The sequence below is a fragment of the Lucilia sericata genome, unplaced genomic scaffold, assembly GCF_015586225.1.
Source record: "Lucilia sericata isolate MDLA Ls3-8-SP2 unplaced genomic scaffold, ASM1558622v1 Contig000705F_arrow, whole genome shotgun sequence".
Taxonomy (NCBI): Eukaryota; Metazoa; Arthropoda; class Insecta; order Diptera; family Calliphoridae; genus Lucilia; species Lucilia sericata.
In genome coordinates this window covers 1-249,839 of record NW_023994708.1, presented here as the reverse complement: position 1 = coordinate 249,839, position 249,839 = coordinate 1, and the positions used below count along the sequence as shown (strand labels likewise).

At 30.4% G+C, this 249,839-nt stretch overlaps 1 protein-coding gene, 1 long non-coding RNA gene and 3 other non-coding genes across 6 annotated transcripts; 4 read left to right on the top strand and 1 right to left on the bottom strand.

The window, feature by feature from the left end:
- Positions 1-7,941: 7,941 nt before the first annotated feature.
- On the bottom strand, positions 7,942-13,886 carry LOC119607541. Its single transcript, XM_037961502.1, has one exon. It carries the CDS (start codon positions 13,623-13,625, stop codon positions 9,363-9,365), a length of 4,263 nt encoding a protein of 1,420 aa, XP_037817430.1. The 5' UTR covers positions 13,626-13,886; the 3' UTR covers positions 7,942-9,362.
- Positions 13,887-31,609: 17,723 nt separating this feature from the next.
- On the top strand, positions 31,610-152,226 carry LOC119607542. 2 transcript variants are annotated; one of them, XR_005231733.1, is made up of 6 exons: positions 31,610-31,654; positions 93,260-93,295; positions 142,915-143,031; positions 148,633-148,756; positions 151,516-151,638; positions 151,790-152,226. It is a non-coding gene; the product is annotated as an uncharacterized LOC119607542 (long non-coding RNA). The 2 variants fall into 2 exon arrangements; XR_005231732.1 differs by having other exon boundaries at positions 151,516-152,226.
- Positions 152,227-163,973: 11,747 nt separating this feature from the next.
- Positions 163,974-164,045, top strand: Trnam-cau. Its single transcript has one exon. It is a non-coding gene; the product is annotated as a tRNA-Met (tRNA).
- Positions 164,046-164,238: 193 nt separating this feature from the next.
- On the top strand, positions 164,239-164,310 carry Trnam-cau. The gene has a single exon. It is a non-coding gene; the product is annotated as a tRNA-Met (tRNA).
- Positions 164,311-164,551: 241 nt separating this feature from the next.
- Positions 164,552-164,623, top strand: Trnam-cau. The gene has a single exon. It is a non-coding gene; the product is annotated as a tRNA-Met (tRNA).
- Positions 164,624-249,839: the final 85,216 nt, after the last annotated feature.

Below are 249,839 nucleotides of genomic sequence, written 5' to 3'. Positions count from 1 at the left end.
AAATTTTGTATAGAAAGAAAATTTTCTATAACGAGGAGATTTATAGAAAAATTTTTATAAAGAGAAAATTCATCGAATATTTTCTTTAATGAGAAAATGTATCGAATATTTTCTTTAAAGGGAAAATTTATCAAAAATTTTATTTAAATAGAAAGTTTATCGAAAATTTTATTTGAAGACAAAATTTGTGGAAAATTATCTATAAAGAGAAAATTTTCTATAAAATGAAAATTTATCGAAAATTTTCTATAAAAAAAAATTTCTTTAAAGAGAAAATTTATCGAACATTTTCTTTATAGAAAGATATTTTTTGGAAAATTTTCTATAGAAAGATAATTTTTGGAAAATTTTTTATAGAAATATAACTTTTGGAAAATTTTCTATAGAAAGATAATTTTTTGAAAAATGTCTATTAAAATAAAATTTTTGGAAAATTTTCTATAGAAAGAAAATTTTTGGAAAATTTTCCATAAAAAGAACATTTTTGGAAAATTTTCCATAAAAATAACATTTTTGGAGATTTTTCTATTAAAAGAAAATTTTCTTTGAAAAAGAGATTTTATTGAAAAGCTTCTACAAAAAATAACTGCCTTATTCAGTAATGAGTTATCAATGGTTTATAGACCAAATTTTTATTAAAAACTGTCTTATAAACCTTTGATAAATTGTTATGAATAAGGCCCTTATTGATTAAGTAGCTTTTAATTTAAAATATCAATTACTCAAAATTCAAATGGCGATAACTGAAATACTATTATCATATCAATACATTTCAACAACATAATTACACAAAATATTCTCCTTTACTCATATCAAGTTTCAAAAAGCAGATCACTTAGCAAAAATCAAAAAACTACAAAAAAATTCACAAAAAAATCAACCAATAAATGAAATTAAATTCAAAATAAAATTTATTTGTTGAAACAAAAAAAAACGCTAAACTAAATTAAATTTTGTGGTGGTTACGACGCCTTGTTATTATGCCTTGCGGTAGGTTGGATCGCTGTATATTTTGATACCACTCTCTACATACGACCGTACATTAGTAATTTGTAACAATTTTTTATACATTAAAAAAAACAATGTTTAAATAATAATAAAAAAAAACTAACCGACGGACGGACAAATAAATGAAATGATATTATTATTGTATGTGCACAAATGCCACACCTGAGTAGCAAATAATCAACCAATATAACCGCATTATAGACCACAATTCAGATATAAAGTGGATTAAAGGCAACAACTATCCATCCGTTTGTATAAGGTATTTAAACTGCTAATGCGAATACACAACTAAAAAACACAAAATCAAACAATGTGATGTTACCATTATTATGCAATATTGATTACAAGTCGTTTTTTATTTCAATATATTTTATTTATTTTTATATGTTTTTTTTGTAGCTCGTTTGGCTTCGATTGCCAATTTGTTTCACTTTTTATTTTGGATTGTGTACAAACAATTTTTATGACTTTATAGGAGAAAAAACTAAAAAAAAACTTAACTAGTGATTTGTTGATAGTTGAAATATATAGCGATAAGGTGACCAAAAGAAAAGCTTTTGGAAAGTTAATTATCTCTGCTTTTGATAGACAAACGAACGAATAGTATATTTAGTACAGTATTAGTTTATATACATATATTATTTATCTCTAAAAAAGCCTTGTCCGCAACAACAACTTTTTCTTTCTCCGAAAAATTCTTTTACTGAAAAAGCTTTTCTTATTAAATTTCCTGAAACCTTTTTTCACAAGAAAATCTGTTTCCCTAAAAAAGCTTTTTGAATAAAAATAAATGTTTATTGAAAGAATTAAATACAAAAACAAAAAAATCGCAAAAAAGCTTTTTTCACTAAAATGTTTCTGTAAAGCTTCTCGGTAATATATTTCTTTTATAAAATGTATTTATTACTGAAAAAGCTTTTATTTTTTAAGATATTTTTGACTAAGAAAAACTTTTCCTAAAAAGCTTTTTTATATTTAAGCAGAATTTTTTTAACTAAATGAGCTTTCGTAATAAAAAACTTTTTCCACTGAAGTGGCTTTTTTCACTTAAAAAAAGGTTTTACTGAAAAAATTTCTTTTAAAAATAACATTTTTCATTGAAAAAATTATTTCTGTGAAAAAGCTTTTGTTCAATAATAAAATGTTCTCTGGAAAAAGTTTTATATTTTTAATTAAAAAGCTTTGTTTACAAAAAATACTGAAAAAATTGTTTCCTTGACAAAGCTTTTCTGCAATTAGCAACATTTTGCCGAAAAAGCTTTCATCTATAAAAAACATCTTGGAAAAAGGACTTTTCCACCAAAAAAAAATGTTTCTGCAAAATGCTTTTTTTTACCCATTTTTTCTCCAAAAAAAGCTTTTTTAACAGGAAAAGTTCTTTTACCCATTTCCAACCCAAATTATGAAAACTCTATTATTACCCCTGGTCACCCTTTAAAACTCAAAATAATATTTCTATTTTATTGATGTACGATTGATTAGTGAAAAAAATATCCACTAAACAAAGGAAACTACATTAAAAGCCGAAAATAATAACGAAACTCAAAATCTAACAAACAAAGGTCATTTTAAATGAAATATAGATACACTTTTTGCAAAAGCAAAAAAATCCACCAAATAAAAAAAATCACAACTTTTAAACAATCAGCAAAAAGCACTTACTTACATACATTTAATAATCATGCTCATGCAAACCAAAAAAAAAACACTCCAATTTAGCCTTTGATCTGTTAAAATTTACCATAAAAATGTTAAAAAAAACAACTTCAATTTGAAATCTTTAAATATGTTGTCGATATTTCATAGAGAGAGAGAAATACATTAAAAACAGGCACCAGCAACAGTAAAACGTATTGAATTGATTTTATTTTTTGACAAATGTGTTGAAAGTTATGAATTTGATTGTATTAAATAGTATTTTGATGTTGTTGTAAGCGGTTCTTTTGATAGCATGCACCTAGTTTTAGTTTTTCTTGTTGTAGTTATTTTGATTTGTTGTTAAATTGTTTTATATTTTTTCTCGGTTGATTTTTAGCGCTTAAAATACAAAGAGGTCACAGGGTCGACACAGCGAATATGCAGATAATCAGTAATTTGCTGTTAATGTTTTTATTATATTACATGCAATGTTGTTTGGTGTTTTTGTTTTTTTTTTTTTTTTGTAATTTATTAAGTTGTTTGTTGTTGCATGCACGGCGGGATTATATGTGTATGTTTGTTTAACTAATAAAGTTGTTTAATTAAAAATTAACCCAATTATTAATAACCAAATCGAGCAGATAATGTAAAACATGATTAGTTTTGTGATAGAAATCGTAAATGAAAAGAAATGCAGTTTTCAGATGAGAATTTACAGGCAGGCTAAATCATAAACATATTTACAGACTATACTATAAGCAAGACTATAGATAGAAATCTATACTAGCCTATGACAAGACTATGGAAATTTCTAAGTATAAGCCAAACTATAATAGAACAATATGCTCGATCATGAACAGAATTATAGTTTTGACTATAGAAAGGTCTATTACATAGACCATAAATAGCTTTATAGACTAGACTACAAGTTAGACCACAGACAAGACTATATGTTAGACTGTAGACTAGTAAGTAAGAATAAGAATAAGTTAGGAAATAGACTAGACCATTAATAGGATTATATTATAAACTGTAGACAAACCTATAGTCTAGACCATTAAAAGGATTATAAACTACAATATATAAAGCAGTAGAGTTAATAGACTAGGTTAATAGGCTAGACTATAGTCAAGACTATAGATCAAGCTAATGACAGGTCTATAAGTTCGACTATAGAAAGAACTATAAGTTAGACTATAGGCGGTACTAGATTATAGACTACTCTGTAGAATGTGCTAGAGCTTAGACTATAGATAGTATTATGGGCTAGACAATGGGCAGTTTTATAAGCATGTCTATGGATTAAACTATAGACATGACTATATTTAAAGAGGTAAGACTATAATCTAAACTGTAGATATGATTATATGCTAGATCATGAATAGCATAAAAGACTTGTCTTTAGAAAGGACTATGGGATAAACCATAAACAGACTAGACTATAACCAGAATTATAGCTTAGACTACAGAAAAGACTATATATTAGAATATAGATGAGAATAGAGACTAGACTAGACTATAAACAGGAATATAGAATAACTATTTAGTCTAAACCATAAAAAGGATTATAGACTACGCTATAGGAAGGAGTAGAGTTTATGGACTAGGTTCATAGAATAAACTATTGCCAGGGTTATAGACTGAACTATAGATAGCATTAAATAATAAACACAGGACCCAAATTATGGCATACGATATCGATCGAAATCTCCATTTAGATTCTATTGATGACTATATAGACTAGACTACTGATAGAACAATCAACTAATCTGTAGACATGAGTTAGGCTGGACCATGGGCCCGTGATGAAAGGGGTTAGTATTCTAGTCTCGTAGACCGGAGATTGTGGGTTCGATTCCCATTAAAGGAACTGAGAAAAGAGCACTCAACAGGAACGATAGAGTCCTAAGTGTATTTCTTCGGATTTGATGTACGTATTTACATCTTCCTTTCAAACTAATAAACTAAATAACAAGGCTATGAATAATTACTACTAAATAATCAAACTATAAACGATACTATATGATAAACTATACACAATTATATAGGCTAATTATGAGTATAGTTTAGACCTTAAAACGGATAAAGTGCTATATAATAGACAGTAGGAACAACTGTAGACTGGACTGTAGATAGGGCAGAACGATAGACTATAGGCAGGACTACAAACTAGATTGTAGATTTGACTATAGATATGACTATAGACAGAACATCATGCTAGATTATAGATTGGATTATAAACAAGACGATATAGAATTCTATAGGTTAATATACACACCATGTACCCATGTGCAACGGTTACCCCTAGCCACCGACTGTCCAGTTGACTAGCTATTTTAACATGTGCTTGTCCTACGAAGAAGTCAATCGTCACCCAATAGATTACGAGGTGTCATATAAAAAGCTTAAGTTTGTTTTTTAAGTGTCCACTCTCACGCTTATAAAGGGGACACTAAAGTGACGATTATCTTTATCGTCGTTTACAAAGGGTACAACCTTGAAGAAAGACGTATTATAGCCAACCAGGTGATTAGACGTTAGTAGAAATCGATATAGACGATATAGAATTCTAAAGATTACTATACAGACCATATACCCAGCAATTCGGTCGGACAGTCCCGAACTACCTATTTAACCTACCACTTAGAGTTACCCTTTTCCACCGACTGTCCAGGTGACTAGTTATTTTAACATGTGCTTGACCTACAAAGAAGTCAATCGTCACCCCATAGGTTACGAAGAGGCAGACAAGTGCTTTTTAAGTGTCCCCTCTATCGCTTACAAAGGGGACACTAAAGTGCGTATTATCTTCACCCTCGTTTACAAAGAGTACATCCATGACAAAAGACAAATTAAATCCAACCAGGTGGTTAGACGTTAGTGGAAATCACTGTCTTTTTCGGATGCATTGACTCTTTGTCGAACTGCAGGGTATATAAAAAGCTTAAGTTTTTTTAAGTGTCCACTCTCACGCTTACAAAGGGGACACTGAAGTAAAGATTATCTTTATACTCGTTTACAAAGAGTACATTCGCGACGAAAGACGTATTAGAACCAACCAGGTGATTAGACGTTAGTGGTAATCACTGTATTTTTCGGATGCATTGACTCTTTGGCTACATATATGATTATAGATTGAGCTATAGATAGCTAATATTTTGGGTTAGACCTGTATGTAGTATTGGCTGGGCTGAAGATAGGGCAACAGACTTAACTATGGAAATTACTATATTCTACACATAGGGCTAGAATATCGACTGTATTGTGAGCTAGACTAATAGGACTACACTTTAGCCAAGGCTATATACTCCACTACAAAGAAGGCTTAAGATTATACTAGAGGCAGGACAATATTATATGTAATCTCTAATAATATGTAATCTCTAATTATACTTACATAAAACAGTTCTAGACACTTCCATTCAAATAGTAAATTCAATTTTTTAAATATTTTTTTAATTATAATTTCATTTTTATTATTTTTTTTATTTTTATTCATTTATTTGATAAACATTTCAAAACTATTTTTTATAATGTTTTTCTTTAATTTTTTCATATTTTTTAAATAATTAATTATATTTACTAAATATTTAAATTTATTACACTTAAAAACTACTACATGCTAAGACAATCATATTTATTAATTTCTGTTTTTAATAATTTAATAATAAATTATAAATTATAAAGATAAAATGTATAATTAATATTTTAACTAATTGTTTGCATTATTTTATTTATTTGTTGATTTATTTATAAACTACATAGCTAATACTCTTAATTTAGATTTTGTTTTTCCAAATATTTGATTACAATTATTTATTGAAATTCATAAAAGAATCAAATTTATTTATTTATTTATTTCTATGTATATTTATTATTGTTTTCTTAAAAACTAAAATGTTGTATGTTTTTAATGATTTTACTAATTTAAAGAAAATGAAACAGAAATTTGCAAAAATATTAAATATTTAATTTATTACAAACAAAATAAAAACAATTACAAAAATTTAATAGCGTCAAGATTTAGAAAGGTGTTTGATTTTAGTTGAACACACTATAATTTATAACAAATTGAAAAAAAATATTATTTGTGTATATATTCGAAACACAAATAAATAACTATAAATTAAAATTTTTGTTTAAAACTTTTCATTGAGGTCAATTTTAAATAATTGTTTTTTTTATTTGAATTTTTTTATTTTGTTTAAAAAATGAAAACCTAAGGACATAGAAAAATAAATAGAACTGAAACTGAGAATAAGAAATATTACTCTCTCACATGTACAGGTTCTGTGTGAATTTCATACAATTGTATGAGTATTTTTATGTTTGTTTACATAAAATAACAAAAATATGAAAGTACAAAATGTATCCGAATACACCATACCCTACCACATTGCGAGTAAGTAGCAATAAGTTATTTAGTATTTTTTAATGTAGAAGTTATATTCAAGAGATTGATGTTTGCTTAATTAATGAATGTACTACTCATTATAACAATATATAGTCAAAATTTCGTATATATAAAATTTGTTGAGTCGAATTTTATAAATACTCTATTCTTGTATAGCATGTACCGCTTACAAAAAAGTTCAATAGGCTAATTTATGGGCGGATTACATCATTACATCGACGCAGGTGTTACAAACTTTAAGACGTAAACAAAATACCGTTCCCATTAGTGTGGTGTAGGGTGTATTTTGACTGCATTTGGGCGGCTTTGAAATTAACAATAATCGTTCATATCAAGCGTTAATTTTAGCATTAGCACAATTCCTTTGGCAAAATAGCCCCTGCTGCTGCAATAAACACTGCTAAAAGTTATGTTTTCCCATAAAATTATTGAAAACATTTTCAGAAAAAAAAAACAAATTTTTCAATCGTTTTTATTTTTTAATATTATTTTCAAGTGTCAATATTGACTCAACCCAGCAACCACAAAGAGTTTATTTAAAATTAAAAATAATTTTTAATGAAGATCTTTCTTACATTGGTCAACTGATATTGAATAAAAATGGCTAATTCAAACCATTATTTCATAAAATATCGAAATATAATATCAAACAAAAATATAAAAACTTTTTAAACGAAAGAGTTTGTGTTTGTTGGGTTACATATTTTTCAACTAATACATTCTCACGACTTAGGTTTTTGACAGCAGACTTAGGTTTTGTCATACTCAGTTTCAGTTCTATGTATACCTTTTCTATGCCTAAGGATCTGTAAAAATATTCAATTTGATTGATACGAGTACGTTTTTTTATTATTTTTATTGAATTTTTCTTTTGTAACAATAATAATTATTTTTTGAGTATTTTTTGTGTTTTTCTAACATTTTTTTAATGAATATGATTTATTTATTTTTTTTATTATTTTTTAATTTTTAATAATTTTATGAATTTTATCCATAATTTTTTTTTTTTTTTGTTATTTTTAAATTTTTTATAATACTATTTTGATGTAATAGAATTTACGTGAGCTGATTTATTTCATTTATATTATTTTATTTATATTTATTTTTTTACACAGAAGTCGATTAAAGTTAAACAAAAACAATAAGTTTTTTTAGTTAGATTTTCAAAAATTTTAGCTGAAACTATTGTTTATAAACAGTACTATAGACAGAACTATTGGCCAGAATATTGAAAGGATTGTAGCCCAGACTGTAGACAAGTGTATAGACAGGTGTTGAGTTAGAATTATAAACAGGACTAAATGCTTGACTATAGGTTAGGCTATAGAAAATACTGTAGGCAAGTCTACTTAGAGTAATATAGACTATACCACAGGCTAGACTATATAAATCACTATAGACTGAACTATAGGCTATACAATAGAAAATACTATAGACAGTAACATAGGCTAGACCATAGACAAATCTATAAGCGAAACTATAGTTAGGACTGTAATCTAGACTATAAACAGAATGTAGTAAATTCTAGGCAATAATATGTATAGGCTATATGCAAAACTGTATCCTATTTTTGGACTATACGTTATACTATATTCCGAATTATTGACAGGATCGTCTGGTCTATAGACAGCACTATCATCTAGACTATAGACAAAATTATTATAGACTGTTAACAGGAGTAAATGCTAAACTATAGAAAATACTATTGGCTGACTATACTCAGTACTATAAGCAAGACGATATAGAGGACTATAGGCTAGACTATAGATAAGATATCAGACGCGATTATCGATGGGAATATAGGCTAGATTGTAAATAGGACTACAGGCTAGACTATAGACAGAACTGTAGGAAATACTATATATGCTAGCCTATAGAAAGGATCCTAAGCTTGACTTAAATCAGTAGATAGGAAGCACCTTTAAAAAATTTTAATATATTTCGATTTACTTATATCATCCGATAAGATTCGATTGTTTGATGACAAGTGTCATAATAGTCAGACTCTAATTTCTCAAAGTTCCATAGAAAAGTTTACGAAAATAGCAAAACTGATACCAAAACTACACCTTTAAACTATTAACAACCAATAAGCTGTAAAGAAATTGTTGATTTCATCTAAGAATTAACTCTTTTAAACTTCTGTGTAATATATATTTATTGCACCTTACTTGTATGATAAAATATCTATAATTTAAACTTTTTTACTTATTTCATTCTTTGATTCTTTCACTTACTGTCTATATGCCATTAATTCGGAATAATGCATATGGGGTGGATAATGAGATGCGGACAAAGAGGGTCATGATATACGATCTGGAGTATGAGATGGATGATGATGATGTTGTTGTTGCTGCTGTTGCTGATGGAGTTGATGTTGAGAGGAACTACTGCTATTACCAACAATTGCATTACCACCAGCACCATACAAATGTTGAGGCTGATGATGCGTGTGTTGTGTGTGATGATGGGGATGATGTTGAGAGGTTGTTTCATTTACACTTACGGGAGATGAAGAATTATTTCTTAAATCTAATTCATTCGATGAAAACATTGTGGAAGATTTTTGATTACCTATGAGAGGAGAACGTGGTGTGGCGACTGGTGGTGTGACCGAATGTGGTGAATGTGACTCTGATGAAGGTCTTCTGCAGAAGGGATTAAGACCGTTAAAGGAGGATGCAGCCAGTAGGTGGGGAGATAGGTGTGGAAAACCTGGCAGTCCTGGTAGGCCGGAAAACAGTAGAGGATTACCACCATGTTGCATTAAGAATCTAGGATCACTCATAAAGGCTGCTGTTGCTGCATCAGGAAATCCTGGTAGTGTGGTGGGCGTGGTAGGAAAATGTTGTTTAAGAGCCTCAAAATTAATGGGTGGTAAACCATGGGCACCAGCATATAATCTTGCCAAAAACTCCGCTTGCAATGTAGTTGATATATTACTGGTCGGTGAGGAAGGGAAATTTTTGTTATTATTCAAACTCATGGGCTCTGGTAAGGGATCCAAATTATGATTGTCGCTGGTGGACAATAACTTGCGATGTAAATTCAAATTCGAACTATGTCTATCACGACTTCTCTTTGAAGGAAAGGCGGCATTGCAACCATCAATATTGCATTTATGATGCAATTTTAAATGTTCATTTTGATAGTGGGTCTTGAGATGAAAATGATTTTGGAAAACTTCCCCACAAGCGGTACATTTTAAAGGATTGTCTTTATCGATGGGAACTTCTGCCTCCTCTACTATACACTCGGTGCCATTTTGTTCCTCCGTGATTGTTGAAAGTGCTTTTGGTTGCTCCGATTGAGAGCAGGTTTTGGTGGTTAGATTTTCGGGCAGGTTATTGTTATCTTCTGCTGATATGTTTATTTTAAAATTATCTTCCATTAATTCCTTTTTGATTCTTAAGTAACGATTTTCTTCTTCGGGTTCTTCGGGGGAATTGTTAAAATTAGTTGTAGGTGATGAACATAAATCTTCTTTGGGCTCTTCCTTGATAACGGGCATTAAAAGACCAGTTGCTAAGCCGTTTTCTTTGAATTGTGCAACTTCTTTTAAATCATGCTTTTGTGTGGAGGATAAATCTAAAGAGTGCTCCTGTTGCTCTTCAGCATGTGGTGAACCAGTTGGCCTTGGACTTTCCATATGCTTTTGCTCTTCTTCTGATTCTCGGGGCTCCAATTTTACTGGGGTACTAGCCAATAAGCTATGTCTAGCTGTTTCACTAGTTCCAGTACTAGGTGTTAAAGGCGGTGAAGGCAGCACTTTAGCTCCCTCATTTGTATGCTCTTCAGATTTTCTAGTTCGTTTCGTTAAATCCAAAGACATAGTCTCCTCGTTAGCCTCATCTTTAACTGAGTCCTGTTCTCTTGCTTTGCACTTGACCGACAAATCATTTGCCATATCGTAATCATTGGAATTATCACAGGAGTTTTCATTTGATTGTATAGCGCAACGTACAGGATTTTGATTTTTACGTTTGCGTTTACTCGATGAACTCATAGGATAACCACTTCCATTGGCAGAGTTCTGTAGAGATAAAGCATTGGAAGAACTTTCATAATCCTCACGCAAACTACAGGAATCTGTTACACTAAGAGTGTCATCATTACTCTCAGTACTGTGGCGTTCTGCAGTGCTACGACCATCGTCTTCCATGTCCTCTTTTCTAAGCGGGTCTAAGGGTTTCTCTTTGGTTTTATAATAATCAACAGGAGTTTTGGTATCTGTAGATCTATCGAAATGATCTCGGCTATTATCTCCTAAGGTGGAAGTGGTTTCCTCTGCGGCATTGTCTTCAATACTGAAATCTTCGGAATTTGTTTTATCTAGCATACTGTCACCCTCGTCGCCTACCACCACAATGCCTTCACCATCGTCGTCATCATCATCGTCATCAATGTCGCCTATATGAATACCACCATCCATACCATCATCATCTTCCTCGTCATCACCCATTACTTCTGCTCCAGACATTTGTCTACCCTCATAACGATGCATTAAGGCGTTGTCCATGTAAGCTCGTTGCATGTATTCCGAGTTATGTTTGGGATCTCCTAGAGAACCCATAGGATGGTGTCTCATATCTGGAGGTGGTGTTAACATAGGGAAACTACCGAAGGGATTTAAACCAGCCATTAAGCCATTGGGTGGCTGCAGCAATAGGGGATGTGGTTGAGCACTGCGACCATCGTGGGGAGATATTTTCCGTCGTAGGTGGGGTGAATGCAATTTTGGATTGGGATTTGCACTGTGGCGGTTACGTGACCTCCTAGAACTAAACATCATATTGCAGCCATCAACCGTACATTTATGCATTTCTCTTAAATGTACCGCAGAGAAATGTATTTTCAAGGCTCCCTTATCACAAAATGTTTTCAGACAAACATTACATTGCACTCTCTTCTTGCCCGTAACGGGATTTATAAACTGAGTACCTAAATTGGCAGGCAGCGAACCCCATTGTCTTTTACCGGGCGAATGTGTCTTTCGACTGGATCTTAGACCAGAAGTAGAAGATATTCGTGAAAGTCTTTGACTGTGCGTAGAGGAAGAATCATGTTGCATGGAGTTTCTTTGACTACTAGTCGATTCCCTAAGATCTCTTTGACTTTGGTAATTGCTCGAGGAGTTTGTAACTGAGGAAGATGACTGCGTGACTGAGGATGTAGATAGTGATGATTGTGAAACACTACGGACTGGCGGTGTGCGCCGTGAGGTGGAGGATTCACGTAAATGATTTATATCGGAACTTTTTGGTTTATCCATTTCGGGTGATTTTGAACGTATTAGAGGTTTTCCCATACCTAGTGAAGGGTTTAAACCGGGAAAATGTGTTGAGAGAAGACCGTGGGGCATAGGATTACCGGAAGCTGCGGCTGCAGCAGCTATAGCAGCCACTTGGTTGCTGGTCAAACCTGCCGGCAAACCTGTGCCAGTTGAGCTATTAGCAGAGGAACTGGGAGAAGGTGGGTGTAAGTGAGGCATGGGCGGCGGAGGAGGCAAATGAAAGGGCAAAGGATGACCCGACATAGCCATAGCGTTAAAGAACTGATTGCTTTGAGCAGCAGCTGCTGCGGCAGCGGCAACAGCTGCATTCTTCTCCGAGGGAGTGGTAGCCTCATTTATACGTCTCCTAGCTTGAGCCAACATAGCAGCTTGTTGGGCGGCTTGCTGTTGCAAATGTTGTTGATGAACCAATTCGCTGGGACTTAGGCGTGCTGGTGGTGGAAGACCCGGAAATGCACCCAAGGCTGCAGAATTTATCTTACGAAAATCAAACGGCTGCATATTCTGCAAATGACTTAAAGGATTATGAGCTGCCGAGGCGGGTGATGTTTGGGTATTCGAGGATGAGGATGATGAGTTATTGGAAGCACTAGAACTAAGCGTTGTATGTGAACCTGTCATGCCAGATGAAGTCGAACTGACACCGCTACCTCCCGCAGGCGAGGCAGGATTACGAAAATAATTACTTAAATGGCCTGGTGGCGCAAGACCTGCATGTGTTGCATGACCTGTGTTACCAGCAGCTGCTGCCGCGGCTGAAAGTTTTTGTTGCAATTGAAACTGCATTTGTGCATGAGCCATAGCACTAAGATGCATATTCATGGGATGTGCTGCAGCTCGAGGTGGCGATGGACGCCTACTTGGTGACATTACCATAGATGAAACTGAGCTATTGGTAACGACGGGTAAGTTGTGTATATTGTAGGCGTTGCTACACTTGCCAATATATTCGTGTTCCAAGTTCGTGCGTCTGGCTAATTGTTGTTGCTGCTGAAGCTGTTGTTGTTGCTGACGTTCGTAGCTGTAGGCAAAAGTTGCTTGTGCATGCGCATGTGCTTTTTTCAAATACTCCAAGTCTAACTCAGGCAATGTGTGCAAGGGTGGTGGTAACGTTAAACTTGCGGCTGTTGTAGGGTTTTGTGTCGATGATAAATGTTGTGCTGTATTGCTAGCGTTAGTGTGTCGCTGCTGGATTCCGTTGGTGTACTGTTGCTGGTGGTGTTGGTGATGTTGATGCTGTTGATGATGTTGCTTCTCCTGATTAATATTCATTAATATGCTGTTGTTTGCTGTTAGCAGTATTTTTTAAGACTAGAAATATTCGTTGTTTTAAGTTTTGTGATTTTTTCTTCTTTTGTAGATATTGAGCTGTATTAGTATTTAGTTGTAACATGAGTTTTTGTGATCTATTATTGTTTGGTTCAATATTCAGCATTTTGTTCGTTGTGGCGGAGTATTATGAAAAATTCCCTTTTTTTAGCAAAACGATTCCTGTCGTTTTTTTCTTCTTTTAGTTGGGTGTATTTTTTAGGGGAGGTGTTCTAAAAATAAAGAAATGGAAGAGTTATCAGTAACACTTAGTGAGACATATTGATGTAATCCAATAGATCATTAAATCATCATTCGTTTAGAAACTTATTATGGAGGAAAGGTGAATTTAAATGATCAAGAGAGCATAGAAAAACTTAACACATTGGGATTAGAAGACCTCGATGTAAGGAGATACCAAATTGAGTTTTCAATTCAATTTATAATTTAGTTTGATACAATGTTGTCTAATTGTCTCATGTAAAAATTTTTGCATTTAAAAGAACACGTTTCATTTTGCAAATCACATCAAAACCTCTTAAAAGTTCTGCACAAAAAGACAAATATATATAATCTGACCATATAATTTTATTTAAAGCTTTACGAGTCTAAATGTCACTTTTCTAAATAACAAAAAAGTACTTACGTCTATCTACGTATTGTACTTCGTACATAATTTGTCTGCCTCTATAGAGCAAAGTCATGACATTTTTCTCTCTTTTTTTAAAAAAGATCGTTTTTTCTCAATTTTATTTAAATTGCCATTTGCATTTACAAAATTATAATGTGTTGAATAAGAAAAGAAGAGAAGAAAAAAAAATAAAAATTGTATGAGTATATCAGGTATTTGTACGAATAATATCTTTAATCGCATTAAGCTTGTTTGGGCTGTAATAAACTTGACTTAAAAATGATTTTCTGTATCTGGCTTTTTTTGAAGTACAACAAAGTGAGATTTAAATGAGTGTCGAGATATGATGACTGAGATACTCTGTCAATATTTATGACAATCAATATAAATGTATTCGTATTTAGATGTATTTGTATAAAAAATAACAACAATCTCTTATAAAGGAAACTAAGTGTGTTTGTCATTTAATAAAAAAAATTACATACACACATACGTATAAATAACTTGACCGCTCTCTGTCATGACGCAAATGCATAATTTTTCCACAATTTTTGTTTTTTTTTTCATTTCATTTGAATATGACTGACAATTAAATTGCTGTCACTATTTATGGCATGTCAAAAGTGTCAAAATGACATTTTTTATTACGTCGTATAAAGTGGTTTCAGGTGATGCAAATTTATATAGAAAACTTTATTTATTTGTATACATATATATACACATTTCTGAGCGGTATTGTTTGATTCGATTTGATTGGATTTTTTTCTTATCTTTGTTCATACAATTTAACATGCTCTTAGCCATCAAGCAATAATAACAACAACATACTCACAGATTTTGTATTATTTAAGTGAGGATTAAAGAATTTTCTGTGTGAATGTTTGAGATCTGAGTGTCGTTTTTTGTGATTTAAATTCAATGGAATCACTATGACTCTTTATTATTTAAGTTTTTCTTTTGTGTCACTTATTTAAAGGACATTTGGAAATTGTCTGTTTAAAGATCAGAGGTGTGCCACCGTACCAGGCAATAAAATATGTAAAATTTTTCAAAGTTCTAAACTTTTTCCTGATTCAGTTCTAGCTCAATTCTAGTTCAGTTCTGTTTCAGTTTAGTTCAGTTCTAGTTCAGTTCTAGTTCAGTTCTAGTTCAGTCTAGTTCAGTTCTAGTTCAGTTCTAGTTCAGTTCTAGTTCAGTTCTAGTTCAGTTCTAGTTCAGTTCTAGTTCAGTTCTAGTTCAGTTCTAGTTCAGTTCTAGTTCAGTTCTAGTTCAGTTCTAGTTCAGTAGTTCAGTTCTAGTTCAGTTCTAGTTCAGTTCTAGTTCAGTTCTAGTTCAGTTCTAGTTCAGTTCTAGTTCAGTTCTAGTTCAGTTCTAGTTCAGTTCTAGTTCAGTTCTAGTTCAGTTCTAGTTCAGTTCTAGTTCAGTTCTAGTTCAGTTCTAGTTCAGTTCTAGTTCAGTTCTAGTTCAGTTCTAGTTCAGTTCTAGTTCAGTTCTAGTTCAGTTCTAGTTCAGTTCTAGTTCAGTTCTAGTTCAGTTCTAGTTCAGTTCTAGTCAGTTCTAGTTCAGTTCTAGTTCAGTTCTAGTTCAGTTCAGTTCTAGTTCAGTTCTAGTTCAGTTCTAGTTCAGTTCTAGTTCAGTTCTAGTTCAGTTCTAGTTCAGTTCTAGTTCAGTTCTAGTTCAGTTCTAGTTCAGTTCTAGTTCAGTTCTAGTTCAGTTCTAGTTCTATTCAGTTCTAGTTCAGTTCTAGTTCAGTTCTAGTTCAGTTCTAGTTCAGTTCTAGTTCAGTTCTAGTTCAGTTCTAATTCAGTTACAGTTCTAGTTCAGTTCTAGATTCAGTTCTAGTTCAGTTCTAGTTCAGTTCTAATTCAGTCTAGTTCAGTTCTAGTTCAGTTCTAGTTCAGTTCTAGTTCAGTTCTAGTTCAGTTCTAGTTCAGTTCTAGTTCAGTTCTAGTTCAGTTCAGTTCTAGTTCAGTTCTAGCTCAGTTCTAGTTCAGTTCTAGTTCAGTTCTAGTTCAGTTCTAGTTCAGTTCTAGTTCAGTTCTAGTTCAGTTCTAGTTTCAGTTCTAGTTCAGTTTCTAGTTCAGTTCTAGTTCAGTTCTAGTTCAGTTCTAGTTCAGTTCTAGTTCAGTTCTAGTTCAGTTCTAGTTCAGTTCTAGTTCAGTTCTAGTTCAGTTCTAGTTCAGTTCTAGTTCAGTTCTAGTTCAGTTCTAGTTCAGTTCTAGTTCAGTTCTAGTTCAGTTCTAGTTCAGTTCTAGTTCAGTTCTAGTTCAGTTCTAGTTCAGTTCTAGTTCAGTTCTAGTTCAGTTCTAGTTCAGTTCTAGTTCAGTTCTAGTTCAGTTCTAGTTCAGTTCTAGTTCAGTTCTAGTTCAGTTCTAGTTCAGTTCTAGTTCAGTTCTAGTTCAGTTCTAGTTCAGTTCTAGTTCAGTTCTAGTTCAGTTCTAGTTCAGTTCTAGTTCAGTTCTAGTTCAGTTCTAGTTCAGTTCTAGTTCAGTTCTAGTTCAGTTCTAGTTCAGTTCTAGTTCAGTTCTAGTTCAGTTCTAGTTCAGTTCTAGTTCAGTTCTAGTTCAGTTCTAGTTCAGTTCTAGTTCAGTTCTAGTTCAGTTCTAGTTCAGTTCTAGTTCAGTTCTAGTTCAGTTCTAGTTCAGTTCTAGTTCAGTTCTAGTTCAGTTCTAGTTCAGTTCTAGTTCAGTTCTAGTTCAGTTCTAGTTCAGTTCTAGTTCAGTTCTAGTTCAGTTCTAGTTCAGTTCTAGTTCAGTTCTAGTTCAGTTCTAGTTCAGTTCCAGTTCAGTTCTAGTTCAGTTCTAGTTCAGTTCTAGTTCAGTTCTAGTTCAGTTCTAGTTCAGTTCTAGTTCAGTTCTAGTTCAGTTCTAGTTCAGTTCTAGTTCAGTTCTAGTTCAGTTCTAGTTCAGTTCTAGTTCAGTTCTAGTTCAGTTCTAGTTCAGTTCTAGTTCAGTTCTAGTTCAGTTCTAGTTCAGTTCTAGTTCAGTTCTAGTTCAGTTCTAGTTCAGTTCTAGTTCAGTTCTAGTTCAGTTCTAGTTCAGTTCTAGTTCAGTTCTAGTTCAGTTCTAGTTCAGTTCTAGTTCAGTTCTAGTTCAGTTCTAATTCAGTTACAGTTCTAGTTCAGTTCTAATTCAGTTCTAGTTCAGTTCTAGTTCAGTTCTAATTCAGTCCTAGTTCAGTTCTAGTTCAGTTCTAGTTCAGTTCTAGTTCAGTTCTAGTTCAGTTCTAGTTCAGTTCTAGTTCAGTTCAGTTCTAGTTCAGTTCTAGCTCAGTTCTAGTTCAGTTCTAATTCAGTTCTAGTTCAGTTCTAGTTCAGTTCTAGTTCAGTTCTAGTTCAGTTCTAGTTCAGTTCTAGTTCAGTTCTAGTTCAGTTCTAGTTCAGTTCTAGTTTCTAGTTCAGTTCTAGTTCAGTTCTAGTTCAGTTCTAGTTCAGTTCTAGTTCAGTTCTAGTTCAGTTCTAGTTCAGTTCTAGTTCAGTTCTAGTTCAGTTCTAGTTCAGTTCTAGTTCAGTTCTAGTTCAGTTCTAGTCAGTTCTAGTTCAGTTCTAGTTCAGTTCTAGTTCAGTTCTAGTTCAGTTCTAGTTCAGTTCTAGTTCAGTTCTAGTTCAGTTCTAGTTCAGTTCTAGTTCAGTTCTAGTTCAGTTCTAGTTCAGTTCTAGTTCAGTTCTAGTTCAGTTCTAGTTCAGTTCTAGTTCAGTTCTAGTTCAGTTCTAGTTCAGTTCTAGTTCAGTTCTAGTTCAGTTCTAGTTCAGTTCTAGTTCAGTTCTAGTTCAGTTCTAGTTCAGTTCTAGTTCAGTTCTAGTTCAGTTCTAGTTCAGTTCTAGTTCAGTTCTAGTTCAGTTCTAGTTCAGTTCTAGTTCAGTTCTAGTTCAGTTCTAGTTCAGTTCTAGTTCAGTTCTAGTTCAGTTCCAGTTCAGTTCTAGTTCAGTTCTAGTTCAGTTCTAGTTCAGTTCTAGTTCAGATCTAGTTCAGTTCTAGTTCAGTTCTGTTCTAGTTCAATTGTGTTTCGTGTAAGTACAGCTTTAAATATCAATTATATTGTTTTTGTAATTACAATGTGAACCATTAAATATATATAAAATAAGTCATTATAGAGAAAATTATAGAAAACCCAATCGTTTCTTAACATTTGATTTTAAAACAATTTTAAGCACTAACTTTAACTCCAACATTTCTTCTCAAACTTCATCTAAGGCAATCTATGAAATTTCCCCAATTTGCTCTGGACATTATATTTCAAACACATTATTTACAACACATAATCAAATCTTACGTTAAATACAAAAAAGTGAACAAAATATTTAAATTTCTCACATAAATAAACTCACACCTTTTACAGCCTCAATAAAATTCGATCTAGAACATAAATTTTTACACAAGTTTGGACATGACTGTTTTAATGTCATTTTAGTTGTGTTTTCAGTTTTATAACAGTCAAGAGCCAAAAAAAAAAGGAGACCAACGAAAAAAACCCTTGTCATTAGAATAAACATCAACACATTCAAAAGGAAGACAAGAGCAACAAATCATAATTTTTTAAAATATTAAAACACTTTTCTCTTCTTGAATTTTTGTCGTTGTTGTTTTTCCCAGAATTCTTAACAACAAAATATTTGTTGTTTTTAGTATTATGATTGCTGTTATTGTTGTTGTTTTATTACTTTATTTTTTTATTCTTTTAGCAATAACGTGACAGTTTAGTGTCCATTGTCTGCCGATCTTTTTCCCTATAATAGTGTGGCACTTCTTAGGCGGACAGACGAACAGACATACTGATGGCCCATACATTAAAGTGTACTCAAGCTGAAGATGTCGTAAGATGGTTAATGGTTCAAATGCTGCTTCTAAACGTTGTTGACTCTTTACAGTTGAGTGTAGCAGAAGAGTGTGTATGGTGTTAGCGTGTGGTGTTGCGGATAATATGCCATGACATTGACCAGCAATATTTGAAGCGTGTAAACATAAATGTTGGCACCATCACTACTTCATTCTACCAACATCTCGTAACATTTTAAATATAACATTTAAACTATTCAGTCAGGCAGCCAGCGAACCATTCATTCCATTCATGTGTATGTGGCATGTTTGTATAGGTTTCATTTTAAAGGCTACTTGATGTGAATCTATGACTAGGGATCTTATGGCTTAGAATTTATGTTTAGACTTTGTTTTATGTTGACCAGTATTGCTAAAGTAGCGTTTTAATGGAGGTCTGCTTTAATTCATTACTAATTCAGTTGTAGGTAAGTTCTAGTTCAGTTCCAGTTCAGTTCTAGTTCAGTTCTAGTTCAGTTCTAGTTCAGTTCTAGTTCAGTTCTAGTTCAGTTCTAGTTCAGTTCTAGTTCAGATCTAGTTCAGTTCTAGTTCAGTTCTATTCAGTTCTAGTTCAGTTCTAGTTCAGTTCTAGTTCAGTTCTATTCAGTTCTAGTTCAGTTCTATTTCAGTTCTATTTCAGTTCTAGTTCAGTTCTAGTTCAGTTATAGTTCAGTTCTATTTTAGTTCTATTTCAGTTCTAGTTCAGTTCTAGTTCAATTCTAGTTCAGTTCTAGTTCAGTTCTAGTTCAGTTCTAGTTCAGTTCTAGTTCAGTTCTAGTTCAGTTCTAGTTCAGTTCTAGTTCAGTTCTAGTTCAGTTCTAGTTCAGTTCTATTTCAGTTCTAGTTCAGTTCTAGTTCAGTTCTAGTTCAGTTCTAGTTCAGTTCTAGTTCAGTTCTAGTTCAGTTCTAGTTCAGTTCTAGTTCAGATCTAGTTCAGTTCTAGTTCAGTTCTATTCAGTTCTAGTTCAGTTCTAGTTCAGTTCTAGTTCAGTTCTAGTTCAGTTCTAGTTCAGTTCTAGTTCAGTTCTAGTTCAGTTCTAGTTCAGTTCTATTTCAGTTCTATTTCAGTTCTAGTTCAGTTCTAGTTCAGTTCTTGTTCAGTTCTAGTTCAGTTCTAGTTCAGTTCTAGTTCAGTTCTAGTTCAGTTCTAGTTCAGTTCTAGTTCAGTTCTAGTTCAGTTCTAGTTCTAGTTCAGTTCTAGTTCAGTTCTAGTTCAGTTCTAGTTCAGTTCTAGTTCAGTTCTAGTTCAGTTCTAGTTCAGTTCTAGTTCAGTTCTAGTTCAGTTCTAGTTCAGTTCTAGTTCAGTTCTAGTTCAGTTCTAGTTCAGTTCGAGTTCAGTTCTAGTTCAGTTCTATTTCTATTCCAATTTAGTTCTATTTCAATTTTAGTTCAGTGCCAGTTTAGTTCTAGTTCAATTCTAATCCAATGGCAGTTCATTTCCACTTTTTGAAATTTAAATCGCTTGACAACATATTTCTCATTCAAATACTACAACACTGGAATTTTGTTTACCCATTGAACCTTTTTACGAACAACAACATTGAAAATATTATAATATTGTCAAGTAGTTGTGGTACTAGAAGAGGGACGACACATATATTGGAATTGTACCCGAGAGAGTATTAAATTCTTTTATTGCTGTATGCTCATGAATGCTCTGAATACTGTCAAGTGGCCTTAAGTCGAACACACTAGTCAAGATGTCTGTATAATCATGTCACTTTTCAGCTATAGCTACATCTTCAGTTTACATTTTTTTCTTTATTTTTTGTCTCCATAAAATTTGTCTACAGGTATGAGGTGAAGTGAGGTGTGTGTGTTTTTATTGAGAATCTTAAGCATGTCATTAAATACGAATGTACATACCAAACTACGACTTCAATAGTGCCAAAGATGTTTAAGAGGCTACAAAAAGTATCTATCTATTTGTTTGTTTTTAATGGTTAAAAAATACCAATTTGTTTCTCTACCTTTTGAAAGTAAATTTGTCACATCATGTTTATTATTTTAAGTTTTTTGCTCTTTTTTTAAGAAGACCACTTGTAGAAATGTTCAGTTTACTAGTAGTGTTGGCACGATTTTATATTTATACTTTGGTGGCTCTAATTTACATGTTGTGAGGTCTTTTTTAAGGGTATATGTTAATATAGAAAAGTGTCTGTTAGTGTTTTTCTTTGTAAAGAAGAATTCCCTTCTTTTGAACAAACACTTATGTTGACAATCGTTTTGTCCTCTTACCAACAATATCTTTGGCAATCATTTTTTCTACAAAATAAAGACAACGACGCATGTGAAATTAAATAAAACTTATTGTGGTTAATATATATTTTTTTGTAATGTTGAGGTAGTCTAAGTTTAGGTTTTTCTAGTGGATTTTAAATTTGTATAATTTTTTTGGTTACACGTAAAATTTCAATTAGTTTAGGTTAGTTTTTTTTTTCGTAAAATTAGTGATGGCTGCATTTTAGCTATGGGAATACATTTATAGTGTGTCTTGACTATTCTACCAATTTATGATCTATTTTAGTGGAGACATAAAATAGATGTTAAAATTTTAGTATTTAAATTATAAATAAAATTTGTTCGCAATTTATGTGCATTTATAATTGTTAAACTTTTTCTAAGTTAATATATAGTGCTTGTAGAACAGGTTGATTGAATAATGAATTGCTTGTATCAATTGCAATTTAGCAAGTACAAGAACCATCTTATAGCGTTTCTCTTCCTTGGAACTCATATTAATTCAAAAAGTGCTGTAAGGCTATGACAGGGATTAAAACAATTGAGACTCATATTAAAACTTTTTACAATTAATTTGCAACCCTTAATAGACACAAAACATTTCACTAAAATGCTAGTGATCGAGGTTTGCAAAGATCGGTCTACACAGAGGGAAAAAATATATACACGCCTGGTTCCAAATCGACACCAAATTTTTAAACAACATCCGTTGTCAAATATATACATACGGACGACAACACTATGTAATATTGACAACGCAATGTTGTCAACATTGCAACAATTCGTTGTCGGAATCTAAATTTTATACACATTCGTTGTATAAAAGTTAACAAATATGGAAAGCTCACAATCCATTGTCAATAGTGAGCTACGTGAGTGAGTACTTAAGTATATACTTGACAACGGATGTTATTAAAAACAATTTGGTGTCGATTTGGAACTAGGCGTGTATATATTTTTTTTCCCTGTGTGTAGATCGATCTTGCATAGTGTTGTCGTACGTATATATAATATACATATAATTGATATAAAATTTTTCAATAACATCCGTTGTCAAGTATATATATACATACAAAAACAACATGTAATGTTGACCACGCAATATTGCAACAATTCGTTGTCACAATCTAAACACTCGTTTTGAGCTTACCACGTTTGTTAACTTTTTGACAACGGTTGTTCATAAAATTTATATTGCGACAACGAATTGTAGCAATGTTGACAACGTTACGAGGTCAGTATACAATATACAACGGATGTTATTTAAAAATTTCGTGTCAATTTGGAACTAGGCGAGTATATTTATTTTTCCCTCTGTGTAGTTCTTAGAACATCCATACCAATTGGATCTTTTTTCGACAAAAATGAAACCGAAACATTTAAAAAAAAAATCGCTTTGCTTTATTTTGTATATCTACTCTGCACACGCTCACAAATTATTGCCCTAAATCTTTCATTGACTGAATATCGAACTCATCAATTTGCTTAATATCATTTTCAATCGAATTAAAATGATTTTTTTTATTTATTTGTAATTTTCTCCATACACAGATGTCTTATGGTTTTAAATGATAAATTTATGTGGCTACCGAAAAATGACTTTAATCTTTTTAATCGCAACAAATTAAAACACCCAAAATGATCACTTCACTCTCAAATACACCAAAAACCACACCATAGTCTAACAGACAGACAGACAGACAAACCGACGGCGTTGACCCAACACAAAACAATGATCATAAGTTTAGATATTAAACTACAAAGTTTCAATTAATTAATTAATTTTGTGTCTTTCTTTTTAAGTTCTCTTTTAATGCTTATAAACATTTAAATTTTTAGGCCTTAATTTCCCAGCAACCAAAAGAAAGAAAACACAGTTAATACATGAAGAAGCCAAAAGTGATCTTGATTTGTAATTTAGTTTTTGTTTTTTTTTTTTTTTTTTTTTTTTTTTTGTATTTTTAATATGAATTCAGTGGAACTAATGAAAGTGTCCATCTAACATGGTTTGCTGTTGTTTGGTATATTTTGAATTGTGTTATTTAGTTGGTTAAATAACAAATAAAATTGAACATAAACTTAACTTTAATGGGCTGCTCTTTTAGGTTTTTTTGTTTCTTTTGGTAGAGATTTAAAAGAAAAAATACCGACTACCAAACCAATCTTTCTTTTGTTTTTCGCCCCTTATTAACATAACAAATGTTAAAGAAAAGACATATTCGGTTTTTATTAGTTTAACAGTGTTGTTGTTGTTGTTTGTTAGTATCTGAACCCATAGATTTTAATTTAATTTTAATTTAAAACTTCTACTTTGTAACCTCAAATTAATACAAACAGTGTGTGTGAGTTAGTGTGTTAAATCTCTCCATTAGAGTTGACACTTTTTATGGCTTGTTGTTGGTCGTTTATGTTTGACCTTTTTTTTTGTTGTGGATTTAAATTTGAATTTATTCCAAATTTTATATAGTTGTGGCTGCTGTTGATCTGACCACCATCAAAGTATTTAAATTTATTTTATTTGTTATTTCTTTTCTTTAGTATGATCGTAACAAATTAGACATTTTTAATCATATTTTTGTTGAACATTGTTGTTTTTTTTTTTAATGTGAGAAATTATTATTAATAATTTTTATTCCTTTTTATATATTTTTTTGCTGACTTTGTTGTTGTGGCCACAACATTTTATGCGATTATTGGCTGTTCTATATGCCTCTAAAAATACAAAATTAAAGAAAATTAACTTTATTTCGTGGAATATATAGACTTTTTAATGTTGTGTTTTTGTATTTGGTTATAAATTGCCATAAAAACGTTTGATCTTAAAGCGATTCTTTATTTTATAGAATTCTGTATGTGTGTGCTTTTTAATAATATCATCACCTTTCATATTTAAATTAAAATTACTTTAATTTTGAAATGAATTCAAAGAAAAGCTATATAAAGTAGAAATAAACACAGGCCTAAAACGATCTTTCAAAATAGTTGATAGATGGCGTTCTAGATGAAAATCGTGTGGTTCACGACAAGTTTAATTTCTTCGGTTTAAAATTCGATCTAAGAAATCTTCATATTGGTAAGATCATTAGTCGGTGGTCCACCAATTCTGAAATATCAAGAGGTTTTTGCAGGGGACAGAGACAAAATGTGAGAGTATTTAAGGCATACATATGCAATGAGCTCTATTGTACAAACAAAACCAGTTACAGAACTTATTTACAGAACTTATTACTCTCTATCGATCTCTAATTTAAGAAGACTCGGGACTTATTTTCGCGAATGTCACAGTAGAAACGAAATGGCTGATTGTCTCGGTACCAGAGATGATCGATGGTAGTCTTAATCGTTTGACAATCATCTTCATCTACGCTAAAGTGTATTTAAAAATATAGGCTTTCCTTAGGTCCATATTTTTATTTCATGATTGTCCTTCCACTATTCCTTATTTGGTTGGGAAAAAGTTCAACAGTTTATTCACTTAAAAAATATCAATCGCTAAGAAAACGTGTCTCAGAATTTAATTTATTCGGTTTAAAATTCGATTTAAGAAAACTTTATATTGGTAAACTCATTAGTCGGTGGACCACAAATTCTGAAATATTGAGAGGTTATGAGAGTATGTATTTAAGGCATACATATGTGCGCAATGAGCTCTATGGTACTCTTTCTTTTATGCGTATAAACAAAACCAGCCAGAGAACTTCTTTTTTTACTCTCTGTCGATCTCCGATTTAAGGAGACTGAGGACTTACTTACTTACTTCGTGAATATCACAATAGAAACGAACTGGCTGATTGACTAGGCACCAGGAATGATCGACAGTAGTTTTCATCTGCATCTAAGCTAAAGTTTATTTATGAAGAAAGGCTTAGTTATGACCTTATTTTTATTCCATGATTGTCCTCCCACTGTTCCTTGTTGATTGGGAAAAAGTTCGCCACTGGGGAAACCTACAAAAAGCATTTATTACCACCCATTTTAGAGTGCCATATAATGAAGTTTCTCGGGATGGTCTCTGTTAATTCGGCACCTAGAGAAGTAATCGAAAGAAGACAAGTTCTCACTCACAGAGAACACATTGTGGCAAGACTGAAATGAACAGGCCAATCCAAGTTCATACCCTCACAAGGTGTACATGTATAAGATACCGTACACTTCTCATTTATCCGACAAATTCATTGAGAGAAACACACACCCTACACATTAATTCTAGATATACGGGTGGACTAAGCCGTATACCAGTTCATTAATTTTGTATGTTTTTCATTCGACACCAACCCATTGCCATTACATACCCCCATATTCAATTCTCTGAGGGATATCTGTTTACTTTTTCCCCCAAAACAGCGAACTTATCGCGAAATATAGATTTCACCTTATATCTTGGTCTTTTGACCAACATTCTTTTCCCACGATTTTGGGTTTAAATATACGGAACATTCTAACGAGCGGAACATGACAAAGTCCGAAACTCTACCCTGTGGGCTATCAGATTACATGATTCTACCTCTTGTCAAAGCACTATAAGGAAAGGCCGAGGATACAGTCGACATTATCAGCTTATAGATCCAGCAGATTTGAGGTACTAGTAGTACCTCTTTTCTTCCGAATTGAAATCACACAAAAATAGGGAAAGTTCATCAAGGTAATAGGGAAATATAACGGCTATATCTTTATACATAATAGGCCGAGTAGTACACAGAGGGAAAAAGAAATATACACACCTGGTACCAAATTGACACCAAACTGTTTAAAATTTTTCAATACCATCCGTTGTCAAAGTATATACATACGTAAGACAACACTATGTAATGTTAACAATATTGCAACAATTCGTTGTTGAAATCTAAATTTTATACACATCCGTTGTCTATAAAATTTAGATTTCGACAACGAATTGTTGCAATGTTGACAACGTTGCGTGTGTTAACATTACATAATGTTGTCGTACGTACGTATATACTTTGACAACGGATGTTATTGAAAAATTATAAACTCTTTGATGTCAATTTGGTACCATGCGTGTATATTTCCTTTTCCCCTGTGTATTTATTAGTTTTATCTATATTATAAATCAATTTATCATAATCTGATACCCATTCGAATTTGGACCTGACTATTGCTTACCACTTCGATATTTTCACTTGAACCACCGGGTACATCGTGTTAGTAGACTCAATACTGAATTTTCTTACACTTCATAGGGAACAGTACTTGTCTAATGACTTAACGTGTCATTATAAGTCTAAAAGAGCACTAAAAGAAACATTTTAAATTTTACACTTTTTTGTCACATTTTTAAGGTGAAAACTGACAACATGTCCCCTTTTCACAAGTTACTGGACTTTAGAAATTTAACTCAATTGCCACACATTTCCTTAAGAGTTCTAGGTTTTCTAAATTTTTACTTGATAAAGTTTTCCCCACTTATTCTAATTAGTTGAAGGTTAATTAAAGTATCTATAGGTATTTTTTTAATGTCTGTAATTAAAAATCGTTAAATTATTAATGTTGTGTAAAAGTGACACTTGTCATATGTATTTTGTATAATTTTTTCTCTTTATTATTGCATTCTCGACAATTATTGTAACTAACAATTGTTTAATAAAGTACATGAATGCACACACAAAATTACACATAAACCAGTTGAATGGCAACAAATTAGCCAATACAATAACAAAACCAGCTACAAAATGTATCTGTGGGTATAAGAGACAACAACAAACCAATTAGTTGTTAGTTTGTTCATAACTAACTACATTGTTAATATAGAATTGTGAAAAAAACAAACAAACAAACGAACGAACACACCATCATTACAGTAATGAGTTTACAAGTGAGTCATATTTGTACAATTATTTTTAACTAATTAGTTACAAAAAATGTTTAATAATGAGATTTCATGTAACAAATGTGTATATAAACATGTAAATGATTTAATTAGTATTTTTTATTCATTTAAAAAAAAGTTTTAAATTTAAGAAAGAAAATCTTTATAAAAAAATTTGCTACACTTTAGCAACGACTTGACAATAAATCAAAAATAAATCTTTTATTAATTCACTAAATATCTATAATTAAATGACTAATGAATTTATAAGACAATAAACCACAAAACAACATATTCATTCATTAAAATATCTCCAAAAATTTTTTAAAAACGTACCTTTTGCTCACAACAGCAACAATTTTAAACATTCATAGTTAAAATTTCCTGTTGTTAATCATTAATAAATAAATATTTCAAACTAAATGTAGAAATAAAACAACTTCACAAACTTTGTATAAACCCTGTGGTATGTATTTGCAAGATATAGGAAAAAGACACCAAAATCTAAAACGGAAACAACAGATTATAAGTCATACAAAACGCACTAAACTGAAATATACAGACTAAAACGTATTCATACATATGAATTTTTTTGTTATTTCCAACTTTAAAACTGATTTATTAAATGACAGCTCGAGGCTAAAACTAAGAAGAGAAAAAAAACAGCTAAACTAAAGCCAAAACAAAAAAACTATCTAGTGACTAATTATTAATTTTTGTCTCTGTTAGGCAAAGGAGAGTTAAAACAAAAGAAGACTTAATTAAAATACCGACGATGATGTTATTTTTCTTGTTTTGGAGACATATGAGAGGTGGGTTTTGAAAGTGTTTTTAAAAAAAAGTATTAAAAAACTACAGCATATTATTCGTTAGTAAATGGTAGTAAAACTAAAAATTTGATTTATTTAGTAGATATTTTAAATGAGTTTTTTTTAAGTCCTTTTAGTTTTTATTTTCAATTTAAATTGTTATAAATTAATTAAAATATTTATAACTTCTGTTATATTTAGATATATTTATCTAATAAACAATATTTCTGTGAAATATTTTAAGTAGAAAACATGAATTGCTATAAAGATTTAAACAATTTAATAGATAAAAAATACAACTTAAAGTATACCATTAGGCTTAGAATCATGTTCTGAGTCGATTAAGCTATGTCCGTCTGTCTGTCCTTCGTCCGTCCACGTCAACCTTGTAATCAAATTACAGGTCGCAAGTTTAAAGATAATTCAATGAAATTCGGTACGCTTAATACTCTTGGCCCAAGGATGAACCCTATTGACCCTATTTTGGTTAATATTGGTTCATTATTTTACTTAGCGCCCATACAATCGGACTCACCGATTTGAGCTTTTTAGCTCTAAGTTATGTGTAATATACTTGTATCTCGCCAAAAAGTGGCACAACTAAGTTCCATACCACCCTTGATTACCCTGGCCTGTAATAATCGGACTTCATTTCACCCTAGCCCCATACAAAGCACCCATCAGAAAATTATTTAAATGTCCAAAATTTACTTAGAAAGGCTAATGCCGCGAAGATATTCAGCATAAAAAGAATTTATTTAAATCTAAATCCATTAGCAAAATTTCATGTGGATCCGTCCATATTTTCCCCCAGCCCCCATATAAAGAATCTTTTAGAAAATTACTTTTTCATAATCAAGAAGGCAAAGAAAAAATCAACATAAATGCTTTATTATGAATGATAAATCACATTTTATTCTAATAACTGGTGGAGGGTATCATATGGTCGGCCACGGACCACAATAATTTCTTACTAGTTTTTCAAGTAAGAGACTGGCAAACTTGACTACTTTATAGTACGACACTGTGGGCTACCAGTTCAGAAATTGGAGCTTAAACCAAACATGGACCAGTAAAACGTTATAGTTAAGTAGCAACGGAAGGTCTGACATAGGAATGGAGGGAGAGACGGAGTAGTGTTTGTAATTACATTTAAGGGTGTTTATTAGTCAGTAGGCTAAAGAACGAGTTTTTTCTGTAATGCGATGTGCTATCCAATAGACCACAAATTGTTGTGCTTTTAAAGAAATGCCAGTGTTGCTTACAAGTCTGCTATTATTGGGAATGAGTTCTCTAATTTCAAAACAGCGCATTCCATGATAATATCGATGGAACATAAGTCGAAATGCTTTAGGTGAACACCATCTTACTCGCGGGTGGCGTGGTTCTGCCAGTCCATGTACAAACTCTTTGCTCAAGTATTCGAGCTATCTAAACTATGAGCATTGCTGCCCCGTTGCGTAACTTCCGTGATGCAAAAACATCACTTACGTTTACAATCACGCACACATAATCGATAAACCAAAATACTATTCCATTAAATAAACCGAAGACATTATTCTTACTCACAAAAAACCAACCCACTGTGGTAAATCTGGTGTAAACATAGGAAACTAAGAACATACACTGACAAAGAAGGAAGATTCATACTTCTACATCTATTCCGTTTCATATACACTTTACACCAACTCATTTATAACGCTGTTGTCTCGGCAACAGCACCCAACTTATCCCGAAATATAGACATTAACGAGCATCAGTCTTTTAACCAACATTCTGTATGGCGATTCCCGTGGTATCAGATCAGTAATAAAATAAATTTTTTGAAATTAAAATTTTTTGTAAAAATTTTAATTTTTACTTAAAATTTTAAATTTTTACTAAAAATTTTAAATTTTAATTTTTTACTAAAAATTTTCAATTTTAACTAAAAAATAAAATTTTCATTAAAAATTAAAATTTTTACTAAAAACTCAATTTTCCACAAAAAATTAGATTTTCATACAAATTTAGATTTTGCACTAAGAATTATATTTTTCAAAGATTTTTTTTAATTTTCTTTAAAAATTTAATTTTACACTTCAGAATTACTTTCTGAGTCGATATAGCTATGTCCGTCTGTCTGTGTGTCCATGTAAACCTTGTGCGCACTCTACAGGTCGTAATTTTCAAGATAATTTGATGAAATTTGACACATACTCTTCTTTTGACCCAAAAACGAAGCCTATTGGTTAAAATCGGTCCATTATTTCGTATAGCCCCCATACAACTGTACCCCCGAATAAGGCTTTTGAGCTCACAGATATGTTAAATGTTCTTGTATCACTTCAAAAATCGGCAAAACTTATTTTTATATAAGTACTAATGATACTGATGATTTTCGTAATGATCGGACCCCATACAAAGTCCCCGTCAGAAAATGATTTAATGGTCAAAATTCACTTATAAACACTAATATCACGATGATATTCTACACAAATATCTGCTGTAGACATAAATCCCTCTTCCAAAAGTTATAAGGATAGGACCAACCTGCCCTCATATAACCCCTCATTTAGAAAATCCCTTTTTTGTCAAGAAATTGTTAAAATATTTTTGAATTAAGATAAAAATTAAATTAAATACTTTATTATTAAAAAAATAATCAACATTTTTAACATAATCACTAGTGTAGGGTATCATATGGTCGGCCATGCTCGTCTATAAGTTCTTACTTGTTTCATTTAAGTTTCGATTTTCAAGAGAAATTTAGATTTTCATAAAAGTAAATTTATTCATGCTATTGTGCATGTTGTATTGAATTTAAACTTGCACAGGCTATCAAATTTTTAACCCTGAGACCTATGTAGGTATATGTAAATCAGACTTTCGTGATATCTTATCCCAGTTTTTTTTTATTACAAATTTTCTAAATTAAGATGACTTCGCTCTGCCACAACATGTACAGAAACTTAGGTTAAGTCATTCATCTTTGGACCTTGATATTTCTTATATATCAGTAATCGGTAAATAATTCTAATACTTCCTTGATTCCACGCATACACACAAGTATTTCTAAATAAATTAAACTACTCAGAGAGCTAATGTATCGCTCTCTGCCGATATCTGCTTTGAATCTTAGTTGTTGCAAAAAATTTTGATAAATGAGTCGATGATTGTATTCAGTTTTTAATAAAATAGAAAAAAATATCTTATTTACCACATTAGGATCTGAACTCTTTCCACTAGAGAACTCATGAGATTTCTTAAATCCATTGACATTCTCAGAGAGATTTTACTCACTGCAATTTACTCTCCACAAAATTTTCAAAAATTTTTTTCAATATTTACCTGAAAATAGAAAAAAAAGAAAGACAAAATTAAATAACACATACTAACACAAAACTATAAAAAAATTATAATAATTTTGAAATAAAATTATTTTATGAACTAATAAACACACATTTTCTAATTATTAAAACCCATTACTAATTACAACTAGTAACTGATATCAAATAACTGCTTTACCATGGACAACAAATCAAACAACAAATTCTTAAACATTTTTATGATTTTTTTTATTTTATTATTGAATACATCATAATTTATAAATAAATTATAATATTTATATTTTATTTCTATTTTTAGCTGATTTAAGGCTTACTTAACACACTAACACTAACAACTAAAGGGTAAGTTGTAAAATTAAAATTTTTTTTATTATACATAAAAAATAAAACGACGAATAGTTGTCAACTGAATAGAGGAGACATTAACAACTTTTATTAGTTTTATAACATCTAATAAATAATAAAAAAACAAAACATAATAGTGATGGGTCTCGGAATTTAAGATTATATCAATAGTAGTGCTGGTAGTTCTTTCAGTGTGTAATGGGTTTGAATGATAACTTTAACACAAATCTTTTGATTTTGTAGGTTGTCGTCTTTTTTTGAGACTTTCAAAACAAAAAAAGCCGCTTTTTGGTTGATTTTCTTTCTTTTACTTTTTTGCTGTAAAGAAACCATTAAAAAGAAACTAAAACTATTTAGAGCCTTAAATGATTATAAACATTAGTTTTTTTTTTTTGTTCAATTTTATTGTTGTTGTAGCTAAGATTTCTTCTTTGTATTTGTATATATTTTGTTAAGACCCAGAAAAAAAGCCTTTAAACAAAATTAAAACGACTCTGAGAGAGATGGACAAAACGACTATGTCTGATGAAATCGCATGTATGTTGGTTATTACAAGAAATCATAGACAACAGAAGAAAACATTTATATGCTCCCGGCTAAAAACAAAATCGACAAAAGAAAAAAAAAAATACAAGAAAACATTTAAGACAAAATCAGGCCTTTTGATCTTAAGCCGGCTTAATTGAATGACCTCACAATGTCATAAAAATTGACAAACATATTGAGATTTTTTCTTTAGTGATGTTTTCTTACTACAAAATAAAACTATAAATTCCCATCACATCTCTACCACTTATACATAGACCCTAAGTGACCATATTATAGTGAAACAAGCAAACAGTGAATATGTAGTAGTGGTTAGAGGAGGAAAGGGGGGGTTTTCATTTATTTCTTTTTAATTTGTTTATATGTGTATGTAGTTTTAATTGTAATTTACTTGTTTAACACAAAATTTCATTTCTTAATTAATGTATTTTTTAAGTAAATTAATTTTAAAAAATAACATTTTTTTTGATTTATTATTCTTAAGTTGTATTTAAGGCGTCACTGATTGATTCTTGTTGTTTCGTATACATATTTTTTTCTTCTCAAATTTTAATAAACATTTCGTTATTTTAATTGACAACCTTCAATTTGTCTGCTATATATAAAAAAAAAAAAAAAAATAATTTCATTTGCAAAAATGTTTCAATATTGACAATTTCAAGGTTAATTTATAAAAATAAAAGACGAAGAAAATATATTACTTGAAATTTATTAACGACATTAAAGACAAAGAATTATAGTATTTCTTTAAAAAAAAAAAAAAAACAATATAATGTTATTATACCAATGCTTTGGTTGAAAGCACAGTTGTGGCTAAAATAATGGGTACACTTCTTTTGTTACTTTTTATTTTGAAGAATAGAAAGCCATTCTTGTTAAAACAAGAAACTTTTTTATAAAAAACTTTTTAAAACGAAACGATTTATAGAAATCTGCAAATAGAAAACACTTTCATATAGAAATCTGTTTATAGAAGATAAGTTCATATAGAAATATACTATACAAGAAGCTTTACTAAAGAAAATTCTATATAATTCACTTTTTTAAAGAAAAATTTTCTACAGAACATATTACTGCAGAAAATTTTCTGAAAGAAGAAATTTTTCTGTAGAAAACTTTCTGCAGAAAGTTTTCTGCACTGTCTTTTCTGTCTTTTCCACAGAAAACTAAAAAAGATAATTTTCCATAGAAAACTGTTCTAAAAAGACATTGTTTAATAGAACATTTTCTCAGGAAGCAATCTTTTACTAAAAATTATGCAAAAATACACTTTTCTATAGAAAACTTCTTAAAGAATTCTATCAAAAACTGTTTCCTATAGAAAACTGTTTAAAGAAGTCAAGTTTTTTGTAGAAAACAGTCCAAAGAAGAAATCTATTTATAGAAAACACATTTATATACAAAATTGTCTACAGAACAAACATTTCTGTAGAAAACTTTCTCAAAGAAGACACCTTTCTGTAGGAAACTGTTTCAAGAAGATATTGTTTTATAGAAAAATTTTCCAGGAAGTACCGCAGACACCTTCCTATAGAAAACATTCTGCAGAAAATTGCCTATAGAAGAAACAAGTTTTATAGAAAACTGTTCAAAGAAAACAGTTTTTATAGAAAATTGCGCAAAAAACACTTTTCTACAGTTCAATGTCGTAAAAATTTGTTATTATTATTGTTATTATTATTTGGAATGGACAATTAGTTTTCTGACAAAAAGCAAAGTACACACCAACAAAATGTGGGATTCAATTAATTGTTTTGAATTTTGGTAATAAAAAAAATCGAAAATACTTCATTATATTCGATTTTAATTGATATTAACTAGAATGTCAATATAAATTTGATTTTAAAATTGAAATTTAATGAAATTGTATTGAAAGATGTCAATAATTTTCTTGAAACTGTTATAAGGACATTTTTCTATAGAAATAAAATTTTATATAAAAAAAAAATCTTTTTCAATGGTAATACCGAAAACGGATCTAGCTCAGTTCTAGTTCAGTTCTAGTTCAGTTCTAGTTCAGTTCTAGTTCAGTTCTAGTTCAGTTCTAGTTCAGTTCTAGTTCAGTTCTAGTTCAGTTCTAGTTCAGTTCTAGTTCAGTTCTAGTTCTAGTTCAGTTCTAGTTCAGTTCTAGTTCAGTTCTAGTTCAGTTCTAGTTCAGTTCTAGTTCAGTTCTAGTTCAGTTCTAGTTCAGTTCTAGTTCAGTTCTAGTTCAGTTCTAGTTCAGTTCTAGTTCAGTTCTAGTTCAGTTCTAGTTCAGTTCTAGTTCAGTTCTAGTTCAGTTCTAGTTCAGTTCTAGTTCAGTTCTAGTTCAGTTCTAGTTCAGTTCTAGTTCAGTTCTAGTTCAATTCTAGTTAAGTTCTAGTTAAGTTCTAGTTCAGTTCTAGTTCAGTTCTAGTTCAGTTCTAGTTCAGTTCTAGTTCAGGTCCAGTTCAGTTCTAGTTCAGTTCTAGTTCAGTTCTAGTTAAGTTCTAGTTCAGTTCTAGTTCAGTTCTAGTTCAATTCTAGTTAAGTTCTAGTTAAGTTCTAGTTCAGTTCTAGTTCAGTTCTAGTTCAGTTCTAGTTCAGTTCTAGTTCAGTTCTAGTTCAGTTCTAGTTCAGTTCTAGTTCAGTTCTAGTTCAGTTCTAGTTCAGTTCTAGTTCAGTTCTAGTTCAGTTCTAGTTCAGTTCCAGTTCAGTTCTAGTTCAGTTCTAGTTCAGTTCTAGTTCATAAAAGTCCCTTTAAGAAGACACTCTTCTACGAAAAAAAAAACTGTTCAAAAAAGTCACTTTTTATATAGAATAAAGACATGTTCCTTTAGAAAACTATCTCAGGAAGACACTTTTCTATAGAAAATTTTCTAAAGGGCACACATTTCCATAGAACATTACCTGAATAAGAAGTCAAAAGAAGACAATTTTCTATAGAAATTTTCAAAGAAGAAATCTTTGTTTATCTAAAACTGTCTAAAGAATACTCCTTTTAAACAAAAATTCCAGGAGAGCAGTAAGTTTAGTAAGTTTACTAAAGAAATGTAAACTTACTATACAAATTCTTCGACATAACTTTTTTAAAACACCTGTACTTATATCTATGAACAAAATAGTCTTTATTACTTCATGTCAAAGAATAGTATAAGAATCTTTAAATTTTTTTTGTTAAATTTTGACCAAAAAATATTAAATCACTACAACAGAAACTAAAAAAAAATATTAACAACCAATCACTCATCACACAATTTATCATCAAAAAAGTTGTTCTTTTTCCCCCTTTACTCCCTTCAATAAATAATTTATGATTTTAAATGTGGAGGTCAAACACAATGTATTTTTACTATAAATATGTATAGTAAAAATCAAAAATCCCAAGTACTTGTATATATGTATGTATGATGTTATAGTATTAAACAATTTAATCAAAATATCATATTTTTGTTCCCAGCTACGCTACAAAATTCTTTTAAATAAAATTATTGCGGTTGTTTTAAATAAAAACATAAATAATATTTTGTGTTCTCTTATTATTATAAATTTTATTTTTTTGATTAGTTAAATAGATGTTATTTATTTTTTTTTTTTGCATCATTAGTCTTCTTTAAACTTACGAGTATTTTTTCTGGTTTCCGTGTTGTCTTATTAACATGTTTTCAATCAAATCAAATTGTGTACAAGTAACAAATAATAAAAAAAATTAATTACACTTGTATAAATCAAATTGAGAGAACATAAAATTAAACAATTTCTTAATAAAAATTGAAAGTGAAGAGTTTCAAGTTCAATGTCGTAAAAATTTGTTATTATTATTGTTATTATTTTGGAATGGACAATTAGTTTTCTGACAAAAAACAAAGTACACACCAACAAAATGTGGGGATTCAATTAATTGTTTGAATTTTGGTAATAAAAAAAAAAAAATCGAAAAGAACTACTTCATTATATTCGATTTAATTGATATTAAGTAGAATGTCAATATAAATTTGATTTTCACCATTGAAATTTGAAATGAAATTGTTATAAGGCCATTTTTCTATAGAAATAACTTTTAAAGAAATGTTATATAAAAATATTAATTAAGAATCTTTTCATGGTTATACTAAAATTAGTTCAGTTCTAGTTCAGTCTATTTCAGTTCGTAGTCATTCTAGTTCGTTCTAGTTCCGTCTAGTTCAGTTCTAGTTCAGTTTTATTTCAGTTCTAGTTCAATTCTCGTTCAGTTTTAGTTCAGTTCAGTTCTAGTTCAGTTCTAGTTCAGTTCTAGTGTCATTCTAGTTCAGTTCTAGTTCAGTTCTAGTTCGTTTCTAGTTCAGTTCTAGTTCAGTTCTAGTTCAGTTCTAGTTCAGTTCTAGTTCAGTTCTAGTTCAGTTCTAGTTCAGTTCTAGTTCAGTTCTAGTTCAGTTCTAGTTCAGTTCTAGTTCAGTTCTAGTTCAGTTCTAGTTCAGTTCTAGTTCAGTTCTAGTTCAGTTCTAGTTCAGTTCTAGTTCAGTTCTAGTTCAGTTCTAGTTCAGTTCTAGTTCAGTTCTAGTTCAGTTCTAGTTCAGTTCTAGTTCAGTTCTAGTTCAGTTCTAGTTCAGTTCTAGTTCAGTTCTAGTTCAGTTCTAGTTCAGTTTCTAGTTCAGTTCTAGTTCAGTTCTAGTTCAGTTCTAGTTCAGTTCTAGTTCAGTTTATTTCAGTTCTAGTTCAATTCTAGTTCAGTTTAGTTCAGTTCAGTTCTAGTTCAGTTCTAGTTCAGTTCTAGTTCAGTTCTAGTTCAGTTCTAGTTCAGTTCTAGTTCAGTTCTAGTTCAGTTCTAGTTCAGTTCTAGTTCAGTTCTAGTTCAGTTCTAGTTCAGTTCTAGTTCAGTTCTAGTTCAGTTCTAGTTCAGTTCTAGTTCAGTTCTAGTTCAGTTCTAGTTCAGTTCTAGTTCAGTTCTAGTTCAGTTCTAGTTCAGTTCTAGTTCAGTTCTAGTTCAGTCTAGTTCAGTTCTAGTTCAGTTCTAGTTCAGTTCTAGTTCAGTTCTAGTTCAGTTCTAGTTCAGTTCTAGTTCAGTTCTAGTTCAGTTCTAGTTCAGTTCTAGTTCAGTTCTAGTTCAGTTCTAGTCAGTTCTAGTTCTAGTTCAGTTCTAGTTCAGTTCTAGTTCAGTTCTAGTTCAGTAGTTCAGTTCTAGTTCAGTTCTAGTTCAGTTTCTAGTTCAGTTCTAGTTCAGTTCTAGTTCAGTTCTAGTTCAGTTCTAGTTCAGTTCTAGTTCAGTTCTAGTTCAGTTCTAGTTCAGTTCTAGTTCAGTTCTAGTTCAGTTCTAGTTCAGTTCTAGTTCAGTTCTAGTTCAGTTCTAGTTAGTTCAGTTCTAGTTCAGTTCTAGTTCAGTTCTAGTTCAGTTCTAGTTCAGTTCTAGTTCAGTTCTAGTTCAGTTCTAGTTCAGTTCTAGTTCTAGTTCAGTTCTAGTTCAGTTCTAGTTCAGTTCTAGTTCAGTTCTAGTTCAGTTCTAGTTCAGTTCTAGTTCAGTTCTAGTCAGTTCTAGTTCAGTTCTAGTTCAGTTCTAGTTCAGTTCTAGTTCAGTTCTAGTTCAGTTCTAGTTCAGTTCTAGTTCAGTTCTAGTTCAGTTCTAGTTCAGTTCTAGTTCAGTTCTAGTTCAGTTCTAGTTCAGTTCTAGTTCAGTTCTAGTTCAGTTCTAGTTCAGTTCTAGTTCAGTTCTAGTTCAGTTCTAGTTCAGTTCTAGTTCAGTTCTAGTTCTGTTCTAGTTCTGTTCTAGTTCAGTTCTAGTTCAGTTCTAGTTCAGTTCTAGTTCTGTTCTAGTTCAGTTCTAGTTCAGTTCTAGTTCAGTTCTAGTTCAGTTCTAGTTCAGTTCTAGTTCAGTTCTAGTTCAGTTCTAGTTCAGTTCTAGTTCAGTTCTAGTCAGTTCTAGTTCAGTTCTAGTTCATTTAGTTCTGTCTAGTTCAGTTCTAGTTCAGTTCTAGTTCAGTTTCTAGTTCAGTTCTAGTTCAGTTCTAGTTCAGTTCTAGTTCAGTTCTAGTTCAGTTCTAGTTCAGTTCTAGTTCAGTTCTAGTTCAGTTTCTAGTTCATGTTCTAGTTCTAGTTCTAGTTCAGTTCTAGTTCAGTTCTAGTTCAGTTCTATTTCTAGTTCAGTTCTAGTTTAGTTCTAGTTCAGTTCTAGTTCAGTTCTAGTTCAGTTCTAGTCAGTTCTAGTTCAGTTCTAGTTCAGTTCTAGTTCAGTTCTAGTTCAGTTCTAGTTCAGTTCTAGTTCAGTTCTAGTTCAGTTCTAGTTCAGTTCTAGTTCAGTTCTAGTTCGTTCTAGTTCAGTTCTAGTTCAGTTCTAGTTCAGTTCTAGTTCAGTTCTAGTTCAGTTTCAGTTCTAGTTCAGTTCTAGTTCTGTTCTAGTTCTGTTCTAGTTCAGTTCTAGTTCAGTTCTAGTTATGTTTAGTTCTGTTCTAGTTCTGTGTCAGCTTCAGTTCTAGTTCAGTTCTAGTTCAGTTCTAGTTCTGTCTAGTCAGTTCTAGTTCAGTTCTAGTTCAGTTTCTAGTTCAGTTCTAGTTCAGTTCTAGTTCAGTTCTAGTTCAGTTCTATTTCAGTTCTAGTTCAGTTCTAGTTCAGTTCTAGTTCAGTTCTAGTTCTGTTCTAGTTCTGTTCTAGTTCAGTTCTAGTTCAGTTCTAGTTCAGTTCTAGTTCTGTTCTAGTTCAGTTCTAGTTCAGTTCTAGTTCAGTTCTAGTTCAGTTCTAGTTCAGTTCTAGTTCAGTTCTAGTTCAGTTCTAGTTCAGTTCTAGTTCAGTTCTAGTTCAGTTCTAGTTCAGTTCTAGTTCAGTTCTATTCTAGTTCTAGTTCCTGTTCTAGTTCAGTTCTAGTTCAGTTCTAGTTCAGTTCTAGTTTCTAGTTCTGTTCTAGTTCTGTTCTAGTCCAGTTCTAGTTCTAGTTCTAGTTCATGTTCTAGTTCAGTTCTAGTTCAGTTCTGATTTCAAGTTCTAGTTCAGTTCTAGTTCAGTTCTAGTTCAGTTCTAGTTCCGTTCTAGTTCAGTTCTAGTTCAGTTCTAGTTCATTTCTCGTTCAGTTCTAGTTCAGTTCTAGTTCTGTTCTAGTTTGTTCTAGTTCAGTTCTAGTTCAGTTCTAGGTTGTTTTAGTCTGTCTAGTGCAGTTAGTTCAGTTCTAGTTCAGTTCTAGTTCAGTTCTAGTTCCGTTCAGTTCAGTTCTAGGTTCTAGTTCAGCTTCTAGTTCAGTTCTAGTTCAGTTCTAGTTCAATTCAGTTCAGTTTCAGTTCTGTTCTGTTCTAGTTCAGTTCTAGTTCAGTTCTAGTTCAGTTTCTAGTTCAGTTTTCTAGTTCAGTTCTAGTTCAGTTCTAGTTCTAGTTCTAGTTTCGTTCTCGTTCCGTTCTTAGTTCCGCTCTCTAGTTTCATGATTCTAATTTCTTAGTTCAGTTCTAGTCAGTTTCTAGTTCAGTTCTAGTTCAGTTCTAGTTCAGTTCTAGTTCAGTTCTAGTTCAGTTCTAGTTCAGTTCTAGTTCAGTTCTAGTTCAGTTCTAGTTCAGTTCTAGTTCAGTTCTAGTCAGTTCTAGTTCAGTTCTAGTTCAGTTCTAGTTCTAGTTCTAGTTCTAGTTCAGTTCTAGTTCAGTTCTAGTTCAGTTCTAGTTCAGTTCTAGTTCAGTTCTAGTTCAGTTCTAGTTCAGTTCTAGTTCAGTTCTAGTTCAGTTCTAGTTCAGTTCTAGTTCAGTTCTAGTTCAGTTCTAGTTCAGTTCTAGTTCAGTTCTAGTTCAGTTCTAGTTCAGTTCTAGTTTCAGTTCTAGTTCAGTTCTAGTTCAGTTCTAGTTCAGTTCTAGTTCAGTTCTAGTTCAGTTCTAGTTCAGTTCTAGTTCAGTTCTAGTTCAGTTCTAGTTCAGTTGTCTAGTTCAGTTCTAGTTCAGTTCTAGTTCAGTTTCTAGTTCGTTCTAGTTCAGTTCTAGTTCAGTTCTAGTTTCAGTTCTAGTTCAGTTCTAGTTCAGTTCTAGTTCAGTTCTAGTTCAGATCTAGTTCAGTTCTAGTTCAGTTCTAGTTCTGTTCTAGTTCAGTTCTAGTTCAGTTCTAGTTCAGTTCTAGTCAGTTTCTAGTTCAGTTCTAGTTCAGCTCTAGTTCAGTTCTAGTTCAGTTCTAGTTCAGTTCTAGTTCAGTTCTAGTTCAGTTCTAGTTCAGTTCTAGTTCAGTTCTAGTTCAGTTCTAGTTCAGTTCTAGTTCAGTTCTAGTTCAGTTCTAGTTCAGTTCTTGTTCAGTTCTAGTTCAGTTCTAGTTCAGTTCTAGTTCAGTTCTAGTTCAGTTCTAGTTCAGTTCTAATTCAGTTCTAGTTTAGTTCTAGTTCAGTTCTAGTTCAGTTCTAATTCAGTTCTAGTTCAGTTCTAATTCAGTTCTTGAACTAACAGTTGTTTTTAACGAATAACAAATTCGGTTTCGGTTCTCTTCCATAAAAAAGTCTCTCACCCATCTGTACTTACAAACTTAAATTTTTCCACTCACAATTTACTACAACTTAACTTTAACTACTCACGTCAATTTCATGTTAGAAAATTACAAATAATAATATTAACTGAAATAATCTCCTACGAAAAATTAAAACTCAAGTTTTCAGCTAGAACAACGACAAACTACATTTGACATCGAACTTTTAAGTATATGTCCATGATTTAGAAAAGCAAAAACAACAACGAAACTCTATTCTAATACAAATCCATGAACGTCGTACTATATCGAGTCAATATGGATGTTTATTTGTAATAAAACTGACATGAAAAATAAATTTTCTCCAACACGACAACAATTTTGTTAAAGAGTTGACTTTTCACAACTCTTAATAGCAACAGCAAAGGAGAAATAATAAATTTATTTTCTTGATGAACATGAACGACGACACAATCCACAAAGTTGGCTAAAAGTACACTTTAGAAGCTTGGAAAAAAAAAAAACTTAAATCAAATTTTATAATGAAATAAACGGCATAATGTTGGGAGAAAAATAGAAAAAAAAACTATAAGAGTCAACCTCGACATCTTTGTCATATGGAACAAAAAACTACAACAACAACTACTACTAAAGAAACAAATAAAATGACTGAATGCCATCAAGTTGTTAAAAGAAAAAAACAACAACAATAATAATGAAAATTATACAATTGCAACTAACGACATTAAATTGTATATGAACAATATCGTCGTATAACAGCAACTCATACTCATTCCACATACAACTCAACAAATTGCAATTACAGCAACAACTGCAACTACATACAATAATAAAAACAACAACAGCAAATGACGACAAAACAACACGACATCATTTTGCACGTCAGTCAATTTGAAAACTGAACAGCAAAAAAAGTATATATAATAAAATTTTTGTAATAAAAAAAATGGCAACTAAAACTAAATTTTTCTTAACGAAATAAAAGATTTCATACTACTCTATTATAATTGTTGTTGTTGTTGTGTATATTGGTGACGAGTTTGCATGTGTGTGTTTTGGGATTTGACACATTACACAGTATAACAAAAATGTTTGATTAGATTTAATTTGTTGTTGTTGTTTAATATTTAGAACAGAGTTTGAACTGTTGTTTGCACTTCGATTAGATATTAACCTCTCTTCATAGTTATCGTTACTATTTGATCTTGTTTTCGGGAACGATTTTAAATATTTGAAGAATATCAATGTTCTTATCCAAATTTTTATCTTTTATACAAGATATTCGAGCAAATGCCCTACAGTTCGACAAAGAGTCAATGCATCCGAAAAAGACTCTAATTCGTCTTTGGTCACGGATGTACTCTTTGTAAACGAGGGTGAAGATAATCGTCAAAAGACTCTAATTCGTCTTTGGTCACGGATGTACTCTTTGTAAACGAGGGTGAAGATAATTGTCTGCCTCATCGTAACCTACGGGGTGACGATTGACTTCCTCGTAGGACAAGCACATGTTAAAATAGCTAGTCACCTGGACAGTTGGTGGCTAGGTGTAACCCTATGTGGTAGGTTAAATAGGGAGTTCGGGACTATCCGACCGAACTGCTGGGTGTTTACCAAATCAACAACCTCGATCATAGGAATAAGTTTCGACGTAATGATCCATGATCCTCGATCTTAAAACCTTTTGAAAATCGAAAATATACCATGCTGAATTGAATACCGTTTTAATTCCCACAAAAGACTTGGGTATAGAAGCTCACAAAAGACTCGATAGTCGCATAGGAGTATTTTTTTAGATCTGATGTAGATCATTTCATCAAAAAACTGATTGATCGTTAAGATTTTAACACACATAAGAATGTAGTTCTCTTTGCATTCTCATCCAGTCTTTGGTAGGTAACTATAATTTAATAAATGTATTTGAATACCAATAATATCTATCATTAGAGATCATTAGTATAATTTTGCGATCATGCTTTATTTTGCCTTATCGCATACTGAATATTATTAATCATTTACCAATAGTGAACCAATATCTTAGATCTTTCAAGTTAATTCCAACAACTTTGGAAATCCTTTAAGACATTCTATTCTGAACTGAATGCTTATCCAAGTCCTTGCAAAGTTTTCTAACTAAACAATTCCATTGTTGTCCAGTGTTATCCACTCAACAACTACAACAATTCTGACGTTTGAGACCATACATGATTGGCTGCAAATGTGGATATATATATTTATATGTGCATATGTGCCTTGTGTCAGTTTTGTCGAGAGGGACAGCTCTATATAAGTATATAGTATAATTCATTGTCTGTCTGTCTGTCGTTTTCTTTAAAAACAACAACTTTAACAACACAGCGCAAACTGTTGGCAACTCTTTTGCAAAATGTCAGTGTGTTGTAATGTGGAACAAATAACAGGCATCAAACTGACACCAGTAGGCACAGATTGCTAAGAGATTCGTGTCCCATGTTTATTACCACGTCCACACAGAAACAAACAAACACACGAGCCATGACTGTCGTCTATATTTTTGTTCATTCTCTCATTCTTTACACTATAACATGTGACATGAGGACACATTGAATGAATAAGATTGATTTTGTTTTGGATTTTTTTAAAAGCAAATGATTTTTGAAAACTCTACAATATACTTCAAGTTAAAACATTTGTTACATGCAACAAACTTTGTTAAATGTATGAAGTGTTTTTGGGAGTTATAAAGAAAAAGGGTTCCACAATTTGTTAAGAGGAGTGAGTGTTACTTTTCATAACGGTTCTGGTAAGAAAAGTATGTCGTCACGCCAACATGATTAAGGAGTTTCAAGTGGGACTGAACATACTCTCTTTACAAATTTGGCAAATGTTTCTCTACAATAATGTGCAAAAAGAGTTTGAAGATTTTAATAGAAATACACTTTTTAAACATTTTTTAATTTGCATAAAAAAAACTAAATTGTTTCTGTGCCAAATATTTGTAAGACCCAAATGTATATTGTAAGTGTGATTTTACTGCCAATTATCGTTATAATATATACGATTGACTTTCATGGCCAATGAACTTTTTGTTTGTTTTGAACTAAATTCAATTTATTTGTGTAAAATGTATTTAACACACCGGAAGTTTTGTTACCAAATGGAAAAAAACTCAAATTCAAAATGCCATAATTTTAAACAAAATACTCGTAAAATTAAATACAATGTAAAAAACAAATACATGATTTTTACAAATCATCCAAAATAACAACAAAATCATAATAAACGTAATATTTCGTTGACATGTGCCTTAAAACTTCTTTTCTTATTTACAGACAAAAGGTTGAGAATTATTTAAATAAATATTATTTAAAATATAATTTTTTTTTTAACAAAAACCATAAGAAATCATAAGATATATCTCAACGACCATATACACTTGTGATTAACATTATTCTGGCAAATAATGCTTAGCAAAATGGATTTTTTTTTGTTACCGCTGAACTGATGATCATGAAAATGTCATTAAAAAGCCACAAGATTTGAAAAATTACAAAAACAACCTCCTGAAAGTATTGATTTTTTCATATTCTAAATACAATGACAATAGTGGCAACAATAACAATTCATAAACAGCATGATGCTAACAAGGTGATGTTTATTTGAAGATAAAAAGTGTTAACTAATATTTTATTACCTTATTAAATACACACTTTTTTCACGTCCCAGTGACATGTTTACAGTGGTGGCTAAAAAAGTTATAACTACGAAACGATTTTCTTTTTAATTCCACTTCTTGATTAGTTGAATATAATTCCTAGTTCAGTTCTAGTTCAGTTCTAGTTCAGTTCTAGTACAGTTCTAGTTCAGTTCTTGTTCAGTTCTAGTTCAGTTTTAGTTCAGTTCTAGTTCAGTTCTAGTTCAGTTCTAATCCAGTTCTAGTCCAGTTCTAGTTCAGTTTTAGTTCAGTTTAGTTCAGTTCTAGTTCAGTTCTAGTTTAGTTCTAGTTCAGTTCTAGTTTAGTTCTAGTTCTAGTTCAGTTCTAGTTCAGTTCTAGTTCAGTTCTAGTTCAGTTCTAGTTCAGTTCTAGTTCAGTTCTAGTTCAGTTCTAGTTCAGTTCTAGTTCAGTTCTAGTTCAGTTCTAGTTCAGTTCTAGTTCAGTTCTAGTTCAGTTCTAGTTCAGTTCTAGTTCAGTTCTAGTTCAGTTCTAGTTCAGTTCTAGTTCAGTTCTAGTTCAGTTCTAGTTCAGTTCTAGTTCAGTTCTAGTTCAGTTCTAGTTCAGTTCTAGTTCAGTTCTAGTTCAGTTCTAGTTCAGTTCTAGTTCAGTTCTAGTTCAGTTCTAGTTCAGTTCTAGTTCAGTTCTAGTTCAGTTCTAGTTCAGTTCTAGTTCAGTTCTGGTTCAGTTCTAGTTCAGTTCTAGTTCAGTTCTAGTTCAGTTCTAGTTCAGTTCTAGTTCAGTTCTAGTTCAGTTCTAGTTCAGTTCTAGTTCAGTTCTAGTTCAGTTCTAGTTCAGTTCTAGTTCAGTTCTAGTTCAGTTCTAGTTCAGTTCTAGTTCAGTTCTAGTTCAGTTCTAGTTCAGTTCAGGTCTAGTTCAGTTCTAGTTCAGTTCTAGTTCAGTTCTAGTTCAGTTCTAGTTCAGTTCTAGTTCAGTTCTAGTTCAGTTCTAGTTCAGGTCTAGTTCAGTTCTAGTTCAGTTCTAGTTCAGTTCTAGTTCAGTTCTAGTTCAGTTCTAGTTCAGTTCTAGGTTAGTTCTAGTTCAGTTCTAGTTCAGTTCTAGTTCAGTTCTAGTACAGTTCTAGTTCAGTTCTAGTTCAGTTCTAGTTCAGTTCTAGTTCAGTTCTAGTTTAGTTCTAATTCAGTTCTAATTCAGTTCTAGTTCAGTTCTAGTTCAGTTCTAGTTTAGTTCTAATTCAGTTCTAGTTCAGTTCTAGTTCAGTTCTTGTTCAGTTCTAGTTCTAGTTCAGTTCTAGTTCAGTTCTAGTTCAGTTCTAGTTCAGTTCTAGTTCAGTTCTAGTTCAGTTCTAGTTCAGTTCTAGTTCAGTTCTAGTTCAGTTCTAGTTCAGTTCTAGTTCAGTTCTAGTTCAGTTCTAGTTCAGTTCTAGTTCAGTTCTAGTTCTTCTAGTTCAGTTCTAGTTCAGTTCTAGTTCAGTTCTAGTTCAGTTCTAGTTCAGTTCTAGTTCAGTTCTAGTTCAGTTTTAGTTCAGTTCTAGTTCAGTTCAAGTTCAGTTCTAGTTCAGTTCTAGTTCAGTTCTAGTTCAGTTCTAGTTCAGTTCTAGTTCAGTTCTAGTTCAGTTCTAGTTCAGTTCTAGTTCAGTTCTAGTTCAGTTCTAGTTCAGTTCAGGTCTAGTTCAGTTCTAGTTCAGTTCAGTTCAGTTCTAGTTCAGTTCTAGTTCAGTTCTAGTTCAGTTCTAGTTCAGTTCTAGTTCAGTTCTAGTTCAGTTCTAGTTCAGTTCTAGTTCAGTTCTAGTTCAGTTCTAGTTCAGTTCTAGTTCAGTTCTAGTTCAGTTCTAGTTCAGTTCTAGTTCAGTTCTAGTTCAGTTCTAGTTCAGTTCTAGTTCAGTTCAGGTCTAGTTCAGTTCTAGTTCAGTTCAGTTCAGTTCTAGTTCAGTTCTAGTTCAGTTCTAGTTCAGTTCTAGTTCAGGTCTAGGTTCAGTTCGTCTAGTTCATTCTAGTTCAGTCTAGTTCAAGTTCTAGTGTTCAGTTCTAGTTCAGTTCTAGTTCAGTTCTAGTCAAGTTCTAGTTCTCAGTTCTACGTCAGTCTAGTTCAGTTCTAGTTCTTTCAGGTCTAGTTCAGTCTAGTTCAGTTCTAGTTCAGTTCTAGTTCAGTTCTAGTTCAGTTCTAGTTCAGTTCTAGTTCAGTTCTAGTTCAGTTCTAGTTCAGTTCTAGTTCAGTTCTAGTTCAGTTCTAGTTCAGTTTCTAGTTCAGTTCTAGTTCAGTCTAGTTCAGTCTAGTTCAGTTCTAGTTTCAGTTCTAGTTCAGTTCTAGTTCAGTTCTAGTTCAGTTCTAGTTCAGTTCTAGTTCAGTTCTAGTTCAGTTCTAGTTCAGTTCTAGTTCAGTTCTAGTTCAGTTCTAGTTCAGTTCTTAGTTCAGTTCTAGTTCAGTTCTAGTTCAGTTCTAGTTCAGTTCTATTCAGTTCTAGTTCAGTTCTAGTTCAGTTCTAGTTCAGTTCTAGTTCAGTTCTAGTTCAGTTCTAGTTCAGTTCTAGTTCAGTTCTAGTTCAGTTCTAGTTCAGTTCTAGTTCAGTTTAGTTCAGTTCTAGTTCAGTTCTAGTTCAGTTCTAGTTCGTTCTAGTTCAGTTCTAGTTCAGTTCTAGTTCAGTTCTAGTTCAGTTCTAGTTCAGTTCTAGTTCAGTTCTAGTTCAGTTAGTTTCTAGTTCAGTTCTAGTTCAGTTCTAGTTCAGTTCTAGTTCAGTTCTAGTTCAGTTCTAGTTCAGTTCTAGTTCAGTTCTAGTTCAGTTCTAGTTCAGTTCTAGTTCAGTTCTAGTTCAGTTCTGGTTCAGTTCTAGTTCAGTTCTAGTTCAGTTCTAGTTCAGTTCTAGTTCAGTTCTAGTTCAGTTCTAGTTCAGTTCTAGTTCAGTTCTAGTTCAGTTCTAGTTCAGTTCTAGTTCAGTTCTAGTTCAGTTCTAGTTCAGTTCTAGTTCAGTTCAGGTCTAGTTCAGTTCTAGTTCAGTTCTAGTTCAGTTCTAGTTCAGTTCTAGTTCAGTTCTAGTTCAGTTCTAGTTCAGTTCTAGTTCAGTTCTAGTTCAGTTCTAGTTCAGGTCTAGTTCAGTTCTAGTTCAGTTCTAGTTCAGTTCTAGTTCAGTTCTAGTTCAGTTAGGTTAGTTCTAGTTCAGTTCTAGTTCAGTTCTAGTTCAGTTCTAGTTCAGTTCTAGTACAGTTCTAGTTCAGTTCTAGTTCAGTTCTAGTTCAGTTCTAGTTCAGTTCTAGTTTAGTTCTAATTCAGTTCTAATTCAGTTCTAGTTCAGTTCTAGTTCAGTTCTAGTTTAGTTCTAATTCAGTTCTAGTTCAGTTCTAGTTCAGTTCTTGTTCAGTTCTAGTTCTAGTTCAGTTCTAGTTCAGTTCTAGTTCAGTTCTAGTTCAGTTCTAGTTCAGTTCTAGTTCAGTTCTAGTTCAGTTCTAGTTCAGTTCTAGTTCAGTTCTAGTTCAGTTCTAGTTCAGTTCTAGTTCAGTTCTAGTTCAGTTCTAGTTCAGTTCTAGTTCAGTTCTAGTTCAGTTCTAGTTCAGTTTTAGTTCAGTTCTAGTTCAGTTCTAGTTCAGTTCTAGTTCAGTTCTAGTTCAGTTCTAGTTCAGGTCTAGTTCAGTTCTAGTTCAGTTCTAGTTCAGTTCTAGTTCAGTTCTAGTTCAGTTCAGGTCTAGTTCAGTTCTAGTTCAGTTCAGTTCAGTTCTAGTTCAGTTCTAGTTCAGTTCTAGTTCAGTTCTAGTTCAGTTCTAGTTCAGTTCTAGTTCAGTTCTAGTTCAGTTCTAGTTCAGTTCTAGTTCAGTTCTAGTTCAGTTCTAGTTCAGTTCTAGTTCAGTTCAGTTCTAGTTCAGTTCTAGTTCAGTTCTAGTTCAGTTCTAGTTCAGTTCTACTTCAGTTCTAGTTCAGTTCTAGTTCAGTTCTAGTTCAGTTCTAGTTCAGTTCTAGTTCAGTTCTAGTTCAGTTCTAGTTCAGTTTTAGTTCAGTTCTAGTTCAGTTCTAGTTAGTTCTAGTTCAGTTCTAGTTCAGTTCTAATTCAGTTCTAGTTCAGTTCTAGTTCAGTTCTAGTTCAGTTCTAGTTCTAGTTCCGTTCTAGTTCAGTTCTAGTTCAGTTCTAGTTCAGTTCTAGTTCAGTTCTAGTTCAGTTCTAGTTCAGTTCTAGTTCTAGTTCAGTTCTAGTTCAGTTCTAGTTCTAGTTCAGTTCTAGTTCAGTTCTAGTTCAGTTCTAGTTCAGTTCTAGTTCAGTTCTAGTTCAGTTCTAGTTCTAGTTCTAGTTCAGTTCTAGTTCAGTTCTAGTTCAGTTCTAGTTCAGTTCTAGTTCAGTTCTAGTTCAGTTCTAGTTCAGTTCTAGTTCAGTTCTAGTTCAGTTCTAGTTCAGTTCTAGTTCAGTTCTAGTTCAGTTCTAGTTCAGTTCTAGTTCAGTTCTAGTTCAGTTCTAGTTCAGTTCTAGTTCAGTTCTAGTTCAGTTCTAGTTCAGTTCTAGTTCAGTTCTAGTTCTGTTCTAGTTCAGTTCTAGTTCAGTTCTAGTTCAGTTCTAGTTCAGTTCTAGTTCAGTTCTAGTTCAGTTCTAGTTCAGTTCTAGTTTTTCAGACTATGGTTTATTCTATTTTCCATTCTGTCTTAATTGCTAAAGTAAAGTCTATGGTTGAGAGAAACAATTTCAGCATCGAAAAATTCTCTGTGTTTTGCCCTCCACTGCACAATAATCGAGAAAAATACTTAAAGCTTAACATTTTAAATCAACAGTTTAAAAAATTAAGTGACCAGTTTATTGTATTTAGATTTTATTTATTTTATTTATTTTATTTATTCATATTTAAATATTTTGCTAACATTTAATTGACACTATTGGTACAAAATCGAAAACACCCTCTTAAAAAATTATCATTTGAATTATTTATTTATGTTATTTGGTCTCGTACGTATGTATGTATGTTCCCCATTTGTGTGTGTGTATGTAGGTATTTTTACCGATTTTGTTAAAGCCAATTAACACCTGATATCCAAAAAAAAAAAAATAATGTCAACATTTGCCCCAATATTCGATTGTCAAATGATTTAAATTAACACTTTTGTAGAACGGTTTTCTATATGGAACATTTTACAAATTTTAAAAATAAATAGATTATAAAAAAATATTTAAATTTTTCTTTTAAAAATTTGCTAATGGTTTTTCGTTGAGTATTTTTGCTGTTAGTATAACAGGTAGTATTTGTTATTATCAAGGTTATTGGTTGTACTGAATTAAATCAATTTTTTGTGATAAGGTAAAAATTTATTTAAATTTACAGTTTATTAAGAAAAACATGTGAATTTTATAATTGAAGTATTAAAGTATTGAGTCCAGGTTGAGTTATAAAAAATATAAATAAATATTATTACAAAGAAGACTTAAGTTTAAAAATTTTGTTTAATTAATAAAATTTCAATTCATCTAATCATCTAGGAAAATTAAAACTCCTTTATAAAGAAAATATCAGACAATAATGAAAAAAATCATTGAAGCGCGTGACTGTCCCGCACTTGAAAAACTATTGAAATGAACACCAAAATCAAGTTGAAAAAAAAACAACAACTAAAATCAAATGGCAAAATTTATACTGATTTAAAAGACAGTCATCAGACAGACATTGACATTACAGCCTTAAAGCCAACACGAAGGACGGTGCAAGTATGAAGAATAAAAATTAAAATCATGACCCGCAACGATTTTTTGTTTGCCAATAAAGAAGGGGTCCAACAGAATAATCAAACAGATACAAAACTAAACGTCAAATTGTATGTTAAAAGTTGTAGTTTCAAAGTGTTTTTTGTAGTAGTAGTTGTTGTTGTTGTTAGTTTCTCCAAAGTCTAAATAAATACAACACGACATCTTTTTATTATGATTTTTATTATTTTATTTTTACAGGTTGTTTGTTGTAGTTGCTCTTGGTGTATTCAAGATTTAGAAAAAATATATATTTACACACAGATTAAAGCAGACAGTTGTGAAAATTAACCATAAAAAAAAGTTTATTAGTTTGAATTTTTATTTAACCAATTCTCCTCTCCTCCCCGTTTACTACTTAATACTTTGTTGTCGTTTGTATTTGAATCTAAAGAATGTGTCTCTGTTCGGTGATTTGATACGATGGGACACGACACTTTTTTTTCGCCCCGTTTTATTGTTGTGGCACCAACATTTATTTGACACAGACAATCCACTCTCTACACGTTTAATCTGGTTGGAATTGTGTTCGGGTTGTGGCTTAAAAGTATCATGATTATGATAAATATTGATGTCATTTGACTTTTTTTAAGCCACTGAACTTTTTTGTTTTCTTCATTTCACTTTGCTTATGTTTGTTGTTGTTGTTGTTTTTTCTGATTCCAACAAGTTGAGTTTTTGAATAATTTGTTAAATACTGGAAGTGCGTCAAGTCAGTTTGTATCAGATGTCAACTTAATAACATGAATAAATATGAATAATATAGAAGAATGGGGAAGTTTGGTGGAGAATTGAGTCTTTAGGTGGTTTTGTTATCGGTTACAAATTTCATAATCCCTCTGATCATTCATAGGTGTGATTAGGTTAGTTACTTCTGGTCCCAGGTTCCTATGTCATACATACGAATGAAATGGTGGAGACTCGAGGCTTAAGATGGTTCTGTTTACGTTAGTAAGGAACGACGCTCTGTTAAAGCTTTTCAGCACTGATTGGATCAAACATTTACTCATTTTGATATCAAATATCAGACCCCAGCAAAAACTGGGAAATGACTTTCAATTGCAATTACTTACCTAACAACATACCTTTCATGGTCTGTATTACATAGAAGTAGTCTCATCAGGTCTTGCTGATAATGTGTTATATAAATACTTTCTAATTCATTAGTCATCTTGCCAGTGAAGATATAGAAGCTGTATACATTTCTTCATGTGAATTACAATGATTACTTTTTCGAATTAGTTGTAATCGTTTGTGGTAAGTACTTGCCTCCAATATGGTGAAAAAAGTTTTTACTGGGATAAAACCTATTTCCCCAAATTCTCTCAGTTTGAAAAAAGGTCAAAAAAGGTATCTAAATTTTCTTCGAATAAACGTCAATACAAATCCTTCCGCCCCCAGGCATGGGGGGTAATGATTACACAAAGTAATTCATTACATGGTCAATTACAATTACTTGTAATGTGTAATTGAGCAATAACCAATTACAATTACTTGTAATTGTAATGGAAATTTTTCCAATTACAATTACATGTAATGTGTAATTGACCAATAACCAATTACAATTACTTGTAATTGTAATTGAAGTTTTGCCAATTATAATTACTTGTAATTGAAACTTTCCAATTAAAATTACTTGTAATTGTAATTAAGGTATTACAAATTACATGTAATTATAAGGAACAAAATTCACAATTACAAGTAATTGTAATTGGAAATTCTTCAATTACAATTACAATTAATTGTAATTGGCAAAACTTCAATTACCATTACAAGTAATTGTAATTGTCAAAACTTCAATTACAATTACAAATAATTGTAATTGGCAAAACTTCAATTACAATTAAAAGTAATTGTAATTAGTAAAGCTTCAATTACAATTACTTCAAATGTAATTGTAATTGAAAATGTAGTCATTACCCCCCAAGCCTGTCCGCCCCTAATCGTTCTAATCGAAAACTTAACCTTAAAATACATAATTTCTCTTAGACACCCTCTACTAGAACCAGTTTTCTTCACAACAACAACAGCATCAACTCGAAATTGAACTAGAATTTCTAAAATATTTGGTTGTAAACAAAAATTAAAAAAAAAATAGATTGGACTCACGTAAAATATAAAATGACTTTGGTTTATTTAACAACTAGACAAGGTTAAGATGTACAAAAACTTTTTCATACTTCAAAATTGCCAGAATACATAAAGTACAACCTGTATCGAAGAAGAATGAAAGAAACTACTACTCCTCGCATAGATTTCGTGTGTCGTGATGCAGGAGAAGGAAAGTGGTCATAAGTTTAGAAGCAATTATATAAAATTACATCACAATCAGAGTAAAAGACACTAGACAAAAGTTATAGTTAAAAAAAAGTAAAATGTGAAATTTTTTTGCAAAATTGAGGAAATGTTTACGCTTCCTAGACAAGTGATAATCATAAATATTTCTATTAATTCTATTGATAGATAAGGTACCTTACATCTCATCCACAAATATCTTTTTTTAGTTTTAGTTTTTTTATATAATTGATTTTTTTAAACAAAATCCTAACTTTACCCTGTATTATTCTTTGATTTTTTACTTCAATCAAATGTGCAACTTCAACGCCTCTTTGTTGCCATTTGAGTGCTTGGTTGCAGTTTAGTGTTTTTTACCTATAATTTTTTTTACTTAAGCTTCAAATACAATTCAAAGTGAGCTAAATTTTGCTGCCAGCTATAAAAATTCCCATAAAATTTACACAAAAAAATTGTATACGAAAAAAAAGACACTTAAGTGACACATGACTCGCCTGTTAGTTTGTAATGTGAACATTATTGTAAGAGGTTTACACTAGGGGAGCCGGGTTGGATGTGTTTACATTAGAGGTGAAACTGATAATAATGTTTATTAATTTGTTGAAACTTTGTACAGAAATCTTCAGTTTATTCGGATTCACTCTTGAAATATATAGGAGAATATAATCAAAGAAGGGCCTATCTAATCGTTAACAGATATAAAACTTGATTTCAAAAGTGGTGTATCATGCATGGTTTTAAACTCCTTTCCTTGTGCATTTCCGGTCCTATGCAATATCATACTACTAGTAGGATTAGTTACTTGGTTCCGATCACATTAGTCCCATTCTACTAATCTAAACGCTTTGGTCATATCTATAGAGATATTCTTAATTTGTGATCTAGCTCCAACATTATCATATCGTACTGAGAATTGAAAACCAGTATCTCAAATATTGGATTCCCTGACGATCCTGGGTAAATTACATTAATTTTCTTTAGATCATCTTTTGAACAGCCTTTTAGAATATTATAGAATAAATTGAATGACTAAGTATACCTACTGAATAAACAGTAATTAACCACTTTTAGCAGGTTCGCTCGGCAGTTGAGTCAGTAAGAGTATGTATTTGCTAATAAAATTATATGGCAGATAGAAACTTTGACACTCATTCTCCTATTAGTATTTATAGATCAGTTTAGAGGTTATGTAGAAACACTTAATGGATATCAGAGCCACTAGCCTATCAGTATTTTGAAAAAAATTTGTTCCCATAGTTTCTACTCCTGAAATCATCATTGTATTAGAAATTATTGTACAAACTCTTGGGGGATTTCAGAGCCGCTTGGTTGTCGGTAATTTCCATGTGTGAGAGACAACAACATTTCTTATTTGACAGAAAGAAACTTCGACAATCATTGAATATTTTCTTCTCTCAGTATTGATGCTCGAAATTTGATGTTATATAGAAACATGTAGGAATTTTAGAGCCGATCGGCTTTCGGCAAATATGCTGAAATCATTGTCGTAGAAAGTAGTATATAAACACTCAGAGCCGCTTGTCTGTCGGTAATTTCCATATCTGAGAGTCAGCAAACATTTCTTATTTGACAGCAAGAAACATCGACAATCAATGAATATCTTCTTCTCTCAGTAGATGTAGGGATTTTAGGGCCGATCGCATTTCGGTATTTAAAGGAATTTTATCCTGTACTGCTTATGTCTTTGTTTTCAGTTTAACTACGATAGATACGCCATAATCTGCTCGTCTCCATATCAAATTTCCAGGGCTGCTTGGCTGTAGGTATTTATACGAATTTATCTCTACAGTTTCTACTTCTTACGTCGATTGATCATTCTCTATAAATCTTCAATCTGTTTCTCTCATCATCTCTTTTTCGACAAAATTAAATCTATAATTTATCTATCACCAGCTAGTTCCTCAAAACCGTTGTCATGATCATAGACCGGTGACAGTGTCTTGCATTTCTAAAAGTATTTTGTTGTTGTTGTAACAGTTCGACTGTGGCTGTCACTGGGTTGACAATCTTTGGCCGAGTATGAATCGGGTCGGCCCGGAGCGAAGATCCGATTGTCGTGGGAACGATATCAAATAAAAGTCTTTTGATTTATTTTGGCGTACATACTCCAACATATCAATCGTCAGTGTAGAAAATGAAGTTTTTCTGTTTGCCCAAACAATTTAATTCGTTATCCAATAGATAATAAAGTTAAATATCGCGTCATTTTTAAGAGATATGTTCGCTATACATTACTGTAAAGAGAAGTCATTTATCTCTATAGTCGGATGGAGAATGATCATTTAAGATCCTCTTGACTATCGAGATTTGTTCGAATACCAGCGACGTATATTCCCTAGCTTATCCGACTTCTAGATCCAATAATGAGAAGATATATAACATTAATTTTGTTCTTTCTTCTTAATTTTTGAACTCTTCGAAAAACTTTAATGGAGTTAGAAAAGAGATTACTCTAGTTTTGGTCGTCCAAACGCTAGGAGAAAGCCTTATAAAAAATGTACTGGAGGAATGGATGAAAATTTATCTTAAATTTTGAGAACTATATTTATAATTCAAAATCAAGTTATTTTCTCTGATAAGAAGTGTACCTTATTAAGAGCTAAAAATAACATAGAACATTAATGTAGTGTGAACACATTACTTTTTTAACTCTATTATTACAATGTTCTCTAACATTTTTTTCAGTTTCTTGGCATCTTTTAACTAGAAGTAGAAGGAGGTAGTTACCATTCATGCAACATAAATATACTTATATGCAAAAAAATTTCTTTGAAAAAGTTGTACCATTGTGCAAAGATACATAGGAAGGTGTCTAAAAACCACTAAAGTTTGATGCGTGTTTAGCAGCTAATGCTGAACATTTGTTTGGCTACTCTTAACCAAATGAAAATGCACTGCTTGCAACTTGTTTTTTTGCTTAAACATTTTACAACTTGCGGCATTTAGTTTAAAGTATTGCTTTTCTTTTATTTTTTTTTCTTTTCTTATAAATATATGGCAGAAGAGCGTTACTAACACTTTAAAGCTATAGAAACAAAAAAAAATATAGCAGGCATATTTAAACCAGGCTTAGGAAGAGGGAACTACTTATTGTAAGACTGTGTGATTCATGTATTGTATTTCTTTGTCATATAGTCATATATGGTTTTCTTTTTTGTAGGTTCTTAACAGGTCTCTCTAGCTTTCGTTTGCAACTATTTGACCATTTGGATTCTTTTTTGTCATGGTTTGAAAAAAATCTCTACGTTCCCATGATTATATGATTTTTTTTTTACCATAACTACACCCCACATTTTATTTTTTTTGCTATAAAGTTTGTCCATCCACCTGAATACAATTTGTTGTACATTTTATTCCACTTGCTTTGGAATACATGTTTGTGCAGCACAAAAGGTTGTAATGTGAATATATGAATGGTGTTTTACTGGACGTGAGTATTTCACCATACATTTTTTTCCATTTTGGTTTTTTTGTCATTTCTAGCAATTTGTTGACAAAATGACAACCAATCGTGTTGGTTCCCATGCTTTGAATTGGTTTCGCAATAGCGAAAAATAATAAAAAATGGTCATTGCAATTTTCATTTCAAACATTTGTTGATTGTTAATGGCTGTTATGTGTCAGTGTCTCCACATAATTTCAGTTATTTTACAAAGTTTGACATAAATGTTTGGATTTATTTATTTATTTATTTTTTTTTTTTTTCAATTTCTTAAGAAAAATATTAAAGTTGTTAATGGATTTTGTTAACAATTTCTGCTAGTTTTTATAAATTTATTTTCGATTATAACTTAATGAAAATAAATTTGTGATTTTCTTATGAAGTAGTTGGTTGTTTGGTTACCGTGGTAGTTCACTAAGCGCGAACAGTCAAGTAGAGTCGAAGAGACTCCGTTTTGATCGCAGCACTCCACTCGATGTAGTTGGCAGATGTAGTATTGTATAGTGTTAGATCCAGCCTGTAGCTGTGAGAAATCTAAGGATATCATTAAGCTTAGACCCAGGTTAGATATGAAGTAACTGCCTAGAAAATGGTTTCTCTTAACAGATACTACAGGGCATTCACAAGATGATGGAAGACCGTTTCTTCCTTTTTCCTGTCTTTGCAACTGCGACAGCTTTCATTGCAGGGGAGCGCAAGTAGACTTGCATGTCTTGTCTTGCCTAGCACCCATTGACCTGTTATTACTGCTATATATCTCGATATATCCCATCCACTTCGGTTTTTAAGGTGTCCTGTGCGTTTCTCATTGAAGGATTGGCCCCTTTACTTGTGTCTAGGTTATTCCACCTATTTTCAGCCTTTTGAAAATAGAAACTGAGGATATTACTCTTGATAAAATCTAACGGGGTTAGTATTGAAACGGCTTTGGAGATATCAAGAGCAGATTCCGTTCTGTCAAGCTCATCTGGCCTGTTAATTTCCATAATAGTCCCTAAGCGCAGAGACTCAAACAAGGGTAATGTCAGACAGGCGACCCATTTGCACTGTCTAACTAATAGGGAAGTGGTAGTATACGAATTTAGTGAGAGAAGAGCCGATTGAATATCGACAAAAATTCCTCTGTTGCAGCGAATATTGAGTTCATGTAGTACCTTGGAAGCTGACATTATCGCAAATATTTCAGCTTGATAGACACAACAGTTATTGGGAAGACGGTGAGATATACTTAACCCATATTTTTCACAGAAGACACTAGAACCAACACCACAGTTCATTTTAGAACCATCTGTAAAGATTCTGGTGGTATATTCACCACTCCCTCCTTAATCGGATGGTTGGTTCAAGATTGGAGATAGTAGGCTTGAAATCTTAGCGTGTCCATACGTTCTTCATCTCCAACTTCCGGATAAATTAAGTCTCGCTGCGTTGTAAGCCATAATATGCGCATCTATAGGCAGGTTGTGCAATATAGTGTTCAGAGCCTCTAAAGGACTAGTTCTTAGAGCACTTGTTATCCCAATGCATGCTGATCTCTTAACTTTGTATAACTGATCTACAACAATTTCAAAGTAGTACTTACTAACTAAACTACAATCAGATTTTTGATCACCATATTGAGGAATTTCTTTTTCACTTCTATAGAAGTTATTTTTTGCTGGACTGATCTAAAGCGAATCACACCCTATAAAATTGATTAATGTTTTTGTTTTTGTTTTTTCTTCGCCTTAAATTACTTATTGTGACAAATTCATGTTTAATTACGATCAATTCTTTTGCATTTTATTTACGTATTAAAAATGTCTTAATGAATTTATTTTAATTACTTGTGTTTTTTTTCGCTGTCAAAATCATTTTAATGTCAATGCTTTATTAATAAATAAAAAAAAACATATTTTATTATAAATAAAACTTCTTGCATTTGCTATTAAGAAAATCGATTATAAAATGACTAACTTTAAATCAGATTAAATTTATTTTATTTCTTAACTACCGTTATTCAATTAAGGCTGGCATATTTGATCAGTTGCCTGGTTAGTAACATTATCTGGTATTAAGGATCTAGAAATATATATTTACCATCGATGGAATAGTAAATTTAACCCCATAAAGGGCTAAGATTGAGAATCAAATAGGACAATAAAAAACTTAAGATTTTAGTCTTAATTTGACATAAATTTAGCCGAGCAGTTATGAATATTTGTACGCTGAAATGTGATTGATTGAATCTTTAATTCGCCCTTATGAGGGCCTTTGATTGAAACCTAAATTTGACTATGTAAAGTTCTATGAAAGCCTTTAACTGAAAAGAATTTAGAAATCCAAACTCAATTCAATAAGGTGCGATTACAGAACGGATCAATCCAATACTAAAGTCTCAATTTTACTTGACGTTTAAAGCCCGGATGCATACATAAATTAAGTTGAAAACAAGATTAATTTAACTACGACCAAAATTGAAAATGTGCTTTAAAAAAGTTGGTATAAAAAGAAATTGATTCAATATTTAAATTGATGTACTAGTCTAGTTATTGACTTATCTATTGACAAGCTTATTAACTGGACTTATCACTAGTCCACTGACTAGTCTATGTACTAGGTTTTGGAATAGTCTATGAACTAGACTTTTGACAAGCGTAAGAATCAGTCTCTTGACTAGTTTATGGACTAGTCATGAAACTAGTAATTGAACTGGTCTAAGAAGTAGGCTATTTATCAGTCTTTGGTCTATTCTTTCGATTAAACTATTGACTAATCTATGGACTTGTCTATTGTCTTGTGCATTGACTAGTTAATGCACTGGTCTATAAAGTAGACTATTGATCAGTCGTTGGTCTATTCTATCGATTATACTATTGACTAATCTATGGATTTGTCTATTGTCTTGCTATTGATCAGTCTTTGGTCTATTCTATCGATTAGACTATTGACTAATCTATGGACTTGTCTATTGCATTGTTCATTGATTAACCAATGCAATGGACAGAAATCTATATATATATATATATATATATAAATGAATGTGTGTTTGTATGTTTGTTTGGACTTTATAGACTGCTAAACGGCTGAAGCGATTTTCCTGGCACCTTACATATTAAGAAAATATTAAATCAGTATATCTGAGAAAATATAACAGTAAAGATTATTTAGGACAAAAAGTGGGCAGACTAGCATTAGGGGGCGTGGCACCTCCCATATAAATTAAATACAAAAATTCGTTTATCTTGGAAATTATTAGAGTTAGAATCTTCAAATTTTGCACGAAGAACCTTAACATCCATGTAAACATTTTGGGTAATAAATTGGCGGACTACCAATGGGGGGAGCGGCACCTCCCACATGAATTAAATACAAAAATTCATTTATCTGGGAAATTAATAGAACTAGATTCTTAAAATTTTTCACGTAGAACTTTAATATTCATCTAAACATTTTGGGGGAAAATGAGCTTAGCACCCCCATATGAATTAAATAGAAAAGTTTGTATATCTGAGAAACTATTAGAGCTAGAATCTTCAAATTTTACTTGAAGAACTTTGATGTTCATGTGAACATTCAGAGAAAAATGGGCGGATTTTTAATGGGGAAATTGGCACCTCCCATATAAATTTAAACAGAATTTCGTATATCTGGAAACTATTAGATTTTTCACATTTTTCATAGGTTACATTTAAATCTTTATTAACGTTTTGAAAAATTGGCGAACTTGCAATAATTTAAATGGCATCTCATTATATATATAAAAAACTATTATAGTTAGAATCTTCAAAATCGTTAAATGGGGTTTTTATTTATATTGCTTTTAGGGTAGCAAAGCACACTGGGTATAGTTAGTTTATATTATAAATTGTAGCTATAATATAGCGAGGTGCGCGATATTTCTTTTCTGGTCCACAAAAAATTTTGTGTGAAAGCAAAAGTGTTCGAAGGAGAGCTCTTTACCTATATCAGTTTTAAACCAGACATGGAAAAAATAACTCTCTATCTAAAATAATTTGTTTTCAGGCATCCTTTAAAATTATATTAAATGATTAAATTAAAACACTTGCTGTAGGGTCTTAATTTGTTAAACTTCATTTATCTTGTCAATTGACTGCTGGTTGTTGGTGCCTTTCATTTATGTGGTCGCCTTTAATTATTTAAATCATTTAACATTTTTATTACTTGTACTTTGTGAACTCCATGCATTTTTTGCATGATTTTATTAATTAGAAAATAAACAATAAAAACGGATTTAATAAATTCTGATTTTTTTTTCTTCATGTTTTTTTATACTTTTGTGCGAGTCTGAATAATAACAATAAATAAACGTATATTATAAATGCAAATTAGTTATATTAAATAAGTATTATTTAAAGAAAAAAAGCTTTAATACAAAAAATAAAGACTTGACATAAAATCGAACAAATATAATAAAAATCATACAAATTGTCAGACAAAATCAATTAGAGACCCTACATCTTGGAAAGGAAATTGAGAAAAAAGGGGTTTAAGCAAACCTACAATTTGGGAATAGGGAATGTGAAAAAGCGAAAAAAGGTCCCAATTTTTAATTACATGTTGAGAGACTTTTTGACTCTCAAATGACCTTTTTAGTTAAGTTCAATATTTTTTTTTTATCAAAATCGAAGTTTATTGAAATCATTAAAATTAACTTTTGAGCTTAAAATCGTAGTTGTAATATAAACCCGATCTGTATCATTACCTCATGCTGAAAAACTAAACTTTAGTTACGAGTTCTCAACCTGAAATCATCCATATGTTATCTACCATTTAATAAATCTAAAATGTCCATACCTCAGCAAAAGCAGTAGCGTATTGTTGTAAATATTAAATAAAGAAAATATGACAGAGGTTATGACTTCCCATTGAGACAGCTGTAAACATTTGATGTTTAATAAAATAAATTATGATAAGAATAAATTACAATTCAAATTGTTATTATTTATATTTAATTTAATACGCTTCTAATGGGAGAAAATATAAAAGTAATTTTATAATTATAAATAAAAAAACAGTTTTAAATGTAATTTAACAATAAAGCTGCTTATAGACAACTAATAAATGAAGGGTTTATAGCTATAGGATCCGGTATTTGTTAAAGAATGAATTTATTTTAATAATTAATGATGACAATATTCATGATAATAGTCGTAAACAAAGGCGAGCTTTTTCTAAATGTTCACACAGATTGATTTCTCTCTAGTGAACAGAGGGGTGGGCTTGTAAATTAGACTGCAAGGGGCCAAAATGGTTAATATTAGTTTCGAAAGCAAGAAGCTTTCTAATGACCTTACATTATGATTTATACTAAGCTCAAAAGATCTGCCTTCCATGCATAACACATTGAAATGTAGACAAAATCATCTGTCATGAGCTTTTAACCTCTCTGCACTTAAGCACGCTTCTGTTTAAAAATCAATCAAAGAACTTATTTGTCGCTCTCTGCCGATAACCACCCTAAAGAGAGAAAATGTTTTGTTGGCTTTGTCCTGTACAAAATAGAGCTTAAATGCTTTTCGTTTTAAGCTCCGAAGCATACTTAAATTGAGTTGAAATTAAGATTGATTTAAGCATGATCAAGATTGAAAATGTGCTTTAAAAAACCTGATTCCAGATTTAAGTTTATATATTAGTCTACTGACTAGTTGTTTTTTCAAGTTTATGGATTTGTCTATTGTCAAGCTTTTTAACTGAACTTTTCACTAGTCCATGGACTCGTACATTAAATAGTCTATATACTAGTTTATTGATTTGTCTATAAACTAAACTTTTGCCTAGTAATTGAAATAGTCACTTGACAAGTCTATGGACTGGTCTATTGACCAGTATTTGGATCATTCTATCGTTTACACTATTGACTAATTTAATCTATTGTCTTGTTTATTGACTAGTCATTGTAATGGACAGATTTTTATATTATAAATTGTACACAGAGGGAAAAGGAAATAAGCACGCCTGGTACCAAATTGACAACAAAGAGTTTATAATTTTTCAATAACATCCGTTGTTAAAGTATATTTATACTTACGACAATAATATGTAATGTTGACAACGTTGCAAGTTTAAAATGTTCCCCCTCTCGTTTATCTAGGGTACAAGGAAGTGATTACTGTCTTCTATCTCGACTACAAAGAGTACATTGGGGACAAATACAAATTAGCATTAACCAGCTATATTTTAACTACACAGAGGAAATAAGAAATATACACGCCTGGTACCAAGTTGACACCAAACTGTTTATAATTTTTCAATAACATCCGTTGTCAAAGTATATACATACATACGTACGACAACACTATGTAATGTTGACATCATTGCAACAATTCTTTGTCGAAATCTAAATTTTATACACATCCGTTGTCTAAATGTTAACAAACGTGGTAAGCTCACTATTGGCAACGGATTGTTTGTCAAACGCAACATTACATAGTGTTGTCGTACGTACCAGGCGTGTATATTTCTTATTCCCTCTGTGTAGTTAAAATATAGCTGGTTAATGGTAATTTGTATTTGTCCCCAATGTACTCTTTGTAGTCGAGAGAGAAGACAGTAATCACTTCCTTGTACCCTAGATAAACGAGAGGGGGAACATTTTAAACTTTTTTTATTCATTTAAAGTCAAAATGATGTGTGGTTACGGTCTCGAAGGAGTCAATTGACTTTCACTTAGGAACCCATATTTAAAAAACTTGTCACCTAGCTGGTCGGGAGGCTAGTGGTAACCCTAATTTGGTACTGTCTGAGTTGTCACTTTAGTTTTCTATGTACTTATGTAATCATAGATTATGTCTTCTTTCATTCTCCCTAAGAATTTTTGTAATTATTTTAAAAATTTCGTCGCATATTTTTGTTTAACTTTTACTTTACAATTTTTCAAATTTTTTGATTAAATTCACAAATTTTTCTTTTAGAATTTCTTAAAAAATGTTGCTTAATTAAAATTTTTTCATTATAAAAACAGCACAAACTTGCATGTTATTTTTATTGCATGAATTTTTCAGATATTTTATTTTCTTTAATTTTAAACGCAAAAATTAATTTTAAAACGTTATCTTTACATACATTCAAAGATTTGTTTGTTGCCTTATAGTAGTTGCGTTTTTTTTTTTTTGAAGTAAAATTTTTAAGTGAAAAATTTGTTTTATGAAAAATGCAGCAATCAACGACTGAAGTAAAACTACAAACTCAGTAATTTTTCGTTTTATTAATCAAAACTTAAAAGTTAAAGAGGCAGAAAAATTCAACAATTCAACGAACATTGTGTGATTTTTCAAAATAACAGCGGCAAGTAGCTAAAAGACAGATAAGATTAAAATGATTTAAACAGTTTAATACGTACTACAACAGTTAACACCAGCGAACTTCATCATCATCATCATCATCACCAAGCGGTTGTAACTAAAAATTGTGCTATTTAAGAATGAAATGAAACCTACACAAGAGACACTGTATAATTTAAGTTTACTTTTGGGTCTTTGATCCATCATACTAAAGTACTAACTCTTTTTTAGACGCTAACAAGTTTAAGATATTTTTTTTTTCGCTTTTAAGTACAAGTCACAAGGAGATTGCATGTCTACGCTTATTAGCGTCACAAATGTACAATGGAAAGAACAAAAATCTTTCATATATAAAGGTCACAAATGTATAAAAAATTACAAATTTATTATATTTACTTACTTACACAGGCAATAAGAGAGCAAAGTGTTTTAGTAAATATAAATAAATTAAATCTTTTAATTGTTGTTCTTTTCTTATTTGTTGCTTTATTTTTGGTCACATACTACATACTTTCAGCTCATCTTTGTTTGCAACACATCAAACAAACGAAATGAACGACAAAGTTACACAAACAAAAAAAAAAAAAAAGCGGGACAATAAATATTTATGAATTTAAGTTATAAATAAATTCAAGTGCAATAAAATTTTAATAAAACAACAAATATTATAATTATTAAACAATAACTGTCTTCGCGTATTTAGAGTGATTTTTTAGAAGAGAAGTTTCTTTCTTTTTTTTGTTGTTGCAATTATGATTATAATTCTGTTGTTTGAAGAGGTAAGATTTCTCAGGAAAAGAAACTCCAAAGTGTTGGAAATATTTTAAAAATAAATGGAATTTGTAAGACGGAAGTGTAGGCTTAAATTGTGTAATTAATTTTTTTTCCACTATTGACGACAATTACTTAACAAAAAGAAAGGAAAATAATTTAGTTAGGGTAGTAGAACTTAGACAGTGGATAACAACTGTAATGGACCTACTTTAGGAAATCGGCGGTAATATTCTTTGGTCTCTAGTGTTATTTTCGTGATTCTAAAACGATAATTAATTCTATTGCAGTCGTTTTAAAATTATACAAGCCTAATACCGACACCAAAGTGTTTATAATGTTTCAATAACATTCGTTATCAAAGTATGTACAGATAGTTATCAAATCAACAACAAAAATATAAAAAATACACAACGTTATAAAATCAACAAAAATCAACGTGTTACCAAAGTGACAACGCTATGTTGTCAAACAAGACGTTGCCTTGTCGAAATGACAACGATTCGTTGTCGAAATCACAACGATACTTTGCCGAAATGACACAAAGCGTAATCGAAGTGTCAACAATGCGTTGTTGCAATGACAACGATGCATTGTCAAAATTACAACGGTGGTTGTCAAAATGATAACTAAGTGTTATTTAACTTTTATTCACATTGAGCTTTTGACAACGGATTGTATCAATTTCGGTACTTTTCTACCGGTTTTTCCCTCTGTGTAGGATTATCGTATTATTTGTAACATATCTCCGATTCCGGACAAACTCAGTCAACTGAATATAATATAGAATATCCTTACAGTATGCTAAAACCAATATTGAGACTGATCTTCGTTTATTGAATCTGAATTCAGAAATCAAGTACTAATCATACTCAAATCAAGACCATTTTGGAATTAAGTCAACATTTTATTCAAACTCGAGACCTCTTGAGAAAGCTATATGCTTTATTAGTGAGATATATCCGATTTCGGAGAATCTCTGACTCCCGAATACAATTTAAAATATCCGTACAGTATGCTGAAACCAATGTTTAGTCCGATCTGCATTAGTTACCAAAGTTTGTTGAAATAATTTGAATTCTGAAATCAATTACGGATTAAGCTCAAATCAAGACCGTTTTAGTATTAATTCAACATTTGACAGTTGCAAAATTCTCCAAATAAGTAAATTGTAAGATCACTTTGACTTAAAAAAAAGTCTTAAATTAGGTTTTTGGTACTTAACGAATCCTTACTTAAATCAAGTATTTTGTACTCGGTTTAAGGAAAACCGTACTTATCATATTTCTGAAACTGCTTCAGATTAATTTAAGTATGAATTAATCAATTCTTTTTTGAGTCTACATATTAATATTCTAACTCGAAAGATCATGCAAAAGATCGTTGCTTTATTAGTCAGATATCTCCGATTTCGGTTAAAAACAGACACGTGAATTTAGAACTTAAAATATCCGTACAGTATGCTAAAACCCACATCTATTCCGATCTTCGTTAGTTACTAAAGTTTTTTGAAATGAACTGAATTCTGAAATCAAGTACGATTCAAGCTCAAATCAAGATCGTTTTGGTATTCAACATTTGACAATTGTAAATCAATATAAGCTCTTGCCAGCAGCAAAATTGGGAATACATAATTAGTATATAAACAAGCAATGGTTCTAAAAAGCTCGACTTGGGTCAAATTAGGAAAATAAGACTACTAGTTAAGAAAATAACATGTATTTTCTATCACATAAATACATACATAACATTTCCTACTGATACATCACGATGGTAATTTACCATTATATAAATCTGATTGTGTTGATGTCATTTGTGACTTATAAATAGTGCAATTTCCAGTATTCAGCAAAATTTTATATATTCACCAGTCCGTCCATTCATCTATCCAAGCTACAACATCCATATTAAGTTAATAATAATCATATTCATATGTAACAAATCTGTGACTGATATCAATTCAAATCTGTTCCGCAATTATTATAAACCAATGTCGTTGTCGCAAACTAAAGAAAGAAATAATATAACAACTCAAAAATAATGTTGCATACAGCCACACAAACATACAATCAAATAAATGCAAGTGATCATGTGTATGAATTTGCAACATCAACTGAGTGTGTGTGTATGGACTGTGTTAATGATTGTGTGAAGAAAACTTGATCGTGTTTGAAGATCAAAAAATATACATATTTTTAGCATAAATATGAAATCATGACGACCACGACGATGTTGTTGATGATGATGATGGTGATGATAATTTTCAACAACAAGACGATGATGCTCTGTTTTGTAGCCCGAATGTATAGGAAGGAATACTGGATAAGTGCCACAAAAAATGGCAAAAAATACTGAATAAAGTTGTTTGTATGTTGTTTGCTGCATTTGATTCAACCAAAAATAAAAGCAAAACATTTTTTTTAGTTGAAATATATTGGCCACATATGGCCAATGTCCTCCTCTTACGGGTGTGTTGGAAGAAGATTTAGCTTGTTGTATGTATCTTCTGCTCGTCCGTTATACTCCTATGAATTGTTTTTGATTGTCTTGTTTGTTGTTGCTGTCGTTCGATGGTTTTAAATTTCATTTGTATCTTATTGCAAAATTTTGTCTTCATTTTGTTGTTGTTGTTTATATTTGTTTATTATATAGCATTTGTCTGTCTGTCCGTCCGTCTGTCTGTCTGTCTGTCCGTCTGTCTGCCTCTTTTGTAGCTGTTGTGAGGCCTTTGTAAACGCAGTTGTTTGACAAGCAGGAAATTACATGCAATTACAATTTGTTCGCGTGAATAAATGTAATTGTGTGACACACAAATGTGCCATTGTACGTGAGTGACCGACCAACTGAGTGAGTGACTGAATGAATGAATGATTGTGTGTATCTTCATTTAGCATCAAATGCAATATACTATGGATTTATTTGAATCTTTAGCTAGCAAAGGTCCTCTTTGTCTCTTTATTACCATTATCCAATGACTTTTTTTTACAGTCTTGATATTGTAAAATTCCTTGTACATTTTTATAACATACTTTTTTTTCTGCAGTTAATTGTCTCCAGTACAGAGCATATAAAGTAAAGCACAAAAAAAGGTATTTTGTGTCATTTTAATTGGCAAAACAAGTCTAAGTAAATTATAGTTTTATTAATGACCAAACGACCGTTTCATATGATTGTGTATCTCTGGCGTAGTTGTCCTTGATTTATTTAAATTGCTTTTTCTTTCTTTAAAGTTGTCTGTGTGCAATTTACTCTCTTGTACTCTTGTAAAAATGTTGCCAGCTATATACATACGATAATTGAAATGACAAAATAATCGAGCTAAATAAAATATTTATGAAGGTAATAATTTTCATAGAACATTGAACGGATATATTTATTTCATATTATTATTGTTATGGGAGGGAGAATTTTAATTAAGAGACTTTTTAAATGGAAAATTTTTAAGGGCGTTATAAGGCTATACGCAATAAAATGACAATTTGTTGAAGTTTTCGAAGGTGTTTTAAAGATTTTTTTGCAAATGCTTGATGATAAACGGGTAGAAAACTGTGCTTTTGGTACTTTTTTAACATATTAAGAAAACTTTTTCAAATAATGTTTGTTATTTCAGTGGAGGGAAAAGTACCAAAATGGGGAAAAACTTGTCTAAAACTTAACAAACGTGCTAAGCTTAAAATGCGTTGTAAATAGTGAGCATACCACGTTTGTTAACATTTAGACAACGGATGTGCATAAAGTTTAGATTGCGACAACGAATTTTTGCAATGTTGACAAAGTTGCATGGTCTACATTACATGTTGTTGTTGTATGTATGTATATACTTGACAACGAATGTTATTGAAAAATTTGGTGTCAATTTGGTGCCAGGCGTGTATATTTTTTTGCTATGTGTACTTTTTGAATATATTTGAAGCCAAATACGGTCCTTATTGAAGTAGATTCTGTAAGAGAGAAATTTGTGGTACTTTTTTTGTAACACAAATACTACATTTTGAATAATATTGAACTAGAAATATAAAATTTAACATGCAGGGACCTGAGTAAATGAGTATCTTGAAAAGGAGCTATTTGGTACTTTTTATATAATAATGAAAATAAGAAAATAGAATATTTTAATAAATGAGAATCTATGAGAGATTCTCTTTAACTTTTTCATTTTTGGAAATTTTCGACAATTGAGTACGAATTTTGAAATTTCAATAATATTGAACTTAGAAACTTGAAATTAAATTAACGCTTGTTACCAAAACGACACCAAAGTTTTCATAATTTTTCAATAACATCCGTTATCAAAGCATGTACAGATAGTTGTCAAATCAACAACATATACATATGTATATAAGAAATACAAATCGACAAAAAAATAATTAAAAATACATGACGTCCAATCACAAACGCTGATTCGATCTACGAAAATTTAAGTTTTTTTCATAATACATAATTTCGGAGTGAAAACGATGTGTTATCTCTCACTTTGATAACATGTTGTCAAACAGAACGTTGCGTTTTCGAAATGACAACGATGCATTGCCAAAATGACACAAAGCCTAATCAAAGTGACAACAATGCGTTATGAAATTACAACGGTGGTTGTCAAAATGATAACTGCGTGTTATTTATATTTTACACATCCTTTGTCTAAATGTTAACAAACGTGGTAAGATCTCTTTTGACAACAGATTGTATCAATTTCGTTACTTTTCTATCGGTTTTTCCCTGTGTGTACTTTATGAAAATTTACACAAAAAACAGAAACATATAAATACAATAAACAAGTGTGAATGTATAGTCGGGCATGGCTGACCATATGATACCCCACATCAGTGCGTATGTTAAAAATGTGGATTATTTTTTTAATAATAAAGTATTTTTCCTTAATTCCGAAATATTTTAATAAATTGTTACCAAAAAATGTGATTTTCTGAAAGAGTGGTTATACGGGGACAAAGGTAAATATGGTCATATCCGTATAAATTTTGGTAGAGCGATTTACGATGACATTAAAGTTATTAATGTAGAATTTCATTGTTATAGTAGTGTTTAAAGGTCCATTTCCACCTTCAAGTCATTTTCTGAAGGGAACTTTGTATGGGGACTATAGTCAAATCAGGCCCTATCATTACGAAAATCAGCAGAGTATCATTTAAACTTATATAAAAGTAAGATTTGCCTATTTTTGTAGAGATTTTACAATATTTAACATTATTATAAGCTCAAAAGCCCTATTCTGGAAGCACGGTTGTATGGGGACTAGGCAAAATAAAGGACCGATTTCAACTATTTTGAATAGGCTTCGTCCTTGGGTCAAAAGAATAGTATGTGCCAAATTCATCAAATTATCTTGAAAATTTCAATCTGTAACGTGTACACAAGTTTTACATGGACACTCAGGCGGACGGATGGACATAGCTAAATCGACTCAGAATGTGATTCATCAGCACAAACGCGTAGATAGAGAGACAGACGGTCGACAATACCTTTTTCAACAGGCTTTGTCCCTGGGCCAAAAGAAGAGTATGTGTCAAATTTCATCAAATTATCTTAAAAATTGCAACCTGTAGAGTGCGCACAAGGTTAACATGGACACAAAGACAGACATAGCTTAATAGACTCAGAAAGTGATTCAAATTCCGATTGGTATACTTTAAGGTGGGTGTAGGACCAATATTTTTGTGTGTTACAAACATCAGCACAAACGCATAATACGCTCCCCACTATAGTGGTGTAGAGCATAACAACAATAAACATAAATAATTAGGCCAGGAATTGAGTATAAATAATATTAATAATCTAATTTTAGAAGGGGGAGACTGTTTTCTCGGATAAAAATAACTACAGCTATTACTCTTAAGTGTTTTTAATTTCATTTTCCAAAAACATCCATAACAATAACAATTTTGGAGTAACCACACAGAAAACCACCTCAATTCAATTTTATACCACTACTTAAAAATTAACTTAATGGATCCCTATATTATCTTTATTTCACTTTAATTTTATCTTAAATGCTCTACTTTTTTCACAATTTCACTAATTTTTTTCCATTTACTCATATACTGACAAAACATGAGTAAGAATGAATGGATGAATAAGCAACCAACTTTAAAATCTACATAATTAGTTGTTTAAACTAAAACCGAAAATCTATTAAAATATATGAACAAAAATACACTAACAAACTAAACCATAATTAAATCTTAGACATTTCATATTTTTTTCATAACTTTTTTTTCTTTTTTGACAGTTAAAAAATTACTGTCTCTTTTTTTACTCTCTAAATGATTTTTAAAAGGGGGGTTTCTTTTGGACTTAAGAAAAAAAATAATCATTAAAACTGTAACAGTTTGTTTAAGCTAAGTGTTTTTAAACTTGTTTTTTCGGTAAAAATTAAAAAGTGTTTTTGGGTAATTTTCTCACCAATAAAAATTTCTTAAGAAAACACTAATTTGTGACATGTTTTATATTAATGTTTTAGAGAGTAGATTATTTAAAAGCAAAATATGTGAAACAAATAACAGATATTCTAGTAAAAGCAGAAAAGAGTTATTAACAGTTCTAAGTAGTTCCCATGACTTTCTTTAAGAAATTATATCTAAATAATGTTTTTATAGAAAATTCCTACAAGAAATTTTGCGATATTATCAAGTTAAGGCCAATTTTCTGATCTATGAAAGGAATCTAATCAAGTACCTAAATTTTAGTTCTATAACCTGTTACAAAGTAATTTAATTGATTTAAATCTTCAACTAGAAACTTCTCTACACTTCTTTAACCCCAAGAAACCAGACACTGCACTAGTTCTAAATCAATTTCGTTTTCTCTATAACTGTGATCATCACAAACCAATCATGTTTCACACATGCGTTGCTCTCATTTTCGGTTAACTCTCAAAACAATTGTCATTAACTAAACGTCAAGTATAATTTAATATTCCCACATTACAAACATCATCAACATTTCGTTTTAAATGTAATTTTTTTCTACTATAATTTACATTTTTATAAATAAATATAAATTAAAACTTGTTTGTTGCTGATGTTGATTTGTAAATGAATTAATTAGATGCTTGTAATTTTTGTACTAATAGTATTTTATTTGCCTCAAATAAATACACAGAAATTGTTGTTATTTTTCTACAACAACAACAAAATACACATTTATATTATATGTTAATAAATTACAAATACACACAATGTTGCAACAGAAAAAAAATTAAAAAAAAATAACACAACATGTAAAGACAAATTGTTTTGTGTTTTTACAAGTTCATCGTGACAACAATGAATTTTTACCACAAAAAAAAAAATATCTGAATTTTTTTTCAAAACATATGTTAATTTTAATGATTAATTAATTAATCAATCAATATATGGGAAAATATAAAAAAAGTTAAATGAAGTTGAAATCATAAAGAAGTTTGTATAAAATGGGACTAATATTTGAATTAAAAGTCTTTTTAAAAAATTCTAATTTTGTGAACTTGCAGGTTATATACTACATACCAGGTCCTGAATTGTCATGAATACACCTTACCTTTAATATGACAAGTTAATGCTTGCTTAATTATCATGCTAATTAATTTTAACATTTTTATTTAAAATTCTAAGAAATTCTCTCTTATACTATTAATAACAAAATGTTCTTACACTGACGTGCAAAACAGTCATTTGGTTTTTCTTAATTTTCACTTAATTCAATTAAAATTAATTTTATTTTATATACTTTTTGTATAAATACGATCTGTGAACAACATAATTTTTACTTATTTAATTTAATTATATTTTATTATGAAAACACTAACGAATACAAGACATAAAAAACCTTTAAAATAAATTTGCATTAAAATGGATTCCTAAATAGAACAAAACGTTAAATTTCTAAACTAAAGCAGTGATAATGTTGTTTAAATCGGCCATTAGATAGAAGGTGTTTAATTAAGAGATGTTAAAATGCTCAATGTTTAAACATGTAGTCTATTGTATAGTCTAGTTTATAGTATTTTCAACAGTCCCGTCTATAGTCTAGTCCTTAGTCTATATCTATATATATATATATATATATATATATCTATATTCTATAGTCTAGTCCATAGTCTAGTCTATAGTTTAGTCCATAGTCTAGTCTATACTCTAGTCAATAGTCTAGCATAAATACTAGTTACTACTTTAGTATCTAGTCAAGGCTATAGTCTAGAATGTAGTCTAATCTATAGTATATTCTAGCCTAAGTCTAGTATATCGTCTATTCTAATCTATAATCAAGTCTATAGTCTAGTCTCAAATCTAATCGATAGTCTGGTGAATAGACTGTTCAATTTTCTAGTCTATAGTATAGTCTAATCTATAATGAAGTCTATAGTCTAGTCTCAAATCTAATCGATAGTCTGGTGAATAGACTGTTCAATTTTCTAGTCTATAGTATAGTTTATAGTCTAGTCTAGTCAGTTCAGTCTATATTCTAGTCAATAGTGTAGTCTAGTCTACTATAGTCTAGTCTATAATCTAGTCTATAGTCTAGTCCATAGTATAGTCCATAGTCTAGTCTATAGTCTAGTCCATAGTCTAGTCTATAGTCTAGTCTATAGTCTAGTCTATAGTCTAGTCTATAGTCTAGTCTATAGTCTAGTCTATAGTCTAGTCTGTAGTCTAGTCTATAGTCCGGTCTATAGCCTAGTCTATAGTCTAGTATATAGTCTAGTCCATAGTCTAGTCTATAGTCTATTCAATAGTCCAGTCTATAGTATAGTCAATAGACTGTTCTATATTCTAGCATATAGCCTAGTTAACAGTATAGTCTAGATGCTAGTTTATAGTCTAGTCAAGAGGATAGTCTATAGTGAGGCTATAGTATTTTCAACAGTCTTGTCTCCTGTCTACATCTATGTATAGTATATTCTAGTTTTGTCCTTAGTCTATAGTCTAATCTATAGCCTAGTCTATAGTCTAATCTATAATCTAGTCTATAGTCTATTCTATAGTCTATTCTATAGTCTAGTCTATAGTCTATTCTATAGTCTAGTCTATAGTCTAGTCTATAGTTTAGTCTATAGTCTAGTCTATAGTCTAGTCTATAGTCTAGTCTATAGCCTAGTCTATAGTCTAGTCTATAGTCTAGTCTATAGTCTAGTCTATTGTCTAGTCTATAGTCTAGTCTATAGTCTAGTCTATAGTCTCGTCTATAGTCTAGTCTAGTCTAGTCTATACTCTAGTCTATAGTCTAGTCTATAGTCTCGTCTATAGTGTAGTCTATAGTCTCGTCTATAGTGTAGTCTATAGTCTAGTCTATGTTCTGGTCAATAGACTGTTCTATATTCTAGTCTATAGTCTAGTTTATAGTCAATAGTCTATAGTAGAATCTATAGGCTAGTCAATATTCTAATTTATATTTTTGTTTCAAGTCTACTCTATAGCATAGTCAATAATCTAATCTATTGTTTATTCAATAGTCTAGTCTATAGTCTAGTATATGGTCTAATCTAGAGGCTAGTCTGTAGTCAGTCAATAGTATTTTCAACAGTTTCGCCTATAGTCTAGTCTCTAGTCTATATCAATCTATAGTATATTTTATAGTCTAGTCTATAGCCTATTCAATAGTCTAGCCTATGGTATAATCTCTAGTATAGTCTAGTCTATAGTCTAGCCTATTGGCAAGTCTATAGTCTATTCTTAAGTCTAGTCTATAGACTGTTCTATATTCTAGTCTATAGTCTGGTTTATGGTCTAGTATATAGTCTATATATAATCTAGTATATAGTATAGTTAATAGTCTAGTCTATTATGCAGTCTAGTCAGTAGACTAGTATATGGTCTACTCAATAGTCTAGTCTATGGCATAGTCTATAGTCTGGTCTATAGTATAGTCTTTGCCGTTGTCTATGATCTGTTATATAGTCTATTAGACTATAGACTACGCCATCTATACTCTGAACTATTATGTAGTCGATTGTCTGGACTATGTATAATATGTACTCTAAACTATATTGTTATCTACGGATTGAACTATTTTGTAGTCTATAGTCTGGAATATGTTCTGATCTATATAATCTAGACTATCTAGTCGATAGTCTGGTCCAAAGTCTAAACTATATTGGTGTCTACAATCTAGTCTTTTTAATTTTCAATTAAAACATAAATAACATTTTGTATTCAAACACCCTGTACCATCTTCTTCCCAATAAGATTGAAAGGAAAATTAACCACAATAACTGCAGAAAAAACACAAATAAGCAAAACAATTAAATTTTAAACAGAATTAAGTACTTCATAAAGAGAAAGAAACAAGAAATATTTATACTTACGATTACTAATACAAAAATACAGAGTACCCACATATGACCCCCATTAACCAATTCAACTCACCCCCTTTTTAACCATTTCCTAATGGAAGACAAGAAACAAAGGAGGGCGAACACCAGATATATACATTGAAACCTATTGAAGAGATTTCTTTTTTTTTTTGTGAATTTCAATTATTATTTCAAAAGATTGCGTGAAGAAGAAATCATAAGAAATTTTGTTTTTTAATTTATGCATAAATTTACGTTAATAAAATTATAAAATTTATAGGGCCACCCATGGTTGGGTATTGCTAAGGAGTGAGTGAGAGAATATGAAATATTTGTTTTAATTTTCTATTTAAATTACGCGTTAAAATGTAAACCTACTTAGACTCTCTTGCTTAGAAGAAAAAGTTAAATTTTCTTTTGTTTATAAGTTTTTATTTTTCTAGCAAATGGGACATTTTAAATTATGACCTCTTAATGAGTTAAATTATGATCTCTAATGCACTTAACTACTGTATTGCACGTTTTACATTAATGCTAAGGAAAACTTGTGTTTTGCAGTGTGTGTGTGTGTGTATTAGAAATGTGCGAATCTTTAAGGTTTTTGTAAAAATTGAAAATATTTCTTTTTTGTTGTTGCAAACGTTTTATTTAATTTTCTTTATTTATAAAATACATTTTATAGTTGAGTGCACATTAAGAACATTTTTGAATGTTTATGCACGACATTTGCTAAAACAATTGTATGTGTTCAACATTTTTGAATACCTAGTAAAGGTATTTTAAACAGTATTGCCATTTACGTCGAAATACACACAAAAACAATGAGAATTTGCTTCTTATTAGTTAGACAATAAAATCTAATAAGAATCCTTGATTCTCTCTAATAGAAATTACTCACCACTGTAAGTAAAACATTCATTACTAATGTTTAATGTTTCAATAATAAATATTGAAAAATTAATAAACCAGATGACATCCATAAAATGTTTTAATATGAGTGTGTATACCTACATATTTAAAAAAAAAATAAATTTATTTTAGGATCATTAATAATACAAACACGTCGCCTTAATGCTTGATTGGCAATTGTAGTTGCAATGTTGCATGCAACTATAAATAACATTAAACACAAATACTCAAACAATAATAAATGCACAATAAAAAAAATAACAAATAAGCAACAGCAAAAAATAGCAAAAGAAAAACCTAAACCATCCAAAATAAAAAATTACAACAAATGAAGTATTCAACCAACCATCCAGCCAAAAGACCGCTTCAACGACCATCTAAACTGGCAACTAATTATAGTTTAACAATTGTAAAAACGCGTGCAAAAATATATAAATTCTTTATTTTTTGTTTGTTTAATAATTGTCGGTTACATTAAAAAGATTGCACTACTGGGCTTTGGTAAAAGGAAAAAACAACAATAACGACAATTAAAAAATAGTTATCATAAGGGACAGATACCCTTGTAAATTTTAAAACTTAACTGGCCTAGACAAATAAGAAGAAAACTATAGGAAACAGTAGAATTTTAGATAACTGAATCAGTTGGCAATACACCTTTATTTTATCATTCCGGATGTAACACGTCGATATATCGGACTTAGACCCACATATTATAAATTCTAAGACGATCTAGCCATGTCCGTTAAAAGCCTGAAATTTTCCACAAATATATCCTATAGATATTTCGGTATTGCCTGTCTGTTAAAAGCCTGAAATTTTCCACAAATATATCCTATAGATATTTCGGTATTGTATTGTTATTGGTTTTATAGGTTTACAATCCCCCTCATACAAGTGGGCTCATAAATAAGTTGAAAATAACAATACAATATAGTTCAAACCACCAGTTTTGGTGAGCTAAATTCAAAATTTGTTAATGTGACCCTTTAGGGCGGGAGTGGATATTGGGTTTGTGTTGATGGTTGTAACGCACAATAATATTGGCCCAACATCCACCTTTAAGTATACCAATCGGCTTAGAATCATTTTCTGAGTCGTACGACCGTCCGTCCGTCTGTAATCAAACTACAGACCACAGTCTAGAAGATAACTAAATAAAATTTTGTACAAGATCTTCCATTGTCCCAGGGACGAAACCTATTGAAAATGGTTAAAATTTGTCATTATATCATCTATCCGCCATATAACTGAACCTCCCGAATAGGACTTTTGAGCTGCTAGTTATATTTAATTCAATCGTATCCCGACAAAAAAGAGTTACGACTAAGTTTTATACTTGCGTTAATGATCCTGTCGAATTTTTGTACACTTGGCTCTCGTACAAAAACCCCTTCAGAAAATGGGTTTAATGTCCACAATTCGCTTAAAAAGGCTAATGTCAATTGTTGCAAAAAGCTTAATTTTTACATAAATTTATTCAAATTTGAACCATAGTACAGCATTACAACATAATTCGAGATAAACAATATTTATAGGAACCTAAATCCTTAAACTTAAGTCGTTCCATAACTGTTCTCTTCAGAAAATTTCTTTAAAACTTAAAAACACCAGCATAGCAATGAAATTCAATACAAACAACATATATTTCTGTTTCCATTCAAAAGGATCGGACTATAATAGACCCTCCTCCTTATATGAGGTCCTCTTCAAAAAATTACTTTAAAACTCATATAACTGAACTAAGTATAGCATTGATATTTGAAATGAACAAATTATACAGGAACTAAAATCTCTCTACTTAATTTTATAAGTATCGGTCCATATAGGGACCTTTAGAAAAATACATTACCTTTCATAACTAGGTAGAAAAAATAGACTAGCACTAAACAAGTTTTATCGCAACCTTAATCTCTCTGGAAAATTCCATAAGAATCCGCATCCAAGCCTCCATATAAGGTCCACTTCAGAAAATGATTTCCTTAAAAAGTCATAAATGAATATAGGAACTGAAATCTACCTACTTAATTTTATATCTATCGAACCATATGGTGACCTTAAAAAAATTACATTACCTATCAAAACTAGCTAGAAAAATTATAGTATAGCAATAAAAATTCGACATAAACAAGTTTTATGGGAACCTAATCTTCATAATAAAACTCGGTCCATATTGCATCCATTCCTCGACTTAAGGTCCACCTCAGAAAATTATTTCCTTAAAAAGTCATAAATGACGATGAATTTCCCCAAAGTCATGTTTTGTATGATAAAAAAAATATGTGGATCGATATATAAAAATTTGGACACAAATTCTATATTTATTTATATGCATATGTATATGTATGTATATATGTATATATATAAATATATGTGTATTAAAGTTTGAAGGAATACCTCCCAATCGATGCGTATTAATTTAGTACATTAAAATAAAAATTATATATATGGGCATTTCAATGAGAAGGTCTACCAAGACTGAACAAATAAAAACCCTTCTAACTTTCGCATATTTGAACATTTGATACATGGTCTTCTATTATACTAAAGACGAAGTGTGTTGAAAATATTTAAAATCGGTCTATTATTTCTCTTAGGTCCCATATAGCCGGACCCCTAAATAATGCTTTAGTGCTCATAATTTCGTTAATTATACTAATATTTCTACATAAATCGGCAGATCTATAATTTTTATATGATCATCAACCGTTCTGCCGATTTTTGTAATAATTGGCCCTCATTTGACCATAGCCCCTACACAGAGGAAAAAGATATACACGCCTGGTACCAAATTGACACCAAATTTTTCAATAACATCCTTTGTCAAGTATATACATACATGTATATACCAATTTACCAACCAATGTTGACCAATTCGTTGTCGCAATCTAAATTTTATACACATCCGTTGTCTAAAAGTTAACAAACGTGGTAATCTCAAAATACGTGTTTAGATTGCGACAACGTTATAATATTGACAAAGTTGCGTGGTCAACATTACATGTTGTTATTGTATGTATGTATATACTTGACAACGGATGTTATTGACAAATTTGATGTCAATTTGGTACCAGGCGTGTATTTTTTTCCTCTGTGTATATAAAGTAATTTTTCATTATTTAAATTATTTAAAAGTCCATAACTCACTTATAAACACTAGTATTATATTCAAATTAAACAAGTTTTATATACCTAATCGTAAATCCAACCTTAAAATTTCATGAGAATCGGTCCATATTTAATCCCAGTTCCCATATATTGTATATATTTGTATGTACATACATATATTGAAAATTTAAAAAAATCAAGGGATTTAAAAAATTAAACCAGATTCAGTAGAGGTTAATATGTTTCTCATCTAAATTAGAATTTAATTTACAACAAAAAATCATACCTATTTCAGATTTAATAAAACTGTTTATGAAAGTCTTTATTATAAAGTATGTTCTGTTGTCCTCAGTTCAAAAACCCTAAATTTGGATAATGATAGTCTTGTAGTAAATTTTTAATTTTTCTTTGTGTATTTTCGATTTTTTAGTTATGAAGATTTTCGTCAAATTTTTAATAAATAAATAATAAATTTGTTAATATTTATATGGTAAAAATTTTTTCTTTACAAAAATGTTATCAATTACATAGTAAATACTTTAGAATTAGAACTGTAAAACTTTAATTTTGGTTCGGAAAATTGTATTGAAAAAAGTTGTTATTTTTACAAGAACTTTATTTCAAATCAATTTCCAATGTAACATAAATTTTTTTCAAAAATATTTATTACAACTCACCTTTTTTTATGTTAGAATAATCCGCAAATAAAACATTTTATTGTTGAACATGTTGTAATTATGATTTCAGCTGTTTTTATTATTTTATACTTTGTTTAGTTGTTTTGTTTTTTATTTGTTAAGCAATTTTTATGAAAAGTATTTTTTTTAAAGTTAATCTAAAAAATTTAAAACGAAAATTTATTAATATTTGTTGTTTATATTATGAGCAAATTTATTATTATTTTTTTCAAATATTTTCATACAAAATTATTTTAGTTTAATTAAATTTAATAGGTATTTTTGCACTTAAGAGATTACATTAAACGATAACATTTAGCAAAAACAAAAATATCATTATGATTTATTTAATTGTATTAAAAAAACTATAAATTGTTAAATTTAACACCTCTAGGGTTTAGAATAGTTATTTAGAGGCGTTTAGTCATATGAATGTAGTTGTTATCATTATTAAGAAATTCTCATATTACACACACACACACCTAGACTAAATTTTATTTAGTTTATTATTTTACGTTTAAGTAAATAAGCCGTCGGCTATATAAATTGGTAATATCTGTTTATATATGACAAGCATCCACCTACTAAATGGGAAAACAACAACACACGCTGATACGACATTGATTGTGAATTTTGTGACTCTTTTTTCTTTGTGTGTTTTGCTATGAATATGTTTGTGTTTTTGTATGTTTTTTTTTTTGCTTTTTTTAAATGTCTCTGATAACGTGGAGACAAAAAACACAGAAATGGTTGTGCTGTTTGTTGTTGCTGCTTTTGATAATTTTTTTCTTTTTGCTTTTTAACTGTATGTATTTTGTTGTTGTAGCAGTGTATAGGGTGACGCTTATTTTCAGCTACCAACCAATGACACACGACGACATTTTTTTCCTTCTTCTTCTTCTACATTCACATTATTTTCCGGTAACGAGAGCGAGAGAGCAATAAGAATTTTTTAAAGAGTGAAAAAAACGGAATGATACATAAAAAAATTTATACACAAACGACATCAAGTAAGAAAAAAATAAATAAAATAAAACGACCACGACACTATAACGACGTTGTTGTTGTTATTACTGCTGCTAATGTCGTTTAAATGCAAGAGTATGTGTGTATGTTTGTGTTTTTTTTCTTATACTAAAAGAGTCACACACATAGAGCACAATTTAAGCGACAAAATGAGGAGAATGTTTAACGACAAAAAAAAACTCACATTTACTGGTTTGTTGTTGTTGTTATTGTGTTTTTCCTTTTTGCCGTTAACAATATGGGAGTGTAAGTTTGTATGTTTGTGTAACTGAGTATGAGTTTTACATTTTTTTCCAGTTAGGTGGGTGACACTTTTTTTGTCGAACTAAAGATAAATGGTTAGCCAAGGGGGGAGGAGTGTTAATTTTTCTTTAAATAAAAACAGGGTGTTTTTTTAAACTCTATTAAAGGGTAGAAAAAAAGAGACACTTTTTTTTGAGATATTAATTAACACTCACATTATGTTTATTTTTAGGTTTTTTTTTATTTTTTAAAAAAAATTATTTTGTTTAAATTTATATATTTTTTTATATTCTTAATAAACAATATTATAAAAGTAGCGACGCATTTAACACGTCCGTTTATATATTTATTTTATATATAAATTTTTTTGTTATTTTTTTTTGTTTTGTTTAAATATAATGTATACGCGACGTTCAGATGTTTGATAGTAGGCAAGTCGCAAGCCACTGGAGTGGCTGCTGGCATGTTAGCAATGGACGACCGACAACAACGACAACTCTGTGTGTATATGTATAGCAGTGTGTTTGTTGTTGGTATGGCTGAATGTATGGTATAAAATGTAAACGTTGGTTGAGAACCAGACCAACAAAACACAACACAGTACAAAATATTAAACAGAAGAAGAAGAAGAAAAAAACAACACAACACACACTACAGAAAAAAAAAACGAAAAAAAAATAAAAGAAAAAAAAAACCAACCAAACGACCGACCATCTATGCCAGCATTTATGCGTCTGTTCGTATGTACGTTAGCTGGCAGTGGTGTCTGTCTGTCCATTAGCCATCCGTATACCATACCCAGTATAGGTACATGTGATACATTTTAAAAAGAGTCTCACAGAAACGAGAAAAAAACAGGGTATTGAAACCATAGCAAAACGACCACCAAAACCCCAGAAAAAAAAAACCCAATACCAATTCAATACATTTACTCTCTATAAACCCCACAAGAGTAAATATTATAAAGAAAAGAGTGTTATTAATTTTTTAACAAATATTCAAGTATATAACTCTCTCTCTCTCTCATGTTAGCTCTTAAAAACTCAATTTTTCTTAACACTCTGCTCTTTTGTAAACAATTGTTTATATTTTTTCTAATTTTAAGTAATTATTTACTTATTTTTTTATTTCAAATTTTAATTCTCTCTTCTCTTTTTGTAGTTATAGGTAATTGTGTTAGTTTTTTTTTTTGTAATTTTTGTAGTTATTTTTTTTTACTCATTCACTAATCATTTACATTTAGCACTTGCTTTAAATCATGATTTTTAGTTAATTTTGTTTCACTTTTGTTGTTGTTGTTGTTGCCTTTTTCTTAAATATTTTCCTCTTAAGCATGCTTAAAGTGTTGGTAATTAAATATTTATAATAATTGAATATTATAAATAATCTATTGTGTTTTGATATGCATGTGACTTTTCTTCTTCTTATTTATTTCATAAAGATGCGAAAGTGTCAAAATTTAGTTGGCAATTTGCTTAATTGTATTCTAAATAGAATCCAATAAGATTTCTGATTAGATTTAAGGGTTTTTAGTTGAATTTCTTTAGAAAGGGTTAAAAATGGATTGAGTTTGTATTCTAATTGGAAAGATTGACAAAGTAGTTTGGGTTGTTTCTACCAGTGATCGCTATTACAAAATAAGAATTCTTTAAATATCCAGCAAAAACATGGCAAATACTTTTCAATGACTACCACATACCGTATACATTAGTTAGAAGGAGTCTAGTAATGACTTATAAATAATATATTAAGTAAGTGCTTGCTTTTTAGGCTTGATACATATATTGTTATCGAACTGTTTAACACAAAAAATATCTATTTCTATTCTCTTGGAAATGTGGAAGAATGCTTTGATTCACCGAAGAATTCTTCTGATACAACAGATAGAGAGAGAGAAATGTGATTAAATAATGAATTATTTTGGATTTTGGAAGAGAATTGTTATATTTTGGATCCAACGTTTGAATATAATAATTGAATAAAAATGTATATCTTAATCAATGAATATAAGATTTTTAACTCGATATGTCGCCATACATCCCTAGATCACGATTAGGTATTCTTCTCCAATTAATTCTAATTGGAATGACTGCAAATGACAAAGTTGGTTGGGTTAATTCTATTACCAAGTAGCAATTCTTCAAATAAGAATCGATTCTTTGCATTCTTTTAACGAAAGCCATTATTTTTGAATCAACGCTTTGGGATTTTGGAAGAGAACAAATTCTGAACACAATGTCATCAAAATATCCATTTCAATTAATGAATGTGAGATTATCGATTTGATTAACCGTCGCCATTCACATCTCCAGATGTAAAAGACTCCTCAAAAATCTTAACTTTTTACTAATCCGAAGAAAATAGGGAGTAATATACATGAAAATCTGTGAGCTTGGACGTGTGATCTTGGTTTTATTCCAAACACTACTCAATATGTAGTGATTTTGTCTTGAAATTCAGTTATTGTACTCCTTTTTCCTGAAGAATTCTAAAGCATTAATTGTAGGGTGGGAACTCAGATCGCAGGAAAGTCTCAGGTCATAGAAGGTAGAGCTAAATTACAAAAGCGAAACAAACCAAACTTATTAAAGTTCGTTTAAATGAAAAGGACAAGTTCAAAAGTCAACTATAAAACTTCAAGTGTCTCATTTGGAACTTATAACTGATGTAATTTTGGAAAGAAGTTGTAATATTTCAGCAAATTATCACTGAACTAAGGCTAACAAATTTATTAACTATTTTACAACAATGTCAAATTTTGACTTCTCCAGACATCAAGTCTTTTGTTCTAAGTCTTAACCCGACTCTTGCTTCTACTATAGTAGGAGCTGCAATTTGGGCAGTATACGATATTAAAGTGCAATAATCTTGCTGTTTTCTGGTAAAGATAGCATAATATTTCAAGTATTAAAGGTGATCAAATAGATCATAATCCCCCTAGTATATTCGAAATGTGTACGAACTACACATCCAACTTATGTTGGATCGTTTAGTTCCTTAATCATGGAACTGGATGGATGTCGAATACGTTCCGTTCTATGGGTCTTTTTCCTTGTGGATGTTACTAGAGAGCAGCATGAGACACGTTTTAACTATTCGTGTTGCTAATGAACTCTTAGATGACAAGGAATCACAAGGTGATAAAGGGTTATTATCCAAAACTTCGATGACGCAAAATTTGTAGGCTTTTCGCTATGACGGAACATATATTTTCTTAATAAACCTCTTATCAAGGCTAAGAAAACTTTAAATATAATTAGATTTTTAACATCATTGGCATGTTACGCATTGGTTTTTATCTCCACAAATCTGTTTTACAATTGGATAAATGAGTGCTGTAAACTTCAAAATATACGGGGGAAAATCTAGTGTGACAAAGATGGCGTTTCGTTCTCAAAGCGTTTCATATGTTTTCGAAATTCTATGAGGAATTGCTTCCCAACATAATGGCTAATTGATACAGTTGTCTACATACGCAATCATCTAAATATCTTGTAAAAGCCCAGGAAATTAAGAGAAGAACTAAATGATGAATATAAATTGTGAGCGAACTCCGCTCCGACAGACTCTCAGTTTAACTCTAGGGGATTCTGAGCATTTGTATGAAGTCTACACTATAGAGAACAGCAGGGCGTCCTGAAATTTTGTGGTTTGACTTAGAATCTTCGACATTCTCAGACAAAATTTTAGAACGTCTTAGCTCCCTCAAGACATGTGGGATTCTAGTTCTTAATTGAAGGGTCAGTAAGAAGTATAAAAGGTCCAAAACTGCCCGTAAAACTGCTAAACTTATCAACATTGTGGCCTCTCAACATAATACAGCAATCATCCACGACATCTTTGGTTAACTCTAAAAAATTTGGCTAATTATATCTATATTCCACGAACAGTGTTATGCTGGATATCCTGGAAGATTGTGGCAAGGATTGTTCCCTTAAGAGCAATAAATTTGAAAGTCATCTATGGATTCTCAAAGTGAAGAATGAAAATTAACATCGTAACAAGCTTTGTCAAAGGCAAAATATTTTTGAAAAATTCTAGTCCCTAGCAAACTCAATTTCAGAACCGTTAGAGTAATATAAAAAGGGTTTAGGAACAATTACTTTTTAAAAATTTAGATACATTTTTTTAACTGCAATGATCCTAAGTACACATTTTAGAACTGTAGGCATGTGTAATACTTCTCCCACCTACTATTTGGCCAATAAACGACAATTGGTTACATTTAAAACACCAACAAAATACATTAGGTGTTTGCTCAAAAATAATGTCACTATAGAAATAAACACATTTACTTCAAACTTTATATACATAAGCATACAACCATATGTACTATATAGAGGAAAAGTATATAAACATACTCCCGCTTTACGGAAAATTCACTTAGTAATTTTTGGTGCACATAGGAGACATATAACCAATTGAGCATATTTGTATTTTCTATGAAATTCAGGAGACAAATACTCAATAAGAAATATAAAAAACAACAACAACAACTATATGGTTCTTGTTTAATTTTTTTTTATTCTTCTATATAAATCGGACGACAGACACATACTTACGCATCTTAAAGTATACTCACACATTAAAATTGTTCTAACGCTTTCCCTTTCTCACTACAGTAGGGAGACACCTCTGAATGACAAATAAAATACAACAAACTTTTCTAGCATACAGAGACATTATATACTTGTATGAGTCCTCTATACATACAGTAGCAAATTGTATTTAAAAGAGGAAGAAGAAGAAGAATTATATCACCACAAAAATCCAAAAACAAACACATTCCATACAAACACACTCTTCTAGTCTTCTAGTTGGTATGAGAGGACATGGGACAATTTAAAGAGTGAGTATGTTTATCACTGAGTGTGTTTAACAAATGTCTTGGTATTCGTAAAAATATGGTCTCTTTATGCTGTCGAGTGTGTGACACTCCAGCAAATGTTTTTTTTTTCTTTGTCACAGTTTTGTATGGAAAACCGGTATGTCACTGACTGACTCTGAGTTTATTTTTGTAGTGAGTATAATGGTTACAGTTTCTATGTGTGTGTGTGTGAGCGGAAATGAGCTATATGTCTAGAAAAGAGTGTGAGTGTGAGGTATTTCCTCTTAAGAGTTTGTTTGATAGAGTAAAGAGTAGATTTTCTGTAACGAAAATGTCGATAACACAGTTCAATACAATTTATATTTTTATAAAAAATTTTCAGTTACTCTTTTTCTCAATTATTTGAGTTTTCATATTTTGATTATTTTTTTATTTTTCTGATTTTTTCTCTCTATTTTTTTCCATTGGTATTATATAAAATCTCTTTCATTCATCTGTTTATCGCTAGTACCAGGTTTTACTTTTTCTTGTTGTTTTTATTAATATTACTCGATTATTTTGTTGTGTGCTTTTGCCGTTGGCTTTAGGTATTTCAGACACAATTAAATTAAATATAACAGTTGGAAAAAAAAGGCAATACAAAAAAAAATCATGTACAATTGTTTAACTTGATGGAGGTAGTCGTCTGTCGTATGAGAACTTGTTTGATATTTTTTTCTCAATTGTAGTGAATTTACGTTTGATATTTTGTATATTGGTGGATTTCAAGTTTATAGATTTTTAAAAGATTTACCGACGGCAAATTTTTGTTATGTGTGAACATTGTATGAGATACTTTGTTGCTTGAAATTTTCAAATTTTGCTTTGAAATTTTGTGATTTTCTAGAAATTTTTGCTTGAATATCATTAAAGATTTAGAATTCTTTGAGATTCAAATTAAGCTCATTTGCGTGCCAAAATAACTGCTTAGTTTGAAAGGTTAAGAATTAATCAAGTCCATATTATTTACCCAAATCTGAAGTGAAGCGTATGCTAGATAGAGCATGTGGATCATAAGACGGGCGAGGCAAATCATCCCAATCACTACATTCTAAATACATAGTTTTAAAATGGTATGGTAAAATGTGACCGAATGTTGTCATGATGACATTTAAGGTGCCACCAAATATAGAACATAGGAGCTTTACGGTTCAGATTATCGTAATAGATCCATATTTAATCACAACTAATGATTTGGTGGTAAAATTATTTCGTTCAAACATCATTTCTTATATGAGAAATGGTTTTTCAAGATATCTCCGATCAATTAAGTTTTTGAAAGTATACTGTTTCTCGAAAAACTTTTGGTATTGCAATATTCATGGAATAATGGCTGCAATTATTGGTCTTCAAACTTTTGAGCTGGATTGGGCGAACTTGGTGTTCAAAATCACTACTTCTGAAAAACTTTTGGTAAATTCATGGAGTAATGGCCGCAATTATTGGTCTTTAAACTTTTGAGCTGGATTGGGCGAACTTGGTGTTCAAAATCTGAACAGGAAAAACCGTCTCTAGCACATTGAACCCAATGAAAAGTTTTAATAAATAATTTTTTTTAAATTGTGAGAATTCAGGGAGATAATACCTTACGTCCGTTTGGATTTATGGAATGGTGGGTATGAGAACAAAAATCCCAACGAGAATAAATAAGCCCCAGGTTAGTATGATAGGACGCTATATGGGCGGATCCACTGCTTTACGGACACGACTATACAAACTTAGTAGAATGGATTCAGATGAATGTAGACCCTTATCTTTGAAATTAGATCCAAATGTCTGATCTGATTGGGAAATACTAAGGAACGACATTCAGTAAACTGAATATTTGAACATTGGACCTTTCATATATTGTTGTATAATGGTTTTTCAACCAATATTTTTATTGCAAGGGATCGTACAACAAGCCCTATAGCAGCCTAGGTGAATTTTTGTCGGTTCTAACAAATGAGAAGGTTTAAGTTACATATATGGAATGAGTTTTCCTTTCTAGGTTTAAATAACAAATTATCTCTAAAACGAGAGCAATTCATGAAAACGTGTAATTCTAGATCTCGTTTTCCGGAACCTAGTTGTGATTCCAAGGAACTTCTAAATAGTTTTCAAGGAATCGAAACAGATTCCTAGAAACATTTGAATAAATATCTAAAAGGTGGTAAGCTTACTATTGACAAACAATCCGTTGCCTATAGTGAGCTTATAGTTTATAGTTTGTTAACATTTAGACAACGGATGTGTATAAAATTTAGATTTCGACAACGAATTGTTGCAATGTTGTCAATATTACATAGTGTTGTCGTACGTACATATGTATTTATTTTGACATCGGATGGTATTGAAAAATTGTAAACAATTTGGTGTCAATTTGGTACCAGACGTGTATATTTCTTTTCCCCTCTGTGTAAGATTTTATAATGTAGATAACTCGTTTCTAGTTATTATAATTGTATTTTAGAAATAAAGGATATCGGTAAAGCATAAAAAGATCTTTCCGCAAGATTATCTTCCCGTATACATATACACTTAGTTATTGGCAAGTTGTAATAATGGGCCTAAGTCTGTTGAAATAGAATAGATTGCTTTTCATTATAGAATATTGTAAACAACTTTTAAGATAAAACATTAAGATATTTCAGAATATCATGAGATATTCGAGTCAATTATAACTCCTCAGCTCTTTCTCGAAATTGATCTCAATCTTAACAACTTCGTACAAAGATCGTAGAACTGTTCTAAAGAAGTGTTAGGTTCCCTAAAGATTCCCTAGAACTACACAGAGTGAAAAAGAAATATACACGCCTGGTATCTAATTGACACCAAACTGTTTATAATTATCCAATACCATCCGTTGTTAAAGTATATACATACGTACGACAACACTATGTAATGTTGTCAACATTACAACAATTCGTTGTCGAAATCTAGATTTTATACACATCCGTTGTCTAAATGTTAACAAACGTGGTAAGCTTACGTTGCCTTCATATTTGTCCTGAATAAAAATGTTTTATAACAAAAACCTATTTCTTTACTTTACAACTTTTTTCTCATATAAACTAAGTCTAAATTTATATAAAATTATATACAAAACACTACTCCAACTAATTGTACCGTAATAATATGAATTTTGTCTTTTTTAATGATGACATTTAAATATTTTTAACACATTTTAAAATAATAAATTATAATTACAATAACTATACATATAAAAAAATATTTCTTTATAATAAGATGTCATAAACTTAAAAATTTAAATATTATACGGGTAACTTATTTATCCAAGTTACTCTATAATGTAATATAATATTAGTGCATAATTTTTTTAAAACTTAATTATTTTATTATGCAATTCACTATTTCTACTGTTGCTCTAGCATTTCTCATTCTAAACTAAATACAAAAAGACAAACCTAAAAATTCACAAAAAAAAAACTTACACAACAGTTTCCTTGTAACACATAAAAACACATGACGCGTGCCTTGAACACAATTCCATGGAAATGTATATTCTTGCTTTCATGGTCAGTGAAAATATACTCAAACATTTTCGAAAAAAAGAAATAATGAGGGAAAAAACATGTATTCTAAATGCAAATTGTCTAATGAAACAGGAAGAGAGAAGAAAAAGAAAGAATAGAAAGCCTTAAGGAAATTTGTCGGTTCGATATTTAAACAAAGAAAATTAGTAACCTTTTAAAATTTAACTCTCTTTCATCTCTCTCTCCCCGCCACTACCTAGTGTGTCAACGAAGTGTGATTCTTATCTATGTGTAGGAAAAAAAATGAAAGGACTTTTATCAAAGAAATTTTTGCCGCATTTAACCACACAGAGATATTAACCTGAGATAACCTCACACTAACTAGTCTTTAGAAATGACCAATTATAAGATCAAACAACAAATAAGAAACTGTGTGATATTTTCTTCAAAGATTTAATCAAAGCCACTAAGGATAAACTAAACAGTGTTATCAACTGGGAAAATAAAGCAAATATTTTCGAAAAAAATTTATGAAAAAAAAAAACGTTAAAATGTAACAGTGTTTTCACTACTTTAACAAGGTGCAATAGTGCTTGAATAGAAACTTTGTTTAAGTAGGATAATGTTTACTCCTGGGCATTTTGGGTTAGGAAATTGTAAATTTGACAACTCCTAACAAGATGTACTGATACCAAACTAAATCATGCAGATTAATTGATTGTTGGCGAGATGTCAAAATATAATTTTTAAAAACTATATTATAATTATGTTGAATCTTTTCGACAGTTATGAATGTCAATTTCCGGAAAGGTCCTTATATAGCGTTTCCAACTTCGACTTACTTTACAGTACTCTGGAAATTATTTATGATTGTTTGAACTTAATTCTAGAGGGACAGTTGTATGAGGACTTGCTGAAGTCATAGACCGATATTGCCTAAGAGAATATAAAATATTTTGTGGAAAATTTCAGTTCTATAGCACCTTCCATTGGGCCTCTATCGGGTTGAGAAACAACAAATTTTTGTATAAAAATATTCCCTAAAAAACGGATTTTTGTACACAAATTCACATCAATTTGATATAAAACTCTTTTAAAATTTCCGTCGAAGGAAGAAAATTTTACCAAAATCTTTTCTGATGATTGCAAATGTTTGGTATTCAAAATAGGCCAAGTAGTACGAATCACAAAATCGTTAAAGTCTCATTATACTCGAATGTTTGTACACAAATCGAGAAACATTTTATATCAAACTTTCTTCAAGTTTCCGTCCATTTGACAGTCTGTTTAACATACGTTAGTGCACAGAATAAATGGTCTTATGGTGATCAAACTTTTTCAAAATATTCTCTGTTCTCAAAAATGTTTGGAATTTTAAATGGGCCAAATAATACCAGTTATAAGATGGTTATTGGTATTACAAACACGTACGTTTGCACAAAAAAGTATTTAAAATCAAATTCTTTTCAAATGTTCGCCCCACCTGCTAAAGACACTGTAGGAAACAGAAAAGAGTGGGTAAAAATGTTCCCAAAAAATTGTCTGATTATAGGAAATATGTATGTACACAGAAAAAAATGAAATTCAAAATCAAACAAAAAATTCATAAAGCCAAGTATTTTTTTAACTAAAATAGGACCTATCACGAAATTCGTAAAATCAAGTACTCAAATTCGTAAATTCTTTATTGAAAAAATTTCAGGATTTTTCTTATTAAAATAATATACTATTTACGAAAAACATTAATAAATAATCGCAACATTTCCAAACAATTATTTTACTGAAACAATAACACAAGTTATTAGTATTTGTACTGAAATTCAAGCAAATAGGTTATCTGAAACAGTTAAATTATTTATTGTATTTTGGCAATAATAATAAGCAAAATTTTTTATTGAATCTATAAAAATTTTGTTAAAAAATATATATTGAATTTTAACAAAAATTTTACTAATTCTATAAAATTAAAATTTGTAGAAAAAAAGTACTTATATACTTACAACAAATTTATTTCACATTCTAGAAACTATTATTTGTACTGTGAAAACTGAAACACTTATACATTAAATGTTATAAACCAAGTAAGAATTATATCAATTCATTTTAGTACATTCCAAAACTAGTTTTATTGTTGTATTCCATATGCTGACATATAAATAAAACTCAAACAAAAACATTTATTGAACCAGTAAAAATATTTACTGAAAATTAAATTTATTTCAATAAAGTGTTTGTTAGAAAATATTTTCCTTCTGCTTGAAAATCAAACAAATTCGTTATAAAACCAAAAAAAAATTTTTATAAAAATCGAAATTAAATTTAAGCAAACGATTGTTAAGAAAAAAATGTGCATATTTTTTTCTGTGTACTATATCAAATAGGCCAATTAGTTTTGGCACCAAAATTATTAAAGCATGCATTAGAAAGCATATGTCCATTCGTATGTCTGCCAAAAGTATTTGGTATTACAAATGGACCAATTATTAATATATTCTTCGGATTATTGTATATAAATTTGATATGAATTTGAATTCATTGAATTGACATTTGAATACTCTCCAAATTTCCGTTCGTCTGCTGAAGGCACGACAGGGCCCAGAAAATGAGACTTAATGAGATGAAGTTTTCTCAAACAATTGTGTTACAGATTAGTTAACTAGTTAGGTTAGTTAGTTAGTTAGTCAGTTAGTTAGTTAGTTAGTAGTTAGTTAGTTAATTAGTAGTTAGTAGTTAGTTAGTTAGTTAGTTAGTAGTTAGATAGTTAGTTAGTTAGGTTAGTTAGTTAGTTAGTTAGTTAGTTAGTTAGTTAGTTAGTTAGTAGTTAGTTAGTTAGTTAGTAGTTAGTTAGTTAGTTAGTTAGTTAGTTAGTTAGTTAGTTAGGTTAGTTAGTTAGTTAGTTAGTTAGTTAGTTAGTTAGTTAGTTAGTGAGTTAGTTAGTTAGTTAGTTAGTTAGTTAGTTAGTTAGTTAGTAGTTAATTAGTTAATTGGTTAGTTAGTAGTAGTTAGTTAGTTAGTTAGTTAGTTAGTTAGTTAGTAGTTAGTTAGTAGTTAGTTAGTTAGTTAGTTAGTTAGTTAGTTAGTTAGTAGTTAGTTAGTTAGTTAGTTAGTTAGTTAGTTAGGTTAGTTAGTTAATTAGTTAATTAGTTAATTAGTTAGTTAGTTAGTTAGTTAGTTCGTAGTTAGTTAGTTAGTTAGTTAGTTAGTTAGTTAGTTAGCTAGTTAGTAGTTAGTTAGTTAGTTAGTTAGTTCGTTAGTTAGTTAGTTAGTTAGTTAGTTTAGTTAGTTAGTTAGTTAGTTAGTTAGTTAGTTAGTTAGTTAGTAGTTAGTTAGTTAGTTTAGTTAGTTAGTTAGGTTAGTTAGTTAGTTAGTTAGTTAGTTAGTTAGTTAGTTAGTTAGTTAGTTTAGTTAGTTAGTTAGTTAGTAGTAGTAGTTAGTAGTTAGTAGTTAGTTAGTTAGTTAGTTAGTTAGTTAGTTAGTTAGTTAGTTAGTTAGTTAGTTAGTAGTTAGTAGTTAGTTAGTTAGTTAGTTAGTTAGTAGTTAGTTAGTAGTAGTTAGTTAGTTAGTGGTTTAGTTAGTTAGTTAGTTAGTTAGTTAGTTAGTTAGTTAGTTAGTTAGTTAGTTAGTTAGTTAGTTAGTTAGTTAGTTAGTTAGTTAGTAGTTAGTTAGTAGTTAGTTAGTAGTTAGTTAGTTAGTTAGTTAGTTAGTTAGTAGTTAGTTAGTAGTAGTTAGTTAGTTAGTTAGTTAGTTAGTTTTAGTTAGTTAGTTAGTTAATTAGTTAATTAGTTAGTTAGTGAGTTAGTAGTTAGTTAGTTAGTAGTTAGTGAGTTAGTGAGTAGTTAGTTAGTTAGTTAGTTAGTTAGTAGTTAGTTAGTTAGTAGTTAGTTAGTTAGTTAGTTAGTTAGTTAGTTAGTTAGTTAGTTAGTTAGTTAGTTAGTTAGTTAGTTAGTTAGTTAGTTAGTTAGTTAGTTAGTTAGTTAGTTAGTTAGTTAGTTAGTTAGTTAGTTAGTTAGTTAGTTAGTTAGTTAGTTAGTTAGTTAGTTAGTTAGTTAGTTAGTTAGTTAGTAGTTAGTTAGTTAGTTAGTTAGTTAGTTAGTTAGTTAGTTAGTTAGTTAGTTAGTTAGTTAGTTAGTTAGTTAGTTAGTTAGTTAGTTAGTTAGTTAGTTAGTTAGTTAGTTAGTTAGTTAGTTAGTTAGTTAGTTAGTTAGTAGTTAGTTAGTTAGTTAGTTAGTTAGTTAGTTAGTTAGTTAGTTAGTTAGTTAGTTAGTTAGTTAGTTAGTTAGTTAGTTAGTTAGTTAGTTAGTTAGTTAGTTAGTTAGTTAGTTAGTTAGTTAGTTAGTTAGTTAGTTAGTTAGTTAGTTAGTTATACATCAAATCCGGAGAAATATACATGGGCATATATGGGCCTGCTGTACGCTCCGTAAACAGTGCCTCAAATCGCAATCGAAGTCATCACCTCCGGTCTACCGGACTATAACACTAACCACTTTCCTAACGGAAGCCAGAAATGTTATACATTGAAAATTGGCCAAATAATAATTTTCCCAAAATATTCACTGATGTTCAGAAATGATTGATATTGAAAATGGATGAAATCGCTAAACAAATTAAAGACAACATGAATGTCCACATCTAAATTCGGTATGATTATTTTCGCGATATGTGGTACTAAATTAATGTTAACACCAAAATAAATAAAAGCAAAAAGTCGCCCAGCCTCGGTATAACTTGAACAGTTCAAGAACTAAATGTGGAACTAATACATTTTTGTAAATTACATCAAAAATAACTACAATATGTCATAGATAGTCTTACATACTTGGCTCCAAAAGAAAATCTAATTTCACGGACCAATATTTTGATTAATAGTTTTTATTATTATTAAAAAAATTCAATAGTATTTATTTAAAAAAATCTCATTTTCTCTTTACAGAAAAACGCCAAATTGTCACTGCTCAAAAAAAGAAAGGTAAGTGTTTTTTCCAGTTTCACTTTTATCCTATTGTTTTAAAAAATACAATCAAAAGATCACACAAACAAAATCCTATAATTGGCCCAGACTCGATAATTGTTACGTTTGATCTTTTTGCCGCCTAACAAAAAAAAAAAAAACACAAAACAATACAACAATGAAATGTCCACTATTGAATTAAACCGAACAATTCAAGTGTTTGATAAAGGCAGGTTCCCAGGCTTGTGTTCAACCAAAAAAATATGAAAATCCAACAATAGTGGGTTCATTTATTTGTTGTTTGAGTAACTAAATCAAAATATCATTTATTACTACCGATGATTAGTTTAAAGCAAACGTTGAACAAGCATTTCAAATCCATTAAAGGACCTGCTTTAATATTTTGTAAATTCTCAGGCTTACACAAAGAAAAATTTTAGCAAACTATTATTTTGTTGTTGTTATTTTAAAAAAAAGGACCTCCCAGCTTGATAAAAGGTTAGAAAAGAAATTGTGAAAATGTTACAAAAATAGTCATTTATTAAAACCATGAAAATTAATGACTTTCAAATGAAGTTCATTCTTTTTTTTTATATAAAGAAAAATAAATGAAATTTATTTAAAATTAAAAAAAAAACTAACTCAACACCTACTTTTGCATCATTATTTGTCGATATTTCAAAAATATCATTTATTATATTGATTTTTTTTTTTAACCAAACATTTGTTGTAGTTTTTTTCTATACAAAATCTTTTTTTTTAATATTTGAAAATGTCAGTTAGCCCACCAACCAGTAGAGAGTCAAGTTTGTCAGTCTATTGTATATAAATTTATCATGTTTTTTTAACTTAAGGTTTTTAATTGTTGTATCTTATATTTGATTTTGCTTTGTTGTAATAAAAGCCCTTTTGAATTTACAGTTTAATGTTTAAAATTAACGCTTGTCAAATTTATTACCTCGTGCTTTTTTTTTCTTCTTGTCTCGCTCTTTCTTTATTTAATGAACAACCATTGATAATTTATGTTTAATTCAATTTTAAATTAATTATCAACATCATCAGCGGCATCATGTGGCAATAAGAATTTTGCAATAAAACTTTATTTGGTTGGTAGATTGAGTTAATTTTTTAAATGTTGCCTTTACTGTTTCCTTAAGTTGTTTTAATTCAATTATTTTATCTCTTTACAAATTAATTACTGACAATATTTTTTGTTATTTTTTGTGAAGTTAAATACAACAGTTTGAAATTTATGTTTGTTCAATTTAAGAAATGTCAGACAAGTGGGACATTTGAGTTTTATAGAAATGAAATGTTTTAGAGAAAAACTTGCTCCAGTCTAGAGCAAAGCTTTAGAGAAAAGCTTGCTCCAGTTTAGAGCAAAGTTTTATTCAAAAATAATTTTCTCTTGTCTCGAGCAAAGTTTTATATAAACAAGTGCTCTAGTCTAGAACAAAGTTTTATACAGCGATGACCAAATCTTCATAGAAGAACTTTCTCTAGTCTTGATCAAAGATTCATAGAAAAAACTGCTCTAGTAGTGAGCAAAAATTTATAGAAAAACTTGCTCTAGTCTAGAGCAAACTTTTATAAAAAAACTGGCTCTAGTCTAGAGCAAAGTTTTATAGAAAAACTTGCTCCAGTATTGAGCAAAGTTTTATAGAAACACTTGCTCTAGTCTAGAGCAAAGTTTTATAGAAAAACTTGCTCTAGTCTAGAGCAAAGTTTTATAGAAAAACTTGCTCCAGTCTTGAGCGAAGTTTTATAGAAAAACTTGGTCTAGTATAGAGCAAAGTTTTATAGAAAAACTTGCTCTAGTCTAGAGCAAAGTTTTATAGAAAAACTTGGTCTAGTATAGAGCAAAGTTTTATGGAAAAACTTGCTCTAGTCTAGAGCAAAGTTTTATAGAAAAACTTGCTCTAATCTAGAGCAAAGTTTTATAGAAAAACTTGCTCTAGTCTAGAGCAAAGTTTTGTAGAAAAACTTGCTCTAGTCTAGAGCAAAGTTTTATAGAAAAACTTGCTCTAGTCTAGAGCAAAGTTTTATAGAAAAACTTGCTCTAGTCTAGAGCAAAGTTTTATAGAAAAACTTGCTCTAGTCTAGAGCAAAGTTTTATAGAAAAACTTGCTCTAATGTAGAGCAAAGTTTTACAGAAAAACTTGCTCTAATGTAGAGCAAAGTTTTATAGAAAAACTTGTTCTAGTCTTGAGCAAAGCTTCATAGAAAAAACTGCTTTACTCTTGAGCAAAGTTTTATACACAAACTTGCTCTAGTCGAGAGCAAAGCTTTACAGAAAAACATGCTCTAGGCTAGAGCAAAGTTTTATAGAAAAACTTGCTGTAGGCTAGAGCAAAGTTTTATAGTAAAACTTGCTCCAGTCTAGAGCAAAGTTTTATAGAAAAACTTACTGTAATATAGAGAAAAGTTTTATAGAAAAACTTGCTCTAATCTAGAGCAAAGATTTTTAGAAAAACTTGCTCTAATCTAGAGCAAAGTTTTATAGAAAAACTTGCTCTAGCCTAGATCAAAGTTTTATAGAAAAACTTGACCTGGTTTATGATCTAAATATGAGCAAAATTCTCTACAAAATGTTTCTTTAGAGTTATATTGATCTCTTTTAAATTATTGAAAATTCTATTTTTTTTTTCTATTATTTCCTCTACAAATCAATTTTGATACTCTCAGCTTTTGTATTACACTCCCAAAACCGAAGTCTCTTTTAATCTCAGGCGCATGGCGCTACATTGCTGTGACAGGTTGTAAGATTGTAATTTTTTGTATTAAAACTCTTTGTTGTTTTCTTTGTTCATCAAAAGAACATTTTCTTTTGTTGTTTAACACGAAAACCCTGGCAGATTACCGCGATAAGCAGTGACAGTTTAGGACATACAAAGTACAAGGGTTTACTTCGATGGCTGCTGGTTGGCTGGCAAAGAGGTCAAATACACAGCATGCTGAAAGATAAAAAGAAAGGATTATGAATAAAAACAAATGTTGAAAACAAAATATTTTAATACAAATAAAAATAAATGAATTTTGTTTAAAACAAAGGGTACAAAAAGAAGGCACGCGCGTTTTAAAAGAAAAGATACAAAGCGCACAATGGACCAACAAAGAAAAGATTATCTTAATATTGATGAAAATATTTGTAAAATTCTACATTGTCAAGAACAATGAGAAACAGAAAAGAAACAAAATAACATAAAAATTTACATTTAAATATTATCCTCCTGCAAGTGTGTGCTGGTGTGTGTGTGAGTGTATAAAAATCTAAATTTCTGAAGGTTAAAAGGAAAATAACAGATTATCCTTTAAAAATTTAACATTTTGTTTATGTTTGTAGTTGTTGCTCTTGTTGTCTTGTGAGTGTGCAAAATTTTTGTTTTTGAGTTATTAACTCATGAGCACCGTGTGAAGGCACTTGTTTCTATCTGTTTGGTTTTCTGTATTAAAATGCAAAATTATATTTGTATCCTGTACTGCTGCTTTTTTAGTTACTGGTATAAATTTTTGTTTTTCTTTTATTTTTTCGTGCATTATTATTTTTACAATTGTTGATCCTTTTTTTCTCTCTCGTTAGATATTAATGTTTGTGCCTTCTGTTGTTTGTGCTATTTGTTTGCTAAAAAGGATTATTTTAATATTTTTTTTGTTGTCTTCAATATTTGCTCTTTTTCACAGCATGTGTTCATTGTGCTGTCTTTTGTTTTCAAATCTCTTTAAATATTTGAATAAAAAATAGTAGTATTTTGTAATAAGTTTTAATAAATTTTAAATTTAATATATTCGCCAAGAAAAAAATACATGAGATTGCAAAATTTTCTTTATTTTACAAAATTTTTAAATGTATTTAAAGAACGATATTGCTATTGACTAAAGCAAAATTTGGTCTAGACTAGAGCAAGTTTTTCTATAAAACTTTTCTTCAGACTAGAGCAAGTTTTTCTATAAAACTTTTCTTTAGACTAGAGAAAGTTTTTCTAGAAAACTTTGCTCTAGACTAGAGCAAGTTTTACTATAAAACTTTGCTCTAGACTAGAGCAAGTTTTACTATAAAACTTTGCTCTAGACTAGAGCAAGGTTTTCTACAAAACTTTGCTTTATACTAGAACGAGGTTTTCTATAAAACTTTGTTCTAGATTAGAACAAGTTTTTCTATAAAACTTTGCTCTAGAATAGAGCAAGTTATTCTATAAAACTTTGCTCTGGAGTAGAGCAAGGTTTTCTACAAAACTTTGTTGTAGACTAGAGCAAGTTTTTTTTATAAATTTGCTCTAGATTAGAGCTACTAGAACGAGGTTTTCTATAAAACTTTGTTCTAAATTAGAGCAAGTTATTCTATAAAACTTTGCTCTAGACTAGAGCAAGTATTTCTATAAAACTTTGCTCTAGACTAAAGCAAGTTTTTCTATAAAACTTTGTTTTAGACTAGAGCAAGTTTTTCTATAAAACTTTGTTCTAGATTAGAGCTAGTTTTTCTGTAAAACTTTGCTCTAGAATAGAGCAAGTTATTCTATAAAACTTTGCTCTAGACTATAGCAAGTTTTTCTATAAAACTTTGCTCTAGAATAGAGCAAGTTATTCTATAAAACTTTGCTATAGAATAGAGCTAGAGAAAGTTTTTCTAGAAAACTTTGCTCTAGACTAGAGCAAGTTTTACTATAAAACTTTGCTCTAGACTAGAGCAAGTTTTACTATAAAACTTTGCTCTAGACTAGAGCAAGGTTTTCTACAAAACTTTGCTTTATACTAGAACGAGGTTTTCTATAAAACTTTGTTCTAGATTAGAACAAGTTTTTCTATAAAACTTTGCTCTAGAATAGAGCAAGTTATTCTATAAAACTTTGCTCTGGAGTAGAGCAAGGTTTTCTACAAAACTTTGTTGTAGACTAGAGCAAGTTTTTTTTTATAAATTTGCTCTAGATTAGAGCTACTAGAACGAGGTTTTCTATAAAACTTTGTTCTAAATTACAGCAAGTTATTCTATAAAACTTTGCTCTAGACTAGAGCAAGTATTTCTATAAAACTTTGCTCTAGACTAAAGCAAGTTTTTCTATAAAACTTTGTTTTAGACTAGAGCAAGTTTTTCTATAAAACTTTGTTCTAGATTAGAGCTAGTTTTTCTGTAAAACTTTGCTCTAGAATAGAGCAAGTTATTCTATAAAACTTTGCTCTAGACTATAGCAAGTTTTTCTATAAAACTTTGCTCTAGAATAGAGCAAGTTATTCTATAAAACTTTGCTATAGAATAGAGCAAGTTATTCTATAAAACTTTGCTCTAGAATAGAGCAAGTATTTCTATAAAACTTTGCTCTAGACTAGAGCAAGTTTTTCTATAAAACTTTGCTCTAGAATAGAGCAAGATATTCTATAAAACTTTGCACTAAAATAGAGCAAGTTATTCTGTAAAACTTTGCTCTAGACTATAGCAAGTTTTTCTATAAAACTTTGCTCTAGACTAGAGCAAGTTTTTCTATAAAACTTTGTTCTAGATTAGAGCAAGTTTTTCTATAAAACTTTGCTCTAGAATAGAACAAGTTATTCTATAAAACTTTGCTCTAGACTAGAGCAAGTATTTCTATAAAACTTTGCTCTAAACTAGAGCAAGTTTTTCTATAAAACTTTGCTCTAGAATAAAGCAAGTTATTCTATAAAACTTTGCTCTAAAATAGAGCAAGGTTTTCTACAAAACTTTGCTCTATACTAGAACGAGGTTTTCTATAAAACTTTGTTCTAGATTAGAGCAAGTTTTTCTGTAAAACTTTGCTCTAGAATAGAGCAAGTTATTCTATAAAACTTTGCTCTAGACTAGAGCAAGTATTTCTATAAAACTTTGCTCTAAACTAGAGCAAGTTTTTCTATAAAACTTTGCTCTAGAATAGAGCAAGTTATTCTATAAAACTTTGCTCTAAAATAGAGCAAGGTTTTCTACAAAACTTTGCTCTATACTAGAACGAGGTTTTCTATAAAACTTTGCTCTAGACTATAGCAAGTTTTTCTATAAAACTTTGCTCTAGACTAGAACAAGTTTTTCTCTAGAACTTTGCTCTAGACTAAAGCATATTTTTCTATAAAACTTTGCTCTAGACTAGAGCAAGTTTTTCTATAAAACTTTTCTCCCGACTGTAGTCTAGAGCAAAGATTTCTCTAAAACTTTGCTTTAGATTACAGAAAATGTTTCTATAAAACTTTCTGATTCTTATAGTTTGAAGCCCTTTATTCTTGGACATGTTATCGAAATTTTTCTCTCTGCGTTGTTTTTTTATTATTGTGGGAAACAAAATTGGACCAAAACAACATTTAAGACATAAACTGGTTTTTCACAGAAATGACATTTGTAAAATAGTTTAAAACCTCTTTGACTACCTCCGCCTTAAAACAATTATTAAATATCTACGTATGTCTAAGCAAAGCTTAAACAATGCTTTTAGTTATTAGGCGCGGTTTCAAGCTTTAGGCTATCTATTAAGACTTCATTAAAAAGGCAACAACTTTTAAATGAATTAAATGAAAATGATGATATTTAATAATAAGAAAAAAAAGAAACAAAGTATGTTAAAAATTGTAACAAATAAAAAAAACTACATTCATATATTGCAAAATTTAATATAGTTTTTTATATTAATACTATTTTTCATAATTATAATTTCTAGCAAAAATAAAAACAAGACCATTAAGTCTATTAAATAGAGTTTCTTTTTTTTATATTGTATTTTAAATTCAGTCATTGTTTGAGTCACTTTTTTACAACTTTTGTTTTCTTTAAAAGCCACAAGACAAAAGCCCCCCAAAAAAAAGATACTTCTTCATACTAAAACACAGAAAATAAAAATGTTTGCCAAACAAAACACATACCAAACAGCTAACAATAATAATATAAATGTGGTCAAATGCTGGGGGCTATTAAACTCTTATATATATTTTTCTCCTTTCAGTTTTCATGTATCCACTTATATGTGACTTGAATGACTTGACCGTCCCCAAAAACAATAAAAAAATAATATCAACTTACAATCAGAGCACCCTATTTTTGTTGTTTTGTTTTCATTTTAACTCCTCCACCTAAACCCATCATACCATTATATTTGTTCAGAAAAAAAAAATTATCAACTCCCCTTATAAACAGCAGAAATAACAAACAACCCATAAGTTTATAATAAAAATATTAAATAAAACTGCTAAGAAATCTTTTTTTGTCCAAAACAGTTAAAGAGTGGCAAAGTGGTAAAAAGATCCCTCTTATTTACTTATAAAATTACTTTGATATTCAAAATAGCTTTTATAGAGGACTCTACACACTCTTCTCTACTCCAATGTTGCAATAATGTTTGTTTGGCTTGAGTGGTGTATTGTGCCCAAAATTGTCCTCGGGCGACTTATTGTTAAGATTTATACAAAAATTTATCGCGCGTACTTAATCTTTGGGTAATTTTTTTCTTGGTACTTTTTTTGTTGTTGTTTTTGTTATTTATATAAATTGTATTTATACGATTGCGTATATGATGGCTGGCTGATATACATACTTATATAAAATTATTTATAATTTTTTTTATTTATTTGCAATTTTTTGTGTTTGTTTGTATTTGTTGAGGTTTTTTGTGGTTATTGATATGTATGTAGTTGTGAACGGTTTTGCGTTTTTTTTAACCATAATGCACCAAATTTGTCTTACACTCAGAAAAAAGCTTATGCTTATCCGTTGTCTAAAATTTAACTGTTTGTTAACTTATAGACAACGGAAGTGCATAAAATTTAGATTGCGACAACGAATTGTTGACAACGTTGCGTAGTCAACATTACATGTTGTTGTTGTATGTATTTATATATTTGACAACGGATGTTATTGAAAAATTTGGTGTCAGTTTGGTACCGGGCGTGTATATTTCTGTTTCCCACTGTGTAGGTGATAGTTGATAAAGTTCCATTTAGTTCTTAATATATTCCCTGATATCTTTGTACTTGGTAAATTTTTGGTCTTTGCTTCTCTTCTTCAAAAAAACGATCGTCATTAGTTTAAAACAATTTTTTTTTATTAAATAGTTAACTTTTTATGGACCAGTTATTATTCCAGTTGAGGTATGACTCAGCCTATCCAGGTTCAGTTGAACGGTCTGCTTCCTTTAAATGAAAACACAAATATTTTAAATGTGAAAAACCTTAAACTACTTATATTCTACATAAGTGCATGATATAGTTCGGGATAGATGTTGAGTTTCGGAAAGATGTCGAAGTGCTTTACGTGAGTACCTGGCTATGTAGCCCTACCCCACGGTGGTACTTTTTCAACCACTGGGTGAGTATCAAGTAAACAACTCACCACTGCCCCTTTGTGTTTGTTACACGCAGGTCGCAATTTTTGTACATGGATATGCCGGTCCATGTACAAGCACTTTGCTCAAGTACTCGAGCTATCTAATCTCTTGCCAAAGTAGTCACGTTGAGGAAATACAGGTATCATGAGCAAGCTCAATCTACCCCGACATAATGTCGCCCAACCACACTACTAAGGCTCTGTTGATTCGGCAACAGCACCTAGGGGACGTAATTGGTAGTTCGAAAAACACAGATTATATTAATTGACAAGACTTTATTTCAGTGGTCACAGACACCCACTGTGATAAGTTGAGCATACACTCAACCATGTTGGAAAATCGCTTCAAAATTAAAGAAAGGGCAGTGACGACTTCGCACTCCATTGGCTAGATAGACCGTAGTCTAACTCTCATTCATCATCCATCGTTCATCTTACATCTGTACCCATTTATCACACATCCGTCAAATCCATCAATCACTCCATTCTCTTTATAGAATTCAAAGTAGACATCAGAAACATCGTTCATCTTCGTTTACCAATTCTTCGCATTATCAGCTCAATTCCAACATTTTATTAATCCACAGTCATGCTCTGTAATTTGTACCGCTCCTTGCATCTAGGAACGATAACAGAAATGTATCTTGAAAATTTATATTTCACCGTGTATCAGTCTTTTAACCAAGCACCCCCTTCCTGCGATTTAGGTTTAAACCACAGCCACTACGTGGATCCCGAAGGAACCTCAACCAACTGACCAGCCAGGACAAGTCCTGTGGGCAACTGGCCACCCGTAGTACCAGATTATGTGGTGCTCTGGTTAGACCTCTTTTCAATTTATGCAAGGACTAGGCCAGGCAGTAAATCGTCAACACCAATTTATAGTCCCGGAAGACTACAGGTATTGGTAGCACCTATCTACCCCCGGATTGCAATGCACCAAGATGCGGTCTGAACATCAAGGAAACATGCCCGGGGGGGATGAGTTTCGGAAAGTTGAACAATGATTATTCGGGAGGTGATCGTTGAATGTCTTTCGGCAAATGATTGTTCGGGACGGTGAGATTAACGACGGCGATAGCTGAACAAGAAAAAGAAGTTCAAAAGGAATTTTGTGGAGGTTTTCTTGTTAATTTTAGAGTCTATTCGATTAGTCGCAACACACAAAACTATACGAAGTCAAGAATTATTCGGCGGTTCGTGATCTCGGCTAAAAATACGATCGCAAACATTACACGAAGTCAAGAAGTATTCGCAAGCTCTTGAATTCGACTAAAACATAATCGGAAATATTACACGAAGTCAAGGTGTATTCAGGGGTTCTTGAATTCGACTAAAATATAATCGAAAAATACTAAACGAAGTCATGAAGTATTCGGGAGGTTCTTTAATTCGGCAAAAACACAATCAGCAATATTACACGAAGTCAAGAAGTATTCGGGGGTTTTTGAATTCGGCTAAAATACAATCGGAAATACTACACCAAGTTAAGGAGCATTCGGGAAGTTCTTGCTTTCGACTAAAATACAATCGGAAACACTACACAAAGTCAAGAAGTATTCGGAGGCACTTGTTTTCAGCTAAAGGTACAATCGGAAAATACTACACGAAGTCAAGAATTATTAGGGGGTTCTTGATTTTGGCTAAAAATACAATTGGAAAATACTACACGAAGTCAATACTATGAGTTAATTACGAGTGTAAGAATTCGGGGGTTTTTACAATCGGCAATCTACAGTATTCTAACTAATCGGGAGGTACTTCGGTATCATGCACGAGTGCAGAACGAACGTTACTATCAGCATATTTTTTCTGGTTAAGCGAATGGCCCATTTTATATTAAACAATTCTGAACATGATAGAATATTTCGGGAACATCGTGCGCTAACAAATGGTTTTTTTACACACATAGAAAGATAACTACTTTTTAACACCCTACTTGTGAGTACTTATTTAATTAGTTATATGTAAGTGAGCTTAGTAAGGACTTGCCTCCAAGATCATCACCGTATTAAAATAATGAGTTAAAGTGCTAATGAATAAGTAGTGAAAATCAGATATAAGTTTACGAAATCAAAAATCGTAAGAAATGATGAACTTAATATTTTATAAGGATTATAAATTTCATGTGAAAATCAACTTTTGGAAATAATTTCAATGATCAGAAATCACGTATTAATTAATGCTTAAGACTTTCTTGAAAAAATAATATATATCATTCAAAAAAGTTTTTTGGAATTTCTTAATTTTTATTAAAATATCAATTGCTTTTCTTGAGTGTAATTGACAGGTTATATATTATTTAAAAAAGCTCCATAACTCTAGTATATATTCTGGTGCCACAACAGATGTAATCAAAATTGTGTTGAATTATTTTGTTATTTTGTTGCGTTTTTTTTTGTGGCAGCTTTCATGGTACTCCTTTTCGAAAAATTTAAATCCTTGTTATAAAATGATTTGAATACACTTTGTGTGTGTGTGTGTTAAAATTTCAAACAACATATGTTTGTTTATTTGTTTTCTTCGATCTTAACAAATCAAGGTGTATCAATTTGCAAAATAATAAAAACCAACCAACACACAATGTATCCAATAACTAACGATGATGTTATTTGTTTTAATTTGTAAACAAATTTAAACAAAAAAAAAAAAAAAAAAAAACATACAAATATAAACAAATTTTCTAACAATTTCTTTTAAAGAAATACACATTAAATGTTGCATGTTGGAAAATTGAAAATAAAAAAGAAACAAAAACCTAGCAATTGTTTAAAGTCCTTAGAAGTGGAAGTAATAACCCTGTGATTTCACAATATTATACGTTAATTAAATTTTATTATACACTCTAGCTATCGTTAGAGGCTATGGGGAGTGTATGGTGCAGTGTAGCAAGTGTGACAAAAATCTCAGCAGGATAAAACATGCAATGTTTCTTTGTATGCAACTTTGTACACTACTATACTTAGGCCATATAAAAGCTTGCATTGCGGCTGATATGTTATGGAGAGAAAAATAAATGTCTCTGTGTCCCATCAGTATGGGGTTCTGAATTAAAATTGCGTGACATTTTATGATGTGAAATCACTATTCATTCTCGACTTGTACACTTGGTCTATGGCAAAGCTCTGGCATAGACGATAGACCATAATCATAGTTTTAAGTTTTTAATTGTGGCAAATAATAATTATGTTTTCCAACTTGCTCACCAGAATCGTTCACAAATTTTTGCCACACACATACATATGTACAAGGAATTGCATCTTGCTCTGCTCCAGCAACCAAACATCTGGACTGGTTGTGGCTCAAAGTGTGTAAAAAAAATATTTAGATAAAATTTTAAGTCGAAAGTAGTCAAATTTGGTATACGCTACATCTATGAGTGATTTGTTTAGGCCCTATATCACTAGAACAAACTCTTTAAGTTATTAGCATTTATAGAGGCTGTTTAGCATTACATCTGAACCGTTTGGGTTCATTTACTAAGCTATTTTCGAAAACATAGAATCGGATCAAATCGAGGAATATATCTTCGGAGTTATAATTTGTAATTGTATTTTAATGGATGAAATGGATTTGTATCCTCTACATTCCCTTTATGTTCGTTGCTTTAGAAGTCTTTTAGGTTCAAAAACTAAGACCTTTGTGATATCCCTTTATGGCCGTTGATATAGAGGTCTTTTAGGTTCAGAGACTACGGCCTACAATACATCACATTTAAGTATGTGTTCATTTGTAATATAGACTCGAAACTATCTGTCTTGATCCCTCAAAAATGGACGATTCCACAGTTTTTTTATACAAAATTAATTATGTATCTTCGGTGTATCAATCTTCGGCTTAGTCCCTTAAAAAAACGGTAATTGTCCTCTATTATAAGAAGCTCTTTCCTTTTCGTTCACTTTTTGTGACATCAAAAAATTTATCATATCTCTACAGAATCGAACATCATCTTGTCTAGAAACTACGACATTTGTGACATCCGAAAAGGGATCATATTTGTAATACAGACTCGAAACAATCTATCTTCTATTCGTACGCTTGATCCCTCAAAAATGGCCAATATCAGAGCTTTTTTATATAATATAAATTGGCATTATCTCTGTATACTTAGTTCTGCGATTAAATTTAACTTCGGTCTATCAATCTTCGGTTTGGTCCCTTAAAACAGGACGGTAGTTGTCCTAAACAATCTGAAGCTTTTTCCTCTTTGTTCCCGTTTTGTGACATCAAAAAGGGATCTTATCGCTACAGAATCGAATATCTTTTTCTTGTTCAGAAACTACGACCTTTATGACATTCAAAAAGGTATCATATGTACCTCGACCCACCATACATGACAATTAAGTATGTATTCATTTGTAATACAGACGCGAAACAATCTATTTTTTATTGGGTCGCATAATCCCTCAAAAATGTACGATTCCATAGCTTTTTATATAAAATTAATTCGAAATATCTCTGTATACTTAGTTTTACGATTAAATGTTTCTTCGGTGTATCAATCCTCGGCTTGGTCACTTAAAAAAGAACGGTAGTTGTCCTAAACTATCAGACGTAGAGGAAGTGCTTGAATCTTTCCTCTTCGTTACCTTTTTGTGAGATCCGAAAATGGATCATATTTCTGCAGAATCGAACATCTTCATGTTGTTCGCTAAAAAAGAGCCGGTTATAGTCATGATCAGTCCGATACTTCATGACCGCAGCTTTAGGAATTGAATAAATAGAATGATCTGAGACAATCATGAAGGCATCAAGATTGTTTAGATGTCGATTATTAGATCAAGAACAAGCAGAACATATAATAATAAACCATTTAATTAAAAGCGAAAACTAATCAGCATGTTATCGTAGAGAAACATTTCATTAAAAGTTCCCGAAGAAGTCTTAATAGCCTGTAGACATCAAAGAGATTAAATGTTGGGTTTACTGTACGTCCTAGATCCAGCTGGTCGAGATCTCGACCTTCGATTTCCTAAGTCGAAAGCTATACTGAAACTGTCTTGAATAAATGTTAAGTTTACTGTACTTATAGATCTGGATGGTTGAGATCAAGTTACACTGAAACAGACTAGGTTGATTGTAGGGTATGAAATGATAAAAATAAACAATTTAAAAAAGTTGCATTCGTTGCTTGTTGGACGACGGTTGCATTGCGCTTAAAGTTTTTAGTTGGTTCGGTTAATTCGTTAATTAACAAGCGCGATAACAACAGTGTAGAGCGGCCACAAAATATTGCATTAAAATGAAATATACTGCTGCATGCAGTTGCTTGTAATATTTGCGCCTGATTTGGACCTTGTTTTCAACTCCGGCCAAACTAAACTAAAGTAGTTGCAACAACAGTTGAGAGTTTTCTCCACAGGTGCACACTTTTTTTAGTTGGCATTTGTAGATTTTCGTCTTCTTAAAATACATTTTGCCATGTGACTACCCAACATATGAGGACAAGTTTAAACATAAATTTTTTTTCTTCCAAAAGCTTCAAAACAGATCATCATACAAAATCTAAAGCATTTTAACGAAAAAAAAAAAATTACATCATATTTTTTTCACATTTTTTTGGTAAGATGATCCTGGCTTAGTGCACCATGAGTATTCATTGTTTTTCTTTGTAATTTCTAACAGTTGTTTTATTATTTATTTATCATATTTTTTTTTAAATTTTAATGGAAAAATAAGATAAATAACTGCAATTTTCAGATTTTTTTTTGCAAATTGTGTGCAAGAGGAGTTGCTGCCTTGATTTTTTTGTTCCTTCAGTTGTGATTTTTTATTGTCTGCTGTTCAAAGTTGCATTTTGTACCAAGGTCGTTTTGTAGCAAGAAACCGGAAAGTATTTACTTGTATGTTTTTGAAAATAAAATTAGATCATACATGTAGATTTTTTTTAAGTTTGGTAGATGAGTTTTTTTGTAAGAATATATTATTTAACTGTTTAAATATAATTTGATTATTAAGAAGAAATGAAAAATTTAGCAAATGTTTAAGATTTTGCGGTAAAAATTATTTTATTGCTGGAAAGTAATGCTAAGCAAAGACTGCTTACTTTTGGGGTGAATGAATAACTACTTATTTTTATTCGACGAGGTTCCAAAAAGTAACTAGTTACTGATATACCTTCAAATAAGTTATCTAATAACTAGTTATTTTGGGTCAAATATGTTTATAGAAAGCAAATAAACCCTGAACCCTGACGTTCAGTTGTTTACTGCGTTTCTCATTCCAGCTACTTACTCATGCTCGATTAACAAGTGGTTTTATACATTTGTGGAAGCCCATGACAATTGATTTATAACAAATTAAAATTACTTCGCTCTTTAAAAGTAATTTTCTATTCGTTTAAATGAAATATGTAATATGGTTATAATAATGAGCATTCATTATTAAGTAATGTATGAAATAATTACTGCTCATTACCAAAAATTTAAGATATTTCTTGCTGGGAAATTGAGGAAAATAGGTTTTTAGAGAAAAAATTGGATTTTTCGTTGAAAATTTTTTATTAAAAATTAAGAGTTTTAGAAAAATCAGATTCTAAGTAAAATTTAGGAATGTTTTTTTTAGTAAAAAAACAGATTTTTAGTGAAAAATTTGATTTTTTGTGAAAAATCAGATTTGTTGTGAAAAATCAGATTTTTATTTTTTAAGGCTCGATCGTAGAATTTAATAAGGACCCAGAATATATATACTTTTGTGGTTCTATGACCAATATGTCGATGTGTTACAAACGGAATGACGAAAACACCATCATATTTTTTGATGATGGGTACAAAAATTGATTTTTAGTGAAACATTTGATTTTTAGTGAAAAATCTGATTTATAGTAAAAAATAAAATTTTTTGTTAAAATTCACATTTTAAGTGAAAAATTAGATTTTTATTGAAAAATTAGATTTTTAGTGAAAAATTTGATTTTTAGTGAAAAATTTTATTTTTAGTGAATAATGGGATTTTTAGTGAATAATGGGATTTTTAGTGAAAAATTTGATTTTGAATGAAAAATTCGAATTTTAGTGAATATCGGGATTTTAGTGAAAAATTTATTTTTAGTGAAAAATCTAATTTTGTATGAAAAATGTATATTTTAGTGAAAATCCATATTTTTAGTGAAAAGTCTCATTTTTAGTAAAATGGTTTATTTTTGGTGAAAAATCTTTGTTTTTATGAAAAATTAGAATCGGATCATCCTTTAATAGATTTTCAATATCACACTCTTTAAGTGTCAAGTTTTATTGAATTTATATTGAGAATATTTAATTATAAATAGTTATCCACATGACATCCAACACTTATTAATCTAATATTCTGGATATTTCTGACAGAGAAAATTTTCGATTAATTTGTGTTTCTGAAATACTATAATTGATCAGCAACAGATTTTACGAGAACGGCAGCTATCACTGCTTGTTGCACGTGACTTCATTAGAAGTACTCATTGTAAGGAAATTTTTGAACACGACTGATCGAATATTAAAAATGCTAGCGGAATTCCGACAATTCAGTCTAAGATGGTGCGCTTAAGAAAAGTGCTTTTAATGTTTTTCTGTCATTTAATTAATATTTCTAATTTGCGGCAAAAGATGACGAATTTAATCAAAGTTGGTACTGAGCCTCTGATGAAGTTCATAATTGTTTGATTAGTCTTAAAGACTTCTTCCGCGGATATTGTGATCGATACCAATCTGACTGGATTAGAAAACGATTTAATTGTTGAATTAAATAAAATGTTAATATTGACCAAAAAAAATGTGTGTCTTTTATTTATTGGTTAAACAACTTATTTATTACATAATATTATTTTGCATTCGTCTGCAAATGAATGTCTTTAATGCGAATGATTATCATGCACCATGGCACCATTGATTCATTTATTTTCACAGCTTTGTCTGGTTATAGAAAAATATACATAAACGCACAAAATCTAAACCAAACTAAACTAAAATAAAAATGTGTGAATATGAAATTTTATCTCATTTAATTTCCTGTTTTTTTCCTATTTTTGTTTCGTATTCAGCTACAGATTCATTTGTATTTATTATTCGAATGTTTTATAACATGCGTTACAAATCAATCATACGCTTACAGACAATTCAAATCACTCATTATTCAAATTATTTTTATATGATTTTTTTCATATCTTACATACACTGCACTGCACTCGTTGGCACTCTGGTGCGTTTTCAAAGTTTATTTTGTAAATAAAAACTTCATTTCAATCATTGGCTATGGATAGATATAGATCTTTGTTTAGTTCCACTCTCTACACCATTTCCATTAAGGATTTAAAAATATTTATAAATTATTGTAAATCATCATGTTACAGTAAACGATTCCTTGGTTCAAGGGTGTATATTTCAATTTCTTTAGAAAACTTTGAGAAATGGTGTAATATTTTAAGTTTCTATGCAAAAAAGAAGTATTATACGCACTTTTATTATTATTTATTATATGAATGTATGAATGTTTTTCTTTATTTTTGTTTTTCTCAACAAACACACAACAACTGATCATGTACTAGTAATGTAATGTTTTTATTGTTATTTTGTTTTGTTTGTATCACTGGAACAACATCTTCTTCCTAGACTAAATGACCGGCCAGGCCAGTTGCTTCTTCAATCATCCCAGGCAGACAGTAACAACAACAAAATATGAAAAAGAGAAAAACAACAAACATTGATCATCATTCGATAGGTCGCATTTATGTAGCGTGTGGAAATCAATTAAATCTAATTCTCACGACCACAAGTGACACGCCACATAGTCAAGAAATCGTTATACTTTGGCTACACAATTTAGCGTTTGTGCTTTTTTCTTTCTCTCTCTCTCTTCGTCTACTATTACTTCTTCGACTTTGTTTCTTTCATTTGCCAATTTCTTTGATAGTTAGTTTTTTCCATTATGCGTTTTGCCACAATATTCTGTGTAATTCATGCCATCCAACCCATAATAAAGACAAAGATCAGTTGGTGCCTTAACAAGCAGGTTGCCTCGAAATGTACGACTTTTGCATTGTAAAAGTTCATAATTTCTAGTTGGGATTTTTCTTTGGAAAAATCTTTCCCCTTTTTGCAACAAGTGTTAATATTTTTTATTAAATAATGTTTACTTTAGCAATGAAATTAAAGAAAATAAAATCTGGTCATGAATTTGCAATTGTCTAAAATAATCAGATGGGTTGTAGATATGTGTGTAGTTTGCCAGACGGTGTTTTTTTCGAGTGTAGGAAAGGATCACGACAGTAAAAAGGATGATCATACCGGAAATTTTAAATACTTACGAGCAAAAGAGGGTTCTTGAGATCATTTGGTATTTCAGTAATGCGATCTTCATAACGAAATGTATCATTGAAAGCAATAATGTCAACTTTGAGATGTATTTTTGAATTAAATAAGAAATTCGATTGAATCTTAAAAAGGCTTTTTACACTCTGTTCAAGAATTTCTAATCTAATCAATGGGATTTTTCTTTCTGTGAAATTCAGTATGGGTCAGAGTGTTGTAAGTAATCCCAAATTTTCAATATTGTATCCAACTTGAGACCTGGGTCTCAAACGGTCGTAATGATAAACTGGACAGTCATTCACTTCCCGGATCTGAATATGTTAAAGTTTTCAAATCACGATAGTGATTGAGGTTGAGAATCTGAAAGCTATATTAGTATGAGAATACTTCGGAATTCGGAAGACGTCTCGACAACTATGATTTTTTTCTACAAAGTGTAGAATCTTTCATCGGGAACCGTCATTCATTCCTCATTATTCCTTTGCGTGAAAATGTCGAAGTGCTTTACGTGAACATTTGTGGTGTCGGCCATATTTCCCGGTTGTCTTTTTCACCAGCAGAGTGAGCTTCTGTGGCGACTCACCAACGCCCCTTTGTGTATCTTACAAGCAGGTGGCAAATTTTGTACATGGTTCTGCTGGTACATGTACAAACACTATGCTCAAGTACTCGAGCTATCTAATCTCTGATCATTACTGCCCCTTAACTTAACTTCCGAAATGCAAAAACATCACTTTCGTTTACAACCACGCAGATGGCATGACCTCTGTTGAGTCGGCAACAGCATCTAAAGACGTATTCGGTAGACCAAAACACAAATCCATCAAATAAGCCGAGGACTTTGTTCTTACTACTAGAGAACACACTATGGTAAATCTGTTAAGAACAGTGTGTTCCATGAACATACCTGGACAGGGAAGTAAAATTCAATGGTATAACTTGTATAAGATACCTTTCATCCAACACGATTCCACTAGCATACTTCTCATTCATTCGACACACCTATGGAGCACAACATCCGACACACTCGATCTAGTTATACAGACGGGTAAAGACCCGTATACCCCTACATTCATCCTGTATCATACAGCAACTTATTTCCAACGTTTAGTCCTACAATTACTCCCCTACAAGCAACTTATTTCGAACGTTTAGTCCCACAATTACTCCACTGTGGGGTATCTGTTGTATATAGATTTCACCGTGCATCATTCTTTTAACCGATATTCTCTTCCCGCGAATTTGGGTTTGAACATCAGCCACCACGTGCACCCCGAAGGGAACTCGCTAATAACCGTGACAAGGCAAAGTCCGAAACTCTGCCCTGCGGACAACCGGTTCCCGTAGTACTAGATTATGTGGATCTCTGGTTTGACCAAAATGTCAAATCATTCCAAGGAAAGACCGAGGATATATTTGATCATCACCAGTTTATAGTCCCGGTAGACTAGAGATATTGGTAGCACCTCTGGATTGCAATCACATGAAGATGGGGTCTTACATTAAGGTAACATGCCTCTGGATGATAGTTTGTGTGAAATAAAAAATCATTAAAAAAAGTCCTTTAAGCTCACCAAATATTGACGCCAGGACAAAATTTATCATAGAATGATCCGAAAAGCCTTCGGAAATTAGACTGACAAGATAAGATACTATTTTTAGTTCACCCTTGTGAAATATTTACAAAATCGCAAAAACTATCGTAAAATAAGGGATAAGGCTATAAAGGGATTGACGGTCAATGATTTTAATTTTGTATAAAATTTGTTTAAATTATTTTTTTAAAAGTTAGTGTGAATAAAGCCGAAAAATTTATTAATTAGTTTAATTAGTTAAAAAAAAAATTACTTAATTTTTTCAACGAAATATTTTTTAGCAACAGTAATTCACATTGCGTTTTTCACAACAACTTTGCTGTTTTTTTATATAATGACTTTCCACATGAGGACTTCTCACCAAGTTGACCTTGGTACTGAGGGGCAAACAGATGTTGTTGCAATGTCACATTAGAAATACAAAACAGTGTCGCATGTTTATGAAAAATGCATTAAATATTCACAAAATACACTCTATTTATAGTGAAAAACAACAAAACTGAAATTATACGTTCCTACAAATGAATGAACTTGGAATATTAAATAATTTTTTTTTTTAATTTAATTTTATGAAAACAATGGAAATAAACAAAATAATTTTTCTTAAATAAAAAAAAAAATTTGTTAAATTAATTAAAAGTACTTACCGGGAGATTGCCATAAACAAATGCGTCTTTAAATGCTAAAAAATGTAAATAATAAAAAACACGAATACAGACAACAGTCAATAATAGGAAAGGTATGAGGGGAAGGCCGTTCGAAAAAAAGAAGACAATGACATAAATTATTCATTAAGCACAATTTGTGAGTTATTTGGAACCCTGTAAACAACAGCAACACAAATAAGAGCAACAAGTTTGTTGTAGCAAAAACCGGCTGGACAGACAAACAATGTCATCAATGTAAATATTATTAAAATATAGAAGGGCAACAGCACTCCAACGCTGACACCAGTCAGTCAGTCATTTATACAAACTGTTGCATGGTTATGATGAACTTTAAGTGAATTTAAAATAAAAGTTTACAGGGGACAAGTAGCACAGAAAAAAAATGCAAAATAAATTAGCAAAAAATATGTCCGAGACCTTCTCTAGTTATTAAAAAAAAGTAGTATTCGCAAGTGTAGAATTAACAGCAGCAGCAATAACAACATAAACCGCAAAGCAACAGCAACGTAAAAAAGGTCTCCAGCATTGTTATGCAAATGACAACATTTGACACGCAAAGCGACAAAATCAACAACCTACAAGTGTATAATGGGAATAATGATGCGGGTTGCAATAACACCAGCAGCAGCAACAACAACAACAAAATCTCTCACTGTTGTTGTTAAAAACATTGAATTTTAGTCGCAAAATACACGGTTGCAGTCGTTTTTTTCTGTTTTCAGAAAAAAATAGGGAACCACTCATAAAACCATCACATGATGATGATGATGACGACTATGATAATGATGATTATAATAATGGGAGTGCATACTTTGTACTTAATTTTTAATTTAGTTTCGCTGTTTAATTGTAAAAGGTGACTTTTAGCAACTCGTACTGCCAACCAACCCAACCAACCATCATTCAACGCATTGCAAATAAAAATTAAAAACTAAATTGTAGACAGAGAGACAGACAGACATTCTCATACCCAAACTGATTCACTCACTCACACACACCTTGGCGCAATTCAATTTAAGCTTTCAAATTGCACTTGTTACATCAAAGTTTTTGTGAACAAAAAAATTACGGAAAAATATTTTCTGTAATGTACAGCATTAGGCACATAGGGACAAGAATTTCAATATATATTCTTTACGATATTAACTCCCAAATATGTACGGTCGAATACTTACGATCTTCACTTTAACCCTGAACAGGATCATTTTGATTTTTTTAGAGAGTTCATGTCATGTTACTCAATACAGAGATTGAGTCAAAAAACTACTCTCAATTGCGATAAATATCTACTCCGATCCTCAATCGTTAGGAAGAGAGAATCGGATCTTAAATAATTCGGTTTGCTTTTAATGAATTATCGTTATGAATATCTTAAAAATGCGATATATATTAATGAGGAACTTGAAATAAACTTGAAAAGCTCAGTCTAAGTGGATAAAGCTAAAATTTGTTTCTTTGACTCAACAGTTTAAGATTCCTTAAGAAATCGAGTCAAATTGGTTATGGTGCTGATTCGTTCATAATTTATCGAGTATAGTCGAACGCTTTGAAGAAAATGGAAAAGAAACGTACTCTTAAAAATTTCTGTTTTAAAATTTGAACGATTTTGTAAATTTGGTTCAGTTCCTGAGAGAATTAACCGAAACTTCTAACGAATTCTATTAGATCGGCTATTGACACACGATTAACCAGACAATTAACGTAATTATGTGTCTGGCCCCAGTCCGTTAAGTGATTCATCAGCACCAACGTCTTAACAAGGTTCGTGGGGAGTTTAGCGACTTCTCTGAAACCAATCATAGGTGTTGCCTTGAGAGGCGTTAGTTGAATATATTAAAGGTAATCTTGGATCTGAGAAGGTTTTATACCAAACTATTTGCATTTAGACTATTGTAGAACGGGTTGGCATAAGGTGTCGTACTGATTCTGCACAGTAAGTTAATCTTTGATGTGATCTAAAGAAATCGTATTAAGAGCCGAAAAGCTCACTGTCTCTTGCAGTCCAGGAGCGATACTTCTAACGAATTCGATTAGATCGGCTATTGACAAACCATCAACCAGACAATTAACGTAATTGTGTGTCTGGCCCCAGTCCGTTAAGGTGTTCCCTTGAGAGCCGTTAGTTAAATATTTTAAAGGCAATCTTGGATCTGAGAAGGTTTTATACCAAACTATTTGGGTTTGGACTATTGTAGAACGGGTTGGTGTAAGGTATCGTACTGATTCTGCACAGTAAATTAATATTTGATGAGATCTAAAGAAATCGTATTAAGAGCCGAAAACTTCACTATCTCTTGCAGTTCAGGACCGAATAAATTGTGGATAAGTAATTGTGCCTCTTTTGGAGACAATTCTTTAATCATGTTTCTGCACATTAGTCTTTGTTAAGATTAAGAGCCGAAAACGTCCCTGTATACTTTCGTCCAAATCAGGACCGAACATATTTTAGGTATTCTTCAAGTAGCAATGCCTCTTATGGAGACATCAAGATAATAACAATTTCTTTTGCGCCATAGAATTGCAAAGAATTTCGATCCGCAAATTGTACATTTATCAAGAGGTGAAGCTAGTCAGATATAAACCAAAGCTTTAATAAGTTTTTGAACCATCAGCTCGCATCATTTTGCAGATCCAACATCTTTTGTTGGTATTCTAAGAGGAGCCTTAAATCTGTAAAACTTTATTCTTTTAAAAGACCATTTGTCTCCCTTCACTAAGATCTAGGTGGTTTGTTGAAAACTTAAATCCTTGGAACATGGCCCCTTAAAAGATTTAGGGATTCCCCAACCCTTTCTAAGAAATACATTAAAGTTATGTATAATTTTTTTTTTTGTTGTTTTATATAGTTTGCAAATATGTTGCATGCATCTTACACATGTTGATTGTCGTCGCAAATGATGTTAGTATTGTAATATTTCTTCTTTCAACCATAATTATCGTCGTCGTCGTCGAAACGCATACAATTAAAAAAACCAAGAAACCCAAGAAGACAACAGTCAGTCAGTTAGTAATGAGAAGTTAGATCATGTTCAAACATACATAATACAATTTAATATTTAAAAGTTGTAAGTTTAATATTGAGATTCACATGCGTTGCATAAAAATGCCTTTATGTTGTTCTTTTACTTTCCGCCACTTAATGCAAATAACTTCAAATGGTGGTAAGGAACAGTATATTATTCCCCTTTAATTTACAAGGTTTTACTGTGGATGTTTATTAACGACATGTTCCGCTGTGATTCTTTTCGCTCTTTCCACAGCTGGGAGTTTGTTATTTCAATGTTAACGCATTCAATGATGTTTTGGCAGAGGATGATAGTCTAGTTGTCTGTCTTTCTTAATAATTGTTAGGCTCAACCAACCAACCAGCTAGTTCATTTTAAATGTAAGAGTTGACATGCAAAGATTTTATGTTTTTTTTTTGTTTGCGCTATTTGCCACTGTAAATTGTAATTTGTTGGTTTTTTGCGCAGGATTAAACGCGTAAAGTTAGGAAAAATGGCGTTGTTTTGTAAATGAGTGAGCTTTAAATGTTTAAAAAGTGTATAATTATTATTTTACCTTAAATAATTGTATGGCTTATATGTAGTTGCTATAATGAATAACATGAACTTGATGCAGCCATTGTGCGATGATCATTTTTTTCATAAGCGTCAGCGACAACTATTGAAATGTTGTCTCACTGAAAATCATGTTGTATTAGTAGATGCATTCACTTACTTACGTGGTCGGTTTAGGGAGTTAATGAAATGTCAATAGATTTGTCCTTAAACCTGGGAAAAGCCTAGTTCATAAACCATTGATTCATAATATTATCGTACGAAAACTAGGACATAGACTAGTGCACAGATTAGTCCAGAATAGTCAGAATAGTCTATGTACTAGTGCATATTCGTACACATACTAGTCCTCTGACTTGCCTAGTCCATATACTATTTAATAAACTAGTCCATAGAATAGTTCTGGTTAATGGACCAGCCAATATACTAGTCAATAGCCTAATCCTTAAACTAGTCAATAGACTAGTCTTAGTCTAATCAATAGACTAGTGCTTAGACTGGTCAATAGCCTAGTCCTTAGACTAGTCCTTAGAATAGACAATAGACTAGTCAATAGCCAAGTACTTAGATTAGGAAATATACTTATCTTTAGATAATCAATGAACCGATCAATAGACTACTCATAGCCTAGTCAACAGACTAGTCCTTAGTCTAATCAATAGACTAGTCCTTAGACCAGTCAATAGCCTTGTCCGTAGACCAGTCAGTAGACTAGTCCTTAGAATAGACAATAGACTAGTCCTTTGACTAGTCTATAGCATAATCCTTAGATTAGGAAATAGACTAGTCCTTAGACTAGTCAATAGGCTAGTCTTTAGATTAGCCAATAGACTAGTTCTTAGACTAGTCAATAGACTAATCCGTAGACTAGTCAATAGACTAGTACTTAGACTAATCAAAAGACTAGTCCTTAGGCAAGTCAATAGACTAGTCCTTAGACTAATCAATAGACTAGTAAAGAGCTTAGTCCTTAGATCAGTCAATAACCTAGTCCTTAGACTATTCAATAGAATAGTTCTTGGACTAGTCAATAGACTAGTCAATAGCCTAGTCCTTACACTAGGCAATAGCCTAGTCCTTAGGCTAGTCAATAAACTTGTCCTGAGACTAGTCAATAGACTAGTCCTTAGACTTGTCATTAGGCTAATCATTTGACTAGTTCTTAGACTAGAATAGTCAACAGATTTGTTAATAGACTAGTCAATGAATCAGTCAATAGACTAGCCTTAGAATAATCAATAGACTAGTCCTTAAACTTGCCAATTGCTTAGTACTTACAATAGACTAGTACTTAGACTAATCAAAAGACTAGTCCTTAGGCAAGTCAATAGACTAGTCCTTAGGCTAATCAATAGACTTGTAAAGACCTTAGTCCTTAGATCAATCAATAACCTAGTCCTTAGACTATTCAATAGAATAGTTCTTGGACTAGTCAATAGATTAGTCAATAGCCTAGTCCTTAGACTAGTCAATAGCCTAGTCCTTAGACTAGGCAATAGCCTAGTCCTTAGGCTAGTCAATAAACTAGTCCTTAGGCTAGTCAATAAACTATTCCTTAGACCAGTCAATAGTATAGTCCTTAGACTAATCAGACTCGTCAGTAGACTAGTATATCGTCTAGTCAATAGACTATTCAACAGATTGGTCAATGAACTAGGTTAGTCCTCAGATTAGCTAATAGACTAACTACTTGATAGTATATGTAATATTCTATACTCCTTTCCATAAACTAGGCAATAAACTAGTTCATAGAATAGACCTCAGAGACGATAGACTTGTCCATAGAATAGTCGATAAACTGCATTATCCATATATGTGAATACTGATCCTACTAACCTCGTCTAACTCTGCACTCACACACTTTCAATTACTGTTGTTTATTGTAATCAATTAAAAAAATTGCGTCACTTTTAATGTAAATCCCCATTTTCCCATAATCATCATCATCGTCGTTGTCATGATAATTTCAAACATCAAACTAAGGTTGTATTAAAAAGTTTTTATTTGTTGCACTTTTTTTTCTCATCTCATAATTTACGGGTTTTCGTTGTAAAGTATTTCTTTTTTATAAAAGGTTGTAATTTTTTAATATATATATATATTTTTTTTATTAAATTGCAACCATGTAACCATGTCTTAGACCAGTGTGTTTGTAATAAATTTACTTTTATTGAAGTTCATTCGCAGACGCAGAATAGTTTGATGAGTACACAAGTAGTTATTAATAAAGTTGTAATAATTTATATTAATTATTAATTTAGATCGACAGACTTTGGGTTCTATTTTCTAGTGATGTTATAAAGGGGAGTTTAAATATTCTATAATAACTACAATAAATTGTCGTTATTATTAAAATGTTTAGATGGAATTTTTTCTATTGATTAATCGAATGACTTGATGTGATGACAGTAAATATTTTTCTAAAACGCAGATTTAAAGAATTTTAATAGCGCTCTGTGGGCAATTGTGAACCGATTTCCTCTGCGTAAAAGTGAAAATAACCTATTCTCTATCGTATCAGATTTGTTCGAAAGAAATGCATTTAGCAGTATTTTGGGTTTAAGATCCAGCTCTATGTAAAATCCTGTTTAGGTCCTCCTCTAGGATTTCCGAGTATATTTGTATAATCAGCTTGTTATGTATTATGTTTTGGTGGATTAAGGAGTACAGATTTTTTAATATATAACGTTTTCTGAATAACATTTTGAAAAAGGATAAAGGAGTTCATAGATTAAATATTTCATGAAATTTTGGTCTTTAATAGTTTCTTCCTCTAATCAATAAATTTCTTCATTATTCTATGCAAAGAAATATGAAGTGGGAAGCTGAATACTTCACATAAAATGTCCACTAATAAATTAACAGCTAAATCAGGTTCAACCGTTTCAATATTTTATATACATTTTTATAATTCAAATACAAAACACTGCCATACAATCAATAAATTATTATTTATGTGCAACAACAGAAGCAGCAGCAACAACAACAATCGACAACACGACATGAATACTGATGATGTTGATAATTACAGGCCATCATTACAGCATTAATATTGAAAAATTGCCATAAATTACAGTGTTAAATGCAGATTTTAGTTGTTTTTTTTTTGCTCGCTGGCTCGAAACTAGTGACAAATCACAGCCAAAGGCAGAGTAATATTTAAAAAAAATGCATTTTAATTAATGAATGATTTTTATAAACATACGTGAGACTATAATATGAAGTAGACAAAGATGTGTAATTTATATTATTAGAAAACTAAATATACAAATGAAATCTCTTTTCTATGCAGGAAATATTAAACAAAAAAATGTATGAATAAAACAGCTTGATTTTTCTTTTAAATATTAGTTTTCATTTTAGATAAAATGCCTTGTCATTGGTTTCTAATAGAGACCCACATTATTTAGTGCATTCCTTTCTTTTTTTTCAACAATTTTAGTCTAGTGATTGACACATCTAGTGAAAATATGACATGCAGCTTGCAGCGGCTGCAATTATGATGCGTAATTATTTATTTGATATTTTTATTAATAATCGAAATTTTTTACAACAGCATTTTTAATATGTTTTCCCTTGATAGAAACAAGAGTATTATGAAAATATCATAATAGTGTGTTTAATCCTTAAAATGCAATTGTTTGGTTGCCTAGGGTTGCCAGGATATTTTTGTGTTTTATAGACGAATTTAAATAAAATATTGAAAATTAACCATTTCAGCAAATGGATAAGCTAGTCTATAGTTTAGTATAGTTCAGTATAGACTATAGACTAGTCTATAGTCTAGTCTATAGTCTAGTCTATCTAGTCTATAGTCTAGTCTATAGTCTAGTCTATAGTCTAGTCTATAGTCTAGTCTAGTCTAGTCTATAGTCTAGTCTAGTCTAGTCTATAGTCTAGTCTATAGTCTAGTCTATAGTCTAGTCTATAGTCTAGTCTATCGTCTAGTCTATAGTCTAGTCTATAGTCTAGTCTATAGTCTAGTCTATAGTCTAGTCTATAGTCTAGTCTATAGTCTAGTCTATAGTCTAGTCTATAGTCTAGTCTATAGTCTAGTCTATAGTCTAGTCTATAGTCTAGTCTATAGTCTAGTCTAGTCTATCGTCTAGTCTATAGTCTAGTCTATAGTCTAGTCTATAGTCTAGTCTATAGTCTAGTCTATAGTCTAGTCTATAGTCTAGTCTATAGTCTAGTCTATAGTCTAGGTCTATAGTCTAGTCTAGTCCTAGTCTATAGTCTAGTCTATAGTCTAGTCTATAGTCTAGTCTATAGTCTAGTCTATAGTCTAGTCTATAGTCTAGTCTATAGTCTAGTCTATAGGCCTAGTCTATAGTCTAGTCTATAGTCTAGTCTATAGTCCTAGCCTATAGTCTAGTCTATAGTCTAGTCTATAGTCTAGTCTATAGTCTAGTCTATAGTCTAGTCTATAGTCTAGTCTATAGTCTAGTCCTATAGTCCTAGTCTATAGTCTAGTCTATCGTCCTAGTCTATAGTCTAGTCCTACATAGTCTAGTCTATAGTCTAGTCTATAGTAGTCCTAGTCTGTCTATAGTCTAGTCTATAGTCTAGTCTATAGTCTAGTCTATAGTCTAGTCTATAGTCTGTCCTAGGTCCTAGTCTATAGTCTAGTCTATAGTCTAGTCTATAGTCTAGTCCTATAGTCTAGTCCTACTAGTGTCAAGTCTAGTCTATAGTCTAGTCTATAGTCTAGTCTATAGTCTAGTCTATAGTCTAGTCTATAGTCTAGTCTATCGTCTAGTCTATAGTCTAGTCTATCGTCTAGTCTATAGTCTAGTCTAGTCTATAGTCCTAGTCTATAGTCTAGTCTCTAGTCTAGTCTATCGTCTAGTCTAGTCTATAGTCTAGTCTATAGTCTAGTCTATAGTCTAGTCTATAGTCTAGTCTATAGTCAGTCTATAGTCTAGTCTATAGTCTAGTCTATAGTCTAGTCTATAGTCTAGTCTATAGTCTAGTCTATAGTCTAGTCTATAGTCTAGTCTATAGTCTAGATCTATAGTCTAGTCTATAGTCTAGTCTATAGTCTAGTCTATAGTCTAGTCTATAGTCTAGTCTATAGTCTAGTCTATAGTCTAGTCTATAGTCTAGTCTATAGTCTAGTCTATAGTCTAGTCTATAGTCTTAGTATAGTCTAGTCTATAGTCTAGTCTATAGTCTAGTCTATAGTCTAGTCTATAGTCTAGTCTATAGTCTAGTCTATAGTCTAGTCTATAGTCTAGTCTATAGTCTAGTCTATAGTCTAGTCTATAGTCTAGTCTATAGTCTAGTCTATAGTCTAGTCTATAGTCTAGTCTATAGTCTAGTCTATAGTCTAGTCTATAGTCTAGTCTATAGTCTAGTCTATAGTCTAGTCTATAGTCTAGTCTATAGTCTAGTCTATAGTCTAGTCTATAGTCTAGTCTATAGTCTAGTCTATAGTCTAGTCTATAGTCTAGTCTATAGTCTAGTCTATAGTCTAGTCTATAGTCTAGTCTATAGTCTAGTCTATAGTCTAGTCTATAGTCTAGTCTATAGTCTAGTCTATAGTCTAGTCTATAGTCTAGTCTATAGTCTAGTCTATAGTCTAGTCTATAGTCTAGTCTTATAGTCTAGTCTATAGTCTAGTCTATAGTCTAGTCTATAGTCTAGTCTATAGTCTAGTCTAGTCTATAGTCTAGTCTATAGTCTAGTCTATAGTCTAGTCTATAGTCTAGTCTATAGTCTAGTCTATAGTCTAGTCTATAGTCTAGTCTATAGTCTAGTCTATAGTCTAGTCTATAGTCTAGTCTATAGTCTAGTCTATAGTCTAGTCTATAGTCTAGTCTATAGTCTAGTCTATAGTCTAGTCTATAGTCTAGTCTATAGTCTAGTCTATAGTCTAGTCTATAGTCTAGTCTATAGTCTAGTCTATAGTCTAGTCTATAGTCTAGTCTATAGTCTAGTCTATAGTCTAGTCTATAGTCTAGTCTATAGTCTAGTCTATAGTCTAGTCTATAGTCTAGTCTATAGTCTAGTCTATAGTCTAGTCTATAGTCTAGTCTATAGTCTAGTCTATAGTCTAGTCTATAGTCTAGTCTATAGTCTAGTCTATAGTCTAGTCTATAGTCTAGTCTATAGTCTAGTCTATAGTCTAGTCTATAGTCTAGTCTATAGTCTAGTCTATAGTCTAGTCTATAGTCTAGTCTATAGTCTAGTCTATAGTCTAGTCTATAGTCTAGTCTATAGTCTAGTCTATAGTCTAGTCTATAGTCTAGTCTATAGTCTAGTCTATAGTCTAGTCTATAGTCTAGTCTATAGTCTAGTCTATAGTCTAGTCTATAGTCTAGTCTATAGTCTATTCTATAGTCTAGTCTATAGTCTAGTCTATAGTTTAGTCTATAGTCTAGTCTATAGTCTAGTCTATAGTCTAGTCTATAGTCTAGTCTATAGTCTAGTCTATAGTCTAGTCTATAGTCTAGTCTATAGTCTAGTCTATAGTCTAGTCTATAGTCTAGTCTATAGTCTAGTCTATAGTCTAGTTTATAGTCTAGTCTATAGTCTAGTCTATAGTATAGTCTATAGTCTTGTCTATATAGCCTAGACTAGAACATAGACTATACAATAGACTAAACTATAGACTACACTATAGACTAGACTATGCACGAGACACTACACTAGACTTGACTTTTGAATGGACTATAGACTAGACTGGACTTAAGAATAGACAATAGACTAGAGTGGACGTAAGAATAGACTATAGACTAAACTTTCTATCTATATTATAGATCGACTAGTTGTTTCTAGCGGTTTTTAAAACTTCTGGGCATAATACATAACTCGATTCCCAGATGTGATTATGAGGCCAGATTCGGATTCAGCGCAACTAAATCCTTTACAAAATTATACTTTGATCTCTGCGTTAATAATTTATCGGCCCCAATGTCAATATATTCACTTCTCTGCTTAAAAAGAATATAAGTTCGTTTTGCAGCTTCAGTTATATATTTGGCAACCCTGTTTATAATCAGTTAAAAAGATTATGTTGCTCTCGCTTACGTTAAATTATATATAGATAAACCATCTGGAAAGATTTTTTCTTAATAAATAAAAAAAAACTCTCAAACGCCATAGCATTTTTTTGATGGTTGTTACAACATTTGGTTTAAGTGTCATCCAAGCATGAGTTTATTATTTCAAATACAACAAAAAAAAAAATTACAATAGAAATCGCTACGGAAATGTTAAGTACTATGTACTTAACACAATAACAACTATTATGATATCCTTGCAAACGTCCTTTATATACTTATGTATATGGTATATAGATATGTATTTAAATAGAACATACAACAACTATATTGATGTTTGTACACAAAACCATGTACAATTGTAAAGGAAGAAAATAAATATCATTTTATGTTTAAATAACATGTTTGTGTGTGTGTTATTTTTTAATATCATGCAACACAAAACAATCAGCAAATACAATAGAACGTTCTATACAAAATATTACATATAACAACGAATATTATCTCATGTCAAATAATGCTTGTTAACAGTACTGTTCGAAACTAAGACAATGTTTCTGAACACAGTAATTGTAGTATTTTGAACTCTATTTAAGTATTTTTTGGAAAATAGTAAAACTATAATAATTCAAAGATTTCTAAACAATTATTAGAATGACGAATTATAAGTTTAAATAAGGAAAAGTTGCTTAGATTTTGAACAATACTGTATATACAAACATATTCTGTATACATTGTGTAATTTAGAGCCGTTTGCGGTTATTGTTTACTTTTTACACTAAATATTCTATCATCAATATCAGGGTTTGATGAGAGAGCCTGATGGGTTTTGTTTGTTGAGAACTTAATGCTATGTTGTTACATGATGAGGTCCTTGTTTATAAAGCATCATGCACACACAGTTCCATTGATCCATTGAATTCCTTATTAAGTTCACAGGTAAAAGGCCATATGACAACATCATTTTGAAAACTACCCTTGAAAATATTTGTCAATATCTTCTTTTTGTCTAATATTTTTTTGAGGGATGTTTCATCATTCTATTGTCATTGTCATGTGAAAATTTATCAAAAATATTTTTTTATCAAATCCCAAAAAATATTCGTTACGTTTCATGTTTTTTTTTTTTTGTTTAAAGTGACAAACAATTGTCGATCTTGTTTGTGCAGTTTTCTCCTAGTAATCTAAATTAATAAAATGAGATGGGTTGGTTCCTGTTTATTGTTTGTTCACATAAATACTTTTCATTTTTAATTTAAAGAACTCATACCCGTATTTATTGTTAGTTTTTTTTATGCAGCATTATCTTTTATTTTTTGTGTGTTTATTGTTGTGTATTTTCCCAGTGTGCGTGAGTGTACTTTTATGTATGTTTCTTTCTGTCTTTCATGTTGTTTTCATTTTTCATGTTTTTTTGTCAAGTTGTCATTTGTGGTTGGTTGACAATTAGTGTGACAATGTGTTGACATTGTTGTGATTGTGTTTTTGATGTCTTACTTTTTCAGGCACCCTATTGGTTGTCAGGGCTTAACCAATGATAAAAAGAGGAGAAGTTATTTAAAATAGAAAAATTTAGATCTTAAAGAAAATTATTGAAAACTTTGTTTATATTTAAATACTGAAATATTGATAGTAATCCATAAAATTATACTTACATACATACATATGAACATATATATTTTGTGTCCTTTTTACATTCTATGAGGATCTATGCAGAGGGAAAAAGAAATATACACGCCTGGTACCAAATTGACACCAAAGAGTTAATAATTTTTTAATAACATCCTTTGTCAAAGTATATACATACGTACGGCAACACTATGTAATGTACAACGCAACGTTGTCAACATTGCAACAATTCGTTGTCGAAATCTAAATTTTATACATATGCGTTGTCTAAATGTTAACAAACGTGGTATGCTCACTAGTGGCAACGGGTTGTTTGTCAATAGTGAGCTTACCACGTTTGTTAACATTTAGGCAACAGATGTGTATAAAATTTAGATTTCGACAACGAATTGTTGCAATGTTGTCACGTATGTATATACTTTGACAACGGATGTTATTGAAAAATTATAAACAGTTTGGTGTCAGTTTGGTACTAGGCGTGTATATTTCTTTTTCCCTCTGTGTAGCCATGTCAATCTGTCTGTTAAAGACACGATAGGATAATGCAGTTGGATTGATATTGAAAATAGGCATAATTGATCATATAAAGTCCACTTCAGAAAATGACTTACATATAGACGTATGGCTTAAAAATATAAGTACAGTTATGAAATTTGATATAAACTCATTTTTTGAATCAAATCATTCAATAAATGATTTTTGATCATAATATGATATGATCATCAATTATTGTAGATCCAACGTTGTACTGATAACAGCTGGAATGTTTTTTCTGTTAAAAGCTCATTTGTAAATAATTTGTTTAATCATTTTAGACTTTTTGAGTTTCTCTGAACGATATTTTTTATAGATTTTTGTTAATAATCGAGCTTTTATCTTAATTAAAAGCTTTTTTTAAATTATTGAAGATTTTATAATTTTGTTCATACATGAAGATCAACTGATCATTGTTTGATGTTAAATTTTTTCCATGAACATCGATTTTTTGCTGATCGAGTATGTTTTCTCAATGAAAAGCTTATTAATTTTCTTTGATCGGTGGTAAGTGTGCTAATAATTTAATTTTTTTACTTGATAATGGAAATGATCAGTGATCTAGTCGCTTTTCATTATTTACATCTCCTATATAGAATTTTCCCATAAACTATTCTACAAATAATGATCGCAGATCAAATTTTGAATACATATTCTGGTTTATGAGATCAAAAGTAGAACCAATAAGAGATCTAGGTTATTTTCTCTTTTAAGTATATCACTATTATTGATCAGTTATTATCTTTGAAACGCTTATTATTAAGGAGTTTGTATTTATACCCTACACCACTAGTGGGGAGGGTATTATGAGTTTGTGCAGATGTTTGTAATACCCAAAAATATTGGTCCTACACCCATTTTAGGCTGATGTAAGAGTGGGCGCTACAAACGATGCGAAGCTTTGCGTAACAAACCTTTCCTTGTGTTTTCCTATGTTTCATGTCAGAGTGATATTTCGTAGCGCAAAGCTTCGCATCGCTTGTAGCGCCCACTCTGACATCAGCCTTAAAGTATACCAATGGGCTCAGAATCACTTTCTGAGCCGCTTTAATTATGTCCGTCTGTGTGTCCATGTAAACCTTGTGCGCATTCTACAAGATAATTTGATGAAATTTGGCACAACTCCTCTTCTGACCCCAGGACGAAGCCTATTGAAAATGGTTAAAATCGGTCCATTATTTCGTATACGCAATAACTGATGTTCATCAGTAATTCCCATTATATTGTTTAATAATCGTAACAACAGTTTCCGTTACTCTGTACTCTAATGTACTTGGCTTTCTAACTGTAGTTACTCTATCTGTTTAATTTTATTCTAACATACAAAATAATAACTCTATATATAACTTTTTTTTGGCGTCTTATTACCAATTAAAAATTATAAATTTCCAAAGAAATCACAAGTCAGTTAATTGGTCGAAAACACTTTAATATCATCTGGCCAGTGGCCACAGCCAAAGTGTTGTTTCTACATAGTACATACATATTTTTGTTGCTGTTTTTCTAAATAACACAAAACTGTATTTTCAACACACAACTTTTAAATTATGACCATTATGTGGCGTGCAGTTACAATTAATGCAAGTAGTTACTGTGTAAAGTAACAAAATTAAAAACAAAAAAACAAAAAAAAAACTAAAACCATGAAAACAACTGCTACTTAAAAATATTTCGAACACCGTCTTAACGGTTGATAAATTGTTTGCATATAAAATAAAACTAAAGACGAATACTAAAAAAAACTAAATATCTATGACTTACATTAGTTTCGCTTGGTGACTCTATCAAATCTCTAAAAAAGAAGACGTTCCATAAAAAAAAAAGAACAAGTTTGTTATAAAATACCGAAAAGAGAAATATTTTATGCAATGTAAAACCAATGTTATGAATAATAAAAAACCCAAAACACGAGTCTCTTAACAGATTAATGAACATGTGCCAGGTGCCATGATCAACCAAGCCAAACAAGTGTCGAGTACGCATTTCTACTTAGTTACACTTTAATATAGACGGAAAATTATGTTTATATAGAATCAGCAAAATCATATAAGAATTAACTAGAAATAAAGCTAGAACAGAGTACATATTTTACACTGGTTTCGTATTTATGTAACAACAAAAGAAATTGTAATAAATTTCTTTAATTAAAAATCTAAATCATAGCAATTTCTTTAATCTTTAACTGACCAAACGAAAATGTTTAAAAATACGTAGAACTATTCGTGGAAATTACATTGAGAATTGCATAGTAGGGAATGCAGTTCTGATCATTATGACATATTTTGTAGAATTATAAAGCTAAAAATTGGACTCAAATCTTTACTATACTCTAGACTAGACCATAGACTTGACTATAGACTAGACTATAGACTAGACTATAGACTAGACTATAGACTAGACTATAGACTAGACTATAGACTAGACTATAGACTAGACTATAGACTAGACTATAGACTAGACTATAGACTAGACTATAGACTAGACTATAGACTAGACTATAGACTAGACTAGACTAGACTAGACTAGACTATAGACTAGACTATAGACTAGACTATAGACTAGACTATAGACTAGACTATAGACTAGACTATAGACTAGACTATAGACTAGACTATAGACTAGACTATAGACTAGACTATAGACTAGACTATAGACTAGACTATAGACTAGACTATAGACTAGACTATAGACTAGACTATAGACTAGACTATAGACTAGACTATAGACTAGACTATAGACTAGACTATAGACTAGACTATAGACTAGACTATAGACTAGACTATAGACTAGACTATAGACTAGACTATAGACTAGACTATAGACTAGACTATACTAGACTATAGACTAGACTATAGACTAGACTATCGACTAGACTATAGACTAGACTATAGGACTAGACTATAGACTAGACTATAGACTAGACTATAGACTAGACTATAGACTAGACTATAGACTAGACTATAGACTAGACTATAGACTAGACTATAGACTAGACTATAGACTAGACTATAGACTAGACTATAGACTAGACTATAGACTAGACTATAGACTAGACTATAGACTAGACTATAGACTAGACTATAGACTCGACTATAGACTCGACTATAGACTAGACTATAGACTAGACTATAGACTAGACTATAGACTATACTATATACTATACTATAGACTATACTATAGACTAGACTATAGACTAGACTATAGACTAGACTATAGACTAGACTATAGACTACACTATAGACTAGACTATAGACTAGACTATAGACTAGACTATAGACTAGACTATAGACTAGACTATAGACTAGACTATAGACTAGACTATAGACTAGACTATAGACTAGACTATAGACTAGACTATAGACTAGACTATAGACTAGACTATAGACTAGACTATAGACTAGACTATAGACTATAGACTAGACTATAGACTAGACTATAGACTAGACTATAGACTAGACTATAGACTAGAGATAGACTAGACTATAGACTAGACTATAGACTAGACTATAGACTAGACTATAGACTAGACTATAGACTAGACTATAGACTAGACTATAGACTAGACTATAGACTAGACTATAGACTAGACTATAGACTAGACTATAGACTAGACTATAGACTAGACTATAGACTAGACTATAGACTAGACTATAGACTAGACTATAGACTAGACTATAGACTAGACTATAGACTAGACTATAGACTAGACTATAGACTAGACTATAGACTAGACTATAGACTAGACTATAGACTAGACTATAGACTAGACTATAGACTAGACTATAGACTAGACTATAGACTAGACTATAGACTAGACTATAGACTAGACTATAGACTAGACTATAGACTCGACTATAGACTCGACTATAGACTAGACTATAGACTAGACTATAGACTAGACTATAGACTATACTATATACTATACTATAGACTATACTATAGACTAGACTATAGACTAGACTATAGACTAGACTATAGACTACACTATAGACTAGACTATAGACTAGACTATAGACTAGACTATAGACTAGACTATAGACTAGACTATAGACTAGACTATAGACTAGACTATAGACTAGACTATAGACTAGACTATAGACTAGACTATAGACTAGACTATAGACTAGACTATAGACTAGACTATAGACTAGACTATAGACTAGACTATAGACTAGACTATAGTATAGACTATAGACTAGACTATAGACTAGACTATAGACTAGACTATAGACTAGACTATAGACTAGACTATAGACTAGACTATAGACTAGACTATAGACTAGACTATAGACTAGACTATAGACTATAGACTATCGACTAGACTATAGACTAGACTATAGACTAGACTATAGACTAGACTATAGACTAGACTATACACTAGACTATAGACTAGACTATAGACTAGACTATAGACTAGACTATAGACTAGACTATAGACTAGACTATAGACTAGACTATAGACTAGACTATAGACTAGACTATAGACTAGACTATAGACTAGACTATAGACTAGACTATAGACTAGACTATAGACTAGACTATCGACTAGACTATAGACTATCGACTAGACTATAGACTATCGACTAGACTATAGACTATCGACTAGACTATAGACTACACTATAGACTAGACTATAGACTAGACTATAGACTAGACTATAGACTAGACTATAGACTAAACTATAGACTAGACTATAGACTAGACTATAGACTAGACTATAGACTAGACTATAGACTAGACTATAGACTAGACTATAGACTAGACTATAGACTAGACTATAGACTAGACTATAGACTAGACTATAGACTAGACTATAGACTAGACTATAGACTAGACTATAGACTAGACTATAGACTAGACTATAGACTAGACTATAGACTAGATTATAGACTAGACTATAGACTAGACTATAGACTAGACTATAGACTAGACTATAGACTAGACTATAGACTAGACTATAGACTAGACTATTGACTAGACTATAGACTAGACTATAGACTAGACTATAGACTAGACTATAGACTAGGCTATAGACTAGACTATAGACTAGACTATAGACTAGACTATAGACTAGACTATAGACTAGACTATAGACTAGTCTATAGACTAGACTATAGACTAGACTATAGACTAAACTATAGACTAGTCTATAGACTAGACTATAGACTAGACTATAGACTAAACTATAGACTAGACTATAGACTAGACTATAGACTATAGACTAGACTATAGACTAGTCTATAGACTAGACTATAGACTAGACTATAGACTAGTCTATAGACTAGACTATAGACTAGACTATAGACTAGACTATAGACTAGACTATAGACTATAGACTATCGACTAGACTATAGACTAAACTATAGACTAGACTATAGACTAGACTATAGACTAGACTATAGACTAGACTATAGACTAGACTATAGACTAAACTATAGACTAGTCTATAGACTAGACTATAGACTAAACTATAGACTAGTCTATAGACTAGACTATAGACTAGACTATAGACTAAACTATAGACTAGTCTATAGACTAGTCTATAGACTAGACTATAGACTAGACTATAGACTAGTCTATAGACTAGACTATAGACTAGACTATAGACTAGACTATAGACTAGACCTATAGACTATACTAGACTAGACTATAGACTAGACTATAGACTATCTATAGACTAAAACTATAGACTAGACTATAGACTAGAACTATAGACTAGACTATAGACTAGACTATAGACCTAGGACTATAGACTATACTATAGACTAGACTATAGACTAGACTATAGACTAGACTATAGACTAGACTATAGACTAGACTATAGATAGACTATAGACTATACTATAACTAGACTATAGACTAGACTATAGACTAGACTATAGACTAGACTATAGACTAGACTATAGACTAGACTATAGACTAGACTATAGACTAGACTATAGACTAGACTATAGACTAGACTATAGACTAGACTATAGACTAGACTATAGACTAGACTATAGACTAGACTATAGACTAGACTATAGACTAGACTATAGACTAGATATAGACTAGACTATAGACTAGACTATCGACTAGACTATAGACTAGACTATAGACTAGACTATAGACTAGACTATAGACTAGACTATAGACTAGACTATGGACTAGACTATAGACTAGACTATAGACTAGACTATAGACTAGACTATAGACTAGACTATAGACTAGACTATAGACTAGACTATAGACTCGACTATAGACTCGACTATAGACTAGACTATAGACTAGACTATAGACTAGACTATAGACTCGACTATAGACTCGACTATAGACTAGACTATAGACTAGACTATAGACTAGACTATAGACTCGACTATAGACTAGACTATAGACTAGACTATAGACTAGACTATAGACTAGACTATAGACTAGACTAGACTATAGACTAGTCTATAGACTAGACTATACTATATACTATACTATAGACTATACTATAGACTAGACTATAGACTATACTATAGACTAGACTATAGACTAGACTATAGACTAGACTATAGACTAGACTATAGACTATACTATAGACTAGACTATACACTAAACTAAAGACTAGACTATAGACTAGACTATAGACTAGACCATAGACTAAACTATAGACTAGACTATGGACTTACACTATACCATAGACTAGACTATAGACTAGACTATGGACTTAGACTAGGCTATAGGCTAGACTAGACTAAGTATAGACAAGACTTTAGACTAGACTTTAGGCTAGACTATAGACCGCATTTTGCATCCTTCTAAAATTACTTACCAGTTTTGAATTGAGAAAGATTTCTTGAAAATACTAAAGTCTTTATTAGATCCATTACAATATATTTTACCTAATGTAGGGCATCATCAAGTTAAAATATAATAATCTTTTATGAACTTACAGTTATTTTTTCATGTCTACATAATTTAGCACACTGTTGGTCACTTTTTTTTGATATTTGTTAGACGTGTGTCCCTATTATTATTCTGATTACAAACCATCATCTGAATTCACTTAAGCTTGACTTTTTGTTTTGTAATAAAAAAAAGAAAAACCCATTATATTAAATTGTAATTCATATAGAAAAGTAACAAATAAATATGGTTTTATGAACACTTTACATCTTCAGCTTTTCTTACAACAACTGTTGTTTTTACCAGAGCTCCCAGCTGTTGTTATAAACAGAAGAAACCTTAAAGAAAGTTCCTAAGAAATTTTCTTACACTTATGGTACGTGTCCAACGATGTTTTTAAAAATAACGGTTTTTTATACAATTCAAAAAAGTTGAAGAAATTACAAAGGGTAACTGGCCATTGCACACTTTATTATTGTATTTATGATAAATAAAACAACAAAAATATATATTTTAAACAATTAAAGTGTGTTTTTCTATTTTTTTTATAATATTTCCAACACTTTTCCATTTACGAGTTTAATAAAAGTTTAATTGTGGTTACATGTAATCATTTTTGTAACAAGTGATCGTATATCTATATCATGTGTGAGTGTCTGTACTTTGATCGTCCTCACTGAACACGCGCATAAAATTGCAGTTTAATTAAGACTAGATTTCAGTTTTTCCTCAGAAAAAAAAAATCGTGAAAAATTATAAAACAATTGCTTGGAGAAAACATTTTTATATAGACAATATTTATAAAAATTTGTTAAGGTATAAAAACAAGTTTTTGTATTTGTTTTAGATAGAGAATTTTAACAAAGTTTTCTTTTTATATAACAAAAATTAGAAAATTTTGGTCAATATTTATTTTATAGAAAATTTTCGTTTGCTAATTTTCGATAAATTTTCACTTTTTATCGATACATTTTCCCTTTTCATAGAGAATTTTTAATAAATTTTCTTTTTTAAAGAGAATATTAGATCAATTTTCTTCCCTTAAAGAAAATTTTCGATAAATTTTCTTCTTTTATAGAAAATGTTCGATAACTTTTCTTCTTTACAGAAAAATTTTTCTTTTATAGAAAATTTTCGATAAATTTTCTTCTTTTATAGAATATTCTCAATCAATTTTCTTCTTTTATAGAAAATTATCATTTAATTTTCTTCTTTTATAGAAAATTTTCGATAAATTTTTTTCTTTTCTAGAAAATTTTTGAAAAATTTTCTTTTTTTATAAAAAATTTTTGATAAATTTTTTTCTTTTATAGAAAATTTTCGATTAATATTCTTTTAAATTTTTTTTCTATTCTATTCTATATTTTTTCTTTTATCTTTTATAAAAAATGTTTGATAAATTTTCTTCTTTTATAGACAATTTTCGATAAATTTTCTTCTTCTATAGAAAATTTTTGATAAATTTTTTTCTTTTATAGAAAATTTTTGATAAATTTTATTCTTTTATAGAAAATTTTCGATAAATTTTCTTCTTTTATAGAAAATTTTCGATAAATTTTCTTTTTTTATAGAAAATTTTCGATAAATTTTCTTCTTTTATAAAAAATTTTCGAAAACTTTTCTTCTTTTATAAAAAATTTTCGATAACTTTTCTTCTTTTATAGAAAATTTTCGATAAATTTTCTTCTTTTATAGAAAATTTTCGATATTTTTTTTCTTTTATAGAAAATTTTCGATAATTTTTCTTTTATAGAAAATTTTCGATAATTTTCTTCTTTTATAGAAAATTTGCGATAATTTTTTTCTTTTATAGACAATTTTCGATAATTTTTTTTCTTTCATAGAAAATTTTCGATAAATTTTCTTTTATAGACAATTTTCGATAAATTTTCTTTTTTTATAGAAAATTTTCGATAAATTTTCTTTTTTTATAGAAAATTTTCGATAAATTTTCTATTTTTATAGAAAATTTTCGATAAATTTTCTTTTTTTTTAGAAAATATTCGATAAATTTTCGATACATTTTCTTCTTTTATAGACAATTTTCGATAAATTTTCTTCTTCTATAGAAAATTTTCGATAAATTTCTTCTTTTATAGAAAATTTTCGATAAATATTTTTCTTTTATAGAAAATTTTCGATAAATATTTTTCTTTTATAGAAAATTTTCGATAAATATTTTTCTTTTATAGAAGATTTTCGATAAATTTTCTTCTTTTATAGAAAAGTTTTGATAAATTTTATTCTTTGATAGACAATTTGCGATATATTTTTTTCTTTTATAGAAAATTTTCGAATAATTTTCTTCTTTTACAGAAAATTTTCGATAAATTTTCTTCTTTTATAGACAATTTTCGATAAATTTTGTTCTTTTATAGAAAATTTTCGATAAAATTTCTTCTTTTATAGAAAAGTTTTGATAAATTTTATTCTTTGATAGACAATTTGCGATAATTTTTCTTCTTTTATAGAAAATGTTCGATAAATTTTCTTTTTTTATAGAAAATTTTCGATAAATTTTCTTCTTTTATAGAAAATTTTCGATAAATTTTTTTCTTTTCTAGAAAATTTTTGAAAAATTTTCTTTTTTTATAAAAAATTTTTGATAAATTTTTTTTCTTTTATAGAAAATTTTCGATTAATATTCTTTTAAATTTTTTTTCTATTCTATTCTATATTTTTTCTTTTATCTTTTATAAAAAATGTTTGATAAATTTTCTTCTTTTATAGACAATTTTCGATAAATTTTCTTCTTCTATAGAAAATTTTTGATAAATTTTTTTCTTTTATAGAAAATTTTTGATAAATTTTATTCTTTTATAGAAAATTTTCGATAAATTTTCTTCTTTTATAGAAAATTTTCGATAAATTTTCTTTTTTTATAGAAAATTTTCGATAAATTTTCTTTTTTTATAAAAAATTTTCGATAGCTTTTCTTCTTTTATAAAAAATTTTCGATAACTTTTCTTCTTTTATAGAAATTTTTCGATAAATATTCTTCTTTTATAGAAAATTTTCGATAAATTTTCTTCTTTTATAGAAAATTTTCGATAATTTTCTTCTTTTATAGAAAATTTGCGATAATTTTTTTCTTTTATAGACAATTTTCGATAATTTTTTTTCTTTCATAGAAAATTTTCGATAAATTTTCTTCTTTTATAGAAAATTTTCGATAATTTTTCTTCTTTTATAGAAAATTTTCGATAATTTTCTTCTTTTATAGAAAATTTGCGATAATTTTTTTCTTTTATAGACAATTTTCGATAATTTTTTTTCTTTCATAGAAAATTTTCGATAAATTTTCTTTTATAGAAAATTTTCGATAAATTTTCTTTTTTTTTTAGAAAATATTCGATAAATTTTCTTTTTTTATATAAAATTTTCGATAAATTTTCTTTTTTTTTAGAAAATTTTCGATAAATTTTCTTTTTTTTTTAGAAAATTTTCGATAAATTTTCTTTTTTTATAGAAAATTTTCGATAAATTTTTTCTTTTATAGAAAATTTTCGATAATTTTTCTTCTTTTTAAGACAATTTTCGATAAATTTTCTTCTTTTTAAGACAATTTTCGATAAATTTTCTTCTTTTATAGAAAATTTTCGATAAATTTCTTCATTTATAGGAAATTTTCGATTATTTTTTTTTCTTTTATAGACAATTTTCGATAAATTTTCTTCTTTTATAGACAATTTTCGATAAATTTTCTTCTTCTATAGAAAATTTTCGATAAATTTCTTCTTTTATAGAAAATTTTCGATAAATATTTTTCTTTTATAGAAAATTTTCGATAAATATTTTTCTTTTATAGAAGATTTTCGATAAATTTTCTTCTTTTATAGAAAATTTTCGATAAATTTTCTTTTTTTATAGAAAATTTCCAATAAATTTTCTTCTTTTATAGAAAATTTTCGATATATTTTTTTCTTTTATAGAAAATTTTCGAATAATTTTCTTCTTTTACAGAAAATTTTCGATAAATTTTCTTCTTTTATAGACAATTTTCGATAAATTTTCTTCTTTTATAGAAAATTTTCGATAAAATTTCTTCTTTTATAGAAAAGTTTTGATAAATTTTATTCTTTGATAGACAATTCTCGATGAATTTTCTTCTTTTATAGAAAATTTTCGATAAATTTTCTTCTTTTATAGAAAATTTTCCAGAAATTTAGTTCTTTTATAAAAATTTTTCGATAAATTTTCTTTCTTAATAGAAAATTTTCGATAAATTTTTTTCATTTATAGAAAATTTTCTATAAATTTTCTTCTTTTATAGAAAATTTTCTATTAATTTTCTTCTTTTATAGAAAATTTTTGTTAAAAATTCTTCTTTTACAGAAAATTTTTGATACATTTTTTTCTTTTATAGAAAATTTTTGATAAATTCTTTTATAGAAATTTTCGATAAATTTTCTTCTTTTATAGAAAATTTTTGATTAACTCTCTTATTTTATAGAACATTTTTGATAAATGTTTATTTTTATAGAAAATGTAGATAAATTTTCTTTTTTATAGAAATTTTTAATAATATTTTTTAATAGAACAATTACGGTAAATTTATTTATTTATTTATTTTTTTTAAATTTTCCAAAAAATTATTTTTTTTATAAATAAATATTACATTTTCAGACAGACGGACAATTGTATATTGACCCAACATGTTTTATTTAGACTTAAGTATGTTTTATCGAAGAGATTGGTTTAAATCTAACGATTTTGATTGTTAAATACATCAGCATGTTGTTAAATATTATTAAATTATAACTTTGACTTAATTGTCACTTATATGTTAGTTTACCTCAATTTTCAATTTTATAACTAAAAATTAACAAAACGGTTTTTGAAATTGTGCGTGCCGGATATAAAAACCCTTTTTTATACAATTTCCAATACCAACAAAAACCTCCAGACGTATTTATACTCTATTGACTTTATCCAATAATATCTGTTTGTGTGTCGAAGTTTGTCAGTAATTTTTTTCTAACCGTAACATATCGATTTAGATAATTTGTTATACATAATTAAATGTTGATACAAAAAAGTTAATAACATTAAAATTAACGCAAAAAATCTCCCAACACAACAATTTGAAATGCAAATTATATAATGGGGGCTCAAAAACTAAAAAAGAATATAAAAACAACAAATGTATAAAAATTTGAAAAGAAATAGGTGCTTCCTGCTAAACCGAAACCAAACCACACAATCAAAAATAATTATAAAACGCACTCATTATGGACATAATTCAAAAAAAGTTGTCTTTTGTGATATTTAGACGAAAAAAAAAACAACTACTAAACACAACAAAATTTGAAAATATATGTGTTTGAATAAAAAAAAAACATTCGATTATAATTTTCCAATTTCCGTTCAAGGTTTTTTTGATCTTAGGCCGCTGTTGTCCAACACAAATTAAAGAAATGAAAAAAAACGTTAATAAATCCCCCAAATTGCTTTTTTTAACAAAAAATCTATGTATATTTGTATGAATAATAAGTGTATAAGCCAAAATATAATATAAATTGAGGAGAAAAAAAGAACATCTTTAGGCAGCAGCTCTAACAAAAAACGACACAATCATCTTGGTCGCCAGATTCATCATCGTACAGTCAGTCTAATATGTAGTAAAACAAATTGATGATAATAGTGGTTTTGGTTATTTCATAGGGAGCTGTGCTGATGATTGTGGGTACCATCATCACCATCTTCAGTAAATTGTATTCATTCATAAATGTTTCATTTTTATTTGAATTTCCAGCATCCAATAATCATCTACATAACAATACTCACACAAAAATAAAAGCATAAAAATTAATAATTTAAATTTATGAAAAACGGAAAGAAGCGCCCCTTCTTTTCATTCAAAACAAAATAATAATGTTCTACAAACTCTTTCAGATTTACACACTCATAATATATAATATTTAAAGAAACAAAATTCATTGAAGAAATAACCACCAAATCGACGACATTCTACATTTGAATTATAAAAGGGCTAAAAAGACAAAAGCGGAAAACAAAAACAACAACCAATACGACTGCTGTTGGTCCATATACATATTTATATAAAACCCGACCAAATGACCAGACACAGTTGAAACCATAACTGATTTTCTTTTGAAATGCTTTATTTATTTTGTAAGAAAGGCCACAACGTAAAACACTCCTCAACCAGTCCAAGTATTATAATTTATAGCGTCAATGTGAGTGAAATTTGTTTGGCGGTCATTTTTCTGTAAATGATGGCACAGTTGAACACACATGTTTTCATTAAGTCCTCCTTATTATTTTTTTTTTTTTTTTCTGTTCCATTATTGTTTAATAATTATTTCCATTTCTTTTGTTTGGCGATTGTTTTGTAATTTTGTGGTTGAATTTTAATTCCAGAGGATGGATGCTTCTTAATGTTTTATTTAAAATTTGGATTTTTTGTAGAATTTATACCGAAATTTTATTTGCTATTGCGACATTTACATCAGTTGGTTGTTGAAAACAATACAGTACTCTATATAAACCCTAATCAACTAATTGAAAACTCTTACTAAAATTAAATTGAAATATACTAGAAAAATAATCGAAAATTTGTCTATAGATAGAAAATCGATAATTTTCTATCCAAAAAATGTTGTCTATAAAAAGAAAATTTTCTATAAAAAAGAAAGCTTTAGCATTTTATATAAAAACTTTATTGAAAATTTTTTTTATTAAAAAAAAAAAGTTATCAAACATTTTCTATTTAAAAAGAAAATTTATCAAAAATTTTCTATAAAAAAAAAAAAATTATCGAAAATTTTCTATCAAAAAAGAAAATTTATCGAAAATTTTTAAAAATTAAATAAAAAAAGAAAATTTATGGAACATTTTCTTTAAAAAAGAAAATTTATCAAAAATTTTCTATAAAAAAATAAATTTTATCGAAAATTTTCTATCAAAAAAGAAACTTATCGAAAATTTTCTATCAAAAAAGAAATTTATCGAAAATTTTCTATCAAAAAAGAAAATTTATAGAAAATTTTATATAAAAAAAGAAAATTTATCGAAAATTTTCTCTAAAAAATAAAAAATTATCGAAAATTTTCCACAAAAAAGGAAATTAATCGAAAATATTATATAAAAAAAGAAAATTTAATGAAAAATTTCTTAAAATAAAGAAAATTTAATGAAAATTTTCTTAAAATAAAGAAAATTTAATGAAAATTTTCTTTAAAAAAAGAAATTTATCGAAATTTTTGTACAAAAAATAAAATTTTTCTATAAAAAAAAATTTATAGAAAATTTTCTATATTTTTGTAAAAAAAGAAAATTTATCGAAAATTAAAAAAAAGAAAATTTTCATAAAAAAATAGAAAAGATTCTATTATAAAAAAAAAAAAAAAAATCCAAAAATTTTCTATGAAATAAAAATTATCAAAAATTTAAAAAAAAAATAAAATTTATCGAAAATTTCCATAAAAGAAAAAAATTTATCGAAATTTTCTACAAAAGAAGAAAATCTCTTGAAAATGTTCTACAAGAAAAAATATCCATTGAAAATGTTCTATCAAAAAAAAGTTATCGAAAATTTTATATAAAAATGAAAATCGATTGAAAATTTTTTATAGAAAAAGAAAATTGAACGAAAATTTTCTATAAAAAAGAAAATTGATCGAAAATTTTCAATAAAAGAAGAAAATTCATCAACAACTTTCTATAAAAAAGAAAATTTATCAAAAAAGAAAAAACGAAATTTTCTATAAAAAAATTTTATGAAAGTTTTCTATATTTTTGTAAAAAAAATTAATCGAAAATTGAAAAAAAAGAAAATTTTCTATAAAAAAATAGAAAAGATTACATCATAAAAGAAAATTTTTCAAAAATTTTCTATAAATTATAAATTATCTAAAATTTTTTATCAAAAAAGAAAATTTATCGAAAATTTCCATAAAAGAAGAAAATTTATCCAAATTTTCTACAAAAGAAGGAAATCTCTTAAAATTTTTTTACAAGAAAAAAATCTATTGAAAATATTCAAAAGAAAAGTTCTCGAAAATTTTATATAAAAATCAAAATCGATTGAAAATTTTTTATAAAAAAAGAAAAAATTTTCAATAAAAGATGAAAATTCATCTAAATTTTTTTTAAAATTTTCTATAAAATAAAAATTATCGAAATTTTTTTTATCAAAAAAGAAAATTTATCGAAAATTTTCATAAAAGAAGAAAAGTTCTTAAAATTTTCTACAAGGAAAAAAAAATCTATTGAAAATATTCTATCAAAAATTATGGAAAATTTTATATAAAAAAGAAAATCGATTGAAAATTTTTTATAAAAAAAGAAAATTTATCGAAAATTTTCAATAAAAAAAAGAAAATTCATCGAAAATTTCCGTAAAAAAGAAAATTCTATCAAAAAAGCAAATTTATAGTAAATTTCTTATCAAAAAAGAAAATTGATCTACAAGTTTTTATCAAAAGAGGAAATTTATCGAAAATTTTTATAAAAAAAGGAAATTTCTTGAAAAATTTTTATAAAAAAGAAAATTGATCGAAAATTTTCTATAAAAAAAGAAAATTTATCGAAAATTTTCTTTAAAAAAATAAAATTCATCGAAAACTTCTGTAAAAAAATTTATAGAAAAGATTCTATCAAAAAAGAAAATTTTTCATAAATTTTTTATCAAAAAAGAAAATTGATCGAAATTTTTTTTATCAAACAAGAAAATTAATCGAAAATTTTCTATAAAAAAGAAAATTTATCGAAAGTTTTTATAAAAAACGAAAATTTTCTATAATAATAAAATTTCTCGAATTTTCAACAAAAATAATTTTAAGAATTTTCTTTAAAAATAAAGATTTCATAAAAAAAAATATTCCATAATTTTCTAAAAATAAAATTAAATTTATCCAAAATTTTCTATAAAAACGTAAATTTCTATAAAGTTATCGAATATTTTCCAAAAAAGATAAACTTTGTCGAAAATTTTCTATAAAAAAGGAAATGTATCAATAATTTTTATTAAAAAAAAATATAAAACTTTTTTAAAAATTAAAAAAGTAAATTTTATTCAAAATTTAATGTAAAACGTAAATTTAGTGAATACAAAGGAAACCTGTAGATTCAAATTAAAAAAAAAGAAGTTTTATTGAACATTTTCTATAAAATAAAAATTTATGAAAAAAACATGATAAAGAAGGAATTAATATAATAGTTCTTATAATTTAATAGTTCTTATAAAATAAACAAATAACAAAAAATTCATAGTTTTATAAAAAATTTGTATAAAAAAATCATCAATCATTTTATAAAATAAAGTTTTTTCACGATTTTCTAACTAACAAAAATTATAGCAAAAATCCTTAAAAGAATTAATTTCTTATAATTTTGGTAAAACTGGAAATGATATTGTAAATATTCACATAAACGGTACTTATCATTGATTACTGCGAAAAAAAACAACCAAATTACAATAAGAAAATAAAATGTAAACAAATATATTTGAAAACATACAGGACAAAAAGAAACATGTATGTATAAAGTACACACAACAATTACAAGAGAGAATAATACATAAGCGGAGCTTTGTTTTTTTTAAATCTCTCCGCTTAAACAAGTAAATGGAAATATAAAAACAAAGCTCGAAATGTAAAATATAACAACACTACAACAAGGAGAAGTTTTGATCTTAAGACAACGTATAGTAAATATTTTAGGACAAAAGGAATAAACAAATTTAAATAAGGGAGAAAAATTATTCAGAGAGAGAGTGTTTTTTTTTCAATATAAGATTTATAATTACAAAAAGTGAATGCAATTATGTAGGTATTATTAGAGTTGCTGTAATCTTTGTACTGATTGCAATTATAAACGTTCTTCTGCAACAGTTACACATTTAACTTAAAAAAATTATTCAAAATATATAAAAAATAATAAATAATAATGTCTAGTTATAACAACCACATTACAGCAGTACCGTACATACATAAGTACAAACTTCTGACCTGGTCCTAAATACTTTTGGTAGGGTGAATTGTGTATTGAAAAATAATTCTTCATACATAAATATATACTTATAGTATATACGGGCATAAGGGTTTTAAATGTTATTGTGTTTTTTTTTTTTATTTTCTATGCTTTTAGCTAAAATAAGCTTGAAAAGAAAACTTGCATATTCGTACATATTTTAATGTTGCTTCTTTCTTTTTCTTGCAGAAATTTATTCCTTCCTGGTATTTACTTCTTTTTTTGATGACAAAATAAAACATGATTATTGACTGCTTGTCCTTCTTTCTCTTCTTCTACGTACCAACCAAAAGAAATACATGAACTGTAAGTCTTATGCATTATTTTTGATAATATTTATGAACTTATGTTTATATTATGTATTTAAGTATATTTGTTGATCTTTCTTTTTTTATTATTTTGCTTATTAAAATTTCTGATCAGTTGGTATTTGCATTTGGTAAACGAAGAGAAAAAAAGGTGTTTGTTGTTGTTATAAAATAAATTTATTGATTAATTAATAAAAACAGAAATAATAAAAAACATGCAATTTTTATTTATTTATTCGGATGTTCCTTACCATAGTGTGTTTTAAAAATATTATTTATTTAATATTAGTTTTTAATTTAAATTTTTGTAAAAATTGGTACTTATTTAACTTTTTTTAGATGTTCCTTCTAGTTCCATAGTTTAGTCTATAGTCAAGTATAGACTAGACTATTGGCTAGTCTTTAAATTAGACTATAAACTAGACTATGGACTAGACTATAGAATAGACTATAGACTAGACTATAGACTAGACTAGACTAGACTAGAATAGACTATAGACTAGACTATAGAATAGACTATAGACTAGACTATAGACTAGACTATAGACTAGACTATAGACTAGACTATAGACTAGACTATAGACTAGACTATAGACTAGACTATAGACTAGACTATAGACTAGACTATAGACTAGACTATAGACTAGACTATAGACTAGACTATAGACTAGACTATAGACTAGACTATAGACTAGACTATAGACTAGACTATAGACTAGACTATAGACTAGACTATAGACTAGACTATAGACTAGACTATAGACTAGACTATAGACTAGACTATAGACTAGACTATAGACTAGACTATAGACTAGACTATAGACTAGACTATAGACTAGACTATAGACTAGACTATAGACTAGACTATAGACTAGACTATAGACCAGACTATAGACTAGACTATAGACCAGACTATAGACTAGACTATAGACTAGACTATAGACTAGACTATAGACTAGACTATAGACTAGACTATAGACTAGACTTTTGTCATATAGACTAGACTATAGAGTAGACTATAGACTAGACTATAGACTAGACTATAGACTAGACTATAGACTAGACTATAGACTAGACTATAGACTAGATTATAGACTAGACTATAGACTAGACTATAGACTAGACTATAGACTAGACTATAGACTAGACTATAGACTAGACTATAGACTAGACTATAGACTAGACTATAGACTAGACTATAGACTAGACAATAGACTAGACTATAGACTAGACTATAGACTAGACTATAGACTAGACTATAGACTAGACTATAGACTAGACTATAGACTAGACTATAGACTAGACTATAGACTAGACTATAGACTAGACTATAGACTAGACTATAGACTAGACTATAGACTAGACTATAGACTAGACTATAGACTAGACTATAGACTAGACTATAGACCAGACTATAGACTAGACTATAGACTAGACTATAGACTAGACTATAGACTAGACTATAGACTAGACTTTTGTCATATAGACTAGACTATAGAGTAGACTATACTAGACTATAGACTAGACTTAGACTAGAATATAGACTAGACTATAACTAGACTATAGACTAGACTATAGACTAGACTATAGACTAGACTATAGACTAGACTATAGACTAGACTATAGACTAGACTATAGACTAGACTATAGACTAGACTATAGACTAGACTATAGACTAGACTATAGACTAGACTATAGACTAGACTATAGACTAGACTATAGACTAGACTATAGACTAGACTATAGACTAGACTAAGACTAGACTTATAGACTAGACTATAGACTGTATAGACTAGACTATAGACTAGACTATAGACTAGACTATAGACTAGGACTATAGACTAGACATAGACTAGACTATAGACTAGACTATAGACTAGACTATAGACTAGACTATAGACTAGACTATAGACTAGACTATAGACTAGACTATAGACTAGACTATAGACTAGACTATAGACTAGACTATAGACTAGACTATAGACTAGACTATAGACTAGACTATAGACTAGACTATAGACTAGGACTATAGACTAGACTATAGACTAGACTATAGACTAGACTATAGACTAGACTATAGACTAGACTATAGACTAGACTATAGACTAGACTATAGACTAGACTATAGACTAGACTATAGAGTAGACTATAGACTAGACTATAGACTAGACTATAGACTAGACTATAGACTAGACTATAGACTAGACTATAGACTAGACTATAGACTAGACTATAGACTAGACTATAGACTAGACTATAGACTAGACTATAGACTAGACTATAGACTAGACTATAGAGTAGACTATAGACTAGACTATAGACTAGACTATAGACTAGACTATAGACTAGACTATAGACTAGACTATAGACTAGACTATAGACTAGACTATAGATAGACTATAGACTAGACTATAGACTAGACTATAGACTAGACTATAGACTAGACTATAGACTAGACTATAGACTAGACTATAGAGTAGACTATAGACTAGACTATAGACTAGACTATAGACTAGACTATAGACTAGACTATAGACCTAGACTATAGGACTAGACTATAGACTAGACTATAGACTAGACTATAGACTAGCCTAGCGACTATAGACAGACTATAGACTAGACCTATAGGACTAGACTATAGACTAGGACTATAGACTAGACTATAGACTAGACTATAGACTAGACTATAGACTAGACTATAGACTAGACTATAGACTAGACTATAGACTGACTATAGACTAATATAGACTAGACTATAGACTAGACTATAGACTAGACTATAGACTAGACTATAGACTAGACTTTGTACATAGACTAGACTATAGACTAGATATAGACTAGTAGACTATATAGACTAGACTATAGGACTAGACTATAGGACTAGACTATAGACTAGACTATAGACTAGACTATAGACTAGACTATAGACTAGACTATAGACTAGACTATAGACTAGACTATAGACTAGACTATAGACTAGACTATAGACTAGACTATAGACTAGACTATAGACTAGACTATAGACTATAGACTATAGAACCTATAGACTATAGACTAGACTAATAGAACTATAGACTAGAGCTAGACTATAGACTAGACTATAGGACTATAGACTATAGACTAGACTATAGACTAGACTATAGACTAGACTATAGACTAGACTATAGACTAGACTATAGACTAGACTATAGACTAGACTATAGACTAGACTATAGACTAGACTATAGACTAGACTATAGACTAGACTATAGACTAGACTATAGACTAGACTATAGACTAAACTATAGACTAGACTATAGACTAGACTATAGACTAGACTATAGACTAGACTATGGACTAGACTATAGACTAGACTATAGACTAGACTATAGACTAGACTATAGACTAGACTATAGACTAGACTATAGACTAGACTATAGACTAGACTATAGACTAGACTATAGACTAGACTATAGACTAGACTATAGACTAGACTATAGACTAGACTATAGACTAGACTATAGACTAGACTATAGACTAGACTATAGACTAGACTATAGACTAGACTATAGACGACTATAGACTAGACTATAGACTAGACTATAGACTAGACTATAGACTAGACTATAGACTAGACTTAGACTAGACTATAGACTAGACTATAACTAGACTATAAAGACTAGACTAGAGACATAGACTATAGACTAGACTATAGACTAGACTATAGAACTAGACTATAGACTAGACTATAGACTAGACTAGACTATAGACTAGACTATAGACTAGATATAGACTAGACTATCGACTAGACTATAGACTAGACTATAGACTAGACTATAGACTAGACTATAGACTAGACTATAGACTAGACATGACTAGACTATAGACTAGACTATAGACTAGACTATAGACTAGACTATAGACTAGACTATAGACTAGACTATAGACTAGACTATAGACTAGACTATAGACTAGACTATAGAAGGCCTAGACATAGACTAGACTATAGACTAGACTATAGACTAGACTATAGACTAGGACTATAGACTAGACTATAGACTAGACTATAGACTAGACTATAGACTAGACTATAGACTAGACTATAGACTAGACTATAGACTAGACTATAGCTAGACTATAGACTAGACTATAGACTAGACGATAGACTAGACTATAGACTAGACTATAGACTAGACTATAGACTAGACTATAGACTAGACTATAACTAGACTATAGACTAGACTATAGACTAGACTAGACTATAGACTAGACTATAGACTAGACTATAGACTAGACTATAGACTAGACTATAGACTAGACTATAGACTAGACTATAGACTAGACTATAGACTAGACTATAGACTAGACTATAGACTAGACTATAGACTAGACTATAGACTAGACTATAGACTAGACTATAGACTAGACTATAGACTAGACTATAGACTAGACTACTAGACTAGACTATAGACTAGACTATAGACTAGACTATAGATTAGACTATAGACTAGACTATAGACTAGACTATAGATTAGACTAGAGACTATAGACTAGACTATAGACTAGACTATAGATTAGACTATAGACTAGACTATAGACTAGACTATAGATTAGACTATAGACTAGACTATAGACTAGACTATAGACTAGACTATAGACTATATATAAAATCGTAAAGTGATTCAGAAAAAAATGTATAAAAAAATCAATACTTTAACCCCCATTTTCACAATGTCTTGTTATTTTTTAACTTTAAGATATATTGACAGTTCTCAGACAAAAATTGTCTTAACTGCAAGAATAACTACTAGTTTAACCAGTTTAACATTTTATAGCAGAAATCCTTAAAAATGTTTTTCTTTTAATTTTGGTAAAACTGGAAAAAATATTGTAAATATTCACATAAACGATACTTATTATTGATTATAGCGAAAAAAAACACAGAATACAATAAGAAAATAAAATGTAAACAAATATATTTGAAAATATACAGGACAAAAACAAACATGTATGTATGAAGTACACACAACAATTACAATAGAGAATATAATACATAAAGCGGAGCTTTGATTTTAAAAACTCTCCGCTTAAACAAGGAGAAGTTATGATGTAAAAACAACGAACAGTAACCTGTAAGTATTTGTTGGACAAAAGCAATAAAATAAGTTAAATAAAAAAAGTTGAATAAGTGAGAACAATTATTCAGAGAGAGTGTTTTTTACAAAAAGTGTTGGAGTTGCTGTAATCTTTGAACATTATAATAATTGAAGTGCTAAACGTTCTTCAGCAACAGTTACACTTTTAAATTGAAAAAGTTATACAAATTATAAAGTAAAATAAGTAATTACATATGTCTAGTATTACAGCGGTACCGTACATACATAGTAAGTACAAACCTCTGATCCGGTCCTAAATACTTTTGGTAGGGTGAACTGTGTATTGGAAAATAATTCTTCGTACATAAATATAAATATGTAGATATGTAATACCTACATAAGTGTTTTTAATTTTTCTTGTGTTTTTTTTTTTTTATTTTCTATGCTTTTAGCTAAGATAGGCTTGATACTTGCATATGTATGTATGTATGTATTTTATTTTTCCTTCTTTCTTTTTTTTGCAGAAATTTATTCCTTCCTGGTATTTACTTCTTTTTTGATGACAAAATAAAACATGATTGTTGATTGCTTGTCCTTCTTTCTTTTCTTCCCCATACAAACCAAAAGAAATACATGCATATGTTTATCGTAAGTGTTGTTTTTTACGCATTATTTTTGATAATATTTATTTATGAACTATGTAAATTTAGTTTAATATTTGATCATCCTCTTTTATTATTTCGCTTATTGAAATTTCTGATCGACTGGTATTTGATTTGGTAAACGAAGAGAAAATCGACAAAAAGTATGAATGAAATAAATAGAATTGGCAACTTATATTGTTATTTATAAAATCAGAAAAAAACTCTTAATATAAAACAAGCAATATTTTTTGTTCAGCTGTGCCATAATTTATTTAAAAAATATTATTTTAAAATGTTAGATTTAATATAAAATATTTTCAGTTTCAGTCTAGTGTATAGTCTTGTCTATAGTGTAGTCTAGTCTTTAGTCTAATCTATAGTCTAGTCTATACTCTAATGTATAGTCTAGTCTATATTCTAATCTATAGTCTAGCCTATAGTATAATCTATTGTATAGTCTATAGTATAATCTATAGTATAGTATAAAGTCTATTATATAGTCTAGTCTATAGTCTAGTCTATAACCTAGTCTATAGTCTAGTCTATAACCTAGTCTATAGTCTAGTCTGGTCTATAGTCTAGTCTATAGTCTAGACTATATTCTAGTCTATAGTCTATAGCCTAGTCTATAGTCTAGTCTATAGTCTAATCTATAGTCTAGTCTTTAGTCTAGTCTATAGTCTAGTCTATTGTTTAGTTTATAGTCTAGTCTATAGTCTAGTCTATAGTCTAGTCTACAGTCTAGTCTACAGTCTAGTCTATAGTCTAGTCTATATTCCAGTCTATAGTCTAGTCTATAGTCTAGTCTATAGTTTAGTCTATAGTCTAGTCTATGGTCTAGTCTATAGTCTAGTCTATATTCTAGTCTATAGTCTAGTCTATAGTCTAATCTATGGTCTAGTCTATATTCTAGTCTATGGTCTAGTCTATAGTCCAGTCTATAGTCTAGTCTATAGTCTAGTTTATATTCTAGTCTATAGTCTAGTCTATGGTCTAGTCTATAGTCTAGTCTATATTCTAGTCTATAGTCTAGTCTATAGTCTACTCTATGATCTAGTCTATAGTCTAGTCGATAGTGTAGTCTATAGTTTAGTCTACAGTCTAGTCTATAGGTAATCTAGACTATAGTCCAGTCTATAGTCTAGTCTATAGTTTAGTCTATTGCCTGATCTACAGTCTAGTCTATAGTTTAGCCTGTAATCTAGTTTATAGCCTAGTCTATAGTCTATGATCTAGATTATGATCTAGTCTATAGTTTAGTCTATAGTCTTGTCTATAGTCTGTACCCCGTTTCTGTAACTTTGAGTGAGAAGTTCTCACATCGAGAAGTGTGAAACAAAAAATTCCATCGTTTCTCGATTTGTGAGTAAAAAGTGTTTCTGTAACTTAAAGTGAGAAGAGGCTGCACGAATTACGTTTTTATTGGAAATTTCCAATAAAACAGCTGTCAAAAACATAGAAATTAAAAGAAGAAAACAAAAATTGCTGAACAAATTTATAAACGAAGAATAAATAAACAAAAAATATAGAAATTAAATGAAAATTGTTCGAAAAATTATCCCACTAAATTTGCCCTTGGCAAATTCTAAGTTTATGTCCACGTACTTTTTTAGCATTTGCTTCTGTATATCCGAAATTCCTCCTATTTTCTAAAAATTAGTGAACAATATTTATTTTAATTTTTAAATAATTATAAATATAACATTAATTTTTCATTGTTTCATATAATTCATGTTTAAATTAAATTTTATTTACTTAAAAATTTCCTTTCCGCACCGTTTTAAAATATGAGTTTTTTTGACAGTTCATGTGAGAAACTTCTCACAAAATTTTCTTACAGAAACACTTTTACTCACAAATTTCCAATAACTTAAGTCAAAAAACATAAATGACAGATAGTTCTCACAAAATTTTCTTACAGAAACACTTGCATGTGAGAAATGATATTTTGTTTCAATTCACATTGTTTTTTCTTCAATTTCACTGTTTCATGCGAGAAACTTCTCGATGCGAGAGTTACAGAAACGAGGCACTGGTCTATAGTTTGGTCTATAGTCTGGTCTATAATCTGGTCTATAGTCTAGTCTATTCTATATTCTAGTCTATAGTCTAGTCTATAGTTTAGTCTTCAGTCTAGTCTATAGTCTAGTTTATAGTCTAGTCTATAGTCTAGTCTATAGTTTAGTCCATAGTCTGGTCTATAGTCTAGTCCATAGTCTGGTCTATAGTCTAGTCTATAGTCTAGTCTATAGTCTAGTCTATAGTCCAGTCTATAGTCCGGTTTACAGTCTAATCTATAGTCTACTCTATTTATAGTCTATAGTTTTGTCTATAATCTATTCTATAGCCTAGTCTATAGACGAGTCTTTAGTCTAATCTATAGTCTATTCTGTAGTCTGGTTTTGTGTCCTGGTTTGAAGGAAAAAAGTGTACAAATATTGACAACTATCACTTTAGTTAAAATTAGAACTTTTGATAATAGTGTTCATTTTATCTAGCGCTCTGTGCCAAGCCGAGTTTTATATTAAGCCAATTACATAGTGTTGGTGCAAAGCTACGTTGCATTAGTAAATACTTTTCGTAGGGTGTTTTGTGTCTACGAAAATAATTCATAGTTGTACATATTTAGTTTTCGTTTTTTTTTTTTTGGAAAATAATAAATTTACATACATGCATATTCATGTATTTATTAAGGATCAGTTTTGTAGCAGAAATTACATGTGTGTTATAATAAAATTTTTCTGTTTTTTCTTTCACTTACAGAAATTTATGTGCATCTGTTACCTACTTACTAAAGTAGAACAATTTTACATTGTAATTGTTGGTGACAAAATAAAACGGGATTGATAGATGATCTCTTTCTGTTACATGTAAATTATATTTACTGTAAGTGTTGTTGTTTTTAAGCTTTATTATTATTGTTAATGTTCTCTTTCTGTTACATGTAAATTATATTTACTGTAAGTGTTGTTGTTTTTAAGCTTTATTATTATTGTTAATGTTTACGCACTATGTTTGTTTTCATTCTAATTCTTAGTTATCCCTTCCGGTGTTTTCTTGCTAAAATTTCTGATAGACTGGTATTCGTATTTTATAGAAGAGGAGAAAAGCTATGAAAATTATAATAAAAGGAGGTAGATAAATAAATAAATAAATGATTATATATATGTATATGAATTAATTGATATTATGATCAACTAATTTTTTATGTATTACTAAAAATTGACTAAAAACATTTGTTATAAATATCATAATGTCACAATCACTTTAAAATAATTGATTGTACCTGTTATAGAGTGCAATGAACTTATATGTAATATAAATAAAACAAAAAGATTATATGCTAATATTTCTGAACTCCTATTAATACATGAATATTTGTAAGCGAAACTTCCTCTCTATTATGTATTTGCATGAAAATTAGGAATAAATAAAAAAGCATTTTATTAATTATGCTTTTCGATTAATATGGGCACCTGGTATTTTAACAAAATTTGTTAATAATATTTATTTAAAATTGTTATTATTTTAATAAGAACAATAAAATAAAATTAGCAATAAATAAAATAAATAAATAATGTAAATATGTATGTTATATATTAAAATTAAGTAAATACATACAAGTTATATTAATTTTTTATAAATATATGTAATAAACAAAAACATAACATATAAAAAATGCTTGTTTCATTACATCTATTGTTTTGCTGACAGCCTGGTAGGTATCAATATATAACATGTTATTTAACAAAAAAATTGGAAGGAGAAAACAAAAAAATTACTTAATTTACTTGCTTAGATTTTTGATCTCCTGGTGTTTTTTCCCAAATTTACATAAATACGTTGTTTTTACATAATTGCGCTATAAAAATTGTGTAAAACAAAATCTAAAATAAGAAAAGGCTGCATGCTAAAAATTATGAGCATCTGGTAGAATTTCCTTTCTTTAAGTGTTCTTCTTTTTCCATTTCAAATGAAGATTAAAAAATAAACAAATAATGAAAAAGCGCCTCTTATTAAATATTATGTTCTCCTATTATTTTGCTTGATTTTAAAAGTTACATTAAAGTCCTTATTTCATGTGTTGAACAAAATATTACTTTCTGCCATGGATTGCCTACACTAATTTCTGATAACCTGGTATTTTTATGTAATTTAAGAAAACCGTATTACGATTTGTTTAGGGTTGCCAACATTGTTAATAACAATATGAAATGTAAAGCAAAAAGTTTGCTAACTAAGATTTATGCGTTCCTATTATTTTAAAGATCTTTTGCAGATATGAAATTTCTTATTAAAATTCTTTAATTTTACTACCAACTACATTTTCTGTTTCCCTAGTATTTTTGCAACAATTTTAAGGAAAATCTATTTATTGAATTTTTGTTTTATTTATTATGTGTGACAAAGGAAAAAGTCACCTGCTGAATATTATAATCACCTAATATTTTTTATCATTTTTATTTTAGTTTTCTTTTGATATTTATTTACTTATGTATATGTTAAGTATATAACTAACACACACATATTTAATGTATTATAAATTATAACAAAGAGGCTCCTTCTATATTTTCTGTTCTCCTAGTATTAATGGTGGGTTTTAAAATGTTCTTCTTTTCCTACAAAAGCTTGCAAAATATATATGAATACATGCCAAGAATTCTGCCTACTTACCTTTCTGTTTCCTTGGTATAATCAAAAAGTTTAAATAAAATATTACATATTTTTGGTTTTATTCCGTAATATTTTTATTTCTTATATATTTTTAATTATTATTCTTATTTTGTTTGTATGTATTTTTATTTATGCTTAAAGAAAAGGAAATAAAAAAATAAGATCTTTTCATATTTAAAACATTTGTTTTGATTTGGAGACAAAGTTTCTGTGAGCCTGATAGTTTTTCAAAGTTCATGCATTTTAACACAAAAATTCAGCCGTATGTATAAATAAAGTAAATAAGTAGCAAGTATACATAGTTAATATAAAAGTCATATAAATAAAAAAACAATAAAGATGTAATAAAATTAGAATATATATGTATATATAAAAAGCTTTTTAAATACATTTTCTGTACATAATTTGTTTGTAAAGTAATAAATAATAAAAAGCAAAGTGGTAAATAAATATGTACATACATCGATAAGTAAAGAAATGGTAAATAAATGTGTATGTAGATAAATATGTAACAACTGTATACAACAATTTCTACTTTCTGACTGGCACTTTTTATACATTTTATGGAGAGAAACAAATATTTTTTTTCAATAAGAGAGTGTATTATATACAATCTTTAATAATTAAAAGGGGTAAATACATTTCTTAATAAATATCAAAGCAAATAATTTCATATTTAATTAACTCTCTATATATTTATATATACAAACTTAATTGTATCCTTAAACTGTTACCATCTTAATTGTTAATGCTTCATTAGAGGGCTGACTACAATCTTCACTTCACCAGTAGTACATTTTGGAAATTCTGAAATTACATAGATGAAAATTCATTTACCAATAGTATGTGGATGGATTTCACAGAAATAATTAATAATAAAAATTAATAAAAAATAATTAATAATAAATAGCTAGACCATAACAAATAAATAATAATGTTATATTCTGCTCTGCTGAATCTAATCAAAACTATTTTCTAAAGATGATCGTACACTTTTTCTATACGAAAACTGTCTTCTATATGAAGACACTTTTCTATACGAAAACTGTCTTCTATATGAAGACACTTTTCTGTACGAAAACTGCTTCTATATGAAGACACTTATCTAAATGAAAACTGTCTTCTATATGAAGACACTTTTCTATATGAAAACTGTCTTCTATATGAAGACACTTTTCTATATGAAAACTGTCTTCTATATGAAGACACTTTTCTATATGAAAACTGTATTCTATATGAAGACACTTTTCTACACGAAAACTGTCTTCAGTATAAAGACTCTTTTCTATACGAATACTGTCTTCTATATACAGACACTTTTCTGTATGAGAACTGTCTTCTATATGAAGACTCTTTTCTGTACGAAAACTGTCATCTATATGAAGACACTCTTCCGTACGGCAACTGTCTTCTATATGAAGACACTTATCTATATGAAAACTGTCTTCTATATGAAGACACTTTTCTATCCGAAAACTACTTTCAATATGAAGACAATTTTCTATACGAAAACTGCCTTTAATATGAAGACAGTTTTCTATACGAAAACTACCTTCAATATGAAGACACTTTTCAATACGAAAACTGCCTTCAATATGAAGACACTTTTCTATACGAAAACTGCCTTTAATATGAAGACTCTTTTCTATATGAAAACTGCCTTCAATATGAAGACACTTTTCTATACGAAAATAGTCTTCAATATGAAGATGCTTTCCTTCAATATGAAGATACTTTTCTTCAATATGAAGACACTTTTCTATACAAAAACTGCCTTCAATATGAAGACACTTTTCTAGACGAAAGCAGTCTTCAATATGAAGATACTTTTCTTCAATATGAAGACACTTTTCTATACGAAAACAGTCTTCAATATGAAGAAACTTTTCTATACGAAAACTGCCTATAGAAAAGTGTCTTCATATTGAAGAAAAATACAACTTTCTATACGAAATTTTCAGTGTGAGGACACTTTTCTATACGAAAACAGTCTTCAATATGAAGACACTCTACGCGAAAACTCTCTTCTATATGAAGACACTTTTTACGCGAGAACTGTCTTCAATTTAAAAACCCTTTTTGACGACATTTTTCTATAATGTTAAAATAAAAATGTTATTAGTATGATAAAATTTCAAAAACTTTATTTCTGAAAGTACTTTTCAAAAATCGACTTTTATCTAAGACATGGTAAAATAAGTAAGTATTTTTTTGGTTTGCTTCAATTGTTATTTCAGGAGTATGAAGCCTGGTGTATAAGGTGTCATATAATTAAATAACTCCTCATTCTTATCAATATTAATGAGTTATGAATCAAACAGCAAAAATTATTTGCTGTTGTACAGAAATATTTTGAGGAACTTGAGGATAATAATTATAATTAGACAATCTTATACGAACGATTATGAAAACTATAAAAATTAAGATTTTTTTAATGTCGTTGCCTCGAAATATTCTTATAATAAATACAACTAGTAGAACAGCAAAACAAAAAAACTAAAGAAAATATGGTATTTGTTTAGGTTGTAATGTTATTTATGCATGAATTGAAATAACAACTACAAAAACAATATAATTAAGGAAATGTTTAACACACTGAGGCTACAAAACTACTAGATAACACGAATTACGCACTTGCAGAGTCTAGTGGAGTATTACACATATAAATACCTTGTGAATATCTTGGAAAGAATTTATGGCATGTTGCAGCCACAAACAGTTGAATGAATACACATAAAATCTAAACTAATATTGACATGTGGCAGAGATTTTGCATCTATGTATTAATGTATTATTTGCCAACTAGAATAAAATATGCTTAGTTCTTGAGTAAGAAGAAGTAATAACATATTTCGTCGTTGTTGCACCATCATCAACTTCATCATGGAACATTGATTATTTAGCGCGAAATAATCTTGTTAAAACAATTGAAGCACTTTTTGGGGCTGCAACAAACAGTAATGTAGTTCTTTTTTGCTTTAGCTTAACACTGGTTGTTTTTGGTTAGCATGAGGCATGCAACATAAACTTTTGTGAGACATTTATGATTAGGGAAACATAATCAAGAATTTACATCTTCATTATTAACATTTAACATTTCGCTATGACTTCTTGGAATTTCAAATCGATTTCAATGGAAAATCGTATAGAAAGAGTTTTTTTATGTCCAAGTGTTAAATGATGAAACATATGACGAGTGTTATGTAAATCGTATTAAGGGAAATCAAAATGTTTGCTGTTGTTTGGATGCAGTAAAATAAAATCATAAAAAGAAATAAACAAAAAAGAAACAGGAAACCGTATTGAAATAAAAATATTTATATTGAATGTTTCTAGCAGACTCAGATGCACAGATACGAAAACTGTCTTCTATACGAAGTCACTTTTCTATACGAAAACTGTCTTCTATACGAAGTCACTTTTCTATACGAAAACTGTCTTCTATACGAAGTCACTTTTCTATACGAAAACTGTCTTCTATACGAAGTCACTTTTCTATACGAAAACTGTCTTCTATACGAAGACACTTTTCTATACGAAAACTGTCTTCTATACGAAGACACTTTTCTATACGAAAACTGTCTTCTATACGAAGACACTTTTCTATACGAAAACTGTCTTCTATACGAAGACACTTTTCTATACGAAAACTGTCTTCTATACGAAGACACTTTTCTATACGAAAACTGTCTTCTATACAAAGACACTTTTCTATACGAAAACTGTCTTCTATACGAAGACACTTTTCTATACGAAAACTGTCTTCTATACGAAGAAACTTTTCTATACGAAAACTGTCTTCTATACGACTTTTCTATACGAAAACTGTCTTCTATACGAAAACTGTCTTCTATATGAAGATACTTTTCTATACGAAAACTGTCTTGTATATGAAGACACTTTTCTATACGAAAACTGTCTTCTATATGAAGACACAATATTGAAACCGTATATAAAGACACTTTTCTATACGAAAACTGTCCTCTATATGAAAACACTTTTCTATGCGAAAACTGTCTTCTATATAAAAACACTTCTCTATACGAAAACGGCGAAGACACTTTTCTAATCGAAAACTGTCTTCTATATGAAGACACTTTTCTATACGAAAACTGTCTTCTATATGAAGACAATTTCTTATACGAAAACTATCTTCTATATGATGACACTTTTCTATACGAAAACTGTCTTCGATATCAAGACACTTTTCTATACGAAAACGGTCTTCTATATGAAGACACTTTCCTATACGAAAACTGTCTTCTATATGAAGACACTTTTCTATACGAAAACTGACTTCTATATGAAGCAACTTTTCTATACGAAAACTGTCTTCTATATGAAGACGCTTTTCTATAAGAAAACTGTCTTTTATATGAAGACACTTTTCTATACGAAAACTGTCTTCTATATGAAGACACTTTTCTATACGAAAACTGTCTTTTATATGAAGACACTTTTCTATACGAAAACTGTCTTCTATATGAAGACACTTTTCTATACGAAAACTGTCTTTTATATGAAGACACTTTTCTATACGAAAACTGTCTTCTATATGAAGACACTTAACTATACGAAACTGTCTTCTATATGAAGATCCTTTTCTATACGAAAACTGTCTTCTATATGAAGATACTTTTCTATACTAAAACTGTCTTCTATATGAAGATACTTTTCTATACGAAAACTGTATTGTATATGAATACACATTTCTATACGAAAACTGTTTTCTATATGAAGACACAATATTGAAACCGTCTTCAGTATAAAGACACTTTTCTATACGAAAATTGTCCTCTATGTGAAAACACTTTTCTATGCGAAAACGGTGAAGACACTTTTCTATACGAAAATTGTCTTCCATATGAAGACACTTTTCTATACGAAAATTGTCTTCTATATGAAGACACTTTTCTATACGAAAACTGTCTTCTATATGAAGACACTTTTCTATATGAAAACTGTCTTCTATATGAAGACACTTTTCTATACGAAAACTGTCTTCTATATGAAGGCACTTTTCTATACGAAAACTGTCTTCTATATGAAGACACTTTTCTATACGAAAACTGTCTTCTATGTGAAGACACTTTTCTATACGAAAACTGTCTTCTATGTGAAGACACTTTTCTATACGAAAACTGTCTTCTATGTGAAGACACTTTTCTATACGAAAACTGTCTTCTATGTGAAGACACTTTTCTAGACGAAAATTGTCTTCTATATGAGGACACTTTTCTATACGAAAACTGTCTTCTATATGAGGACACTTTTCTATACGAAAACTGTCTTCTATATGAAGACACTTTTCTATACGAAAACTGTCTTCTATATGAAGACACTTTTCTATACGAAAACTGTCGTCTATATGAAGACTTTTTCTATACGAAAACTGTCGTCTATATGAAGACACTTTTCTATACGAAAACTGTCTTCTATATGAAGACACTTTTCTATACGAAAACTGTCTTCTATATGAAGACACTTTTCTATACTAAAACTGTCTTCTATATGAAGATACTTTTCTATACGAAAACTGTCTTGTATATGAAGACACTTTTCTGTACGAAAACTGTCTTCTATATGAAGACATAATATTGAAACCGTTTTCTATATAAAGACACTTTTCTATACGAAAACTGTTTCTATATGAAGACACTTTTCTATACGAAAACGGTCCTCTATATGAAAACACTTTTCTATGCGAAAACTGTCTTCTATATGAAAACACTTCTCTATACGAAAACGGTGAAGATACTTTTCTATACGAAAATTGTCTTCTATATGAAGACACTTTTCTATACGAAAACTGTCTCCTATATGAAGACACTTTTCTATACGAAAACTGTATTCTATATGAAGACACTTTTCTATACGAAAACTGTCTTCTATATGAAGAAACTTTTCTATACGAAAACTGTCTTCTATATGAAAACTGTCTTCTATATGAAGACACTTTTCTATTCGAAAACAGTCTTCTATATGAAGACACTTTTCTATACGAAAACAGTCTTCTATATGAAGACACTTTTCTATACGAAAACAGTCTTCTATATATGAAGACACTTTGCTATACGAAGACTGTGTTCTATATATGAAGACACTTTTCTATACGAAAACTGTCTTCTATATATGAAGACACTTTGCTATACGAAAACTGTCTTCTATATATGAAGACACTTTTCTATACGAAAACTGTCTCTATATATGAAGACACTTTTCTATACGAAAACTGTCTTCAATGTATGAAGACACTTTTCTATACGAAAACTGTCTTCTATATATGAAGACATTTTTCTATACGAAAACTGTCTTCTATATATGAAGACACTTTTCTATACGAAAACTGTCTTCTATATATGAAGACACTTTTCTATACGAAAACTGTCTTCTATATATGAAGACACTTTTCTATACGAAAACTGTCTTCTATATATGAAGACACTTTTCTATACGAAAACTGTCTTCTATATATGAAGACACTTTTCTATACGAAAACTGTTTTTTATATATGTCTTCATATATGAAGACACTTTGCTATACGAAAACTGTCTTCTATATATGAAGACACTTTTCTATACGAAAACTGTATTCTATATATGAAGACACTTTTCTATACGAAAACTGTCTTCTATATATGAAGACACTTTTCTATACGAAAACTGTCTTCTATATATGAAGACACTTTTCTATACGAAAACTGTCTTCTGAAGACACTTTTCTATACGAAAACATTTTTTTATACGAAGACTGTCTTTTATATGAAGACAATTTTCTATACGAAAACTGTCTTCTATATGAAGATACTTTCCTATACGAAAACTGTCTTCTATATGAAGACACTTTTCTGTACGAGAACTGTTTTCTATATGAAGACACTTTTCTATACGAAAACTGTCTTCTATATGAAGACAATGTTTTAAATACATTTCTATACTAAAACTGTCTTAAAAATTTTATAAATAAAAATTTTTAAATATTTACTTAAAAAATAATAGACCTTTGAAAATACATAGCTGCGTGTTAAAAATAAACACCAAAAGTCTCTTGAAATATTTTTGAATATTCCAATTTCCAAAAAAACTATAATGTATTGTATAATTTTGTTAATCTCTAAAAGAAAACTCTAAAGATATTCTTTAAATTTCTTTAAAAATATTTCAACAATTAAATCATAACACGTGCGTCACTTGAAAAGTCAAATGTCAATGAGTCAACCCCCTCCGTTAGCCCCAAAAATTCTATATCTTTATATTAAAGTTTCGTTTTATTTTTAAAATTTCATACACCAGCTAGTGAAGTCTGCCCCACCACCAGCAATTTCCTTTTTTTTTTTCTGGAAATGTTTTCAATTCATTTGTCAATAATTGCTTAAAGTTTTTGTTGTGTTTTTCTTTTTCTTGAAATTTCTTTAATAAATTTAATCATTTCAAAAATTGTTCTTTAATTTATTTTAAGTGGTTTAATCTGATAAACTCAATTTGCTCAAGTGACGCATGTTTTACTTTATTTTGAGTTTTGTTTTTCTGTTTGGTCTTTTATTTGGGAAAAAATTTAATGCCACTAAATTAAGTTAGTTAAATTGGTTTGCTTTTTATCTGTTACTTATTTGTTGTTTAATTCAATTTTGTTTGTATGGCAACGATTTGTATTTTTTTTAGCATGAATAATTTGAAGGACAATAACAATTTGTTTTGGAAACAAATCATGATTATTAAAAATTAATTTATTTTTGGATTTATGTTGTTCTCACTTTCACTTCTAGGGTCTTTTTCAAAATACCTGACGTACTTTTCGATTAGGTTGAACCAAAACTGACCAAGAAAAGCCCATGGACACTGAGGATGATCATATCAAGTTTATAGCTTATAGTTAATAGCTCCCTTTTCCCAGTATCATCTTCATCAGTTCAAATGTTTCCTATTAAAGCACGATCGCCTAAAGTCACTTCAATCTGTCAGTCATTTCTTGGAAGTTCTCGGTTGCTGTATTTTTTAGAATATCCACAGAATATCCTTCGGATAACTGCTTTGTTATTGGTTCGATAGATAAGAATTATGATGGGATGGTAGATCGATAGTAGACCCCTCTCTACAATTCCAATATTATTTTAATCATATGTAGGAAGTTCCCGATTGCATCTTTGAAAGATCTTCAACATATTTTCGTCGGTGGTACGATAATTTTCGGAATCATCATACGATCATTCTATCAACCAAGGTTTCCGATGTTACCAAATCGAGCTCCTCTTTCGTCCCATACTTTTTTCAAACATCCAATATCCTACTTGAGTAACAAAGTCCGGTTTGAGAGTCCCGGCTTCCTGTAAGATCTTCTAACGGAGATGGTTTAATCCGGTTTAAAAGTCCTGGCTTCCTGTAAGATCTTCCAACGAAGATGCTTTTGGTATGATTTTTTAATTAGCAAGTCATACACAGAGGGAAAAAGAAATATACACGCCTGGTACGAAATTGACACCAAACTGTTTATAATTTTTCAATAACATCCGTTGTCAAAGTATATACATACGTACGACAACACTATGTAATGTTAACAACGCAGCGTTGACAACATTGCAATAATTCTTTGTTGAAATCTAAATTTTATACACATCCGTTGTACACGTGGTAAGCTCACTATTGACAAACAATCTGTTGCCAATAGTGAGCTTACCACGTTTGTTACCATTTAGACACCGGATGTGTATAAAATTTAGATTTCGACTACGAATTGTTGCGTTGTCAACATTACATAGTGTTGTCATACGTATGGTATATACTTTGACAACGGGTGTTATTGAAAAATTATAAACTCTTTGGTGTCAATTTGGTACCAGGCGTGTATATTTAATTTTTCCTCTGTGTAAACTTCTGAGTTTCATTATGGCTGAAACTTTTTATTAATCAAAATTGTCCTTTGATTAGCTCCGCACTTCATTGAGGTCAAAGTGTAACATATTACGAATGAGCAATAACTGACTGACTGACACGATTTTGACCTTTTTGGCAACTGTTAAAGCAAATGGTTTAATCGAGTTTGACAACGAATAACACTCGGTTTATGTGGATATATGCATATGGATTCCTATGGTTCCAAGTTCGAACAAGGTTAGATACCAGTCAGACTAATCTGGTTCAATATATATTTATATCTGACAAGGCCGAGTCTCTCTTTCTGTTGAAGTTTGATGTTTAAGCATCGGCCACTCAAAATCTTCGGTGACAATTAATTTGTTGCCGATATATAAATCAACCTACATACCCATTAATACAACCACCTTAATCAAAATAATTTTCTTAAAAGAACCCTTAAGTAATTACCTTTAAATATTAGTTTCCGTTCACATAAAGATCAACAGCAAACCGAAAAAATGTCTTCTAGTTGTCTGGGTAAAAAAAACTTGCAATATCATTAAACCTTTTAAAAACAACAACCAAACGACACTACAGAAAAGAAAAATAAATATATTTTATAATAAACAACAAACCAAAAAGAACACAAAATAAATGACCCTCCGATCTAAAAGAAATTCCATTAAAATTGGTACCTCCCATGTGTCACACAGTTCAGACGAATCAAAGAAAATGATTTCATTTTTTTTGTGAATTTAACGAAAGAAAAAAAAAAAAATCATAATGAAAGAAACTCTACACAAACATATACTTGGCTGGCAGACAAATGAGGGGAGACTCTTTTGTATGTGAGACGAGTATGTTCAAAATTTATTTCACAAAAATCTTTGAAAGGATCAACGTTGTTGGGTTTTGAAGTTTATTTTTTTCTTTATTTTGTAAGACGACAACTTAACCACCATCGCATAGTATTCACTGCCGCCAATCGAAATAAAATCACTTGGTGAATTGCAGTCAGTAATCACACACGTTCTGTGTAGATTTTCTTTCTTTTATTCTTAAGTTGAGACGTGTTTGGTTGATACAGAAGGACATGTGTAGCAGCAGCAGCAGCAAGCAGCGGTAGTGCAAAAGTCTACTATGAAAGAGATGATCTTCTTCTTTGGCTTTAAAACGCTTTAACAAACTACAATGCCAAACACGGTTAAAAAAAGTGTGGGGGAATAAAAAGAAGTGATTCACTCACCAACGCCACCAACATCACAATAACATCATGTACTAAAATAAAACTACTCGTATACATCTCTCGTACTACTGAAGCTGCAAGCGATTTTATTTAAAGGACAGAAAATTGGTTTCACGGAGACTGACTATCTTAATTATAGGCCTCGAGGCAAGTATACAAAAAAAAAAAAGAAAACTAAGAACTTTAACTAAACTAAAAGACAGTATAAAGGCTAAATTTTGTTTTTGCTGAAGACGAGGCTACAAACAATAACAACAACTCAGTATCAACAGAATTTATTCTTCATCTGCGACATCACTACACCCATGATTTGCTGCTCCAAGAACGTGGTGCAACAAAATCAGTTATTGAAAAGTGACAAGTGATTTGATCGAACCTTCATCAATAAGAAAAGGTTCCATTGTTTTAAGTACTTTAAAAATTCTGTCAATGAATATACAAGTTTTATAAGCAGAGTGGCGCAGTGGAAGCGTGCTGGGCCCATAACCCAGAGGTCCGAGGATCGAAACCTTGCTCTGCTATAACAAATATATTCTTTTTAATTTTTTAATGATTCCCATTATTTTAGTAATTGGTGTTTTTGCTTTTGTCTCAAATTTTTGGAAGAAGTTTAAAAATTTTAAAATTTTATAAATACATTATAATTTGTAATTTTACAATTGTCAATGCACGCACATATTTCATAAAAAGAAAATACTAAATAATTGTATAAAAAGCAGAGTGGCGCAGTGGAAGCGTGCTGGGCCCATAACCCAGAGGTCCGAGGATCGAAACCTTGCTCTGCTAAATTGTGTAAATTTTTCTATATTTTTTTTCCAAGAAAAATACCTGTTTTCATAGTTCTAATCTGAATGATAAATTTTTTAAATTACTAAGATCAAGATCGATCATCGATTGAAAGGTGGGGACCTGAGGCCTTTAAATTTTTTTGTTTTTATTTTTCTCATATTTGGTATAAATAATACGCATCGTTTCAGAGTACATGTACAAGTTTCATAAAAATAAAATGTGGTCTAATTTCATAAGAAGCAGAGTGGCGCAGTGGAAGCGTGCTGGGCCCATAACCCAGAGGTCCGAGGATCGAAACCTTGCTCTGCTACATTGTGTAACATTTTTATTGATTATTTTTACAATTTTTAAATTTATTTATAAATATCTTTATTAAATTGCAGAGAAATGTTTTACGAATTCAAATTCGTCAAAAAATTTCTATTTCTTCAAATTAGTAAAATTTTTCATAGATCTCATCTGAATGGCAAATTTTTGAAATATTTATTATCACAATAAACTATTTTGTACTGTGCCCACTATCAGAAAAGGATATTGATTTTGTCATTCCATTTCAAAAACATCGAACACAAACACAAGAATATATAGCTTTCGTTCTTATTAAATTTAAAGATAATCTATCCATGTCCGTCCGTCTGTCTGATGAAAGCACGATTAGGGTTTGAAAGATAAAAACCAAGAGGGCTAAAATTTTCTTAAATATTTCCCAAAGGCAAAGTTTATTAAGTTCTATGCGAATATAAAACTCCATACATACTTAATTTTATGATATAAGATTCCTTTCAGAAAACAACTTATATGTATATAAATGTCTGAAAAACACCAGGCTTAGCAATAGATTAGGATAATGTGGTAGCCGTTTGCAGCATAACTCACTTGGCAAAGTGACTTTGAAACTTTTTTCTAAACATGCCCTTGATGAAAGACCTTCATCTTGGAGTATTGCAATACCGGGGTAAAGAGCTCTACCAGTACCACTAGTCTGCCGGGACTATATACTGATGATATTACTTCACCAGAGAACCACATAATCTGGTACTACGGGTGGCCAGTTGACCGCAGGACTTGTACTGGCTGGTCAGTTGGTTGCGGTTCCTTCTGGATCCACGTAGTGGCCGGGTTTAACCCAAATTCGCGGGAAGAGTAAGTTGCGGTTAAAAGACTGATGCACGGTGAAATCTGTATTTCTGAATAAGTTCAGTGCTGTTGCCGATTGACAACAGATACCCCACAGAGGAGTGACTGTAGGACTAAGCGTTGGAAATGAGTTGGTGTTAATTGTATATTATTCAGGATGAATCTTGCCAACCCGTATATCTAGAATAAGTGTGTCGTATGTTGTTCTAGTATGAGTGTATCGGATAAATGAAATGTGTACTGGATTGAATGATGATGGATGAACGGTATCTTATATAAGTGATACCATAGAATTTTCGTTCCTTGCATAGGTATGTTCAGAGTAAACTCTGTTCATACCAGAATTACCACAGTGTGTCACTGTGAGTAAGAACAAAGTCTCTGCTTATTTAATGGATTCGTACTTCGGTCTACGGGTTACGTCTGTACGTGCTGTTGCCGACTCAACAGAGGCCATCCCATCTGCATGGTTGTAAACGGAAGAGATGTTTTGCATCTCAGAAATTAAGCAACGTGGCAGCAATGGTCAGCGATTAGATAGCTCGAATACTCGAGCACACGAGCAAAGTGCACGTATACTGGACCGGAAATTCCATATACGCTACTTATCAACTTTCTGTCCCTTTCTTTTCATGTTTTTAAGAAAAATTACCTTTTGAACTCATATCTGGATATATTCCAAATTTCATTAAAATTGGTTCAGCCGTTTAATAATGTATGAAGTTAGGATAGTCACAAAATGGAAGTTGTTGATAAACTCCCATAAAGACTTTTCATATGAAAATTCTGAAATCCAAATAGAAATTTTTAACTTACGGACATTTCTATCGATTGATGAATAAAGTTTTGAATTTGTTTTTTTTTTAATTTTTATAAACTTTTCAAACCACTCACTTCATTCAATATCAGTAATACAAGTGAATCTAAAACGTATTTGTACATGTATGAAATGTTTCAAAATATGGCGGCAAATAATTTTAAACCAATTTTCACAGAAATTTCGCATAGTTCCTGCTGTTGTTGTTATTATTATTTTCTTTTGTATTACTTAAATCTTTTTTTTTTCCTTTTCTTATTCGATGCTAGAGTCCAAGTGTCTTACTGTCATAGTAAATATCTTGTTGTAGCAATTGTTGTTATTGCTAGTGGATAATATTATATGTATTATAAGGATCAGCAACTACACATCAAGAGTTTAAAAATGAAAAAAAAAAAAAAAAAAACAATTTTGTGTCCCCCACATCATCGTCATCGGCAGCTTCAATCTAACTTCAACTGCAGGCCAAACTGAAAATTTTCTATACAATTTTCATTTTTCAATATATATTTTCTGAACACTGTATATAATGAGCTGTTTGTCATAAATGAAAATGTAAAGAAGAAAAAAAAATTTTAAAGAAAATTTCAATCTCATCGTTTGATGCCTTCTCAATAATCGGTAGAAAGAAATATGTATTTAAAGCTTGAATTGAAATTACAGTGCGCAACAAATCAATAAGTGTGTGTTCTACTATATACTATTCTATGAGTTTTGTTAAGTTTTATGCTAGTAATGTCAGGGATTTACAATTAAATGACTAAGATTTCTATAATTTAGAAAAAATGACTTTAAGGCAAATAATTGTAATCTGGTATAATAAGTAGTTGGACAGTTTTGCATGAGATAGAAAATGGAGGTAGTACACAGAGAGAAAAAGAAATATACACGCCTGGTACCAAATTGACACCAAAGAGTTTATAATTTTTCAATAACATCCGTTGTCAAAGTATGTATGTAAAGAATGTACATACGTACGACAACACTATGTAATGTTAACAACGCAACGTTGTCAACATTGCAACAATTCGTTGACGAAATCTAAATTTTATACACATCCGTTGTCTAAATGTTAACAAACGTGGTAAGCTCACTATTCGCAACGGATTGTTTGTCAATAGTGAGCTTACCACGTTTGTTAACATTTAGACAACGGATGTGTATAAAATTTAGATTTCGACAATGAATTGTTGCAATGTTGTCAACATTACATAGTGTTGTCGTACGTATGTATATACTTTGACAACGGATGTTATTGAAAAATTATAAACAGTTTGGTGTCAATTTGGTACCAGGCGTGTATATTTCTTTTTCCGTCTGTTAAAAATTTCTTGCGGAAAAGTGAAATGGGTTACATTAGGGTTCCAAACTTTGGTTGTGACTTTAACGAACCGAAATTCATCAAAATCCTTTAAAAGAAATCTAGTTTCGACCATTAGTTAACGCATTATTACAACTGCTTTCAATGTTTTAATAAAACATAATTTCTTCTTAACCAAGTCCCTTTAACACATCCGCATAATGATCATTAATTATAAAAACGACAAAAAACAGACACGCAAAAGCCATACGAATAATAAAGTTGATGATGTATAAGATTTGATTGGAGACCAATGCCGAAAATTATTGCAATTCATTAGGCTGAAGAAACAAAACTAAAAGAGGAAAAAAACTATCACAACTTTTAAAGATTTTTTTATGATTTTATTTTAGCATTTTTAAAAGATTTACTTAATTTTATGTCTGTTGTTGTCGTTGTAGTCTTTTTATTTATTCCCGATCATCTAAAAAGTCTAACAAAACATGCGAACATAATGAAGCAGCCAAAGTGTCCACCCATTTTTTGTATTCTACGACTTTGAAATACATATAACAAAACAAAAAAAAATTATCAACAACATGGCATGTATTTTGTTTGCAGCACTATAGTAGTTCAAAGTCGCCAAAATCCCAAAGAAAAATATATATGTATTAATGCCCAACAAACGTCCAACAACATTATTGTCTTCTTACACGACCATTGGAATCATTATAATGCTTGGAATTTAACATTATAATGCTTGCATGTTGTTGACCACTTTTTATGGCCTACAAAGGGCAACACCCACTCTGTCTCTGCAGCACAAAAAGCTCTTTTTGACCAGATCCCACCAGCAGCAACAAGAATAAAACTAAAATGCCATTATCGTACACATCATTATCATTCGTATTCGATCATTGGAGACACCAAGTGAAAAAATTAATAATAATAATGAACGTTGATTTTGTTTTTGTGAGAGATCCTTTTTGTTGTTTTTTTTTAGATTTTTTGCTGTTGCTTAATTTTTGGAGGAGTCTCTTGTATAATCGTAAACCGAAAAAAGGATTTTCATTTTTTTAAATGATTTTTTTTTTTTTTTGAAAAGAACGTAACGACACAGAATTTTAAAAAATATATAAACTTGTGTATTAAGTTTTTAACAATTTTAATGTTTTTAATGGGTTTTTGTAAATTTCATTTTTATACCCTACATCACCTTAGTGGGGAGGATATTATGTGCTTGTGCTGTAGTTTGCAAAGAATAATAATATTCTTCATTCACCTTGAAGTATACCAATCGACTCAGAATCGATACTTTCTGGCTGTATGAAATTAAGACCATACACCTATGTTTTTGAAGATGGTTCAAATCGGACCTTCCGATTTGGGCTATTCAGCTCATAACTTGTCAAATGTTCTAGTAGGGCCCAATGAGACCCTAACCCATATTAATTTTTGAACCGATTTCTCTGATTTTTATGGCTCAAGATGGTTCAAATCGGACCTTCCGATTTGGCCTATTCAGCTCATAACTAAGTCAAATGTTCTAGTAGGGCCCAATGAGACCATAGTCCATATTAATTTTTGAACCGATTTCGCTGATTTTTATTTTAAAAAAGATGCAAAAGGTCTAAATTACATAAGTATTTATGAAATGTTTAGAATATTAAGTCACAAGTTACTTTCGGAATTCTTTTTTTAAATCAAAACTCCGAATGTTATCCGGCACCAATGCCTTCTTAAGTTTGAGTGTTTAGACCATTTCGGGTCAAAAATCAATGTTTTTTTTATTAAAATCCTCTTTCAGCCACTTCAGAGCTGTATCTGTTTGACTTCGGTTGAGAAATGTTAAAATCGGTGACAGGCTGTCATACATAGTTTAATACCCTGCGGTATGATAGGGACCGTGGCACTGCTAGGGGTGTCAGTAAGTGTCCCCTTTGTTATTGAGAAGGTGACCTCTGTGATACAGGGATTGTCTGATCAGTCCTGTACGATTATATAATTTAGCATCCTTTATAATGCTTGAGGAAAACAGTGGGCCTTTAAATCCATCCAGTGGACTAACTGTGTGATTAAGTTCAGATTATTAAAACAACGATGAGGACTATCTTTATGATAATCATCTACATTTATATTTATAGTAATAGTGGTTGGATTTAAGAATTGCCCTATTGCCACTTCAATGTTGTGCCTTCTTCTCTCCCGATAAAATCGGTGACAGAGAGAAAAATTGAAGCATTACTATTAATCAAGAATTGCCTCTGTGCTTGTCTGATCAGTCTTGTACGATAAAATTCAATCTTTTTACACTCACCATCAAGAAAGTTGGGAGGTATATTGTTTTTGTCACTCCGTTTATAACAGCCATAGAAGTATACCCATAAAAGTATACATATTCGGGGTCCTTATTAGATTCCAAGGCGATCTAGAAATGTCCGTCCGTCTGTTTAAAACAGCAAAAATCCACACGGGACGAGCTAGAGAACTGATATTTCTACAGATATTTCTAGTTGATGCAGGTTCTTTGTTATTGAAAATGGGCGATATCGGTTCAAGATTTCAACTAGCCTCCATATAAGGTCCTCTTCAGAAAATGACTATAATGTGGATAACTGGCTTAAAAAAACATGTATAGCAATACAATTTGACATAAACAAGTTTTATTAGAACCAAAATGTTTTTGTCAAATTTTATGAGGCTTGGGCCATAATTGATCCTACCCCCATATAAATTCCCACTCCAGAAAATGACTTTAACGTCTATAACTCGGTAAAAAATACTAGTATAGCAAACAAATTCTACATAAACAGGTTTTATGGGAACTAAACCTTAATTTTGTAAGGATAGGACCAAAATTGACCCTAAATTGACGTTCATAACTTCATTTAAACTGCCAGTAAAACAACAAAATTCAAGGTAAACATGTTTTATCGGAACTTAAATCACTCAGTCAAATTGTGTAAGGGTCGGTCTATAATTGAGCCTACCCCTATATAAGGTCCTCTTTAGAAAATTACTATAACGCTCATAACCTGTATTAAAATACCTGTTTAGCAACGAAAATCTACATAAAAAAATTTTATGGAAACTAAAATGTTATAACTGATAATACTCTATGATCCCGAAATGTAATCTTCTTCTAGTTCCTAAATCCTGTCATATAATTTTCCTATTAAAAGCTCCAAACACTACAATCCACTTAGAATACTTATTGAAACATGTAGGTCCACCTAAACAGACGAAGATGCCAAAAAGAAATCACTACCACAGGAGCCACTAATTTGTTTTAGTTCATTTTTAAAATATCTGTAGCAGATCCCATTGTTTATACTACATACTGGTTGATTAGTAAATTTATTGTGATGTTTTCTGTTGAAAATTAGTTTTGTTAAATTTGTTTTTTTTTAGTGGCTCTATTCGTATTTCAGAGTAAGTTTTGGCCATAAAATAAGAAAAATATTATGGGAACATTTAGAATAAAGATGAAATGATATTTTTTTGTATATTTTTTTTTCTGACTCGAAAATTTTAATAAGAAATTATGAAGGGCTGAAACGTTTTTGTAGTCACACGAAAAATAAAGTTTTAGCAAAAAAAAAAAAAAAAATCGGTTCTTCAGAAACTTTTTTCCTTTAAGTTTTGAACTTCAAAATTAGTTATTTATGAATGAATGTGAAACGTTTTTGTTGTAGTTTTTTTGGATGATTATTTATTTAGATTTTACCATTAATATGTAGACAAGTTTTTGTATATGTTTATGCCACAACTGGCACCTGTCATAGAAGTTTTCATAATAAATTGTCATTTTGTCTGGTTAAATGTATGTTGTAGTTATTTGTTTATTTAAATACGAGGGTCATATTGGAAGCAAGAGTCGACACAAAGAGAAAATTTTAGACAACACCAGTCAGTATTTTTCCACCATTTCCCGTTAAACCATGCCAGAAAACGCACTTGAAACCGTCAGATTTAGGTTTTTGCAAAAGCTGTACCAAATACTTAAATACAAAATTGAGGTAAATTTTATAAAAAAAATAAAAAATAAAATAAGTAGCCTGGGCTATGGTATAGACTATACTATCTAGACTATAGACTAGACTATAGACTAGACTATAGACTAGACTATAGACTAGACTATAGACTAGACTAGACTAGACTAGACTATAGACTAGACTATAGACTAGACTATAGACTAGACTATAGACTAGACTATAGACTAGACTATAGACTAGACTAGACTATAGACTAGACTATAGACTAGACTATAGACTAGACTATAGACTAGACTATAGACTAGACTATAGACTAGACTATAGACTAGACTATAGACTAGACTATAGACTAGACTATAGACTAGACTATAGACTAGACTATAGACTAGACTATAGACTAGACTATAGACTAGACTATAGACTAGACTATAGACTAGACTATAGACTAGACTATAGACTAGACTATAGACTAGACTATAGACTAGACTATAGACTAGACTATAGACTAGACTATAGACTAGACTATAGACTAGACTATAGACTAGACTATAGACTAGACTATAGACTAGACTATAGACTAGACTATAGACTAGACTATAGACTAGACTATAGACTAGACTATAGACTAGACTATAGACTAGACTATAGACTAGACTATAGACTAGACTATAGACTAGACTATAGACTAGACTATAGACTAGACTATAGACTAGACTATAGACTAGACTATAGACTAGACTATAGACTAGACTATAGACTAGACTATAGACTAGACTAGACTATAGACTAGACTATAGACTAGACTATAGACTAGACTATAGACTAGACTATAGACTAGACTATAGACTAGACTATAGACTAGACTATAGACTAGACTTTAGACTAGACTTTAGACTAGACTATAGACTAGACTATAGACTAGACTAGACTAGACTATAGACTAGACTATAGACTAGACTATAGACTAGACTATAGACTAGACTATAGACTAGACTATAGACTAGACTATAGACTAGACTATAGACTAGACTAGACTAGACTATAGACTAGACTATAGACTAGACTATAGACTAGACTATAGACTACTATAGACTAGACTATAGACTAGACTATAGACTAGACTATAGACTAGACTATAGACTAGACTATAGACTAGACTATAGACTAGAGACTATAGACTAGACTATAGACTAGACTATAGACTAGACTATAGACTAGACTATAGACTAGACTATAGACTAGACTATAGACTAGACTATAGATAGACTATAGACTAGACTATAGACTAGACTATAGACTAGACTATAGACTAGGGGACTATAGACTAGCTTAGACTAGACTATAGACTAGACTATGACTAGACTATGGACCAGCAGCTTCTACTCATTCTTTTTGCCTCTGTTAGCCTATCACTGATTTAAAGTATTATTCAGTTGTGACAATTCCAGAATTTTTTTGTATAGATTTTGGATTTTTTTTAAACAATATTTAGTTGAAGTTAATTTAACATTTTTGTTTTTGAAACATCATCACCTATTTTTTTACGATTTACTGCCACATAAAATGTACTAAAGTTTTTAGTCGCCCTATTATCACCTCATGATTTTTCCCAAAAAAATAAAACAAAAACTACTGTACACTCGTACACATTAGTTTTGTTAAAAAAAAATAATGGATGGATAAAAAAAAGTTTTGTTTCTTAACAAATTTACCAAGAAAATGTTTATGGCACAAGTACCTTCAGTGATTTTTTTCTAGTACGCAGAGAAAAAAAAACAACAAATTAGAAAAATAAAAAGAAAATTGTGAAAATGTTACCCAAAAGAAAAAAAACAGAAAAATATAAATTTAATTTGTTTATAATATGACTTGATATGTTTATCTTATAAAAAATGAGAAAAAACACTAATTACGTAGGTGCCAAAAGCTTCCAAACAGTAAAGACCCCAAAAAAAAAAAAGAAAAAAAAATCACAAAAAATGTGAACTGTGTTTTGTTCAGATATTAAATTTTACTTTATATTTAATTTAATTTTTTTTTCGTTTTCGGTTTAATGACGACATTAATAGGTGCTGAAGCTTATTTGTAGAAAATGTTAAGAGATCATGCAGGTTTTTAATTAATTTTTTTTCCTCCTTGTTTCTTTAGTCACGTCGTCATTGAATTGTTTTTAGCCAGAAATATTTGTGGTATTTTAGATGCTTTAAATTATTGGAAAATTGTTGTTCATTTGTTAAACACAATTACTTGCAAAAAAAAATATAATAATTTCAACACTAATGTCAACTATTAACTGTGGGTGGAGTTTTTTGTTTAAAGGATGAGAAATTATTTGGTAATGATCTAAGTACCAAGAAATTGTTTCGTCAGCGTATAGTATTCGTTAAATACATATTTAAAATGCATTTAATAATTTCTAGAAATGCTATAAAAAGAACAACTGGTGCAAAATTAATTAATTTAAATAATTTATAGAATTTAAAACAAACTTTATATTAGAATGAACTAATTATGTACCTTTTCATTTCATTTGAATACATGGAAACTAATAAAACGGATTTTTCCCAAAAAAAACTTATTGCGTTACGCTGTTTAACTGTTCAATCATAAGATTCATAAGAAAATAAATTTTAAAAAATTATTTCGTATTCGTTCTTTAATAATTTTTTAGAATAATCTTTGATGTCCTCGAAACTCTTATATTAATGCTATTAATATTCCAACTAAATTTAGTTCAGTTCAAGTTCAGTTCAAGTTCAGTTCTAGTTCAGTTCAGTTCTATTTCAGTCCTAGTTCAGTTTAAGTTCAGTTCTAGTTCAGTTCTAGTTCAGTTCTAGTTCAGTTCTAGTTCAGTTCTAGTTCAGTTCTAGTTCAGTTCAGTTCAGTTCTAGTTCAGTTCTAGTTCAGTTCTAGTTCAGTTTAGTTCAGTTCTAGTTCAGTTCTAGTTCAGTTCTAGTTCAGTTCTAGTTCAGTTCTAGTTCAGTTCTAGTTCAGTTCTAGTTCAGTTCTAGTTCAGTTCTAGTTCAGTTCTAGTTCAGTTCTAGTTCAGTTCTAGTTCAGTTCTAGTTCAGTTCTAGTTCAGTTCTAGTTCAGTTCTAGTTCAGTTCTAGTTCAGTTCTAGTTCAGTTCTAGTTCAGTTCTAGTTCAGTTCTAGTTCAGTTCTAGTTCAGTTCTAGTTCAGTTCTAGTTCAGTTCTAGTTCAGTTCTAGTTCAGTTCTAGTTGAGTTCTAGATCAGTTCTAGTTCAGTTCTAGTTGAGTTCTAGTTCAGTTCTAGTTCAGTTCTAGTTCAGTTCTAGTTCAGTTCTAGTTCAGTTCTAGTTCAGTTCTAGTTCAGGTCTAGTTCAGTTCTAATTCAGTTCTAATTCAGTTCTAATTCAGTTCTAGTTCAGTTCTAGTTCTTCTAGTTCAGTTCTAGTTCAGTTCTAGTTCAGTTCTAGTTCAGTTCTAGTTCAGTTCTAGTTCAGTTCTAGTTCAGTTCTAGTTCAGTTCTAGTTCAGTTCTAGTTCAGTTCTAGTTCAGTTCTAGTTCAGTTCTAGTTCAGTTCTAGTTCAGTTCTAGTTCAGTTCTAGTTCAGTTCTAGTTCAGTTCTAGTTCAGTTCTAGTTCAGTTCTAGTTCAGTTCTAGTTCAGTTCTAGTTCAGTTCTAGTTCAGTTCTAGTTCAGTTCTAGTTCAGTTCTAGTTCAGTTCTAGTTCAGTTCTAGTTCAGTTCTAGTTCAGTTCTAGTTCAGTTCTAGTTCAGTTCTAGTTCAGTTCTAGTTCAGTTCTAGTTCAGTTCTAGTTCAGTTCTAGTTCAGTTCTAGTTCAGTTCTAGTTCAGTTCTAGTTCAGTTCTAGTTCAGTTCTAGTTCAGTTTAGTTCAGTTCTAGTTCAGTTCTAGTTCAGTTCTAGTTCAGTTCTAGTTCAGTTCTAGTTCAGTTCTAGTTCAGTTTCTAGTTCAGTTTTAGTTCAGTTCTAGTTCAGTTCTAGTTCAGTTCTAGTTCAGTTCTAGTTCAGTTCTAGTTCAGTTCTAGTGCAGTTCTAGTTCAGTTCTAGTTCAGTTCTAGTTCAGTTCTAGTTCAGTTCTAGTTCAGCTCTAGTTCAGTCTAGTTCAGTTCTAGTTCAGTTCTAGTTCAGTTCTAGTTCAGTTCTAGTTCTAGTTCTAGTTCAGTTCTAATTCAGTTCTAGTTCAGTTCTAATTCAGTTCTAGTTCAGTTCTAGTTCAGTTCTAGTTCAGTTCTAGTTCAGTTCTAGTTCAGTTCTAGTTCAGTTCTAGTTGAGTTCTAGTTCAGTTCTAGTTCAGTTCTAGTTCAGTTCTAGTTCAGTTCTAGTTCAGTTCTAGTTCAGTTCTAGTTCAGTTCTAGTTCAGTTCTAGTTCAGTTCTAGTTCAGCTCTAGTTCAGTCTAGTTCAGTTCTAGTTCAGTTCTAGTTCAGTTCTAGTTCAGTTCTAGTTCAGTTCTAGTTCAGTTCTAGTTCAGTTCAAGTTCAGTTCAGTTCTAGTTCAGTTCTAGTTCAGTTCTAGTTCAGTTCTAGTTCAGTTCTAGTTCAGTTCTAGTTCAGTTCTAGTTCAGTTCTAGTTCAGTTCTAGTTCAGTTCTAGTTCAGTTCTAGTTCAGTTCTAGTTCAGTTCTAGTTCAGTTCTAGTTCAGTTCTAGTTCAGTTCTTCTAGTTCAGTTCTAGTTCAGTTCTAGTTCAGTTCTAGTTCAGTTCTAGTTCAGTTCTAGTTCAGTTCTAGTTCAGTTCTAGTTCAGTTCTAGTTCAGTTCTAGTTCAGTTCTAGTTCAGTTCTAGTTCAGTTCTAGTTCAGTTCTAGTTCAGTTCTAGTTCAGTTCTAGTTCAGTTCTAGTTCAGTTCTAGTTTCAGTTCTAGTTCAGTTCTAGTTCAGTTCTAGTCATTTATATATTATTAAACTAAAAATTATAGATCAATATGTCTCAGGCGTGGATCAATTTAAAAAAATATTAAAATTTCCATATTTAATTCTTCGAAATTGTTAGATAATAGATATCCACCTGTGATCATCGAAAACTTTTTCTGGCGCCTATCCTATTATAGTACACTATTTTTTACGAACAAATACCACCCCGTAACAACCTCACACATGTCATAAATCATCAGGTGACTGTTGTTTTAATACGAATCATTATAATTTTTTTCCTTTTACACAATACATACAGTAGAAAAAAAAAAATTGTTTATTTATAAAAATGATGAAGGCTTCCATGAATGTCTCACATTTGGTTCCTGTACACTCGTTATGTAGACACGAGTATGTGGGCCAGAAGAGTAATTAAAAGTTGTGATTACGGCACAAAGAAAAAAACAAACTGGAAAATATTGACGAATATTTTCGTATTTTTTTTTTATAAACATCTTAACATTTTTGTGGCATGACAGGGAGCACATCTAACAAAAAGAATTTAATTTTTTTTTGTTTATTAAACAATCATTAACAATCAAGTTTAATACTCTTGCACACGTAAAACAAAACAGAAGTATTTGGAAAAAAAAGACGAAAAGATGAATAAATTCAAATTTATAAAAAGAAAGATCAACAACAACTAATCAAGTGAAATAATGTTCTTGCGTATTTATTTAAACTCAAATGAAAAATATGATTTGCTTACAAGTAGTGGTATGTATGTACATATAAGCGTACCAAAAGATCATTTCCAATCTCATCATCATGGTGCTTAATGATGATACAACTTGTCGATGATGTTGGTTTTTTTCAATTTTGATTTCATGATGATTTTTAATCATGACGTTACAATTGTGCGTATTTTGGCTTAAACCAAAATCCACTAAACTGTTGCTTGACTGCCTGCCTGCCGATCTTGCAGCCCAAACCTGGCCGCGTATGTCGCTAAGATCGTTTGAACTTTTTTTCTCCTTCTTAGAGCAATTGGCCTCAACTACTACATGTGAGTGAGTGGTGTACGAGTACAATTATAATTAGTTTTTTTTAGTGTTTTTTTCTGAAACATTTCAGTGCGGATAGTGGACTCATGTGGTGTACAACAATTTTATGTTTATGTCCATCATTGATCATCATCAGCAGTTCATTTTTATAGGAATTTGTTTTCTATTTTTCATCTACTTCTGCTTTTTTTTGTATTTGATTTTCTCATCATTCATCTCATAATAAAAAATTTTGTTATTTAAACAAAAAATGTTTAAAATAATTGTTTTTCTTCATAAAGATGCCGTTAATTTCAATGTCCAAAGGTAAAGTATTTGTTTTCTTAAGAATTTGTTTCATTTGTCAGGTGGGGTGCCTAAGGTGATTGCAAAGCGTTTTGTATGAAGTAATTGTTGGAATCATTTAAACGAGTAAATAGTTTTAAATGTTTTTAGGCCTTTTTAGTCGTTATAAATCAATATTAAATTTTCCACTTTGATTACGAAATTTTCACCCTAACATCTTCAAAGCTAAATAAAATCCAAAAAAATATTATCACCTGCCAAATAACATTCCAACAATAATTTCCTCTTCATAATCATAAAACTTTAAATATTAATACCTTGAAAATAACCACAAAAATATAATAAAAAAAATTAAAAATATTTATCTTTGAAATTTTCACAATCCAACGAGAACAAAAACAAATGAAAACTCTATAAACTAAATGAACAATTGAAATCATTAGAATTAGTAGGTATTTTATTTGTTTTTTTTAAGTACATAAATATTAATAAAATTTAATTATTATTACTCGTATTGATACTTGCAACAAACAGCAGCAACAATTGAACAACATGCTACAACAATTTTTTTACTACAACACGGTACAAATATTTTTTTATAGTTATTTTTGTTTTTGTATTAATTCATGTTTCAAAACAACATTAAATTAACACTTCTTGCCCAATACACACAATCATAGCAACTATAAAAATTCAAAAATAGTATATTTTTTCTAGTCCGAAAAAAACAGAGCAAATCACAAGTATTTAAATTTTATATCTGCAAATTTTTAAATTATTTTGGAAAATTTATTATTGGTGAACATTTTGGTTTGTTTACACGAAAACACCTTCAGAATACTAAAGAAGATGCTGCTGAAGTACGGTACGAAAATTGTAAAATAAAAAAGTACTGACGATTTAAATTATTATAAATAAACACATGGTGGAAGTACTTGGAATACATTTTATTAAAAGTAATTAAATTTTTAGGCGTTGCTAATGACAAATTTGTTATTGAAAAGGTTTTGTTAACAATGGGTTATTATTATAGTCCAGTCTAGAGACCTGACTATAGAGCACAAAAGTTGTAGTCGAAACTATATACGTATGAATCACACAAAACAACACTACAATACAGACTCTAGTCCAGAGACTAGACAAAACTGTAGTTCATTTTACAAACTATATATGGATAGAGATAAGTACAAGACTAGGGAAAAGACTATAGTTCAGACTAAAGTTCAGAATATAGTCAAGCTTATGTTACTATTTTTTAGACTATAGTCCACATTATAGACATGACTATATTCCAGACTAAAGACAATAATATAGACAAGATAATAGTCTAAACTATAGCAAAGATAATCGTCCAGACTTTAGAACAGATTGTAGTCAAGACTATGGAAAATACTATATTCTAGACTATAATCCAGATTATAGACAAGACTATAGTCGAGGCTATAGACAAAACAATAGTCCTGACTTTTGAAAATATAGACTATAGGCAAGACTATAGTACAGACTATAGACAAGACTATAGTCTAAACTATAGACAAGACTATTATCAAGGCTATAGTCCGGACTATAGACAAGGCTTTAGTCCAGACTATAGGCTTTAGTCCAAGCTATAAGACTATAGTCCAGACTATAGACAAGACTATAGTCCAGATTATAATCAAGACTATAGTCCAGATTATAATCAAGCCTATATTCCAGACTATAAGACTATAGTCAAGTCTATAGACAAAACTATAGTCCTGACTATAGAAAAGACTTTAGTCCAGACTATAGAAAAAACTATAGTCCAGATTATAGACAAAACTATATTCCAGACTATAGACAAAACTATAGTTCAGGCTATAGACAAGACTTTAGTCCTGACTATAGACAAAACAATGGTCCAGACTATAGACAAATCTATAGTTCTTACTATACACAAGACTATAGACCAGACTTTTATATAGTCCGGACTATAGTCTTCTATAGAAAAGTCCAGACAATATACAAGACTATATAGACAGGACTCTAGTCCAGACTATAGACATGACTATAGTCCAGACTTTAGACAAGACTACAGTCCAGACTATAGACAAGACTATAATCCAGACTATAGAGAAGATTATAGACAAGACTATAGTCGAGACTTTCAACAAGACTATAGTCTACACTATAGTCCAGACTATAGATAACACTATAGCACAGACTATAGTCCTGACTATAGACAAGACAATGGTCCAGAATATAGAAAAAATTTAGTCCAGACTATGGACAAGAATATAAACAAGACTATAGTCCAGCCTATAGACAAGACTACAGTCTAGACTATGGACAAGAATATAAACAAGACTATAGTCCAGACTATAGACAAGACTATAGTCTAGACTATGGACAAGAATATAAACAAGACTATAGTCCAGACTATAGACAAGACTATAGTCTAGACTTTCGACAATACTATAGTCCAGACTATAGACAACACTATAGCACAGACTATAGACATTACTATAGTCCTGACTATAGACAAGACAATAGTCCAGACTATAGAAAAACTTTAGTCCAGGCTATAGATAAGTCTATAGTGCAGACTATAGACAAGTCTATAGTGCAGACTATAGACAAGTCTAGTCCAGACTATAGTCAAAACTGTAGTCCAGACTATAGATAAGACTATAGTCCAGACTAAATATAAGACTCTAATCCAAACTATAATCACGACTATAGTCCAGACTACTGACAAGGCTATAGGACAGACTATAGAGCAGACTGTAGTCCAGACTATAGACAACACTATATTTATATAGTCCAGAATATGGTCATATTATAATCTTGTCTGAAAACAAGACTACTATTCAGATTAAAGACCATCGTTATGATAACAGTATAGGCTATATAGTGCAGACAACACTATAGTTCTAAATATATATAAAATAAAATATTTAAGCATTACTAAATACCCTTACTTTAGAAAATATCTGCAACAATCCTAGAGGTGTCTTTTAATGATCAATGATATTTGACTCTCTTTTCTTTAAAACTTAAAACTCCTACCTCAGAAGCCATTTGTTCTCTGTTAAAAAGAAAAAATCATGACAAAAGTCAACATATTGTAAAAGAAATAATGGCCTAAGACCTCAAAAGTATAGATTTTCTTTTACAAAAAATTGCAAATATTTTACTTTCATATAAATAACACACATTCTCGTTCACTCACTTGATAAACAATCATAATCAATATTACAAAAAACTATACATTTCAACACTTCCCTCCTTGACCGCCATCATCCACAACACATCCAAGTCGTTTGCTGGTTCTTGGAAGGAGGTATTAAAGCAAACATAAATTGATGACAAGGGTCAACATTTAGGGTCACAACTTAGAGTAAGAACGTCATGTGTGCAGTTTTTCTTTTGGTTGCAGTTACTAAATTGAAAATATTTCTTCTACACTCTTTTTCAAACAGATGCGGAAATATTTTTGTTAGCAATTTTGTAGTAAAAGAAACCAAAAAAATAGTATTACTTTTTTTTAGTCATTAGATTTTGTGGTTTAGTTTAAGTCATTAATGGGCTAGAGATACCTTTTTCGTTTGCTTGTCTATTTTGTTGCGTTATTTTGTTCAACCTATAATCAGCTGTGGAAAGTATCTAATAGATTAATATCTATTACTATTGTACTGTATAGTATGTACTAGTAAATAATTGATTTGTGACCACACACGCCAATTTTCATTCTTCTTGTGTTCGAGGTGTTTCTTTTTTTATGCTCATGACCTTTTCGGGTAGAAATTCTCAATTTCGATCCCTGTGTTTAGTTCGTAATTATGGTTTATTAAATGTTATTTTTAAAAATTGGTAACGCCTGTCACATTCACTTTAATGTAATTGTTGGTTTTTTGTTTTGTGCGTTAAATAGTTAATAATTAAATAATAAGTTCGGCTTTTATGTCCAGTTAATTTGTTAAAAATTTTCTTAACCATATGGTCAAATATTTAGTATATGACGAAAATATTCTTAAGGTTTGAATTTTGCGTTTGTATGATCAGCATCATATGTTGTCGTTGCTTGTAAGAATGTATGTGACTAATGTCCTGTTGAATGTTTGAGAGCGACATATGGCGTGAGAGAAGAGAGATTAATCGCTTTTATTTTTAAGTTTAAGTAAATGAAGACTCAGTTGGATATGGAAGATCCGAGAGTTTAAAAAAATCCAGTATCTTTTCCAGTCCAGTATACCTGACTATATAGGTTAGACTATAGTGTAGGTAGCGTACAGACTAAACTAGTATCTATAATAAATAAAGATCAGGCCATAGCCTAGACTAAACATTACACAATAGACGATAACTAACTAACTAACTAACTACTAACTAACTAACTAACTAACTAACTAACTAACTAACTAACTAACTAACTAACTAACTAACTAACTAACTAACTAACTAACTAACTAACTAACTACTAACTAACTAACTAACTAACTAACTAACTAACTAACTAACTAACTAACTAACTAACTAACTAACTAACTAACTAACTAACTAACTAACTACTAACTAACTACTAACTAACTAACTAACTAACTAACTAACTAACTAACTAACTAACTAACTACTAACTAACTAACTAACTAACTAACTAACTAACTAACTAACTAACTAACTAACTAACTAACTAACTAACTAACTAACTACTAACTAACTAACTAACTAACTAACTAACTAACTAACTACTAACTAACTAACTAACTAACTAACTAACTAACTAACTAACTAACTAACTAACTACTAACTAACTAACTAACTAACTAACTAACTAACTAACTAACTAACTAACTAACTAACTAACTAACTAACTAACTAACTAACTAACTAACTAACTAACTAACTAACTAACTAACTAACTAACTAACTAACTAACTAACTAACTAACTAACTAACTAACTAACTACTAACTAACTAACTAACTAACTACTAACTAACTAACTAACTAACTAACTAACTACTAACTAACTAACTACTAACTAACTAACTAACTAACTAACTAACTAACTAACTAACTAACTAACTAACTAACTACTAACTAACTAACTAACTACTAACTAACTAACTAACTAACTAACTAACTAACTAACTAACTAACCTAACTAACTAACTAACTAACTAACTACTAACTAACTAACTAACTAACTAACTAACTAACTAACTAACTAACTAACTAACTAACTAACTAACTAACTAACTAACTAACTAACTAACTAACTAACTAACTAACTAACTAACTAACTAACTAACTAACTAACTAACTAACTAACTAACTAACTAACTAACTAACTAACTAACTAACTAACTAACTAACTAACTAACTAACTAACTAACTAACTAACTAACTAACTAACTAACTAACTAACTAACTAACTAACTAACTAACTAACTAACTAACTAACTAACTAACTAACTAACTAACTAACTAACTAACTACTAACTACTAACTAACTAACTAACTAACTAACTAACTAACTAACTAACTAACTAACTAACTAACTAACTAACTAACTAACTAACTAACTAACTAACTAACTAACTAACTAACTAACTAACTAACTAACTAACTAACTAACTAACTAACTAACTAACTAACTAACTAACTAACTAACTAATTAACTAACTAAATAACTAACTAACTAACTAACTAGCTAGCTAACTAACTAACCAAAGTACTCTTTTAATCAAGAGTATACAAGACTATAGACCAGACTATAGATTAGAGAAAACTAGAGTCAAGATTATAGACTAGAATAAAGATTGGACTATAGACTAGACTGTAGTCCGGACTACAAACTTGACTATAGTCCAGGATATAAACTACACTATAAACGAAACTATAGACTACACTATAGACCAGACTACTGATCAAATTAAGTCCACAATATAGACAGACTGTAAACTAGATTATTTTCCATATTATAGACTATGCTATTGTCTAAACTATTGACGAGACTGTGGAGTAGATTATAAAGTAGACTATAGTCCTTTTAAGAGACTGAACTATATTCCAGGTAGAAGACTAAATTCCAGACTATAGACTATATTTTAGACCAGTCTTACTTTAGTGCACACTATAGCTCGCACTATAGTCCAGGATGTGTATGAAAAACAATACTGCTTCAAATTTTTCGATATTCCTTTTTATACAATTCTATATAAATCTATATAACGGCACTTTAAAATGTTATAAAACCTTTTATATTTATTGCTTTATTTTACACTTTCAAGAAATTAAAAAATAACAGAAAAATACTTATTAATGGAATTTTATGGTTCATCATGTTATAAGATAGAAGACAACATTGTATGCGAATTTTTTTTTTAAATTAACTCTTTTCTTGGATCTTGAATTCTGTTGCCTGTGTTTGTCCCCTTAAATCTGGTCTTTCTATCTTTCGACATGTCATATTGAATGAATGGAAAACTGGTTTTATGATGATGAGATATTTTTTTTCTGTTTTTTTTTTTAATTTGTCAAAAGAAATTTTTATACAGAATGATGGAAGAGATCATCCTTAGTGCCAGGTAATATGATGATGGTCAGTCATTATTAGTTCGCATACAACCAATCACATCAGGTGAACGTGACACCAGGAAAGTGTACGAAAAAGAAATGAATACAAAATGAAAATACGAATTTTGTATTTAATGCGTGTCGTCTAAGTCACAGTAACTCGTAAGGAGCAGTCTCTTATTATTGTGGTGATCGGTGATTTTTGGAATTTGCGATTATGCTACAAATTGTATGATAAGTATAAGTTGATAGTCGTAGAATTTGTGACACAGTTTAGAAAATATTATAAAATTATAAAAAACTAATCACAAATTATATAATTTTTTAATGAAAGTAATTTTTAACCAAAAATTTTGGATCAATATTTTAAATAAATGAAAAAAAAAATGGATTTTAGAACCTACATGCTTCAACTATGTTGATTCGACCTTTACTTCTAGATCTTCGTCTTTTTAACGTCGCTTGATAAAAAGCTCATGTTGATATTGTTGTTCAATAAAGATTTTGTGTCGTTTTCATTGTTGAAAAAACGACGAAAAATCAGAACAGGGAACCAAAATTAAATTCAATAAAAAAACATAAAATTTTAAAAAATCATATTATAAATTTTAACCAAAAAAATCAACTAAAAAGAAATGTTTAAAACAAAAAAAATGCCGCCTTTAAACAAAAACTATCAAAACAACCAATGAAAATCACCACATTTAAATCTGTTTCGTTTCGTTTTTTTAAGGCCATTTGCCAGCTGCTGCTGTTGTTGCCGCCAACACCATTATCTTGGCGATACAAAACATTTATATATAAGTGGCAAGCTGTTTTTATATTTTCAATATCCGTTGCATTTACAATAAAAAAACAATAACAAAGAAATACGAAAAAAAAGCTTCAACTGTTTACCCATACCTGGGGATATTTTAATATCTGTCCCGCATTTATTCCACACACAAACACACTCAAGCTTTAATCCATGAATTTCCTTCTTAACACTTTTATCGAAATCGTAAACACCACTAACAACAATATCATACTCGTGATCATCATCATAACGAAGATCTTTATGCATGCAGCATGCTGCATATTTACTTTGCATTGCTGCGCACTTAGACAAACTTACTCACTCACTTGCTCGTTCATCGCTCGCTTGCCTTCACTCCTTCTTCATATCATTGTTTAAAGATCTTTATGGAAAATTCAATATCTTGCTCGGATTTTGACACATTTGACAAATTGCTTTAATATCCTTATTTTGTTCTTAGCCCCAGAAGAAACGCATTATTATGACGATCATTTTCAAGGTTTAAAGGTTACCAAACATTATGTTGATCATCATCAATAACTCAGTGTGTTCACACTTGTATTTCGGTGGAAATACAATCAAATCGAAAAGAAATGTATGAATGAAAATAATATAAAACCGCATTTTTGGCTAAAATAAAAAAGAACAGAAAAAGTATTTTTTTATGCTGGCTAAGAGCTTTTGCAGTGTGTTTAACTTTTAGCCTCAATAGAGTCATAACTTGTTATTAAAAATCATCATCGTGTTGTAAAATCTTAATTTTAGGAGATCAGGAAAGAATTTTTAATGATTAGCACTAAATATTTAAAATAATTACAATGAATATTTGTCTAATATACCTCACTTTAGTCAAGAATAGTCTATACTGTAGGCAAGAGTATAATCAAGACATTGGACCAGACTTCAGACAATATTATAGACCAGATTGCAAACAAGACTATAGATCAGACTATAGTTGAGGCTATAGCGAAGACCACAGTATGTAGTACCAGCCAATGTTCAATATTATATTCTAAACCATAGACCAGACTGTAGTCTACACCATAAGCTAGATCATAGTCAAGACTATGGACCACACTATAGGCTATACAATAGAACAGACTATATGATAGACTACAGACCAGACTATATCCTAGACCAGAACTATATAAACCAGATTATAGGCTAGACTATAAACCAAAGTCAAGACTACTGTTAGGACTACAGTTCAGACTATAAGACTATATACGTATCTAAAGTCTAGACCATGGTTCAGACTTTATACCAGCCTATAGTCTAGACCTTAGATCAGTGTTTCTATTAGGCTATAGTCTCGACCATAGAGCAAACTAAATTCTGCAGAGTAGATCAGAGTATAGTCAAGACTATAGTTTAGACTTTAGATCATACATAATCACTATTGTCAAGACTCTAGACCAGACTACTGTCTAGACTAGACTATAGACCAGACTACTGTCTAGACTATAGTTGAGGCTATAGAGAAGACCACAGTATGTAGTACCAGCCAATGTTCAAGATTATATTCTAAACCACAGACCTGACTGTAGTCTACACCATAAGTTAGATCTTAGTCAAAACTATGGACCACACTATAGGCTATACTATAGAACAGACTTTATGATAGACTGCAGATCAGACTATATCCTAGACCAGAACTATATAAACCAGATTATAGGCTAGACTATAAACCAAAGTCAAGACTACTGTTAGGACTACAGTTCAGACTATAAGACTATATACGTATCTATAGTCAAGACCATGGTTCAGACTTTATACCAGCCAATACTAGCCAATAGTCTAGACCTTAGATCAGTGTTTCTATTAGGCTATAGTCTCGACCATAGAGCAAACTAAATTCTGCACAGTAGATCAGAGTATAGTCAAGACTATAGTTTAGACTTTAGATCATACATAATCACTATTGTCAAGACTCTAGACCAGATTGTAGACCAGACTGTAGTAAAAACTAAATAACTGACTATAGTTAGGACTATAGATCGGACTACAGTCTCGACCGTAGATCAGTATATATATCAGACTACAGTCTGGACTGTGGACCATACTAAAGCCATGACAATAGTACCAGACTATAGTCGAGACCCTAGGTCAATGTATATATCAAACAACTGTCTAGACTATAGACCACACTACAGTTAAGACTATAGACCAGACTATAGTCAGTGCTATAAACCGGAATATAGTCAAGACTACAGACCGGTCTATAGTCAAGACTACAGACCGGTCTATAGTCAATACTTATACCAAATTATAATCAAGACTCTAGATCAGATATAAGTCAAGACTAGCCTAAAGTCTGGTCTAAAGTTATGACTAATAATAAAATCAATAGATCAGACTACATTCTAAAATATTGCCAAGACTATAAACCAGACAGTAGAAAATATTATAAACCAGTCTATAGCCGAGATTATAGACAGGATTAGAGTGAAGACCTTAAGCAAAATTTTAGTTAGTTCTATTCACTAGACTATAATCAAGATCGATGACCAGGCTATAAACTATAGACCAGACTAAAGACCACACTGTAATAAAAACTATGGTCGAAACTACAGAACCGACTGTAATTATTCGTCCAATTTGCGTATTAGTCAATATCTAAAAAAAAAATCAGATTTAACTTCTGTACTCATTATGTTTATCTCCTGTTAAGTTTAAATGACTATTACACATTTATTTTTCTTACTTTATGACTCTTAAATGATTACGTGCTTTTTTTAATGATCACATACGAATTTGTGTGATTTTTTATAAACACTTTTCTTGTTGTTATTTTAGTTCTTTTGTTTAGATCTAGAATAAAGAAAATTCACAGCATTCTCATGTACAAATCACATTTATATAGACAAAAAAAAAACAAATTGTATACAAAATATAAATTTAAAGATGATCATCAAAAAAAAAATCATGAAATAATTGTACAACCCAAAGTGCGAATGATATTAAACAGATGGCCTCCGAAAAACAAAATGTATACGACGATTCTGTGCCCCAGTCAATACACACTCTTTGTATTTGTACAATTTACGGATGATGGCCAAAGTACGGAAAATCCAATGGCACAATTACAAAGAACGAATGAAGTGGAAAATACTATAAGCTTAGGACAAGTTAAAAGTGTTAAGAAATTGTCGAAGTTGTGTGATCATGCCATTACACATAAACATAGGAAGCAAAATTTTGTTTTTATTTTGTCTATATTCTGGTATCATTTAAATAAAATCTAGGCAATTTAGGTGTTTGTTTAAACTTTAAAGTATTACGAAGTACCGCAGTACTTTTTGATTTGTTAAACAAAAAAATGTTTTTTTTTTAGAAATAGCACAGCAGGTTGTCTCCAGCTAACTTTAAACATAAAGAAACAAATTAATCCATAAAAGTCTTCAAATATTTTCAATGAAAATTTTGTTATTGAAATGTTTGTGTTATGTGAACATAGTTTTGGGTGATTTGGAAAGAGGTGTTCATGATCGTTTGAATTTAAGTAAAAAATTTGTCTATTTTTAGTATTTGACAAATTAAATTTTGAGATTTTCCAGAACATTGTATTCTGATTGCAAAATATTTATTTGTAGGTGTATATGAGGAATTTTTCGTTTTCATATACATATGTATACTTAAGAAAAAATTTCACAAAATCGTTTGGATTGAACAATTAGAAAATAAAGTTTATAATTCAGTTATTAACATAAGCATCATGATTAAGCAAAAATAACTTTCATAACATTTTGATACATAATTAAAGTGATCACTAATAGCAAATTTTGCAACATTCTCTTAATATTTCAATAGAAGTGCTATTTAAGGATCTAATACCGGTTTTTATGGTTTTCATATAAATATGTATCAATTATTGACGGAAAAAATATGATCGCAGATTTTTAAATATTTTTCTATCTGAAGAGTTATTAAAAGATCTTCAACCATATTTATTAATTTCATACAAAAGACCATTCTTCATTAAAGGGATCACATATTTCCAGTACAATTGGAGAGTTATTTAAGGCTATACGGCCGATTTAAAGTTTATATATTATTCTAAATGCAGCGTTATTTAACGATCTACAGACTTTATTAATTTCAAAACGACTTTATTATTTTCTAAATTGGTCATTTAAGACCGATTTAAGGTTTTTCATAAAAAATCGATTTTTGGTGAGACATAAGAGTAATCGTAGTTTTTCACTATTGCTCAATTAGAGCAATATCTATGGATCTACAGCTGATTTTTGGATTTCTGTATAAAAATCCATTTTTATGAAAACATGAGTGATTGACAGATTTTCAATATTTTCTTAATTGGAACGTTATGTAAGGATCCACAGCTGATTAAAAAATCTATTTTTAATAAAAACTATGAGGGATCACATATTTTTAATATTTTCTTAATTAAAAATTATTTAAGGACTATAGACTAGACTATAGACTAGACTATAGACTAGACTATAGACTAGACCTATGACTAGACTATAGACTAGACCTATAAAGACTAGACTATAGACTAGACTATAGACTAGACCTATAGACTAGACTATAGACTAGACTATAAACTAGACTATATAGACTAGACTATAGACTAGACTATGACTGACATAGAATAGACTATAGACTAGACCTATAGACTAGACTATAGACTAGAATCTGACTAGACTATAGACTAGATGGCCTAGACTATAGGACTAGGACTATAGGACTAGACTATAGACTAGACTATAGACTAGACTATAGACTAGACTATAAGACTAGACTATAGGACTAGACTATAGACTAGACTATAGACTAGACTATAGACTAGCCTATAGACTAGACCTATAGACTAGACTATAGACTAGACTATAGACTAGACTATAGACTAGGACCTATAGGACTAGACTATAGAACTGACTAATAGACTAGACTATAGACTAGGACTATAGACTAGACTATAGACTAGACTATAGACCTAGACTATAGACTAGACTATAGACTAGACTATGACTAGACTATAGACTAGACCTAGACTAGGACTACTAGACTAGACTACTAGAATAGACTAGACTATAGACTAGACTATAGACTAGACTATAGACTAGACTATAGACTAGACTATAGACTAGACTATAGACTAGACTATAGACTAGACTATAGACTAGACTATAGACTAGACTATAGACTAGACTATAGACTAGACTATAGACTAGACTATAGACTAGACTATAGACTAGACTATAGACTAGACTATAGACTAGACTATAGACTAGACTATAGACTAGACTATAGACTAGACTATAGACTAGACTATAGACTAGACTATAGACTAGACTATAGACTAGACTATAGACTAGACTATAGACTAGACTATAGACTAGACTATAGACTAGACTATAGACTATAGACTATAGACTAGACTATAGACTAGACTATAGACTAGACTATAGACTAGACTATAGACTAGACTATAGACTAGACTATAGACTAGACTAGACTATAGACTAGACTATAGACTAGACTAGACTATAGACTAGACTATAGACTAGACTAGACTATAGACTAGACTATAGACTAGACTATAGACTAGACTATAGACTATAGACTAGACTATAGACTAGACTATAGACTAGACTATAGACTAGACTATAGACTAGACTATAGACTAGACTATAGACTAGACTATAGACTAGACTATAGACTAGACTATAGACTAGACTATAGACTAGACTATAGACTAGACTATAGACTAGACTATAGACTAGACTATAGACTAGACTATAGACTAGACTATAGACTAGACTATAGACTAGACTATAGACTAGACTATAGACTAGACTATAGACTAGACTATAGACTAGACTATAGACTAGACTATAGACTAGACTATAGACTAGACTATAGACTAGACTATAGACTAGACTATAGACTAGACTATAGACTAGACTATAGACTAGACTATAGACTAGACTATAGACTAACTATAGACTAGACTATAGACTAGACTATAGACTAGACTATAGACTAGACTATAGACTAGACTATAGACTAGACTATAGACTAGACTATAGACTAGACTATAGACTAGACTATAGACTAGACTATAGACTAGACTATAGACTAGACTATAGACTAGACTATAGACTAGACTATAGACTAGACTATAGAATAGACTAGAGTAGACTATAGACTAGACTATAAACAAGACAAGACAGCCATTTGTTTCTATTTTCTCAGTTAGAGAGTAAATTAAGGTTCGTCGTTTATAGGTTTCCAAAAAAAGTTTTCCATCGAAAATAGTAGCGATCACTATTTTCTCAATTGGATCATTATTTAATGATTTAAGACAGAGTTAAGGTTTATCATAGTAAACTAAAGTTTTGATGACAAATGAGCGTGATCACAGATATTCGTTAAAAATCCGTTTATGGTGGAAAATATGAATGACCTCACAAAATATGAAGGAAATTGACGTGATCTTAGATTTACGCTATTTCCTCTATAGACGAATTATCTGAATTTTAGGTTTTTCATATTAAAACCCATTGTTGATAAAACGATTAAGTGAAAAATTTGCTATGTCTGCTTTTGCAGCGAAAATAAAGAATACTTTATAACCTTAGTTATGATGAAAATAAATATCAATTTTGTAACATTTTTTGTTTTTTAAAACTATGTTAATATTAAGCCATTTTCTCCTCTTTAACTTTCTTCATCTTTAAACTTATTTTAAACCTTATGTTGAAATGACTTTGTATAATCAGCAATAAACTAGTCTCATCTAAGTTCTTAATGCAGTATGATTTTTACTTAATTATAATTTAACTACATGCTACTAAATTTTTACCCAAAGTCTAATAGTTTTTTAAGGTATTTTTAATATTTTCCTTATTACAAAATTTTTAAATAAATGACTTTTTTTATAAAACAAATATCCTTTCAACATTACGTTCAATTCTAACCTATAATTTACTTAAATTTCATTAATTTTAGTTGTAGACATAATTTTTTTTCATTTTGGTTTTTGTAACCATTTGCCAGTTGTGTTAATAGCTGACTGAATGCCGTTTTAGACGCATTTTCAAATAATAATAAAAAATAAACATTTCGAGTCAACCCATTTAAAACCCTTTTTTAAAGCAACAACACAAGCAGTCGGTCATATACAGATGTATTGAAAAAGTGGAAAGAAAAAAAACTTTAATCTTAAACATTTCTCGGATAAAGACGGTTTAAAGTATGTAAGTAAGAAAGTACACAACAAACCAAAAACAGCTGCATTTGTGGTTAAAAAAAAAGAAATCATACTCGCGTCAATATAGAATAGAAAATAAAACTCTAATGAATGAATTTGTTTTCTTTGTAAGAAAAAAAACTATAATATTTTTAAACTTCAGTTTAAGTGTATTTATTTGGTTTAAGTTGTCGTTTTCTTTTTGTCGGTTAGAGACTTCTCTACTGCGCACAGTGGTATAGGAAAAAAAAAAGAGGGAAATAATTCGGTAACTTCTAAACGGTTAATCCGATTTTAATGAAATTTGGTGTGCACAAAGAGGAGGTGTTGTCGAGTTTAGGTTTTGAATTTGGACCTTATAGGCCAACCAGGGGCCCGGCGGGGGGTCCTCAAATTAGGACACCTCGGCTATGTTAAATTTTTAAAACGATCCTATTTCTTCATTTGAGTTCCGATTTAAAAAAAATTTCGTATATAGAATCTCCTCATCGAGCACTATAAAAAATGTCGTCGTTTTTTAATTTTCAAAAATTATATACAGTTTTGAAAAATAGACAAAATTACCTTTCCATTGATATATAACATGCCTACCTAATGTTTTTTAAGTGACAAATTAATTAGGGAAAACTCAACATCTTTTAGAAAATTTACCTAGCACTATTATTTTCATCCATATATGTAACAAATTTAAGAGTTAACCTTATAGATGAAAATAATAGTGCTAGGCAAATTTTCTAAAAGATGTTGAGTTTTCCCTAATTAATTTGTCACTTAAAAAACATTAGGTAGGCATGTTATATATCAATGGAAAGGTAATTTTGTCTATTTTTCAAAACTGTATATAATTTTTGAAAATTAAAAAATTCGCGGAATACTTTTTTTAAAAAAAATTAAAAAATGTTTTTTATTCAGTTTTTGCGAAGATACAAATTTTTCAAATTGCAATAAAAATTTTATTTATGAATATTTTTTGATGAAATTTTACAGTTAGGTAGATTTTTTTACTCAAAATCCAAAATTAAATAAAAATTTCGAATTTTCTTATTAGAAATCCCGGAATTCCCAAAAAAGTTTTAAAAAATCCCAAAAATGGGATTTTTTGGTTTTTTGCCTATTATATCCATACCAGGGGCGGGGTTATCGAAACCCGTTACAAAATGATTAAGAACTTATTGGGTCATATAAAACAGGTCACTATAATTTGATATCGACTATGCGATTTGAGAATTTTTGCTCAAAATTTAATTTTCCATAAAAAATAGGGTTTTTTTGGATGGACCTGGTCCCCTCGGTATCAAAAATTTTTAGGTTTTGTTTCATTTATCGTATTTTATGTAAAGTCAGCTTTCCAAAAAGTATAAATTCTATATACATCTTCTTAGAAACTTTTTAGATAACTTAAAAAGAAAAAGATACTTTTTTCCCAAAAAAATGACAAAAAATCGCCTTTTTTAATTTTTTAAATTTAAATGCCTATAACTTTGGACTCAGTCATGATTTTTACATAATTCTTTCACTGCTTGGTATATAAACTTGTTGTTAAGCAAATAAAAAAAAATGGCGAAAATCGGAAATATTTGGACCTGCTATTATCAAAAAAACTAAAGTAAGGATGGTAAAAATTTTAAAATTTTAATATTCAAATGCGAATATCTCCTAAACTATAAGAGATAATTTACTGCTACGACGACATTTTTTATAGTGCTCGATGAGGAGATTCTATATACGAAATTTTTTTTAAATCGGAACTCAAATGAAGAAATAGGATCGTTTTAAAAATTTAACATAGCCGAGGTGTCCTAATTTGAGGACCCCCCGCCGGGCCCCTGGTTGGCCTATAAGGTCCAAATTCAAAACCTAAACTCGACAACACCTCCTCTTTGTGCATACCAAATTTCATTAAAATCGGATTAACCGTTTAGAAGTTACCGAATTATTTCCCTCTTTTTTTTTTTCCTATACCACTGTGCTGCGTTTAGTATTTGTTAGAGAGTAGAGTGCGTTATGGCTGGTGCTGCTGCTGTTGTTGTTGTTCCTGCTGCATATATGAAAAACCTCCTTTTCGACTTTTATCGCTAGATAATTGCCGTCAAAATTACAGGTTTTTACATTCACATACATTTAAGAAAACGACTTAAATTTATTATATGCCGTTTAATAAGTGGTATGTTTGTAGTTTGTTTTTTATTTCGTTTCTTTTTGAGGCATAAATGTGTGAGAGAATTTGGTGGACGATATGGTGGTGAACTATCACAACTAGAGCTGTAGATTTTGAGTGGGTGTATTGGAAATTAAGTGAAATTTTAGGTAGTATAACCTCTAATAAACGTTACGGATTGAGAACAAGTGCGAGTGTTATATTCGGCTGTGCCAAATCTCATATACCCATCATCAAACCGTATGCCGTAAAAGGAAGACTCCCCTTTAAACTTCAGGGCACAGTGGGGCAGAATGGAAATTTTTTGGAAATAAATCTGGCATTTCTAAACGGCTGATCCGATCGGGATAAAATTTGGCGTGAGCGTAGCCAAGGAGTATTCGAGTTTAAGTTTTGAAGATGAACCCTGCAGATGCCCCAGGGACGGCGCTGTGGCGGCTCAAAGTAGGGTACCTACGACATGTAAAATTTTTAAACTCGTGCCATTTTCTTGTTTTTCACCCAAATACAAAGATTTTTATATTTTGTGAAAGCGCTCGACGAGATCTTGAAAAAACATGCTTGGACATACTACTTATCTCTTATAATATCCGAGTTATAGGCATTTAAAAATTTAGTGATACAAAATTTACCATACCTTGGTCCGCCTTTTTTTGAATACCGGGCGTAATTTTGGACCAAATGGACTCAATTTTTTCTTGTTAGTTAGACAACAAAATTTCCAATAATATACAAAAAATTTCAGATCAATATCGTTTACAGATCCAAAAATATACGTTTTTTAATTTAAAAATTCAAAAAATTTTAGATTTTTGGCGTTTTTTTGCCAAAAATGTGTCTTAACTCTTTTATTAATAAAACAAAATTTTTATTAAGAACATATAACAATTTTATAGTTTTCTAAATGGTATCTTTTTGAAAATGTTGCCACTGCGTCCTTCCGAATATGACCTATTTTTTATCAAAACTTCAACTTTGGGCGACATGTTCTAAAATCCCAAAGCTGGGATCAGAAAACTGAAAGCAGTTTTGGAAACCTCAATATGTTTTCTATTTACTCCAAAAGTATTTTCCCAGCCCTGAAAGAAATGTGGACCCTATGGGAAAAAAAGTAAAAAATCCCATTATTGGGATTTTCATTCCTATTTTTGGGAATTGCGGGATGCCCTTTGACCTTTTCAATTTTTTTTTGCATATTCTTATTTGAAATGACAAATTTAACAAGCGTTGAAAATTTCATTGAGTTTTGTTCATAAATAAAGATTTTGTCATATATTACATATTTGTTTAATTTCTAAAACTATGATTTATATCAAAATTTTACTAGGATCGCAGATAGCTACAACAATTTAGTCCATATTTATCCCTTAATATCATTTTTTAGTTAGATATGGAAATTCTCGACCCTTTACAAAAAATTTCAAGCCAATATCTCAATTACATTCAAAAATATGTTCATTTAAACCTGTGTCCTTTAATTTCATCTTTTTCATATTTTAGTATTAAGTATGACAGAACATATTTAAATCTTATATTTACCTATTTTCTATTTGTTTGCTTATCCTTATAATTGAAAGGGTCTATTATGCTTAAATTTTCAAAAATTTATAACTATTTTTTACCTAAATTTTTTCGACAGATCATTTCGTTCTGTTTCGTTTATGATCATGTAGGTAAAAATATACAGGTAATGATAATTTCGATTCATTCACTAATAAGAAATATCAATGAATGAATTACAGGTTATAGTAATATAGTCCTAAATGTTAATAGGTAGACAATTCGAAATTTTTTACTTTGGAATACCTGTATCGGAAATGACAAGAATTGGTATATAAGTAAACTTCTCAGATTTTAAGTACCATATTTAATAAATCTACAATGAAGATTACATTAAAGTACGAAGAGTTGTGTTCCGTTTTATGGAGTATATCTTCAAAAGGGCCAGAAAGAATTGAAGACATTTCAAATTATATAAAAACTACATATAGTAGAAAAGTAGACAAAACAGGCATATCAAAAATTGAAAACTTTTTGATGTAAAAAGTAAGTCTGTGGATGGAAATCAAGAGAAATTTCGATTAAAATTTTGTAGTTGGATGGAAACTACTACGGAAATCTCAACTTACAACACATCAACAGGAGCGCCTTGCAAGTCATACGAAGACTTATGTTCAAGGTCAAAAAAAAAGAGGGTCACACAAAAACTTTTTTGAATCTCAAGTGAGGATATTGCTGATACATTTAACGAAATGCTGAAAAAGGAAAACCAACCTATGGATGTCGTACATATTGCAACTATTCTTCCTAATGCATCACCAAAACGACTTAAGCGAATTGTGGAAAGTATACCAACTCCAACATCATAATCAAATTTTACTGAAGAGGAAGCAATAGCGCTTATGTTGGAACTGGGTCTCAGTCGAAATAAGTACCAAATATTAAGGAAAGCTCTGCATGAAAAAGGACACAATATATTACCATCATACAAGGCGATCCAGGAAAAAAAAACAAACTATCCTACTAAATCAACAAAAAATAATGAAGAATTGAAAGAACTGAGAGCTGCGGAAAAAAGCAGAATCCAAGAAGGATTTAAAGTTCAGATGGGATTAAACATCGACAAACCACTTTCAAGTTGCGGTAGTACAAATGACGGTAATACGGCGAGAAGGTTTTTTCCTGATTTTGAAATTACTTCAAAAATAACTGGAATCGACAAGGAGTTGCTTCGAAGAGTTAAAACTATTTTAATGGCACTGAATAGTAAACATAAAATGAATGAAAATCGATTTGGGGAATACACATCTGAAATTTCTAAATTACTTGTATCTCTGTATCCATGGAGGGAACTAATACCAACAGTACACAAAGTATTGTGTCATGGTCAAATAATAATTGAATCGAATATTCTTCCACTTGGAGAGTTAACAGAAGAAGCCCAGGAAGCGAGGAATCGAGATTTTAAGCATGTTCAACTATTCAGCTCAAGAAAATGCTCCAGGCAATCACAGAATGAAGATATTTTTAATAGTTTACTTCTATCTTCTGATCCTGTTCTTTCAACTATGCGAAAAAGATGGATTTGTTATGAAACTCTATCATCTCAAAACAAGGAAGATTTAAAGGACTTATATTACCTTCTGGATATGTATACCGATATGACAGATTATTTTATAGAAAATAAGTAGTGTTAGGAATTAACTATATAAGTAGGTTGTAAGAATTAATTGTATTATGTTTAAGATAAACAGTTCAAATAAAAATAGCTATTATACTAACTGATGATATTGTATTAAATTGTGTTTTATGTTTCGGTGGGCGGGAAAGGTGGTTTGTGTGGGGTGATTTAGGTGTTGTTGTGCGTGGCTCATAATTAAATTATAATTTTTTTATTTTATATACAATATTATAATAAAATAATTAACTAAATAATTTTTACAAATTGTCCAAATATTTTATTCAACACCAAATGTATGTTCTGTCATACTTAATACTAAAATATGAAAAAGATGAAATTAAAGGACACAGGTTTAAATGAACATATTTTTGAATGTAATTGAGATATTGGCTTGAAATTTTTTGTAAAGGGTCGAGAATTTCCATATCTAACTAAAAAATGATATTAAGGGATAAATATGGACTAAATTGTTGTAGCTATCTGCGATCCTATTAAAATTTTGATATAAATCATAGTTTTAGAAATTAAACAAATATGTAATATATGACAAAATCTTTATTTATGAACAAAACTCAATGAAATTTTCAACGCTTGTTAAATTTGTCATTTCAAATAAGAATATGCAAAAAAAAATTGAAAAGGTCAAAGGGCATCCCGCAATTCCCAAAAATAGGAATGAAAATCCCAATAATGGGATTTTTTACTTTTTTGCCCATAGGGTCCACATTTCTTTCAGGGCTGGGAAAATACTTTTGGAGTAAATAGAAAACATATTGAGGTTTCCAAAACTGCTTTCAGTTTTCTGATCCCAGCTTTGGGATTTTAGAACATGTCGCCCAAAGTTGAAGTTTTGATAAAAAATAGGTCATATTCGGAAGGACGCAGTGGCAACATTTTCAAAAAATAGGACAAGTTTTTTACGCCAAAGCGTTCTGCGTAAAGATACCTTTTAGAAAACTATAAAATTGTTATATGTTCTTAATAAAAATTTTATTTTATTAATAAAAGAGTTAAGACACATTTTTGGCAAAAAAAACGCCAAAAATCTAAAATTTTTTGAATTTTTAAATTAAAAAACGTATATTTTTGGATCTGTAAACGATATTGATCTGAAATTTTTTGTATATTATTGGAAATTTTGTTGTCTAACTAACAAGAAAAAATTGAGTCCATTTGGTCCAAAATTACGCCCGGTATTCAAAAAAAAGGCGGACCAAGGTATGGTAAATTTTGTATCACTAAATTTTTAAATGCCTATAACTCGGATATTATAAGAGATAAGTAGTATGTCCAAGCATGTTTTTTCAAGATCTCGTCGAGCGCTTTCACAAAATATAAAAATCTTTGTATTTGGGTGAAAAACAAGAAAATGGCACGAGTTTAAAAATTTTACATGTCGTAGGTACCCTACTTTGAGCCGCCACAGCGCCGTCCCTGGGGCATCTGCAGGGTTCATCTTCAAAACTTAAACTCGAATACTCCTTGGCTACGCTCACGCCAAATTTTATCCCGATCGGATCAGCCGTTTAGAAATGCCAGATTTATTTCCAAAAAAATTCCATTCTGCCCCACTGTGCAGGGTGATATTTGGAATATATATCTTAAGTCAATTGACCGAGCTCTTTTGAATTTGTCGAATTTGTGTCGAATTTCATTGCTTTATTTGTATTATTAAGCCAGTAATGGGCATTACAGTCATTTTCTGAAGGGGAGCTTATATGGGGTAGAGAGATTTTGGCTCGCATGAAACTTATGTGTGTCGAATTTCATTGCTTTAATCGTATTATTAAGCCAGTAATGGGCATTATAATCATTTTCTGAAAGGGACCTTATATGGGTCAATTAGCGACCGATCCACACAAAATTTGTTAGAGAGGTTTTGGTTCGTAAGAGATTTGATTATGTCAAATTTCTTTGATACACTCGTATTTTTACGCCAGTAATGAGCGTTAAAGTATTTTTTTGATGGAGACCTTATATGGGGGGTAGGGTCAATTATGGACCGATCCTCATAAAATTTGATAGGAAGATTTTTGTTCATATGAAACTTGTTTATGTCGAATTTCATCGCTATACTCGAACTTTTAACACAGATATGCCAGGTCCACTTGTATGGGGGCTATCCGAAAACGTGGACCAATATGGCCCATTTTCAATACCAAACAAACCTTTCCTCTAGAGAATATATGTTGAAAATTTCAACCGTCTAGCTCATTCCCTTCGGACTCAATAGTGTTTTTAACAGACAGACAGACGGACGGACATGGCTATATCGTCTTAGAGTTTAATAAGGACCCAGAATAACAAAATCAATTTACTCCCCATCCTTTTTGATGATGGGTATAAAAAATTTAAAAAAAAAAAAAAATTTAAAGATTAAATAAATAGGTATTTAAAGTCCTTTGGAAAATTTTTGCTAATAGGTGACAAAAGAGTGTAACTTAGTTTGAAGCAGTTCTTTACCGATAAAGCTGAAAATTTGTGTTTGGCCTACTATACAATAGTACTAAACCCTTCTGAATTCACCCACCTACATTTGAAAAGAAATTGCAAGACACAACTGCAACTGTAATTTCAAATAACGCCGCCACCTCTCTTACATTAAACTAAAACTCTTTACATACAAAAAACAGAACCATGATTATACGTTGCCCCAACAATAGACAAGAAGATGAGGCAGAGTAGTGTCAGTCAATATTAGAAGAATAGTTTCAAATGCGTTGACCAAGTCATGGCCAAAGAAATCGTCAAAAACGAGCAATGAAAAGTAAAAAAGCAAATAAATAGGCGCAGTCAAAATGTTCATTTAAATACAACAAAAACAAAAATGCATATAGTATTTAGAACTCAATATTGAAAATCCTTTACTAGCAGACCTTACCATATGAATCTGACTCCAATATAAAACGCGGCAGCTGAAGTTGGCATTGGTTTATTTGAAACGGTCGGTTTAAATGTCTAGCATTAAAACCTTAATAGATGGAAATGTCTTTTGTGTTTTTTTCTTCAGACAAATCCAAAAAAATAAAAAGCAAATAAAAAAGACCTGGAAAAAAACCTAAAAACACATTTCAATAATTGTAGGTTTTCATTTATTTAAAACTACTTTAGTTTCAATGTCTGAATGGCTTATAAATGAATGACTGAATAAATGTCTTAAAAGTTGGGCGTGTGTCTTCTCCAGAAATTTATGTGACGACATGCTCTAAGGGTGTGATGTCCTGTTCAGTCTAAATTATTCCATATATACATAAAATAACAAAAAACTACAAATACATAAAAGTAAAACCAGATGGCCTAAGGACTACATTTCAGTCGAATTCTTTTAAATTTGTTCGTCTTTAACCACTTAAAATTGGGTGTTACCACACTTTTCAGTCATTTTAATGAATTATTTGATTTTCATGCGATAGTTTTTTTCTTGGTTAAACATTTTAATACAAGATCAAGTGCTGCTGTTTGTGTTGTAATTGTGTAATTGTGATCAATAAAGTTTGCATACGATTACTCCCATTAAAGTTTGGTACAAGAATGCAGTTACTGTTTAATAGTTTTTTAAAAGTTTATAATTTTTATATGATTTGTAACTTAATATTGTTGTTTGCTTTGATCAGAAATTCGTAATTTAATATTATTAATTACTGGTTGTAGCGTGAGTGTTTAAGAGCATCTTCAGCAATTTAAGACAGTTTTATGCAAATTATCTGATAAAGTTTTTACTTCTTAAATAGGTTGGTTGTTAATATTCTTTTGCCATCAGAAATAAAATTTGAGTACATAATAAAAAAATCTCTTTTTTGAAATGTAAGGATTCCCAAGATTTGAAATCCGTAATAGGATATTAGCTAAAATTGGCCATATCTATAAAATATATCATATATAAAAATTTAAGTCCGAGGTACTATTGTTTGATATTAAAAGAGATTTGTTAGTTAGTTAGTAAACTAACCAACTAACTACCTAACTAACTAACTAACTAACTACTAACTAACTAACTAACTAACTAACTAACTACTAACTAACTAACTAACTAACTAACTAACTAACTAACTAACTACTAACTAACTAACTAACTAAACTAACTAACTAACTAACTAACTAACTAACTACTAACTAACTACTAACTAACTAACTAACTAACTAACTAACTAACTAACTAACTAACTAACTAACTAACTAACTAACTAACTAACTAACTAACTAACTAACTAACTAACTAACTAACTAACTAACTAACTAACTAACTAACTAACTAACTAACTAACTAACTAACTAACTAACTAACTAACTAACTAACTAACTAACTAACTAACTAACTAACTAACTAACTAACTAACTAACTAACTAACTAACTAACTAACTAACTAACTAACTAACTACTAACTAACTAACTAACTAACTAACTAACTAACTAACTAACTAACTAACTAACTAACTAACTAACTAACTAACTAACTAACTAACTAACTAACTAACTAACTAACTAACTAACTACTAACTAACTAACTAACTAACTAACTAACTAACTAACTAACTAACTAACTAACTAACTAACTAACTAACTAACTAACCAACTCACTAACCAAATTTTTTAAAAAAATGTTCTTTTCATAGAAATATTTTGCAAAAAAATTATTCTTTTATAGAAAACTTTCGAAAAAAATTTCTTATTAAAATTTTTCGAAAATTTCTAATTATAACCTACACCACTATAGTGGTGAGTGTATTATGCGTTTGTGCTGATGTTTGTAACACCTAAAAATATTGGTCCTACACCTTCTTGAAGTAGACCAATCGGCTTAGAATCATTTTCTGAGTCGATTTATAATGATATGACTCAAGGACGAAGGCTATTGAAAATGTTTGAAATCGGTCTATTATTTCGTATAGCTCTCCAAAAATCGGCAAAATTTTGTTTTATATAAGTCTTAATCATACTGCTGATTCGTAAAGAACGGGCCTCATTTGACCCTATCCCCCATACTAAGTCCCCTTCACAAAAGTACTTGATGTTCAAATTTCACTAAACACTAATATCACGATAATATTCTGCATAAATAACTGATGTATGCATAAATCCCTCTACCAAAATTTATAAGGACCCCTCTTTTAGAAAATCCCCTTTTTATAAACAAATTGTTAAAATATTTCTGAATTAAGGTAAAAATTAAATTAAATACTTTATTAATAAAAAAACTATCAAAATTTATAACATAATCATGGGTGTAAGGTATCATATAGTCGGCCATGCCCGACTATAAATTCTTACTTGTTTTTGTTGAAACTATTTAAATGAAATTTTTTGAAGAAAATTTTTGAAATATTTTTTTTTAAATTTTAAATTTTATATAAAATTTTTTAAAAATATAAATTTTAGAAATTTTTCGAAAAATGTTATTATATTTCTGTGCTATAAGTGAATAGTTAAACCTTTTACCCAAAATTGTTTCCACCATTTTAAAACATTTTTTCGTTAACATCATTACAATTATTAATTCAATCAAACCACATGTGACAATGATGATGACTTTATATAAATTATTTGAAGGGTTTTATTTTACAAATTATTTATTTTACAAAGAAAATACAAAAAAAAAAAAAAAATAAAGAATTTTTTCCATTTTTATTAATGTTTTAGATGGCGCCATACGGCTGCCATTGAAACAATTGGATTTAACACAGCACGTACAACAACAGTATTACACAAGTCAAAGAATGAAGAAACAAATAGGCGACCAAAGAAATAATATAAGATGAAATCAAGAAAAAAAACAATATTTACCATGATTATTACAACTACTGCATTATTTTATATATTTTTTTTTTGTATTGTCATACAACAACCACAGCCACCACATTCTTTGGGGATAAAAAAACATGTAGCTGAGAAATTCAACATTTAGTAGTCATGTAAACGTGTAAAATATGATTGAATGATTTGGTGCTAAAGAAGTCATAGTATTGTTACTCATGCAATTAAAGTAAAAGAAATAAAAATAGAAATGGTACAAATGCTTTGGAGTAGTAAAGAAAAACTAATCACTTTTAAGTTTTTTTTTCTAATGCCGACATGTGACGAATGAGATTTTATTGTTAATTTATTGCTTATTAATTTGAGTAGTTGTTGGGAAATGAGTTGAAGTTGCTTTTTAGTTTAAGATTTTATAGAATTTTCTATTTGTTTTTGAGAAATTTTAAAGTAGAAGCCAAAATTAATCTAAAAAGTTGCTTTTCTGTTTTTACCCTAAAAGATTGCGGTTAAATAACGACAACACTTATTATCTTATAAATACTGTAAAAAAAACAAATACAACACACAGTGGTATAGGAAAAAAAAAGAGGGAAATAATTCGGTAACTTCTAAACGGTTAATCCGATTTTAATGAAATTTGGTATGCACAAAGAGGAGGTGTTGTCGAGTTTAGGTTTTGAATTTGGACCTTATAGGCCAACCAGGGGCCCGGCGGGGGGTCCTCAAATTAGGACACCTCGGCTATGTTAAATTTTTAAAACGATCCTATTTCTTCATTTGAGTTCCGATTTAAAAAAAATTTCGTATATAGAATCTCCTCATCGTCGTAGCAGTAAATTATCTCTTATAGTTTAGGAGATATTCGCATTTGAATATTAAAATTTTAAAATTTTTACCGTCCTTACTTTAGTTTTTTTGATAATAGCAGGTCCAAATATTTCCGATTTTCGCCATTTTTTTTTATTTGCTTAACAACAAGTTTATATACCAAGCAGTGAAAGAATTATGTAAAAATCATGACTGAGTCCAAAGTTATAGGCATTTAAATTTAAAAAATTAAAAAAAGGCGATTTTTTGTCATTTTTTTGGGAAAAAAGTATCTTTTTCTTTTTAAGTTATCTAAAAAGTTTCTAAGAAGATGTATATAGAATTTATACTTTTTGGAAAGCTGACTTTACATAAAATACGATAAATGAAACAAAACCTAAAAATTTTTGATACCGAGGGGACCAGGTCCATCCAAAAAAACCCTATTTTTTATGGAAAATTAAATTTTGAGCAAAAATTCTCAAATCGCATAGTCGATATCAAATTATAGTGACCTTTTTTATATGACCCAATAAGTTCTTAATCATTTTGTAACGGGTTTCGATAACCCCGCCCCTGGTATGGATATAATAGGCAAAAAACCAAAAAATCCCATTTTTGGGATTTTTTAAAACTTTTTTGGGAATTCCGGGATTTCTAATAAGAAAATTCGAAATTTTTATTTAATTTTGGATTTTGAGTAAAAAAATCTACCTAACTGTAAAATTTCATCAAAAAATATTCATAAATAAAATTTTTATTGCAATTTGAAAAATTTGTATCTTCGCAAAAACTGAATAAAAAACATTTTTTAATTTTTTTTAAAAAAAGTATTCCGCGAATTTTTTAATTTTCAAAAATTATATACAGTTTTGAAAAATAGACAAAATTACCTTTCCATTGATATATAACATGCCTACCTAATGTTTTTTAAGTGACAAATTAATTAGGGAAAACTCAACATCTTTTAGAAAATTTACCTAGCACTATTATTTTCATCCATATATGTAACAAATTTAAGAGTTAACCTTATGGATGAAAATAATAGTGCTAGGCAAATTTTCTAAAAGATGTTGAGTTTTCCCTAATTAATTTGTCACTTAAAAAACATTAGGTAGGCATGTTATATATCAATGGAAAGGTAATTTTGTCTATTTTTCAAAACTGTATATAATTTTTGAAAATTAAAAAATTCGCGGAATACTTTTTTTAAAAAAAAATTAAAAAATGTTTTTTATTCAGTTTTTGCGAAGATACAAATTTTTCTAATTGCAATAAAAATTTTATTTATGAATATTTTTTGATGAAATTTTACAGTTAGGTTGGCCTATAAGGTCCAAATTCAAAACCTAAACTCGACAACACCTCCTCTTTGTGCACACCAAATTTCATTAAAATCGGATTAACCGTTTAGAAGTTACCGAATTATTTCCCTCTTTTTTTTTTCCTATACCACTGTGCAACATTTTATTGACATACCCACAGTAATTGCTTTACTTAACAGTACCTTAACACAATTGCATTACAAAGGACACCATAATCAACAATTACCTTTTCTGGTTATTATCAGCCAAACTTCCGGTTGTCAAAAATCATACAATTGCCGCCTGTCATAAATTCACTTTAACAGCAAATACAAAAATTTCCACCAATTTCAGATGTACTGATATGCCTAAAATTATTATTACTGTTTCTCTTACATACTACGTGCTATATACGTAGTATTCGAAATTTACAATTTCAACATGTTTGTAGAGTAAAAAATATATGTATATAATGGCATGCAACATTAGCCAGTTAAAAAACAAAATACGGCAAATAAGGAATAATATCGCCATCTAAACTCACAGTTGGATCAGTTCTTTTTTTTCGTTTATTGTCAGGTGCTTACAGTCCTCAACTACTCGTAGGTTACGCTAACAAGATCAACATTATTTAGAGTTTTTTTTTTTTGTTTTTTACAATTGCCACAAACTTTTCTGTAACTTGTGTTCATGGATTTTGTAAATAAGTTAAGTCGAACATGTCCGACCACTATAAATACTAAATCACTTTTCGGAAAAAGTAACTAATATGCATTTCATAATTTAGGTAATTACGAACTTTATATAGACGGACGGACAGGATGCCCCGGTATGCTTAGCTTATCAGTCTAGTGGTTGTGGGTTCGATTCAAACACAATATTCTGGTCACACTTCACTACAAGGGGAGTATAGTCATCATCACCCTGCTTGGACTAGACGGACGGACAGACAGGCGGATATTGTTAAGAAGTATTTTCAGAAGATCGAAATAATTAACTCCACTTTAAAGTAGAACTAGTAACTTAATAAGTTACAAACTTCAAAATAAGTACATAATACACAACTTACTTTATATTTGTAATAGGGTACAAAAAACTACTCAATAATAAACAGCGGACGAACGTGTCGCCTTTGGCAATTCACAAGACTTTACTTCCACAGAAATGTAGTAAAATTTTAACTTATAATCCTCCTGAAAAGTTTCACAAAAACAAAAAAACACCATGTAAAAATTATACTTAAACTACTTGGTCAGTTACTTTCAAACTAAGTGACCAATTGTCTGGCATTGGTGTGTCTGTCCATAAGACAAGTCACCGCTTGTATGTGTATGAGAAAAAATTAGAAAAAAATGTGAATATTTACATATTTCCATTCCTAGTTAACTTTTTCTTAGATACTATTTTATGCGTTATTGTTTTATCTTTATATTATTTTGAAATGTTATTTTAAATATATTTATTTTTAAAGTTTTTCGCTAACAATGCAATTTATTAGACAATTATAGAGAATTATTACAAAATTGTTTAGAGGCAAATGGTAAAATCATCAGTTGCAGAATTTAGTTGTTGGTCTGAACTGAAAAAAAAACAAGTACGAGTTCTATATTCCACGGTGTTCAATCTTATATAACCCTTACCAGACGATAATCTATGTATATCTATAGTCTATTCCATAGTTCAGACTATAATCCAGACTATAGTCTATTCTATAGTCCAGACTATAGTCTATTCCATAGTTCAGACTATAATCCAGACTATAGTCTATTCTATAGTCCAGACTATAGTCTATTCTATAGTCCAGACTATAGTCTATTCTATAGTCCAGACTATAGTCTATACTATAGTCCAGACTATAGTCTATTCTATAGTCCAGACAATAGTCTATTCTATAGTCCAGACTATAGTCTATTTTATTGTCCAGACTATAGTCCGGACTATAGTTTACTTTAGTCCGGACTATAGTTTACTCTATAGTACGGACTATGGTTAGGTTAGGTTAGGTTGATAGGAGGATGTATACTACATCAAATCCGAAGAAATACACCTAGACCACTATCGGGCCTGTTGTGCGCTCCAATTCAAGAAAAAAAAAAAAAATTGTTCACTGAACGTATTATTTTTCCATGTTCAGAAACTCAGTTTCCTGGACGTAATTCCTAAGAATCTTCCAATCGGTGTTGGTTAAGAATGTTATTTCCGGAATAACATCACTTCCAAGATACTTGGATCTAACTTCGACGAATGCCTGACAATGGCAAAGAAAGTGCTCCAGAGTTTCACTGTCCTCTCCACATGCTCTACATTCGTCTGAATTCGCACGTCCAATTTTGTATAGATGTGCTCGTAATCCTGTGTGTCCACTGAGAATACGTACCATCATCTAACCTCAGACTTGCTCATTTTGAGAAGATTTCTCGTCTTGCTCTCATCAGGGTCACCCCATAGAATCTTTGTGGTTCTACCCACCGTTTCATTATTCCAAGAGGCCTTATGGGACGGACTATAGTTTACTCTATAGTACGGACTATAGTCTATTCTATAGTCCAGACTATAGTCTATTCTATAGTCCAGACTATAGTATATTCTATAGTCCAGACTATAGTATATTCTATAGTCCAGACTATAGTATATTCTATAGTCCAGACTATAGTATATTCTATAGTCCAGACTATAGTATATTCTATAGTCCAGACTATAGTCTATTCTATAGTCTCGACTATAGTCTATTCTATAGTCCAGACTATAGTCTATTCTATAGTCCAGACTATAGTCTATTCTATAGTCCAGACTATAGTCTATTCTATAGTCCAGACTATAGTCTATTCTATAGTCCAGACTATAGTCTATTCTATAGTCCAGACTATAGTCTTTTCAATAGTCCAGACTATAGTCTTTTCAATAGTCCAGACTATAGTCTATTCTATAGTCCAGACTATAGACTATTCTATAGTCCAGACTATAGACTATTCTATATTCGAGACTATAGTCTATTCTATAGTCCAGACTATAGACTATTCTATAGTCCAGACTATAGACTATTCTATATTCGAGACTATAGACTATTCTATAGTCCAGACTATAGACTATTCTATAGTCCAGACTATAGACTATTCTATAGTCCAGACTATAGACTATTCTATAGTCCAGACTATAGACTATTCTATAGTCCAGACTATAGACTATTCTATAGTCCAGACTATAGACTATTCTATAGTCCAGACTATAGACTATTCTATAGTCCAGACTATAGACTATTCTATAGTCCAGACTATAGACTATTCTATAGTCCAGACTATAGACTATTCTATAGTCCAGACTATAGACTATTCTATAGTCCAGACTATAGACTATTCTATAGTCCAGACTATAGACTATTCTATAGTCCAGACTATAGACTATTCTATAGTCCAGACTATAGACTATTCTATAGTCCAGACTATAGACTATTCTATAGTCCAGACTATAGACTATTCTATAGTCCAGACTATAGACTATTCTATAGTCCAGACTATAGACTATTCTATAGTCCAGACTATAGACTATTCTATAGTCCAGACTATAGACTATTCTATAGTCCAGACAACAGTCTATTGTATAGGCCAGACAACAGTCTATTGTATAGGCCAGACTATAGACCAGGCTATAGTCCGTTCTATAGTCCACACTATAGTATATTCTATAGTCCAGACTATAGTCTATTCTATAGCCCAGACTATATATATTCTACAGTTCAGACTGTTGTATATTCTATATTCCAGACTATAATCTATTCTATAGTCAAGACGATATTCTATTCTTTAGTTTGTTTGTAAAAAGTAATCGAAAATTTTCTGAAAAATGCTATTTCAGACATATTGTTTGTATATTCTATATTCCAGACTATAATCTATTCTATAGTCAAGACGATATTCTATTCTTTAATTTGTTTGTAAAAAGTAATCGAAAATTTTCTGAAAAATGCTATTTCAGACATATTGTTTTTTGGGTAATAGGTAAGAAATGATCTGAATATTCTTTTTTAAAACAATAATTACCTATAAAAATTTTCCTTAACTTTAAGTTAATAAAAATATAAAATCAAGAAATTTTTGTTCTGAGCACTTCCTCAATTAACCAATAAAATTAACAAAGTGTTGTATTGATTACGATCACAATTATTTATGTTATACAAAAGAGACACAAAACACTCAAGTCAAATGAAATCAGAAAAACATAAAATCCCTTGCGGTCGGTTGCCTTTCTTTTCTTCTTTCTTGTTTTTGGTTTTCATAAAAAAAAAGATCATCAAAACTCAAAATAACAAGGATGACTTTCAGATTATGTTGTCACTTGTTACTAAAAGCAATTTTTTCTAATCTATAAAAAAAGATCTTAATTGCAACATGACAAGTAACATTATTTGACGTTGTAGCAGCAGCACAATAACAGCAATCAGCATTAGCGGCAGCAGCAACAACATGAACGTTGACACAATTGTGACAAATTATTGACAAAATACCTGAACACGTTCGTTGATGACGATGAAGATGTGGAAGAATAGAGAGAAAAAAGATGAAAATCCCTAGCGGCGCCATTACTAACAATAATTACAACAAAAAAACAAAGGAGAAGCTGGAGAAGAGATTTTGATCAGATAAAACAACAACTACAAAATATACTTAATACAAAAATATGATGGAAAAAAGTAAAAGGAAACAATAAAACAGAAGTCAAAGTGAACAAGTGCAACATTTACGTTGATGCCTCAAACATTCAGTCACTCAGACTCTGCCATAGTCAATTCATAGACACTACACTTCGTGGCTGAGGTTTAAGCTTCTTATCACTTACATCTATTCCCATGACATCGAAAATTAAAATTGACTACGAGTTGGAAAAAAAAGATGAAAATATACAGCGCGGCATTAATAAATCCAAACACTCTTCTTTAAGTCATTAAGCAGCTGTAAAGAGTCAAAGATTAGAGAAGAGAGTTTTTGATTAACATCAAACCATTATAATGATCATTGTCACAACAGCAATAATAATAGAGTAATGATCATAAATGTAGAGAATAGAGAATAATGGAAAGATTTGTTGTTGTTCGGAAACAAGAAGCTGTTACGGAAAATTACTTTTAAAACCCAACTTAAAGAAAAGTTTATGGAAGTTGCCGCTTCGCTAAGAAATGAAAAGAGTTCGTTAGTAAGAGTTGTTATTAGATATATCGAAAGATCTGTATTTTCCTTAAGATCCCTCGGAATACTCAGACATTAGAATAGAGTAGATATTTTTCTGTTACTAGCGCTCCGCTAGGGATTGTGCAATGAAAACTATGCCAATGTCTTTTGGCTTAAAATATCGGGGATTAATATGACTAATTGTAGTTTGATAATTAAACTTCCTGATCGATTACTTCGTTGTTAGTCTCGCCTCGAGGGCCCATATATTTTCTTTAGTATTGAAATCATTTCTTTTTTTTTTTCTAAAAATAACACACATTTTTCAAACACCCTCTTTTAAACTCTAGCAAAAGTAGCAATAGCACGAGTACCCGCTTAAACTTAAAATTACACATTATAAAACATAATTCTATTTTTTACATTTCTTTTCAGAGTCTTTTTTTTCTATATTTTTTGAAAGTACCCAATGTCCCTCTAACGATGTACAATCATATGGCTTAAACTTCATAGATGATGTTTGAATTTATCATGATGATGACGACGACGTCGTTGATGTTTTTGTTTAGAACAGCAACAACAAAATAGAGTTTTGTACATAAAATCTAATATCGGTTGCAAGATCAAGCGTAGCAAAAGTCATTAATTCATAAAAAAAGTAGAATGAAAATTTTGAAAGAAATAGAATTGTGTCCATTCACTCACACACAATTGAAGAGTTAAGAGAGAATGTATTTTAAAATACTTGAAGATTTTATTTTCAAAAGTAAATGATCATTTAAAAACTTTAGTGATTAAAAAGCTGGGGAAGTTAACAATTTAGAAGATTTCATTTAGAAGTTTTATTAGAGTCCTTCGAAAAAAAGAGTTTCAAAATTTTATAAGATTTTACGACATAAACTATGTTTGAAAGATTAATTAAGATTTTTGTATATGACCCTCTAATTTCTCTGTTTTCCCTATGTTAACTTCCCTAAACAATTATTAGAAAAAAGTAAATGTTTAACATACTGCAGGGATCAGCCCATATTCTGCCAAAACAATATCAGCCAACCAATCAGTCAAAGATCAACCTCTAATAGAAAGCTTTAGTACAAAGTTATAGCTATAAATATGATAAATATGTAAAATTATCTATATAAAAAAATTTATAAAAAAAGAATTTTTCTATGAAAAGAAAATTTATCGCAATTTTTTTTTTTCAAAAAAGCTAATTTATCGAAAATTTTCTATAAAAAAATTAAAATTTATCAAGGTATCAAGAGTCATTTATGGATATGAGTGTTTAAATAATTTTCTAAAGGGGTCCCTATATGGGTTATAAGGTCAAATATGAAGCGATCGTCATAAATATTTGCGATTTGGAGATTTTGGTTAATATAAAACTTATTTATATAAAATTTCTTCTATCTTCTGGCATTTTTATGTCAGCTATAAGCTTTAAAGTTATTTTCTGAATTGGGGCGTTCATGAGAGGCAGGGTCAATTATGGACCGATCCTCATAAAACTTGATAGATAGATATTGGTTCCCACAAAACATTTGCATTGTGCTAAAGTAATATTTTTGGGGCCGTAATGAGCTTTAAGAATATTTTCAGAGGTGGACCTTATATGGGGTACGGTATATTATGGACCGATCTTTATTAAATTTTGTAGAGATTTCTGTACTTATAAAACATGCTTATTTTAATCAATGTACTGGTTTTTAAAAAAAGTTATGGCTGTTTAAACTGTATACCGGGGGGTCATTTCTATGGGTGAAATCGTAAACCGATCTTGCCCATTTTCAATACTAAATAACTTCCATCAATAAAAAGTATTTGTGGAAGTATTTGTTTCTAACAGATGGATGGACATGGCTAGATCGTCTACTTTAGTGATTCTTAGACCAATATATCGATATGAATGAAAACAACCATCTACCTTTTCTAATGGTGGGTACAAATATTATTAAAAATTGTATTTTTAATTTTTCTAAAATTTCTGTAAAGAGGAATATTAAACGAAAATTTTGACATCCATGTGAATATTTGGGCACAAAATGAACGTACTGGCTGTAGGGGTCGTGGCACCCATATAAAGAAAATAATAAATAAGTATATCTGAGAAAATATAACATTTATAACCCTAAGGAAGCCACCTCAATATCATTATGATTGTTTAAGACAAAATTGGCGAACTAAAAATAGGGGGCGTGGTAGTCCCCCATGAATTAAATACAAAAATTAGTATATCTGGGAACCATCAGAGCTAGAATTCTCAAGTTTTGCACGAGCAACATTAAAATCCATATGAAAAATTTAGGGGATAATGGCCTGACTAGCAATAGGGGGCGTGGCACCTCCCAAATGAATTAAAATCAAGAATTCTTATGTCTTTGAACCTATTGGAACTAGAATCTCCAAATTTTGCACGAAGAACTTTGACATCCATGTTAACATTTGGCTGCTAAATTGAAGGACTAACAATAGGGCGCATGGTACCTCCCATATGAATTAAATATAAAAATTTGCTATCTGGGAAACTATTAGAGTTAGAATCCTTCAATTTTGCACAAAGAACTTTGACATTCATGTGAACACTTGGGTAATAAAGTGGCGGAATATAATTAGGGTGCGGGGTACCTCCTTTATGAATTAAATAGAAATTCGTATAACTGGAAAACTATCCTCAAATTTTGCACAAAGAACTTTGATATTTATGTGCACATATGGGAAAGCGGACTTTCAATAGGGAAATTATTAGATTATTCAAACTATTTCTTAGGTTACATTAAAATCCAAATTGACGTTTGTAAAAAATTAGCAAACTTACAATAGTTATCGTGGAATCTCCCATATGACGTAAAAAATTACAGCTAAAATCTTTAAAAATTGTATAGTGGGTTTTTCTATTTATATTATTTTTATCTTTTTTATTAAAAAAGATTTATAGAAAATTTTTAAAGGAAGAAAGTTTACCCAAAATTTTATATACAAAAAAAAATTTTCGAAAATTTTACCTAGATTTTTATCTAGATTTTAGAAAAGAATTAAATCGTTTGCAGTTTGTCCATAACTTCTCGATGCATTCATTAGCCTATGGATATAGTTCTAGTACATCAATATGACCAATATTTCCATCTCTCAAAAATTCAGCTAAAATAAAAAAAATATACTAGCAAACCAAAATTATATTTAAGGCTGTATGAAAAAAAAAACGGCTAAAAAACAAAACCAATACAATAGCAACACCAACAACAATAACAAAACAAACAGAAGAAAAAAAAACATCAAACACAAAATTCCGAAATAAACGATTAATCTTTCGATAATTTACATGTGATTGACGGAAACGAAGCAGATACCAAATAACCAACCAAACAGCCAGCCTATCTACATAAAAGTATCTAAGTATATACAGATACATATAGTAGCATATACACAAATACATAAAAGAATACAAATAATGAATTAAGTAGATGAATACATACATGACGTTAGGTTGGCCCAAGAAAAGTTCTCTAAGCTTTTTTCTAGACCGATTGTCTCAACACTTGTTTAAGCTTTAACCCTCCCAGTGGTTAGAAGGATAATATGTATGTTTTTAATTTCAACTTAACATAGTAACATTGATCACTTTCTTAGATCCATAGAAATCAGAACCATCCTATTGTTTATAAAAATGTTTGTATATATACCAGAACATTGTTATTTTTTTGAGGTACAATATTTAAATTTACTTACTCATTGGGTCATTTTTATTTTTGGTTTAAACTTTTCTTTTGTCCAGTCTAGCATCTAGTTGGTCATATGTTGTCTTTCATTTGTTGTATTTTTTCTCTAAAGACATTTATGTACTTGTATGTACCTAAACATGTACATAAAGTAGTCGTTTTTTAGATTATTGGCAGTGAACGCTTTACATTTTACGGTTTGGAAAAAAAAAACATGTCTAAGTTTTTAAACAGTCACCATTCACAGTTGGACTTCCAAAAAAGATAAAAAAAAACTAATCACTTCATTTTTGATAGATGTTGATCATTATGGCCATTTTAGAATAAAGTTTTAAGGCATTTCTATGAAATAATGTTAGATGTTTTTTTTACTGTTAATTAAAAACCAAATTAGTTATCAATTCTTTATACATCAAAAAATTAACTAATGTTTTTTTTGAGATAATATTAACATCATGATTGGGTTTTTTCAAAATTAAATTTAATAAAATACTTTTAGGCAGTTAGAAGTTTTGCTTTAAAAATGTCACATACTGCTTAAGAATAGTGATTTTTGTACTATACCTTTCGATGACACTTTAGAAATGAGATGGCTTTGAATTGCGCTATTAAACTTATACTTCAATAGAATAGACTATAGACTAGACTATAGACTAGTCTAGCCTAGACTATAGACTAGACTATAGACTAGACTATAGACTAGACTATAGACTAGACTATAGACTAGACTATAGACTAGACTATAGACTAGACTATAGACTAGACTATAGACTAGACTATAGATTAGACTATAGACTAGACTATAGACTAGACTATAGACTAGACTATAGACTAGACTATAGACTAGACTATAGACTAGACTATAGACTAGACTATAGACTAGACTATAGACTAGACTATAGATTAGACTATAGACTAGACTATAGACTAGACTATAGACTAGACTATAGACTAGACTATAGACTAGACTATAGACTAGACTATAGACTAGACTATAGACTAGACTATAGACTAGACTATAGACTAGACTATAGACTAGACTATAGACTAGACTATAGACTAGACTATAGACTAGACTATAGACTAGACTATAGACTAGACTATAGACTAGACTATAGACTAGACTATAGACTAGACTATAGACTAGACTATAGACTAGACTATAGACTAGACTATAGACTAGACTATAGACTAGACTATAGACTAGACTATAGACTAGACTATAGACTAGACTATAGACTAGACTATAGACTAGACCATAGACTAGACTATAGACTAGACCATAGACTTGACTATAGTCCAGACTATAGACTAGACTATAGACTAACTATTGACTAGACTATAGACTAGACTATAGACTAGACTATAGACTAGACTATAGACTAGACTAGACTATAGACTAGACTATAGACTAGACTATAGACTAGACTATAGACTAGACTATAGACTAGACTATAGACTAGACTATAGACTAGACTATAGACTAGACTATAGACTAGACTATAGACTAGACTATAGACTAGACTATAGACTAGACTATAGACTAGACTATAGACTAGACTATAGACTAGACTATAGACTAGACTATAGACTAGACTATAGACTAGACTATAGACTAGACTATAGACTAGACTATAGACTAGACTATAGACTAGACTATAGACTAGACTATAGACTAGACCTATAGACTAGACTATAGACTAGACTATAGACTAGACTATAGACTAGACTATAGACTAGACTATAGACTAGACTATAGACTAGACTATAGACTAACTATAGACTAGACTATAGACTAGACTATAGACTAGACTATAGACTAGACTATAGACTAGACTATAGACTAGACTATAGACTAGACTATAGACTAGACTATAGACTAGACTATAGACTAGACTATAGACTAGACTATAGACTAGACTATAGACTAGACTATAGACTAGACTATAGACTAGACTATAGACTAGACTATAGACTAGACTATAGACTAGACTATAGACTAGACTATAGACTAGACTATAGACTAGACTATAGACTAGACTATAGACTAGACTATAGACTAGACTATAGACTAGACTATAGACTAGACTATAGACTAGACTATAGACTAGACTATAGACTAGACTATAGACTAGACTATAGACTAGACTATAGACTAGACTATAGACTAGACTATAGACTAGACTATAGACTAGACTATAGACTAGACTATAGACTAGACTATAGACTAGACTATAGACTAGACTATAGACTAGACTATAGACTAGACTATAGACTAGACTATAGACTAGACTATAGACTAGACTATAGACTAGACTATAGACTAGACTATAGACTAGACTATAGACTAGACTATAGACTAGACTATAGACTAGACTATAGACTAGACTATAGACTAGACTATAGACTAGACTATAGACTAGACTATAGACTAGACTATAGACTAGACTATAGACTAGACTATAGACTAGACTATAGACTAGACTAGACTAGACTATAGACTAGACTAGAGACTAGACTATAGACTAGACTATAGACTAGACTATAGACTGGACTATAGACTAGACTATAGACTAGACTATAGACTAGACTATAGACTAGACTATAGACTAGACTATAGACTAGACTAGACTAGACTATAGACTAGACTATAGACTAGACTATAGACTAGACTATAGACTAGACTATAGACTAGACTATAGACTAGACTATAGACTAGACTATAGACTAGACTATAGACTAGACTATACACTAGACTATAGACTAGACTATAGACTAGACTATAGACTAGACTATAGACTAGACTATAGACTAGACTATAGACTAGACTATAGACTAGACTATAGACTAGACTATAGACTAGACTATAGACTAGACTATAGACTAGACTATAGACTAGACTATAGACTAGACTATAGACTAGACTATAGACTAGACTATAGACTAGACTATAGACTAGACTATAGACTAGACTATAGACTAGACTATAGACTAGACTATAGACTAGACTATAGACTAGACTATAGACTAGACTATAGACTAGACTATAGACTAGACTATAGACTAGACTATAGACTAGACTATAGACTAGACTATAGACTAGACTATAGACTAGACTATAGACTAGACTATAGACTAGACTATAGACTAGACTATAGACTAGACTATAGACTAGACTATAGACTAGACTATAGACTAGACTTTAGACTAGATTATAGACTAGACTTTAGACTAGATTATAGACTAGACTATAGACCAGACTATAGACTAGACTATAGACTAGACTATAGACTAGACTATAGACTAGACTATAGACTAGACTAAAGCCTAGACTATAGACTAAACTATAGACTAGACTATAGTCTAGATTATAGACTAGACTATAGTCTAGACTAGTCTAGTCTATAGTCTAGACTACACTAAGGACTATAGTCTAGTCTGTAGACTGGACTATACTATAGACTTTAATGATCTGTAGACTAGCAATTAGATAGCAATTTAAGTATTCATATGTAAAAACGGTTAATGCTTCAGTTAATTTAAAGCAATTTGCTAGAAAAATATTCCATTTGCATTCAAATCATTATAAATCAACAATATTGCTATAATAAATTAAAAAAAAAAATAAATAAAAATTGAAACCATAAACTTAATCTATCAAAATAATATTAAACTTTTTACATTACACCGGCTATAATTAAAAGAGAGTAGAAAAATTTTAGTTTTCAGATTTTTTCCTACCAAATCACTTTTATAATGATCACGTTAATCCATCACCAAAATTACCATAATAAATTGTTACAAATTAAAAGTGATTAAATGATATTTTTTTCAAAAAGTGCCCGGTAAACAAAAGTGAACGCCCATTTTGAAAATAGAAAAGTAATATTCATATGTTAAGTGTTTGAAGACTAGTACAGTTAAAGTACTTTTTTCTGAGGTATTTACTCCTCCCTTTTTTGGTTGGTTAATTAATGACATTAAAATCAAAAAAAAAACTTAGAGTGCTCTGCGTAGAACATTAAAAGACCCCTGAGGTTTAAAGCCAACTTTTTGTCATTAGATTTAATTGTTTGGCAAGAGTTACCTAGAATATTGTTTATAAAATGTTTAAAAATAATAACATTAAATTGGTCTGATATAACGAAACGAAACCTTTAAATACACATAAAACGCCAACTATAACAACAGAAAGGTGAAAAAATGGAAACCATACGTATGTATGTACGTACACGCATGCGCAACTCATTACCTTCACTCGAGGTTTTTTATCATAAATTGTTTAAATGTGGTTTAAGGCAAAAAATCATTTAATGGCATTTCAACATTAATATTTTTTTCCATTTTTATATTAGAGGCGATACATGTACAATAATATACAGACACACACACACTTTGTAGGTACCTTTTTCGGTTGGAGCAGAAAACAAAATATTCCCATAACTCAAAAATCATTGGAAACTATTTATTGTGATTACTTCTTGTCATTTTTTCACTGCTGCGATCAATCAAAAAAAAAATAAAATATACACATAGTCATTTGGAGAATATGGCTTAAAACTCTGAGTGATACTCCAACGATCATGATGGTTGACCTGTTTGGCTTAGAAAACAACACGGCCTGTTTTATATTTTGTCTCCCTGTGATTTGGTGTGACTGTTTTTTTTTTTTTTTGTTTTCTTTTAGTTAGATGACGGAATATTTAATCGATATTATGTTGTGTACTAAAAATATTAAGATTAAAGGCTATCTACATTTAAATTCTGAAAAAGAGAGGTAAAATTTGCTAATCATTATTCCGGACTGCAGTCTACTACATACTCCAGACTATAGTGTATCCTATTGTCTATCCTATTATCCCATCTATCCATTTATCCCATAGTCCAGACCATAATCTATCCCCAAGTCCAGACTACAGTCATAATCCATACTATAATCTATTGTATATTCCGGACTGTAGTCTATTCTATAGTACAGATTATAGTCTACTGTATAGTCCAGTCTATAGTGTATTCTATAGTCCAAAGTATAGTCCATTCTACAGTCCAGAGTATAGTCTATTATATAGTCCAGAGTATTGTCTATTCTATAGTCCAGACTATAGTTTATTCTATAATCCAGGATATAGTATATTCTATAGTCCAGACAATAGTCTATTCTATAGTCCAGACTATAGTATATTCTAAAGTCTATTCCATATTCCACACTATAGTCTATTCTACAGTCCAGAATATAGTATATTCTATAGTCCAGAATATAGTCTTTTTATTAGTACAGGCTCTATAGTCCAGACTATAATCTGATCTATAGTCCAGATTATAGTCCAGGCTATAGTCCAGACTATAATCCAGGCTATAGTCTATTCTATAGTCCAACCTATAATCTAATCTATAGTCCAGAGTAAGACCTATTCTGAAGTCCAGACTATAGTCTGCTATATTCTATAGTACAGACTATAGTCTATTCTATAGTACAGACTATAGTCTATTCTATAGTACAGACTATAGTCTATTCTATAGTACAGACTATAGTCTATTCTACAGTACAGATTATAGTCTATTCTACAGTACAGACTATAGTCTATTCTATAGTCCATGCTTTAGTCTAATCCATAGTCCAGACTATAGTCCAGTTCATAGTATATTCTGAACTCCAGACTATAGTCGTCTATTCTATAGTCCAGTCTATAGTATATTTTATAGTCCAAAGTATAGTCCATTCTACAGTCCAGAATATAGTCTATTCTATAGTGCAGAGTATAGTCCAATCTACAGTCCAGAGTATAGTCTATTCTATAGTCCAGAGTATAGTCTCTTTTAAAGTCCAGAGTATAGTCTAAAGTATAGTATAGTCTTGACTACGACCATAGTATATTCTATAGTAAAGACTGCGGTCTATTCTAGTGTAAAGACTAGAGTTTATTTTATAGTCCAGACTATAGTCCTGGCTATAGTATATTCTATAGTCCAGACTAAAGTCTATTCTATAGTCCAGACTAAAGTCTATTCTATAGTCCAGAATATAGTCTATTCTATAGTAAAGACTATAGTCCAGATTATGGTCCAGACTATAGTCTAGATTATAGTATATTCTGAAGTCTAGACTATAGTCTATTTTATAGTAAAAACTATAGTATATTCTCTAGTCCAGTTTATAGTCTGTTCTATAGTCCAGAATATAGTCTATCTATAGTCCAGAATATTGTCTATTCTATAGTCCAGACTATAGTATATTCTATAGTCCAGACTATAGTCTATTATATAGTCCAGACTATAATCTATTCTATAGTTCAGACTGTAGTATATGCTATAGTTCAGACTATAGTCTATTATATATGTAAGACTATAGTCTATTCTATAGTTCAGACTATGGTATATTCTGTAGTCCAGGCTATAGTTTTTCTATAGTCCAGACGATAGTTTGTAAAGAATATGGATCATACTGCAGTCGAGAATGTAATGTATTTTATAGTCCCTCTTTTGGTGTAGTCCAGACAATAGTCTATTTTATAGCTGCTGGCTACTTAAAATAAAATTGTAATTTTAGTTACACATGTATACATACCTTTAAACAAATATGTATGTCAAGATTAATATTTTAGAACACAAAAAATCATGTTTTGCAAAATTATTTAAAAAAACGCATTTTCTTTTAATTTATTTATGAAACTTAATCCCAGCTTATCAGCAAAAGTATATCTAACATACAAATACTTTTTAATTTTCTTTAAACATAGAACACTAACTGGTTTTAAAAGCCAATGAGACAGTTTCTAAACACTTTTTTTTTACTTTAAACTAAAAACTTAACGCTTGAGATACAAAACCATGTAAGCGCATATAATTAAGACACTTTTACGCATGCACACCTGTTGGACATTGTGACGACGATGTATTTGAATCCCCTTTTCTGGTAGAGAGACGTAGTAGGAAATTCATAGGGAAATATGTATTTCAAATGAAAATATATGTTAATAATACTGTCGCAATATATCATATGCTAATTATACTTAAAGTAAAAACACAAGTTTACTTTACAGGTACACTTTACAGTAAAACGTAGAAAAAATATTAATTGCCTTTAGGGCTAAAATGTGACATTAAACTCATCATAATAAAGTAAATACGGGAAAAGAAAAACACTCAGTTAGACAAGTAAATAATGAAATAAAGAATGAAAAAACAGCGACCCCTTTTGATTGTAAAACCACAAACGTGTGATGTTTATTGTTACGCCAGCGTGGGGCGGGAGAAAAGTTTAAGTCCGAAGAAATATATGTTTTTATTTTGAAATTATTTTCTTTTATTTAAGATTTTTACAATTTTAATTATATCACTAAACTTATCATACAAACCTCGTAGAGTTTTCATAATGATGCAGAAAATTTATGACAAACGTCGGAATTTTTTATGTAGGAAAAAAAGCTTGATAAACAAATTACCACAAGCAACATAATGTCGCTAGCACTTAGTTTTGGAAAAATTTACTATAATAAATAAGAAAACGTTGCAAGTAGATGAATGACCGCAAATTACAATTGCAGCGAAAATCGTTAAACCACAAATTGTAAAATACATATTTAATAATAATTTATAAAAAGGTGATTAAAAATAAGTCTTTTTAACAAATCTTTTCTTCAAAATAAAATAAATATAAGATCATTTTCCAGAAAATAACTTAAGAACGACTTCAGTTCAAATCATTCCGAAATATTGAAAAAGAATCATAAAAATGATAATAACTAAAATTCTGGAGGAATGTTCGTTTTAAGAATAGGAACATTCTTTCTAGTCTGTATTGAAATCATTGCTTTAGAAGTTCTTTTTCAAAACTTCCAGTTCCTAATTTATCTGAATTAGTAATTCCTCACATTCTTTTACAGATCGTCTGTGGTTGTAATTGTGATTAAAGACTGTTAAAACCTCATATTAAAAAGAAAAAAACCAACAAGATTTTTACGGTCATTTGGTTTGTTTCTATTAATAATATTGATCGCTTGGCTGCTTCCCCGATAGTGAGACGATCGACGGTACGTGAGAAAGAACTTGATTAAAAGTTACTGTGGCAGAACTAATTGTTTTAACTTAAGAGATATTTTTTCAATTATATATAACTTTAAGTTACAAACAAATGTCAAATGTCATGTAATAGAAATGATAAAAATATTCGTGATCTACACACTCTCACACGATTGTCAAACAACTTGACAACTAAATCACAAAACCTATAATTATGATTAAATAAAACTATTGTAACCCTATTAACACTTTCTTTTCCACACTTTTTCGGTTCTTGTACACAAATTCACACAAAATTTTTCAATAACATCCGTTGTCAAGTATATACATTAGGGTGATCGACTCGATTTTTCAACCGGTTTTAAAACCGTTTTTTTCTGCTTTACCAGTGTCGGTTTTTTCTTAATGTTGATTTTTCGAATATCGAATAACCCGGTTTTTTCACTTTTTAAAACCCGGTTTCGAATACTTTTATTTGCTTTGTATTCAAAGATTATTTAAATGAAATTTTTAAGTAAATAATAATACAGCCCGCCTAAATTTTAAAAATATTCGAGTCGAGGAGCTAGCGTATATTTTTCTAAAGCTCCTTTGCTTAAACTTTTTTGAATTTCCTAATTAATTAAAAAAAATTATTTGTAAAATTGATAACTGTTTGATAAAATTTTATCAATCTTAAGATTAAATTCCAATTACAATAATTAATTTACGGCTGAAATTTTATGGAAGTGTTGGAATGCCTATGCAAATTTCCTAAACAGGGCTTTTAAAATAAGCTAGGATTACATAGTACCTTATGTTTAACAGAAGTGTCCACTTTTTTCCTAATTTTTTTATATTAAAGAAATAATGTAAATCAGACGACTAGATCTAAAGTTATACGGCTGTATTTATAAAAACTTATTTTAGGTTTATTAAACAATTTTAGGCAAAATTCAGGAAAATCGTATTTATAAACGTTAAATAGCTTAAAACACCTTCAATAAACCATTGACAATTAGAAGAATTTTATTGTAGGCTCGACCCTTCTTTAAGCCAACAATAAGTTGATTTTTAACAATTTTTTTCTCAGATAAAGATTTTTCCGGTAATTTTAGGTTGATTGCGAAAACTAATTATGGTTTCTTTTAAAATAAAATCTAAAAATTCTAATTTTAACGTTTACAAATTTGTAAATAAAATCCCAGAAAATTTTTAAACGATTATATTTTGAGGAAAAAACTCAAATCTAGGCATTATTGGATTAATGCATGAATATTTGACAATATTCCAATTGTCCAGCACTATTTTTAGGCAATTTGGAAATGCCCGTCTGTCAACCAAATGATGGACAAAATCATTTGATTTGGCTTTTTCAAAGTTTGTTGGTTAAATATAAAGCCATAAAGTAATTAACCATGTAAATTATATTGATTAGTGTTATACTAATGCAAAATATATTCGCCGGCATTAAAATTAGTCAAATATCAAAGAAATTTATCAATATTTGCAAAAATTTATCAAAAATTACAAGGAAAATAAGTAAAAATAAGAAAATGTGTCATAGTGATGTATATTTTGTCGCAAAATATCCGTTATTCGGTTACTTTTAATAATAATTAGAAATTATATGTTATATTTATACATCTTAACTAAATAGACATTTATTAAAGCCATATATATATATATTTATTTTTCTTAAAAGTTTGTTTTTATTGTCAAAAATCTATTATAAACAAAAATATGAAATTAAGAAAACCGAATCAACGAATATTTTATCCTAATTGTACGCAACACTAACACATAAAATGACGGCCATATTGTACAGTGCTGCCAACTTAAACATAAATCAGCACAATAGCTAATATACGTTTATTATTTGTTTATGAATATCACAATTTTATTAATGGATTTTAAGGCTAAAGTGTGCTTTAACTATTGAGTGCATTAAAAGCAAAATAAGATTTTTTTATAAATACAAGCGATAATCTTTTAAACTGTTAAAAATCATTTCGGGCCATGTTTTATTAATCAAATTTAAACATAAACATTAAGTTTTTCAAATTAAAATATATTTTTTTATTTATAATGAAAAACCGGTTAACCGGTTTTTTCTGAATTTGAAAAACATCAACCGGTTTTTTTTAAATGTCAACTATTCGAACTATTCGAAAACCGGTTTTTGGAAAATGTCGAATAATCGATCACCCTAATATACATACATACAACAACAACATGTAATGTAGACCACGCAACTTTGTTAACATTGCAAAAATTCGTTGTCTCAATCTAAACTTTATGCACGTCCGTTGTCTAAATGTTAACAAACGTCGTAAGCTCATTATTTACAATACATTTTGAGCTTACCAAATTTGTCAACACAAGCCGACAAATTTTTAACCCAGAGACCATATTATACTTTTCTAAAGGATTGAATCCGAATCAGAATTTCTCCATCACATCTGAGATTCGAGATATTGTGACCTGAAGTTTGATAAAACAGAATTTTTTGACCTTTTTGAGACGTTATAACAGTGTCAAGGAAAGCCCATTCTGCCAGCTTCAAAATAAAGGCTTAACATTTGACATATCTTCTTTCATTTTCGAGATATCTTCACCTGGATACATCAATTAATTGACAAAAACTGATTTTTTCGTTAATTTCGCCCTTATTTTACAAAACACTTATATCACTTCATATTTATATATGTATGTCATCACATTTTGTCCTATAAACCTATTTTTTGAATTATTTGAAAATCTGCTGTAATTGCAGAGATATCATCCGTTGAAGTTGGCGTAGGGTCAGACATCGTTAAATCATATCAGAAAGTGATTTGCTTCTTATAAACAATATTTACAAAACATAATACTCTCCACAATATAGTAGTGTATGGTATAAATAGCTTGAATATATCGAAAACGTTGAGTTTTTAAACTTTAGGTGATAGAGATATTCTGAGAACAGATTTGGATTCAGTGCAGCTCAATCCTTTAGAAAATTATTTGGCCTCAGGGTTTTGACTTTTTTCAAATTTTCTCGGCCTGTGCAATTAGCGATTTTTTCATAAAATGTATTTGTTTGTGCAGTGATCAAGATTTACTATTGCCGGTAGAGAACTGAGGCCCTTTTCAAAAAAAAATATTTGTTTTTATTTTTCCTTTATTTATTTCATTAATACGCATCGTTTGAAAAGTATTTCTACAAAGAGGTGGCCCACGGGACACCCTAATATACATATGGGGGTTTTAATGTCAAGTGAGCCAACTTTTGAAACCGATGTCGGGAAATTAATTTTGCATCAATATTAGTCCTAATGCATAATAGTTCAGACACAATTTTTTAAACCAGATCGGTTAAGAACTTTCTAAGTTACGGTAGGTCAAAATTTGACATTTTTAACAAAACATGTGTTTCTACTCATCTATGTAACTTATTACCTATTGTTTATAGCAAAATTTGTTCCAAATAGCGTAGATAGGTATTTCTTCAATCTTTCGGAAAGAAAAATAAAACTTTTATTTTAACAATGTTTGACCTTTTTTTGGCAAAATTAAAAATTTTTATTTTACTTTTTATGCAAAATGGATCTTTTTTTAATTGCTTTATTTTTGGCTCAAAAAAAGCTTAGACGTTTTTCTTTATGAACTTTTTGGTCCCAAAATAATGGTTTTGTAACTCAACCCGATCGGAAGATATCGGCTTCAAAAGTTAGGTCACCTTACACGAAATTCTCCATATGTATATTGAAAGCATTTGTATATCATTTTAAAACTCTCACTATTTAGGTTTCTACGATATAATTTTTTTTACTTTATAAAAGTGTCACGTCCACTATTGATAGTTCGCATTTTTAAAAATTGTAAAAGTTTTTAATTTTTCAAATTTTAACCACTTATTCTTCAACTAAAGCTATTTGTACAATGTTGCCCGTCCAACATTTTAAGATGTTTTTTTAGCTATGCGATTTTTTATATTTATTAGTGACATTCCTTTATTGCTAATCCGACAAAAAACAAATGGATATCAAAGTTGTTTGGGCGAAATTTGAGGATTCTAGTTCTAAAGTCCCGGCATTTTTTCCCAATTGTTCATATGGATTTCAATGTTGCATGTGTACAATTTGAGGATTCTAGCTCCAACGGTTATTCAGTTATACAAATCTGTATATTTAATTCATATGTGTGGCGCCACGCCCCCTATTGCTAGTCCGCTTATTTTGCCATAAATATTTATTCGTAATGATATTAACATGGCGATAAAATTTAAAATTCGGAATGCAAAAATTTCAAGAAACTTGATAAAGTTAACTGTATAAGAAGCTAATAACGGCTTGTATCAAACTTGTAAATAATCAATAGCCTTAGGTTGACAATCATAATTTTAAATAACATTCGTTTAGTTATGCAAATATTTGAATGCATACATAAGGTAACATCATGTTCTTCTAAAGGGCATTAGTTTTTATCATTTATCCTTTAGATTGTTACAAATTGATCATTGTATCTTTTAGACGCTATTGGCGTAATAATTATTCAATAAAGAAATTTTATGTAAGCTTTTGGCCATTATATAAAAAATAAAATATATTTAGGCCTAATTTCGCTTTGCCAAAATAAAGACTATAACTAAAGAGCTGTTAAGGGTTGAAATTCTGGTTTATAAGGTAAAACTGTTTAATTAATTACACAGACCAACAAATTTTTAAAGTAGATACTTAGAGCCCTGCATGAGTGACTTAAATAATATTTTAAAACATTTAATTTTTTGAAAGTACTGTTTTTGACTCACTCATTGTTTTTTGAATGAACATAATAATTCATTCAAAACAAAAATGTATATGACAAAAAATTCAAATAAAGTAAAATACATGAATGTAAAGAGTATTGTATGATATGAGTATTGAGAGTGTTTTTGTGTTTCAAATCGAGTGCAAAACAGCGAGTGAATCGAATTATAGAAGGATTTATTATGTGTTTTAATTAGAATGCAATTCTTTGAACGAATTACCGTTCTTATGAATTTCTATAGCGAGATTACAAATAAAATGCATTATTGTTATGTATATATGTATATTTTATTAATTTAACTCATGTAATAATTATATTTGAATGTTATTTAGAGATGTAAACAAAACTACTGTAAAGTGAAAAAATATGAAATATAAGGATTCTTATAATTATATATTTGCACTGAGAGCACCTTCTTCTTGTGGAACAGCGTATTTTTTGTGATTCATGTGTAAGAAAATAATTTGATTTACAGCAATATCATTTGAGGCAATGGAGCATCTTTTTTGAGAAATTACGTTGCGGGCACAAGAGAAAACCCGTTCTGAAGGTGCGCTACTTGCTGGTATTGCTAAGATTCGGCAGCTTAATTTGTGTAAAAAGGGGAACTCGTTCTTATGCGAATCCCACCACTTAAGTGTGTCGAAATCATCAAAAAATGACACTTCTGTGTTTTCGTATCGTCTCAACTCTGAGGCCACTAAATCCTCGTTGGTTTGAAAATCAGATGATCGAATAAAATCTGAAAACAGCTCTAAATTTTTCGATGAGATTGAGGCTACTGACAGTTGTTGTGGTTCTGTTATAGGCTCACAATTCTGTACTAGGCTTTGTATCAACTCGATACATTTTAATTTTATAAGATTTCGATCTTCTTCAGAAAAACTTAGCAATTTGTTTGCAGGGGGAACAGGAATAGAGCAACTCGATGCCAGATGGACAAATTAGAAAAAACTACAGTATCCAAGTAGTGCCTAAGCTTGCTTTTCAAAGCCTGGGCAATACTTATATCCTCGTTGTTTTCAGCGCATTTCTTTTGAAGGCTGTTTACATAAATGTAGGCTAAATGAATTGTTGGATATTTCTCTCCCTCTAGTATCTTCGTGGCTTCTTCAAAGGGTCGAATTATATCCAACACAGCAGTTATATTTCTTAAATCAATATTCTGTATACGATGGATTTCATGCCTTTCTTGTAATATGAAAACAACTTCGTCCCAGCTGCTTTTTAATGGCGACAACAGATAATAGAAAGTATTCCATCTTGAAGGACAAAAGCTTTTTAAGGACTTTCTTATATTTGAATTTATCCCAGACTTTTTAAAGTACCCCACTATATTGGTGGCTACATCGCAAATAAATTTTACTTCTTGGACTGCATCTATGGATTTCTGAATAACATTATTCAGTAGATGGTTAATACAATATATATGGGCAGTGCTGCGGAAAGCAGCAACCATATTTAATCCTCTGTCCGTCACGACGGTAACATTTTCAGTGAATACACAATCAAATTCGCTAAGTATGTTACAAACTTTGCAGTATATGTTATCACCTAAAGGATTTCAGAATAATTAATAAGAAATCAGTGGCCATTAAAATTTTATAATGGTATATACAACTTACTAGTACATTTTTCGCCATTCATGCTGCGTATTCCCAACAAAACGTTATTCAATTGTGTATCTTTTATATAATGCATTGTTATTGCCAAAAATGATTTGTGTAAATAGCTGTCCGTCCACAAATCGGTGGTTAGAGCGAAACCAATGTCCTTTACTTTAGTGATGTCGGATTTTATCTCAGAAAATGCTACATCGTAAAGCTTACAAACATTTCTTCCTACTGTTGTTGAGTGTGGAAGTAATGATTTTACATCGACGTGCTTACCATATTTTGAGCCGATGGACAAAACGAAGCTAACAAGTTCATGAAGACCGGAATCTTCCACCAATGTAAAAGGTCTGCAGTTTTCAATAATCCATTTGGTAAATATATACAATGCTTTCCTTTTTGTGTCACTATCCACTAAAACGTTGTATACGTTATACAATTATCATACGGTTTAGTATTTATTAATTAGATATACCTCATTGTTTTCATTTTTAAATTAATTTGCGATATCATGTTTTTTTATTATTTTTCTTTTTAAATTATTTTTCTTTTGGCATTTAAAACTCGATTCACTCGATTCAAAATATTTATTTTGTATTCTTTTAATATTGTAAGTTGTTAACTTACTCGATTTGAATGTAGACGTACACTTACACAAAAATACTCGCAATGATTGAGTAAAACAAAAATTTGAATTATTAAAATCAAATGTACACACTCTTTGTAAATAATATTCAAAATACAAAATGAGTTGAGTGCAATGCAGTGGATTACTCATTGTGGGTGACAAATAGAGCCACTCATGCAGGGCTCTAGTAGATACCAAAGTATACTTTTCTAAAGGAAGAAGGCAGGGAATATAAAGTCGATAAATTGGAATTTCATATGATGTTTAAACGTCTTTAATATAGCCCAAAAACAGGGTTTTTCAATCCTTTAGCAAATTATACATTGTTCTTTAGGATTTGACCTTTTATCGGCTTCTTAAGTACCGGACTTGCACTTACGAGAAGTGTTATAAAAATCTGATATAAAATAAATTTAAATTGCATTAATCTCTCTTATCTGATGTATTGTCAAAGAAAATTTTCGTTTACTTTTCCCCTACAAGAACTAACAGTGATACAAATTTTCTTCCACGACATAAAGATTAAGTAACTTTATCTAGTCTATAATAAATTTTTCCTAGTGTTACTACTCCACTTCAAAAAAGTTCTATTACAAATTTGTTGAAAGTATATGGTTGTAATGAATAATGGCAAGTTTAGTTGATGTTAATAACAGACCCAAGTTTTCCATATGATTTATTATGTTCGCATTTGCGATATACATACATATGTACATATATATGTGTGTGTCTAAAAATATAGTGAAACATTCAAATATCCATAATCAGCCGAGTGTAACAATTTATTTATATTTTTTAATTTACTAAATCGGATTTCACTTTAATTTACATTTTTAAATTATAAACAGCAAAAAATCACACACAATAGATACACAGCTATAACCATCTACCAAAAGACACGCATATTTACGGACAGCAATTGAAGTGCGTGTGCAGGCACACAGCACCTTCTTAAACTGTACGGAGGAGCATCAACATTATTAAATTACCCAACCTAAACTACTAATTAAATAGTCCACATTTGCTGAACATTAACTTTAACAAATAAAATATCATAAAAAAGAAAAGAAAAATTATTTGCTACAACAAATTTTAACAAGTAACTAACTCGCACATACGAATTATACTTTTACAAGTACAACACCAATGTAATGTACTCGAGTACACAATACAAGATTTCTATTGCGAAATCAAATGAATGTCTTAAACAATAATCATATAGCAAATAAAATTGCACGAATTTCAGTTAAACAGCAGAAAAAAAGAAACATTACACATTGTAGATTTTGAGACCAAAGTGTATTTAAGAAAAAAAAAAAAACAAAGCCCCTCTTAACATGAAATGGACAGTTAAGACTATAAAACCGTAAATAGCCCATGTTAGGAGGCATGCAACCAACCACAGCCAAGCAGCCAGTAATAGGTAGCATATCTCACACATCCATATGTAAACCAACAGCAACAATGCACCAATATCTAACAACCAACAAAGTCATCGTCATCATTGTACCTAACTCATCAACAGCGCCATCTTCATCACCAGGAGTAATAGCAGCAACAGCAGCCCCACCAGCAGTTGGTTGTATGTTAGGAATGATTTTCCACAGCCAAGCCATTCATTCATACAACGGTCGGTGTATGGTTTTGTCCCAAATTCACGCATTGATTTTCCACATTGTCAAGCAGGCAAGAAAGCGAAACGACACAATACAGTAAAAATTAAAAGAAAATTTTCAACAGAAAAAAAAGTACTTACTGCCAACAATCTTTGAGGCAACCAACCATTAGAGCCACCATTATCATTATTTTGCAAGCAAAATAAAACAAAAAGATAAAAAAAAAATTAAATATAAAAATATTTCAAAGATGCCACTGGACGAACGCATGCATACATGTCTTATTAGAAATTGTTGTATGAGACGCTTTGATGCACATCATCCATCTCAAACTGTGGAGTTGAAAGACCATACTGTAATGCCACACGCTAGTTGACGTCTACCGACATGAATGTCTGTTAAACATGATTTTGCTTTGCAGTTGTGAAACTTTGGGTTTGATAGGTCTAAAATTTTCAAAATTGACGTAGAATCAGAATTTCTTAGATGCAACAAAAGCTGTATGCTGGATTTACAACAGCCATATCTACAACCCTACCAACGATGTTGAAGTTCTAACTAGTTCAGTTCTAGCTCAGTTCTAGTTCAGTTCTAGTTCAGTTCTAGTTCAGTTCTAGTTCAGTTTTAGTATAGTTCTAGTTCAGTTCTAGTTCAGTTCTAGTTCAGTTCTAGTTCAGTTCTAGTTCAGTTCTAGTTCAGTTCTAGTTCAGTTCTAGTTCAGTTCTAGTTCAGTTCTAGTTCAGTTCTAGTTCAGTTCTAGTTCAGTTCTAGTTCAGTTCTAGTTCAGTTCTAGTTCAGTTCTAGTTCAGTTCTAGTTCAGTTCTAGTTCAGTTCTAGTTCAGTTCTAGTTCAGTTCTAGTTCAGTTCTAGTTCAGTTCTAGTTCAGTTCTAGTTCAGTTCTAGTTCAGTTCTAGTTCAGTTCTAGTTCAGTTCTAGTTCAGTTCTAGTTCAGTTCTAGTTCAGTTCTAGTTCAGTTCTAGTTCAGTTCTAGTTCAGTTCTAGTTCAGTTCTAGTTCAGTTCTAGTCAGTTCTAGTTCAGTTCTAGTTCAGTTCTAGTTCAGTTCTAGTTCAGTTCTAGTTCAGTTCTAGTTCAGTTCTAGTTCAGTTCTAGTTCAGTTCTAGTTCAGTTCTAGTTCAGTTCTAGTTCAGTTCTAGTTCAGTTCTAGTTCAGTTCTAGTTCAGTTCTAGTTCAGTTCTAGTTCAGTTCTAGTTCAGTTCTAGTTCAGTTCTAGTTCAGTTCTAGTTCAGTCTAGTTCAGTTCTAGTTCAGTTCTAGTTCAGTTCTAGTTCAGTTCTAGTTCAGTTCTAGTTCAGTTCTAGTCAGTTCTAGTCTAGTTCAGTTCTAGTTCAGTTCTATTTCAGTTCTAGTTCAGTTCTAGTTCAGTTCTAGTTCAGTTCTAGTTCAGTTCTAGTTCAGTTCTAGTTCAGTTCTAGTTCAGTTCTAGTTCAGTTCTAGTTCAGTTCTAGTTCAGTTCTAGTTCAGTTCTAGTTCAGTTCTAGTTCAGTTCTAGTTCAGTTCCATTTCAGTTCCAGTTCATTTCCAGTTCAGTTCTAGTTCAGTTCTAGTTCAGTTCTAGTTTAGTTCTAGTTTAGTTCTAGTTTAATTCTAGTTTAGTTCTAGTTTAGTTCTAGTTTAGTTCTAGTTTAGTTCTAGTTTAGTTCTAGTTTAGTTCTACTTCAGTTCTAGTTCAGTTCTAATTTAGTACTAGTTCAGTTCTAATTTAGTACTAGTTCAGTTCTAATTCAGTTCTACTTCCGTTCTACTTCAGTTCTAGTTCAGTTCTATTTCAGTTCCAGTTCAGTTCTACTTCCGTTCTACTTCAGTTCTAGTTCAGTTCTATTTCAGTTCCAGTTCAGTTCTAGTTTAGTTCTACTTCAGTCCAAGTTTACTTCTAGTTCAGTTCTAATTCAGTTCTAGGTCAGTCCTAGTTTACTTCTAGTTCAGTTCTAGTTAACTTATAATCGCCGTATTTTTTTTAAACAGTGATTTAATTGTTTTCAACATTTAATGTAATTAATTAATAATGACATTTAATTCTTTAGCATTTTAATCCTAACGGAAAGACCTTTAAGCCGTTTACGATATTTGCTTGGAGGTCCGCCAGTTATTGTTTACCTAATATCAAAGATGAAATTTACATAAAAACTATAACAAGAAATTGTCGGGAAATAAATAAAAAGTCAACATATTACAACACCAGAAGAAAATACCAACATACAACATTACAAAATTTTAAATTTTAATAACCATGACATAACATAACGCTGGACACCTGCATTTTTTCAAAACAACATAAAGAAGATGAATTATTATAAAAGGCAACAAAAACCTGAAAACGCCATAAAATTGGCGTGACCTTTTAGGAAGCAACATCAGAAAAACCTAAAATTATAAAATTTTAAAGATTATCAGCATTGATTACAATTTCACTAACGACACCATAAAACACATAAAACAAAAAGTCGACAATTAAAGGTCATTAACAGGACAACAAAGAAAACAATTTCACTTAAAAATATAAAAATGTTTTTACTTGCACTTGTTTTTTTAATGGGGTGGACATTTTTTGGTTAAAACACTGAGAGCCTTTTTAAATGTATTTTAACCCTTAATATAACATTACACTATAGTACAGTAGTAGAAATGTTGTTTAAATTTTTTCATATAAAATTTATAACATGTCATGTCATCTGAATATGAGTTTTTTTTTATTTTAAAGTTTAATAATGAAACATTCTCTTTAACTATCATGCCATGAAATTAAATCCAACTGAAGATCGAGAAGATAGTCAACAATTTGATGATGAACCTAACAAAAGCCTTTTTTGTATTCCAACATTATTAACCATACTTATCTTTGGGTGAAAATCCACTATAATATTACATACTTCCATACGAGCATTTGTATGTATCACCAGTTTTATGCCCAGTTGGTATGAAAATAAAGACACTTGTCAGCCCCTAACAAAAAGTAATAAATAGTTTGCCGCAATATTTCAGGGAAAAGTAAGAAAAAAACTTAACATAACATAAGATACAAATGAACATTTCATACAAAAATACTGCATGTAACAAACTTATTCTGGATAAGACGACACTTGTTGGTGTACAACTGTTAAAAGAAAATGTAATAGTGTAGCGAATATTTTTAAAAGACATTAACAGAGGGGTATTTAAGGAAGGAATTGTAATATTTTTACTATGTATTTAAAGTGTTAAAGTATGTAACTAGGCACCATTCTTTATCTTAGTTTAATGGATCAAATGCTGAGGTCTTTAGCTTACGCACAAGGTTTACATGGACAACTAGCCCAAAAACAGGGCAAACGGACGGACATGTCCCAAAGTGATTCTTCGACGATCGGTATACCTTAAGGTGAGAGGTGGACCAATATTTTTATGCATTACAAACATCAGCACAAACGCATAATACCGTCCCCACTATGGTGGTGTAGGGTACAACAAGTTAAAAGCAAGAAGAGAAAAAATTTACTGCGAATCATTAGTTTCGATGTAGCTCAGTTCGAGTTCATTTCCAGTTCACTCAGAGTTCAGATCTAGTTCAGTTCTAGTTCTAGTTCAGTTCTAGTTCAGTTCTAGTTCAGTTCTAGTTCAGTTCTAGTTCAGTTCTAGTTCAGTTCTAGTTCAGTTCTAGTTCAGTTCTAGTTCAGTTCTAGTTCAGTTCTAGATCAGTTCTAGTTCAGTTTTAGTTCAGTTCTAGTTCAGTTCTAGTTCAGTTCTAGTTCAGTTCTAGTTCAGTTCTAGTTCAGTTCTAGTTCAGTTCTAGTTCAGTTCTAGTTCAGTTCTAGTTCTAGTTCAGTTCTAGTTCAGTTCTAGTTCAGTTCTAGTTCAGTTCTAGTTCAGTTCTAGTTCAGTTCTAGTTCAGTTCTAGTTCAGTTCTAGTTCAGTTCTAGTTCAGTTCTAGTTCAGTTCTAGTTCAGTTCTAGTTCAGTTCTAGTTCAGTTCTAGTTCAGTTCTAGTCAGTTCTAGTTCAGTTCTAGTTCAGTTCTAGTTCAGTTCTAGTTCAGTTCTAGTTCAGTTCTAGTTCAGTTCTAGTTCAGTTCTAGTTCAGTTCTAGTTCAGTTCTAGTTCAGTTCTAGTTTCAGTTCTAGTTCAGTTCTAGTTCAGTTCTAGTTCAGTTAGTTCAGTTCTAGTTCAGTTCTAGGTTCAGTTCTAGTTCAGTTCTGGTTCAGTTCTAGTTCAGTTCTAGTTCAGTTCTAGTTCAGTTCTAGTTCAGTTCTAGTTCAGTTCTAGTTCAGTTCTAGTTCAGTTCTAGTTCAGTTCTAGTTCAGTTCTAGTTCAGTTCTAGTTCAGTTCTAGTTCAGTTCTAGTTCAGTTCTAGTTCAGTTCTAGTTCAGTTCTAGTTCAGTTCTAGTTCAGTTCTAGTTCAGTTCTAGTTCAGTTCTAGTTCAGTTCTAGTTCAGTTCTAGTTCAGTTCTAGTTCAGTTCTAGTTCAGTTCTAGTTCAGTTCTAGTTCAGTTCTAGTTCAGTTCTAGTTCAGTTCTAGTTCAGTTCTAGTTCAGTTCTAGTTCAGTTCTAGTTCAGTTCTAGTTCAGTTCTAGTTCAGTTCTAGTTCAGTTCTAGTTCAGTTCTAGTTCAGTTCTAGTTCAGTTCTAGTTCAGTTCTAGTTCAGTTTTAGTTCAGTTCTAGTTCAGTTCTGGTTCAGTTCTAGTTCAGTTCTAGTTAAGTGCTAGTTCTAGTTCAGAATTTTTAAAAATGGTTTTAATTTTTCGATTAGTTTTATCTCATGTCGAGAATTTGGAATAGAAAACATTAGAAAGGATTTTTTTGCAGCTTGGTGAAACGTCAAATTGTCCTGTTTATATCTGTTGGATATCTAAGTTCTGATCTGAACTCGATTACTACGCGCATTTTATAGAACATATTATTGAAATATTTTTCAGTTTGCAAGAAATAGACGAACATCGCTAAATCTAAATCGTTATCTATAATAATTTGGAACAGGGTCGAAAAGTTATATTGTGACGGGTGTTATATGAGTAAACATTTTCCCTTTCCTACTACTACTCTGCTTCTAAGCGAAACATATCCAACGCATTATTAATGTGGTCACTGCCACGAAGAGTGCGACGAAATGTGACGTTTAAATATTCATGAGATTTTTCGTTGTAACCAACCAAAGCAACATAAAACGATCGTTCCATCCGTTCAACTGAAATGTTGCAATCAAGAAGTATGTATTTCTGTGGCTTTGTTTTCTCCATATTTTCATATATAGTATTTAAACTTCTCAACCATCCAGTGACAATGATCAAGTGTCTTTTTGTGTTCGTATATGGTTTGAAAGACACATAAATGCACTTGTCGCTTAAAGACATGTCTCTTGTGTTTGGGTTTCCTTTTAAGAAAATTGTCGTTTTATTATAATGTTTTTTTTTTAGTTTTTAATTTTAGTGCATTTATTTTGGAGAGAAGAAATGAATTCATTGTTTCAAGTCGTTGGTTGGGTGCATAAATTAGTAATTTATATAAAGTTGATTTTAAAGTAAGAAAAAATTGTCAAGGTTTTATGATTATACCAAAAATTTATTTAAGTGAATTTACATGTATGTTAAAGTATTGCTAATAGGTGCAAAGAAGAAACCAATTTTCACTGATTTCCAGTTAATTTTTTTTTATTTGTTAAGAATTATTCCATTCTATTAAATTTCATAAAATTTTGAGCCTGATTAATTAAAAAATATTATATTAAATAAGTGTTGTAATAAATTTAATTTCTATATTATTTGACAATAAGGGTACCATTTCAAAACTTCAACACTCGACCATTATTTATTTCAAAGAAATCTAATTAAGTCATTTATATCTTATATCCACAGGATATAGGACAAACATGTACAACATATAAAAACTGTAATAAAATGCTGGCAATAAAATGAGAGAAAAAATAAGAATAAATATAGTAAGTATAATATTTTTAACATATAAATTTTACCTCATAAAGTCAATTATGTCTAATTAAAACTAAATACATCATATTTTGAAGTAACAGCAACAAAAAAAAACTAAACAAATTACACAACAACCACAACACCAGCTCAAACAACCAACAACTGACCGACCAACCAACCATCTTATACATCAACCCAACAAAACAGGATAAAAAGACCGTCATCAGAATGTACTCGGGTTGTATATAAAAAAGCAACAAAATCTAATTAACATTAGCGTAACATTTCAACGCTTCATCGATAAGCAAAAAAAAAAAATATATAAAAAAAGTAAAAATTATGTGCAATTTTTGATTAAACTTAGGAGACTCAAAGGAAGACACAAAATGAAAACGTAAGATTATGAGGCATGAAAGTAACCAGCAACAACAACCCATATGGTGGACAAGGTACATGAGACTTCAGTTGTCGTACATACTTACAACATAAACGACAGACGGACAACTGTGGACAGACAGATATACTACATACATAAGTAAGTGTTCAATGAATATTCGCCCAACTTCACACATCATAAATTGTGACCGCCTGTCATATTTGTATGAAACAAAAAAATATTTATGGAAAGAAAATTATGAAACAAATAAACGTTAATATCTACTTAATGGGACCAACTGATAGTTAGGCTTGCCAATTTAATTATTCGTATAAAAAGAACTTCAGACTGGCCTACAGCTTCGACTATAGTCTTGTCTATGGTCTGAACTATAGTCTTGTCTATACTCTGGACTATAGTCTTGTCTATACTCTGGACTATAGTCTTGTCTATACTCTGGACTATAGTTTTGTCTATAGTCTGGACTATAGTTTTGTCTATAGTCTGGACTTAAGTTTTGTCTATAGTCTGGACCATAGTCTTATCTATAGTCTGAACTATAGTCTTGTCTACACTCTGGACTATAGTGTTGTCTATAGTCTGGACTATAGTCTTGTCTATAATCTGGACTATGGTCTTGTCTATAGTCTGGACTATAGTCTTGTCTATAGTCTGGACTATAGTCTGGACTATAGTCTTGTCTATAGTCTGGACTATAGTCTGGACTATAGTCTTGTCTATAGTCTGGCCTATAGTCTTGTCTATAGTCTGGAGTATAGTCATGTCTATAGTCTGGACTATAGTCTTGTGTATAGTCTGGACTATAGTTTTGTCTATAGTCTGGACTATAGTCTTGTCTATAGTCTGGACTATAGTCTTGTCTATAGTCTGGACTATAGTCTTGTCTATAGTCTGGACTATAGTCTTGTCTATAGTCTGGACTATAGTCTTGTCTATAGTCTGGACTATAGTCTTGTCTATAGTCTGGAGTATAGTCATGTCTATAGTCTGGACTATAGTCTTGTCTATAGTCTGGCCTATAGTCTTGTCTATAGTCTGGCCGATAGTCTTGTCTATAGTCTGGACTATAGTCTTGTCTATAGTCTGGACTATAGTCTTGTCTATAGTCTGGACTATAGTCTTGTCTATAGTCTGGACTATAGTCTTGTCTATAGTCTGGACTATAGTCTTGTCTATAGTCTGGACTATAGTCTTGTCTATAGTCTGGAGTATAGTCATGTCTATAGTCTGGACTATAGTCTTGTCTATAGTCTGGCCTATAGTCTTGTCTATAGTCTGGCCGATAGTCTTGTCTATAGTCTGGAGTATAGTCATGTCTATAGTCTGGACTATAGTCTTGTGTATAGTCTGGACTATAGTTTTTTCTATAGTCTGGACTATAGTCTTGTCTATAGTCTGGACTATAGTCTTGTCTATAGTCTGGACTATAGTCTTGTCTATAGTCTGGACTATAGTCTTGTCTATAGTCTGGACTATAGTCTTGTCTATAGTCTGGAGTATAGTCATGTCTATAGTCTGGACTATAGTCTTGTCTATAGTCTGGCCTATAGTCTTGTCTATAGTCTGGCCGATAGTCTTGTCTATAGTCTGGAGTATAGTCATGTCTATAGTCTGGACTATAGTCTTGTGTATAGTCTGGACTATAGTTTTGTCTATAGTCTGGACTATAGTCTTGTCTATAGTCTGGACTATAGTCTTGTCTATAGTCTGGACTATAGTCTTGTCTATAGTCTGGACTATAGTCTTGTCTATAGTCTGGACTATAGTCTTGTCTATAGTCTGGACTATAGTCTTGTCTATAGTCTGGACTATAGTCTTGTCTATAGTCTGGAGTATAGTCATGTCTATAGTCTGGACTATAGTCTTGTCTATAATCTGGCCTATAGTCTTGTCTATAGTCTGGACTATAGTCTTGTCTATAGTCTGGACTATAGTCTTGTCTATAGTCTGGACTATAGCCTTGTCTATAGTATGTACTATAGTCTTGTTTATAGTCTGGACTATAGTCTTGTTTATAGTATGGACTATAGTCTGAACTATAGTCTTGTCTATAGTCTGAACTATAGTCTTTTCTATAGTCTGATCTATAGTCTTGTCTATAGTCTGGACTATAGTCTTGCCTATGGTCTGGACTATAGTCTATAGTCTTGTTTATAGTCTGAGCTAAAGTCTTGTCTATAGTCTTACCTATAGTCTGGGCTATAGTCTTACCTATAGTCTTGTCTATAGTCTGGAATACAGTCTTGTATATAGTCAGGCCTATAGTACTGTCTATAGGTCGGACTATAGTCTTGTCTATAGTCTCAATATTCTTGACTGCAGTCTGGACTTTAGTCAAGTTTACAGTCTGGACTATGTCTAGTTTAAAGTGTGGACTGTAGTCTTGTTTTGAATATAGTCCCACCTAAAGTCTGGACTATAGTCTCATCTATAGTTTGGAATATAGTATAGGACTGTAGTCTAGTCTCTGATCTACACTATATTGGAGAACTTTAAATTACAGTCTTAGTCGTTGCTATAGTCTAGTCGTTAATAGTCTCGCTTGGACGGTTATAGGGGTTTACCTACCTAATATGTAAATCAACTGAAGTTATGAAAAATAGGACCAAAGTCTATGGGATGTGAAAACAAATTAAGTTGGTCCCATTCAATTTGCACAACATCGATGTGTGATGAACTATGTTAACAATATTTCAGCATTGTTTTTTTATAAAAACCGCAATGGTCATCAGCACACCATCATCACCATCAGGGTATTAAATTACAGATGGACATTCGAACATACCAACTCACAAACGTTTACAACCAACATATGAATGTCCTTTTATTGTGTTGAAAAGTTATAAAATAATTGCATTTATGCTTTTTTTCGTCTGTTTTACTCACAATAAATATGTTTTCTGCTCATGTTGTATTTGTTTCAAATTTCGAACATCTGTGGTTAAAAAAAAAGACAGTTTAACAGTTTCTTTTAGTCGTAATATGAAGAGTGTACAACAATTATAATTGCCACTACTAGTGCTGGCTTTGTTGCAAGTAACAAACGGCAAAGAAACATTTACAAAATTTATCACCGCGAAATTCTCATAATGCCACAGAGTAGTATGTATAAAATGTATAAACGAAAATTATGATGATCACTAGCAACCAACCACATTGATCATCATGGTCATGATCCTCATCGTCATCGTTGTTTTAATCGTTTAGTCAATGATCAATGTCGTTGTTGTTGCTGTTATTTTACTGATCCCGCTGCTGTTGTTTTTGCTGTTATTGTGGTAGATCTTTTGTGTTTTTGTTTTGTCTTAATATATAGAAAAACGTTTCGATTAAACGCTTGTACTCATATTACATGGATCTGCTTGCAGTCTTTTTAATTTGAATTAAAGAAAAAAAATATAAGGAATTTAATTCGTCATGCTACTCGCAACACCGCAAATACTGTCTATATGTTATTGTAGAACAGGCTTTATAACACCAACTCCACCAACTAATATGTTTGGAAATGGGATAAAAAAAAGTCTACGCATATGCGCATTGAAAAAAAGTGTGTAACGAAAATTTAAATGCTTTGGCAGCGGAAAAGGACTTTTAAATAAAAACCTAAACAGCCGTTTTATATTTTAGTATTTTAGTGTAATATAAATGAAGGTCGATTTAATATAATTGAGTTAAGTGAAACTGTTTTATTTCTTTAAAAAGTTTTTATTCATAATTTTTTATGGTTTTCTTAACACAAAACACAAGGACTTACAATGGCCTCTTGTAAGCTAAAATTTATTTATGTTAAGGTAGCGCCAGTCTGCGCCTAGTTTTGTTACTTTTTACTAGTAACACTAACCTTATGTTAAGATCAGTTAGTTTTCATTTACGATTTTCTTTCCTTATTTTAATAAAATGTTTAGCTTCTTTCAATTTTAGTTAATAAATGCCATAGTCTATCTAATGTTTTGGGGAGTTTGGAGTTTGGTAAGAAGAGAAAATGTTAAGAGTTCAATATCTTTTCCACCCATTGCAATATTTAAACATTAGTTAAGCATATTGATCATAAAAGGCGTTAGAAATTGTACTAAAATAGCACTCTGTGCTCCTTATATTCACTTTAAAGCTTCCGCTTGTAATGTTTTGATTTTGGATTGTACAGTGAGTGGTGGAAAAAAGTCAGGTCTTTCTATGGTCTTAACTTAATACTAGTTTATAAAATGTATAGTAGATCAGTTTATGTTCTGAAGTAAAAACTAGTTTGAGAGTCAATTATATACTAGATTGTAGTCTGAACAATAGATAAGTTTATAATCAGTGCTCAAACTAGTTTATACTCTGTACAAGAGTCTGGACCCTAGTCCAGTCTATAGTCTGGACTATAGTCTAATCAATGGTCTAGTCTATAGTCTGTACTACAGTTTAGACTTTCGTCTGGTCTACAGTCTGGACTATAGTGTTGTGGATAGTCTGGACTGTAGACTATTATATAGTCTAGACTATAGTCTGGACCATAGTCTAGTATATAGTATAGTCTATCTATAGTCTGGATTATAGTTTAGTCTGGTCTATAGTTTGGATTATAGTCTAGTTTGGTCTATAGTCTAGTCTGGTCTATAGTATGGACTATAGTAAATATATTCTATAGTGTATACTATAGTTGGGACTCTAGTCCAGTCTATAGTCTGGACTATAGTCTAGTCAATGGTTTAGTCTATACTGTGGACTATAGTTTAGTCTATAGTCTGGTCTATAGTCTGGTCTATAGTCTGGTCTATAGTCTGGTCTATAGTTGGTCTATAGTCTGGTCTATAGTCTGGTCTATAGTCTGGTCTATAGTCTGGTCTATAATCTGGACTATAGCGTGGTGGATAGTCTAGACTGTAGTCTATTATATAGTCTAGACTAAAGTCTGGACCATAGTCTAGTCTATAGTCTAGCATATAGTCTAGTATATACTCTAGCCTATAGTCTAGTCTATAATCTGGAATATAGTCTAGTCTACAGTCTGGACTATAGTATAGTCTATAGTCAAATCAAGAGTCGGGACTATGGTCTAGTTTTCAATCTGAACTTTAGTCAAGTATATTGTCTGAACATGAGTCAAGTCTATAATAGTCCAGACTAAAATCTATAGTCTGAACTATAGTGAAGTTTATACAATAGTTTGTAGTAACTTTAATTTCAATAAATCGCATACATTAATGTAGACCTTTTATTCCTTACGCACTGTATAGAAAAACTCTCTACACGATCAATTTTCTTTGTCTACTACAGATTAAAAGCAATACACTGTCTTTTTTTCTGTTTTATTTAAACCAATATCGTCGTCATCATCGTCAACATCATATTTTTTCTTCTTTTTTTTTTGGGCTGAGTGAATTACTTTGGACTTTTCAAAAACACTTCTGTATCAAAACGTAAAAAAAATCAAAACTATTTCGAACAAAAAAAAAGCAATTTGGTTTATAAAAGTTCACCAGCAACACCACAGCAGTCATTCATTCATTGGTTGTTGATCTTGTAATTGTTGGTGTTGCTATATTACTTCTGCTGCTGCTGCTGTTGTTATTGCTTATTACTTATAGTTATTTACAATATATTGTATGTTAGTTTGTATGTATAATATTGCCAGCGACAGCAGCAACAGCAACTATTTTGTGTTGACTGCCAAAACGTGACATTAAGTCACGATTTTGATGAAATTGAAGTCTCCTGTTTAATTTTTGTTGCGATTTTTTCTCCTTACTTTTGTTTACTGCCATAGAACTTTTTCTTTACCTCTGTGTGTGATTTTGTACTTTTTTTTTATTAAATTTTCTATATAGTTGTTGCTGTGAAAACATACAAGTACTACAAGTATGTTTGATTTGTTTTTGTTGGATTTGGGGCTGGGTTATGTTTTAATATCATGTTACTATATATGTACGATTTAAGTTGGTTCATTGAATAATCCTGTCAAAAGTTTAAAAAAGATTTGCAATTGTATACAAAATTTATTAAGTTTTATTTTCCATTTTTATAAAATCTTTTAGTAGCTGTCATATGTTTTGGGGGAATATTTGTCTGTAGCGGGCAAAAATGTAAATAGTTTCGAGTTCAGAGGGAAATTTTAATTGAAAACATGATAGTGAATTTAGTTAGGAATCAAAATTTTAAGTAAATGTTTAAGGATTCTGTCGTTTAATAGTCAGACAAGTAAACACATAATATTCCTATGCCTAAGTTATTTACCTGCTATAGTAGGACTATAATATAATCTGGACCATGGATTATAGTCTGGACAACAACATGGACTGTAGACTGGTCTATAGATTAGAACATAGTCTTGACTATAAACTATAGATAGGATAATAAATTATAGTCTGGAATATTGATTACAGTCTGTACTATCAACTGAAGTCTTTACAATTGGTATAGTCTATAATATTGACTGTAGTCTGGACTATTGACTATAGTATGGACTGTTGACTATAGTCTGGACTATTGACTATAGTGTGGACTATTGACTATAGTCTGAACTATTGACTATAGTCTGGACTATTGACTATAGTGTGTACTATTGGCTATAGTCTGGACTATAGACTATAGTCTGTACTATTGACTTTAGCCTGGAATACTTATTATAGTCTGGACTATTGACTATTGTCTTGACTACTGAATATAGTCTGGACTATTGACTATAGTCTGGCATATTGACTATAGTCTGTACTATTGACTGTAGTCTGGACTATTGACTGTTTTCTGGACTATTGACTATAGTATGGACTGTTGACTATAGTATGGACTATTGACTATAGTATGGACTATTGACTATAGGCTGGACTATTGACTATAGTCTGGACTATTGACTATAGTCTGGACTATTGACTATAGTCTGGACTATTGACTATAGTCTGGACTACATATTATAGTATGGACTATTGACTATAGTCTGAACTATTGATTATAGTCTGGGCTATTGACTATATTGTAGACTATTGACTATAGTCTGGATTATTGACTATAGTCTGTATTATTGACAATAGTCTGGACTATTGACTATAGTCTGGACTATTGACTATAGTCTGGACTACATATTATAGTGTGAACTATTGACTATAGTCTGGACTATTGAATATAGTCTTTACTATAGACTGTAATCTGGACTATTGACTAAAGTGTGGACTATTGACTACAGTCTGTACTATTAACTATAATCTGGACTATTGACTATAGCTTGGAATATTGACTATAGTCTATAGTTAGTATTATTGACTTTAGTCTGGACTATTAACTGTAGTCAAAACTATATAATGGATTAGAGACTGGACAACAGATTATAGTCAGGGCTATTGACTATAGTATATTATGGTCTATTTTCTATACAAATTTCGACTACCTAGTCTAGAATCTCGACTATAGTTTGGACTATATAGTAGTCTTTAATTTAGATTACAGTAGAATATATTTTTAAAATTATAATCTAGTAAGAGCTATATTATAGTTAACAGCTTTCACTATAGTTTAATTTCTAGCTTGAACTTTTTTCTATAACCAGACTTGTGTTCCGAATCCGAACTGTCATCGTGCAATTATTTGCAACACATACATACATATAGATTTAACTGTAACGCCTTATTGTCCTCCATTGTTTTAATTTAGACATTCATATTTATTTGATAGTGATTTTTTTTTGTATAAAACAGCCTTCAACAAATTTTTGTTAATTTTTTTTTTATTAAAGAAGCCATAAATAAATATTTTGAAATCGCAAGTTAATTGCAAAATGTTGTTGTAAATGTTTTTTGATTCCGTCCAAGTTTTATTTTGTAAGTGGTTGACTCATACAATCCATATGAATATTTTGTTGGTTACGACACTTTACAAACCAACTACTACTGTTGTGTACATGTTGTGTTTGTCTATTGACCAAAAGTGACCAATTCTCTAATGGCCATCTTATAGACACACAGCGAAGAAAAAAACAAAGAAACCCACAATAGTGGCAACAACAACAACAACAACATAAAATACCAAAATAACAACTTGCAACAACAAGAAGCAAAGCAACTAACAACAATATTAACGCTCTAATTTATTTGTTGCGCTTGGTTGACGGCAATGGCACAAGTGGCTCATTGCTGTTGTGTTTTCATTATTACGAATAGTTTTTTTTTTTAGTTTCTACAATTCGATGATGGTATTCCACCTCACTCCGTTATCGTCCATAGTAAAAAAAAAAAAGAAACGGTGTAACATCATGTCAACACAACTCAGTGCTTTAAGTCTAAAGTTTTTTTATATATGTAACTGAAATGGACTTGTCCATGTTGAAGACGAAATAGAAAACAAACAAACCACACAATTGCCACCAATAAGCAGTAGACAACAACAGCAGCGGACACAAATAATATTAATAACAACAATAACAACAGACAACATTCATACATGTAGCACGCTTCAGTGACCAACGTCCAAACGGCCACTACTGGTAAAGACGGTTACAACAAACGGTAGATGGTTGGCAATATTGCACTAGTAAATTGTATGTGGCAACAATAAAATACATCAACTAAAACAATAATAATAGCAACAACAACAAAACATAAGTCTTGGCTAAAGACAATCGATCAATTAGTGGCATGCACCACCTCAAAATAAAATATGTATATCCAACAACAGTTAATATAAGAAACACTTTGAAACTCCACATACTCATGATGTTGCAAATCAACTTCTTAGCGGGGGTAGGTGACAGACAGAAAGAGGAGTTGGTAAAATTGACAGACCATTTCGAAGTATTTCTAAACCATGTCTAATGGTCGAATAACAAACATTTTTAAGTGTCAAAACTTTAAGCGTGAAATAAAATTGTTTTTTTTTTTTTTGCATTAAAAATATTTTAATTTAATGAAGGATTTGAAATAGTAAAACATTGCATTCTCAAATATATCTATATCTATTCGAAGAAACAAAATCCTTCTTTACCTTATAGGTCTAACCAAAGTTTCGACTATAGACTAGTCTATAGTCCAGACTTAACTATAATCCAGAAGTAGTCAAGATTATAGAACACATTATAGTCAATACTACAGACAAGACTTTAATCTAGGCTATAGACTAGACTAGAACCCAGGCTATATACTAGACTAGAATCCAGGCTATAAATTAGTCTATATAATCCTGATTATAGTTCAAACTATAGCCCAGATTTTAATCCAACCTATAGACTAGAATTCTGGCTATAAATTAGTATATAGACAAGGCTAGAATAGACCATAGAACAGGCTAGAATCCAGACTATAGACCGGCCTATAATCCAAACTATTGACAAGACTTTATTCCATACTATAGGAAATACTATAGTACAGATTATAGACTAGATTATAGTCCAGACTATAGACTAGACTATAGTCCAGACTATAGAATAAGCTATAATACAGACTATAGACCGGACTATAATACAAACTATAGACAACACTATATTCCAGATTATAGGAAATACAATAGTACAGATTATAGTCAGGCCTATAGACCAGACTATAGAATAGACAATAGTCCACACTAAAGACTATAGTTATAGGCCAGACTATAGACAATAACTATAGACCAGTATATTTTCCAGACTTTAGACTAGACTATAATCCAGTCTATACACAAGACTAGAGTCCAGCCTATAGACTAGACTTTAATCCAGGCTATAAGTTAGTCTATAGCGTAGACTATAGACCAAATTATAATCAAGACTATAGTCAATACTATATTCCAGATTATAGACCATACTTTAGTCACGACTGTAGACTAGACTATATTACAGACTATAGCCTAGACGACAGTCCAGACTATAGTCTAGACAATAGTCCAGATCATAGACTAGTCTACAGTTCAGACTATAGACTAGATTATAGTCCATGACAAATAGTTGCCTATAGACAGAACCGTAATCAAGACTATAGATAAAATTATATTCCAGATTATAGACTATACTATATTCAAGACTATAGACTAGACTATAATCCAGACTATAGACTAGACAATAGTTCAGACTATAGTCCAGACAATAGACTATACTAAAGGCTGCACTATAGACTAGACTATTGACTAGACAATAGCCCAGACTACTGGCTTGTCATAAACTTATGTTTAGATTATAAATTAATATTTAGATATAATAATGTACTTACCAAGTCTCCCATTTTCTGAAAAGAAGAGAAAAGTAATTATATTAAAAGTATGGTAACACATTAGCTACTGTTCAGAACTAAGACAAAAATACACAAAAACTTAAACGAATACAATAGAGTTAAACCAAACTTTGTCCTAAAAAAACAAACTAACAATTAAGTGTTGAAAGTCAAATCAAACAAAAAAAACTTAAGAAATTCTTAAGAAATAAGACCCACAAATATTTGTTAACTACAAAATTATTGTCTCATTTGTAACCACTTTTCGGTAAATACGTACATATTTGTCAATGACAGAAGCTACGATATGAAAAAAACAAAAAAGCCCATTTAAACAATTGTAAGTGACCACGAAATGTAATTTGTCAATTGTCATTATTCGGTACTTGGCGGTCGGTAGTTAATGTCAGCCATGAAGTACAACGAAACAAAAACAACAAAATATATAGAAAAAGTTGTTTTTTTCCATCGATTATAACCACAAGCTACTGTCATCAAGTTATTTGATGTTGTCACGCTAGTTGTCCCCTTTACTCATGGCTATTTGTGGTTTCTTTTGTTCCAAAAAGAAAAACTTACAAAAATCATCAAGTCAAAAAAAAAAAAAAAAGACAAAAAAATAACAAATAACAGCTACTGTCGACATTCTATTTAATCACCAATTGTTAAATTTTTGTGGTTGTCACAAAATTGCTCTTTGTGTTTTTGTTTTGTAAAGCTGGCTATCATAAGAAGCTCTACTCTTCTCTTAGCTCTTCTCTTTCCTGATCATCACACTTGTATGTATCTAAAAGTTCTTGGTTTATGGCCATTTAATTGCTACTGCTTGTGTTCTACTTCATTTGCTTGAATTTTTACCTCAATTTTTTCAAAATCAACAACAACATTAAACCTCAAATAACAATGTCATCATTATTTTCAACATTCAGACAACTAAAAGATCCATTCAATGATCCATTCATTCATTTATTCATTCTATACATTTGTTCGCTACTAATTGCGCATGCGCAACCTCAAATTGTTATTGAGTGAATGAATTGTTGTTGTTGCAGCTACTAAAAACTTACTTTTAAGCTTTTGTCAATTGCTGGTTAGATTCTGAACAACTTCTGTTGTTTCCCTGTTTCAGAAACCATAATTGTCTTTGGATTGGTACCGGTATAGTTTAGTTTGCCTTTTATCTGTCCAGACCTTTGATGAGTTGATTTAGTACACTTGTGCTTGTTGTGGTTTAATGGGAAATTAAATTGTTAACAGAACATACATTTCAAAGATCTGTTGTGGTGCGAGGAAAATTGAAAGATTTTATACTTTCTAATTACAATTGTTGTTGTTAAATTATTACCACAATGACAGTATTGTCAAGTTATATACATACAATGTATATATTTGTTCTTTACTTAAAATACTGAATTAACATGTCAGTGTTTCTGAAATTCACTAAAACCTGAATTTAAAATAATTTTTATATTTAAAAGTATTTTAGGTCTACAAAAGTATTCACAATAAATTTGTATTATTTTACCCCCTGAACTAGAACTGAACTAGAACTTAACTAAAACTGAACTAGAACTGAACTAGAACTGAACTAGAACTGAACTAGAACTGAACTAGAACTGAACTATAACTGAACTAGAACTGAACTAGAACTGAACTAGAACTGAACTAGAACTGAACTAGAACTGAACTAGAACTGAACTAGAACTGAACTAGAACTGAACTAGAACTGAACTAGAACTGAACTAGAACTGACTAGAGCTGAACTAGAACTGAACTAGAACTGAACTAGAACTGAACTAGAACTGAACTAGAACTGAACTAGAACTGAACTAGAACTGAACTAGAACTGAACTAGAACTGAACTAGAACTGAACTAGAACTGAACTAGAACTGAACTAGAACTGAACTAGAACTGAACTAGAACTGAACTAGAACTGAACTAGAACTGAACTAGAACTGAACTAGAACTGAACTAGAACTGAACTAGAACTGAACTATAACTGAACTAGAACTGAACTAGAACTGAACTAGAACTGAACTAGAACTGAACTAGAACTGAACTAGAACTGAACTAGAACTGAACTAGACTGAACTAGAACTGAACTAGAACTGAACTAGAACTGAACTAGAACTGAACTAGAACTGAACTAGAACTGAACTAGAACTGAACGAACTGAACTAGAACTGAACTAGAACTGAACTAGAACTGAACTAGAACTGAACTAGAACTGAACTAGAACTGAACTAGAACTGAACTAGAACTGAACTAGAACTGAACTAGAACTGAACTAGAACTGAACTAGAACTGAACTAGAACTGAACTGAACTGAACTGAACTAGAGCTGAACTAGAACTGA

Bases quoted from the DNA above. Each gene is read 5' to 3' on its own strand.
- LOC119607541 (XM_037961502.1), bottom strand. From the start codon at position 13,625: ATGAATATTAATCAGGAGAAGCAACATCATCAACAGCATCAACATCAC.